The following is a 288,358-nucleotide window of genomic DNA, read 5'->3' as shown; positions in this document are numbered from 1 at the left end:
TCCTGGACGAAAACCTTCTCAAGAGTGCTCTGGACCTCAGGTGAACCTTCGGCCCAGTCTTCCAACAAGACAATGACCCTAAGCACACAGCTAAAATAACGAAGGAGTGGCTTCACAACAACTCCGTGACTGTTCTTGAATGGCCCAGCCAGAGCCCTGACTTAAACCCAATTGAGCATCTCTGGAGAGACCTGAAAATGGCTGTCCACCAACGTTTACCATCCAACCTGACAGAACTGGAGAGGATCTGCAAGGAGGAATAGCAGAGGATACCCAAATCCAGGTGTGAAAAACTTGTTGCATCTTTCCCAAAAAGACTCATGGCTGTATTAGATCAAAAGGGTGCTTCTACTAAATACTGAGCAAAGGGTCTGAATACTTAGGACCATGTGATATTTCAGTTTTTCTTTTTCAATAAATGTGCAAAAATGTCAACAATTCTGTGTTTTTCTGTCAATATGGGGTACTGTGTGTACAATAATGAGGAAAAACAATGAACTTAAATGATTTTAGCAAATGGCTGCAATATAACAAAGAGTGAAAAATGTAAGGGGGTCTGAATACTTTCCGTACCCACTGTATATATATATATATATATATATACACACACACATTTATATACGTTTGGTACAATGCTAGTTATAACTTACAAAAAAATTTTGGTGTCAAGACTTTTTAAAGAAATTAATACTTTTATTAAGAAAGGATGCATTTAAATTGTTAAATTAAATTCTGAAAAGAAATTATCACAGAAAATATTAAGCAGCACAACTGTTTACAACAATGATAATAACAAGAAATATTTAATGAGCACCAAATCAGCATATAGAATCATGTGACACTGAAGTAAACTAATGATTAATGAATAACGATGCTGAAAATCCAGCTTTGTATCACAGGAATGATGCATCTTCTTAGTATATATGTTAAAATAGAAAACATTGATTTTAGATTGTAATAATATTTCACAATTATTATTACAATAATATTGTTTACTGTATTTCTTTACTGTATTTTTGATCAAATAAAAGCAGTGAGTATTAGAGACTTATTTCAAAAACATTTAAAAATCATTCCGACCCCAAACTTTTAAACAGTATATACACACACACACCAAAAGTAAAATATTCAAACAGTTACTTCAATGCTAACAAAAAAATAGTGTAATTAAAGTAAAATAAAATGTTCTTTAAAAGACATCCAAGACCACTAAACCATTTTATCAGGGAAACCCCACTGATATCAAACAGTCACTCTAGTGCCCATTTCTTCTTTGTAAATTCTTCTTTCATTTCTAAAGGCTGATTTTAATTTAGAACTTCCTCCTTTGGGAGACACATGATGGGAGGATCGCTCTTTAAGCATTAGTTAGTTCTCATCTAAATAAACCCCAGGGTGCAGAGACGACAGCGCTGCAGGTGCGAGGCTAAGGATCACAGACCTCACACACAGAAGAAACATACCATGATCAGACATACTCTCCGCATTCACTCAAAAGTTCCTTCTTAACAATTCAAGCGCGGCCCATGATCATAAAATGTAAAAGGGACTGATCATTATGACAATGGGATTGCTTATTTTCTAGCTTAAGCACAAGTTTCTATGCACACATGGATGACACACACACACACACACAGCCCTGCCAATCTCCATCTCTCTGTGAAGTTCAGACCATCATGCTTGAGTGCTCAGAACAAGCTCGGGTCGAGTCGAGGGGGATCAACAGGGCCCTTGAAATCCCACTGGAGAGCAAATTAAAAACGACTGCTTCAAGAGCTGGTTAAAATTCTTATGTTTTATTACTCCTTTCTCTCACAGAGCTGTTGACAAAAAAAAGAGAAGAAAGCAGGGAGAAGTGCGATGTCGAAAGCCAGAAGTAATTCCGCATAGACGTTTTACGATGGAAACTTCAGCGAAATGTAATTTCAACGCTCATTCACTCCAGAAAGAAAAATCCCATATTATATGAGAGAAAAAGTGTGTGTGTGTGTGTGTGAGAGAGAGAGAGAGAGAAGCTCAATGATCAGCTCGGTCCCTCAACAGTTGAGCGTCTGCTGCATGAACTAGTGAGGCCATGAGTGGATTAACAGTCGAGGGTGTAAGCGTGTCAAAGGACAGTCAGGATCAGCTGAACCCTGCTTACTAGAGACCAGAGACAAAGTGTCTGACATGATTTATGACTGATGTATTCCCTGAAGAATCTAACATGATTTCATGGCATTGTTAAAATCCAGGACTTTGTATCATTTTATTTCATTCTTTTAAGTTTTCACAGTGATGTTTCTATTGTTAACATCATTTATTATTATTTATTAAATGATAATAATATGCGTATATATTATCATACATTATAATATGTGATGTTTAATAATGAAATTATAATTTAAAGCTACAATATGTATAATTTTTTTCGCCGCTAGGGGTCGTTAACCTCTTACAATGACAAAAGCGTATGTTGATGCGGAATAAGCGGAATTATGGAACTTGCCGTCATGCCGAAGGATCTAATAATGTTTATGGATGAGTAAATACATTGATGTTTTTAACATTAACACATTTTAACTTGGTATGAATAATACTCACACAGGTCAGTATATTAGACGAATGAAACTTGTGAGGTAACGCAGCACTGTTTCACTTGGTCTACACTATCACACTAAACTGCATTTGAGTGTGTTGAAAGTTAGTTTTAGTTTGTCTGTATGAGACTAGAAGTAAGCTAGATCAACATTAGAATAACACACTGATCATATTCTAACATTTCATCATGTTGAGCTATATAACATTGATTAGTTTTATGTACATTTGCGCATCTCTGTCAAGTCAAAGTTTGTCACGGACATGGAGCTCTCGGCATCTCGAAAAACGCCACGCCGGTATTGATCCTCGTTTTATTTCTCCTTTTGTCCCAAAGTCTGCTTGCCATGGTCCATGATGTTTGAACGAAACAACAACAGCGTGAGCCATGGTTACTATGGCAGAACCAGGGATAACACGGATATTACGTCATTGACAGGCGACAAGTGAACCGGGACGAGCAATTATTTAAAATTGGAATTTCTCTGAAATTTTAAATCTTTGGGAACTTTTGGGATATTGTAAGTACACAACTGCAGGAAATATATCACTCTGTGCAAGTGATTTTTGGATATTTTATTACAAAAATCTTTCATGTTATAGCTTTAATAATCAGTATTGATTAATATTTAGTAATAATAATAGCCTAATATAAAATTTTATTTATTTATTTACACTGAGCGGGGAAAAAACTGGCTGTTTTGACTGTGTGCTGACATTCCACTTAAAGTCTGATGATGGCGCCATGCAGCCAGCATGAGGTGATCTGGGAAGGCAGCCATTCTCTTTCTTCAAACATGTCATTAATGTTCTCTTGCTCTAACTCTCTCAACAAGGTCAGAACTGAGTGCAAGAGTCTTGGTGTTTGACATGAAAATTAGTATTTCCCTTTTGCTGGCTCAATCCAGACAAACAAATGTCACAACACTATCCACCTAACAGCCATCAGATGTGAAGACCATGGCCAAAAACATGTGGAGGTAAACAACAACGGTTTTAACACAGACAGCAAAACGGGCATTATGAGTAACAAACGAATCATCAGCACTTTGGAACGCCAATGTACAAACCAAACCCAAGCTGTCTGGCAACTTATTTCGATTCATCCATCAAATAAAAGCCACCGTACCGCCGTCTCCTCGGTCCTTGGTTATCCATACAACATTACCTTTCAATGCAAATTAATTTTGTCCCCACAGAGCCACCATAGACTTCCTGTAGCCTGTTAAGTTAGGCCTCAGTGTGATATGAATAGAAGGAGAGAATAGAACCGCAGCTTTTCTATCATATTTCAGCACAGATCCCGAGTCTTCACCACGGGGCCACGTGACGGCGAGGACTGCTTTGTTTTACTGTGCGGCTTCGTTCTTCCAGTGATATGATTTATGAAATGATCAGGGGGAATAAAATAATCCACCTCCCCACTGAGAGTCTGTCCACAGGTTCAGTATGAAATGAATTATGTCCAGACCACAGCAGCACAACAGTGTGGTAAAGAACAACTACAAGACAGTTATTATCAGTGTATCCACCACATGAAATAATACACTTCAACATAAAACATAGTGCCTTTCAAGCAAATAAGAATTAAATGTAAGAAACATTACACTCGTAAGACTATAATTACTCTGTCTCATTCAGAACCTGTTCAGTCCAACTACTGTGCTTGTGCGAGTCTGAAATCACTGCCAGACGTCTAAATATGGTAGTCTGCGAAATAGTTGGATATTGGCAGCGGAGGCTTAATCCAAGCAAGGACCAAAACAAAATGTTGATTGACCCTGACACATCCAAATGGATCATTTAAACATGACTAAAGTTTGTTCATGATTTAAAAGTACTTTCTGCTGCACTATTATACATTTAAATGTTTAAATGATCCATTTGGACGTGTCAGGGTCAGTTAGGCCAATATGTAGGCCTACACCCGTTTAAAGGTTTGGGGTCTGTACGTTTTTTTATGCTTTTTAAAAAAATACAATAAAAACAGTAATACTGTGAAATATTATTACAATCTGTTACAATCTATTTTAATACATTTTAAAATGTACTTTATTCCTGTGATGCAAACCTGAATTTTCAGCATCATTACTCCAATCTTCACTTTAGAAATATGCTGATTTTGTGAAGAAACACAGTTGAGCTGTTTAATGGAAACTGTGATACTTTTTTTCAGGATTCTTTGATGATTAGAAAGAACAGCATTTATTTTAAATAGGAATCTTATAACATAATAGAATAATCTTACTTTCACTTTTGATCAACTTGAATCCTTGCTGAATAAAAAATATAAAACATTATATATACACACATACACACATATACATACACACAATTATCTTGTTTACATGAAGGTTCCTGTTACAATGTCTAAACTACTCTATTTTTTATGGATATTTTCCCCTTGTAAGAGAGTGTGCTGAGGCGTATATAGATTTGGCAGGAATCAAGAGCTGGAAAAAGACTGCTTTGTGTTTTTTTAACGCAGCAGATTAAATTGGTTTAGACAAGCAGCATGCCAATGGTTCTTAGTGTAATGATAGGGATTTTATTTGGTCAAAACTCTGTCATCAATTTGTTGACATAAATATGTATTTAGATGGCCAGTTTTTCAATTATAAACAGACGTTTTTGGGGGTTCAGATGATGTTCAAAAAGTTGCAAATGCGTTGTGAGTTCTTACTACAGTCTCTGAATTGTAAATGGCGAGCTAAATGGCTGTTTACGAATTGAGTGCAATTACGCTATTATACACTATAGTCTTGTGATTACATCCAAGAGTGAAATGTGTTGGGCAAGCACAGATGTGCAAATAGTTATTTGGTTGTTTGTCAGAACTTCAAGAGCAACATTTTAAGATAATCAGTGAGCGTTCACCACTGGCAATTAGAGGTGAATAACAATCTGAACAAGGACACTTTAGCAAACACAAGCACTGACAAACAGGTTTACACACACAATACATTCAATCACCATTCATTTAATCACTTTCGCCGCATGCTAATATGTAAAATAGTTTTTATGCGCATCATAAAAACACAAACACGCATGCATGAGGTCTTGTTTTGTCTCATTATGTCCAGCTGTGTTTTTGATAAACACTGCAGCGTTAAGCCCGTAAAGATTGATCACCTCACATCATTGTCTGGCTTTATCTTTCACAGTCTTTTACTCTCATACACTCTCACATCACACATACTTCATCTCTTCCTCTCTCTCTCTCATTAGATTAAAACCCAATCGCAGCTGTTAATGACCGCAGTGACTAAGAATAATGGCATCCACCTGTTTTAACTTTTGTCTCATTGCTAAAAAAAATTACATTGGTTTGACTACATGTTGAGATTAATGCTTTTGAACTAGTGAGTTCTGGATAATTAAGTGATGGCATCATTGAGAAAAGAAAGTTTATAGGAGTGGCCATATGGAGTAACGTGTGTTTCTTTATAAATGTTCCTTGAGCAGCAAATCAGCATATTAGAATGATTTCTGAAGGACCATGTGACACTGAAAATGTAGCTTTGCCAACACAGGAACAAATTACATTTTAGAATATAAAACAGTTACTTTTAATTGTAATAATATTACTATATAGTACTATATTTTGGATCAAATACATAGAGACTTTTTTTTAAAAGATTTGAAAAATTGTACCAACCACAAACTTTTGAACGGTAGTGTAGTGCATGCGTTTTCTGAGGGACGGGGGTGTTTTGTGACCACATGTTACAGTGAAACAGCACAACTTAACTCTGGTCTCTTATAATGACCCTTCAGAAATATGTCATCTCATGCTGATGATCTCATTCTAACAGAACATCCAAGTCATGCCAGTCCAGCTGGTCTTTACGACGCCATTCCATCCTCGAATGTTCCAATTCTGTGCAAAGCCCAATAAAGAACAACTCTAAAAATGTGCCGGTTAAAAAAAAAAAAAAAAACTGTCTTGGATTAGCATGAATCAGGAACTGAGTTTGGGGTTTATAGGCTCTCTTAAAGGTTGTCTGTGATGACAGCTGAAGAATGAAGACTGATGAAACATGACTGACACTGATAAGGAGTGGAGTGGCACGATCGGGGTGGCTATGCCAGTATAGGGCCGGCCATAGCCAGTTAAAGGCTCTAATGTGGCAGTGGTTTCATGGTGGTTGGCTTTGAGCAGCAGGAAAGGGAATAAAGGGGCATATAAAACAGGAAGAGAGAGAAAGAGAGAGAGGGAGAGAATGGGGCAGAGTTAAACAACTTTGCTTTTTTTTCTATTAATTTACTCTTTTTATTTCTTCAATTTATGTTCTACTTTTCCTATATATATATACATACATACATATTTGCATTTTATTAATTAAACCTGTCTCTATATGGATTTCCTAGGCCTCTTCAAATGAGTGTGTGTGCGTGCAAGATAAAGATAGTGGGTGAAAATATACTGTTGTTTTATACATTGGTTGGAATATAGAGAAAAGAAAGTTTTATTTCTCTTGCCACGTGTTAATCTTAGGTTACTCTCTTGTCATGTGTTTCTTTCTTGCTTTGGCACACACAGATATAATGACTCACAATACAACACATCTCATACTCACCCACTTAATCACTTCAATACTCTTCCAGTCTCTGAGGCCAATCATAAAAGAGGACTTTACAACATACAGTGGAGTCCAAAAGTCTGAGACTACTATTGAAAATGGTTCTATTTTACATTTTGAGGGAATTTTTAAGTGAATCTTTCTGTACCAGTAGGTGGAGACAAGTGACCGTCTTTATGAGTGACTCATTGACTCATTTATACAATTGATTTGTTCAAAAACACTGAAACAAGTGACCGACTGAATAGTTTACTCAAACTATTTGTTCAGAAACACTGATTCGAATTCATCATTTTCTCGAAATCCTAAAACCTCCCAGGTTTAAATTAGATTCTGAATGCCAGATTCTGAACCTCACAGCATGTCAGTCTGTGGAATCCAGACCTCATCGCGCAGTCACTCACTCACGGCCCGCACCCTGTGCCCTTAAGACGCATCGAGTCAGATTCCTCAAAGTGTTCCATATGTGTGCTGAGTGTGAGAGCCCTCTGATGACAACCTGAAGGAAGAGAAAACAGCTTTTGTGTGTACATAAGCACACTCTCTCGCTTTCTTTCTTTACTCCCCAGTCTCATCCTCTCCTCCATTCTCTTCTCTCCTCCCATTCATAAACTATCAAACAGTCCAAGTCCCGGAATAGGGCTGCCCTGCGGCTGCCTGACAGTGTGGATATTTTCAGTAGGTCCTTGCGGTGTTATTGCAGGTGTCCAGGCAGGATGCCCGTGTGAATTCGGAGAACACATCAGACACAGTATAATTCTATTAGTCCTATACACAGATATGTATATTAAACCCATACTCAGCCAGGGGATACCGCAGCGCTTAAGGAGCATGGGACAGAGCAACCCATCCTTAAATATTAAACAACAGAGTGTGTGTGAGTGTATACGTGTTAATGAGCTGTTAAAGAAAGATTGACAGACAAAACAGACAGCTGACAGATAGCTGGAGGGAGGAATGTTTTGTGTGTGTCCAGTTCAGTAATTCTGAACTCTTTGGTCTTTTTTGCTAGTTTCTTCCCAAAGTCCAGCTGTATACCATTACATTCAATTACACGCTCTAAAATGTCTAAAATAAGACTTGCTGTGTGTGAGAATGCATATGCATGTGTGTGAGTGAGTATGAGACACGTAAAACACTTAACATACAGAAGTATACTGCTTAATGTGCTTTTAAAATACTTTTCTTTTTTTGTTGTTGAATTACTACATTACCGAAAGAACACTGCATTATATATTCTATTTTTTTTTTTTTTAAAGAATCACAATTCATAAGAATCAATGCAGATGGAAGAGCTTTATCTCATGCAGTAAGTCTATATATGGGTTTATATTGGTATTTTTTTTTATCTTTAAATTTAATTGATTTTAAAATGACTACCTTTGGCTGATGTCCTTCTGATCTAGGTTTGTAAACAGAAAGGCTGTAATTTTTTTCTAAATGATGAGACCCATAAACTGTAACGATAGGATAAAAAAATGATTTCCTCCAATTTAAGTTAAGCGCATTCAACATATTCTTAAAAAAAGTGTATTTTGTCTTTTGCTTCTTATTTATTCCTCCCTATTCTTTTACTTTCCCCAGTCACTTCCTCTGAGCGGCTCACTCATTCATGATTTTATTGCTTTTGGATTTAAATTGTTTTCACTATCTTTTCTCAAGAGAGTAGAGTTCATAAAAAACACCTGCTTGCTCTAGTTTTTTCTTAAATTTTCATCTTATTCTCTTCTCCCCCTCCAAATCTGACCTACGATCTCTTTCCTATTCTCTATTCAACACTTCCTCTTTCTCACTTCCTTTCTTCTTTGTGCTCTACGAGAGGGAGTAGTTCTCTGGTACTTCATCCGTCCAGTGCTAATGTTGTCCCAAGAGGCTTGGAGACCCTCTGAGTGATGCTCACACTCCCTGCTGTCGGTCTATAGAGTGAGAAACCATTTCATCACCCTCTAGAGGCTAAAATGAGAAACTACTATCATTTTCTCCAGCCTCAACTAAAAAATATCAATCTCAATTCCAGAGAGCCTGTTGATTATTTCTATATTCATCCCTTCTTCTTTTTAATGCATGAATTCATCTTCTTAACATTGTTCAGATGAAAAATACACCGTCTTTACCAAGTAGCTAATAACACAAAACCAAACGTATAGAATCAGATTAGCTTAACTAGGCCTATAATATTATTCACCTGTGTTTGTAAGTCTAAATCTGGTCAAATCGGTCTGTTAACTGGTTTTTGAGAGATTTCTGGTCAGACTGGGAGACCATCTTAAACAAGGCCAGCATAATTTTAACAGGGGCAACCTATTAAATAGTCTTAGCCTAGCTATGTTAAAGTCTTGTGTGACTATGACTAAATTATCCCCCATATTTTTTTTATTTTTTTTTGGGCTGCAAGGAAGGACAAGATATGACATGAATAGCCTATTTCATGCCAGCTCAGCTAATAATTTTCTCACACAAACAAAGTTGACCTCTGCCCACGTGTGTTTCGCTACACTCCCGTGTGACAGGTCGTAACGCGCGGCGCGGAAATCCAATGTCAATAACGACAGAGTCGCTGGGGTCCCTGTCCGCGCCGCCCCATAAATACTGTCATAAATACGGTAAATATATCAGTGTATATGGTGCAGGTTAAGAAATACCGCATTTTCACGGGGAGATTAACTTTATGAATGGGTTTGTGGGTCACGGATGGTTTGGCGTGTCGTTTCATTTGAGGCGGATTGAGGATGCTTCAGTGCCCTCAGACATTTATCCGCCGGTTACCGGTTCTGTGATCGGTCTTTTTCTCATATGCACACACTGACACACATAACGGTGGCAGCAGAGGGTCGCAATGGGGTCTCTCTCGTCCTGCTTTCAAAGGGATTTTTTTCTTAATAGTTTTTTCTTCCTCCCATATACCCGCGTTGTTCCTCGCGCTGCCACTTCCGCTATAAAGCCCTTGGCTGGCTGCCACGCGGCCATTAGCACTAGCAAAATAACTGTTAACAATATGGTGCCCAGACATAGCAATTCCGACTCTAAAGTTTAACCAGCCGACATGGTTTGAGTCCAGTGATGCCAGAGGTTACAGAGCGAGGATTAGTAAACAAACTTCTTTTACACATGAGTGCAGTCTCATCTGTGCATTAAGTGCACACATCATTTTCATTGATTCTTCACAAGAGACAAAAGGAAATACATTCATTTATTGTGAAGACGTTTGTAAAAAAAAAAAAAAAAAATGTTCAATGCAATTTTAAATAAGCCTAAATGTAGTTGTGCAATGCCGATTGCACAGAAATGTGTTAATTGCAAGCTGCGAGATAAAACAAAAAGCGCATGCAGTGTTTCCTCTATCACCGGGTTATTATGAACTGAAAAGAACCGTTATTATTAGACGCTTTTCATTCCATGAACAGACTATACACATGCATTAAAGGTGCAAGAAAAACAAGAACGAAAATATGCACAAAAAAATAAAAAAACGGAAAAGATATGCTGCTTTGCAGATACTAAATGCACATATCCAAACTAGAGGACAAACAAATAGGCCTATGCTAAAAGGTTTTTGCAATACATCAGTTTATCATTCTCAAATATAAAAGCATTTAAATTATTAATTGTAGGCTATATTACATAGAAATATAAAATCAGCATAAAGGCATAGAAATAAAAAATATATAAACGCTTGTTGCAGATTATAGAGTAAATTCAAGAAAGGGAAAAAAATCTAATTAGCCTAATTAGATAATTGTTTCATAAGTATTCGTTTGCTTCAGGTTAAGATGTCCAAATGGATAGGCATAACAATAATAATTATTATTATTAGTTGTAATAGGAAAAGGATGTCTTATTGTGATAATTTACAGCCGTCATATAATAAACCCTCATTATAAATTGTTTCATGATTTGTTCATGAATGTACAAAGACGATCAAAACTTATAGACCTCGAAATAATTTAAGTATAGGCATAATCAATTAAATGTCTTCAATAATGCCTTTTAAAAAATAATAAATAAAAATACTTTGTTCGATACAAAGTAAAGTGTATCTACAGGTTTTGTTTTCAATATTGAATGGCCAGCCGCAACGTTTAGTTCTAAATGAAATTCTTATCAGGTGCAGCTCTCCATGCGAACCCTTAACAAATTAATAAAAATACTTTACTGGTAATATTAATCATCTAAAATGATACTGAAAATACAATATGTTTTAAATATTAAATAGACTCCATTTCTATCGAGTAAAACATTATGGCTACACGGGGCAGCCCAGACCAAACATGTAATTTAGTATTGCTGAATATTTTGTAATTTATTCCAAATAAATCATTAGCCCCCATCAACTAAACTAAAAGTTGTTTTTTCTAAGCCTATATAGTATTAGTATTAATAATTCGTATAATCATTACAGAAACTTCTAAATATAGCCTATGTTTTATGTAATTTCTAACAAACAAACAAAAATCTGAGTTGTAAGACTCTGTCCCGACTTTTTTTTTTTTTACACATTATATTGTGCAGGTCAAAATAATAATGGTGGTCACTGCAATTGGATAAAAGGTTAAAAAGAGATGCTTAACCAACTGAAGAGAAGGTGCAACCAAAAATCTAAAGTTCATCTCAATTGAAGAAAAGGTACAACACTCACTAAAAGAAATAGTTTAAAACTTTTCGGCCATTGTCAATGCCTTCATCAGACATATTGTAATTTGAAAATAATCAGGCTATTGTCCATAAGTGACATAAACGAAGAATGAGTGAATAGCTGCTGCTGGTAAGTCACTGGAGTGTGTGCAAACATTCAAAACTGTGCGGCATAGCCTATATTTATCTTGCGCAGAAACATATTGATCTAATGATCTAATATAATGCCTTATACAGTTTGTATGACAAAATGTAAAGATTAGGTAAAAGTTACCTATAGTGACGTGAGCGTTTTATAAAGTGACGACTGTCATTTGGACATTCTTTTTTATTGTATTAATTATATTGTAATAGGCTATTGTTATTAAATAATGCACGCATCTCCTTCTTTCATCCTTATTATTATTATTATTATTTTTCATATTTTTCTGGTGGTTGACAGGCACAGAAAGTCAACCCGCACTGCATGTGCTCTGAGTGTCTTCACATGCGCGTGGGACACGAATTCTCCAAATGGCAGTGCAATCATTTACACGTTTCAAACAGCGGGGAAATATAAAGCCTCTGGAGAACTGTACATAAAACTCACAAGATGCTCTAAAAATCACATGGGTTTAATAGATCGAATCAATGATCATTTATGCGACTTATCTGTGTTTCTCTGTGGAAAACATCTCGCTAAAAATAGGCCCAAGGCAAAGTGTTTTTTGGCAACAAAAAAAAAAAAAGCCCTTCTTTGAAATCATTTGAAATAGTTCTTCCTCTTGTATTTAGTATAGCCTAAGCAAATAACAAAAGTAAAACCAACTCAAACAGCCTACCAAAATACACAATCGAAAATGCGTGCTGTTTATTTAAATAAACAAAAACGCCTTACTTAAAGCTAAAGGCTATTTATAATTGCCTTGTAAAATGTCTAATTTATTTTCAAAATGTATAAACTTGCTGTATATCAATACATGCAAACATTATCTTTCCTTAAAAAATTGTATCGTTCTTGCATTCAGTCGTTTTATTTCCCCCCCAATTATGTATACAATTAACAGTGAATAGTTATTTTTTGGGAGGGGGGTGAGGGGGGGCTGATTTATTGTACCGGGAAATTGTGTCTCGTAGTAAAAATGAGTGCTTCTTGGGGACTTGTATTTAGAAACTGTAGACTGCAAGTCTCAAGTCAGGTTAGTTTGACATGTCTTATTACTGGGCCTCACGCAGATGCAGGCGTAGATTTGGTAATAATTCTACAGAATTGGCTCACAAGGGCTCGTGAGGAGGTAATGCGGAAGCATGTGGAGCATGTACAGCCGCAGTGTGAAAATGATCGCAATGCCGCGAGCACGACTGGAGCTCAGTGAGTGAGAGATGATTCATTCAGCCAGGCTTTACCACATATGGGCGGAACGTTTCACACGAGGGCCGAAACGCAGCGCGCCTATTGGCAGAGAGCGCCGGTGATTGACGCGAGGAGCCCCCGCCCCTCTTCTGCCCTGGTTATTGGCACTTTAACGAATCCCGGCCACTGCCTCGGTGTCCGTGCGCGTTGACAGACCGATGAGACTGTTTTAAATAGACTGTCGCTTCGTTTTCAGCGTCTTTGTCACATCGCCCGTTTTAATTAGTTACTGAAGTGGACTATTCTGACTCAAGGAATGCTAGATTAAGTGCTGTTGCAAGTGCACTTCTGGTGAACTTCTCTTTCTCGTCCAATCTGTCTTCTCGGTTTGTAACCATGGCTGAGAAACGACGGTCCCCGTGTACTATGAGCCTCAAAGCGCACGCGTTCTCGGTAGAAGCGCTTATTGGCACGGAGAAAAAAAGAAAGCTGGAGGAGGACAACGAAAATTGTTTTGAGGAGGTAAACGAGGAGTCGAGCCTGACAGAAAGTCCGCAACCCCAGACTAGGAGAACTTGTCCCAGCACCAGGAGTTGCGAGATAGACTGCGTAAGCGACGAATCCCGTAAGTAGCCTATCCCTTGACTTATAGCTATGTAAGAAATAGGCTTGTTGCGCGCGAAACAAACCACAACCACAAAATAAATATGTATTTGTAATTATCTTGGCTGAAAAGTAACGATGAAAACATACACAATGTTATTCTGTATTTCTAGCCTGTATAGTTTTGTAATAGGCTGCTAAATACAAACCAAAAATTAACATTAACACAGACAGTCTTTCACCAACAAAATCTTCAATAAATATATCAATAAATTCTGAAGTAAAAATAGCCTACCTCTGTAATTTAGACATGTAATTGAGTCAAGTCAGGGCGACAAAGACGAAAAATACAGTATAGAAACACAAAATAACACAGTTATGAGCCTCATAAATATGGGCACTAAGAGAGTGACTAATCTATTCTGTTTATGAGTTTGGCCACAATCATAAACACTCAAATTAACTTGCCATTACTAAAGCCTAAATAGGCCTACTTGCAAAAAAAAAAAAAAAAAAAAAAAAAAATGGATAGAGCTAGAATAAAATATAAAATTCGCTGATTTTTTAGCCTATTTATTTATTATTTTAAAGTAAACGAATGCAGTTCTTCTAAGAAGCTGTCATCTCGATAAGGCATCACAAAGTCATGACTTAAATTCTTAATTCCATAACGGAAAAAAATGGGGAAATGTAGGCTATTTATAATTGGACTATAATATTCAACAGCATTTATAAAGTAATAATAGCCTAGTCTGTAAATACATGTAATACGAATACAGAAAATCATTGCAAAGAAAGTTTGCATGCCACTTCAGCACTCGTTATTGCAATAACAATAGTTTAAATAAAAAGGGTTCTGCAGATTGTTATGCAATAATTAAGACAAACTCTTTCTGTCTTTCTCAGCTGAGTCTGAGGACGTGTTGTTGGATAGCCCACAACCTGCACCCCAGGGCGCGCAGCTCCTCGCGCAATCGGGCACGAGCTCCGGAGAGGAGATGCGCGTGGATTTGCAGGGCTCAGACTTATGGAAGCGATTCCACGAGATAGGAACTGAAATGATCATCACCAAAGCCGGCAGGTGCATCACACAAAACACGCTTTTCAATGTTAAAACATTTAATGGTTATTGGCTAAAATCACCATATTCAATATTTACGTTTGAATCATAAAGACACTAATTTCTTTTATAGTAAAAATACGCCATGTGACTTGTTTTAATTTCTATAAAAACATTTATTTGATGCAACCAAACATGAATTCTTAATCCAAAACGCATTTACCAAAGTCTGAATTAAATTGCTGAAATATCCAGACAGTCTCTTTTTGTATGCGGTTACTTTCAGAAATGGACTTTGGGAATTAAATACTGAATTAAAAAGGGATTGCGACGAAAATGCCGCTGATATTTAGGCTAATAGGCCTACTGCTCATATAGCCTTATTTTTTGTATTTTTTTATTTTTTACACACATTTGATAGATTTTACTATTATATTAGGCCTGGTTTTGTGCATTATAAGCTACCTACTTTTTTGTTGACTTTTATGTTGAGTTGTTGACTGACCATTTATTTAAATTAACTGACGTATCTCTAAAAATATGCCTATTTGGAAAAAATTACGGGATGCGTTATAGCCTAGGCTAGCCTACTGTTAGAAAAATGATGCCCACATAAAGGTAAAAACTGTGCTCTTTGGGAATCTGAATTTCCTTTTGCAATTCTGCTTGCCTCAATGTTATGTAGTCCTAATGAGAATATTAATATAAAATGTAATTTTATCCCAGGCGAATGTTTCCCGCGATGAGGGTTAAGATTGTGGGACTGGATCCTCATCAACAGTATTATATTGCTATGGATATTGTTCCTGTCGACAACAAACGGTACAGGTGAGCAATTTACGAAATTTGTCTTCCCAACTGGTCGCTGCATAATATTGAGCATTTTGAACTAACCGTCTCCACAAATGGCACTCCGGGACTTTGTTGACATCTTCAGTCCGGCCTTTTGCGATGCCCTTTTGGGAGCTTGACCTCGTGGACCTGAAGGTCATGAGACAACGGCAGTCAAAACAAATTCATAACGCGTACGCATTTTGTACAGCTGTAAAGACAGTAATGGGGTGATCTCAAGTGATTTCAGTTCATTTTCACTGCATCTACAAAACAATAAGGCTACCGTCATTATTTATTTTATTATTTACACAGCACAAATATATTAAAGAAACCTTAGTGATAAGCAACCATGTAGTCTGAGACGGTTAGCAAAATGAAATCAAATACATTACTGAAAGATATTCCTTTAAAAAGTCGAGCCGTCTAAAATTCATATTATGTAAATCACCACACATATTATGTAAATCACCACACTGACTTTTTTTCCCATTCCAAGGTACGTGTACCACAGCTCGAAGTGGATGGTAGCGGGTAACGCCGACTCTCCTGTCCCTCCACGAGTCTACATCCATCCGGATTCCCCTGCTTCCGGTGAGACGTGGATGCGCCAGGTTATAAGCTTCGACAAACTCAAACTGACCAATAACGAGCTCGACGACCAAGGCCATGTGAGAGAATCTCTTATTATGTATCCAAGAGTAATTTATTGAATATGAATGTTTTGTTGTTGTTGTTTTTGTACATTTGAATGAGGAAAAACTGCATCATTTTTGTCTATAGGAAAATAGGCTTATAAGGAAAACCTGCAAATACATTAAGACTTCATAAGTTAGTTAGTAAAGCAGACCTTTAGAATTTCCCTCTGTGATCCTGAAATAAATTAAATGTTATAATTGGACAACTCTTTTCATGCATCCCATTACACATATGCTAGCCATTGTCGCCCGGTGTGCATTTTGTTTTGCTGTATTTTTTTAAAGGTCTAAACATGTTGTAATGTGGAGGGTTGTAAACAAACTCAATTGAAAGCATCCCCAGGGCGAGGCAGTTAAAGGCCCGTTTGGCCTTTGAAAATGGAGGCATGTGTGTTTTTATTGAGGTAGAAAACTGCTTTGGTAATTCCTCCGTTTCCCACTCTAAACACTGATGCGCGATGTAATGTTTTCCAGATCATTCTGCACTCCATGCACAAGTACCAGCCCCGTGTCCACGTCATCCGTAAGGAGTGCGGTGAAGAACTCTCGCCGGTTAAGGCGGTTCCCACTGGGGACGGTGTCAAAGCATTCTCTTTCCCTGAAACTGTCTTCACAACGGTGACTGCATACCAAAACCAACAGGTAATTCCCAACACATCCTGCCATAACTGTTTTATGCACAATTTGATAACACATCACAAAAGCTGCAAATAAGGGTCAGATTGTTTCTTGAAATTAAATGAAGAGGAATTCGTCGGGCTCGGTGCCTTTTCTTTTTATTGGATTACATTATTAGGGCTTGATTTTTATAAAACAAATGAATAGGAAAGTCATGCCAGCCACAACCAAACTGGCCAATTTATTTTTCTAAGTCCAAGCAAGCAAGACAAAAGCAAGTAATATATACAATATGAATAATATTATTAGGATACAAGATATGCAAAATGTAACACACAGGACCTATTTTAGAATTATCTGGACTCAATACAATGGATAAAGCAGAGCTGTTCTATTGTGACAATAATAGTTGTTTTTGTTCATTTTATTTACTTTTTTAATATGTTTTATTTTTATAATAAACCCAGTTAACTTGCAGAACGCTCGTATTTAGGATACACTGGTATGATAAATGACTTAATTTATATGATGTATTACTGAAATAATCATACAAATCTCCTAAAGTTGGGATTTGAAGGGCTCCTGCTGTCTAAATTCATAGATCAAAGCCTCTATGAGACTGAAAGAGTATGTAACCAACACCCCATAAAGGGCAATTTATTTATAAAGGGCACAGTGTTTATTTAGGCAAATGTATTGACTTTCCTTTGCCTACAGTTCAGAAGCAAAGTATTTATAAATTGCAACACAGAATTTTTTTTTGATTTTATATATTGTTTGATTAAATTAACGTGTTTTCGTTTGCTATAACAGATTAATACCAGAGCATGTTTTAAGTTAGAGCTTGAAATCTTATCATAGTTTTCATGTTAACTGCCAAGTTTTAGAAATTATGTCACCCATTTGTCTGAGCTTATAAAAACACAACACACATGTTCTCTCACACACACACACATACGGAAGAAAAAAGCTTATAAAATAAACCCACACACATTGCATTGTGGGATAAGGGTCACTGGTGCTAGGTCAGGGAATTTGACATAACAGGCTTTGGGTCAGTAAAGAGAATGTGTTTTGTGTGTGGATTTTTTTACAGATAACAAGACTGAAGATCGACAGGAATCCATTTGCAAAAGGATTCAGAGACTCAGGAAGAAATAGGTAATACATTTAGTTACTGTATATGTACAGATCTTTGTTACTAATGCTTAGCTCTGGATATCCAAAGGATTTGCTTGATTTGAGTCAATGGCATTGTACATTTTAAAAAGCAGTAACTGCACTGGGAAATGGGTCTTCCAAGGTTTTTCATAAAATTTTATTGATCACAACTGAGGCAAGCCCATCTGTCACGGAATAGCCAAAATGTGTAGTTTCTGCTTTTACCTTATTGTGTTGCAATACAGAAATTACACTATATTACATTTATTTTTTGTTCAACTTCTCATTCTCTTCTGACATCAGTGTAAAGTTATTATCAGATCCAAAGGGAAAAGTCTTCTTTTAGCCAAACTGAAAGTACCACAAGATTCCAGCGAGGCCCAGACAAAATAAACATAAAAATAGAGTCAGATTAAAAGCCATTATTCCATGTACAAAAATAAATGTATAAATGAAAATACACAGCATAATAAAAAATAATCTCCTTCACATAACACTAGAGAAATAAATAATAAACGTGCAAACAGGAAGTGGAGGCTGTGCAGAAATAAGGCTTGCACGACTCTGACTCGAAAGCTCAGTGGGGAAGTTTAACTCTGCTCATTATTTTTAAACGAGAGCGATTTTAACACCCCTCTGAATCGCAGCAGACCACATACATCCACTTTTCCTCCGTCCCTATGCGAGGTCTCGCTGAGCACTTAGACCGAGCCCCGTGGCTCAGTGTTACAGGAAAAGTTAAGCAGTTTGCTAAACAAACTCGGCCACTTGATAGCTCAAGTGGTGTGGCTGATAAAACTGGGGCCGAAACAAGTTGAGGCATCTTGTGTGAATTATCGCCTGAGTGGTACTGTGGAGGGGGTGGGGTAACGTCCACGCTAACAAGGCGCACCGAGCACCACCATTACTTCCAGAAAAAGCCAGAAAAGTCCCCCCCCACACACACACACCCCTCTCTCTTTTTCTTTCTCTCTCCTCGTAAAGCTTTAACTGTGGCTTCCTGCACTCTATGTCTGATCCCACCGATAAAGCTATGTGAAAATAATTATAGCCTTGCCGTCGCACACACCAACACACACACTTTATGTTCTTCATTACCTGCTCTGCTTTACTGCCCAAATACATACTGATAAAGAAAGGGCCTAGCACTAAGACGGCTGGCAGGATTGAACACATTGTTGGAAAGGTTAGCCAGATGCAGAGCTTTTCTGTTAAGTGGACTGAGAGCTTTACTGAATCACTCTTGCCTTTGTATTTGTATGCAAATTGTGTGTTCTTGTGTCTAATACATGTTTATTGATCAGAATGCTTGTGTGATTTAGGATGGGACTGGAGGCTCTGGTTGAGTCGTATGCGTTCTGGCGGCCCTCACTGAGAACTCTGACATTTGAGGAATTCCCTGGAATCACTAAACAAGGTACCACGTGTGTCTATGTTTTCCCTGTCAAATGTGTCATTGCACAATTGCTTGTTGTTTATACGTATTTGTAAATAATAACATGAATAAGACATTTTTGATTGTACCAATGAGTTTAACATACTTCATGTCATTTCAAATAGACTTTATTTTGTCTGTGAACAAAAAAAAAAGAATATTGTGAAAAATGTCTAAAATCTTTATAATGCAATGAAAGTAAATTGGGTACAATGTTGTTTGGAACAACATGAAGGTGAATAAATAACAGAATGTTCTTTTCTTTTTTATATATTTTTCAATTCCTGAATTTGAATTAAATTTGAATTGAGCTAGCAAACTGGATGCAGAATTGGAACTTGAATTTGAATGCTTGGGAGCAAAATGAAAGAATTCAAAGAAATGAATATACTGTAACTAAACTTTTAACCAAACAAATAACTAGATGAACCGTGAAGTGATTTAAAGATGAGCCAATTCTTCAAATATGATTATTTTTAAGTTAAAAAACATCATTTTGAAATATATTAAGAATAAATTCGATTTTATGTTTACTTTGAATCTCTGTAATGTGAAATTTCACACTATGAGATTTGTATATTTTGGTTTGTTTTATGTGTATATGTTTTATTAATGATATGTCGTTATGACTGCGTTCAGGTGCAGCTGGTTCTCACGGTGTTGTTGGGTCTTCAGCACACACACATCTGCTGTCCTCGTCCTCATGCTCTTCCCCTACATTCCACCTGGGTTCCGGGGCAGGGCCAGTGTGCGATTACTCCACCTGCAGTCGAACAAGCCACCCTCTCCACCGCTACGCCCCTCCCCTCTCCGCAGACTCCTACAGTCGACTGGCCAGCCCCGCAGCAGATGCCTTTTCAACTTCTCGGAGCTCTACGTATATGAGCGGGACCGAAGGTGAAGCGTTCTCGTGCACACAGAGTGGCCTGCCAATCCAGATCCACAGCATGCCAAGCACAACCTCCCAGCTGCAGTACCTAATGCCCAGCCATACCCATAATGCGTTTTCCGCCAACCAGAGCACACAGGGATCCTATAATGGGTTCCGGCTGCACAGCCCTTATGGCCTCTATGGTTACAACTTCTCCACTTCTCCCCGCTTGGCCACCAGCCCCGAAAAGGCAGCCGCCACGCAAAGTTCATTCCTTGGCTCCTCCCCTAGCGGGACGCTGACGGACAGGCAGGTCCTATCCACTGTGGACGGTCTGCACATGCTCAGTAGTAGTCAACAGAATCTTTTTGACTCACGGACTTTGGGGCTGACAAGCTCCACCTCCCAGGTGACAGCCCACATGGCTTGACCTGTGACCCAAAAACTTTGACGGACTACAAAACTCAGCTAAGAATGTTTTCTTTGAGTATAAACTAGTTTTTAGGACTAGTCAATCGCATAATTTATAATCCGTCGGACATTCATCACTCTCGCAAGAGTTGAGAGAGGGACATACTGCTATGGCAAGCAAAAGAAACAGATGTACACAATGTAAAGAACTGAGAGAAATCTGCAATATCATTTATGTTTTGTGAAAATGACAGCTGAAGATAACATTGAGGATATTTTTTAAATAGACTTTATATCTTTAAAATCATTCTGATGAAGCGGCACAGACTATTATTGGACACCAGGGTATGGAAATGCCTGAAGAATCACGCGGGGAAACCTAGAAAACACTTTACCAACACACTTGCGCACAATCCTGCTCAGTTTCACGGCATGAAAGGACATCAGCCATCGGATCTCATCAAGGTTCAATGAGTCCCCTGAACTGCTGGTAGGAGTGTGAGGACTTTAACAGATGCCTTTTGTGAGGCTGGACTCAGCATCTTATGGACAATAAAACAGAGTTTGGCACTTAAGAGTGAGCAGACTGAAAATGACAGGAAGTGATGTCACGAAGTATGAAACAGGCTTCAATGACTTGAATTTTGAACTACACCATTTTCTAGGTGACAATCATCAGGTAACCACGTCACTTATTTGTGCTGAGGTTTTTGAGCACATCCGATCAGCATTAATGGCAGATAATGCGATTTAATCTGAAACCGGACGAGGAAAAACAAAATGTGGGCTAGCGTTTACAAATTCTCTCCAAGTCGAAGGGTTTTTGTCTGGATCAGCGCTGCTGTCTGAGTCTTGGAACAGACAGGGCTGAATGAAATCTGATCCAAGATGATAATTCTCACACTTTATAAATACAACCATTGGCATTCTTCAGAAGGATTATCCTGCCACGAGATACATGCTGATTCCAGGTCAGCTGTCTCACTCTGAATCCAAGACTGACAAGAACGCTTTTCCTTTGCAGACATGTTAGCTTTTGCTAATTTTCTTATTAAATGTAATTTTTCACAAATATGGAGAATATGAATATTATTGATACTGTGTAAAGATTTCACTTGCACTTACGGCAATTTTAAATACTTGCATTTTAATAATAAGGCTTTTTTTTTTTGCCAGAGGCCACTCTTTTGACACTTCCTCCATGTTAGACTGTTGTTGGCCTGATAATTAGAAAACCCTTTGAGCCAAATAAAATATATCCATATGGCAAAGAATAATCAAGGAGTTTATGCATGTGTTTCAGCATTAGATGCTTCTCTTGGGGTCAGGCAAAGGTTCTGAATGCCTAACAAATGAAAAATACCACCAGGGGCTCCTAGAGGTACACTGACACACACAAACAGAATGCATTCATGCACACAGAAGACAAAAAGTTTGAAAAAAGTTTGTGCTTTTGTCCCTGAGAAATCATACATCAGCAAGTTTTCTATTGCTAAATGAGCGTGACATTACGTATATTATTTTACTTGCAGTGTGGTCAGCTTAAGAGTGTGTGTGTGTGTGTAAAGGAGGATATTACAAGACCTTCTGACTGCTTCTAACTTTTAACACCTAGTGAACTGCAAACATAAAAAACAAATTAGGGGACTAAACTTTAAAAATACTCAAACAGCACTAGGAATTTGTACTAGCAGTCTAACATTGGGTCAGTCTTTAGAACCAGAACCAGTGAGACACCTGTTTTGGACTGAAGAAGAAAGACAAACAGCACATGCAGAGAGAGAGGAGGTTGTTGGGTGCTTTTTTATTTTAGAACAGAGGAATGGTTGGCTTGCTGTATCTCACTAACAGGTGACAGCCTCCCCCCATGGTTGGCAAACCTTACATACACCAATATCCTTATGCACACACACTCACACACCTCACATTACTGACTCATTATCAGTAAACCTGAGGACATTAACACTCTGAGGCCAGTAAAGGCCTGTGTTTGTAAAATGTATACTTAATGTATAAAATAATGTATAAAATTGACTCCATAATGGACTAAATAGAACTAAAACAGTATGGTATATATATATATATATATAAATGTTCTTTAATAACAAATAAAAATAAACTTAAATATTTGTACATTTATATGTTTTCATATTGTACATACACACGTACACACACACACACATTATTATATATATATAGTATACAAAAACATTTATATACACATGTAATATTCCTTTCATCCATGATCAGTCAACTTAAATGGCAGTAATAATTTAAATAAGCAAATGAGAAATACATTTAAAAACCTGTTTATTTTTGCCCATATTGATTTTTCATATCCAGCAATAAAGTGTAATATAACTCAACTACATATGCTTTTTAGATTCACTGGTTAACATGCCTTGTGTTACTGGTCATCGCCACTACTCTGCCAGGGCTCTCTTTTCATGTCAGTGTGTTGGCATACGGGATCATCTTTCGGTCCCTCAGTGCCTGGCATCATCTTCTCTCCACACGGCCAACAGTGTTACATTTTCACACTCGTCTCACAGGCCTTACAGACATCACTTATGCACTTCTCCGCCATTTATATTGATTGTGCAATCTTTGCACATTTACATTTCTTCAACATTCTAACTACAGAAAGTCACAAAAAACTACGTCAGACCGTAAGACCCCAAAAACAACCTAGAAAGGGCAGAACATTATGTTCGACCGTTCGCACAAATCATGAATAATTCATTCTTGTTTAACAGCTCCTCATACGTCCATTATGTTTTTGGAAAAAGGCAAGCCTTATTTCCACCAGTGCAACCCGGGCCACATTACATTACCATGCACTGTTGCATATATTCATCTGTGTGTCTCCTGGTACATTGCCAAATGGTCTGACATTCAACTTCAATACCCACTAATAGCAGTTCACTTTAGCGAGGAGCCTCGTGTTCTGCATTGCACATGACTAATACAAACGCTGGATAGATGATATTTTAGAAATCCATGCCATTTGCTCTATGTTGTGGTCAAGGACTCGTGACTAATCATAAAACCAACACAACCTCATGGCAATTTATAACTATTTTACGTTTTAGCGAATCAATGGCTATGAATTCATACAATCTCATTTGTATGTGATCTGCTTATGCCCCAGTGACTGGTATGTTTAGGGATGGACCTTCATGCTTACTTTTTTCTAGTAATTGTATGTTTTTGTAGGATTCACATTGTATGAATTAATACGAAATCGTATAACGCTTTCTCGTGAACACAAATACCCATTACCCTACAGAAAATGTTCACAATTTTATTGTAAAATCCTCAAAGAAGTGTTGTTAAAATCAAGTTTAAAATTATTATTTCTTGGTTACTTCATACTTTACCTGTGTCTCATTGTCATTAACAAGTAGTGGTAGACAATTATAATGAATTTTGTTAGTCTCAACACCAGTGGTCATGTAACATCATCGCTATTGTATTTATTATTGTTTATGGTAATAATATGACCATATTACCAAGTCCCATTTTGCACAATATAAGCCTATTTAAAGTAAATCCTAATTTTGTGAATGCATAATTTAGGGATTTATCATTTAGATTTCAAGGAATCTAAATAATAAACAATAATTTCACCTGTATTTTCACTGTTCTTATGGTCCACAAACATAAATAACACTCTCCTTTGTCAGAAGTAGCCTTTAGATGAGGCAGTCAAAGGAATTTCCAGCAAGTGTAAAAGGAGTACAAGTGGACAGTGTGTGTGTGTGTTTGTGTGTGTATGTCCGCTGGGTGTTCCAGGAAGAGCACCTGTGGTGTGCAGGGTCGAGCTGTGCTGGTGGTGCTGATATGTGTGAGTGTGTGTGGGGGGTGTGGGGGGGTGTGGGGGGCGAAAAGGTCTGCGTGACCCGTTAATGGCCTGGGGGGTATTTGATGACAGTTGCAGTAATCTGAAGCTGACTGGTGTCTCTTACACTCGTTTAATCTTTGTCATCAAATCCCACCATCCACCTGATTAATGTCTATGGTTCAACCCTGTTTTCAGAGCCAAATATATTGCCATGATGAATGTCAATCTATGGCCATATTCTCCTCTAATATAACCATGAAAATATATTATGAAAGACTTCCTCATTCTTTGAAACTGTTTATGTGCATGTGTGTGTGTCTGAGAAACTGAGCTCTTCTATATACGTCTTCTCTGTATCTTGCCAGGCGTCTAAACGATCTGTGACTTGGATAAATCAAAACTGAAATGCAAATCAAAGCTAAGGTCAGCTCAGCCCTCTCCGGAGTGACGCTCCAGTCAGCTCTCATCACACACTAGCACCTTCCATCACACACTCATAAACGACAAGCAAACACAAGGTATGAAAGTGATATGTGTTTATTATTTTACACTTTTAAGACAGTTATGGGGTTGTATTGTAATATTATGACTCAAAATTTTGGATGGTTTAGACTATTTTATTCATTGCCTAATAACAATGTGTCACAATTCTTTGTGCAACATTTATTTATTTTGTAATTTTTCATACCTGCGCAGACTAGTTTTCTTTCATTTTGGTGCAATTGAAAGTCCCAAGCTGTTAAAAAAATGTATATCCAATTTCATATAATAAATATCCCAAATCTGCAGACGTGTAGAAACACACACACACACACACACACACACACACACACACACACACACACACACACACACACACACACACACACACACACACACACACACACACACACACACACACACACACACACACACACACACAAAACCCCACTAATTTCAGCCAATATCCAAAATGGTCCTGGTATATTGTGCATCCAATCTAAGCCTTAATTATTTTTTAAGTACAATCAACTTGGATCTTCAAGTAATTTCAACTTAAATTACATTAAACAGACTTAAAAATTTAGTTTTACTTATTTTGATGAGTTAATGCAATGTAAAACACATTGTCATAACTTATTGATCATATCATTTTTGAAGTAAACTAGATATATAGACATTTTGAATTCCTCTTGGACATAAATGTTGATTAGAAAGATTACACACATCCAATTGTAGACAGACGCCAATTTGCAATAATTTGCTTGAGTTTTTCAATGTACAATTATTGTCGTATCACATATGCTAATAGAAGAATTTTACATTCCTTTTAATAAATAAAAGGAAATAAATCTTTGGCCATGATTATAGTATTAGTGCATGTCTAAAATAGATACAAGATAGAAGAGATAATTCGATATGCAAATATATGTAACAGAACACCAACTACAAATTCAGTATGCAAATATTATGATGATGTAATTGCTGTCATTTACCTCAGTTAATAACAAAATTATCTTCATTTAAATCACAGTTAAATCCAATAAAGGATGGAAAAAGCAAGTTTGTGTGTAAATGCAGGTTAGTTAACAGCAAAGGCCATTTGTCTTTTGCACGCAGCATAAATAGTGACACCCAAACGCACACACACATCCAACTTCTCTCGTCCCATTAGCAGTAGAATGCGGAGGGCCGGCATCCCCCCCTCCCCTGTTCAGTCCCCCTCCTTAATGCTATGGCCAGACTTAGCACTGTCATTTATAGCACAGCACACCATCAATCTTAATAGAAGTGCGAAGTGCAAAGAGCTGATGAAACAGCAGCCATGATCACTATTTCAGCCTGGGAGAGGAAGGGAGGAATAGGACAGGAGAGAGAGGTGGGTGTCCAAGCCAGTAAAAGAGAGAAGGGGAAGGGAGAGCGAGATGCAGTGAAAGGCTTGTGAGCCCTGCGAGAGGTTTTCATGTTCCAGGAGAAAAAGAAATGAAACTCGGATCATTGGGTGTTTACATGATTAATCTGAAGATAAGAGTGTGTTTTGGCACAAAGTGTATTCCCATTTATAAATGTATTTTTGTGTGCCAGATCTGGGGGTCCTAAATTTATATTTGACACATGACTTTTAATTATGCTGTAGCGAAACTGATGGGATTAGCAACAGCAAGGTCATCAATTTGATTCCCACAGGAACACACACAAAAAAACAAAGTTGTATACTGTACACTGTGAGAAAAAAAAAGGATGAATGTATCTGCCAAATCCATAAATGAACATGTCTGCCAAATACAACATGGGATGTGTATGAATGAACAGAAATGAATGAACTGACATTTCCAGAGGGAAACAAAAAAGGCAGATGAAGTTAGATTTTCAAAATGTCTTAAATTTATTGCTTTAAATTTCACAGTTCATGAAAATCAGAAATAGACACCACACATATTGTAAGTGTTTATGAAAATATAGTTATAAAAGAATATAAAAATTATAATAAAATGATAAGTAAAAAAAAAAAAAATGTTTGGAAAGCAACAGATGAAAGCAGCAAAGGACAGAGCAGAATAAAATGAGTGATGTGAGAGGTTGAGATGAGTGGAATAGAAGAAATTGTATCTCTACAAGGTGCAACAATTTTAAACTCCCCACAGCTAAATGAGTGTGTGTCATGATGCAAAGCATTCTGGATATATGGACCGTGACCTTTGAGTCCTGCATTCCTCAATAGGCCAAGGACAAAGCGATATGAATACAGACTCATACATACACACACACACACACACACACACACAGAGAGACATACGAGTGACCAATTGTGTTAAACCTTCATGGTTAAAACAAGCTCAAGGTCACTCATGCCATCTATAATGCCCTTACACACACACACACACACACACACACACACACACACACACACACACACACACTAACAAGAGAAGCATGTCATTTTTAGCTGTGAAAAATGACAACCTCGTTAAATCTGCACCACATGTATGCACCCACACACATGCATATATATATATATATATACATGCCCAAAATAAAGGACAACAGTTGAAGTAATACAACTCCATCTCTTTAATTATGCTTATCATGTATTGTCTGACATTGTCATTTGCAAAGTATGGATATGCAGTTGATACACAGGACAAAGAAACTGCAGTAGTAGCATTTTGGCAGACTATGGGCTATATATAAAGGCTCGCAAAAATGTACGCTTCTCTCTCTCTCACTTTCTCTCTGGTGGGCAGTGAGGAAATCTTGGTTTATTTAGGTTTTTGAGAAGAGCTCCGAGTCCCCCCCGGTTCCATCCGGAGGGTTCCTGGACTAGAGTCCACTCTCCCATGACAGCTACATCAACGAGCCGCGGCCCCAAACACACGCTCTCATATGCATATAACACACACACACACACACACACACACACACTCTCTCTCTCTCTTAAACACACACACTCAGACTTTCACTATTTCTACTTCAAAATTCAATGTTACCTGCTGTTTCTTTGTAATTATTTGTGAATTAAATACAATTTAAAAAAAAGAATATATATTTGTACATATCTCCAAAGTATTCTAAATAGACAAATAGTGTGGTTTATATGCCAAGGGAGATTTGTTATAGCTCAGAGGTCTTGCTTTGCGTTACCCAGAGTCCCTGGAGTGTCTTCTGATTGGCTATAGATGTGTTTACATCTGAAAAGGAAGGATCAACATGACCACCCAGGCGGCCAGAAGAGCTCAGAGCTGTCAATCAATCAGCAGCACTACTGACAACTTTGTACATGCAACAGCCAATCACAAAGCAGAGATCCAGTAAGCAACTGGCACTCAGCTTCCAGTGCTAAGACTGACATTCAATCTAAAAAAAAAAAAAAGTCTTAAAATAAACTACTTTAATAAACAACTTTAAAGAGATGTGCAACCAAAAATGTCACTTCTGTTTATAATTACTGCTGTTTTTTATTTTTACTGTGGACCATAAAAGGAGAATTCTGAAGATCTTTCCATTTATCAGCAGTTCATACAGTAGTGACTACAATTTGTCAAACTCCACAAAGAACCACAAAGCAAAGCAAAGAAGACCATTAAAGTACAGTGTATATGACTTGTGATCTATATTTTATGCTCTTTTCTGAAGCCATGCAATTACTGTGACAAACAATCAGAAATTATTTACCGCTGCAGCTCAAAGATCAAATACGACATCCAATATATGGTAAACCTGTTGTTGTATCAAAAAGATTTCTATGTAAAATAATAACAGCATACTAGGGGTTGAACCACCTCAGATTTTTTAAAGTTGATAGTTATGTGATTAGTTGACATCTACTAATCGCTGATGATGTCATTAGTAAGAACTGTCAAAGAGAAGAGAATGCTTTGCAACATGCCAAAATTAGCAACTAGAGGTTAAAAGTCTAAACCTCAAGCCGAGACACAAACGAGTTCGGGTCGTGCACAGCTGTGATATATGTCACAAGGCTATTGCTCCTACATAACAGCTTATTTTTTATCAGTTATTTTGTCTATAAGTCATTATATTTCTTACAGATTTCTGCTCGTTCTAAATCAGGTACAGATAATGTAGCACAGAAAGATTACAGATGGTATAAACAAACATAACTTGAGGAGCGCTCTAAGAGTATGCATTTATTTGTCATTTCAACTGATGAAAACTGAGTGTAAAAGTGGACTTCTAAGTTTTCGTATCATGTGGCCCCCTCTATAGGACAGCATTAGTATTACAGTCAATGTAAATCCAAAGAATTTTTTATCGTAATTTATATGAAAACTGTAAGTCTGATCAGTTAGAGAAGTCTGAAGTTCTTCTGCCTGTTGTCTTCTGCAAGGCATCATGGCAGAACGTTCAAGTCGACTAGTCTGCAACCCATACAGCATACCATTTGGAACGACATAAGGGTGAACAAATCCACACAGAATTTTCATTTTTTAGTGAACTTTCCCTTTAACTAGGATCATGCCAAAGATATCAGAGATTCAGCTGTTGCTAAAACCCACACTAAAAAAGTTATGGTGACTGACCATGGATATGTATAGGCCAACATGTACATGTGTTTATTATTGAAGAGATGACTGCTGAGAGGAACCGATCGTACTGAAAGACACACAGAGTCTGGAATGACAACATACAGACAGACATACGCATTCAGAGAACTAAGATATGTTTCAAACTGCATACAGAGGCTAAAGGATTGTTTTAAAGTGTATAAATCTGTGTTGTGCATGTGCATGTTTTTGTGTTGAGCAGTTTACATTTAAATCAGCCATAATCCGAGAAGTACCGAGGAGGCACACACTCAGGAGGAGTAAAAGAGCATAAGAAATGTCCCACAGGACTACAGTAACCACTTCTGATATGCACACACTCTTTTCTACACACACACAGTGCAGAGTGTGTACAGTACCAACTCAAACCACTGTAACAATCAATAATAGGATTAGGAAAATCAATCAGATTCTCTTGTCCCATCTGTTTCTGTTAAATCTAGTTAAACAAACCACAATTACAGTGAGGTGAATATAAGCACAAACAGTGTTAGATATTGTATAAGAGCTTAACACATTTCAATCCATCTGTGATTGTATATAAGGTTCGAAATTAATGAAAGATATATACAGAATATAAAGAAAAAAAAAAACTGAAAAAAATTATCACAGTTCCCATAACAATATTAAGCAGCACAATTTCAATATTGTTTTCAATATTGATAACAATAGGAAATGTTTCTTGAGCAGCAAATCAGCATATTAGAAGGATCTCTAAAGAATCATGTGACACTGAAGACTGGAGTAATGATGCTGAAAATTCAGCTTCACCATCAATAAATTACATATACATATATATATATATATATATATATATATAGATAGATAGATAGATAGATAGATAGATAGATAGATAGATAGATAGATAGATAGATAGATAGATAGATAGATAGATAGATAGATAGATAGATAGATAGATAGATAGATAGATATGTCTATTGTATATATATATGAAGAGTTCAGATGCAAAAGCCTCTAAATGCCATCTGAAATTTTCTTCTAGAATGATCATTTTTATCAAGCTTGTATATTTAAGTTCAGTAATTTCACTTAAATGACAATTAATAGGTCATTTTCATTGGCATTTAAGTGAAATTACTGAACTTAAATATATGAGCTTGATAAAAATGATCATTCTAGAAGAAAATTTCAGATGGCATTTAGAGGCTTTTGCATCTGAACTCTTCATATATATATATATACACACACACACACACACACACACACACACACACACTCAGTATATATATTTAGCTTATATTTCTTACAGAAGAAGTTTTTGCTGTGTATATGTGGAGGACTAAGGTTAGTTTTTGAGAGAGAGAGAGAGAGAGAGAGAGAGAGAGAGAGAGAGAGTAGTATGCGATCACATCATTATTGCTGGTAGCCGGATGTGTTGGTGACCCCAGAGGTCAGACACAAGCACGGATTATTCCCTAATCCCTGTGTGTGTGTGATTGCCGTTGTTAAAACATACTGGAGTATATTGTGACTGCAGGTAGAGGAAGCTGGGCTTTGAGTTCCACATTTTGTTTATATCTGACTAGAAGGAAAACGGACATATGCAGACCAGCCAGACATTCAAAAGTCAATAAAATACAACGTCCAAAAGGAATATCTAATCCCAGCAATGCTAAACTTAGTGCTAGTGATATTCAATTTCATAAACATTTTATAATGCTTTACAGAGTCACATAAAATACATTTATCGATTTAATTTGACCTACTTATTTAATAATCTTTTGAGATTTGAAATAAAAATCCCCCAAATATAACAATAATATAATACTTTGTATGTTATTTATGCATTTTAATATTCAATATTGATTAATTTATACAGAAAATGTATATATACAGTACCAGTCAAAAGTTTGGAAACACTACTATTTTTAATGTTTTTGAAATAAGTCTCTTATGTTCATCAAGCCTGCAGTTAAAAAAAAAAAAAAAAAAAAAAAAAAAAGGTAATATTATGAAATATTATTACAATTTAAAATAATGCTTCTCTTTTTTAATACATTTTAAAATGTAATTTATTTTTGTGATGCAAAGCTGAATTTTCATCAGCAAGTACTCCAGTCTTTGGTGTCTTATGATCCTTCAGAAATCATTCTAATATGATGATTTGATACTCAGTTATTATCAATGATGGAAACAGTTGTGCTGTTTAATATTTTTTTTTGGAATACTTTTTTCAGGATTCATTGATGAGTAAAACGTTAACAGCATTTATTCATAAAAACAGCATTTATTCAAAATAAAAACATTTCTAACAATATAAATCGTTACCATCACCTTTTATCAATTTAACGCATCCTTGTTGAATTAAAGTACTAATTTCTTTTAAAAAAAAAATAGTTATTGTTCCCAAACTTTTGAACGGTAGTGTATATTGTTACAAAAGATTTCTATTCTAAATAAATACAGTTCTTTTTAACTTTTTATTCATCAAATAATCCTGAAAAAAGTATCTCAGGTTATAAAAAAAATATTAAGCAGCACAACTGTTTCCAACATTGATCATAAATCAGCATATTAGAATGATTTCTGAAGGATCATAAGACACCAAAGACTGGAGTACTTGCTGATGAAAATTCAGCTTTGCATCACAAAAATAAATTACATTTTAAAGTATATTAAAAAAGAGAACCATTATTTTAAATTGTAATAATATTTCATAATATTACTGTTTTTTTTTTTAACTGCAGGCTTGATGAGTATCACAGTATATCATTTGTTGTCTAAAATGTATGTATTTATTTGTTTAGTTATTTCTGTTTCGTTTATGGAGCTCATGAAGAGCACTACAAAACCACTCAATCACATGCATCAAGAGATTTCAATGTGTAAAAGAGACACCAGCATTTAAGGAATGTATCAACTTTGTGGATCAGAAGATCTGTGAGAAGAGCAAACCGCATGTGTGTAACGGATGACAGCTTCACCCGCACACAGCCTCCAGTGCTCACTGTACAGCTTATCAGCCCTGCAGTCAGATGGGCAGCCTCTGCAGGCTCCAACAGGCCTACGATAACGACTGGGATCAGAGACAGACACAAACACATTGACACATGACCTTGTTAATTAAAACTAAACTGTTCATATTAGCCTACTATGAAGCAAAACACGCGCACTCGCTCCTCTCTGCGTAATGTTGCAAAACACACCTGAGAACCAAATCAAGAAAGAGAACATCATGACACCATGAGAAAAATGTTTTGGTGGTTGCTCAGCAACTGTGCTATAATTGTGTTTTTATTGCATGTAGTAAATGATCTGAATATTTTGTGTTGTTATTTTGTTTACATGCACCTTCATCAAGGACATTATGTAACTTTCAGCCAAACAGAGCAAAGGAGACATTCTGCTTCCCAAATTCAAACTGTTAGAGAATCGATCTGATCAAAATATGATTCACATACACACACATGCACAGAGATACACACATACATATTCTGAGACACTACACTGACATTCAGGAGTTCTTCTTATCTCTACACAGGCATGTCTGAATAGCAGGGAGTATCCGTTGCAGCTGTAAGGTTTTCCGGAGTGTATCACATTTGTGATAGCTCTCTGCAATACACCACATTCATACACGCATACACACCGACACCTACACAAACTGCTCATTTGTCATCTATTAGTAGTTCCCGTGCTACTCTTAAAGGGATATTTAACCGCTGGAAAGATGAATGTGTATTTGGGTCATTTATGTAGTAGAAATGTGAAATTATTTTAGAAGTTGGTGCCTTCAAGACTGAAAAAAGCCAGAAAATTTATTTTTTGGCTCATGTGGATGAAAGACAACAACTCCCAGAATGCACTTGCTTGGAGGGAAAGCATGGTCATTCAAAAATACCACCGGGTTTCTACTGATACAAAGCTTAATGCTAATCGGTGAAGTATCCCTTTAACTCATGTAAAATGAACATAAACGTGCAAATCTACTTAGCTTATAAATATAAATGATTTTAACCATCACAAAAAAAAAAAGTGTTTGTTTGTGCATTATATGTCTATTATTAATTGATATATTTGATTAACTGATTTAATCAAATTGTGTTCATTTAGTGTTACTAAATATTTAATTAAATATATATATATATATATACACACACACACACACATTACATTACATATTTAATTTTTTAACTATCTTAATCATCATTAATATTAATCATCAATAAATATATCATTATATACAACTAATTACATTCAACACAACATATTATACAAATTGATTAGATTAAAATTATAATTAATTGAGAATGATAATTATTATATGCTGGATGGATGATTGGATGGGTGGATGGATGGATGGATGGATGGGTGGATGGGTAGATGGGTGGATGGATGGATGGATGGATGGATGGATGGATGGATGGATGGATGGATGGATGGATGGATGGATGGATGGATGGATGGATGGATGGATGGATGGATGGATGGATGGATGGATGGATGGATGGATGGATGGATGGATGGATGGATGGATGGATGGATGGATGGATGGATGGATGGATGGATGGACAAAGTGCTTCACCATTCCTTCAGCTGCTCTGGACTTTAATCCGAGTGAGCAGGTTATTCAATCTGGAGTGTTCTGAATTGACAGATGATTTGTGTAAATGTTAAAGGCCAGTGGGAGCAGACTGGGGTTGTAGAGAGCAGGTTAGTGGTTTTACTGGAAGGTTTTACAGGTTTGATCATTACTGGCACCTAGAGAATCAGACAGATGTTGAGAAACTATTAAAGAGACACTACAAAACCATGTGTGAGTAAGAGAGAAAATGAAAGAGAGTACAAAGAGGACAAAGAGAAAGGTGTGTATATTTGTGTGTATGTGTAGACTTGTTTTTTTTAATATCAAGGTTACAAAGTCAGACCGCATGAAGCGAACGCATACAAACGGACACACGCAGGCACTTGCACAGACAAACACATCCTTCTCTTGCTTGTCATCACCCCTTATCCTGGCTTTGAACTGCAGGGATCCGGAATGACAAACAGTGGCGCCTTCATCCAATCCTAATCAGAAGATATATCTCATTCACACCCCTACAAACCCTCATTTACACACACACACTCAATCACTTCTCACCCGTATCCAGATCTCGTTCTGTTGTCATCCAGCATTTCTACACTTACTACTGATGTGAGCAGTGGGGCATAACAATCAGAAGAGAATCTGTGTTCTGATTGGATGACTCTAAATGTAAGGGGAGGGGCTACAACAGAATCCCAACTTTTCCTGAGAAGGCTTATCAACTTCAGGAAAAAGCATTTCATCATGTAAACAAAAACAGTTTTTAAAGAGCTTTATACAGTTTTTTTCTAGTCTGTGCAGTACACTGAAAAAAATATTATGTAGGATTTAAACAGTTTTCTTCAGAACTGTTAGTAAACTCCAAAATACAAATAATTACATAGAAACGGCAAGTAACACTGAATTAAATGTGACATTTTGAAGTAGAAAGACTGAAATAGCATTTTCTTATTTACTTCAGTAATCTTTGTTTTATTTACAATTTTGAAAAATTATTTTCAAATATGTGATTATTAAATATTCTAAAAAAAACTTACGTTACACAAATAAAAAAAAGTGAAAAAAGTTGTTTTATTAATATTAATAAAAAAAGAATAATTTTTATTGTTTTTTCTGTTCAGTTTGGTGTCATATTTTTACATTTTTTAAATTCCAATTCAAAATATAGTTTTTAAATTGTTATTATTATTAACTTTTTGTACCAGAAATATTGTCATGGACTATGCTTTTTCTATATTCAGTAACAGATCAAAACACAGAACACTAACAATTCCATTTTGTTAGCTGACGTGTGTTTGTGTTTGTCAACCTGGATGTGTTTGAACAGGTTGATTGACAGCTTCCTACAGGCTTCTGCTGTGTAAGGAACTGCATGATAAATGACTCTGATGGCACTAACCAAGCATGATAAAGTGGGCCTCCTCACAGAGCCGACTCATAGAACTACCATAAAGTTCGTCCCTCTGGTGCAGCTGGAATGCATGTCCTCACCATTACTGTTAGTGGTCATGCTGGTAGATGAGAGACTCGGAGTTCACTGCCATGACTGTGACATCAGACACTGCGGGATGGGAAATCAATACACCAGGGCTTCTAATTCAAGACTGGCAAGCTGCAAGCACCAGTCCAACAAATTTGGAAGAATATACAAATTTATAAAACCTGCTTAGTTATTTGAGGATTCATCTTAATGTGCTTATGTTGAAATGCTTTCTCCTATCCGTTTAATATAATAAAATAACTTTGCTTTATTTTATTGGGTATTTACATACCTAAAATGATCTACTCCATGAAAGCTGACATTTGCCCAAATTCAAGCATTTAATAAAATGAGCTAAAACAATTCACGCTTTTACAGCATATTTAGATAACAAACAACTTCCAGTCATGTAATCTAAATATGAATTTAATTTACGATAAACAACACGCCATCTGTCAAATCCATCCTTATACTCAAGCTCTGAGGATCATATTACTCCAGGTTTGTGGTGCATTTTGAGGCATACAGACTCCGAATGGATCATTGAAACATTTTTTTTAACTTGAGAACAACGGAAATAGGGTCAGTTCAATTCATGAATGAATCGTTCAGTGAGATCTGTGAACCATCAAAAAGAATGATTAATTCAAGATTTAATTCAAGATGCCACAACACCATATCATTTTTTTACAGGAATGAAAACGAGGCTGTAAGGGATAGAAGTAAAGTGCGTTCAATGGACTGTACTGTTGTTTAACAACATGATGAAAAGGGTTTTCCGGGGGGGGGGGATATGTTGTCTATCCTGACTAAAGGTATATTAGGTGAAAAAGTAAATATACTTAGTTACTATCCACACGATTGATACTTACTGGAGGTTCTGACAAATTGTTAATTGCTGCAGTCTATTTAAAAATGTTTAATTAATTTCAATTAATTATTTTTTAAAAATCGGTTTGAATGAATGATTCAATGACTTATACTTCACTTGTTTCAATACTGAATGAATCAGCATTTTTGAACGAATCCCTTGAATTAATAATTCAATGACAAATAGCCTACATTTTTAACAGTCACTTGTCGCCACCTACTAACGATGTAATTGAAATAATTGTTATATGAAGCTCCAAGTTACTTTCTAAAGGTGATTTGCTCTATTTTGGTCGCTTCTGTATATATTGTTTATATCCGAACTTCAAACTTTTATCCCAGTATTTCTGTGATAATCTGAATTATTCTAACACAGAAATAATGATACTGTGTGGTTGAAAAAACTGTTTGTGAAGCTGTTTCATACCTATACATGACAACTGCTCTCTCTGGCTCAGTGGCAGTGTGAACACAGATTAGAATGTTCTGTGTGATTTTGTCAAAGGTTTAATAGACATAGATGAATCTTTGTCAAGTAGGAATGAGGTCAGGTGGGTGTTTGAATCGAGATTGCGATCTTTTTACGATTAATAATGCCGCTCTACTATCCACCACTGATTATTATAGGCAGTTGGTTACCCAAAACATTTAGAGGGTATTTACAATTCAAGATAGAATGAGTGATTGGATGTCCAATCAAAATGCAAATGACAGAGTGTAAATACCCTCATAGGCATATTGACCCCTTAAAGGGATAGTTCACCCAAAAATTAAAAATAGCTCATGATTTACTTACCCAGACAAATACAATCAAGAGTTATATAGAAAAAATGTCCTGGCTCTTCCAAGCTTATGATGGCAGTGAATGGCCGGTTTCTGTTTTGAAGTTCATAAAAGTGCATCCATCCATGACAAAAGTGCTCCATACGGCTCTGGGGGGTTAATAAAGGCCTTCTGAAGTGATGCGTTTGTGTAAGAAAAATATCCATATTTAAAACTTTACAGACTAAAATAACTAGCTTCCGGCAGGCGACCTACGCAAGTCGACTTACGCCATAAGAGTAACACTTGACGATATATGACGTAGGACGTGGGAGTGGTGTAAGCTTAGACGCCTCTCACGCTTCAAACAAACAGGGCTGGGCAACAAACTCAAGCTCCTCCGACATTTCTCTTTAAAAATCTCTTCTAATTCATGACTGGTGTTTTGTTTTGCTCTATCCTCTGCGCTTCCGCGTTCATCAATGCGTCGTGCGTCAGGTCAAGTGTTACTCTTTCACCGTAAATCGATTTTTTAATATAACTCCGATTGTATTCGTCTGAAAGAAGAATGTCATATACACCTAGGATGACTTGAGGGTGAGTAAATCATGGGCTAATTTTCATTTTTGGGTGAACTATCCCTTTAACATGTCCTCTAATGCAGAATGCACCGCCATTTTGCTACTTTTACTCTGTATTCTGAATTAGCAGTAGCTTCAAATGTTCCACTGGAAACAAAAATATTAGAGTTGCACAGAATTGGTCAAACCTCAAACTTTCCTGTTAATTCATCAAACACAAACAAAATATCCACAGCTGACACTTAGATGTTAGCGTTGGACCTTAGCGCTTGCATATTTGCCCGAATAAACGCATACTTTCAAGGGCAGTAGCTGAACTCAACAACAACCACAGAATCTCATCAAAATCCCATTATGGGATTGCAAAACATGTTAGGTGTTGAAAATTCAAAACTGGGTCTACAAAAAAAGAATGGTTATGAGTTTATGTTTGTGCCAAAGCTGGTAGCTGTTAGCATTAGCAGGCAGCTGCCTACGGGTTTATGAATTTACTGGGTTATAGAGACCAGTGAGGAAATCTCAGTCAGCAGTCTGGTCCAACTGAGCGTGCTTGGTTCCCATGACGACCTCCTTCCCCTCTCACTGGCTCCAAGCATTGCAAATGTAGCATGGAGCTCTGCAACGCCCAATAACCCATCACCGGGGGCAACGGCCAATATCCCATTGCCATGGGTAACTAGTGATGCCTAGAGAAGCAGGACTGCATTAGGGGAATTGGAGGGAATACTGTAGGGGAATTCTGAGAGTGTAATTGAAATAAAATGGAACATGTGTCTTAAAGGTTGAGACCTGCTGGTGCAAGTGGAGTGGAAATATGGTAGAGAGAGTTAACACTGAGGCTGTTTGTACAGGGACACACAATTACAGACTCGACCACAGTTAACACACTCGCACACAAGCGCATACACATGCACCTATGAACAACCACACATATAAATGCATGTACATTTGCATCAAAGATATTTTTCCATTCCATTTCCATAAATATACAGATGTCTTTGTGGTCTCCCGTGACTTCAAAAGGAAAATGCATTTACAGTGTGTAGAAAACATTAAAGAAGGAAAAAGCAGTGAAAAACAGCATCTAATCTGCAAAATACATTGTTAACATGTAAAAAAAAAAAAAAAAACTGTCACTGAGCGAGACATTGCAAATACCTCATCTTTTTTTCTCAATTTCACTCATGCGGTTTTTTATAATACTGCCCTTTTTCTTTTCTGTTCTCTGTTTCCTTTTCTTGCTCTCCATTTCTGTCTTTCTCCTTTTTCCTTTATTGTGTGTGTGTGTGTATACTATGTGCTAAGTTTATTTTCTCTTGGTGCTAATGTAAATTCCTCATGAACACCTTCCATCACACACTCAATGATCCACAACGCAAGTCTCCACAAGAGACCGCTTCATCACACATCTTACACACACACAAAATACAAACTTCTTACACCATTTCACCTCAGGGACAACACACATGCACCGTCCTACTGCTATAGAAGCTCTGAATTCGGAGTCACATTTGTTTGAACTGCAGTTTCTTAATCTGTATTTTTGTCTTGTTTTCCAGTTCAAATATCTAAACATAGGCCTATATACAGTTGTAATCGAAATAATTCAACCCCCATTGCAAATCAAGTTTATTGGCAAAATATACAGACTTCCAGCTGTTTGCAAAGAACAAATCCCACAAAAGTAATTTGAAATAGCTTAACACAACAAATGTTTCAAGTGGTTTCCCCAAATTCAACTGAAAATGCAACTTTTAATGACTTCTGCAGTCTCAAAATTATATAAAACCTCTTCATGCAAGCATCTTTAGTATAGAACACCCTTTTGCTGTTATGACCCGCTGTAAACGAGATGTATAACCAGACACCAGCTTCTGGCAGTGTTTCTGAGGAATCTTCGCTCATTCCTCATGAGCAATAGCCTCCAGTTCAGTAATATTCTTAGGTTTACGTGCTGCAAACGCCTTCTTCAAATCCAACGACAGACTGTCTTTGGGGTTCAAGTCAAGTGACTGTGATGCCACTGTAGAATCATCCAGGACTTCTTCTGCAAACCAAGCCTTGGTGGAATTTGAGGTATGCTTGGGATCACTGTCTTGTTGGATGGTCCAATGACGCCCAAGCTTCAGCTTCCTCACTGACGACATGATGTTTTCTCCTAGGATTTCCTGATTCTTGAATATATCTTGCCTTTCACACGCTGCAGGTTTCCAGGGCCAGAGGATGTAAAGCAGCCCCAGAGCATCACTGGGTCACCATCATGCTGAACTGTAGGCAGAGTGTTCTTTTCAGCATATGCTTCATTCTTCTTCCTCCAGACATATCGCTGATCCATAGGGCCGAAAAGTTCCAGTTTTGTTTCATCGCTTCACAAAACAGAATCCCAAAACCTCTGTGGCTTATTTATATAATTTTGAGCAAATTGGAGCCGACTTTTCTTGTGCTTTTGGGTCAGTAGTGGTGTACATCTTGAAGTTCTGGCATGCGTTTAGTACGCGCCTTGCAGTGCAGCTGAAACCTCAGTGCCTGTTCCCACCAAGTCTTGCTGTAGGTCTTTTGCAGTCAAGTCAAGTCAAGTATATTTGTATAGCGCTTTTCACAATGCAGATTGTATCAAAGCAGCTTCACAGTATTAAATTAAAATAATACAACAAGGTTTGTTTCTAGTGGAATTTATTGATTGATAAAATTAAATATCCCCAAAATATCCCCAACTGAGCAAGCCAAAGGCAACAGTGGCAAGGAACCGAAAAACTCCATCAAGTGACCTAATGGTGTCCTAAAACTCCATCAGGTGACCCAATGGAGAAAAAAAACCTTGGGAGAACCCAGGCTCAGTCGGGGGCCAGTTCTCCTCTGGCGTTTATGAACTAGAGACAGGATTTAACTGTAAGATTAAAAATATTATATGAATGCCTTGCTGAAGAGATGCGTCTTTAATCTAGTTTTAAACTGGGAGAACGAGTTTCCTGGGAGAACGGGTTTTGCAGTCACTCGAGGGTTTTTCTGAACCTGCCTTCTCATAAATCTGGTTGCAGCCGTTGATAGCTTCCTTTTTCTGCCCTGTCCAGGTAGTATAACCACTGTTCCTTCAACTTTAAACTTGCAAACTATGCTTCCAACAGTGTCTCTAGGAATATTTAGTACCTTCGCTATCTTTTTGTATCCTGTTCCTTTTTTGTGAAGGCTGATGATATCTTCTCTTAACTTTTTGGACCATTCTTTTGACATAGCCATATTTCTAACGTGACATATTTTAATATTTTCAGTCAGACGTGACACTCAACAAACCTAGCCAGTTCAGATATTTCATGTGTTCTAGCTCAAACAAACCTGGTGCAACTAATGAAGCCCTTGATTAGCTGCATCAGGTGTGCTTGAGACAACACCTGTTTTGCAGATTTGTTTTTTTATTCTATTTTTTGAGAAATTTTGAGACTGCAGAAGACATCAAAAGTTGCATTTTCAGTTGAATTTGGGGAAACCACTTGAAACATTTGTTGTGTTGCGCTATTTCAATCACTTTTGTTTGATTTGTTCATTGCAAACAGCTGAAAGTCTGTAAATTTTGCCAATAAACAATAAACCACATATATGATATTGTCATTATTATTTTCATTGCAGTGTCCAAATTAGTTAAATAAAACTGCTATATCTTGAATCAAAAATTAGAAAATAGGTTTTATATCTGGTTTTATGGATAAACCCCACTAGATTCTATTGGATTTTAGCTGAAAACAATAGGAGAAAAATATTTTCCAATGAGAAAGAAAGAAAAATAAACTTTACTCAAGATATTTTTCTGATAATATGTCTTAATATCTTACGCCATTTAGCTTTTCACATAAATGTCTCTTGTTTTAAGGATGTGTAGTTATATTACTGGAAAAAAACTTTACATAGTTGGTTTTGGAAATAGGTTAAAAAGCATATGTTGCACATAAAATAGTTTTGAGAGGTATGAGAGTTGTCATCTGCTGGAGTGAAAGTTTTCTGTCAGTGTTTATTTGCATGCCTTTGACACCACATCTCCACAGACACGTTAACAAGAAGCTTGTGCGTCGTGTGTGGCCTGTGTGTGACCTCTGTCAGTGTGTATCTGCCTGTACATGACCCACATTTAAATTACACCTGATTCAATGGCTTCCACATTACCTGTTGCCATTCCGCTCTTTTTTTTAAAGAGACATCGGCATTGTCTATGTGAATGTGATTCAGTGCATTAAAGATAAAGTGTGAGTCGTGCATTCCTGTAGTGGGAGTTTGACCAGCTCTGCTCTATCACACTAAAACAACAGACCACATACACCACATTTATTACTAGCCACAAATCACACAGCCCACTCTCTCATTCGCCTTGCCCCTTTGCCCCTTCTTATCGTCATGTCTCACTCGCTCTCCCACTCTTTCACAGTTCTCTAGAAACCTGGTGATATCTAACAACCCAGAATTTTCATCCATAACGCTCCCAAGAAAATAACCCAGAGCCCTTTGGGGGCTTTGTTGAGTAGCCGACAAATTACTAAGACAACAAATTGCTTCATCCCAAAGATGGACTGGTTTGCTTTTCTCTGTCTTTTGTTAGAGAAGTTGTAATGTTCTATATATCTATATTTATATTTAACTCAAGTCAAGTAATTTTTTTCTATAGCACTTTGAAAAAAATCATGATGTTGATGTTTTTAATATCTTAAAGTGCCCCTATTATGCTATATTAAAGGTTCCTAATTTAGTTTTGGAGGTCTCCTACAATAGGTTTACATGCATCCAAGGTCAAAAATCAAAAAATTTCTCACAATATACATTGCAGAATTACCTCTTTTCTCAGTGTCTGAAGCAGCTCAATAAAGATTTCGGTCTCTCCAAACCCCTCCTTTCCGAGAGCCTACTCTGCTCTGATTGGTCAATTGGCCCAGTCTGTTGTGATTGGTCTACAGCTTACAGCATGTGTCGGAAACGAAAATTCCATTACCATATCTGAATCTCAAAGGGTCAAAGTAGACGTTGTTCATGGGCAGCCAATGAAGATCACTATATGAAAGTTAATTTTCGAAAAAGCATTATAGTGGCACTTTGATATCTTTATGTCTTATAGTCGCATTTAGAAGATTAGAGCTGGGTCATAATATAGTTTAAATTTGTGACAATACAAGCAATCAAACCGTTGAGATATACTATATAATAGCCCTACACACTGTGAAAACATTTTTGGTTTAACTTAAAGTAAGTTACCTGGTTGCCTTAAAATTTTGAGTTCTTTGAAATTTAAAAATTTGAGTTAATATAATGGATATTGGTTTAAAACTCAAAATATTATGTTAACTCTACCACATTAATTATTTAAGTTGATTTGACAAAAAAAAGTTATAACAAATCATGAAAATATTTTTTTACACTGAATTTATGCGGATAAAGTTGGACATACTTTATATAAAGAGCTAAGCGATAATGTAGTTACATTTTGTGACAAAATAAAAGTTACGCAGTTGACATTTGCTATAGTATATATTGTATGTATTTATACATGCATATGTTTGTCTATGTGTCCAGTGCCAACAGAAGGGGACGTTTGATGGACTTTGAGGTTTGTCCATAAAGAGCCACATGTTTGGGTCCTTCATAAAGTGTAATGACAGATTGGGAGGCTTGCGCTGCATTGTTACCACATACATCATGTCATTACAGCAGATCTGAGCACTGTGGTGGAAGATATTTACAATCAGGCAGTTTTTAGATGCCCTCAACCAAACTTAGAGCTTTAACTACCAGACCCTGCATGGCTAGAGAAGCTAATTTAATGAGGAATGCTTAAAATACATATGTACAAAACACATCAGAGAAACATAACTCACTTCAGTTCCTCAAGCTGGTTAAAATGGCAGTGTCAGCATACCTGAAAACTCACGAACAAATGTGTTAAAAACATGGAACATGGCTCTTTAGGAGTATGTGTGTGCTTGTGTGTTCATGCGGGTGGGTGTTCAAGAAATAAGCGAGACAGTGCTGACACCACATGGTGAGCTCTGAGGTCAAAGGTTAAAGGTCAGGGCACGAGCAGTGGGTTGCTCTGTTAGGAACATGTATTTACATCAAGGAGTAACCTGCCAGACTTTCCTCGGGTAAAAAAAAAAAAAAAAAGACAACAACGGTCAAGGTCGGTCTATATTCTTCTCTCCTTAAAAAGGATTTACAATTACACAATACTAAGACCTTTTACAATTTCTAAAAAGGACAGATCTCATCCTTATTCTCATCTGATTATATTTAACCCTAAGTATTAAACGTAACTCATTGGCCTGACAACGTCTAGCATATTTTTTCCCCCAGAAATATCTTTGTACATTTGTGAATATAAATTTGAGTGAATTTTGATGTTTACTGGACACTTGAACTCAGTGAGCTGCATTTATTGTCCCTGTGTTTCCCTTTATATTCCACACATATTATGTTAACATATTTACAATATGTATTAATAACGACAGTGTGTAAATTGTTTTAGAAAATAATTATTATTACTCATGTTTCACTCAAGACAAATTTTTTAATGTATGTACACTACCATTCAAAGGTTTGGAAAGAATTTTGTTGAAAGAAATCAATATTTTAATCCAGCAAGGATGCATTAAATCGATCAAAAGTGTCTGTAAAGACATTTATAATGTTACAAAAGATTTATGTAATAAATAAATGCTGTTCTTTTGAACATTCTATCCATTTTATAATCATGAAAAAATTTATCATGTTTTCCACAAAAAAATATATTTTTTTTTCCATGTTTCTCTTTCACACTCTTTTTTTCAGACTCAAATTCTCATTGTTCACTTTCTCTCTTTCTTGATCTCCATAAACTCTGTTTGCTCTATCTGTCATCAGGCCCACCTCCTATCACACGTTCACAGAAAGGAAAACAGAGTCTCCCTCCATCCCTTTATATGTCTCTCCTGCCATTCCTTCATCCATCTCAGAAACTCTGGACTAGTCAAAATAATGCTATCGCTAAGGAAAACACTGCCATGAGGTGCCGCCACGGCTATGGGCGATGACAGCGTCTGCTCGCACATTCCACCCGGGAACTATCAAAGGGGACCATCTTCGTACACACACAAACACTGAAGTACGCAAACAGTACCACTCCAGTAATTCCCTTCTGAGGCAAAAATCGAATCAAATGACAAATTAATTCAGAAAGAAATATTAACATCACAAACAAACTATATGTCTGAAAGGCAGTTTGTGTTTGCATTGTTTATCAGTGTGTATGGAATGTTGCCATCTGAAAATTGATAAACCATAATAGTGTTGATCTGAAACAGGATTGGTATCTCTCCATACTAAAAGCATTCAGTCACACTAAAAACCTCAAAGACAAACATAACCTGACCTCGCTCAGCAAAACAGGTCGAGGTTTCATCCTACAATCAAAAAATAATAAAATGTCACAGAATCTTAAGCGTTTAGTTAATTAACTAAGACATTTTATGGTTTGTCAAGCAACTACAAATCAACCATTGCTTTGTACTGTGCAAAAACATACAATATACTTACCCACAATATGATCTATATCAATCAACCATACAATGAGACCGTTTCTGACCTGCAGTACTATGGTATTCTTTAAGTGCACAAAAGATAAAACTAAAAGATATGCATGACTTCTAGTTAGAAGAATTAGGATACATTTACTGTATTTGTCATTATCGACAGAGGGATAGAAAATTAAGTCATTGGCACCCTTTAGTCAACTTTTATTTCATAAAGCATATTGGGCAAAAAAAATCTCGAATTAAAACACAACAAATTCCACTGTGACAGAAGATGCCCCCTATGAAATATATTTAGCATCAAACATATCTGAAAATGCTTCATTGATTAGTACAGTATAAACTGGGTGAAAAATCTATCTTCAGACACCACAAACACATTAAAGCATTATTATTGTTGTTCATTTAACATGCACTCTTGTTCAAATGCTTGATTGCAAAATAAATATCACTGACATTTATGAGATCTCTCTACTTTAACTCTTTGTACTGACATCAACAATCTCCCCAGCATTTTCGGCCTCTTTCGGAGAACGTCTGAAAGAAAACCACTTCAAAGAACGGCCAATATTAAGTAACGCCTGGAGTTTGTTAGAAGCTAATTGACAAAACCTGAAAAGCTTTAGAAGAAAACTTTGCGGTCTGATGAGTCTAAAGTTCAACTCTATATCGTGAAAGCAAAGCACTATGTTTGACATACACAAAATTCAGATACCCAGGAAACACCATCGCTACTGTCAGACATGATGCTCTGGGGTTTCTCTTTAGCAGGAGGAACTAGAAAGCTTGTTCTCTTCAAGTACAACAATATTGAAAGTACAAAAAAATCTTGTTTTAAGTAGGATTCAAATCCCATGACTGGGGTGGCCTTAATAAAGCACTTATTTTATGTTCCTAGAAACCATGTCTGTGATATAATCTTGCTGAAATGTCCAAACTGTGGCCAAGTCTGTACTTCTGGCAGAGGCAAGCAGGTTTTGGGCAGTTGTGGTAAAACTTACTAAAAAATGTGCCAATGTTTAATGCATTATGGGATGTCATTTTAGACACTGTATGTTTTATAGGACATGACCATATAATATTTAATGTTAAGGGTGCAATAGGTGATTCTCTACAGAAACATATATCCTGATAGCAATCACTATGTTAAGCGGTCTAAATGTATTTTTATAAACATATCATCTGTGGAAGGCGTAGGACCAGAAAATGTTCATTCAGTCATTTCCTTCGGTCCAAATAAAATGATAGCATGTGTTCCCTGTCAGTCAACGTGTGTTTGCATACCACTGCGCAACCTGTTCACGCAGAAATTTGGACGGCGAATTGCAGGGAGGGTGGGATCGTATGCTTTTAATGTTAGCAGGCTAAAGTTAGCATTTCCCAGATCACCTATTGCACCTTTAATATAACAAATTTGAACTATTTGAATCTATACTGTTAGATTATTAGAATAGATTCTATACCGTTAGCAGCTGCTAGATTAGATAAAATACTGTTAAATACACTCACCTAAAGGATTATTAGGAACACCATACTAATACTGTGTTTGACCCCCTTTCGCCTTCAGAACTGCCTTAATTCTACGTGGCATTGATTCAACAAGGTGCTGAAAGCATTCTTTAGAAATGTTGGCCCATATTGATAGGATAGCATCTTGCAGTTGATTGAGATTTGTGGGATGCACATCCAGGGCACGAAGCTCCCGTTCCACCACATCCCAAAGATGCTCTATTGGGTTGAGATCTGGTGACTGTGGGGGCCATTTTAGTACAGTGAACTCATTGTCATGTTCAAGAAACCAATTTGAAATGATTCGAGCTTTGTGACATGGTGCATTATCCTGCTGGAAGTAGCCATCAGGGGATGGGTACATGGTGGTCATAAAGGGATGGACATGGTCAGAAACAATGCTCAGGTAGGCCGTGGCATTTAAACGATGCCCAATTGGCACTAAGGGGCCTAAAGTGTGCCAAGAAAACATCCCCCACACCATTACACCACCACCACCAGCCTGCACAGTGGTAACAAGGCATGATGGATCCATGTTCTCATTCTGTTTACGCCAAATTCTGACTCTACCATCTGAATGTCTCAACAGAAATCGAGACTCATCAGACCAGGCAACATTTTTCCAGTCTTCAACTGTCCAATTTTGGTGAGTTCATGCAAATTGTAGCCTTTTTTTCCTATTTGTAGTGGAGATGAGTGGTACCCGGTGGGGTCTTCTGCTGTTGTAGCCCAAGGTTGTGCGTGTTGTGGCTTCACAAATGCTTTGCTGCATACCTCGGTTGTAACGAGTGGTTATTTCAGTCAAAGTTGCTCTTCTATCAGCTTGAATCAGTCGGCCCATTCTCCTCTGACCTCTAGCATCAACAAGGCATTTTCGCCCACAGGACTGCCGCATACTGGATGTTTTTCCCTTTTCACACCATTCTTTGTAAACCCTAGAAATGGTTGTGCGTGAAAATCCCAGTAACTGAGCAGATTGTGAAATACTCAGACCGGCCCGTCTGGCACCAACAACCATGCCACGCTCAAAATTGCTTAAATCACCTTTCTTTCCCATTCTGACATTCAGTTTGGAGTTCAGGAGATTGTCTTGACCAGGACCACACCCCTAACTGCATTGAAGCAACTGCCATGTGATTGGTTGATTAGATAATTGCATTAATGAGAAATTTAACAGGTGTTCCTAATAATCCTTTAGGTGAGTGTATACTGATAGTGATAACCAGCAGAAAGTCACATAAAGTCATATAATATAAATATAAAAAATAAATGAACAGATGCTAATACAAATGCATAGACGAGCACAGTGTTACCCATAAAAGGGTAAAATGCCATCAGGGTAACACACAATGTTAAAATAATGCTATAACAAAAAGTAACATAAAACACCATAATGTGAACAAATAACAACAAAATAAGAAAAACATCACTTTTAAAAGATAATTCAAATGTGACTTCTAGAATCAAGTTCCAGACTGTAAAATATTCTGAGGACTAGTATTTTTCCATAAATCAAAAGATAACATTTGCCTCTAAAACCAGTGTTTGTTTGTGTGTGTGTGTGTGTGTGTGTGTGTGTGTGTGTGTGTGTGTGTGTGTGTGTGTGTGTGTGTGTGTGTGTGTGTGTGTGTGTGTGTGTGTGTGTGTGTGTGTGTGTGTGTGTGTGTGTGTCTGTGTGTGTGTGCGTGTGTGTGTGCGTTCCTGTTAAATATAATATAATTTTCACCTTATATGTTCAGGTAAATTACAGTCAACTAATTACCAAGATCCACCACAATACTTTATTGTGTGTCAGGTTCTTTTCCTTGCATGAATTTTCTTTGACAACAAAAAAATGATGATTTAATACATATCTGACCACAAGACAAAATTCCAGTTGAAATATAACTGCTGGCAAAGTTAAATACTCCAGACGCTGCAGTTTGTGCTCAGTAATGGCTTCATTTGTGCATCCTTTCCTAAGCACTTGTTGACATTGATTTGTCATCTAACAGCTGATTTTGAAGTGTGGAATTTTAAAACTATGACCCCTGGATTCTTCTCATCGTCTCCCTCACTCAGTGTGGGGGCCAAATCCCCATGCATAATTCTCTGGCAAATCTGCAGTTGTTTCAGACTTCTGAAAGGTTTTGATTTTAGCCTTTGTGCTTAGCGGTATTTTCAACTGTTTATGTATTCTTTTATATCTGTTACTTGATCTGAGCGGTTCAACAATCATCTGTCACTTTTCTGCTGAAAGCTCTGCGGTTTAACCCATGGTGATGGACAAAGGTATTTTACATGCGTGCAAACTCATATTTATACCCCAGGGAAACGAGTATTGGAGAAAGGCAGCAATACAGTTCTTGGAAACAGAGACCAACTGTAAAGCATAGGATTTCATAACAGCCGCCACTTTGTTTGGCTTTAAATATTCTTCCAGAGCGCCAATAGTTCTGGAAACCCATATTTTGAAGAAATAAAAACGTACTACGCAATAAAATACACTGCAAAAACATAAAATACACTTTTTGAAGTTGTAAACGAGAAAATGCTATTTCAGTTTTTCTATTTCAAAATTACACATTTAATTCATTGAATTGTTACTTGCCATTATTTGTGAAATTCACTAGCAATTAAAGTGAAATCCTACACTTGAAATATACCGTGTTCAAATAAAGTCACAAACATGTTTCAACCTAAAATGTGTTGCTTATTGTTACATTTATGGATACCTATTCAATTTAGTGTTTATTTAATCAATGACTTCATTCTACAACCATAGGGCATTCAGGCACCTGAACTCTTGAAATGCAAAGAGAGACATGCAGTTTCCCTCTCCTCCCCTTTGTTTAGGGTCAGGTTTTGGAGACAGCATGGTTCTCCCTGTCATTTCGTCCTCCATCAGCGGAGGTTGTGGCTTTGCACTTCTCCCTCTCTCCTCATCACTCTCTCAGCATAAAGAGGTCCAGATGGAGCAGCCCAGCAGCAGCTGCTAATTGAATGGCACATAAAACAATTTTGCCATTGTCTCAGGAAGTAACCAAATCAACAGCACATTTATGAGCACTGATGACCAGTTAAACATACAGGGAGCAAGAGAGAGAGAGAGAGAGAAACTAATTAGCTAGGCTTACAAAAACACTCGTGATATCCTGGAGAGAGAGAGAGCGAGGTCGGTATTTTGTCTGTGGTTGTGGTAGGTAGGAGGTTTTTCTTCAGATTTAATGAGGCTGAGATAGGGAGGTCATGACTGGAGAGAAACGTAATGGCTGCTTGTTTGGAAGTACCTGGATTAACACTGCAATAATGTCTTGAGATTTATTAGCTGAAGTTTAACACATAAGAGTCAGTGATATTCAGCAGCACACATGTATATAAAACACATGCACCCAACAATAAACACAAAAACATTTACATTATGCACAACTCCCAGTGAACTTACATAAACGCAAGCAAAGGTCAAACATATTGCTTTAATATTAGCTCTCAGTTTGCATCTGAATATGGAACGGCTTCTCGAACAAGAAAAAAAATGTAGGGTGTGACTTGATTTTGTTGATCTGGAATTGATTGGATCATTGGATTGCTATTGCTGGGATCTCATGCAATGGCAATGGCAATGGCAATTTATTTATATAGCACAATTAAATACAACCCACATTGTCCAATGTGCTTTACAATAACTAAAAACACAAAAACTAACAACAATACAACACAGTACAAATAAAAATGTAAATACATAAAATAATAAGTGCTTCAACATTTTAAAATAACAATGAAGTACAATGGAAGGGTGCTTCAACATGTATTAAATGCTTTATCAAACAAAAATGTTTTCAACTTAGATTTAAAAACAGATATAGATGAGGCCAGTCTAATCGAAATTGTCAAGTCATTCCAGAGTCTGGGGGCAACGACAGAAAAAATATACACTTCAAACTTGGCTTAGGGATAGACCGGAGTCTCTGATTGGATCACCGGAGTGATCTAATTGGATGGTGCTCAGTCAATAGGACAGACAAGTAGGCTGGAGCGATACCATTTAAAGATTTGTACATGGGAGATAAAACTTGTCACTCATGTGAGTGACAGGTAAGAAGAGAAGAGATGTCGCAAGTGGGAGTGGAAGTTATTTTTGATTTTAAAGGGGTCATATAATGCCATTTTTGTACAAGCTAATATGATTCTTTAGGGTCTAAATTAAAAGTTTGTAATATACTTTAATTAAAAATTCTCATTAGTATTGTAAGAAAACACTCATTTTACCTGGTCAAAAACAGCTCTGTTTTCAGCACGCCGTTTAAGTGCATGTGTCTTTAAATGATAATGAGCTTTGCTCACCCCGCCCCTCTGTTCTGTGCGTACGCCGTTTGTAACACAATAACACAATAACCATAACGTGTTGTTCATTATAAACGTGGGATTATGAATTATATTAAGAACGTCGTACATGTACCCTGAGTGTAAACAGCCGCATTCATCGTGAAGTGTGCAAGCGATTTGCAAAGATTAATATAAATTAAATATTAATATAAAGGTTAATAAAACGTTACACTCACTTCTTCTGGAGGTGCAGCAGGAACACGAATAGTTGGTACCGATCCTTTTTTCAGGAGCAGCTTCTTAGCAAAACCAGCTTTATACTGACCCTTGTTTATAAAGCAGTCTGGAGTGTGAAATGATTCGCACAAACATGAAAGCATTGACGTTGATCGTGGGGAATATTCCCTTCGAAAACAAAACTCAGCCACTGCATCTTCAGCGGTTCGGATTTAGGAACATCAAAATGACTGCTGTGTTCGTTATTACACCCAAGAACAGAACACCACAATCGCTTAGACGCCATTCTGCTCATAGACAGTGCTCCAGCGTATCAACAATGACCGCGCAGACTATGATTGACAGCTTGCTCACGAGCGAGGGCGGGTCTGTGTTGAAACGCTGCTGTCAATTAACAATCGTGGGAGGGGCGTCGATTTTGTGATGTCACAAAATCGAACGGCTTGATTTGAGATGGGGGAAACAAATAAGATGATTAAAAAAAAAAACACTGGATGGATTATCATTTTATGATGGTTGTGTACAGGCACTGCCAACACACATTTCAGTACAATCAACTTGTAAAAGTGCATGTACCATTATATGACCCCTTTAAAGAAATTAATATTTTAATTCAACATGGACACATTAAATTGATCAAAAGTGACAGTAAAGACTTTTTAATTGTTACAAAAGATTTCTATTTTAAATAAATGCTGTTCTTTTGAACTTTCTGTTCTTTAAAAAAATCTGAGGGAAAAACATATCAGTTTCCACAAAAATATTAAGCAGCACAACTGATTTCAACATTGATGATAATAAGACATTTTTCTTGAGCATCAAATCAGCAAATTAGAATGATTTCTGAAGGATCATGTGACACTGAAGACTGGAGTAATGATACTGAAAATTCAGTCACAGGAATACATTATATTTTAAAATCCATTAATAGAAAACAGTTATTTTAAATTATAATAATATTCACAATATTACTGTTTTCACATATGAGGAGGAAGTGTGCTGGAGGACAAAGGGAATCAGTCTCCTCAAACACCACAACTTCATCAGGAGTGTTTTTTAACTCATTTATTACACACACAAAATCAACAGCGCGCTATCACAGATCATACACACACCAGATCATGTACTCCCATCCTTTCTATCCGTCTCTTTCTAACTTTCTCTAATAAACATCATCTTCCCTTTCTCCTCCCCTCCCAATCTGTCTGCATCTCTATCTTCCTCTGATAAATGGAGAGGGAAGCGGTGGCGATAATTTATGACATCATGAGACACATGAACATTCTCTCAGACAGCTGTCTCCATGGCAACGTGCCAAATGTAGGCGGGGCCTCAGGGAATAGTACAGGAAACAAAACACATGCAAAAGATAATTGGGATCAACCAAAAAAAAACTAAGTACGAGAAAAAAATAGCTTTAGCCGGTAAAAGAGTGATAAGATGGAGGAATAAGCTGACGCCTTCATTCCTCCATGAATCACATTTATGGCATTTCATTTGCTGATAGCAGCGGTCCCTCCTACCTTTTCAGACATCGTTACGCGGAAAATATGGGATGGTGAACCTTTGTAGTGTGAGCGTTATGTACGCAGCCAGGCCGGAGGTTATTTATTGGCCGGCGGAGGAGAGGAAAGGGGGAGATGGAGAGCGAGGGATGGGGGAAAGAGAGAAATGAGTGAGTGTGTGATCGGCTGCGGCCTTATTAGTGTGATTTACAACAGAGCCGCATTAGTTCAGCTTCATAAGAGCCCCAACCTACAAAGCCACAAACACACACACACACACACACACACAGACAATTACATACATGAAAAACATCTTTACCACCGTAAGTCTGAGTCCAACATGATGGAATTCATTATTTTACCATTTTAAGGCTAAATAAATTAAGCATGAAGATGTCACACACACACACACACACACACACACACACACACACACACACACACACACTTTGAGAGTAAAGCAAATCTTGAAATGTTTCTCATGAACTTTAATGGCACAGCATGTTTTAATCTGAATCTCTGGAGGGGGAAACATGCCAAAGTATTGACCATATTATTCACACACACAGCCACTGCCTCTGAATCTACTTCAGGCAGAGTAAATATGGCCATTTGTGGGTTTGTGTGTAAAGAAAAAGCCAAAGGATGAATGGAGAGACAGTGACTGAGAAAGAGAGAGGGGAAAAGTGTGTGTGAGCTGTTTTCATGCTCATGTTCTAAAAGGCATCAGGCGCTAATAAAGAGCTCAGAGCGAGCGGTTGGTGTTTAACATCTGTGAAAGCTATCAAGAAACAAAGAGGTGGTCTTTGACTTTCGCTTACTCTCTCGCTCTGTTTTATTTAATTTTTCGGCTCATACTGGCTTCTCACTTGCCAAAGCATTTACAGACTATGAAAAGCCTGAAGAAAATGAGCAAAAGCAAGAAAAATGAAATGACCTCTGCAAACCACTCAGTTAGATCATTGCTTTTATGAAGTACATTTTCATGTCTCCATCATATATGGTCTAGTACAGGGGTTTTCACACTTTTTGATGCCAATGACTCCTAAATATGACCATCCCCTTGCAAGTCATATCAAAACGGTCCAATTATCAAACTTTTGAATATAAGGCAGCCATATATTTTCATGTATGCAGAACCATTTATACTGTAAAAAAAATATATATATATTATAAATATGTCAGTTACTATGAAATTTAACCTGTACACAGTTCTATTCGATGACCCTAACCAGAAACATAAAATTAGGGCTTTCAATATTATAAAAAAAATTGTGGGTTATCTATTCAAGAATAAAACAATAACTATGTCAGATTTAGTAAATTATATAATACTAATGATAATTTTAAATAATAACACTCTTTTGGTTTGAGCATTTGTCATGATTTTTGCCATGTTCACAGACGCTATGCATTAACTTCTTTTCTTAAGAAATAATACAGGTGTTTTTTGCACCTCTTCACTTCTTGTAAAGCCCATATCCAGATTAAATTTTTCATCAACATGAGGGTAATAATAGAGTAAACAAAGACAATATGTTCATGTCCCTGTATAACACACAGACAATTCCTCATTCACTCTGAACCCTCTTGAGTCTTTCAGCAGGAATCTCATATGTCACACACACACTCAAACACACTCATGAATCTGACAGTGAGGTCAACAACCACATTAACACACACCAATGCAAGTGTCTCAGTGACATCAGACAGAAAGAGCCACATACAGTATCATCTTTGCTCTATGAAAGCAGCACTCACTCTCTGCTATCAGCCCTGTGACTCTGACCCGTCTATGTGCGATAACTACGCTTGAACGTCTCCAGACAGCCTCGAAACATACATGTCACCCCTTTTTTATCTATCTTTATGTGATGGGATGCCAGGAGATGTCCCCCATTATCACAAACACACAAAACGAGACTGCATCCATATCGTTGCATTGCTGCTTTCTATCACAAACACATGCTCAGAAGAACACAAATTACATTATGAACGTGCTACATAGATTATCACTTTCTATATGTTACTGTTACCTGATTCTGCTTGTTTAGGTCACTGATACATGCTTAGGTACATACAGTAGCTAATTCAGTTTGGTATTAATGGGTTATTTGTAGGTCAGTTGCTCCATATTGTTCCCATACAATATTTTAGTGGAAAGCCACACTGTTTGCATAAGTGTATTTAAGTGTGTATTCTATATCGCCTTCCCTTTCTTCATATCTGACATGGTTCTTTCAGTCTCCTATAGACAAGCAGAGAGATTTCTTCGAAATGGAGACAGGGGGAAATTAATAAGAGATTAAATGGGGCGCCTGAGAAGCTCAAAACTGTGTATTTTTGTGCAGCATAAGTTATCCTTATCATTAGTGTGGAAAACTGTATCCCTCATGCTCTAAACACAAAGTAATGCACGCGAAGGTCTATCTACTCTGGCTTACAGTATTTCTATGAAGATAAGTCACCAGGTGGAATTTGTCAAGTGGCCTGAAACTCCTACATCTGAAGGTCATGAACAGCTTCTGAGTAATCTTTCATACTTTTATTGATGTTCTAGAGTATATAGGATAACAAATGATCTACCAACGCTTGATATTTTCTAGAGCTTTTGTTCCTCCATAAAGGAGAAATCTAACAATCCTCTGAGCCTCGATGCCCTTTTGACTTGATGTGTATTAAATTGAAAGGGATACAGTAGTTCACCTAAAAAGTTCTGTCATCATTGAGGGCTTAAACAATGGCAACACTCTTTCTCATGGCGATACCAACAAATAAAACCATAAAAGTAGTCAATATGACTCTTGAGTGAGTCTTCTGAAGCCATACAAAAGTTTGGCTAGAAGAACAGTAATATTCACTGAAAGTCGTGCCCTCCACAGAAGCTCTCAAATCTAATTTATGCTTAAAACATTCAAATACAATCCAGGCTCATAGGAAAAAATGAACATTTAAAAACACTTCCAAAGTGAAATGTCCAGTAAGTGGTGCTAAAAATGGTGTCACTTTATTTTGATGATCCCTTTAACACATTCTGTTGACTATAACTATAACTAACGTTGCACCTAAAAGTCCACTAACTCTCATTAGAGAGTTAGTAGAGTATTAGTAGACTGGTAGGTTTAGGGTTAGAATAAGTTGACGTACTTGCAAAGTTACTTATAGTAAGTTGAATGTCAGTAGAATGAACACAATAAAGTGTTGATAGATATTAAGCAGACATACCAATATTTAAATGAGAGTTAGTTTCCATGTAGTTGCAGAGTTACTTAGATAAAAAAGCATTTACTAAAGCAACCATGGCATTTAGCGTGCTTCTAGTCTTTCAGCTGTTTTATCGTGACTTTTGTATCACAGGACACACTCTGCATCGTAAGTGCAATAATGTACCAGGTGAGCTACCAAGCAGGTTTACTATGTCAGATAACACATACAGTACATTTGGACCTAGTTATGTTATACAAACTTCAAAATTTATTAGTTTACAAATCTTGCATTGTTAAAAGTGTGTTGAGGTAATAACATAGTATTGTTAAAGAACCGTATGAAAAAAAGACTTTATTAATTGATAATCTGCCCTCGCAATCATAATTTACTGTATGTGAAAAGGAATAAATGTTGGTGTTTTGAATTTTATGTATAGCTATGTTTCTGAAGTGTTGCAGAAATGTAGACACATTTTTCCCGTGAGCCTATAGGATGTTTACATTTTTTGCATTAAGATGCATCCAAATTCAAAATTAGAAGTCGATACTAAACAAACTCCATTGATCCTTGCACTTGCAATGCTAAATTTGATTTGAGAGCTACAGCCATAGGCGGAGGGTGAACCAACTCCAGGGTAAGGCTAAAAGTAGCCTATGAACTACGTACGCCATAAATCCATCTTTTTAGGCAACTAAAGTAGATATAGGTGTCATGTCATAGAATATTTTTAGCACGACTGAACATGTTGTATTTAATGTGATTGCAATTTAATAAAAACATTGTAAGTTACTAATTATAACGCTTTAATTTCCACCGTTATTCAAACAGCAAATAAATTATAAAAAGCGAGCAAAGAACATTATCAATGAAGATGTCTACACTGTGAAATGAATCTCTTATATCATACCTAAATCTGCACTTTATGATGAGAGAATTCACGAGAATGCAGAATTCAGTCGGCGAACGCACGCACTGGACAAAACACTAGCGATGACTAATCTGAACGCCTCTGATTGGCCATTGCATTCATAAGCTCAACAGAATCGTGTGTGATTGGTTATAATGCGCAACGCTGTAAAACGTGTAAAAAGAAGTGTGATACAACATGATCAGATCTAAATTTAAAGCCACAATTGACACTTTTCATTTCATTTTCATTTTATTACTTGGTTTAATTTTTGTCCAAGCCTCCGTTAATTTCCAACTTGTGGCCAGAGCATGAAAAATCTCATCAGCATGAATAAAGGTGGATGGAAATTTGACTTGTGCAGATGTTTCTTTGAATCTTTGTTCTTTGCAAACTACTAATTTCAAGACAGTTTGTTATGAGGTATTACAATGGAAACATGTCTGACTGGATTAATTATAAAACAGTGGAAAGGATTTTTATATGCAAACGTTCTCCATCAACACACACACACAGAGAGAGAGAGAGAGGCAGACGCACACATTCCTGTTTTGAAACAGAGCAAGCCTGCATTTCCCTTTTTAAGATTGTAATTGCATCCGCAGGGAAAAGACTTCTTTTGACACGTTAGCGTTTCTATTCTAAACCAGAGGGAGAGAGGTGGCATGTGTTAATGGCACAATGCCTTCGTTACCAAGTTTATACATCAAAATAACCAAGCAGATTATAAAGTGGAACAGTGACCACATAAAGACACCAGAAATGTGCAGTAAAGAGAGGCCTATTATGGATTTCATTAGTAAAAAACTCACGCCACTTACACACAGAGAGAGTAAAAAGAGAAGGGCATGTGTTGTGACATCAGACTCTCAAATGCCTTGTGATGCACAGATGGCCTTCACAAAAGTGTTTCTATATATCTTCTGAGAAGATGTTTAGAAATTTGCTCTGACGTTTTGGAGTTTAAAGGTAGATTATAATCATGATAATTAATGCCACAATTGTACAGCCAAAGCTGGATCTGGTAATATAATACAGAAATGTGCCAAATGAATGAATTAATACTGTATATGCATACTTAGAAACAGTGTCTGTGACTACAAGTTTAGATTTTCCCCTTTTAAAGTTGGTAAAAAAAAATAATAATAAAAAAGTTAATGTAAAAGAAGAAATATTTCATTATAATATTTCTAATATAATTTTAATATAGAAAAAATATTCAAATATGCTAATATAATCTATAAATGATAAATAAATATAACAGTCGGGGGTTTGGAAAGTTAATAGGAACATTTTTAACTAAAGATGTTTGTACTCCACTGTATATACACACATATGAGAAAATTAGCTAGCGTATAATAATAAGTTGCAATAAGCGACTGAAAAAAAACAACTTAATATACAACTTTAAAGATTATTGGAGTACATTTTCCAAGAAAATACTATTTCAATATTTCTAGATTTAATTCAGTGTGTTACTTGCCATTTCTTTGTAATTATTCATGGAATTTATAAGCAATTTCTGAGTAAAAATTGCATCAAATGAAAAAGGTGTAGGTTTTAAGTGTAGTAGGTTGTGTGCTATGGCATGTGTGTGGATATAGGAGGGTGTGAAACCCATTAAGTGGATAATTAAGGCTTGTGTTGTATCACCCCTCCACCCCCTGTAGAGTGTCACCCACTGTCACTCCCCTCTGATGGCTTTACCATCTCAGTCGTGCCAGAAAAGACCACACACACGTTCAAACAAAACTGCACACAGACAATGACACATTCACAACTAAAATTCCATAATCTTTATCGCTTCCATTTTAAAAGGAAATGAGCATTATAGGAAGAGTGTGTTTGGTCCCGGGACCGAAGGTGCCGATTAAGTTCAAAAGCAGTCAGATCTTCCAGAGAACTCGCACTTCTACAACAAAACCAGATTAAAGGCCAAAAAATGACATCATTTGGCCTGTACTGGTTTCAACCTTATTTTTTCTTCTTTCTTTTTGTCATCTGCAAATCATCTACAATTACCCTCAATGCACCAACCAGATTACCATTATCACTATTACAACATTCCCCTCTGCTGCCTGGAGACAGAAACAATCCTCTAACATCCAGTCTGCTCCGGTTCATTGAGCACATGGGGAGCTGATGATATTAGCTGCTCTTACATACACATTTCAGAGAAAGAGTTTACAAACTCTACAGCTAATTCGGTTCTTGAGGGACCCATTCATATCATCTTTTTCTCCGAATTAACTTGTTTTGCATAGTTGCATAGTTGATGTAGTAAACAAGATCTATCTATCTATCTATCTATCTATCTATCTATCTATCTCTTCAATTTATCCCATTAATAAATAAAACAAATAGCCTACTTATTACTGCAAGTTTTTGTTTTAGAATCCAATTTGAAATCAAATCAAATGCAATTATTAAAACCATGGCAGATTAAGCGAAATTAAACCAGTCATTTTTCCTTTTCAGCCTAGACTCTCTATAGTAAATAATATGTATCTTTAAGTAAATTACAAAGGTGTAGGCTACCTTTTGAAAGGGTACCGCCACAGCTTCTGTACCTTTTTTTCTTAGAGTGTATGTTGGGCCTATGCAGTTCATGATCATTTAAATAATTTGTGATGTTAAATTTTTATGATATTTTTGTTTGTATGATCACCATTAAAAAAAAGGTTTCTGAAGTAAACCCAGTTGGGAATGACTGCTTTAATATTCTACAAAACAGAATTCAGTTCAGATCCTAAACTCAGATGCAGACTATTAGGTTCTCTATTTGTGATGTATTCTTCTGCAGAGATGGACAGTGTGAGAGTAAAGATAGCAGGTGATTGGGTGGCTTGCGTTGTGGGCTGTGGACAGGTATTTATGATGCTGTCTGTATAACATCAATATCTTCCCCATAAAGTCAACAGCTCAGAAAGGTTTTTATGTTTTCCATTGTGTGTGCATATGACTGGTCTCTTCCCCTCAATAAACCAGACCCTGCTGGCCCACTGCAGCGTGAGTCTGGCTCTGACTATCACAGACAGAAAGAAAGAGATAAAGAGAAGAGATTGTGTCTGGGGGGGGGGGGGGGGGGGGGGGGGGTTGGGAAAAATATGTTTGGTAATCTGTGATCTGGACACACATTAGCCCTTAAAAGATTAGTTCACCCAAAAATTATAATTAAATTAAAAATGAAAACGTTTTACTCGTGTCATTTCAAAACCTGTACGACTTTCTTTATTCTGAGGAACACGATTTTTTTCTTTCTCTCTTAACTGAAGAATTCAATAAAAATAAAAATGAGTATAAAAGTATCATAAAATGAGACTTATGCGCTATTCCAAATGTTCTTAAGTCATAATCATATGATAGATTTATGTGAGGAAAAGACCAAAATGTAAGTTGTTATTCACTGAAAATCTGCCCTAGCATGTTTCATGTCATGAAATTATTCTTTTCAGTTAATCGATTGATACGATTCACACTAATCTGGATGATTCCTTTCCGAATCAGACCGATCTGTTCAACTCACCGATTCAATGTTCCTATCACAGAATTGAACTTTAATCTGTTCATCCTCACACAAAATGTATAGAATATAGTGCTGACTGCTGAAGTCATGTGGTACTTTTGCATCCTTTTAAAGGTTGAAAGCTAAATTGAACATTTATTGCAATTGCATGGAAATGTAAAAGTTTTCCTTTTGTGTTTTCAATAAAGGAATGAAATTCATACGGTTTTGGAACAACATGAGGGTGATGACAGAATTTACAGTTTCAGGGTGGGTTATTCCATTAATCCTATGCTTACGTGTTCTTATGTGCATGTACATTTAGTCAGACACACTGAGCATCCAGAAATAGCTATTTTAAGTCATCCAGAGACCAGTGTGAGTGTGTATGTAACTATGTATGTATGCGCTCTCACCCTGTCTCTCCAATCCTGTCTGTCCAATATTTGTTATTTAGTCTGTGGCTTTGACAAATCTGCACACCCACACACATACACACTCTCTCTTCCTCTCTCTTGGACATGCTGCACACACACACACACACACACACACACACACACACACACACACAGCATATCCAAACAGCCCTTCAGGGCTTTGCGGGCCAGTGTATACCCAGCTCTGTCCAGATAAAGGAGAGAGAGAGAGGCCTGACTGAGGGGCAAACAGGACGTTACATTCCTTTGGACAGGATCATTTACAATGTTGAACTATTTTCATACATGACTATCAAAAAATTTCATGCATTTCATATATGACTGCCCAAAACAAAATTAAAGTGACTGTGTGGAGAATCGATTTGAGATTTAACTCTCGCTCCTCATATGAATATCCTGTTTGAATCTTAAAAAGATGAATCAACAAAATAAAAGTGGGAAAAAGGACAGATAAAAAAAAAACAAGGTGTGGATGATCACTCAATCTGTGACTTGCTGCAAACAGTCTGTTTATTTTTAAAGGAAATGTGGCAAATCTGTGATTACTCATTATCCAAAAACAGTTTAACCAAAAAAATTATCCCTTCCAATAACTAGATGAAATGAACTGTTTTAAGAGCGGAGCTTTAAAAAGAATTGATTGACATTTTGGTCCTGATTTTATGATTAGCGTGATTATGTTTCCATGTTTTTGCAAATGTTTGATTTCTCTACGGGTCGAAAGCTTTCCGTAGAATGTGGCTTTTGGTTTAGGGTATTTTTGAATCCAACGCAGTGAAAAATATCCCAAACATTTTAACAGTCTTTCTTCAAACGCAACCTCATGTCCCTTTCAGTCACCGCCTACATTTAATGAAGTTTCAGATGAAGGAGATCCCTTTTGTGCTTGTTGGATTGTACAACCGTGTTTCCTGGTTCAAAAGAAGCAGGCAACGGAAATGCTTTATATTCATTAAATCCCGGAGCAAACTGTAAATCTCAGATGTTTATTGACTCTGTGGTAATTTAAGACAGTAATAAGATGATTGAATTTCCTAATGTCCTCAAATGTACAAAATATAAATCTACTTAATTAATTAATTAATAATTCATATTGTTAATCCACTGCACAAGTTAATAAGTAAATTATTACCACAGTAAGGTTTAATACATGCAAATGAATGTAATGCTGCCAATCCACAGGGCATCTTATTCTAGTACCAAGAGCCTATTTGAGAGAAAGACAGAGACAATGGTGCCTGGCTCCCCCTAGTGTTTTGATGGACAAAGTTGTTGGTAACTGGCAAAGCTGGTCCCAAAACTATTAAGAGATGAATTATTAAAAACACTTCTAAGCTACTGTGTTCATACATGGCCAAAACTATGTGGACACCTACATACCGTTATTTACTAAAGCATTTAAAAAAAATACGTTCATGCGTCGCAATTCAGGTTCATTCACTGTAAAATAATGTATGATTAATAAGTTATGACAACAACATGTGTTTTTACATTGCTTTAACTCATAAAAATAAGTTAAGAAATGTTCAACTTTTAAGTTATACAAGATTCAACTAATTTTTAAGTCAGTTTAGTGTAATTAAGTTGAAATTACTTAAACATCCAAGTTGAATGTACTTTTTTTTACAGTGTTGGGACATTTTTTGCCATTGAGATGACTGGGGAAAAGTGTCCCAGTCAACCTGAATCCACCTACATGTAAATCTTCCAGAACTCATATTCCTGACATTTTTACTCACCATCATGTCGTTCCGAACTCATTTGCCTGTTTTGAGCACAAAATGAGGAAGACGGTGCTGGTCTTTTTTTTTTCAGTGTAATTGTAATAAATGAGGAAAAAAGTTTTTAAGTTAGCTTCATAAATGATGCAAAACCAAAAAAGTGGTCCATATGACTCACATACCAATGAAGCCATACAATAATTTACCAAAATATACATTTAAAAAAAGACTAAAAGACTTGTTCATTGTAATGTAATGTGAAAATTTGTCATGCAGGTTTGAAATGACATGAGGGTGAGCAAATTATGACCATTTTTTAGCTAAACTATATCTTTCAGCAGGCAATTATAAAAGCCAACTATATAAAAGTCACATATTAAAATCCAAATCAATTATGTTCCATTAAGATTTATTCCATACAATTCGATACACTTGCAAACACTACATTATTTCATCAAAACTGATGCAGCAGAACCTTTTGTAAGTGTGTGAGTGAGTGTATCCAGGTGTGTGTTAGTTGACCAGATCTCCCTGATTACTGTTCCACTGGGCTTGGTCAACCACACATGATATCTCCATCATATTTATATTAAATCCCTTCTGTCTCTCTTATTGTTCCTCTTCAGGAGTGAGACGGAGAGGGAAAGTGACCACTCCTATAAAGTTTCCTCCCAGAGGGGAAAGCTGATCTGGTAAATCTTGACTCCATACATGTCAATGTCACTGACTGTAGCAGTTAAGCGTGTGTGTTTGAGCGTGAAAGAATGGTCCGCACATCACAGGATCTGATCGACGGCACAGGAACAACAGCTTTTCAGCACTGCACCCTTGAATGCAAAGTCACATCACCCATTACGGCAGCACAAGTTACATGAGGTCTCGTATATTGTAAATGGATTTAAGGCAAGAGGAACTCTGAAGCGGCTTAACAGGCAGGCAAGTATCAAGATGCAAATAAACACAGAGAAGTTCACAGAAACACGCTCAAATCACACACACAGGAAGTTGCTATAAAGACAACAATGGATTTATCAGCTCCAACGGTATCCTACAGCTCAATGAGGAAAGACTAAAAAGCTCCAAGACCATTTGTCAAGATTATGTTTCAATAACATTTTGGTAACACTTTACAATTACGAGCAGTTTTCAATAGATCCATCCAATAGAATTTAAAAAATATATACTTTTTAAAATTCTTGATAGCATTGCTGTCAGATTTTATTGCTGATTTATGGGTTACACTTACATTTATATTTCCATTTCTCGTGGACAGTCTAAAATAAACATAACCAAAAATGTGACTGGTTCTTCTAAATGAAAGGGATGGGATTTCTAAGCCACCATATTGAGCATTACAAGATCTACCATTCATTTTTCTACAAGTATATTGTCCCTTCCTCCTCAAATTGTCTTTGGCATAAGAGAAATGCAACTTTAAAACTCATCAATCAGTATCAATCAATACCGAGGCAGCGTAACAGTGGCAATGATCTCTCCTCAGCAGCTGGAATGAGTGAGTGTGTGTGTAAATTCCATCCAAAGGTCAAGGGTCAAATGTCAGGCTCTTACACATATGTCTTCTCAACAGGAGCCTCTCAACTCCTCTCAGATGATCACACACATACGCACAAACACGGATTCTGAGAGTGATTTGCTGACAAGTCCAATTTCAACTTGAAAACAAAAGCTTTTCTGAGGCAGTCATGTAGCTCTTTGTTTCTCGTATAAGAGAGTTTTGTATGTGTGTTTGGGAGGTCAAGTGGAGCACGTGTGTCAAGGTGCCCTCAGGTGCGTTTGTCCACCTGCAACATTAATGGTTGGATGCTCACTGAATCATGGAGACATTCATACAAACTTTTCAGCCCCTGCAGACAGAGATCCAAGAAGCATGTGTGTGTGTGTGCGTGCGTGCGTGTGTGTGTAGGTAGTTATGCTGGTGGTTAGCGGCAAATTGAAATTCCATTCATCCCCTTTACCCCCAGCCCAGTCCAGCACAGCTGAAAGTCAAAGTATGCCCTTTTCTCTCTCTCCTTCCTCGTTCTCTTTAAAGCACTTCTTATCCAAACAGGAAGTTTCCTCCTGACCTGCAGGATGTAAGAGAACACCAGTGGAAATTTCATTAGACTGCACTGATCGCTCGTGGACGAATTAACACACCAATTACCCGCCTCACTGCACCTGTAAAACTTTACTATGTGTCACTCTGACCAAGCCTGGCCACACCGGCTCTATATATGCGAGTGTGTGTGTGTGTGTGTGTGTGTGTAGGACTGGGAGAGTGCTCATGTCTGGATGATCCGTTCCAGGATAATTTAGATTATATTATTTGTGTGTGTGTGCATACTTTTATGCATAATTCATGTCATAATTAAAGTCTTGCCTATCTCAAGCATGGGTTGCTCTAAAATGTCTGATTAAAGCATGGGTTGTTCAAAAATAGCACTGGGGATCATGAAGAACTGAACGATTCCAGTTCCTTTATGGTTCCATTAACGATTATTTTGTTACTGTTAAGTATTACACAGACTTTTTGACTTTTCATTAAAGGATTAGTTCACCTCAAAATGAAACTTTCCTGATAATTTACTCACCCCAATGCCATCCAAGATGTTCATGTCTTTCTTTCTTCAGTGGAAAAGAAATTATTTTTTTTCAGGATTTTTTCTCCACACAATGGACTTCAACGGTAACCAAATTGTTGAAGTCCAAATCAATGCAGTTTCAAAGGGCCAGCGTGACCTTTCCAACGTGATTACGTAATGCCTGGCGTGTCGCAGACCAGCACAAGACGAACAATTGTGGTTAAAAAGTATATACATTTTAATTTTATTTAGAAAATGAACGATCGTTTCGCTAGATAAGACCCTATTCCTCAGCTGGGATCATGCAGAGCCCTTTGAAACTGCATTGATTTGGACTTCAACAATTTGGTTACCGTTGAAGTCCATTGTGTGGAGAAAAATTCTGAAATGTTTTCCTCAAAAAACTTAATTTCTTTTCCACTGAAGAAAGAAAGACGTGAACATCTTGGATGGCACTGGGGTGAGTAAATTATCAGGAAATTTTCATTTTGAGGTGAACTAATCCTTTAATGCAATCCAGTAATTAAACAAAAAATATGGTATGATATGATATGGTATAATATGGTAAAATATATTTCACTCATTCATTTATATTTTTAAAATTCTACTGACATAACGCATAGGTATGCGTTATAGTTGGTTATAGTAACATCACAGTTAGTTGTCTGTGTTTGATTCACTAAAAAGAACACTCTTGAGTATATATTAGACTAAGAGCGTGTATTTTGTGTGTGCATGTTCGCAGCAAGCCAGAAGCGTAATCTCTCTCACTGCTCGATTCGATCCAATTCCTATAACAGCTAGCTAACCATGACCATCATCCAACGCTAGACAGCATGGCACACACACATACAAACACACACACAAACAAATGTACACAAGAATCCTATTGACAAATGGTGTGATTAAATTACAACTGTCACCAACAGATCTGTTATAACAAATAAAATAAAATACACGACTTGAAACCCATTTAAAAAGCCATGGTTTGGGCCTTAAATTAACAGTAGTGACCACTCAGATCCTATAAAAGGTTTAAAGGGATAGGTCACCCAAAAATTCTGTCATTAATTACTCGCCCTCATGTTGTTCCAAACCCGGAAGACCTTCGTTCATCTTCAGAACACATATTAAGATATTTTTGATGAAATCCGAGAGCTTTCTGACCCCACATAGACAGCAAAGTTATAACCACTTTCAAGACCCAGAAAGGTAGTAAAGACATTGTTAAAATAGTCCGTGTGACCAGTGGCTCAACCTTAATGTTATGAAATGACGAGAATACTTTTTTTGCAAAAAAAAAAAAAAGAAAAAAAAAAGACTTTGATCAACAATTTCTTATCTTACATGTCAGTCTCTGACGCTCAGAAAGCTCTCGGATTTCATCAAAAATATCTTAATGTGTGTTCTGAAGATGAACGAAGGTCTTACGGGTTTGGAACGACACAAGGGTGAGTATGACAGAATTTTCATTTTTGGGTGAACTAACCCTTGCCCTATAGTATATAATATAATATAATTATATATAATATAATATAATAAATATTGGACTGTCCTGTCTCAGGGTCAGAGCAGCATACGGCAGGACTATAGTGAATAGCATTGAGTCAGAGGTGAAGTATAGTGTTGTTCTGTTAGACACTGCTGGGTCAGCGGTCTCTCTCTCTATGCTTCTATTCATCTGCACCGTGCCTTTGAAGCTGACTCGCTTTACCCGGTTGAAAAGGGCTGATGTGCAAATGAAGAATGATCAGAGAGCCCAAAACTTTAATATTGTTATTGTAGGAGCCCATCGAGGTTTGCAGAATTTCTCACCATTTCAGTCTCATTCTCTTCCTGTCTCCACATAACACACAATCTCAAATACACACTGCGCTATTTTTCTCCTAATCTTTTCGCTCTGTGCTGATTGTATGTAAAAAATTTGGGGTTTGTGTGTGTGTGTGTGTGTGTGTGTGTGTGTTCAGCGTTCTGGGAGTGTGAATTTGTAATGTATTTGTGCTGGAGTTGAGCAGCGATGTTGGGAAATGACTATAAATACACTCAGGCCTTTAAAACCTGCCGCTTACCACCGGCCTGGGGCCCGCAGCCTGTTGGCCAAACAGAAGTGTTGCCCAGGGAGTGAAATCCAAGTCGGAGCTGCGGGATTCGCTTATGCTTTTATCCCACCAACGCTCGGAAGTCCAGCAGGAATGTCCCGGAATCCTGCAGTGATAAAATAATCTCTGCATCCTGCTGAGAAACCGCAGATTGCCTGTGTGTGTGTGTGTGTTTGAGAGGGTGTGTAAAACCGAGAGAGAGCGAACATGGCCTAACCCCTCACACTCGCATCACCCACCTGTAGATGTGAGAGCTGCTGTTAGCTTCTCATTTCTCTTATCTATAGCATGTCGAAATTTAATCTCACCATTAAAGATGCCAAATGCTAATGTGTTTGGATGGTCTAGTGATCTAACCAAACAAACTAGTTGGCAAGGTCAACTAGTGAGTGATATTTTTTCAGTTGTGGTGAATGAATTAATGAGATGACAGCTGTAGCCGTTTTAATGTGTTAACAGTATATCAATTTGATTGCTTTCACTCAATTTCCTAGCTTTGAGAAATGTCTTATGCAAGTTTTCATCATAGGTGTTGTCACATATAATGTTGCTCGGCCGAATTTCACCGGCAAAATCATTCCGATGGGAATCCACGTGATCAGGAGTTCCACATGAGGGTGGAAAAAGTTCTCCATCACACAGATCCCACTCAGGTTCAAGTTGGTCATGCAAATTCACCATGCTGACCAACAGAAAGTTGCTTGGTTTGAAAGTGACATGTGCGTGAGCTTTGATTCACACATTTCTATGCTAAGGACCTGTTTTTGTATGCAAAATTTCACTGATGTGACCTTTACGCAATTTTCCCGTGAAAACCATCCCGCTAGGTCTAAAATATAAACACTTTTAATAGTGAATCAGGGTCAGACAAAAACACATTTTGGAACAAGGACCGATGAGGTATGTTAACAACAACAGCACTGGAACAAGTGTTAAAAGAAGTGCATGCATTTTATCATTCAATTGGTATGACGAAAAACTTGTCCAAGTATCTGACTTTTCTCTTTTGCACTTTAAACCAATTCTTTTGCCGTTGTTAAAGAGGTTTTGTGTGATCTGAGAGCCAACAGAGGTCTACCCTGCCCTGAGGAGAGAGTTCCACTCACACGTTTTATTTCACATTTTTCCTTTTATTTTTAAATTCCTTCAATTTTCTCCATATGTCTAACAGCCGCAACTGCCGCTGGAGGGGTATGTTCAGGGTGGAAGGAAAGAAAGGAGGACAAAATGAGTGTTAGAGAGATGGAAGACGCAAGGCCTGTTTGAGCCAAATATGACCCATCAACACCTCAGTCATCTGGATCTGCGGAAAACTGGAGACTGCGTGAAATGTAATTTATATATCTGATAATCTGAAACTCATTGGATTTAATGCTAAGATAGAGATAAAAGATTAAACCAAAGCAGGGTTTAAAAGAAATTACACATTTTTGTAAAACAGACGCTCGCACTTTAGATGGACCTAAATTACATTATTGCAGTTGGCAAAAATAGAGTGAGTTTTTATTTATGATGACATTTAGAATTACAGCATTCTAACACAAAAGTAGGGTTGGGTTCTCAGAAGTGTAAAGAGTACCTGAAAACCATACTTAAGTAAAAGGACAGATACCTTACAGTGAAAATGACTCCATTAGAAATTACAAGTCACCGATTAAAACTACTCAACATCTCAAAGACATGCCAGTGAAAAACAAGAAATTGCTAATATGTTAGGAGACAGTTAACTAGTGTAATCAGATTCCGAAACAAATGACTCTAATAAGCTGAATCCTTTTAGCGAATAAAAACATATAGCCTACAGCACAACCAGTTCGATTCCAGAATAAATTACTCTTATTGGTCTGTTTGCATTAATGAATCAAAAACATACAGCATGGCCAATTAAGTCTGATTCCAGAACGAATTACTCTCTTAAGCCAGCTCCTTCTAATGAACCAAATACATACAGCTAAGTAACTTAGAAATATTAAGAAGAGACTTAATAATACGTTACTACATTTTTGTCCAGTCATTGGATTGCATTTATGCCACCTGTCTTGTCAGCAAATAAATACAAAGTTCTGTCATGAAACTCTCGTTGACGCAGGATTGGTCCTTAAAGGTGCTCTAAGCGATCTTGGGTAACGTCACTTCTTGTTGACGTTCGAAGTATTGTCAAACAAAACGGAGGCTAGCTTGACGCTCCCTCCTCCTCATCCCGTCTCCTCCCCCACCCTCTTCCGGAGTTCTCGCCATCTTTCGAAAGGCTTTTACGATGTAAATTCGGGACTTCGTGCGTTCCTTCTCCTCTTCCCTCTTCTTTGCTATTTGTTCATTGGAACGTCGTCTCTTTGGTCGTGTGTCGGCCATATCAAAATTCAAGAGTATACAATTCTAACGTTTGTCGTTGTCGTTGTCTAGGACATCTCTCCTCTAGCTAACTTCCCTCTTCATGCTTCTCTCTCCTCCACTCCCCACACCCCCCTTCATGTGCACGCACACTAACCCCCCAACCCCCACCCCCAAATCATTCTTGTCGGTTATCGGCTGGAACACTGTTTATTATGTTTCGCGGTCCAGGTTTGTCCAGTTTGTTTTTGTTGCCATTTGTGGAGCCTGGGCTGTCTACAGAGACCGCGTTTTTTTTTACAGTGTGTTCAGGGGACAGGCAGCTTAGGAGATGTTTGCTGTATGTGACAAAACATGTTTTAGCCTAAAAAACATGTAACATTGCTTAGAGTACCTTTAACTCGATCTGCTTGCTATCACATCATTTTCTATAGGAGCACAGCTGATTGGTTCCTGCTGCATCAGTAGCCAATGAGCTTGCATGGTCAACCTTCAAATACAGGGTCAGCATTTGATGTAGAAGTGTAGTTTGATGTAATCCTGCACCTCACCCAGTTCCACCTGTATAGATCTGCTACGGGTAATGCATGTATACTGCATTTTGTGCAGCATGTTTTACTTGCTCACAGCAGCATATCAAGCATGTATGGGCAGTATCAAGTCCCGTACTTAATCTGCGGCAGCAGCATCTATTCCGCCAAGACCAAACATATCAACATTGTCATATCCATTTCCATTATAAACACTCTGAGAGTTGTCATGACAGAACTTAAATTTTGGTCTTTTCCTCAGCTTTAGTAAGGCCTCGGAAATTTTGGAATATAGTTTTTGGGCATTTTTATGGTATAACTTTTGTTCTTTTTGTAGCTTTACAAACTCTGGTCACTGTCAATCTTTGTTGCATGGACAAGAGCATCTCTATTCGCCTTCCACAAAAGAAAGTAAGTCATACAGTACAGGTTTGGAATGACATTAATGTTAACTATAGCTTTAAACCGACTTGCTCCTTTTCAGCTTTTATTTCCCCGTAGCCTCCCTCCTCTGTGTACTTTCCTCCATTTGGTCTGCCGTTCCCACACTCTGTATAGTGAAGCTGTCAGTAAGTCTCTCTCCCATAAACTCGTTGGGTATAGTGTGAGTATGTGAGGATTTTGTGTGTTCAGTGGACCGTGGCAAACCCTGCACCAGCCATATGCTTAATCATCAGGGTGTGCCTTACATTTCTCCCAGCCTCCCTCGCTCGCTCGCTCTCCCTCTCCAGGTGTTTTAATGGGATTTGATTTTATATCTGTAGCAGCGGTAGAGACATATTACGGGACCCGTTCTGTATCCATGGCAATCACATGCACACACTGAGGCCATATGTAAAGTTGAAAGAGTGTGCGAGCGTGCACTTGTGTGTGCATGTGCCCTGCTGTTCTCCGTCTCCGTGAAGACAGCGAGGCCCTCTTCTGGCGGCGCGTCAAAGCCTGCTATCACCACGGGAGCCATGGGTATGTTTACAAGGAAGTGAGTGTAAGCTCTAAAAACATCCAACAGAATCAGATCAGAGCCGGAGAGCGAGTATGTGTGTGTGTTTGTGAACACTGAGCTTGACTTTACCTCCCTCTGATTTCCCTGGTATAATATATCAAAGCTTCCCTTTATGTGTGTGTCTGTATATTCGTCTTTCTCTTCAGATCGCCATTCGCTCTTACACACCTGCCACCGTACTCGCCAAAACATAACCACACAAACTCAGACCCTCATCATAGCGGGAGCACAAATCCACATGTGAGCACACAATTTCAGATATCGGCACAGTTGACCAACTCTGCTGGAAATGAAAATGAAACCGCTTTATCATAATGGATTCTCCTGTAAACCCTAACACTCAAAATAATTAACAGGTTTGAGTAGAGCCAACTCAAATTAAACAAATTAGTTCAAATTCACTTTTATGAGTATTTAGAAGTTTTGGGGTGTTTTTTAAATTCACAAAACTGACACATTTTAAGTAAACTGAATTGTTTAATTGTTTTGAGTTTTATGAACTTGTTTCTTTTAATTTAGACAAACTTAAATTTAACTGAAACTGGGCTGGGATTTCTATTTCCCAGCATGCTTTGTCATAACACTCAAAAGGGAGAGTAAATCAAAGCTTTAGCGTAAGTTCTGCCAGGAAGACTCAATTGTTTTACGTCACTTATAACCAATCGTGTTCTAATACTTGCAGTATCAATTAGGCTACCTTACTTAATTACTATTCAATTACCTCCATCCTCCCCACCACCACCAGGATGGTCCCTGTCCATACCGCCCCTGCCTTCGTCTTCAGATGCAGATTATGAGCTACGAAAGGGGCCTACGCCAAAGAACTTTATAAATGCTTGCTGGGCTGTTAATAAATGTATGCTTTGTTACACTATTTTGCCTCCCGAGTCTTTCTGGTAGAAATACTATAATTAAGTGTTATATAATATTTTTGTGTGCAAGGTCAGTGTTAAGTGGGAGATTTAGTAGTGTTTAATGTTTTGTTATGCTGGTTTAAAAGAGTTTCTGTTATGTTTTTTTTTTTGTAGGGCTACCATCATGGCGACTAGTGGAGCATGAGCTTAGATTGAGAACAGATACATGTTAAATGTTTTATATTGCTGTATTCATTCAGCAAGTGAAATGCTATGCTAATGCTATCAAAGCAGTATGTAAGGTAGCATTTATTGAATTAGCTAGTTAAAGCTAGCCAAGTTTCTGCTACTAAAAATATTTAAGTTAAGATTACACAATAATTTAATAATAGTTCAATGTATGAGTACAAGTTCTCCTTACACTAGTTCTCCTTACTTAAACTTTAAATTTATTAACTTAAAAAAAATGTATGTAACTGATTACCTCAAATTTTTTGAGTTTTGCCAACTTATTCAGGCTAAGAAAATTGTGCTCAGGTTTGCTAAAGTCTAAAAGATCTCTATGAACCCTCTATGAATATTTCTCATCCAATTCTTCCAAAACCAAATAACCTCCACGTACGTTTTTATAGCTCTATAATATTACTGTACTTTGAGGCTTACTGTACTTATGATTAATCGGAATAAAACACAATGATCAAACTGAACTAAATATGCTGTGTGTTTCAATGGTGAAAGTGAAAAGTTCGATGGTTTAACATTTGGAAACAAATCAAGACAGCCGCAAATAATAGGCAATTTTATAGTTGTACTGCTAAATTAAAAATATGATATTACTTTTCTTTAATACAAGTTTTGTTTTGTTTTTTACAGTGAATTGCAATATCATTATTATTTTATGAAATATTTTTATTTGTCCAGCCCTACAAGCAAGCACAGCAAATCAGGAGTGTTTTTTTTATTGCATTTTAAAAAACGCAATCATTTTTTAATGAGAAAAATCGGTTTGATTTTTATTCCTCAAATCCTGTCTGCAGCCTTACAAGACGTCAGCATTTGTCTCTATTTTTATTTCTCCAAAGGAATTATAAGAGAAACATCTTAGACAATGTTGAAACTTCGATAAAACATCTCTTCAAACAACAACTCCTGAGCTATGAAAAACAACTTCTGGGGCATTACAATTGTGATTATCATTGTGATAATTCTCATTATGTCCATAAATAGCCTATTTATATGGATTCTTCTGTCAAATATTTTTCAAGAGTCTGTGTGTCCAAGCATTGAGACCTCCAGTACACCAGCACCAAATGGTGTGGATAGCTGAGGTCATAGGTCATCCAGGAGGACCTAAAGGGCACAAAGAAACAAATGGCAGCTCTGGTGGCAGAGTAAGAATTTGCTTGTAATGAGACCTTCCTCCTCAGATGCTGGATGCTTGTTAAATCAGATGTCTGAACTTTGTTCAGCATGGTTTCTTTGAAGTATTTGAAGCATATTTTGCTGAAGCAGGGGAGAGAAGGATAACTGTAATGCTCAATAAATGTCAAAACTCAGTGGACATAGCCTACAAGATATGATTCAATCTTCAAAAATCCCAGAATAACAGACTATCTCAGTTTCAGACGTTTTGTAAAGTATTATTCAAATCAAATCAATCTTTCAAAATGTACATTAACATTTGGCCTGATAAACAACTTCATATTCTAGTCTCACTATTAAAGTCATTGATATTAAAATAAATATTGTATGAATATGTGCTGTGTACAAACTAACACAACATTGATACAAATTATTTCCATTATCATCAGCCTTCGATTAATTCTAGTTTTACTGTATCTGAATTTAATATATACATTTTCTTGAGATAGATTTTTGAGGAAATTTAACAGAGCTGTACGCTGAACATTTTCTGAATAAAAGAGCAAAATCCAAAACGTGTTGCAATTATCTCTGCTCTCCTTATTTATATTTTCCTGTCCGATCCTGCATCAGATTACCACCAACTGTTTTTCAGTTGTCCATACAAAAATATTATTTCTGCTGTGTGCTGATTCTCACCGGACATGTGTGTGTAAAAGCTCATTGATGTGCGTTTTTAAGTAGTGTTCATTCTGAAGAGGTGTTGTGTGGCCAAAATCGAGAATGACAGGACAAGAGGAAACAGGGGGCGAGTCAACTTCCTACACAGAATGACAGAACCAATCACTATCTCAGACCACACACACTCACACACATACGTATTTATCAGTTCACAGAATCCCAATAGAGATGGAAATTTCTTTATGAAAAAGAGAAAAACGTGAATAACTTAGTTTGACTTAGTGTTTATAAACGAAACCCGTTATAAATTAGTCACCAACAAAAAAATGTCTTCAATTTTTCACTCTACCGTTCTCCATCATTTATTAAATACAGTTGGAGACTCAATGTCCTCATTTCTTTCAGCTGACCAGTCTCACCGAGAGAAGCTGAAGGAAACAGATGATTTGAAGCTCAATGTTGAAAACTTGAGTGAGGTGGACCGTAACGAAAAACAGATGCTCGAGTCGCTCTCGTTCCTCCCCGTTTCTCTTTCTTTCTTACTCCACTCCCTGTCTCTGACTGCGCTACAGATTCAATTTTTATTTTTTTATCTCAAACTGTCTTACTTAACATTCATTTAGATAAAAATATAATGTCTGGACATGTGCTTCAGACCTCAGAATTAAATTAAAGAGAATAATAGCAGTACATTTGTTACGAGTATATCTGGATTACATAGCCAATGACTTTCTATATTAGTAGGCTACTCTTTAAGTAGTTTATGGGTGTTATATATATATATATATATATATATATATATAGGGTATATATTACTTCATTTAATTGAGGAATGTGTGTATATATATATATATATATATATCCTTCCTCATATACATATTTACATATACACATATATGCATTACACACACACACACACACACACACATATATATATATATATATATACACACACACATATATACATTACACACACATATACATATGTATATGTGTATATATGTATGTATATGTGTGTGTGTATATGTATGCATGTATGTATGTGTGTGTGTATGTATGTATGTATGTGTATATATATATATATATATATATATATATATATATATATAGTAATATATATGTGTGTGTGTGTGTGTGTGTGTGTGTGTGTGTGTGTGTGTGTGTGTGTGTGTGTGTGTGTAATGTATATGTATATGTAAATATGTATATGAGGAAGGATATATATATATATATAGCAATAATATCCTTCCTCATATAGGTATATATAACAGTAGTGGCCAAAAGTGATGTGTGGAGCTTATTCATCCTTAAAACAAACTATTTGGCAAAGGGTAATGCAAAATACATTCTTAAAACAAGTCATATCATAAACAATTTAGCTTTCAAGTAAATTTCTACTTAAATTATTAAGAAATTATTTTTTGTAGTGTACACTTTGTAGACGTTGGTAGTCTCAGGCAAGGCGGCATGCAAAAACCTGGTGTGCATTTCCTGCGATTCAACCAAAATATACAGGGCAGACACAGCTGGTCCAACTAAGCTAGGACAAATCTGCCAAACGGTTATCAAATTAAGCCAAATTAGTGAGATAACAGCTCCCCACAATACACATATACTTTCAAACTGACATGAGAACCCCGCAAAGGCTCTTCAAATAAACCTGTGACAAACCAAAACACACACGTCCGTCTGAGGGGGATGTGTGCTGTCAGCAAGGAGTCATGAGGAATATTGCATAAAGATCAGAAGAGGAAAGTAAAAATTGACATTATTGTTGTGGGAAAGGGGGGAAACGCGAAGAAACAAAGAGAGAGAGAGAGAGAGAGAGAGAGAGAGCAAGGAGGAGACGGACCCGAGGTCTAATCGATTCCATCCTTGCTTGTTAAGATATGCTGCTTTTCTTCTGCTGACACATAAAATAAAGAGAGCTGGTAATGCTATCTCTGAAAAGTCCACTCCACCAAGTTCTCGCTAAAGCAGGCACAGCTGTTAAATGAATTTTCTCTTAATGTAAAGCCAAAGTAAGACATCACTGTAAAAAGAGAGAGAGAGAGAGGGAGGCAGATGATATCATCCATCTTTCACCCCCTCCTCCTCCTCCTATTCCTCGTTCGGCTAATTTAATTGTCAAGGTGAAAACGGGAAGTTCTGTCGTTTCGCTTCATAAACATCGACTAGTCATCGGCTAGTGTGTATTAGCAGAGGCTTATCTCCGGCTTGTTGCGGATGATGATGAATGCGTGTCTCCCTGAGGTCCTGTAGAGAATATGTGCGAGAGAGCGTGTGTGTTTTTTGTGTATGACGGATGGTGTAACGAGTGTTTATGGTGCGTGTCGTGTGGTCTTCAGTATTAGGAAAAGAGTTTGCAGGAGGTAGGGTCTTCTCCAGGGGACGATCACGGCAAACCGTGCCTGTTCCGGCCACGGAAACTCATGTAGGAAGGTTCACTGGAACACCAGAGGAGTCTAGAATATGAAGAGAGACGAATCATTTCAAAGTAACGCACAAGTAATTAGAAACAACCGAGGGCCAGAGCAACGCCCAAAGGCATGAGCGTGTAAGTAATTCATTTTCACTGTGTTTTACAAACGTAAGGTCCAATTAGAGCATTGTAAAGATGTGAGGTCTTTAATGTGCCAGCCGCAGGTGTATTTGCACATAGTGAAAATGTTAAGACAAAACACACAGGGTTTCTGCACTCACTTTGCAAAGAGGGAACACATGGAGTGTGTCAGTGGGATCAGTAAGGTGCACAGTTTCAAGCTTTATGATGGTCTGAATTGACCAGAGGCATATGCTTCATTAAATGCTAGAAAAATATATCCTGGGTTCAGTATAAATTAAGATCAACTGCCAGAATTCGTGGCCTAATACCACAAAAATAATTTCCAACTGTCCTTCCATTGCTTCAAAAAGCGCACAAATTTGAATTACTGTGAGACACTTGCAATGGAAATGAACACCAGCAATCTGTACACATTAATATACTCATAATAGTATAGCCACAAGATGTAAACTATATACAGCAACAAACATGGCTTTAGTGTGAAAAATAAATCTGTGTAACGTCACCAATATGCCTAAATTTACTGTAAAAAAGTATTTCAACATCTTTACAGCTCAAATGATACTCAATTTTAACAGAATAATCGATGTAAATGCTTTTTATAAAATTATAGGCGTTACATTTCTCCTTCACTTCCATTCACTTCCATTGCAAGTGCCTCACCGTAACCGTGATTTTTTTTAAAGAAATGAATGAATGAATGAATGAAAGAAAGAATGAAAAAGAATATTTTTGTTGTAATCAACATTATGCCACAAATGCTGTTGATTGAGTTCAACTCATTTTTAAGATGGAACATTCCTTTACAGATTAAATGTGACTCAGCCAATGGTGTGAGTTTGGAGGTGGGACTACCTGTTCATTTGACCAATGGCAAAAAGTGTAGGTTCAAAGAAACCTGTTTGAAGCTATTCTTTCTGATTCAGGTTGATGATTCAAGTGGCACAGAAATTACACTTACAACATTTAAAAAGTATATAAAGTCACATCATTAAACTCTTTTACAGTCCACAACACGGTTTATTCCTCCATTTGGTCTATTTCTTCTTAAAACAGAGATCAAGAGACTCGTGTTTGTACTTTTCATCTGCGTTTGTTCCTTTACGGTCAATAATGAGGTCTTAAACCACTCGGTCTGCGGTAAAAAACAAAACAAAGAGCCATAGTTTCCTCTCTTTTGTCTTTTTATGCTAGCATTTTCCGACTGCATTCGGTGACCGTGTTTTTTCCCCCCTCTCTCTTCTCTTCCCTCTTATTGTTGCTGTAAATCCGAAGGGCCCTTTTGCAGTTTTACTGGAACAGAGAGTCATTAAATGGTTGATTTCAGATGGCAGAGTGTGAATGTTTTAAATTAACTTTATTGATCTGCTAGTCCGCCAGTCAGCCAAGGAAAAATTGACACCCGCTTGGCGCATGGGCAGTAGATTTGCACCTCGACCGTTTAAAACGTATGCTTAGCGAGGCTGGCCGTGCTCCGCGCACTCGCACTCGGTGTGGTTTGGTGAATACAACAAATGGTTTGGACATTTGAGGACCTGAGAGATTGGCATCAAATAAAAAGTGAATTGGTATAGATGCTGTTCCTTTGGGAAACAACAGGTTAAAACCTTTTTTTCTGGGTTCAAAATGGATGTCTTGATAACAAGTATGTTAATCCAAAAAAACTAAAATAAAAGAAACCGAAATTTACACACTTCTAAAACTGTTTGGAAACTTACTATAACCCTTTTATGATATAAACATTTAATCACATTAGTATTTTCAATAGTCTCTTGCATTCTCTCAGTGTTTTTCTTGTCCTGGACCCAACTGCTTTTAATTCAGCCCCAGCATCTAACTGCCAATCATTCTTTTAAGGGGCGGCTTCAGTTGGGGTCAGCTGACACTTAAGGGTTCAAAGACCAGAGGGAGGAGAACTCATTTTGATGGGTAGACTACTAGGTGTGTATTGGGGGAGAATGCATTTCTGTCAACACCTAATTGGTCTACTCACAGGAGAATATTCTTATCACACACACACACACACCACTCTCTTATTCAGAACCAGTTCCATTTTTTTAAATAGCTGAATGACATTCAGTTCCATTAATGGTTCTCATACACGCATTTTTGGAATACAACACTAAAATAATCAGAGTTTCCAGCACTATTTATAGAGCGGCACCACAACTTCAATACTCAAACTAAAGCATAAAACAGAAAGCATGGTCAGTGTAGTCCTGATTAGTGAACAAATGTTTTTATGAGGCGGTTCTTTTTAGCGAATCAAAAGCATAATGCGTAAAGCAGTGTAGTCCGACTCCTGAATCAAACACGCATAACTAATCAGCGATGTTATTGACTGGTTGTTTATATGACAGTGTTCAGTTTTGTTTGTTTAATATTGATGTTTAATACGCCAATTAACGGAGGCTCAAAAAAAAAAGACTGTTACGTCATTAAACATTATTTTAAATTTTATTTTAGAATGAAATTGCATTAAAGTCGCAATGAAATGGAAGTAGTGAAAAGATTTTTTCTTGCGTATTGTGACGTACATATGTGAGCTTGCAGTCAAATGTAAGAAAGCGGCGGGGTTTAAGCGGAGTAAATGATTGAAGCAGTACACCAGAGGGAAGTCTGTCATTTCATCAGAAGATCGAGTTATGACAATGTCAGTTTGATTAAGGTCAAAGGTTTTTTACGAGGTTTATAAAAAACATATGCAAGGATGAATTTTTGACTAATAACATGCATTTAGAAAATACATAGGGTGAATTTCCATTACATACCAACTTTAAGAGTACTAAAAGAACCATTAAATAGAAGAATTAAGGATCTGGAAGCATTAAATTGCCATTCCCATCATTAAACACTAACTCTCTCCTTGATATTCAGAAACCCTATGGTAGCAGCATTTCTTAGGTACACTTTTATCCAAAAACCAACTCAAACATCTCCGCCAACACCAGTCTAAAATACGCCACTCATTCACTGCAACCTCACCAGTCAACAAAGTTCAAGCACACACACCAGGCCATTTTCCAGTCTACTCGGTCTCCTGTGTGTCCTGGATGTGAATAGGTACTTCATTAATTTCATCTGTTCCAAGCTGAAGCCCGGAGAGCTGACTCCATCATTACACCAATAACTCCACACATTAATCTCCCTCCTAGACTGCCACAACTTACCCAAACACACACACTCCCAATTCCTCTCTCCTCAATCTGAGGGCAGAAATATCACGACTCATCCTCTAAGTTTCGCCCCGATTCATTACAAAATACCGGGCCTGTTTAAATGAGACCCCAGTAGAGGCTCAGTTCTACTGCAGGGGCGCCATCTTGGCTTGGGATGTCTGGGCTAAAGCCTCACGGTGTCCCAGAGCAGCGCTGTGTTGGCTCAACTCTGCTGTGGCAGTTTCCTGTAGCTCACGGAGGTCTGGGTTTTAGAATAGGCATGTGCTGCCCTGTAGAGCCAATTGCTCAGTCAGTCAGGCTAAACCCAAAGCGTTTAAATGAGAGCGAGATGAGAAGAACTGGACGTTTTTGGCCGAGACGAGGACAGGATATGCAGTTTAAAAAAAAAGAAGTGAACATTAGCTTGTGAATGAGCACTCAGGGCATCACTTTGGAAGGTTTTGTAATGATAATTTAACATTTATGTTTATAGAGTTTGGAAAAACTACAAGTTACTACAACTACAAGCCACCTAAACTCGTTATCATACATATAGGTTTACTTTAAATGGCAATTAAAAATAAATATTTAAGATATTTAAAAGATAATAACAATAATAATAAATGTAAAAAATAAATAAATGAAACCTGCCAAATAATACAGAAAACAAACATAATAATTGGCAAAAAACGATTAATTATCGTTTATTTGAATTTACGAACAAGTTAGAAAAACTTATAAAAATAAAATATTAAAATGTGATGATAATAAATATAAAAACAACAAAAAGTGAAAAAAAAAAAAAAATCAACCTGCCAAATAATGCTGAAAACAAACAAAAATGACAATCATTTTTTTAACGGCAAAAAGATTTTAAAAATGTGACCAAGACAATCCCGACAAAAAGAATTATCAAAAAATAAACCCAAGAACAAGGTGATTAGGACACTGTATCACCCCACAAGGGTTATTTCGTCATAATGACTGCTGATTGCTCATTGTCCTCCTTACTACTTGGTTATATGAACATTAAATATTGCTTTAAAGGGATAGTTCACTTTGAAAATAAATTTTGGTATGTTTTAGCTTACCTCAAGGGCATCTAAGATGTAGGTGTCTTTTTTTCCGCAGTAGTTTCAATTTGGATATTTTTAGGTCAAACCGTTCTTGTCTGTCAGTCATTTCATGCAGGTCTATGGTCACTGTCTCAAAGAGCATGCACAAAGTCCAAATTAAAACAATTCCCCATCGTCCAAATTAAACAATTCCCCATCGTAAGTACACATTGATGGCCTAAGACACGAAACGAGCGGTTTGTGTGAGAAAACGAACAGTATTTATATCGTTGTTATCTCTTGAAAACAGCACACGTCCAAATGATCTGACGGCGCGGGCGGGTATAGATATATACATAGATGTCGCCTTGGCTACGGTTTCGTTCCAATGAACTGCAGTAGCGAAGGCGACATCTAGTGTATACATCTATACCCGCCCGCTGGCGGGTATAGATGTATACACTAGATGTCGCTAGGCTACGGTTTCGTTCCAATGAATGAGCGACATCTGTATATATCTATACCCGCCCGCGCCGTCAGATCATTTGGACGTGTGCTGTTTTCAAGAGATAACAACGATATAAATACTGTTCGTTTTCTCACACAAACCGCTCGTTTCGTGTCTTAGGCCATCAATGTGTACTTATGATGGGGAATTGTTTCATTTGGACGATGGGGAATTGTTTTAATTTGGACTCTGTGCTTGTGTTTTGAGACAGTGACCATAGACCTGCATTATATGACTGACAGACAAGAACGGTTTGACCTAAAAATATCAAAATTGAAACTACTGCGGAAACAAAGACACCTACATCTTGGATGCCCTTGAGGTAAGCTAAAACATATCAAAAATTAATTTCAAAGTGAACTATCCCTTTAATTTGAAATTATTTCATTATGTGATACATATGAGTGATACAAGAGACATGAAACTATAGCACAATGCCACAAATTAGTTTTCAGGGTCATTGATCATACAAATCCATTTGAACAGTGAGAATGCAGCGAACGACCAATCCAGAATCAAGGATTCAAGTAATCAGAATAAAGTGTGGGTAATAAGTAAATACAACTCTTAATGGATCTTTTACTAGAGAGTGAAAGAACAAATGCACCAAACTCTCCTTAGTTGGTAAAATAAATTCTGCCATTAAAAATGGCCCAGTCCTAAAGAGAAGTCCAGAAGACCATTCCTCTCAGCCCAGATGGCCTCACATGTGTATTTTCCTCTCTAACATTTTATTTTTACATTTAATAATCACATAAAAAAAGCTTAGTGTGGTGAACCAGTCTTATGAGGTTACGGGGCCGGAGAATCTCAAAACGGTCTCTTTAATTCCATTCCTCACTCAGCAGGTCACGCTCAATTTTTCCCAATAGATTCGTGGCCAGCCAGATCACACGGTTCTCATCTTTATCATCCTCCAAGACCGCTGCCAAATAATCACAAGGCCCCCTTTTAAAGTGTTTATTTATTTGTTTGTGCCGTCCTGGAGTCCAGAAGAACAATAATTCACTCTTGCTATAGATAGGTACTGGAATAATACGCTGTGAAACTATTAACGAATCTCCTACCGCAACACACACACAGGATTCTTTCTATGGTTGAAATGTATCAAAAAGAAAGAGGGAGTCCTGCAAAGATTTTCCATTATCAAAAGGATTTACAACTTCGGTCTATCAGCAGAACAGAAGAGACAGAGTCAGATGGGGGACGTGGTGAAACACTGACGGATCATCAAGTGAAAGAAAAAAAGGATTACGATCTATAAAACGGTTCCTTTATCCACACAATACTGCATCAAAACACATTCATATATGGGTGCCACAGGCCACAGGGAGGGAGGTGGGGGGGTGCAGCTGGCTCTCTCTCATTAGCCGAGTGTTTGGATCAGGAGTAGCTCTTGTTACAGCAGTAAACTGCAGCTTTGAACTTTTAATAGAGCTCTGAAATCCAAGCAGCCTTTAAAATACACATTTCTGCATAACAGAAAGAGATCGAAAGAAAGACTGAGAGGACGAGGGCGACGGAGAAAGCACAAGGGAGGACTAAACGTACGAGGGACAGAAAGCTGAGAGCTTACTAAAAGAGATTTCATAGATCTTAAACCACTTGAATACTCAATGGTCAAAAGTCCCAACGGCACATCATTTCGCATCAGCGATCCGCCCAGATGTGGCTCAGCAGTGGCCCTCGATAGAGAGCCCTGTGGGTCAGAACCAGAGGTGAGGCCTTAACAAACCAGTTCTAATGAGGCAGAACTGGGTAAACAATTGTGTTTATCATGATTGACAGGTTGACATGATTGACGTGATACAGCAAAAGATGCTTGTTTCTTTCAGTTCACATACTGAAAAGCAAAACCTAAATTATTTCAAATCTACTCCATGCTTAAAATATTTATGTGTACAATACATAAAATAATGTATGAGAAGTCAACAAGCCCATTTAAGGGTAAAAACCTTTAAAAAAAATTTAAATAGTGAGGCAGAAAAGCAGCACAGCCATTTGTAACTTGAATGTGCGAGTCTTCCCCTTCCAGTTATTTTAGCTGTACATAAACAGTCCATTATGCACGCTTTAAATTGCAAACTAGTGTTTGTTATCATATTATTTGAATTTATTATCATAACCATAAACACACTGGTTTGTAGTACAAACATATTTACGGTTTACTGCACTTTTATATAGCGGTTAATGAATTGGATGAGAATATAACTTACTTCCGTTTTGCAAAATGTATGGATAATGAGGTGTATAAACCAACAATATTTTAATAACTTCAACATGTACCCTTGGACTTTGATCTAAATTTGATATCTTGAGGTAATATGTATATTGCAAGGTCATAATGTATATGAAGACTGTCATTCACATTTCTGAAAATGTAAACAAAAAAACGGGGCAATAATTGAGTGAAAATTGAGATGTATATAAAGTTTGACCAAATAACACGCTCCACTGAACAGTGTGCAAGTTTGTTTATTTGAGCTAATATGTATTTACAGGCCACAGAGAAAAACGGTTATAAGCAGAACTCATTTGATACATTTTTTATAGCACATCTGAGTAAAACATATGTAGACCTTCGTAAATGCCAGAAACTGCATCTTGCAAATTCATTTAAAATCCTTCAGCTTAATTTGAAACTATCCAAACAAGTAGGATGTTAAAGCCTCCCCAATTTCACTGACATATCCGAGTTAAACTGGAGCGCCACAGGGCTAACACATGGGAAAAGACACACAAATATATATACATTCATGCCCTCGGGCAGACTCAGCACCCCCTCTCCCCTGCTGAAGTCTCTAATCATGTCCAGGAACACGAAAGACAAGTCAAAACGCATTTTCCCAGGGTTCACAGCAAGCGAGACCCACCACTGCCAATCAATGAGCGAGAGGTCAGGTGGTCATAGGTGTCACATGACATCACAGACAGGTGGACTACGCAGGTGATCTCTGATGAAAATGAAATGACTGAAATGAATTTATGTGGCTCAGTTGTAATATAATGGAGGGAAATAGAAACCAGTGTATCAAATGAAAAGCAAATCTGAATATTAAATTCGTTAAATGGAACATATTCACAATGACTGACACTGAGGTCATTCCTTTTAACTCCACGTAGGCCGCAGAGAGAGAGGGATAAAGAGTTTATGTTATTTTTCATTTCCTGGGAATTGGCCTTGTTTCCTTGTTTCCACAGCTCGACTGCTGTGCTTCCGTACGCAACTTATCGGATCGCTTATCAGTCCGTTTGAAGCGCTCAGTGTCTCCAAACCCCACGCTTGCACCCACGATCTCAGCTTGAACATTAAATATTCCTTCCTTCAACAGAATGGCGGCGTTCCAGAGTCAAAGCCTACATGGCTAAGCAAATAAAAGAAGCCATTGCATGTATCTTGGCAAAGACACATCATCAGATAAACAGTTTCAAAAAGCCAACATAGAACTATGCGCAACCCGAGACAATATCAACAAATACGTCCTGCGCATTTTCAGAGTGGGATTAGACAGAGGGCTTCATGGTTTAATACAAACAAACACAGTGGCCGTGCATGAATAGTAGTCTGCCTTTAATTCTCTCTAATATGTATAATAATAAGCTGAATATAACAATTATATATATATATATATATATATATATATATATATATATATATAAACATATACACACACTTGATGTCATATTAAAATATATATTTTTCAATTTGTGCCTAGTAATGCAAACATTTATGAAATATCTTGTGAATTTGTGTATTGGGATGACATTTTTGCATTTTAAAATGGGTAAACTATTGAAGGTAGGTCAGGTGTGGGCAAGCTGTTAGGTCAACTGTCTGCTTTAGAAATAAATCAGTAAATAAATAATTTAGCTATAAAACAAACAACATTTGTAAGTAATAAAAAAAAAAAAAAAACAGCTTACAATGTCCATAAGTTAGTATCAAAAAAACGACATATTATAAATATATATTTACACACACACACAAACATGCATGTATTAAACGCACATTAAAATAACTTTTATTAAAAAAAAAAAAAGTCTGAACAGTTATGGTATACTTGTTTCTGAAAAAGAATGATAAAAAGGATGATGAAATGAATAACTGTTAAGAGATGCACTGCTGTTACTGCTATTAAATGGTCACACACAAAAAAACATTATTTGTTTGTATTTGTATATTGTAAAACTACAAATTATTTAAAATATTTCTAACACTAAACAGGTCTGTCTAGATAAAAAATACATTGACTTTTTATAGTTTAATATAAATAATAATAATAATAATAATAACAACAACACCACAAACAACAAATTATTATAATAATATGACATTATTATTATGCATACATTCCTATGGCGATATCACCACATTCTAACCGTTTACTATTCAGACATCTAAATCATACTTCAAATCAACTGAAACTAAAATTTCAAATAATATAGCCCTTTGACATTTTTCTAATTTCTAAATGTTTTATGTGACAACATTACTGAAATCTACTGTCAAGAGTCAAGCCAGTTTGTTGATCTGTGCTGCCCTCTGCTGGTCAGTTCTCAAGGAATAACATGATTTCAAAATCTATGATGAGAGTAAAATGGGGCACCTTTTAAAACAATTCGAACGATTCTAACTATTTGGAAATACACATATTGAAGTAAGTTTGCGCCAACACAGATATTGTGTTGTTGTGACGTATAAAAAGCGACTACAACAACATTTCCCGACATGCACTGTACAAGTTGCCATAGCGCCACGTTGGTTTACCAACAAATATGGCGCACAGCCCGTCTCGTGTTTTTGCTGCAGTTTCAGCGACTGCTGGTGATGTTTACCGAGACGAAAACGGATCGGTGTTCTATCAGGGCCGCAAGGAAACACCTTTACACATTCAAAGTAACGTGAGAGTGGTTCAGGTGACGGGCTGTGCGGAGATATCGTTTCCTCCGGACCGCGCGACCGTTTCCATCAGCGTCAAAAACAGTAAAGAAAATGTTAACGACGTGACTAACAGTGTTTCGCGAAGACTGGAATACGTACTACAGACTGCGAGACAGCATGACGTTAAGGTGCTAACTTAATTGATTAAAATGTGCGTATTTCTAAAAAAAAAAATTAAATAAAGAACAAGCGATTCCAGTATCTTCTTTCCAAACAGGAAGAAAACATCACTGTGGCCAAACATTTACAAAGAGAGGAGGAGCTCTTCCACATGCAAGCTGAGGTTAGATGGATAGAGGTGGCCTATCTTGTCAGGTTATATGTTTGCTCTTTATTTATCTATTTTGTCTTTGCAGGTGCTTATTGTGTTTTCAGACTTTGAGAAGATGCAGCATGCACGCTCAGTTTTGATTGAAAAACTAGACAAAAGCGTGTGTGTTGGTGACCCTTACTACAGTCACAGTGCCGAAAGCCTCAATTTGTTAAGGTGAACAACATCAGTCTTCATGTAAAGCTCCACTGTAAGCCTGAACATCCATCTGCCATCTAAAATTAATTAATATGCCTGTTTGTAATGATTTGAATGCAGGCGGCGAGTGTGTTTGGAAGCAGTGGACAACGCTCGACTAAAAGCCAGCGAGGCGTGTGGCATTCTGGGACAAGCTCTGGGACGCCCGCTGCTTGTACGCGAGGAGGAATCACGAGAGTGGACCAGCGGCCAGCATGAAGTCACTGGCTCTCCTCTAACACTACATCAGAGGACTGGGCTTACATTAGTCTCTGTCTCTTCACGTGTGTTTGTGACCTTTGAATTGCGACCAAAGGAAAGCAACAGGAGGAAATTTTGACGTTTTTCTTTAGCAATAATAAAATTACATGATTTTTTTCCAAGTATCTGCTGACTAAACCTGTTAACACAGTTCTATGAAGTGAGTACCATAGAGCAGTGGTTCCCAATTCCAGTCCTCGTGACCCACTGCTCTGCACATTTTGTCTCCCTTATTTAACACACCTGAACCAGATCATCAGCTCATTAGGAGAGACTCCATGAACTGAACTGAGTGTGTCAGATAAGAGAGACCTACAAAATGTGCAGAGCAGTGGGTCACGAGGACTGGAATTGGGAACCACTGCCATAGAGGACCACCAATATTCACAAAAGGGCCTAAAATAAAGATACCACATGTTCCTACTGATGTTTTAAATAAATAAATTCTCCAATCCAGAGTATATTGAATAGCACTGTGTGCAACTCAAAAGGTAATGCTAAAAACTTGGTCCGAACCAATTAATTGAGCAGTACTCAAGCATACTGGTAGAATCATATTTGCATGTTAGAAAACACTGTTGAAACCTTAAAGTCTAATAAGTGAGTTGGATGAGCCTGTGTTTGAATAGGGAATAGGCTACATACTCATATACTGATGCGTGTACGCATCTTGCACGCAAAATGGATGTCATATTTGTTTGGTTTCTAAAAATTGTTCTCATATTTCTAAAAACAAAAATTAGAGGTCTATAAGACTTCTGTTAATTATAGTGCCAAACACTATGTAATTATATCTATATTAGCAAGACAGGGCAGACTTCTTTCATGAATCAGAATGCCCCTATGTTGCTTGTTATAGCTGGTAATGTAATGTGAAATATGGTACTCTTCTGTGATGCTTGAAGTGAACTGTCTTCATATTCTCTTACTTTTGGTGATTCTCTTTCCATACACAAGACTGACCATGAATTTTCTTGGCAATGATTTTCCGGGGTAGGTAAGCTCGGGAGGACTCAGACACACACATTCACACCTACAGACGATTTAGCGTCTCCAATTCACCTATACTGCATGTTTTTGGATTGTGTGGAAAACTGGAGCACCAGGTGAAACCCCACACAGACTCAGGGAGAACATGCAAACTCCACACAGAAAGAAATATGAAGGAGAGTGTTTACCACCTGCCCTGGTAATAGATATCCATTCTTGCATGACCTAAACAGATTCATTTTGGAAAAAGCTGGATAAAACAGGGTTTATAGCTATTATAAAAAAATATATATAACAAATGACCGACACAGCTGGCAGGAAATGTAAAAAAAAAAGAACATGAACACAATATCAGGATATTGAATACATGTAGGCTATATCAAAACAAAAGACAAGAGGCTTGGGTACTGAAAATGAAACACAATATAGGCAAGTGAATGAACTCCTACCAAAAAAGCTATTCGATCACTGAAGCTGTCAGATTGACTGAATAATAAACCCAGTTAGTCAATTCGTTAAGCCTAAAATGTGTAAAGCTTGTATACTCGTTGGACGTTTAACAAAAACGCAAAAATATTAAACCACACTGATTTAGGCGTCATAAACACGAACCTGTGCTTGGGCGACAAACAGCGAGATATTGACAACCACCTGCTCTCAATTAACATTTTAACAAGCGTTTGAGAACAACACTACTCTCATGACTGCTATTTTATGATCCATCACTCCAAAAACATCTTACTTGAAGGAAAAAACACGCCACATACCTGCATCTGCCGAGCACGTGACGATCACCGGATCCTCCTGCGTCTTCTTCACCTTATCATTTGCTTTAGTTTGATACATCAAATATCTCGATGTATTACTATTATTATTATTATTGTGTTTTTGAGGAGCACTGTCTAAACACATTCTACTCGGTGTCTCCCAAGATATTATGGGAATTATACATAGACTGATAGACAACTAAAAAGACAACATTTCGAGAAGCAATATTTTAAATAAATTAAACTTTAATAATATATAAGGGTTGTATTTATGGCTTTACTTTGAACACTGTTTATTACATTCTTAATACTGTTTTACACAACAAATCCTTATATGTTGTTCATCTAAATAAATAGGCTATATCATAGTGACATCGAAATTCATTCATATCCTGGAACCCATTTGAGTCAGATCAACATGCATGCATTTTGATCCAATGGCATATTCTAAAATCATTTCGCTTTGACATCAAAAATAGTTCTGCTCATAACTTTACGTATCTCTTGCAAAATCTTTTAAGACATTTATCTTTTAAAAAAACATTTGTTTTTTTTTAGTTCTTCAGTTTAATAACTAAAATTGCTCAGTGTAAATGCATATGGGGTATGTAAACAGGATATACTATCTCTCAAATTTACTTGCCTCCTTTTTTTCATTGCTTTATAAGAAGAATCAATAGTAGCAGGCATCATGTCTGTGATTCCAGGTGTTTTTAAAACATCTTGATGTATAACTCCTTCAGTCGTGAGGGTAGATTTCTTGCAACCATTCCTCCATAACAAACTTTTCCCCATCGAAGTGTGAAAAATAGCGCTCCAGAGTAGGAATGTCCGGCTGTGGCACAAGACAGACACACACACTGATTAAGATTGAGACTGATTAAGTCCAATAACCTAAACAACCTAGAAGAATACAAAAGACGTAAAGGATTTCTCTGCACCTCAAAGCCTTGAAAGAGCTTCACGTTATTCTGGGGAATGTATCCGATCATTAGTGAGGAGGAATCAGGCCCACTGAACAGAATTCTGTAATGAGGACTGTCCTTGGCTCTCTCCAGCTACACACAAATACACATTTTTAACGGACTAGGCTACTGTTATATTTCTGTGGTTTCAGGTTATGACATTGTTTTACAAACCTCTGAGTCTGAGAATTTCTTTCTCTTGATCCACTCTGGCGGGGCTCGAAGTCCTGCATCCCAGCCCACTATCACCCCAACCATTTTATTCTGTGTCTCCAAGATAACCTGACCCACACGGTGCAGCACGTACGCAGGCCTGGGGCTTCGCACCTCCTTTGAGACTGATTACATATAAACACATCTGTCGTGTTCCGTTACTTCTAATTTTCCATCAAACAAACTTTAAAGACCAGATTAAATGACTGCTGTGAGATTATTCAGAGAAATGACATGTAGGCCTACCTCCAAAGTACCCTTGCTCATTATCATGCATCAACAGATCGATTGCGAGCGCTTCTTCCAGAGTTGGGTACTGTTCCTCTCCCTCTCCGAAGGACCTGTAAAGTGACACAACATCCCACCTCAGCATTTGAGTGATTCAGAATGACTTTAAGAAAAGAAATTGCAAACACTTACGGTAGTTTAGGAATCCAGGTATTTAGCCAGTCGACCCAAGCAGTCGAGTTCAAGTAGGATCCTCTCATGGAGTCCCATGTGTCAAGGATGCTAAATATGGAATATGGAATGGAATATTTCAAAGAGTGACAACAGCAGCAGCCTACTGAACATTATCTTTTCACCTATTTAACAGTCTCTTTTATTGAGAGATGATGAAGTACAGTACCAGTCACACATTTTAAATGATCTAAAAGCTTAAAGGGATACTCCACTTTTTTTGGAAATAGGCTCATTTTACACCTCCCCCAGAGTTAAACAGTTGAGTTTTACCGTTTTTGAATCCATTCAGCCGATCTCCCGGTCTGGCGGTACCACTTTTAGCATAGCTTAGCATAGATCATTGAATCGGACAAGACCATTAGCATCGCTCTCAAAAAAATTACCAAAGAGTTTCGATATTTTTCCTATTTAAAACTTGACTCTTCTGTAGTTACATCGTGTACTAAGACCGACGGAAAATGAAAAGTTGCGATTTTCTAGGCTGATATGACTAGGAACTATACTCTCATTCCTGCGTAATAATCAAGAAACTTTGCTGCCGTACCGTGAGTCCAGCAGGCGTAATGATATGACGCAGCGCCTGAAAATAGGTCTAATAGGTTAGACAAACTTAGTCCCGGTCACCTTGGAAGTTACAGAGCTGGGGACTATTTTCAGGCGCTGCATCATATCATTACGCCTGCTGCACTCATGGTATGGCAGCAAAGTTTCTTGATTATTACGCAGGAATGAGAGTAACTACAGAAGAGTCAAGTTTTAAATAGGAAAAATATCGAAACTCTTTGGTCATTGTTTTGAGAGAGATGCTAATGGTCTTGTCCGATTCAATGATCTATGCTAAGCTATGCTAAAAGTGGTACCGCCAGACCCGGAGATCGGCTGAATGGATTCGAAAACGGTAAAACTCAACAGTTTAACTCTGGGGGAGGTGTAAAATGAGCCTATTTCCAAAAAAAGTGGAGTATCCCTTTAAGCTTTAATGCTTGAAATTTCTTTTGTAGACAAATATTAATGACTAGTAATGTCATTTTGTAGTTAAAATTAATTTGTCACTCTACATGACCATTTAAATAAACTGGAAAAGAAGCTAAAAGTTGGTTTAAAAATAGTTAAAAACTTTAAAGTATTGGTGACCACCGACCTGTCATACAGGCAGTTAACCATGTCCATAAAATATTTTAGGTTAAAACTTGTATGAATGTATACGTTTAAAAGTTTGGGGTTGGTGAGATTTTTAAATGTTTTCGACATAAGATCTTATTTATTTGATCAAAAATATTAAAAACAGTAAAAATGTGAAATATTATTACAATTGAAACTGTTTTCTATTTAAGTATATTTTAAAATGTAATTTATTCCTGTGATTGGTAAAGCTGAATTTTCAGCATCTTCAGAAATCATCCTAATATACTGATTTGGTTCTCAAGAAACATTTCTTATTATTAGTTCTTAAAGAAGTTTTTTTGTAAAAGTCTATACTGTTACTTTTGGTCAATTTTTCACATCGTTGCTGAATACAAGGCTATTAATTTAAACACACACACATCTATTTGTCAAACGTACTGTCCTATCTCTTGTTTAGTGTTTGCGTGATGCGCGTTCACCTCTGCGTGGCGATGTGTCGTTGCGCCGCGTTGCCGCTCGTCCACCTGGAGATGAGATACTGCGCAGGTAAAGCGGACAGCAGAAGCGTCAGCTGCAAGATCACACCTGACGTGATTTGAGGCATCACTGTACATTTAATATGACAGAGATTTCACATCACTATACATGAGCACAGTATGTCACTGTTGTAGTTTTAAAAGTATAAAATAGGCATGTATGTGTAGGCCTACTCTATATTTATTCTCCAATAGGCTATTTCTTCAAAATATTGCACAGTTAAAAGTACCTTACCTTATGCAAGAACTTCAGTGAATAAGCACTGAATTCAATTCACTATTGTCAGAGATACTATTTTTATTTTTAACTTGATAACAGGAAGAGCTCGCCGAAACTCTTAGCTTGTTATGCGTTGTGTGAGCATTGTCTTGAAAACTGAATATGAAATTTACATGCGGGCAGTTTCGGTTTGGCACCTGCGCCACCAAGTTGAACATTAGTTGGTTACTTTAGAGTAGACAGTGCGCATCCAATAGCGGCTGCCCACGAGAGAGGTGTGTGTACAAGTCTCGCGCCGCCACGTCAGGAAAGGACGCCTCGCGCGCATGTTTGGTTTTGTAAGCCAAATATCCTGAATCATAACACACCTTTTTCAAAACTGTAAAAACACCGTTTGTAGTAGACATTCACATTCACAAGTCTGGTTTGTAGCATAGCCATTTTATTTTGTGGTCATAGGTCTGAGAAATGTGTTATTTTAAGTGTATTTAGCAGTCATTTTTTTCTTAAGATTTGATATAAATGTATTTAATATTCATATGTTAAATATAAAAAACACCAGGAATATTCATATGTATATCAGTGCATTCTAATTTAAATTCTATTTTTTTAAATGAAGACAGCCTTTCATTAAGGGAGCCTGTTTTTTTTTTCTTAAATACATATTTATACCAGTTTCATTACCATTTCTATCTTAAAATATACTTTTAAATAATATACAGTTATATCATTGGCCTGTACATTTTCCTAGCAATGAAAAATTTCACATAATGTACGATAGAGGGCGCTGATCTCCACGAAATGGTTTATCATCAACCATTCAATGGTTTAAATTGTATCTTAACCTTCATAAATTAAAATAGTTTATTTTTAGTTTTCATAATTTAGGAATGGTTAATCAGATGCATGTAAGGCACCAATTCTATTAATATATTATATTTCACTCCACACAATACAGCCTATATAGCTGAAGAAACATTGTAGGACCAAGTTCTAAATTCATAACAGAAATTGTTGTTTTTTTAAAGATTTGATTAATATCTATGGCTTTTTTTTTAGGCCTGGAAATCACAACTGTAAATTTTGCCTGATACTTCCAGGTTTCCCATGACCAGATTAAAGCAAAAATAAAAATAAAAATAAATAAAAACATGTGAAAGAATGAAAGAACAAGAGAGTTTGTGGAAACACAAATGTTTATTTCCTTAAAATATCAGTATGAACTAATGTGACAGCAGTACACCCTACACATACATTCTATTTAACGTCTTTATTTACACTTTTTCCTTTATATAAAAGTATACAAACTAACATAGAAAGACCTCTCAGTCTGTGGATATAAGACCGGAGAGGGGAAAAAAGACCCTGACCCCACAAACATGACTGTACCTTCAGATTTAAAAGACCGGAGAATATACTAACATGCATCCATCTTTGATCTCCCCTCTAAAACCTGTCACCGACGTCACTTCCTGTGCAGTACGGTGGTAGTAATAGAGGGGTCGTGAGTCAGATATAATACAGTTTTCATGTAGCAACAGATTATAAACACCAGCTCAATAAAACATGGGGCTTGTACATTAACACAAATACAGAAATGGACTCAGACATGCGTCAACTGCATATAAAACAGCCACTTTTACCAAACAGTCTCGTACATAAACTTCCACAACTAAACACATTCAAAGGCTTTGGTTCATCAAACCAGTTTTAAAGCTATGGGCTGGATTAGCTCTGTCGTAATGGATGACCCAGACCACAACTGCTGAGAGTACGCAAGAACCTACAAAATCACATGGTAACAAACCAGACTGAATGCCTCCCTTATAAAGGAGACTACGCTGCATATGTGAGTCCGGACATTAAGGTGGGATACACTACCTTAATTCTTCAGTTGTACATCACACAGACATGTACGTACACACACACAAAAAGTCAAGGCACATTCAAAAACACAGAATACGACATGCACACTGCCTCTTGTGTGATTCGCTGCCCTGTGGTATCTACTGAGTCGATGCATCAGAATGGGAAATATCAAACACAGTGTTTCAATGTGATCAGGCAAAAACAAATGCTAATGAAATGAGCAGGTCCCTATTAATTCAACGAGTTCACCTAATACAGAAACAGAGGATGAAACTACAAGCAGAGTGTGGAAAAGGTGAGGCAACGAACGTCGCTACACACATACTAACAACTCTGTCAATAGTGGTTTGTAAGAGTACATACAGTGCCGACAAAAGTATTTGGACGCTTGAGAAACATCTAAAAAATGTATTAATGTCATTGCATTAAATATCAAATTGTCAAACTAAGTGGCATCTATTTTAAAGAAAGCAAATGTTTAAGCAAAATATTTGGACAATTAAACATAATTTAACGTAATTTTATTCAAATTAATTTAATCACATGATTTTCTAATGAATTAATCAAAGTAGTCACAAATAACTGTGCACTTCTGTTCAAAGTTTTGGGTCAGTAAGTTTAGAATTTTACTTGAATAGCAAATCTGCAAATTATAATAATTTCTGAAGGATCATGTGACACTGAAGACTGGAGTAATGATGCTGAAAATTCAGTTTCACAATACAACATATTTCTTGGTCAAGTAAATGCAGCCTTGGTAAGCATAGAAAACTCCAAACAGTATTGTATATTATTTGTTGAGAAAAGCCTCCAAATGAAGGTGTTGCTTGTTTAAGACACTATCATATTGAAATTTGTTTAACTGAAAATGTTTGCATTCATTTTTAAAATGTTTTCATCATTAACATAATTAATCATACGATTAATCGTTCCAAATTTACATATTACATTGTTAGCCATAGTTTCAAAGATTGCTAAAAAAACAACAACCTGAAGTTAGTTCTGAAAAGCTCTACCATCATTTGTTTGCAGATGCCTCCTGATTTGATATTTCATTCTCTAATGCAATGACATTCAGACATTTTAAAACTGTGGCTTTAGTGCTTAAACACTTTTTGTGGTCACTGTATTTATAAGTCTTGGTTCTAGTAAGGAATCACAGTGCATTCTGGGAGCCCGAAAAAAAAGGGAAAGAGTGATGTCACTATCTATGTCACTGACACACACACACACACACACACACACACACACACACACACACACACACACACACACACACACACACACACACACACACACACACACACACACACACACACACACACACACAGTGGTCATGTGGAGATATGCTGCTCACTAATCTCTATCCCAACAATCACAAACAGATCAATAACACACGTTTGTACTGAATAAATCAATACGCCAAAGCATCAAAAACTCTCTCTCTCTCTCACACACACACACACAAATTGGGGAGTACAAAGGTTCAAAGTATGAAAAGGCACAAGGTATTGCTAATTATATAAAACCATGCGTGAATTACCACTGCCACTGATCTTGTCTTGCAGAGAAAGACGTTAAAAAGACAACACAGGAAATTTATGAGGTCCTTCTCTGCGCTCCACTACAGCTTTACAGCCACTTACACAATGATCTGTTAAAAATAGATTTTTTTGAACAAGTGTTTGATTTGTTGCCCTTAGCAACAACTGTGTAAAAACAATGCATAAAATTAACAGTTTAAAGAAACAAGACAGAGTAAAAGCTCAAGTTATTTCACACTCTCTCTCTCCCACACACACACACACACACACACACTCAACAATCCTCACGGAAGTGCTTTCTAGAGAGATGAAATCAGGTATTTGGATTCATAAGACTGTGTAAGTACCTTTCTTCACTGGCATTCAAATATAGTGCATATGAAAATCAGTATTAAACTGCATTTGTGATTTTTCTGTGGAAGAAAATGTTGAAGTTGGGGGATGTCAAGGGGCTGTGACTCTGCAGTCACCAAAAGAGTCAAAGATTCAAAACGTACTAATCAATTTAGAGAATGAAAGATTCAGATAATCATGAGTCTGATAGCAGCAGGAATGGTTCCCCCTCCCCAGCGGGGTGAGGATAAGGGGTTGTGTCGCATAGGACATGCAAAGTTGGCATTGTTACCAGCCAATAAGGTTGGCTTTGGCCTTCTCTGTGAGCTTGCGGACTCTCCCCTTGCTTGACGTGCCGAAAGTAATGGAGGCATCCTCAAACAAAAGCTGTCTTTGCTCTTCCTCAGAGTCTTCTTCGTTATAGAAAGCTGTCCTTCGGCCTTGGTTACGCGTTCTCATCTGCCCTTTCGAGCCCCCATCCTCTTCCATATAAATGTCAGGCTCCTCCCTTAGGGCGGGGCTTGGCGTAGGGGGCGTGGTCTCTTCAGTGCCACGCCGACTGCTCCTTCTGAGGGTTTTGGGGCTTGAAGGAGGTGGAGTATCTGTCGATCTGGTGATTCGTGGTCTGCCTCGTCGTTTCGGACTCTCTGGAGTCACCACCCCTGAATCTGAAAGACTACTGTCCTGGGCTGTAGAAGAAGCCCCGCCCTCATCACCAGTAGACAGAAGAAGCTCCTCCTCTTGGTCGGAGTCTCTTCTTAGGGACTCCAGGTCTTTCTTGCTTTTCCTTCCTCTCTTTTTCCCAGAGGCCTGGGGCAATGGGGGTGGCGGTACCACTACTGGCGTCTGTATTTGTGCGTCTGATCTGGGTCTGCCCCGGCCTCTTCGTACCACTCCCACAGTCACTTGACTATGACCATTCAAATGCAAACTGTTCTGAGGCGGAGAGTTGTGATCCACTGGACCTAAGAGAGAAGAAGCATACAAGTACACATTTACATATATTCATGTAATATATGAACCCTGGGAATCAATCCCATGACCCATAAGATCCACAGATTTCCAATGACGTCACATGGCTGTGATGTTCGTTTGTTAATACAAATTTTGACTAATTTTATTATACTTTTAGCTATAATTAAAGTGTAACACCGCTGCCGGCGAGAAGTCAAAGTGGCCAGAAGTCATTCATTTTCAATGTGAGCTGGCGGCAAGCTCCGGCGAGGCATAGGACGGCGAGGAGAGTTGAAGTCAGGTCAACTTTATGGTAATGAGCTATGACGCGGTTCGGCGGCAACCAATCGGAATGTAGAAGTCCTCCGCTTGAGAGGATTCCAGAGAACGCAGTCCTGTAAACTTTGGTTCTGACCACATTAGTTCCAAAGCAAAATAGAGGCGAGGTTGATCATGTGAATTTTATAAGAAGGCGCACAACACTATTTATAAGCTAAATTTTCGCGCTAGAACGCTTGTTTTTCAGCGGGAATGCAAATTAGATTAGCGCTTAAATTAGAGCGCCCACAAATCTTTCTACGGCGTCGTTGGCAGGGCGGCGAGAGCGGCAGTGTGAACGCACAGTTATAATCTCAACACATTTTATCAAATTTAAATCTGCAAAATTCCATAGATTTGACATCAGTGCAAGAAATGAAAAATACATGTATAATATATATATATATATATATATATATATATATAAAATAAAACATAATTTCACCTGTAAATCAGCTAAAGTATTCCCAGTTAAGTATAACACAGTTTAGATAAATCCACAGATTTTTTTTTTCTGCATTAGTGCATAAAGTATATATGAAAAAAATTAAATACACAGCAAAAACAACCAATGTTTTCCCAAATCATTGCAGAAAATGAAAGAAAAAAAAGTTTAAATGCATTCATTCATTCATAAAAAATCAAAATCAAAATCAATGCAGAATAAAAAATGTAAAAAAAATCAATTTAGGAAAAGTTTAAATCTACAGAAAAAAGCTCACTGATTCCTTTGGGTCTGTAGTAGAGCTACAGTAACTTCAGTGTTTGTGCACTGAAATTACATTTCCTGAAAACATTCAAAATGCCCTTCCATAGGGGCCTTCGCATCGGGTAGTTCTAAGAACTTATTTACAGGAACTAGCCACCAGGGTGGTTCCCCGTGAACTAAATGTTTCCCTGGGGCCATTTTTCTGGTTGCATATGTCACATCACCAGTAGGAACTCTGAAGTGACGTAAGCTGGCCGACAGCCACAACGCGGCATTCAACAACTGGAGAATGGAGGACTCCATGATCCAAGCAGTGTTTTTGTTGTGTGTCGTGGGTTTCGTGATAGCGAAGATGGAATGTAGACGTATAGTTTTGCGATTGAAAGAGCAAAAAGGAGGGCTAAGAGACGAAATCTCCTACGACAACTTGCGGTGCTACATATTCATTGATAAGAATCGCTGAGAAAAGAACACAACACCGCAGACAAAGTCGACAGGTAAATGGCATTAACGTTAGTTTTCTGTATGTTTATTGTGGAGTAAACTGTGTGCATTTACACAACTTTTTAAAAATGGCGGGTGCTGTTTCGTATGGCTGTTTCGTTGACCAATCAACGTACACTTACGTCACTGGTAGTTCCTATTGTGCTGGGTTAGACCCTACTCTGAAGTAAGAGCTAATTTAGTCCCCCAAAAGGCGTTCCAAGAACTAAATTAATTCCCAATTCCTGGTGGGTACGTCCGTTATTAGTTCTAGGAACTATGAAAAGGTTCCTGTAGTGCGAAAGTCCCTCATGTAATAACATCAGCTTTTGACAACAAATAAAAATAAAAGCTGGCCTGACTGACCTGGTGTGAGTTTAACAGGTGTCCGAAGCTTCCTACGAGACTCTCTGGCCCCGCCCTCATTGCTGTGGGGAACCGCAGAGCGCTCGGTTTCCCTGGAGACACCAATGGAGTGAGAGTTCTGGGTGCGGAGGACTCTGGAGGAGGGCTCTGCCACCTTACTGTGGGCGGCGGGAGGGGGAGGAGCTGACTGTGCAGGGAGTGCATCTGTGAGTTGGGTTCCAAAGCGAGCCGAGCTGCGGGTCCGACCAGGGACGACAGGAGGCTCAGCCTTGCCGTTGATTTGTGGATGTGTTTGCCGTAAAGAAGGAGCCCGGGAAGGTCCAGCGGGAGTGGGCGGAGCTGCATTGTCTGATCGAGGAGCAGAGCGAGAGGAGACCCGCCGCTTCCTTTCTGGACTGAAAATGAGCAAAACAAAGCAAATATTTTATTGTTTACGTTTTTTAAGTTTAACTTTTCTGAAGAAAACGTGTATGCAAAGTTTAGAAACGGTGACAAATTCTAGAGCATAATATTCTTCAATGACCAATCAGATGCTGTCTGTACCTAGAGGCGGAGCTTGAAGGTGAAGAGCTCCTTCTCCTCTTCACAGACTGTCTGGTCAAGCGCTCCGTGTGCAGCCGCTGACGGGTGATTCGCTCACTCTGCAGACTTTGAGCAGCTTTAAAATCGGTCAGGATCGAACTGATATGTTCTTCAAACAGAGCGGACAATCGCAGACTCATACTGTAGATCTGCAAACACAAAAACACACAAGCAAACAAAAAATAAACTAGTGAATTAACTAGATGAACTGGTTTGACTGAGATTACAATGTTTACTATGAGATTACAATGGTTACTATGTTTACAATATGAAATGATAACAATTGGACATGATCTCATACCCTGGACTTTTTGCTGGGTGTGTAGACTTTGGAGTTGCTGAAGATCAGTCGTACATCTTTACAAAGATCCATGGGAGTGTCATACTCTCCTGCTAACAGGCGGTTCAAGACAGTCCCAAAGTCCATAGGAGTGTCCACAATGTCCAAGTAGTCCTGAGAGAGGTATTTTTGATGAACAGGGCATATAAGCAGACAGTGCACTGCAAAAAATCATTTTCTTAATCAGTATTTCTGTCTTGTTTTCCAGTACAAATTACTAAACATTACTAAACATAAACTAGATATGCTTATTTATGCTCCTGTTCAAAAGTTTTTGAAAGAAGTCTCTTATGTTCAACAAGGCTGCATTTATTTGATCAAAAATACAGTGTGAAATATAATTATAATTTAAAATAACTGTTTAATATATTTTAAAATGTAATTTATTCCTGTGATGGTAAAGCTACATTTTCAGTATCATTACTCCAGTCTTCAATGTCACATGATCCTTCAGAAATCATTCTAAATATGCTGATTTGGTGCTTAAGAAACATTTCCTATTATTATCAATATTTTTCCTGTTCAAAAGAACAGCAGTTTTTTTATAAAAAACATTATAAATGTTTTACTGTCACTTATGATAAATTTGTGTCCTATCTCAATAAAAGCATTCATTTATTTCTGACCCCGAACTTCTGAACGGTCATGTATATAAAATTATGTAGGATAACAACACTTTTTAAGAGTGTTCCTCGTGTATCCCAACCCCATTGCAATATTTCAAGATTTACCAAATATTATATTGTTATTAAATTTAATTTGTTTTAAAGGGGTGGTTGATTATGATTTCACTTTTCTAACTTTAGTTAGTGTGTAATGTTGCTGTTTGAGCAACATCTGCAAAGTTATGACGCTCAAAGTTCAAAGCAAAGGGAGATATTTGCTTTTAAAGAAATTGCTTTTTAAGGACAACAACAAACGGCTGGTAGTGACTACACGACATTCCTCCCAGGTTAGTGACATCACTAACCCTAAAATTTACATAAACCCAGCCCACGGAACACGATTTATAGATTATTAAGACAGAATATGCTAATCAATGACTAGACGATAACTACACATAAGCTACATAAATTCATCAACTAACCATTCAGAAATGTTGTCACTTCTTCTTGAGTCTCTCCATCTTTCTGACTCCGGTTTGAACATAAAAGGCTAAACGTTTTTGAAATTTTCAGGACACAAGCTCCTGAAGCTCTGCCCTCTGTGCCGGGAGCAGCAGCTCATTTGCATTTAAAGGGACAGACACAAAAACGGTGCGTTTTTGCTCACCCTCAAAAGTAACAATTTTAACATGCTATATAAACATATCTGTGGGGTATTTTGAGCTAAAACTTCACATACACACTCTGGGGACATCAGAGACTTATTTTACATCTTGTGAAAAGGGCATTATACCACCACTTTAAGGACTTAAAAGTTTTTACTGGACAACAAGACAAAAATACTGATAAAAAAAAAGATTTTTGTAGTGTGTGTGTGTGTGTGTGTGTAAATACATTGTGTATGTGTAGTTGACTTTGTGTTACAGTATTACAGAAATCCCTAAAACACTTTACAATTTTGGTTTGTCTAAAATTAATACATTTTTATATGTCAAAAATAACAATAACATGAGGTCTGAGGCCGAGACTATGGCATCCTTCATAATTCCCACCCGATGCTATAGATATGAAGTACAGTTCTGTGTGTATGTATTTTCTCCATGTGTCTGTGTGTTACCGGATACTCCTCCAGATCCACAGGCTGTCTGAAAGGCTCTGAATCTTCACACTGAAAGATGAGCTCCAGCAGCTCTCTGCAGCGCCCCTTCCAGGCCTGAGGGTCTGATGTTGGTTTACTGCGCAGACTCCTCAGGATGGGTTGCTGCCGCTGCCTCTGAAACAGAACAACACTCTCGATTAGCCATGATGTGCATGTATGTTACTGACAGACGTACAAAATTATTGCATACATAATCAATCCTGTTTTCTCTGGCATGGTTAGAAAGGTAAATAATCACTTAAATGTACACCTTCTTATTGCGGCTAGATGTACAAGGCGCCTCATGCTCTTCATCCTCATCTTCATCCTGATTTGGGAAAAAAAGTGTCAAAGCATGTTACGCACTGACATAAATATACACATTTACATTTCCTGAATACCAAGTGCTTGCAAAGCAGCAAAAGAACAGTTGTTAAAGGTACTGAAATAATGTATTAAATCCTGTTCAATATGAGTGGTTATGAGTGTGTGTTTCAATGACACTTACATCACTTGAATCTGAGAAAGCGGTTTTCTTCATGCTGTTATATAGTGAAATAATATCTGTACAACTTTGGTCCCTGAAGAACACAAACATAGAGACAGGAAGTCAAAAAGCATGTATGACTTTAAACTAAATGGCGATAATTATTTTGAACTAACAAACAGCTAGTATTAAATTGTATACTATTTTGTCTGAATAAATTAAAAGAAATCAATCGATTTAATAGCTACAATGGAATTTAAGCATTACAGCATTGCAATACAATGTATGTGAATAATGCATATTCATTTTGAGACTTCCTAAATAATGCATTTAACAGTGTTAAATCATTAGTGTTTTTAAAGAATAATGTGAGCATGAAATGATGGCAAAAGCAATATAAAAGTAAAAATAAAGAAATTAAATATCCAATATCAGACGATACAAATGAATTAAAATACTGATACCGATATCAAAAATCAATATGCAAACAATATATTGTGCATCCCAATTCAATACTGCCGGTTCAGTTTTATTTGCGACTCACTTAATAAATTGTAGCATGAGGTCAGATACGAATTTGGCAGTTCTGACAATGAACGCGTCTGGTTCATTGAAGGTTTGAGCATTGTGTTCGATGTAGCGTACCTCCCACATCAACGTCGACATTCGCCTGACAAAAACACCAGCAAACAACAGATGCACATATAAATTCAATATCATCTACATTAGTATACACTGATTTTGGAATAAATCAAGTGTTGGATTGTCTTGTCCATTCAGAGTTCATGCTGACCTATAGAAACGGTTCTCTAGTCTGTGCCGGATGGTGCTCAGATCTGTGACGTAAGCAACCACGGTGCAGTACGTTGGATATGCTTGCAAGTCCACTGGCAATTCAAATGGCACAGCCACATCTGGAGGAGAAAAAGAATCTCAGTTATATCTAGGGATGAGTTTGTGGCAGAACCTTGCATTATATTGTTCTGTCTTTTAATATATTAATGTGGTGTGACGTGGTTTGTGGCTTTATTAACATCCATGTCACGCCAAGACCGGTAAAATACCGGAATTGCCGCATTCCACAGACAAGAATTTGTTATAATGCATAATGTTACATAAGGTTTATATTATGTATATTACATTATGTATTTTAACAGTGTTGTTCAATAAAACCATATAATTACTTGCTTTTGATACTTTATTTTAATCAATTATTATTGCCTCATTGTTATGTATTTTAAGTAATTTAAACGGCTAATATTCACTTAGGTCTAGTTTTATTACAACAACAAAAATGTTAGATTAAACGTCAAAATAATCAAAATACTATTTTTCCAGTCATATATTTTGTCATTGAAGATTTCTTAAAAATAGTGTTAGAATATCATCTCGTCCTCATGAACCCAATAACGTGTATCGTCTCGTCTTGGGAGCTAAGTGTAGCCCAGTCACCCCTAGTTACATCCCTTTAGTTTCGGACACAGCCATAGTAAGGCTTCTCAGTTATCATGTAATGCTAAATGAAAAAGTCATACCCAAAGTGCAAATCTGGTCGATGCCCCTGATGATGCGTTCACACTCTTCATCACGTGTGCGTGAGCCCCACTCTCCTTCTAGGGGCTTGTACAACAAGGCCTTCTGCTCCTCCTCAGTTAGAGGCACACTCAGGCCTAACTCGTCAGGAAATACTGCTGCAGACAGACAGAGAAAATAAGATGGAGGAAAAGAAGAGACAGACAATCACAGCTCAGTTTGTATTGGTTATTAAAACAATGCCAGCTGGACATCAGAGCAGTAGATACTCTTGATGGATGCCATGTCAACTACCACGTTTTTGTGTGTGGGTCAGGTTTTCCCTACATTGTGGGGACCAAATGTCACCACAAGCACAGTAAAACTCCTGCAAAATATTACTACAATTTTAAATAACTTATTAAAATGTAATTCATTTCTGTGATGCAAAGCTGAATTTTCAGCATCATTACTCCAGTCTACAGTGTCACATGATCCTTCAGAAATCATTGCTAATTTGCTGCTCAAGAAATATTTCTTATCGATGTTAAAAACCGTGCTTATTAATATTTTTGGGGAAACCGTGATACAGTTTTTATTTAGGATTCTTTGACAAATACAATGTTCAAACATCATTTATTTGAAAAATAAATCTTTTGTAACATTGTAAAAGTCTTAACTGTCACATTTGATTAATTTCATGCATCCTTGCCTACTTAAAATATGAATTTCTTTTTTTTCTTTTGTCTAGGCAAATTAAAGGACTACAAAAACAAAAATCAAAGGACTACAAACTACAAAAAATCCTAAAATCAAAGTTATTTCATTCTATTGACAGCCGTAGTGTTTATCATACCTTCATTGGGAATCTCTTCCATGTCCCATGGGCTCATCTTTTCTGTATCTCCATTATCCCAGCTGCATCACACAATAACACAAAGCTGTCAACATTATGTCATCTACTATTACCCAAAAAAACATGTAACACCAGACCACACTAAGCTCACAAAAGATTAATTTCTAAGCCTCCACATAAACCATGTTAAGCCTTTAACTTAAAAAATCAAAGATTGAGTGAAGCTATAGAGCAATTAATATCAGAAAGATTTGTGGGTTTTAAAATTCACTATTTGTTAATGTAGTTAAAAGCAACATAGAATAGAGGTTAATGTAGAACGAATAGGGCGTATTGCTTGTGGCCTCATGGGTTCATGCCTGGTTAAGACACGATGTAACAATAATTGAATTACTCCAGAATGTGTAAAATGTGTAGATGGACATGGATAACTGACCAGACGTTGTAGCACTGGAACAGAGAGTCCGGATATTCAGCCTGATAAGGCTCCTGACTCTCAATCGTGCCAAACCACCAGGCGTCATCTATCACTGCACGGAAACGATCACCTGACAAAATAAATGGGTGTCAAATCAGACATGCTCATCAACTCTGTATCAGGAAGAAGCAGTCATTAATAGAAAGCAACAAATGAAGTTATTTAAAAATACATAAAACCCCCAATTCATTTAGACAATTACTTGAATACAATTTTCTATTAAAAATGTTGTAAAAGTGACAAATATTTTTAATGAAAAAATCGAAATATATATACATTATTTCTTCACAAAAATTAATTTCGTTTAATGTAACAAAAACAATGTAACAGAAAGGTCCCCTGTGATGACTGTCATGGTCAGTAAACATTTTTAAAAAGAGCAAGATTAAATCAGGTCAAATGGAGTGTGAACAATAATGTCTGGTCAAGGTCTAAAAAAAAAAATATCTGAATACTTTTACTTTGACATTTTTAGTCATTACAATAATTTTTCAACATGCATAAAACCCCAAAGATGGCATTTATAAGAATTTAGCACTTGCATTTTGAACTAGATTTTCCAAAGATTTATTCTTTTCATCATCTCGAACATGTGTGTCACTGACCCATTTAAACCCATATAAATTAAAACCTGTGCAGAAACACACTCAATTCACACACTAACCTATCATCCAGTTCCTCTGTCTTGCATTATCGAACTGCTGCCGAAGTACCAGGAAGTCGATGACATCAGGCATGTCGTGGTATCTGAGACAACAATAGAAATGCAGGTTAAAAGCCACTCAGAGAAGATCATCGTGAATAAGTCACCGTGACTCACGCAGACTGCACTCACTTCATAGAGAAGGAGCCGCCCGTCAATTTGCCAGTGTCTGGGTCCAGGAAGGCCAGCTTCAGACAGCACAGAGTTGGCAAACCGACCTCATACTTGATGCCCACTACCTTCAACAGCTCCTGCTCCTGTAGGCACACAATCATAAATCATTTTCTTTGTTTTATCATGTGTATGAAAAATACTGTGAGGTTAAAATGTATTTATTCGAATACTTACCCTAAGCTCTAACTTGTGCCAGGGCTGTTTTTTAGGATTTATACTGAAGATCTTGTTTTTTTTGGCCATCTCCACGTAAGCTTCATGGCCTTGACGGAAATAATACACCTGTTCACAAACACAACAAGCAGCTTAATATTAACCATGTTTCTACACACCACATAAATACAAATATTTCCCATTTTAATTATTCTTTAGCAGACTGTTGCACTGAGAAATGTGTTTTTTACCTCATCGCCCATCTGTGGGGTGAAGGGGCATCTCCGTGGCATGGTGTCAGTGATCCAGGGTGAGGGCAGCCATTCCTCTAATGTCAAACCCTGGTTCTGCAGTTCAGGTATCCTCTGAATGAATAAATACACATGTTATATACACTCAGTTCTCACGCATGCGTCGTGACGCTCTCGTGAACTCACGTGAGGCCCACACGGAAGAAAATTAATAGTTGAATAAAGTCGTTATTTTTGTTTGTTTTTGCGCACAAAAAGTATTCTCATCACTTGATAAACTTAAGGTTGAGCCACTGTAGTCACTTGGACTATTTAAAGATGTCTTTACTACCTTTCTGGGCCGGCAGATGCAATTACCTAGCAGCCTATGAAGGAGTGAGACAGCTCTCAGATTTCATCAAAAATATCTTAATTTGTGTTCCGAAGATTTAATAAACACTTTAATAAAGGTTGTGCATTTGCATAGAGACATCAGTGTCAGTGAAGAGTTTGAGATTAAATGAGACGTGATGTGTGAAGAATAAAAAGATGGGGAGATTTAAAAAAAAAAGCATGTTTTCACTTGTGAAATATTTTTTGTGTGTAATTTCAAGTCAAGATATAATTGTAAAATTATGCAAAAATTGTGAAAGTATTATTAAATTGTGTTCAACTATGAAATTAACCTTGGCAAGAGAAAGGAATCTGTAATTGTATTCCAAACATTTTTAAAATGTAATTTCCATGGTTGAAATTACATTTGTTCATAACGGTTCAAGAAAAAAAGAATAACAGAACTCTCCTGAATGTTGTCAGTGGACACATTCAATAACCTATTGAGCTTGATTGATGTGTTTCGAGGGAGTTTAATTTCTAAAAAGGTTCATATTAAAATAACACACAAAGGACCACTGACCTTCCGTTTCTCCTTTGGCTTCTTCTTCTTTGGTAGGGCTCCATCTTTGTCCTGCTTTTCTTTCCTCCTCTCTTTCTTGGAGTCTTTTTTCTTCTCTCCATCTTCTTCCGAGCTGCTGGCATTCTTCTTCTTTTTCTTCACGCTGGTCTTCTTGGGCGGTTCGAGGTTTATGCCAGCATCTGCTGTCCAGTCTGAGTAATCGCTGGAGTAATCACTGCAAATATAAACAGACCCGGCATATACAGTATTTGTGGATCTGACTGATGTATGTGTATAAGGACTGTCAGATATATGGCACTGTGTCATACAGGGTGGGAATTATGTAATTTTAGGGGCAAGGCCATTTGGCCTCCACCTTTTTTTTTTTTTAGGGGGCACCAAGGCCATATGACAGGGCACAAAGGCCATCGTACAATTCGATGGTTTTCCCATTCAGATTGCTACCATAACATCCTAATTTGGAATAAGACATGGATTATGACTTTTTTAATAAAAAACAAACATTTTTTAATGAGAGAGAGGGAGAGCGCCATTACATCCAGAAGGTATACACCCTCACACAACAATAGAAACAACATAAATGCCAATAAAAGCATTCAGAAACACCACAAATGCCAATAAAAGCATTCAGAAACAACACAAATGCCAATAAATTAATAATTTCCTGCATTGTCGAACGCTCTTCTTCATGTGTTTCAAATATGGACTATAATGTTCAGTAGAGCGCCCTCAGGCTGCTGGTATGAATTGAAAACACAGCACATCAGTATACAGCGCTCATAATGATTACATCGACGCATTTGGCTATAAATTCAATAAAATATTATTCCTGTCAATAGAAATCTGATGTAAACTGAGAATATATCAATATTTCTCCAAATCTGCACACTTTTGAGCTAAAAGCCGCGAGGGACGTTGTTTTGTGAATCGGTTTCATGACGACAGCACAGGAGTTTTTTATGAATGGGAGCGTCTGACGCTCATAATTCATATTAAAGGTATCGACTCATTTTTGCATTTCATAACTCCTGACACAAATTAAGACATAACTGTCAATATAAATTTCTCAGAATACAATAGTGGTCAAATACTGAAACGTGAGTCTTATATCTTTTTAATGATGTAAGTTATAGTTTGTCAAGGTAATAACATTAAATCTTATAGTAACTTTGAACTATTAAAAAAAAAAACGCTTCAGTGCGCCGACGCCGTTACCTCTGGAACCTTGCATAGGGCCCTTTTCTGATATTTTTAGGTCAAACCGTTCTTGTCTGTCAGTCATATAATGCAGGTCTATGGTCACGGTCTCAGAGAGCATCCACAGAGTCCAAATTAAAACAATTCCCCATCGTCCAAATTAAACAATTCCCCATCGTAAGTACACATTGATGGCCTAAGACACGAAACGAGCGGTTTGTGTGAGAAAACGAACAGTTTTTATATCGTTTTTACCTCTTGTAACACAGCGACGTCCAAGTGATCTGAGGGCGCCCGCGCTTCCTGCTGTGTGACGTGCGCGCAGACTGGTGCATAGATAGACATATAGATTTCGCCTTGGCTACGGCAGTTCATGAACGAATGCCGTAGCCAAGGCGAAATCTAGTGTATATATCTATGCACCAGTGTCGACAACAGAGTGTCGTTCTTCTGTTGGTGCTGACGTTACATGCTTCTTGCACTGCTGTTTTGATGCGTGAGATCATCGATGTGATTATGACACTGCACCTCCGCGAATCCACAAACTAATTGAAGTTCAGAGACTACTTGGGTGGAACTTGGACGGGGCCAGGGCACACAGGCCACTGTGGCCTTACGATGAATTTTTTTTCACGGGGCATGAAGGCCAAAGTGTAGGGCAACGGCGGCCATGGCCGCGTGGCCGCGGTATAATTCCCACCCTGGTGTCATATGAAGTTTGAGGGCAATGAACATTTACCTGGAGCTGCTGTTATCATCAGGCCAGGGTTCTTTTTCCTCTCTTTCCTCTCTCTCTTCATCTGACGATTCTCTGCTTGGAGGTCTTGCTTCTGTTTCTCCCTAAAAAACCAACAGGTATAAAGAGACTGAGGATTACCACACTCTTTGTATGCCATTCCCAGAACACAGCAAGTCTGATGTCACTACTCTGCAAAAATCATTTTATAATCTTCTTTTTTTTTTTTTTGCAGTGTAAACAACTGGAAAGTATAAAATATTCACAAACATATTTTAGATATCAGAATGACTGTTGTCCAAAATGACCAATGACTGCACAGTACAATATTTCTGTTGCAGTGTGAAGGAGTTCATTTCATTTTAATTCATGTTTTTCATGGTGAAAATTAAGATTTGGTGTTAGTTGGCACTTACACTGCAGCTGACAGTATGAATCTGGAATACTCGTTCTATAGATTGAGAAACCTGCCATGGATGCTACACTGACACTACAAATGGACCACTCACACTTCTAACAGGGATTTTAACACAACAGATGGAACAATAACACTTCAGACACAGCAGCAATAAAAAAAAAAGCCATCCCCACAATAAATGAAACAATTTCAGTTTTAAATGTTCAAGTCAACATGAACTCAAAATTGACCCTACGTACTTGTGTAACACACATTCCTGTATAGTGAATGATTACTATATGGCAATCTTATGGCAGTCTTTTAACAAAAGGTAATAACTTGCACCGCCTCTGAAATGACTTTCCTTTTTGATCTTTCACCAGGCCCTTTTAGTTTTCAACCACCTGTCATACAGTAACCACTTTTCATGATTCAACTGCTATTGAAAGTCAAATACAGTACTTTTTTCACTCATTGAACATTCTGTTCCTCTCTTAAATCGTCCACATGTACACTACCGTTCAAAAGATCGGGGTCATTAAGATTTCTTTTCTAAAAGATATAACAACTTTTATTCAGCAAGGATCCATTAAATGGATCAAAAGTGACAGTAAAGACTTTTATATTTTTACAAAAGATTAGCCTCGAAGATAAATCGCACTGTTCTCGCGGCTCTCGGCCTCGTCCTGCTTGCTGCATTCACGATATTAGTGTTTTTTTTACTGTTTTTGATCAAATAAATGCAGCCTTGGTGAGCATAAGAATTCCTTCAAAAACATTTTTAAAAAATCATTATTACCCCAAACATTATTATGAGTGGTAACTTTACTATTTTACTACTTTACTATTCCTTAAAGGGACACTGCATGTTTTGACAGTACCTCAGAGGCACTGTGTTCTTCCTCGTTGGGTTCACTCTGACGACTCGTTTCCTCCACAGCCAATCGTGTATGGTAGTTATGCTGGTTACCCTGGTAACGGCGCCCCTCCTCCACAGCATTTTCAATAGCATGCTGGTATGAGAAACACAAACTTCAGTACACATACTGAATTTAAATTGCATGTTAAACAGTAGCAACATGTCATCAAGACACATTTATATTGATATAAAGGTTTGGCGGTTTATGATGCTGCACACACACAGTGCATTTATCCAACCTCTGACTAATCAATTAGTGAGGAAGATACATATTTAAATTGATGATCAGATATGATGATTTACCCGGTTTTCTCTGTGGTACTGGCTGTGTAAGCTGCGCCTCCTCCTCTCTGATCTGTAGGTGTTGATTTCCTCCTCCCCTTTAGCTGTACGCCAGTTTTCCTGCTTACTACATTCGCAAACAGACACACAGAAGTGTCACAAACACCTCATCTATGTCTAACTGGAACAAACGGTATTATATTGCAAGAAACAATAGAAAGAAAGAAATGAGAAGGTCTTGTTTGAGTAGGAGGTGTCCATCAGAATTTTACAAATAACAGATATATGAGTTTCAACTTCATTATACATCATAAGGTTGGTTTGTTTTTTCTTCCAGGTTTTAAAAGCCTGATTTGCAGTGTGGTATCAGACTTTTGGACCCCACTGTATTTCTGTGTGGGTTTTACCAAGCTATGGCTGGTGATAGTTCAGGAACGAGGACCCGTCGACTCCACGCCACCAGGTCTCTCTCGGTAGCGATCTCACTGCGCGGAGCGTTACTGTGCATCTGCCGAACACCTTCGATCTGTCCACTCCGTCTCAAACCCACGTTAGGTGGAGAAGAGACTTCTGTGGGAGAACTGACAGATCCTACACACAAATAGACATGCAACGTGCATCAGCATTACTGCCGTCAACAGAATCACAATCACCACCCACCGGTTTATAGAGATAATCTTATGACATTTTTATACTTTACAGTAGCGATAACTTTGTCTTGCTAACTGGGGGGGTTTGTAAGGCACTATTTTTTGTAAAGTCATGGACTGTGAAAAATACAGGCTTTCCATGTTTTTAACTGTTGAATGCATATCTTTTTTAATTAGCTGTTTTTTGTTCAATAGCACATTAGTGTTTACTGTGGTATCAAGAATCATGAAATTTCACTGGTATTGATATCGAGTGGTAGCAAACATTTAGTATTGTGTCAACCCTGCTTTACAAAAAACAAGCTAAAAAACTGAGAGTCTGCATTACCTCTATTGGCTCTGGTGTCAGAGCCCAGTCTCTGGTCCTGCTCTTGCTGTAGTCTCTGGATCATATTATCAAGAGGACTCGAGCCTTCTGCAGCCTGCTGACTAACTACCTGATTCAGCCCTAATTGGGGAAAAAAGACAAAAACAGAGACATTTGTTCAGTGACAGATTGTAGGTGTATGTTTGTGAAAGCTGTGAGCATAAACAAGTGGGCAAAAATTACTTTAAACAAAAATTACTTTAACAAAGAGAAACTGCCTGTTTGTGTTTCTTACCTGATGACGTGAGTCCCATCTGGGGTATGAGCTGTTCATCTCTGCAGTTCTCTCTGCCGGGAACCAGTTTCTGGTAGCGTGGCGGGTGAGGGTTTCCGTCCACGTCCACCAGGAACGGCGGGGGCATGAGGTGGGGTGCTTGCTGGGTCTGTTCATCCAGCACAAAGTTATGGGCATCGCGGATCAGCGGCCGATAATCAGTGTGGAAGAACATCTGATCTGCTATCTGAAGAACAGATAAATAAATACATTCAGAGTAAATACAAGTAGACTAAAACTGAATAAAGACAAACAGGGCTTAAGACAAACAGACAGAGGGCCCTATTTTAACGATCTGAAACGCAAGTATCAAGCGCAAAACGCAAGTAACTTTGTGGGCGGGTCTTGGGCGCTGTTGCTATTATACCGGCGGGATAAATGACTCTTGCGCCCGACGCAAATATAAAATGGGTTGGTTTGGGCGTAACGTGAAATAAACCAATCAAAGCGACATCTCACATTCCCTTTAAGAGCAGACGAGCTTGTTCTATAGCGGATTCCTATTATAACGGCGGATTTGCCAGGCGCACGCCAGGAGCGCTTCACAGCCGAGGAGACGTAAAAGACAGAAAAGTGACGTTGGGGATGGAGAAACACACCCAAATTAACTTCGGTTAAACATATGATAATTTGGGTAAATGTGTAAGCTAGATGTATGCTTTTATAATAAACTGTCTATCTATCTATCTATCTATCTATCTCTATCGTAATAATGTATGATTTGCAAAAATGAGAACTGCTGCTTCTGTGTAGATGAGAGAATCAAAGTGTATGCGCGTTGTGCACATGCTACATTGATTATGGCCAAGCATGCGCCCTTAAAATAGCATATGAATAACATGCGCAACACATCACTGACTTTAAACTAGGTTTTTTCGGTCAGTGGCGGAATTGTTTTCTAAACCTGCAAAATAGCATGAGGGAATGTTTGCGCCGGAACACGCCTCCTCTTTGCGCTGAACCGCCCCCGGGAGCGCAAGTGTATTTCTTAGTTAACCGACGTGCGTCTGTGGAGGGAAAAGTCCACTGTGCGCGGGTGCAAAATAGGAATGATACATGCGTCGGTGTACAAAGTCAATTGCGCTGGGTGCAAGATAGGGCACAGAAGCTGTATATTGACATCATATCAGTTACTGACCGATATTACAGATTTTTTTTTTATATTGGTATTGGACAATATTGGGTATTTAATTGTGCATGCTCATTTCCCCTATTTTTACATTTAGATTATTACCATTTCTGTCATCTAACACTCACTTAAAGTTAATCTTTAAAAACAATAATTTAACAATACTGTTAAATATAATCTTTGTCAAATCTCACAATGAATATCCATTTTTATACATTATAATGTTGTATAAAATTTACTTGTAGCATTTAAAACTTAATAGTTTTTAGATAATAGTTTTTAAAAAAAATATTAGATGGGGAAAAAAATAAACAAAACAAAAAATTAGAAGAGTTGCCTTGGAAACTAACTTTAATAAGTTTAATGACTAAAATTACTAAAACTGAAATACAAATTATTTTAAAGCTAGATAGAAATATATCTAGCTAGAAAAATGTCAACACAAATGTCAAGTTGAATGAATGAATGAGGCATTTATATAGCGCTTTCATATGTACTACTGTACACCCAAAGCGCTTTACAATCATATCAGGGGATCTCTCAAGTTCATAACAAAATTACTAAAACTAGAATTAAAATGAAATCACAGAGTGAATTAAAAAAGCAACGTGATGAAGTCATGTGACAACAATGTTGGATACTATTCAATCTATATTTATTTTATTCTGAGCATAGTGTCAGAGACAGTCATAGGCTTTCAGTACCTTGTCGTATCTGCTGCTAGAGCCAAAGCCGAAGATAAGCAGGTGACCATGAGAGTCAGTGCAAGCAAAGTGCTGCCCGTCTGGAGAACACTTACAGTCAAAGACCGCACCGTGGCCCTGACCCTCGATCTACACACAAACACACATCAAAGTAGAGAAACACAGTCTGTGAGACACAATAAACACCAATAAATCAATTGATTTGCATATTTACTTAGGTCAAAGTGTGGGAGTGTAGGTGGTTGGTTTACCATGTTGAAGTAAGAGCGTATTTTGACTCCTCTTGCCAGATCCCAGACGATGGCGTTCCCGTCGTGACCAGCGGAGAAAAGCACTCTTGAATCAAATGGATGTGGCTCCAACACAAACACCTCATCCTCGTGGCCCTGTGGGTGAAGGACCATGATGACAACATGATTCATCACATATCGTCTCCTTTCAATCATTCTGGAGAGATCTTCACACTCTTACCATCAACACATGAATAAGGTTCCCCGTGTAAGAGTTCCACACTTTCAATGTCAAGTTGTTCGCAGCAGTGATGACTGTGTTGTCATTGCAATCCCAGGCCACCATAGTCACCTTCAGTTTTGTAACTTTGTCCTCTAAAGGTGGAGGGTTGTACTTGCTAAAAAAGACAGAAAATAAGAAAAGTTTTTAAAAGAAACAATTAGGAATGGCATTTCTAACTTTGCTTTGCAGCTGGCCTACTTTTAAAGGGCAAAGCAATGAGAGACAAACTATACGGAAAGACAAGCTAAATGTTTCTATTTTTCTAATTTATAAAAAAATTTAAACATAACAATTTGAGTAAAATGTTAAATTGAAATTTAATTTATAATATTAATTAGTTTAATGAATAAAAAATAAATTACAAATCTGGTATTCCAAATGTAATTTAGAGCTGGAATTAAGCGGAAAGTTGTAGGTTTATATATATATATATATATATATATATATATATATATATGTAAGCAATAAGGTACAAGAGGCTGTGCTGTATCGTGAATATGTCACGGCTGAAGGCCGTTGTTAGGCTCGACGCAAAGCGGAGTGCCTGCAACCCCTTCAGCCGTGACTTATTCACGATACAGCACTAGCCTGGAGTACTTTATTGCTTTTATAAAACGGTTACCACACAATACAAATATTAAAGCCGAAAAATATGTATCTATGCAACTTTCATGAAGTAAAATCACTAAAAGCATTCCTTCCGCTGGAAAAAATAGTCCCTGACCTTAAACAGCAACAGAAGTTACATACATTATTTCGCCAAAAGATGGCAGCAAAGACTGTCTTAATGAGTGAGTCAGTCATTTATATATATATATTGTATATATAATTTCAATTTGGTCTTTTGGACCCCATGGTAATTTGACAAAAGCTGCCAAAATTAACAAGTTAACATGCAAATGATTAAATATGTTCATGTTACTACAGACTGATAGGACCTTTATCAATAAATGATGGAGAAAAGAACATCCCAAAAAAAAAAATCCAATGGCATTTGTTTGCTTATTGTTTTGTAATGTTTTATTAAGTTAAGAAGATAATCGACTTTCTAGATTGAATATGAATCCATTGGTGGAGTTGTTTATTCTTTAATTGGCTTTAGAGTTGTATCTCAGTCGCTGCTGTGTTTTCAGAATCAATTGACCCCGCGGCACTCCCAAGTAATTATGTTGCTAATGATCAATTGTTTAGCAAACAAAATGTAACATTAATGCACAGTTAATTGAGCCATGCTTTTAAACAGTGATTAATGTTTATCATACCCAGGTAGTTTGGTGGCCATGTCCAGGAGAATGCTCCGCCAGTCCTGCTGCTGCAGCTGCCATATCCGCGCTGTGCCATCTCTACTGCCACTCACAAACCTACACACAATTTATGGATTTAGATTTATGTTCAAAAACCTCATCTAAAAGAATACATATGAGGCATACTGTAATGCACTTTTAATCTACTAAAATGCTTAAAGCGTTTAGTAAAATCAAAGTTGTACAACTTGCAAATTCATTTCCACTTTTTCTACCACTTCAAATTTATTTAGAAGGAAAATAAGTTGAAACTGAAAGCTCGTGAAATTAAGTTAAAATGAGAAAACGTATGGGTTAGTCTGGAGTGGCCTATGCAACAGTGAGTGTAGTTAATATGGTCCCAGTGCTTTTCACCAACCACAGGATTGATTTTGTAAAGTTTATTTCTACAACACTGATCCCATTTGTCTTTCCATTCCTTGAGCATATAAGTGTTTATAATAGGTTTTAATTAAGGTTTTTTGTTTAATGTGCACTGAATGTGGCTCTTTTATTGTTGACTATGTATTATGTATTATTTTCCCAGAGATAAAAAAAACGATCATATTTTGCTAGACTTCTAAGACTTCTATGCAAACACGCTTTGTATATAAAATGAGCAAAAGTATTAAGTATTGAAATTACATAGTATTAAATGTGCATTTACATTTACATACATTTTCTGTATGCATATGTGTATTGCTCTATAAAACAGTGAGGTTTATTGATGTGTGCTGTATGTGAATTACACAGCAAAAGATCATTTTCTTAAACAGTCTCATTTTACAGTAACAATATCTATACATCTTTAAAACAATTTGAGAAGGAAAATTACATAATATATTATGTGTTTTTTTTAGAGAATATATCCTGAATTATACCATGGTCTGTCTGAATACTTGATTGGCTAGGAGGTGTACAATATAACCGTTTAATCACTGTTCTATATTAATGCGCTGCTTTCATTGAAACGCACACGCACACACACACACACGTCACTCGCACGCAGATCGGAGATCGTGCTGTGCACAAAGAAACAAGCACAGAAATTTGTAGTCAATGCTGCCCCGTAAATTTTATTAATAAATTATCTTCGCTACTGATTTGCTACATTATATTACTCAGCATAGAGGTTGTAACATCACTGTTTTTGAAGTAAATAAACTCACAGCTATATTGCTAGTAGAGATGCTGCACAGACGCAGGTAATTCACATGCACATCTCTTTCTCTCTCTCTCTCTCTCTCTCTCTCTCTCTCTCTTTTTTGCAATGAGAGCTTTAACTTGTCAATGCTGGCAAATGACCATGCGGGTTAATCCACGGCTAGCTGTGCATTAAACTATTTGAATGCACTTCACGGGAACAACCATCCTCCGCTTTGTGTCGGGCGGTTCTTTGCTTCAACATTTTCAAAAATGAAAAATACACAGCTAGCCATGCATTATCTCTTTCTTAAATCTCAAATGAATACATTTTTCTTAACACTATGGCTTTTTTTTTTTTGGTGTATTATCCTCAAAATTTGTTAAGAGTTTCATAGATTTTTCATAGATCAAAAACAATTTGCCAAAGGGCTAACAAAAGTAAATTTTTTGAACAGATTCTAGATATAAGGCTACGTTCACACTGCAGGGCTTAATGCTCAATTCCGATTTTTTGAAAAAAATCGATTTTTTTGCAAGGCCGTTCACATTTCCAATTAAATGCGACCTTTTGTGATCTCCTGTGTGAACGTGAAATGACCCAGAAGTGACCCGCATGCGCAGAAGAGTACTCAACGGTCAACGACGTCACTTGTTGTTTGCGGAAGTAGCTAAACCTAACTGTGATTCTCTCACTCTCACACACACACACACACAAGCGCACGCAGCGACCGTTACACAAGAGTCAGACAGCAGCCGCTGACCTATCTAATATCAGATTCAGCACAAATAAAGTTAACATAACGTATATTGGCCGTGGGCTTTTTTTTTTTTTTTTTTTTTTTTAATTAACGGGCTCGTCGAGGTCGACCCGTTCGGCAGATTTACCTCAGCTCGACGAATATGCAGTCCGTTTTCAAACCGACGACTACTTCAATGCAGAATTATGCCGTTTTTCGCGTATCAATGACGTGCGGGTCGGATACATGCGACCTGGCCGTTCAGACTGAAGTCGCATTTCAAAAGATCGGATATGTATCGGATTTGGGACCACATACCCAAGTGGCCTGGGTCGCATTTGAAAAGATCGGATCTGTGTCGTTCAGACTGTCATGAAAAGATCAGATACAGGTCGCATAGGGGCAAAAAAATCGGAATTGGGTCGTTTCAGCCTGCAGTGTGAACGTAGCCTTAGATCTATTTTCTGAAATCTTAATATCTTATGCAATGTTGATTCTCAAGTAAATTTACATTTATTCATTTAGCTGACGCTTTTATCCAAAGCGACTTACAATTGCTATATATGTCAGAGGTCGCACTTCTCAAATTTATCTTGAGAAGTTTAGACATTTGTGCTGAAAAACAAGACAAAAATCTGAAAATATTTTTCGCAGTCTACAAAACAGTAGCATAACATTAATGTGAATTATAAAGTCAAAAATTGCATTACACCGCAAGATAGGATGACATGAGCTTATAAGGTTGCATGAAGATAAGAGTGTATTACTCAAGAGTGTTACTCCGTTAAATAAGACTGCACACAGTAAGACACAATGCACACACAGTCTACTCATTTGAGGGATGAATATCTTCTTTTTGACAGTATACTCTTCTGCAGTTCTATTGATTAGTGAGATTTCTTCCCTCCTTATACATGTAACACTGGATGCTGTCTCCTCCGGTAAAAAGAATCCATGTGAACATCCATCTTTTTAATTCCTTAGGGACCTGTTACAGACCTCTCCATCTTATTCTCCTTCTCTCTCTCCTCGTTTTCTCCCTCTTCTCCTGTCGCACTCTCTATTTCTCTCCCTCCCCCAATGCAAAAACATTTGCTCATTAAATTAAAGCACGTGAGGAACATAAAAGAGCTTGCAGAGACTGGCGTGTGTGGGTAACTGTCATATGCCTACTGTTTAAGTAGAAAGACATTTCATGCACCTGAATTCTTGTACGATGTGTATCATATAGGCATCTGACGCATGTTTGGGTGTGATGGGAACAAGGGTATTTTTTCTGCTGACAACATCAGCTCGTAATTATAAGAACCCCCATGTTCCATTAATCCAACAAACCTGACATGCAAACACACACTCTCTTACATTCGCACATGTACACAGATAAATGGAGCCAGTGTTGCTTACCTATCTCCACTATGGGAGAACTGGATGCTGTCGACTTTATCCTGAGGAAAAATACAAAGTCATTAAAAAACATGAGGAGAACCTCAAAACAATAATGCATTCCTGCAACAGTAAAGCCAGTAAAGAGAATGAAAAGTATGTGTTTTAAAACAATAGATCAATATTATATTAATAATAAGAATTAATTTTTAGGCGGACACTATTATACATTTATACACATTAGGGCTGCACAATTAATCGAATTTCTAATCGCGATTACGATTACGGATGCCACGATTACGTAATCGTTCAAAGCCGCGATTAAAAAAAAAAAAAAAAAATCCACTCTGCGTGCATTTAGAGCATGTTATGAGTGGCGAATCACAACTACTTCAGAAAACCCAGCACAATAGGAACTACCAGGCAGTGACGTAGGCTATGTGTACGGTGAAAAAAAAAAAAAGTATTTCACCTCAGAAAAACGGACGTTCCTGTCCTGTCAGCCGTTATACTGTCCTCGTAGCGCACACTCTTCAATTGCACGCGCAAATGCGGAGGCGCGCGCCGTGTATCGCTTCACTGTATATAAAGTGCAAAGGAAACTACGAGCATGCAACGTTGTAAATTAGTAAGTCATGAAATAAAAGTAAAATACCAATAAATCACGTTACGAGTACGTCGTGTGTTAGTTGAGAAGGATTTGCATGCAGGTATGATTTTCATTATTCACAAGGAGCAGTTTCCATGTTTCATTAACAGTTCTTGTTAGTATTGTGTATTCACCATGGTAACTGTCGTTTCAATATTAACCCCAAAATGCCACTTTATTTTCACTTTGTGTTATTTTTTATATTTGTAAAAGACTGTGGTGGCTCATACCAACATTGTATTAACAAAAGCTAGTTTGGGACTGCTATTTAATAGCTTTAGCTTAGGCCTAATGTTTATTTATTAGTAGTCTTAACTATTAGTCATATTCAAACAAATTATGTCTATGTTAAGTAAAGGGGGACAGTACTTGTGTGTGTGTTCACAATTTTTAAGTAAACATGTATAATAATATGCATATATATATATATATATATATATAGCCTATATATATATATATATATATATATATATATATATATAGGCTATATATTCAATGTAAATTGTGATAATCGTAATTAATAATCGCAATTACAATTTCAAGGAAATAATCGGCAATTATGATTTTTGTCATAATCGTGCAGCCCTAATACACATACACACTGATGATCAAATTAATTATTTTATAAAATAAATATGATATTAGACCATTATGAAATATAAAAGTATATATGCCATCTATTATACATTGTATAATTACATAGTTTATTACATACTTGCTTACAAAATAGTTTAATATTAATCATTTAGTATTTGCATTTTTATAATATCGGAGCGTTTTACCTATTTGGTAACAGAGACAGGGTGTTAGAAAAGGGCAAAAACCAGATTCAAACTTTTCATTTGTGCAAAAAAAATGTGCATGCTCTACCTCTAATTTTTTTCAACATCTAAATTGCATTTTTGTTTATTAGGGTGTAAATAGTCACAAAATGAAAACAAACGAATTACATACAGTGTGAGACTCCAGCTCAGATATCTTCTCTGGTTGTCCACCTCCAAAGTAATAAACCCTAATGATGTGATCAGTGCTGCCTGTTGCGAGGAACATCCCACCTGAAATACCATTAAAAATCACTTAGCCTTACATAAATTACATCATAATAATCAATAACAGCATTGTGCATTCAAACCAGAAAAAAAATCCATCATTAACAAAAACTTTGTCATAATTTTCAAGCAGGCACAATCTCAAATCTCACAAATTTAAACAATTTACACAATATGGTGTTAATGAACAAGAATCTCAAACAGATTCAGATCGTGTAATACCAAAGAAATGTAGAGGAAAGAACTAGAATCTGTGTGTGCGTGTCTTACTGGGTGAATGCCAGTACAGTGTTTCTTTTCTTCAGTAATGTGTATTTGAAGAGCTCCTGCAGCGCTTAACACTCTTTTTAAAAAGTCTGTGATATCTGTCTGACAACAGGATATTTATAGCCTCACTTTGCAGAAAATTGTTTAAGCTAAAACCATTCTCCGTCACTCTATAATCTGCTATCAGCTTTCAGAACAATGAAAACATGGGAATAGTCACTTAATATCACATTTCTATGTAAGCACACACATTCATATAATCATGGGCATGAGTCTTAAATATTATGGCTGACAATCGACTACAATTTGTATTTGAATTACATGGTTTACAGGTGAAATAAACAAATCAACTGCAATTAATCATATATTTAAATATTTGATTAGAAAGGCCCACAAATTAAAGTAATAATGGCAAACAAAAGCACTAAAAAAGCAACTTAGAAGTCAATCTTGTTTGTTTTACTTCCATATTATTGAAATTAATCCTATCACTGGCCTACTGTCCAGAGCAATACATTTAATCAAATTTGTCAATCTGTCCAATAAAGATTTAAGGGCTGGTCACACAGGACTGTGGATTTCATGAACAGCCCTAATCAATATTCATACATTTTATTCCATTTTCTATTTTCTATAATATAAAAGATCACATCTGTATCATGTCATATGGTAAAGCAGTTGCGCAAACTGGCAGATCCCATTAATCGGTGTCTATAAACTCCAGAAAGACCCAACAAAAAAATTAAGTGTCCCATTTCTGAACACATGAAGTTTTACTACAAGCTCAGTGTTAGAACAAAACCATTTTGTCACATGGGTTCCCGATGGGAGAGGCTGTGAATGATAAAAAAATACCTAATAAAATGGGAGCAGGTAGAGGTGAGAAACGAGCTTTGACACTTCTGGCCTACCTGCACTAAAAGAGGAACAGATCATCTGCACGCCTGGTCTGGGCCGTTCAATGAATTTGCTGGGTCGCTGCCTGTACAAACATACAAAACACACAGAAACGTGATGAGTGCCAGAATATAGGCTCTTAGTGGTCTTATTAAAGGTGAAGAGTGTCATTTCTGTACCAAAAGGATTTGCAAAAACATTGATTGAAAAATGAAAAGTCTCAGCATATTAAGCTGTGTTGAGAGAAAGTTTTAGCACTGAAAAATAAGGCATTTCAGCTCTGTTCAAAAGAAAATTGCATGTTTCTCCTTTATATTAATTCAACTAAACAAAAATAGATTCGAATGCTTGCTCTAAATGGCAAAGAAAACATTCCAAATCTTAAAACCCCACAGATGTGCGCAAGAATAAAGGAAACTCACCCAAATTTGAGCGTGCGTGCGTCCCACTGCCAGAAACAGATGGTGCCGTCAGCTCCAGTGGAGGACAGGAACCTCTTATTGCCGCTGCATAGAGGAGAAAACTACACACACACAAACAGCTGAAACAGGTTTGCAACACATTAAACATGGTCTCTATGAGTGGGCGTGCAATTGTGCATGACTATACCATACACTGCAAAACATATATTTGTCAATTTAATGTATTCCGTTCAAGTGTTTCGTTTTTAAGAAATTAATACTTTTATTCAGCAAGGATGCATTCAATTCTATCCATTAGTGATGTCAAGTAAAGACATTTTCACACCGGTATATAAAAACTATATTAAAAACCAAAAATGATATTAATATTTCTCAATAATACTGCTTTTAATGTTCAAATAAATGACCAGTTGAGTTCACCTTCTTACCACAGTGTTCCACATTTCAAACAGGGCACTATTAAGGTTAATTGTTTATAAAAAGATATTTTTGCACCATAACATAGAACAATCAGTCATAATGCTTAGTTTATTTCCCCCATGTACTGTACATCTAATTGTGTTCTGTGACATCGGCTGGGAGAAAATTCATTTAAAGGTCCAAGTTTCCAGCCAAAGGGACTATGAATCACCATAATGGTATACACTAAACACCAATAATTACATTATTATCCTACAATGGTGTTCAATATGGTTGTCTTTTACAGTAATTTAGTGTATTACCACACAAGAGGATCTAGACTAGAATTGATTACACAGTAAAAATCCAATTAGGCTATTTTATTGTAGGAAAAATTACTGTTAAATCTGAAATAAGTCTTTATACGGGTGAATTTGTCATGTATATATCTGTTACCATGTGAGTGTAAATGTGTTGCACACCTGTAACGACGTGATGGATGCAGCGTGGCCCTCCAGTACCGCCAGCGGGGCGCAGGTCTGCAGGCACCACACTCTGATCATTTTATCACAGCTGCCGGCTGCCAGCAGGGTGTTCTCATAATTCACAGCCATGTCTGAAATCTCTGCCGCATGACCTCTCAGTGTCGCCAGCAAACGCCCGTTATCCGTCGCCCAGATCTTCACCAAACAGTCGTCTGAACCCTGAGGAAACACCACAAATGGTAACCCCTCAGACCCTGCTAAAGTCGTACGTCAGAATGACCTGCTTTTCACACTAAGCCCTCTTCCCAAAGTTCTCATCAGAAAGTCCACAAGAATTTAGTCAAGTGTTTTGCAAATGAATTAACTCATCATGCAGAGATTCCAGCCAATTGTCTGAAGCTAAACCAATGCCCACATCTAAAGATGGAAGTATTGAGTCATTTAAAATGCACTTAATACAATTAAATAGGCTCAGATAACAAGATTGGTCTAAGAGTGAGTAACAATAACCAAAAACAAAGTTGATGTCACCCTAAAACAACCCATTGTTTTATGTATCTAAAACCACTTTGGAAACTTACCTAGCTCTAAGTCAACATGAAATCAAAATGGACTCTCTATTTACTTAATTACTTTAATTCATGTTCCTGTCTTATTGAGAACAATTCATCAGTGCATATTATTCCAAATAAATACATTTCTTTCCTACTTTAGATATATTTAGATTTCTACAATAGCCTGGGCCTGTGGATAATGTCTTATTATTTGTTATGAAAAATATCTAATACTATTTATGCTTTTTATTAAAAAAAAAAGTTTAAAACAAAAACATTTGATTGTTGTTTTAAAAGTAACTGTTTTTTTCTTTCCTTCTGATCAATCCAGAATATTTATTAATTGTGCAGTATGTAGTGGGACAAGTTTGCGGTCGGTAAAATTCTTTTTTTTAAGAAATGTATACTTTTATTCAGAAAGGCTGAATTAAATTGATCAAAAATTACATTAAAGACATTTATGTTGCAAAAGACTTCCTATTCATCAAAGAATCCTGAAAGAAAAACTGTATTATGCTTTCCACAATAATATTAAGCAGCACAACTGTTTTCAACAGTGATAATAAATGTTTCTCAAGCACCAAATCAGCATTAGAATGATTTCTGAAGGATCATGTGACACTGAAGACTGAAGTAATGATGATACTGAAAATTCAGCTTTGAATCACAGGAATAAAAATAAACTCTCTCTCTCTGCGTTATTCCCGCTCATTTGCAGGGTCCGCTTCACACACACATGATTTGGCACAGGTTTTACATCGGATGCCCTTCCCATCACAGGAATAGACTACATTTGCAAATATATTCAAATAAACAAAAAAAACAGTTATTTCAATTTTACAATATTACTTTTTTACTGTATTTTTGATTAAACAAATGCAGCCTTGATGAGCATAAGAGACTTCTTTTAAAAGCATTAAAAATATTTTTGACCTCAAACTTTTGAATGGCATAGAAGACATTTGTGTTAGAAGACATTTATAATGTTTCTGCAGGAAGCATTGGGAAGATGTACACACTACATCATCGTCTTCTAACGCAAAAGTTACTATTCTTTACTAATAATACGTCTAGAGAGTCCAATGTGATTTTGTTTCAAGGTGAATCAAACATGCTTTTAACCTAAAAATGCAGCACTGTGGCATTGCATTTCCATGACAACAGGCAGAGGATCATAAAAAGCAAGTGCTGCTTACAGCAGTCTTTCAATCACAGCTTGATCGAAAGATGCTTTTTTTCCCCTCAGATAATCAGCTTGCCATTTACCTCCTCATTTTGTAAACTCATATTTAACAACATGAAAATATCACTGTTGTTTCCAGAAACACTAGAATTAACTGCGATAACAACAGTTAATATGCAGGCCACACATGCATATCGAATTGAGCAAAGAAAAATGATCCCCAAGCCACACACAGAGACGAACATTCCCGAAGATCTGTTAAACACAGACGGAATGCCAATGACACACTGGCTAATGGCTCAGGAATATGAAAGAGATGATTTTATTCGTGGCTCGCCGCCAAATCCACAAAAGAAACACTTTTTTTCAACATGCGCGCACAGACACGCCCCCCTACGCCGGGAGAAAAAGACCTATAGAAAGAAAAAAAAGAGGAGGAAATACACCGAGAGACCAAGATCGAAAGAGGAAAAGACAAAGAGAACAGGAGTAGGAGAGAGAGATAGAGGGAAAAGGGAGGGAGAGGCAGAAAGAGGGGGAGTAATCCTTGCTGTTCAGCCATTTTTGGAGCATTACAAACTTGCAGAGTAAAATGGAACCCAAGAGTGCACACTCAAAAACACACATCAGCAAAACACACACAAGCACGATCCTACGGGCCGCTTAAAACCAGAGCGCTGACAAATGTTAACAAAAGCTCACTCCACAGGCTGAAAGTGAGATAATGTCAGAGAAATGCCCCAATCAAAACACGTCCACTCACACACACACACATGGAACCTTTAACAAGTTCGTGGGCATGATGATGATGTCACAGAGCAACAGTATGCTTGCCCAGATGGAATATGAAAATGACCTTTGACCTCTACACTTATCCCAGAGTCAAAACATTATCTGTCCCTGTGAGCTCAGAAGGCTCACTGTCTAAAAATACCCTTTTAGTCACTAGGAAATTAAGACAGAGTTTCCAGTGAAGCACAACATTGAACAAAAGAATAGAACTACTCACTGAAAGTTCAACAAAGGGCCATAGAGCCGAGTCAGATTTATTAAGTACACTACTGTTCAAAAGTTTAGGGTCGGTACTCGGTACGTTTTTTTTTTTTTTAAGGTTTTGAAAGAAGTCTGTTATGCTTACAGCAAGGCAGCATTTATCAGATTTTTATTACAAATATTATTACAATTTAAAATAACTTTTCTATTTTTAATATTTTAAAGGGTAAGGCAAACCTGAATTTTCAGCAGTCATTACTTCAGTAATCATTCTAAGGGTACGTTTACGAGACATTGATGAACGATGTGCTAAAAACGGAAAAGTACTTCCTTTGCATTTTTCGCGTACAGACGACATCATTGTCAAAACGATCCCTGTTCACACGGATCCGCAAAAACAACTAAAAACGATGTATTATGCTGTCAGACTTCACTTTGTAAAGAAACACTACGCTTTGTAACACTAAATTAATGTATAATAGTAAATAATTATAAAAACAACATTTTTGGAAACCATGATTGATTAGAAAGTAACATTATTAATGTCTTTACTGCCACTTTTGATCATATTGCATTTTACTGACTCCAAAATTTACAAAATCTGTACAGATTTATCAAAAAGACCACAATACAAATTTTATTTTAATGTGTTCATGTTACAGTGTAATTATACATTTAATTACTGAGTAATAGTAATTAACTACATGAACTTTCTATAGGGTTAGGGTAGGATTAGGGTTTGTTGCATGTAATTATGCCTAATTTAGTTATTACCATAGTAAATACATGTAACGTGTAACAAGAACACATTAAAATAAAGTGTTGCCCAAATCTGTATTTTTTTATTTAAACCTGTAAATAAAAGTCTATGTACACATTATGACGTAATATGAACATTAAATATTCTTCACTATTTCTAGTTCACTAATCAAACTAAGCAAATTGTGACACCGATCATGTGAATTTTGGCACAGACAGACATTCAGATGTCCTTGCTTCCACAAGACGCTCTTTGAATCATCCTCAAATCATGCAAGAGAGAACATGATCATCATGTTTTACACAAACATGTGGAGTTTGTGTATCTTTAGTGCTGCTGTGAGTGATTCAAGTAAAAAAAAGAAGACAAACCAAATACCAAAATAGATTTTCACTCAAATTGTTAAAAGAGCTGTAATTAAAACCTGTATTCAAAAATGTAAAATATAATCCTTTTTACTAGTGGTCCCAAAACCCTTTAAATCAAAATGCATAGAAAACACTTTGTGAACATGATGAATTACTCAGACACATCAAAACAGGCCAGAAATCGATAGAGCAACATTTACGTATTCATTTATGCTTTTATCCAAAGCATAATGCCATGTAGAATAAGCACAAGTTTAGTCAATGGCCCCTTTAATGGTCCAACAGAACAGTTCTTTTGAACCACTGTAACTACATACAGTGTAAACATATACAACCCTCTTACAGGCAAGTCCCTGCTCAACTCATAAAAGCATCACATGCTTTCAGAACCTCCAACCCACTCAGACATCTGGACCAAACAGCGACCAGATCCCTCCATTCAATAGGTCATTCGAGACCATTATGCTCATTTGGGGATTTTGCAATGTTAAAGCTCTTGACCTAAATTGTTTTATTATATGACACTTTAACAACACCCGAAAAAGTTTAGGGACAAGCCTTTAAATTCCACAATGGGAAGGCATACAGTTGTATGTATACAGTTTAATGAGGCATACCGTCTAATTAAAGTCACAAAGGCTTCACTACAAAGTAGTTTGAATCTGCTACATTGTACTTGTCAGCATTTGTACGTTCTGACTGCTTAATCAATTCACTAAATGTATGTAGAATACATTAATATTTCAGAATTTATTTAAATATTAAAAATACTGAATATTAAATATGCTAAAAAGCAAAAGCATCCTGGTCATGGTACTTATTATAAGTGAAGAGTGTAAATGCACGTTTACATTATGGGATATATGGAATTGCCCTCCACACACACTATAAAGTAAACAAGGTTCCCACATATTTTTATTTCTTTCCTAGTCATTTGTGATCACTGGATAAGAATTTTAAATATATATATACAATTTTATAGATATTCTATATCAAATATAGAGCAACTTCTAGTCAATGAATAAAATATTAGCTGAGCATAGCTAGAAAAAATATTAATTCAATCAAATCTAGACCCTTAAATCCACAACTGTCAAATTGCCTGTTTTCCCCCCAGGTGTCCTTGAGACTCCGGTATAAATAAAAACGTCCTATTTAATAGTGTCTTCAAACAAAAACTTGAAATCTTTTTTGAAAAGCTAATATTGAAGTCAAATCTTAAATCCATCCAATTAACACTCACAATAAATAAACCTGAACAATAAATTAATAGCATCTTTTCCCTGTGGTCAAACCATTCAAATGCATTCCCAGATACACATGCGAGCACACACACACAGTCTGACAGCACAAGAACATAACGAACAAATTAAAATTCCATAACCTGATGTAATACACTCCAGAATACTATACTCAAAGAGCAGCCAAGGGAGGGCACACAACACGAATGTTCAGATATGTTTCAGAAACATACAGTGCTCTAAAAACCTGCACAATTCAGTTTTATAATTCATTCATAAAATTTTAAATATTTTTCATACTCATTACATTTAAAAAAAAAAGATAAGCACATTCAACAACAAAAAAAAAGTCATAAAACCACATGTCTTACTGTGAAGATGCGGCGACCGGTGCGGTCGAAGGTGACACAGTACACAGATGAAAGGTGGCCCAGAATTCTCTTGTGCATCTTCATATGTTGGTAAACAGCTGTAGGGACCAGCTGACCCAACCGATATGAGCCATTCAGCCTCCGACTGTATACTGTTTCCACTGTAGCACACAAGACATATCCAGCAAAACAACATGAGAGCAAATACACTATATTTGAATCTACAGCATCCTAAGCATATTCTTATAATCATTTTGTTTACAAACAAAAAACATTTTTAATGTATGGTCCACATTTTTCTAAATTTCTAAAACACATATGTATATATATATATATTTTTTTTTAACCACCAAATCAATACAAAACAGTTTTAAGAAAAGTCTAAGGATTTGGATGAATGTTGTTTCTTCCACTGGAATACATTAACATAGCAACCAATAAGAGGCGACTTACCAATATTGGGCGGGCTTCCATAGATGACTGGCGGCTCCGGTGGCCTGCCACAGTGCAGGGCTGCGAGGGCCGACCCCTTCCATACCACGTGCTTACAACCTGCCAACAAACACGTGGGACTGTCATTAAATATACACTGTAGAAGTGATTGAATCCCTAGGCACACAGACACAAACTGGGATTGATGTAAAACACAGATATCCACTGCAAAAAAAATTAAAATGGATTATACATTTTTGTTTTATTTCTTGGATGGGCACTAGCAATATTCTTGATAATGTTATAGGAAGCTTTGGTAACACTTTATTTTAATGTGTCCTTCCTTGTTACACGTATTTACTTTAGTAGTATAAATTATGCATAATTGCATGCAATTAACCCTAAACCAAACCCTGATCCGACCCTAACCCTAAAGTAAGTATGTAGTTAATTAATATTACTCAGTACTTAAATGTATAATTACACTGTAACATGGATACATTAAAATAAAGTGTAACCAAAGTTAATTGCAGTGAAATCTATTTCATTTTGAAGGCTGCATTACGGAGGAAAATTCCACCACTATTGATCAATTATAATTTCTCTTTCTTTTGCATACACATCGGATGCAATAGTGAGATGCCATTTGTAAATATTAAAAAGATTTCTAGTTAAATCCTTTATAATGAATCTTCTGAATTTGAACGTGTTTCCCCATCTTCAAGTTTTTCATTCAAAAAACAGTAGCACTCAAAATACACATCTGATCTTATATTGCTTTACAGTTATGGGGAAAGTAAAAAATAAATGAAAAAATCTGTTGTTTGTTATGCTTAACTTGGCTGTTAACTGGTTGATTTGCTTATCATAAAAATGGATGATGATTCAATCTTCAAACAGAAAGACTCACTCTTGTTTGTACGTAGCACTGACTGTCGTCCGGCTCCCAGCAGTGAGTTGACTCCAGGTACGCTGGCTGGCACTTCCCTCTCTAAAAGAGGGCTCACTCGCTCACACAACTGCAACAGGTGATCTGAAGAAACGTGCCTGTACAATTTGACCTATACACACAATCACAAACACGTATTAGGGGAAATGGATCTGTTTAATACACCTAACTATATTGTTTCATAAAATGTTCAAAACGCTAAATTATTGTGTTGCAATAGTGTATGCATAGAAAGTAGATTTAAACAAAAAAGTTGATTTTTTGTGCGAATATAAAATGCAAAGATTTTGCAACCTGGCAAATAATTTACAGTCTTAACATTACTATACATAAATACCATTTAAAATATAATTACAATTATATCATTAAATAATTTAATGTGAATGTTGTAGCAGAAAATTTCATCAAAGGATGTAATGTGAAGGCTTTAATTAAAAATGATCAGTATCACCATTTAATAATTTCATATAATGAACGCGTAGCCTACTAAAAATAATTAGATAATAAAATAAAAGTATATATTTAAATACAGTCATTTAACAGACATCGTCAATGTACGCAAACCGTCCACATAATAGCATAATAAAAAAAAACCTTTAGAGGATTATAGACGACACTTCGTTTCAAACCAATACATTTTTGCAAAGCTTTTTTATTATCTGTCCATATTCTCCCTAGAGATGAATCTAATCTACAGAGTAAAATGTGCGTCTCCCAGCGCAACGCGTCAGTACGGGCATCTTTTATCAAGCCTGTTCAGCAGATCCAGCTTCCAACTGCAGGCCAGTAATTAATGTGGCTTTAATTGCATTTAGCGTCATCCTATTGGTCGACACACACAAACACGCGCGCACACACACCGCTAAGCTAATGATTTTATAAATAATAAGGCCATGTTTAACAGTGAGTGAATCAGGGTAAACGAATTAAAAACATTAATTATAAAATTAAAATCAGTATTTAACAATGGTATCGTCTAAACATAGCTTTCATTTGTTGATGAATTATCCCTAATTACTATTATTGCATTACATGTAAATTATTTAGCGCATAAAATATTAATGAACACAAATTTAAATGATTACATTAATAAACACTTTAGAAAAAAAACATGTCAATTGTTACTACAATTATTTGAATGTACATTTATTTAATAAATATGAAAATATAATTTATTTATAATTACAATTTTAATGCAATGTTGTTATTATCATCATTATTTAATTAATCGTATGAATAATGATAATTAATGCAGATTGCATAGCTCATTAACATATTGATCGAGGGACTCGAGACCTGACACACAAAAAAAATATTAATTGACAGCGCCAACATCAGGCGGTGAAGCCTCGTGTCCGTTATTCCTACCCACAATCTGCAGGCACGGGCTTTAACATCTTCACACACGGTAATGAAATCATCCACGAACGATCACACACACACACACGCATTCACTCAATATAATACGGGGATCTAGTGGCGTAACGGCGCGCGAGATCATCCGCGAGACAATCGCGAATACAATATAACAGATTATCGCTACAATGTGTGTGAATTTCAGCGTGTACAAGAGACGACAGAGATACAACGGTAACAGCCTGTATGATCAACAAGACTGTCGAGTCTTTTAGTTACGCAACTGATATATAGTGGGGGTTGGCCATCACAGGGGCTGGATCAAAACACACTAAGTTTTAAAATCAAGATATTTCTGTATCTCTCACTTCGAATGCGGAATCAAATCGTCTTCCCGAGTGATATCCACACGAGGAATAGCGAGCTACTGAAAAATGCAAAATAGTCCGATTAATAATTTATTTACCTTTCTAAATATCGTAATTAATAAATTAATCAATACGTACTCATTTCGATGTACCTCTCATTTGTATTATCGGCCTCAAGTCTCACAGCACTGTTCAAAAAGAATTTCCTCCGAAAAAAAATAAGCATTGTCAGGGCAACTTAAAAGTCCCATTACCCTCCTAAGATCCTCTAGGTCTCCGGCTCTGATGTCCCCTGCTCCAAAAGCTTAGTTTAAGTGTAATAAACTAAGGTAAAAGGAGTATTTTACCCTGACTTGTTGTGTTAGATGGAGCAGTGCGCCTCCATCCCGCCCCGCTTTCAGTCTCTGCGCACTGGTCCCTCCTCCCTCCGCTCCCTTCCCCTTATAGCACCACATTCATGACGTCTCTTTATTTCTACATCGAATTTAACATCTATTTACACCTTGTGCACACCTCTGTGTCCAAACTCACATCCCTGAGGTCAGGCCAGGTTCTGGGTTCATCCGATGGCAGTCCTTTCTAACCCTGAGGTTGGTTTTTCCCCGTGTGTTCGGGTTAAGTTTTTTCCTGATTTAAAATTGCGGGAAATTCAATTTCTTATTTTGCTCTCTAAAAAGTTTTCTCTCTGTTATAGGGATCCCTTACCAAATTTTCGTAACTCCCTGGGTGTTCTTTGCCAGTCCAGTCAATCCTTTTGGGTAACAGCTGTAATTGGAAAATGGTGTTAAACAGGTTTGGGTAAATTCTAAGGGGTCAGGTTTGTGTTTTTAAAGCATAAAAATGAAATCTGCGTTAAATTAGCAGCCTAAAGTGCAGCGCAGTGAGATGCGACGCGAGTAAGGCTCGCGCTGCTTACCTCCTTCTCCTGAACCTCCCGTATCAAGGTCTGAAAAAAGCACAAAAATAGCAAATTACCGTTCAATCTTCTCCAGACATGTCGTTTACAATCCTATTTTACAAAATCACCCACCTCTGCCGCGTCCTGACAAGGTCCAGCTTCTAAAAATCGGGCTATTAGGAAGTACAGTTCTGCGAGATGGGGGAGAATGAGCTACATTAGCTTTCAAGAAGGACGTGGTGGGAAAGGCAGATGTATATAAAAAATACTCCAGCGTCACCTTTCTCAATCCCTTTTACTCACCGGATTTCAACTGCGCGACGTGTTTACGCTCAGCAGCCATGTTTAGGGTTGTTTTGGGGGTGAAGGAGAAGGTGTGTGTGGCCGTTCTGGGAAGCGGGTATCGCTAGGCTGCCCTATAGTTGTCAGTGTTTGTTCACCAGGAAGAGCTGCGCCTCCATTCACCCAACACACACGGAAAGCAGATCCGGTACGTCGCTCTAAGCCTTCCGCGCTCGCGCAAAATAGTCCCCTCTTAGGCACAACGTGTATGCGGACAAAATTCTCGGGCACGGGGCGTTTGGGGTTGACAAGAAACGATGTTTCTAAAACATGCAGTTTAATGCACCTTAAGGATGTTCGTTCATATTTTGGGTTTCAGTTTTCGCTCCACACCCCCCTCCTCTCTCTGTAAAGCACAACCCCTTTGCGCAGGAATACACGAGTAGAGTCTAGTACGAACGCGCAGGACTGTGCTGTCAGGGAGGCTGTGATGCTAACGCTGAAGGGGGAAAAGAAGGCAATGGTGCCTCATTTTATGCAAAAACTTAACTATTTATTCGGGCTACTGCTATTTGTTTGCTAAATCCCGGACCCTGAGCTTTAATGGCGCCTCTTTTTCCTCGGTCTGTCGACCTTGCGGGCAGCGAAGCTCGGATCTCACACCATGTTTCTCCCACAACAGCATATTGAAGCTTATCAAACACCCGAATATAACCACCGTTTTTGTGTGGTTGTGAGGTGTATAAAAGTCTATTCATTTAAATCATAAACCAGACTTATTTCAAGGAACCCACCCCCTCTCTTGGTTGTGATTTGGATCGGGAAGTCCTCCATTTCTTTCCCAAAAGCGAGCGGGCAGTAAAATGGGGGAAGGGTAGTAAACAGGGAGAATGTAATGAATTAAACCTTGTGAGTTACAGGAATCCAGTGACTAATGGCAACGCCAGACAAATAGGACATTTGTGATTTTATTTATGTATCTATGTCACTCACACGTATCTATTTTAAAGAAACAACATGCATATTGTGTGCCCATGTTTAGTTGTGTAAAACAGTTAAATTGTGCAAAATATACTTCTGTCCATAACATTGTACTCATTACATACAAGTATTGTACATATTTCTTCTTTAGTTTTTATCTGAATGGTAATTAAGCAATTGGTGGCATAAGGAGTGAGGATGTTGACTTTAAATGAGCCAGTTGAAGTTTTATGAAGTCTCATCCTACGGCCTTAATAATTACATATAAGTAAACTAGTATAAGGCATTTTTAATGTTGTATGACTGCCTCCTAAATCAGTTTACTTAATTATTAATTAGCCTAACACTTGTTTTACTATTAGTTTACTTGGTCACACTTTAGACTGGGGTCCAGTTACTATGTCTTTTGCCTTAATAAACACCTAATTACTGCTTATTAATAGTTAGTAAGGTAGGTGTTATGTTTAGGTATTGGATAGGAATGTAGAATAAGATCATGCAGAATAAGGCATTAATATGTGCTTCATAAGTACTGATAAACAGCAAATATCCTTGTAATGTGCATGATAAGCAACTAGTTAATAGTGAGAAGTGGACCCTAAACTAAAGTGTTACCGTTTACTTTATGGTCTGAACAATCTAAATACTAATATCCCTTAATTCGTGGTGGGTTCTTTTTGTGTGTGTTTTTTTTGCAGGGTTGGTCTATAGACTTATAATAAAATAAACATGTGTTTTTTGTGTTTCTGTGTACAGTGACATTACCATTAGAACCACAAAGATACAATTACTGCAGTTTCTTGTTTTAAGTCAACGTGAGGCATTACACAAGTGTTTGAGGTTTGTCTTTTCTGTTTTTCTCTGAGCTAAAAAGGTGACTTTGATACAGTCTTTGACTTTGTTTTTAAGGATGAGGAAAATTGTTAAGTGCCCTTGCTAGGAAAACCCTTAGTTCAACAGTTAGTCCTAACTGCATTAAGTGATGTAACACTTGCTAAACTACTGACATTAAGAGTAAACATGTTGGAGAAAAGCATTCGGATACTCGAGAAGTACATGAATATATCAGCTTTGGCTTCGAGGCTACTTAAGCAAAACTGATGCAACTTATCACACTTTTGAGAAACGGTGGTGATCTGGTGAAGTGGCTGAGTAGGCAAAAAACTTCATAAGTAGGTTCAGACAAAAGCAAAAATACACTGAAAGAATGACTAACTTTGTTAGAACACCTTCTTAAAATATATTGTATTAAAGATAATACATTTGAAGAACACTGTTATTTTATGATCAGTGGCGTGCAGTATTTCTTCTTGCCACTGGAGGTCAGGACTAACATTTCAGATGAAGAGTTCAGGGGCCAAACATGGGTCAAAGGTTGGAAGGGTAAATTAATCCAGTTGGAGTTTTTGCCTCCTTGGATCTTTCTAGATTCATCTGAACCTTCCAGATTGTAATACTTTCACATAATAATAATTACGGACAAAATGATTTCTGAAAGAGTAACCTCTAAAAATAATCAGTAAAAAAAAAAGGATACAATTGGCCTTATAAAAATATTAAAAGTGAGGGATGCAACTCCTGAATTATGGGTAAAATGTATGTATTTGATATATATAATGTATATAGATAATAATGCATCAACAACATATGTATTATAAACTGAATCGTATAATTAAGGGCAGATTTTTGTCCAGTTTTGATATAGAGTTAGTGACATTTTGGACTCAATTGCATGAGAGTTTTCATGGCATTTATTTGAACTTATGCAATGTTGAAAATAATAATGTGATCTAATTTTAATCAGACCTCATTTGGACTAATATTCAGTGCTAAATAACTGTTTTAATATATATTTGTGTATGTGCTTGCTTTCTAAAGGCATCCTTATCACAAATAAGCAACAGTAAATCTATGAAAATGCCCAACATTCCTGACAAGTGTATAGATCCTCGGGGGGATAAAATATCAATTTGAGAGAAACTTTCATTTCTACATTTCAGAAACATGTTGCTTGTGTGAGACCATTAACAGTTTTATTACTATATGGGGCTTTTTATCTATTGGCTGGGCCTGCAGAAAGACAGAAGGTCAGACCAACGAGGGTTGTCAGTCCGTTCATTTCCTCTTCCCCGTTCCTGCCTCCCCGCGGCATTGCTGACCTTTCACTTTCTGACATCAGCAGTTGTATTTAGTGAGTGTGTTTGTGTGTGTTTAGGGTCACATGTGTCTGTGTATAAAGAACTACACTGAAAGGCTTTTGTAGCTTTGGACTAAACACCCTGGACCCTCAAGAGTTTTCCACAAAGTTAACTCTCTATGGTACAGTGTTGACATTTTTTTTCTTCACTTACTCCCTATTCAGAAAACTACAAATTGCATTGTTGGAATTAAAAGTACAGTCTTTAAATAAATCAATAATATGCTGTATTAAGATTATTGATTATCTCTAGACTCTCTAAGAGGAAAACATGAAGGACTCTGGACATCTGGACTTATAAAGCATCTAGAAGTTAAATACGTTTTTGTTCACAGATGTTTATCAAATATAATTTTACAATAAATTGGGGAAACATTAACCACAATGGATGGCAATGACAATTCTGCATTTTTTTAATAGATAGTGGCATCAGTTGTTACTGAAATTATTTTATTTAAGTAAAATAATTGTGTTTATGCATAAATAACACAATTATGATTTAATTAATACACGGAAAATCCAACTAAGGATGAGCTATGCCTTTATATTAAAGAATAAATTATAATGTTTCATTAAATTCTAATTTCAAATGTAGAATTATATCAGTTTATGAAAGACACATTGGTACTAGTTTTTGACCATTTTTCATTGTTGTACCAATATTTTATTTTCTTACATATTTATTATTTTATTTAATATGCATGTATATTCTTCCCCCAAATCTATGTATATAGATTGCATTTCAGTATCATCATGTGTATCATAGAGGGTATCAGAACACCAAAGGCCCGTTCACACCAAGGACGATAACTATAACGCTAATGATATAGTTCTAAAAATCATTCTAAATATAAAATAGCAGAGTCCACACCACAACTAACAGAACAGTTGGAATCACTTTCAGAACGATTTTTTTTCCCCAGCTCATGAACGATTAAATCATTGGCAGCCAATCAGAATCCATCAAACTTTTAAGAGCTAGAACATTTTAAATGCTAGATGTCATAACTGCAGTGCACGCTCAGAATAAACAGAACGATATCGTCCGCTGGTGTGGACGCTAATGTAGTTATAGTTCTTGGTGTGAACAGGCCTTAAAGGGATAGTTCACCCAAAAGTGAAAATTCTGTCATCATTTACACACCCTCAAGTTATTTCTTTCTTCTGTTGAACACAAAAGAAGATATTTTGAAGAATATGGGCAAACCAAACAGTTGATGGACCCCATTGACTTCCATGGTATGGAGAAAAAAAATGGAAGTCAATGGGGTCCATCAACTGTTTGGCTTCCGCCATTCTTCAAAATATCTTCTTTTGTGTTCAACAGAACAAATAAATTCATACTGGTTTGGAACAACTTGAGGGTGAGCAAATGATGACAGAATTTTCATTTTTGGGTGAACTATCCCTTTAAGGCTGCTTTAAACTTTTGTATCTGTGAGAGTATCGACAAACCAGTACTTGCGGAGCATTAAAAAAACAACCAGTAACAAGCACACAATAGTCTATTGACCGTTTATTCATCTTTTATTTGAAAACATTTTACAGAGAGTATCTCAAACCAGTTTTGTGGACTTTTACATTTGTCAAGAGATTCAGTTCTTGTAGAGTTTTCCTAACCTTCTAGCACAAAGCACCACTTGTTTATTGCTATGGATATCTGCCACTGTTAAGGGTCATGTTTAATTCAGCAATTTTAAAAGAACTCACTTGAATCTTAAAATGCTACAAAGGAGATTAAAAAAAGGCGAAGGGTTACAACTCAAATCTCTCGTCCCTATTTACTCCCTCTCTTTTTTAAGATATTCAACCAATTAAATAACAAGACTCAAAGACAATACACACCAAAGACCTTAGTAACCAAATACATGGAGCTAAGGCTATGCACTCTGGTGGCAAAAGATGAACCGGAAGTGGCTGAATTTGGCAGGCGAGCTGCTGGTGAAATATTCAAGAATAATTGTTGCTTTTCCTTGAAATTAATCTATCCTTCTGTCGGATGAAAGAGAAGGAGACGGGTACGGTGCTTCAGCGGGGAGTGTGAGTCGACTTTTAGCTAAGGAAATCTAGTACGATAAGTCTAAAAAAAGTTTGCATTTTACAAAATACTCAATAGGAATAAAAAATGTTCTTTGTTATTCCAGAAAACAACTTCAATCACTCTTTCTCCTCAGCCTCGGTATCGGCCGTCTCAGTTTCCTATACGGGGGGAAAAAGCACAAAAGAAAAAAGTGAATGACTTCTTAAATGTAGAGGACAGAGTATTGATATGATTTATTTAGTTTTTCTAAACTGTTAGATTAGGTTATGAGAAGTCAGACAGACGCAACCAAAACCACTCGGTTAGTACGAGTAAGCCCACATACAGATGATGACCAATTTACCTCAAATTGGAAATCATGATGATTTATTAAACGTAACATCCTTTATAATATATATCAGGACAAAACCGATAGCAGAGTGCATTTATATCCTTACATTTACGTCTCAAATGAACTCAATTTAAATTGAAATGAATTAATTTCAAGGTTAAGTGTGTATTTAAAAAAAATACTTTCTTCTATCCCAACCTAATGTTGATATACTGAACAATGTGTTTATCTGCCCCATTAATATTCAGAAAACCTGGTTGAAAACCAAAAAAAACATTTTTTGTACCGTCTGGTGAATGATAGTGGCTCTGAAATAACATTCATAATATCAAAATTATGTCATATGTAATGAACATTCTGTTTTCCTTGGTTACCAATCATTAACAATGTTATTAATTTTAAATTATTTTAACACAAAGAGACAAATAAATCTAGACTGTACAGCAGCGACGAGCACACAAACACACTGCACTCTTCAAACTCTCGTACCCTTTACTCTAACACTCTCGCTCTGCCCTCGGATGGACAGGAAGGAGGGGGCAGAACTTCTCCATGATGACACACTGACAGATGAGCGTGAGACGCAGATCTGTGTGTGTTTGTGTGTGTGAGGGCACATGCAGGTGTTTGAGAAGCCATGGGAAGGGATACAGGATAAGACCATTAGATATTGGTCAGTATAAAGTAATCCATGTTAGTACAGAGCACTGACCAATAAATTGTCATGTTTCCCTAATCATTTTGTCACAAGAGGATTAGAAAAGCAAGTTATACAAATTATATTAAGATGGAGATACACTGATCGTGACAATCCAACGAAATCGGCCATTATCTGAAGATCTAAGATTCATGATTAAGAGTATAAGCTGGTTTACAGTAGTTCATTTGGCACAACAACATATAAATATAACAAAGAATATCATCCTTAAGTTGTATTATTTTTTAGAGCAGTATTATACCCGTTTGTCGCCGTCAGCCCTTCTAAACTTCACATAATGCCACCAATTCACACCCAGTCATTTTAGAACAAACCATCCAGAATACACCACAACATGTCTGTAACTAGGTCATTCTTTCCCACCTCACATGTCTGCTCTTTCATTCTTGCTCACACAACAAATGTTCTAAGAAAACATTTTTCGTGTCCTGGAGGGAAATTTGAGTAATCTCAGAGCGTTTTGAGGGAGGGGAGACAGCTCTCGTGACAAAATGCATGCAAAATGGGCCTTTTCCAAGGCCTGAGCTCAGTTTAGCAACTTGATGTGCGTTATGCAATAATAAATGACCAATGTATAAAAATAAAAGTAGACACATACACTACTGGTCAAATTTTGGGGTCAGCAAGATTATTATTATTTTTTTTAATTAATACTTTTATTCAGAAAGGATGCATTCAATTGGTAAAAAAGTGACTTTTGACCTTTATATTCATCAAAGAATCCTGAAAAAAAAAGTATTTATACAAAAATATTTACTGTTTTCAACATTAATAATAAGAAGAATTTGTTGAGCATCAAATCAGCTTATTAGAATGATTTCTGAAGGATCATGTGACACTGAAGACTGGAGTAATGATGCAGAAAATTCAGCTTTGCATCACAGGAATAAATTACTTTTTGCAATATATTAAAATAAAATTAAAATTATTTAAAATTGTAATATTTCACAATATTGTTTCATCAAATAAATGCACCCTTGGTGAGCATAAGAGACTTAAAGGGATAGTTCACCCCAAAATGAAAAATTTGTCACCACTTACTCGCCCTCATGTTGTTCCAAACCTGTACAAGTTTATTTCTTCAGTTGAACACAAAAGATATTTTAAAGAACGTTGGCAATCAAACAGTTGACGGTAGCCACTGACTTTTATAGTAGGAAAATAAATACTATGGAAGTCAATGGCTACCGTCAACTGTCTGGTTATCAATATCCTTTTGTGTTAAACAGAAGAAAGAAACTCATACAGGTTTGGAACAACATGTGAGTAAATAATGACAAAATTTTAACTTTTGGGTGAACTATCACTTTAAAAAACATTGAAAAATCTTACCAACCCCAAACTTTTGAATGGTAGTGTATATATATATATATATATACGTAGGTTTTTAGGGATAAAGTATCATTGTGATTATACTTCATTTGTGGTCTTCAATGAGCCATCTGACATTTTTTCCTCTATTAAGATCACGTAGATAAGTACTGAAAATGCTAGACAATGGCATTAGCAAACAAAAAAAGAGTTAGCCCACCTCCTCTGGCTTGGTCTCTCCATTTGCAGTGGGCGCAGATTCTTTCTCCTCTTTCTTTCCTTTGGCTCCGCCCTTCTTCTCCTTTACCGCTTTGTCATTGGATGGCTTCTGTGCATAGAACACAAACGGAACAACAAATTAAATAACTGTGTACCAAACCATTTTTAATTGCTCCAAAACACACCGGCCAGATCACACCAGCTCTCCCTACTGCAAAAATGTAACAAAATCGTCCATAACTGTCCATACAATACACAAACTCCACCTAATGTGCAAAATACTTTCATATATGGAGGAAAGAAATTAACCACAATGCAAAGCACATGCAAAAACTTGCTAAAAATGTAAAATGCCACAAAGATGGATATAGATAGTGAGAAAGAAAGAGCTGTTACCTTGGCAGCTGGTTTTTTGGCCTTTGGTTCAGGTTTAGGAGCTGGTTTCTGAGGGTTGAAAAAAGACAACAGGATGAAGGAAGTTAAAAACAGTGTCATAACAGACAACGCAAAGGCCACAATGAGTGGTAAATCATATTCTGACACAATAATATAGAAGTTTAAGAACTATTTCAATTAAACTAGACCAATCTAAACGGTCTAAGTGGATAATACAATGTAATAATACTAATCCATGCGTTTGTAGTCCAGGATACCCAGAGGGCATGTGATGGCACTATAGGTTTATGACAAACCTGTTCCCAAGACTGGTTTCTAGTGCTCACTAACCCTTATAGGGAATATGCAAATAACATCTGGGCATATGGAAAGAGAGCATAAATACTTACTGAGGAAAGACGCTCTGACCTCCGAGTGGGCTATAGGATGGAAAAACATTATTTTGATGTACATAAAATATGATTTTTACATCTGTGCTGTTAGCAGTTTTACATTTGAAATTGAAATAAAATGTAATTACCTCATGCTTAGTAACTTTGGTGGCGTCTTTGGCCTCCGCTCCCTCGGGTGACTGCATAGACACAACGAACATGCAAAATTTGTACATACGGACATTTCTTCACATAAATAATTTTTTATAAAAAAAAAAAAAAAAATCTGAGACAAAGTACTTTGAGGACATGTCACTATTTAGATGCCAACAGGTTATCTTTTACTGATAAAGTGACGCTTGCAAAGAGCAGCTAATTCATCTCAGTTCACACACAATGTTCACCATAAGTAGCTTTTGCTTGTCAGACTTCATTATAATCAGATACACAGGCCTATGGTGTATATAGTAATTTATCTCTGGTACTTTGACTACTTGTTTACTCGTTCTCTGGGCACAATTTAATATGCCACATCTACACACTCTAATAAACTGGATGCCAATTTAGATCTGTGTATTATGCATTTTATAGTATACTCAATGTATGTAAATGGGAAAGTTTTTTAATTTTAAAAATAATTTCATGACTAGCACTTTCCAGAAATTGGTATTTTATTTAATTCTTTTAAAAAAATAGATACGCACATTTCATGTGTTATTGTTGTTAGAACTAGGCTATTAGATATGTTAGAACCATTATTTAACAAAGTAGCTTGACTTCTGAGGTCTAGACTTTTCTCTGTATCCAACAAATCATACAATGTTGTTTTGACATAACCTGTTGATATTCAAATTTTAACTACACATAATCTTGCAAAAACACGAAAGAAAAAAGGTAACATTTATAGCACGGCAGAAAAACATTCAAATATCATTCGATTTTTACACAAACTTTAGTGTTTGCTGCAATTATCAAGTTCAATCATTACTCAATCAGTGTTACTTAACAATTTTTTTTTTAAAGAAACCATTTCTGTACTTATAAAATTATTATACAAGTTTATCAGCAACTAAAAGCCAACATTTTGTCCCTAATTAGATAACCAAAAATAAGGGACAGATGAATTGACACCTTTTTTTCTTCATTTGAATAAATTTCAACTTTCTATTTAGTTTATTTAACGTTTATAAATAAGAAAAAACTAAATCACACGAATCATGTTTCTTAAACTAATAATAGTATAAGCTAAATAGAAATTTGACATTCTGTGGTTGAACATTTTTCTGAAAAACAGGCACCTCATTTCATTGACACTGACCATTCGTTGAAAAAGCAGCACTTCATTTATTAGTATTATTATTACTACTACTTTTTTTGCTTCGAGAAGTTTTGGAACCTATTCTTGGAAAGTGTCCATTGTTTAGCCTCACTAATTGAAGAGAGACACTCCCCCTAGAGAAACTCCCGCTTCATTGCCTCCATCATGAACATATCTGGCTGATACAACACGGCCATAATTTCAATTATTTTTTTAATTTCTGATTACCACAAACTTGTGGGGGGTGGGGGGTGTTAAACCCCCACATTGTTAGGCATTAGTCGACGCCCCCCGCTGATGTGGGATAGTGAAGCTCGGTGGACTTTGGATCATTGTCGATAAAGCATCATTAGACGTGCAAACGTGCTGTTATATTTATACTATTTTTATTTTGTCGTTTTATCCCATGAAGTCCACAGTTTAGCACAGTTTCGTTTTTATCTCCCGTCATAATCGCCTCTTAAAATGAGAGAAAGAGTTGAGTGTGACTGACAGAGCGCTTTGTTACATACGGGTCTGCCGCTCCGCAATGGGGGTGGAGGAAGAGCCTGTCGGTTCAAACATGGCTATGCAAAAATAATGGGGGACCTCTATCGATCGACGAAAGTGAGCTAATAAAAAAACGAACATCTTAAAATGGAGGTTAGCGAGTATCAGACGCATTCGAGCAGAGCTCTCGGTTTCGAGTCTAACAGAGGGCGACTGAAGCATCACCGCAAAGTGACATTCAGTACAAGTGCGCACGGAGTGGCAAATTCACTGCGAAAGAGACATCGGTTATTAAACCGCCAACTATCATGGAGGAAATCAGCAAGTGACGAGGATCGAATGCAAAGATGATCGAACGTTCCATTGCTTTTGCAGGATTCCATAATCCAACCCGCGGATTAGGATAGAACGCTTTAAAAACTTGATCCTCGCCTTACCTGCTCGGCGTTGTGTTCGTTCTCATCGTTAAAACGCGAGCCGCTATTTCTTAAAAAAAAGAGGGAAAATCGAGGATATGTTAGGAAATTATAAATATAAACTGACTTACCTTCCTCTTGGGCATTTTTTCAAATTTTCCTGTCACTTGTTTTTATTAAATTAGAAAAGCAGGTATGGACCTGTGAGATGAGGGAATGAGTTTAACTACCACCGAATACAGGATCAATATCTAAAACACCTCTGGTAATAACATGTTAATATTATGCAGACCTCAGACTCTACCCTCGTCTTTGTCCATTGGTCAGTTCTGTCTACACTTAACCGCCATTCCTCAAAGCGATTGGTCCGAGAAGCAAATATGTTAATATAACGCCCTCAGATATTGGTTTGAATTGAGGAAAGCTCTTCAGCCTGTCAACCTCATTGGTTACGCGCTCTCTGTATGCAAATTAGAGCGCTTCGTATTGGATGGGTTTAAAGGTCCGCGTGAGGGGGGATAAAGTGACGACAAACCAATCCACGCTTGACACCACACGCTCGGCTTTATGGGAAACGTATGCGAGGCCTCAAAAGAAAATGTATGCGTACACTGAAAAAGAAAAATGGTGTCCATACTAAATAACTAAAAAACGTAGCGAATAACAGAATAACATTTACTTACTTCATTATGTATTAATGTATTGGTATTTATTATCCTCAACTGCAGTATCACACCAGTTAAATAAGCATGAATGGATAAGAAACGCGAATCTGTAACATTACAACGATAAAGTGCATTATGAGGTACAAAAAAATCTCACAGAAAGGTCACAGACCAGGTCACATTTCACCCCAAAATCAAAAAACACCTTTATGATACTAAAATAGTTTTAATTATGGATGAAATGTGACCTAGACAGTTTCCTATTTTCTTGACAGGGTTCATCAGATGCATGCTATAAACCTATAACCGATTAATTATTGATATAACCGATTCACGTGTGACCCTCATGTGATTTCAAGGTTAAATGCATAGAACCATTCGCCCCACAAGCACAATAGCATCCCTCCACAATGACCTCACAATGGCCACATCTCTGCTGCCGTGACCTTACAATGGATGACATTCTATAGTAAGTTCACAATAGTTAACATTCTACCATGCTTCACAACACACATGTATCTCTGGAAGCATGCTGCACTCAAGAGAAGACAATCAGAGATTTCCTGTTCATGAAAGAGGTTGTTCATGTGTCAAGCATACATTTCTAGGCCACGCATGGATCTGATTCTGGAGATCACTCCGTACACAATGCCATGTGCTGACAAATGGTCTTGCATATTCCAGTGTGTATGATGTTTTTGGACATTGCTCTTTCAAAAGCTTGTGAAAAGATGTAACAAAGACACTTAAACCATAAAAACTCTATTTGAATAATCATAGAGGATCACTTTCGATTTCAGCCGTACAATACAAAAGTCTGATTACAGAGACAAATAAAATAAAATAAAGCCACAAAATCCACCTCAAGCCATTGTAATATTGTAAAATAATAGAATTTTTCGCAATGAAGGATTTTAGTGCTACAGTAAGATGTTGCAGTGCTTTGGAAAAGAGTAAAATGTCAACCATAGATCTCATTCAAACAAAAAAACGTAACATTTTTAAATGTAAAGTGAGTACTAGATACTTTTCAACCTGATTGATGTGTTCAAATGGGTGCCAGATTTTGTTCTTTAAAAAATAAATAAATGAATGTGGCCCTGAAGTGAAAATATCTTTTGTAATTAAAACCGTTAAATATAATACAATTTGTAGTTAAACATTTGATTTGCGTTTGTTTCATATCTGTCCACTTATAAATTGTGTCACATCCCTCATTAAAAAGTCAAAATAAGAAACAATATCAAGCACATTGTTTTTAGTATTTCACAACAGATTTAACAGTTGAGGTTGAAATGAACCCTGAAATGCTTTATAAATAAAAACCAAATCACTACAATTTTTATAGAGCTAGTCAAACATATCTGCTAATTACACACATTATTATTATTTTTTAAACAACCACCTGACAAAATCTCACAGATAATGACCCATGAGTGGTTTTACATTGATGAGCCTGGGCTTTATGAAACATCCAAAATGGCCAAGTATACATTACCTACTTATTCATATAGCAAAAAATAAAACATCTCATTATGTGTAAGCAGGCAAATAAAGAACACTGTATTATGTCAGAGTTTTCTAGTAACGAAATGGTTAAAGTAACAAGGATCATACTGTGCAGACTAACAATAAACATATACAGTGGCCCCCTCAAAAAATATTTGTTTACTTATACCACACATAGAAATATAAGTATCACTGTGTAAAATAACAAAATATCATACCAAATTACATTTATCTGGTAGCACAAGTACAATTTTCAATAAAACATTTTAGAAAAAGAAGTTTTAAAAGTTTGAATTGTTCACATTGGGACCAGTTAGTAAGATCTGAGAAAATGCCACTTGGCTAGATATTTTGTTATCTAATGCAATGAAATTCAGATATTTTTAATTATCCATATTTTTTGGGGTGCCCTGTAAAGAGATCATTTGATTATTTGGCTCATCGTTTAATCTATAAGCTATAAAATTGACTATATCTTATAAACCAGACACTCTCCTTTGTCGCATAATAGACATGAACATTTATCTTAAGTGAGGTGAAGGGGGAGAGGCTAAAAAGTGCTAGTGTGGGAGGACTGGTTCAGAGAAGACACAGCCCAGACCTGAGTCTGCCAAGCCACAGCGTGGCTCTCTGAGGACAAAGCTCTGTCTCAGTCATATCAGTATTGAAAGTGCAGAGCCTTTTCCTTTCAAACAAACACATACAGTAAACTGAAGACTATCGGCTAATGCACCCCACCCTCTATCTCTACTTATCATGCTCTTGTTTAGTAAGAAAATCTGAATACAAAATTAACCATAGCTACTTTTCATGTGGTATGCAAGGGAGTTTCTCATCAATTATAACACACAGAGGTAGAGTCCAACATGACCTGGTCTCCCATATGTAACAATGGTGCATTGTGAGGATTTATCGTCCATAAATATTACTTTTCCGATATGAAACTGTTTAATGAATTGTTTTTATTAAACAAAATACCTGATTTTTTATTTAATTTTTCAGCCACACATTGTGACCTTGCTGATCATGTTTTTGTTTTGGTGGCTTAAAATTAGATATATTCCACATAAGTGGTGAAAAAAATGGCTAAAAAAACCTTTTGGCGTCCTTGATAAACATTAATTTAAGGTATAAGTCGTTTAGAAAATGTGCAAGTCACAACGGATGTTTCCCCAGGTCGTGTGTTCTTGATTTGAATCACTCACACTGATTACATCAGCAAGGGTCAGATTATCATTCTATCAGTTTGACTTTAACCATCTATTACGCTGTGGTTCCTAAAAAGAGCTACAGGCCAAAAGGCAAGTTTTTTTTTTCCCCCACATTTGGTGCATAGCAAGTGTTAATTTAGGTCCCTTTGTATACCTAACTATGAAAATAGTGTAATTGAGAAAGTCTTCCTCTATGATTTTGCCGGAAGTGTTGAAAAAGAGGCATGTTGGCAAACTAAGCATTGTTTACTCAGAGATTACTTCATAAGGGAGTACAAAACCAAATATCAGAGGTGTTTTGGATTCTCTCCTTCTGCTTTCAAGAAGCTGATTCCTTCGTATTGACTATAAAAGTGCCCTAGAGTGTGACTTCCTCTATGTCATCATCAAATGATGTAATGGCCCTGACCATGGGTCGGCTCTCAGAGACTTGTAGAGTGCTTCTATTGTTGGGGAGAGAACTGATGTTTAGTCCATTTGGTGTGTCTGAGTCCCTCTTCCGTCCATTCACTGGTCCTGATGGGAACTGGGTTGTTAGAGGGGGGTTTAGAATCTCCATCTTGCTGGATGGATCTGAAGGAGGTGGAGTGGCTGTGGCCCCAAAAAGCTGCTGCATGAGGTTGGACTTCCTCTCTTTGACCAGGCCACTCAGATCCAGCCCTTCATCCGCTTCTCGAGGTGACTTATTTGAGTTTCGTGTGCCCAAACCTGTACGGGAGGCAGATTTACCAAAAGAAGGGGCATAGCTGCCAAAAGAAAGATCAAGATCCGCACTAGGTCCTTGTGCTCTGTGACCACCTCCTCTTCTCCCACTCCCAAATGTGTTTGTGTTCTCCTCTGACTCTGTGAATTTAAAAATACCGTTGTGGTTACGTTTCTCGGACAACCGTGGAGGAGAGCGGACACTTCCCGTGTCATCAGAGAAGAAGTCTGAGTCTTGACCCTGAGTCTGCATGTCGATCTGATGCATCTTAAGCAATAGTTGCTCTTTGCGCTGGCGTTCCTCTTCCGCACACTCTTCTTGATTGGCCTGGGTCTCCAGATTTCTAGCTTTATGTTGTAACTCTTCCAGTTCACGCTGCTTCCTGCTCTCTTCCTCCTTTGGAGAAATAGACAGGCCATTCCTCCAATCTTCTTCCTCTCTGTCCAGGCCTATTTGATAAGAAACTGAATGATTAATCGCTGAAGTTGCAAACATGCATTTCAACAATTACACAACCTAAAAATCGTATTCAGCAAAGATGCATTAAATAGTTTAAAAGTGACTACAGACTTTCACATCGTTATAAAAATTCTATTTTAAATAAATGCTGTTCTTTTGACCTTTCTATTAATCAAAGAATCCTGAAAAATGTATCATGGTTTCCACAATAATTACCTCTGTTTCCCTTTAAGTTCTTCTCATTTGAGCTGGGCTGTTGATCTAGTCTTTGCCTCTCCTTGACTTTCAGCATCTCCGTTTCTCTTTCTCTGTCATGCAGTGTGTCTTTTCCTCTCTCCTTCTCCCTTGTCTGTTCCATCACAGATTCCATGCCTCTTTCATTCTCCCTTTCTTTCCAAAACTGTTGGATCTTCCATTCCTCTGCTTCTCTCAGTCTCTGCTCTTTTTCTTGTTGATCCTGCTGATGTATCGTAGAAAAAAAAAAAAGGATGACAAACAAACAAAGGACCAGAAGAAAGTAAAAAAACAAAGCTCATCATTTCTGTAAGGCTTGCTCACTGAAATGTTATGTATGTGTTAAAAGGGTTAGTCTGCACAAAATTAAAATTGTTAGCATTTTCTCACCCTCATGATGTTTAAATGTGACATTCAGTTCGCATTTCTCAATCAGTTAAAAGACACACAAGAACCAATAACATATGGCATCACTAACGTCAAACCTGACAAAATATCTGAATGTACATCAACAGCAGCTATTGCAGAGAATTTTTTCTACTTTTATGATTCTTTATGGTGTTATTTTTTGTCATTTTTAGAGCTTGACCGCTCCTGATCACAATTGAATTTAATGTAAGGGAGTGCATTTTAAATTACACAAGGGTGAGTAAATGATGACAGAATTTTCATTTTTGGATTAACTAGATCTTCAAACGTGTATAAAACATCTCTACCATAGATAAAATAATAAATATTCTCTCAGAGCTGGGATATTCTTAATATTCTTGGCATTCTTAATTCAGAATGATCTAAGAATCATGGACACTCAAGCTGTAAAACTAATCAGCCATGTTACTAGTGTTCTAGTGTTGGATTTAGACTATTTGGCAGAGGTTAAGAGGTCAGCACTTCATGCAGCAATGCAATGCTCAATTAAAGAATGAGGATTTGCTTTGGGAGCCAGCATATGAACTACTATTCTATTGTGTGCAGCATGCTGGTATACAGAAGGACAGACTTATAAGGCCAACCTTTTTTACTCTGTGGTTCACAGCAGGCTTTTGATCCTGAAAGTCAATCATTAAAAATTACTTCAAAGATGAATTAACAAGGAAATTCACAGGTATGTAAGCTAACAAAAAGATTGATAAAACAGAATGAGAAAGAGAGACAAGAAAGGTGTAAATTAAGCACAAACTAAATCAAACATCAACAAAAGAATAACTGCGAAGAGTATCAAATGAAAGAAGATGAAAAAGAAACATGATAGATTTTCTTCATGAGCAATCAAATTTTAGAGACATTTTGGCCCCGTTTACACGAAGGGAAGACGCGGATATTTCCCTGCGGTTTGGCCTCTCATTTACACGAAAACCCAGTTTTTATCACAGAAAACGATTATTTCTAAAAACTCCGGCCAAAGTGGAGATTTCTGATAACGCCGGTTATGTGTTGCCGTGCCAACTGGGAGAAACGGGGTTTTAGGTTCTCAAACGTCACATTATGCGCCAGAAAATGCTTAACGTCAAGTGAGCGCCCTAGGAAATCCCTTGTGTTATTCGTTGTTGTCGATTCTGAGGATTCTGATTGGCTTGCATGGCTTTATCCTTCTCCCTAACACTGCCGCCCATAGATTTGGCATAGTCATGATGGCGCTCGACAGCGTATTTATGCGGGTTGATGTAAATGACAACTTTTTTGAAAACGATGTTGTGTGCACGATGTTATTATTGAAAACGGAGGGGGGGAAATATTCGTTTCTCTAAATACCCGGCTATGTGTAAATGTGGCCTAAACAGACCTTATGTAGCCCCGCCCCTTTTCAATGCTGCGCTTGTTATCTTTTGTCTTCCGGTTTGTATTTTCACAGCGATCTTGCGTATTTATGAATGCACGGCTCGTTTTAAAATCTTCCCGGTCTACTGACATTTGTTAAGACATCTGGTTTAAACATTACAATCCTCATGATAACTTTCGTTAACTTTACATTAAAGGTCCCATTTTGTCAAAACTGAAATTTCCTGGCTTTTTTCATGATAACAGAGGTCTAGGGGCTATGAAACTACCATAGAAGTTTCAAAACAGTCGATCCACAGACAAATGCACACAGCCTGCATAAAGTATCTGTGCCTTTTCATGAGCTGTTGTGACTTCCGTATAAATGTGATGTCAGAACTACTCAGTCACCGCCTTCAGTCCCACCCCCGCCAATGGTGGGTCACTCAGAAAACAACAGGCCAATCAGAAGAGAGGCTCATGAATATTAAAAGAGACCTATTATGCAAAATTCACTTTTGCATGTGGTGTTTGGACATAAATGTGTGTTGGCAGTGTGTGTACACAACCACCCTATAGTGATAAAAATCCACTCACCCCTTTTTTTTTAATCCCCATAAATCATAAGCAGTGTCGACCTGTTTCAGCCATGGGGCTGGTGTGACGTCACAACAGCCACAGGCCCGGCCCCGCCAAGTGTTGACAGACACTGCCGTTTTAACATAGAACCGCCCTGATCAGGGTTCACAGCGAGTTGTACACATCCGCCATTTCTGCACTGACGAGAATGTCTCCCAAGTGTTGAAGGTGTTGTGTGGCTGGATGTATTAACTCACATAGCTCTCTCTATTTACTCCCGAAATCTGAGCCAGCCACTGAAAACAAGGTGGATTCATTTTGTATTCGAAGAAAAATGCTCCCTTAACTCTACCGAATTTGGTTTATGTACTTACGCACTTGTTATACTGTGTTTACTCAGCTCTTACGGTGATTTTCTGGAGTAAAACTGACGCTTCATCTTGCGTGCATCTTGCGTGATGTACAATAAACTTCAACTCATAAGTATATTTTTGGCCATCATTCGGATGGGGTCCTACGGCAGGCTTGTATTAATTGAGGATACAAGCAATGACAAATAGGTTATAATCGTAATTAAAGGGTTAGTTCACCCAAAAATGAAAATTCTGTCAGTAATTACTCACCCTCATGTTGTTCCAACCCCGTAAGACCTTCGTTCATCTTCGGAACACAAATTAAGATATTTTTGATTAAATCTGAGCGCTGGCTCACTCCTCCATAGGCTTCTAAGGGACTGAAACGACTTTATTCCACTATTCATTTCCTTCTCTCTGGGCCTCGAGTTGGTTCACGTAGTGTTTTTGCGCAGCGCGTCTGTGTTGTACGTCACCACGCATCACACACATGACCAGCGTCGGCCAATAGTGAGCCTATGTGGTGACGTGTAACACAGACGCGCTGCGCAAAAACACTACGTGAACTCACTCGAGGCCCAGAGAGAAGGAAATGAATAGTGGAATAAAGTCGTTATTTTTGTTGTTTTTTGCGCACAAAAAGTATTCTCGTCGCTTGATAAACTTAAGATTGAGCCACTGTAGTCACTTGGACTATATTAGCGATCTCTTTAATAACTTTTCTGGGCCAGCAAGTTTCAGTCCCTTAGAAGCCTATGGAGGAGTGAGCCAGCGCTCAGATTTAATAAAAAATATCTTAATTTGTGTTCCGAAGATGAACGAAGGTCTTACGGGGTTGGAAGAACATGAGGGTGAGTAATTACTGACAAAATTTTCATTTTTGGGTGAACTAACCCTTTAAACTAAACTATACCTGTTCCATCTCCATACAGCATATATTACCTGACTCTGTAGGCATTATTGTCCGACACCGGGTCGAAATGAACACCGTTACTGTGAGTTTCTGTTTTGATATTATCATCTTTCCGTGAGATGAGATTGTTCTGACACTGAGCGTGAGCTCGTGAGGCTCCGCCCCCTGTGCGGTGCAGCAGCAGCTTATTTGCATTTAAAGGGCACACACCTAAAACAGTGCGTTTTTCTCAGGCCCAAAAAGTGACGATTTAAACATGCTGTAAAAAATGATCTGTTGGGTATTTTGAGCTTAAACTTCACATACACACTCTGGGGACATCAGAGACTTATTTTACATCTTGTGAAAAGGTCCCCTTTAAGTAGACAGGCTTGTTTTTTGCAAATATATATTCATATATTATATAAGGACATCAAAACCTAAAATAAAACTTCAGAAAGGTGTACAATATGGGACCTTTAAGTTAATCCACTTAAAAAGCGAATTACTCCTGGACAGCAATGCCATAAAAATATACAGAGCGACCGCAAATACGGAAGTTCAAAGACAATATTCTAAAGATGGCTGCACCCTTGTTTCTCTGGCGCATAAGGTCTATAATGTGTTGAGGTTTCTAGCTCAATATGCAGCATTTATGTACTCTGTTCTAAAATCGAATTAGCTGCCTACAGAGGCGACATTTTAAGGCATCAGATGATCTTAAAATGACAAAGCTGTTCCAAAAAGTTATTTCAGTCAAAAAAATCCAAGACTGCAGACAAAGACAGACGTGTCAATAATAAACATTACATTTGAACATATTGAATTATTATTTAAATTATATTTATTTAATATTTAGTAATCATTTAATAATAAAAACAATAAAAAAATTGTTCATTCGTAATAATAATTGAAAATAAAAAAAGTATTATTTTACCCAACATCTGCGTATGATGTATTTTCATGCTTATTAGAGTATCACACTATTAGTTTAGCAACATATTAAAGGGATAGTTCACCCCAAAATTTTAATTCTGTCATCATTTACTCAAGTTGTTCCAAACCTGTATGAATTTCTTTCTTCTGTTGAACACAAAAGAAGATATTTTGTATGTCATAGAATGTCGTAACTAAACTGTTGATTTTGTTGACATTGACGTCCATAGTATTTTTTTTTTTCCATACTATGCAAGTCTATGGGGTCCATCAACTGTTTGGTTACCCAAATTCTGTGTTCAGCAGAAGCAAGCAATTCATACAGGTTTGGAACAACTTGAGGGTGAGTAAATGATGACAGAATTTTCCTTTTTGAGTGAACTATCCCTTTAATGTCAAAATCTGAATAGGGTGCTATATTTGTGAGTTGCTTCCTAAGTAGAGCGTTACAAATCAGTTCAATGACGATTTGGATGCTACCTATATAGGCAATAGACAACAAGGCAGCTCACTAGATTTTGAAACAAAGCTATAGTGAACGCTGGGCTAATTAATGCCATTCATTAAACTGAAACTCTGTGCGGTTAAATGTAATTTTATGAACTAGAGGTTTCTTATGTTTAATTAATAAATTGGTTTCAACAAAACAAAATACAAAAAGACATGTCACTTATAAGTTCTTTATCAAGCACAGTATGAAGTACGTGCCTTCAGGGAGATGTAGTCATCGGCCTGGTTGTCAGGTGGGATTCCGTTGGTAAGAGCTGGAGGTGGTGATGGGAAGTCCAATGAGGACGTTCTGTCCTCTGTCTGTACTGCTTTAGTGCTGGTTGTATTGGAGCCTTCAACACAAACACAAACATGTTACAAAATACATAGATTACTGGCACAAACACATAAATTCATTATAGATAATACTATTCCATTCAGTCCTTACAACATCTCTTCAAACACTCTCATATCTAATCCATAGAACCACTGTAAAACAAAGCTGAAACACACAGGAATATACAGTAATCGCCATAGGAATATGTTTGTTATGGAGTCATTACTTGTCTGCTAGTAGTAGTTATGGACTGAATGTTTAAGTGTCCTGGGAGGAAGGTGAATAGTACAGTTGTGTAATTAGACTTAGATGAGCCTATCAATAAACTCTGATCTACCTTTCCGTTTGCTGCCATTCTCTACTTCTTTTCTGGAAGAAGTTTTAAGTATCCTGTTAGCGTAGATGTTACGAGTATCCAGCTCCTTTTCTTTCTCCTGAAATAAGATGCAAAAAATGAACATGGTGTGATGGGTTTGCGATTAAATTAATAAACATCTAACGCTGGATACAGCTTGTGGGTGTTCAGTATTTGGTACCTTTAGTTTAGTGCAAAGTTTCTCTACTTCCTCCTGTAGGGCTTTGACTTCCTGTTGTGCATCGTGAGTTCTCCTCTTCTCGTTAGCTAGCTGCCTTTGAAAGCTCCCACTACTCAGCTCCATGTTCTTCTCCAGTTCCTGATGATACATTACACACACAAACATAGACATAAACACATCCTTACAGGATGAAGTCATTGCAGTCATAACTCTTAAAAGGAATTTATTTTTAGGAAAATAAGAAACCAGGGCAATATTCAATCTTGATCACTGTCGTAATTAATATTTAAAATGTAAATTTTATATACATTTTTTTTTAATTATACATTTGAAAATAAATGTTTATTTATTTAAATATTATACAACTATAAAAATATATTATTATTTATTACAGAAATATAAAAAACATTTTCTCATCAATTTATGTCAATGTTTTCTTTACAAAGAGAATTTGTAAAAATCAGTTAGCATTATATGAATGGAAAAAAAGAAATTATATATTTATTATAATTATGCAAGAAAATTCATAAATAATAAACAATAATAAATGTTAGTCAGTAGATCATTTGAGCTAGCTGAGTTGACAAAAAGTTGATAAGAAGAATTCACAACCAAATGTTTAAGTTTGCAAGGCATACAAATGCATTTACATGATCAAAACATGTAAGATATAGCGCTAGCCCAACAAGTGACAGTTTGCCCCGGGACAGCAAGCCATCCTTATTGGTGAGCCCTGCGATGTTGCTTTCTTTTTTTTTTACCTTTACTCTGCGTTCACTTTCTTGTAATTTGCCTTGAGCGTACATCAGTTTTCGTGACAGTTCCTCCCTCTCTCCAAGATTCTGGTCATCTGCAAGTTGCTGCAGTTTCTGAAGCTGGCCGCGACAGCGCTGGAGCTGGACGTCCGTTTCCCTGAGGCTGCGTTCAGCTGTGCGCTGGCTCTCCTGACTGCGTCGCAGCCTCTCGCGGAGGACGTGAGTCTCATTGTTGTGACGAGACAGCAGCTGCGAGATCTCGCTCTCGGTGTCATCGTAGCGATGCAGGGCTTTCTCTTGCCGCAGCTGTAGCTGTCGCAGTAAACGGTTCTCGCGCTGCAGCTTGTCTGCATGCAGCCTCAGCTCAGACAATGCGTTCTTCAACTCGTTGATCTTTAGCAGACGTGCAGACAGCATGCGCTTGGTGACGGGGTCCACTTCTTTGGATGGAGCTTCTTTACTCAAACTTTGTGATCGGATGCCTCCTGATTGCTGCTGAGGATGATGGGGTGGGAGACGGCGTGACACACCTTTATGCACACCTGAAAAGAATAATAAATATAAGTACACATAAGTAAAATAAGGCCTAAAAAAACCACACACAAATATGTGCAGTTATTACCATATATCTGAATAGATACATACATGCACATATTAAAAATATATACTAAAAAATTCAATATGTTTTACTGTATTTTTGACCTTCAGAAATCATTGTACTCTGCTGATTTGGTGCATAAGTAACAATGTTGAAAACGGTTTGTGCTACTTAATATTTTTGTGGAAAGCATGATACATTTTTCTTTGATGACTCTTTGATGAATAAAAAGTTCAAAAGAACAGCATAAAAGTCTATTACTTTATTATTTTAATGAAATCTTGCTGAATAAAAGTAAACTTAATGTTCACATACTTTTGAATGGTAGTGTACAACCCAAACTTTCTATTAATATATTGGCATTCACATTGATTGTGGTAAAACAAATAAAGTAATTTTCTATTCAAATTATGCTTGATGCTAAATATCTCTTATGCAATCTGCTGGTCGTTATTGGTACTGCAGGACACAACAGTTATTTCCTAATGTTTGTTACCCTAACCCTAACCTAATATCTAGGTTATATTCCATCAAAAAAAAAAAAATTTTTAAGTATTTTTTACATATACCATAAAGACACTGAAACCTCTTATAGGACCATATAGGATATTTTACAACATGACATTATTTTTATGACAATGAAGCACATTTGGATTTTTCACTAGACATATTTTTGTGATTATACTTCTCAATGATTTTCATTACTGTAATAGTATTTTTTCATAAACTAATATATATATATTTGTATTAAAGTATTTTTTGTACTTTTTATAGGCATCATATTAAATTAAACTATAAAATAGAATTATTACCTATTATTAATAATTATTATTTATTTTTGTTTTCAGAGTTAATTATGACCTGGCCATGTCCTCGACAGGTTTTGTGAGAAAGCGTTAATTTATAAGACTGCAGTCTTTTGAGTGAGAACATCACACTGCTGCCCATCACTCAGATCAGGGTGATTCACAGCAATCAGTGTCTCAAGAAAATTAACTGAAAAAAATAAAAAATAATAATTGCCATGCGCTATCAAGATTTAGATGCTGATGGCCTTGATCATCATGTTAATTATGTTACACATGTAACTAGTGGATAAGAGGACACCTCAGGCTAATTTAATGCGGTTGACCTTCTGGATTGCTGATGAATTTGTTCCATTATGTTGCTGGCTTTTAATAAAGTGAGTGCAAAAGAGAGGTAAACAAGGTTTTCCATAAACAGTACTTGAGTTAAATGAACTCCACAAGTGCGAAACCTTGCCAGTAATCATGATCCAAACATGATATGAGATCAATTAAATGAGCATCTTGTGCTTCAAATACATTTTATTTATATTTTATTATTATTATATACTTTGTTTTTATATATATAAAAAAAATCTTTTCCCTAGATTTTCAATGGGATTTCAGACTTTTGGACTCCACTGGATGAGTTTGCCTATTATGTGCGTGTGTATACCTGTTCGATGTAAGGGGCTGCTGGACACTCTCTTAGATCTCCCTTTTCTGTGTGGAGATGGAGAGGCTGGCGAGAGCGACCGATCCGAGTGCGAGATGTTTTCATAATCATCCGAGTAGAAAGAGGCACTGCTGTGATCTCCATCCGAACACCGATCGCGGTCTGGGTCTCCAGTCGGCTCTTGTGTCCTGGCTCGCCCGTGTTTCCCATCAGAGCTCCCAATGTCTTTCCAGTATTTCTCCTGTTTCCCAGAATGTTGAGGAGATTCCGAGATCTTCGCATCACTTCGGTGAGACAATCGGCTGTGCTCTGATTCCTGGTTTTCTGCATGCAAGTCCATGTCTTCCCCTGCAATACAGTTCAAAATGATTGAGACAACATCAGACAGAGCTACTGAACTGAATATGCGCTTCACTCACAATTAATAAACAGCACACATCCTTTCAAACACACAAATCAAAAAAGGCACGGTTATGTTTACAAATCAGGTTGTGGAGTTTGTGTGTGAGCCTTGAGCGAATCGTGACATAAATCCAGACGCTTAACACTCAAGCTGTCTGAGAGGCTTCATCACGATTGAATTAAGATAACGTCACATTTGTTGCTCATTCACGACAGTAACGTGCTATTAATTCTTTAATATTAATATTAATTGGCCAGGTGAGCCAAGACATTAACATTCAAGATACTAAAATGTGGTACATTACTTTAGGCATGATCGATCAAATCTCAAACACCAAGGCACTTAGATATGTGGTTTTAGATATGTGGCTACCAGACACTTTCTTACCACATCATGGCATAAATTGTGTTGTGATGAATTTGATGGTCTCAAATTGAGCACAAATAAGAAATCACCAAGTGTCACTAAGAACAAAGAGTCAATAGAGCTGGTTACAAGACAAAAATGAGCTACAGCAGATCTGTGGTGTATCGTCATAAAATAAGCAAGATTTATGACCCTTTTGTAAGGCTACTGACAAGTCCTCCTTTTTCTGTCCCTGAACCTGCACAATCCTGATATCCTCTCTGGTCTCGGTCACCATGGAGATTGAGTAGCCTATGCCCTTTGTAAGCGGGCCAATAATATCATTCACTCCTTAATGGCATGCTAAACACATTCAATTACTGCCTCACCTTTCACCTCCCTCTATTTTGGTAAAATGTTTCTATGGCATCCATTAAGACATGTCAAAAAAAAAAAAGTTGATCTTACATATTTAAAATTAACATTCAAAAACAACAACTCTATAAAGGAATCTTGAGTTTTATAAGACCTTCGCCAAACAAACATCAGCCAAATTTGAATTAGCCTATAGCTTAACCCCAAAAAAGTCCTAATAAATTATTTTTGAATTAATCTGTAATTGAGACCAATTTTGACATATTCAGCCACAGACCTATTATTGACTTAAGGTAAGGGAAAATTATGCAAATGCAAACCTGATACAATAGCACACAAGCAGAGAGTGTTTTTACACATAAGACATTCATACATTGAGTCAGTCTAATGTTAAAACCCTTTTTAAATGACCAAGGAGGTGCCCATTACACAGTGTTTTGTCCATATGTGATGAACTGGCATCAAGCACTGAAACCACCACCTGCAAATGACAGGCCAGTTTGACTTTGAATGGTCTTATTACCCATCACAACAACAAATGTCAATCAGTTTGGTTGACATTCTTATAAAATTGACTCAAACTTGAGTAAAAAATAACATAAAGTGATTATATAAAAATATATAACGTTAGGCCTAGGCAGTCATTCAAAATATATAGACTAGCATTCAATTGAGATTAATTTACAATAATGAAGACATTATAGGCACTGTTGCCAGATATCATAACAAAAGAGCTTTATTAATTCAGAACTCGGGAAATAAGTAAGGTTAGTCCAACTTACAGGTGTCCATAAACAATAGGAAGTCGGTCAACAAGTCTTTATTTAAAACAAAACAATGTCTGACTGCATCTTAATACGTGTATCATTGTATCAAGGAAGACGCTGCTGGTGTTTCTTATTTACTAACTGGTTGTTAGTGTTTTCCGAGTGACAAAAGGAATAGCAAACCCTGAACGTACACTGCAAGAACGCGCGTGAAATTATCTTAAAAGTACTTACCAGTTTCTTGTTCTTCAGTCAGTTTCTTCATAACATGGCTCGATTAACGGCTCGCAAACTCGCTAGCCAGCCACTTGACGAGCTAGCAGGATTATATCGTGCAACTAGGACAACACACAACACTCTCAACTGGAGAGACGACACCAAACGATTAGCAAAACCTTAAACGATACGGTAAAGAAAGAGCGAATGCGGATGTTTGGTCGTCTATCATTTAATCAAGCGTCATCTGAGGTCGATTATGGCGGAGATTGTGGCTTTTGAAGAGGGATATGTGCTTTACTGAAGGAGTTGGTGAAATCTCTGAATCCACGCCTCGCCTTCTGCTACTGGACTGGTGTCATAGTGACGCCTCTCCATGGCAACGTGCGCGCCCCTGTCACTCCGTCACCACTTGTTGATCTCGGATGATATTACACTGACAGACTAGACAGGCTTCAGGCGTCGGTGGTATTATTAAAAGGAGCAAAATTCGTCAGAAAGACTTACTATAAAGCAAGTGTTGAGTCAGACTGGCATTAATAACTGAAATAATAAGACATTACAAACTTTACTTGTTAGCAATTAGATATGACAGCACTTAGATGATAGGCTATATAGATTTTTTTTTTATTTAAATAGTATTTTTGTTAAAATATGTTTATATTTAAAATAAACGTTTTCATATGATATATTTTTCCACCAGGAACAATGTTAAAATATTAAATAAAATGGCAAAAAAAAAATAAAAAAAAAATACGTTTGTCCTAGTACATTTGCACAGTTTTTCATGTCGGTTTCTTAAAGCGTCTTGGAGACGTTTCTTCTGGATTTATTCTGTCTCAGTTTTTTCTGTTTCTTCGTGTAGTCACAGAAAGACTCGATGATGGATCAGATCTCAGTGTGGAGCATACTGGCAGTTGTCAGACTCCTTGTGCATTCAAAAAAATCTCATTGGATTATTACAATTAATAGCAAAAGAAATGTTTGGAGATGTAAATTAATATTTCCTACTGACACACTACAGCAAAAGATATAAATAACCGGCTTAAAATCATTTTTTGTGTATACAATTTTTTTTGTGTATACTAAATACTAATGTGCCTATAAGACTTTTGGCACGGTCCTATATATATATATATATATATATATATATATATATATATATATATATATATATATATATATATATATATATGTGTGTGTGTGTGTGTGTGTGTGTGTGTGTTTGTGTGTGTGTAATAGGCCTATATGTAAATTTATATAATAAAACTTTGGCACACTGCTGTTGCCTTTCTTCCCACAACACTGGGTTGCAAACACATGGTGGCAACATTAGGCTATAACAGTGTTCCTATAGGCCTATTTCCTCATATAATGAAATTACAATATTGACTTGGCAGCAACATCCTAACTATGATGACAATAATATTTATGCTAACTAACTTAACATCATGTTCTTGACATGATAATCCCCTACGACGGATTAATGATAAGGAAGGGCTTCGTTTTTTTTTTTTAGGAGATTAAAACTACATTTCCCATGATTCCCTTCTTGAGCTGGAGCTGAGCGCTGAAAGTCTCGCGCTCACGACGGTGGAGTGAAGTGCACTGATGGAGCGCGAGCGGCTTTATTATAACACACTGGGCGCGCGCACTCACTTTAATTTCAAAGGTTGAAGTTGACGTCACCGCAGGTCCAAAGAAGTCTGTAGAACGAGAGAACGCAACATTAACCAGGCTTCATTCTTTTTCGAGAGGGCAAGTGAGGATTAGGATGGTCATCAGAGTGTATATCGCCTCCTCGTCCGGGTCTGTCGCGGTGAGTAACATGTTTACATCGCGCATTTAAGTTGCATGTTGTAAAACTGCCTGCTAGGAAAATTTATTCTGTGATCTGTTGTGTTTTTCTAATCTATTCCATATAATAATTATTGAAATAGATCATTATTTTATGGAATAGATTAGACAGATGTAAGAATATATTACAGATTTAATTGAATAACTTTGCTGCTGTGATACATTTATGGCACTCATTAAGGTTTTTGTGTGCACATGAGTTATATATGCATATGTCAACAACAACAAGACATTTTTGGCGTTTATTTTTATGTAAGCCCCGCTGATTTTATGAACTTAGCCCATCATGGGAAACCCACCCTCTCTTGCAGGTGACACCAGGGTGCAGTTAAGTCAAATGCCATTACCATGGTAATTATATAAACCATGGAACGTAGTTATTCATGTGCAATGGTAACATGGTTTTCTAAAAACATGGTGTTACACTGTGGTACATTTTTGTATTTTATTATTGTCAAGTGCACACCATTAAAGACCTCTTGACCACTTTATAACTAAAAGCTGGAGGTGTGACTGTTTTCAAGCCACACAGTGCAGAACATTCTGGATAGACATGGCTTATTATGAATCTAAAATGGATTTCATTACATAATTAGTGTCAAGCTCAGTTCCGATCTATATGTTTAGCAACGATTTCTATCAAGTGTTTTTTAATGGTTATAAGATGTGGTTTATGTTTTATTTGAGATAATCCAAAGCTGTTGTCCACCTCGGCACACTGAAACCAGTCATAAAGCTTAGGTTGGACAAAGTTCATGTTTACAGTACAAACCAACCCACTGCCAACTCCAATGCCACGATCGCATGGCGTGCAGATCAGCTCGGTTTTAATCGCTCTGCAGGGAAAGCATGAGAAATATCCTGATTCATTCAGAGCAGGGATTATATTTCAGCCTTTTAGCTGGTTGCTCCAGTGACATTGATTTTTAGTTCTTTAAACGAGGAGATCACAGTCTCTGAACAGAGATTGGGAGGAAGGATGTTTTTTTCCTGTATTTAATGTCATTCATTTGGTGTTTGATGGTTATCAAATGATGTTTGTATAGTGACTAACTGTGTATTTGACAGCTCTGATATGGAGATGAAGCGTGTGTTTTTTGATGTTCGCACACAGATAGGCAAGTACTTTCAGCATTGTAACCTAAAAGTGCCAGAATGAGGTAATAGTCTAAATGAGTTATGCACTGATTTCCGCTATCTCATTATTTCTAGAAGACCCGGATTGTTTACCCAAAAAGAGCTATTTTTAAGTCTCCATGTTCTCAGCACACACTGCTCTCATATAGGCAAACATCTCTTTCATGCTCTCGCTCTTCTGTAGAAGGCAAACAAGATGATCATTAGAAAAGAAAAGTGAAATATGCCAGTTGTACTGATGTGTGTGTGTGTGTGTGTGTGTGTGTGTGTGTGTGTGTTTGTTCACTAAGATTACAAATGTGTTTGTTATATAACATATGTTTCGTGTGAAAAAGGATGTTTGTGTGAAGTGAGTGATGGTTGATGAAACCAATCTGTACCTAAAGAGGATTTCCGGTCTGTGCAGTGCACTGTTTAAATTACAGCAATTTTTGAGAGTTAGGCTACACAGACACACCCTGATTCACATTAGCTCTCATAAGCTTTGTTCAGAAGGGTATTATAAAGGTCATACCCCTGACTAACCTTTTCCACTCGTTCCACTCATCCACCTCCAACCATTGCACTTTGCATATGCATGCGAAGGACTGAGAGCACTCACTGAGTGATTTTCAGTCAGCTAAGCTTAGTGGTTTGATGGGTTCGACAGTGATATAGGCTCAGTAAGTGTTTTAAGAAAGTCTGAGTGGTAAGATTGCATTCAGCTCATTGATTGAGAACAGAATGACACTCTTAACCGCATGGGATTTATCTTTCTCTAAAAGTGCACTTTTTCCCTCAATAAAAAGTTTTGGACTGAAAACTTTATATGTGGGTCAATGACGTGACGCCTAAATTTTCTGTCCGATTGCATTTTTTCAGGCAAAAATGGGTTTAAATGCCTAAAAAGATACTGCATATTTGTAGTACCTCTCCCATGTATGTACTCACTTTTCAAAAACCTTTACTTATTTGTTATTTTTTTTGTTATTTAAAGTGTCAAAACATCATGTGGTGCGACCGTCCGGCCATAACTTCTGTTTTGAAAACATCTTTGAAATTACTCTGAATTTATTCAAATTTATATTCTGCACTATTTGGCATGATTTCCAAAATGTTTTGTAATCCTTTAAAAAAATTCAAAGCATTTGCATTTATATTTCCATCATAATATACAAACAAACTTTGTCCGATGATGTCCATTTTATGAAATATCATGTGGTGCGACCATCAAGGAACTACCATTTTGGGACTTATATGTTGAAAACTATTCAAACACAGGAAGTTACATCATAAACCAATTTCCCAAGGACCCATGGAAGCAGCAAGCAGGGCTGCGTTCAGCCCCGACAAAACGTTGCACAACGTTTTTTAAACAGAAACGGTGAAACACACTGTTCTGATGATGCAAGAGTTGCAACTATGGCAGCTTAGAAGGCCATTCTTTGTGTTCTTTGTGAAGAATTTTCGGAGCCTGATGAAGTCGGTATAAATATGTGTTTAATACTACAAAATATGCCCGATGTTACAGTTACTGCACTTGCCGCCCAGAACAAAAGAGAACATCCCAATGGAGTGAAGGGATTGCTGAAACTGAAATGGAAGCACACATCTTACCTAATTCAGACTAAAACACATCTATTTAGCCTCACATACTGACTTTATTTGTAGTTCATACTGTTTTAATACCCTGTATTTTCTTTCTCATTTTTAGGAAAAGCACTTAATTACCATTGTTTATTTCTATACCAATACACTTGCAATGAAGCTAAAACAACTACATCATTATGTTGATATCCTATATTTTTTACAATTAAACTTTCGACAAACATGTCTTCTAATATCCTCAGTTGTTGCGTATACCGAGCTGCATCAAACACATTTGTAAATTACTTTCCTTGAACCCATTGTGCGAGTTCACTTTAATACCACGTGCTTTATATACATGTTGCTGCTGATTGGACTGCAGTTCTGACACACCCACCAAACAAGAGAAAACGTATCTCAAACCCCGTTGCACACCGGTGCACGCCATTTCCAGGAAACATGACGTTCAACCCGGAAACCGTAGCAAAACGTTGCGCACCGTTTTGAACTTGAACATGCCCCAGGTTTGTAATTCTCTTAAATTGGAAAAAAAATTAACCTTTGTAATGGTTGGTATGTAGTTGCCAAATTTGGATGTCATGTGGTATGACCTCAAAAAAAAATATATATTAAACTTATTTCTACAAATATATATTTTTATTATAAATTTCATAGTGACCTTTTTTGGCAAGCTAGCTTGTTTTGTTTAGGTGGCCAATTCTGTGCCTGTAAATTATGACTGAATTTGAAAATATCATGTGGTGCGACCAAATATCATGTGGTGCGACCACTGCAGACTGTTTTCAATTATAGATATATGTCCTAGATTGGCAGTTTTATGCTTTTATATTCAATTGACGGTTTATATAAAAAAGTACTTTACTTTAGTATCATTTGGAATAGATTTGTATGCAATTTGGGATTTTTTTTATATATTTCAGACAGTTTGTTTACTCTTTGTACAATATGAGAAAAATGCAACAAAAAAAATAATAATTAGAGCATGTAATTTCAGTTTAGTAATACTGCATTTATTTGTAGTGTATTTATTATTGCCTATTAATTTATTTAAAACTATTTAAATCTATTTTACCAGATGCCACTGCCAAGCGAAAAAATTCTGACCCTGCAGCAAGAGCAGAGTACCTTGATAGGAGAAGAGTGAAATATTATTACAGTTTAAAATATCTGTTTTCTATGTGAATATATAGTAAACTGTAATTTATTTCTATGATCAAAGCTGAATTTTCAGCATCGTTAATCCAGTCTTCAGTGTCACATGATCCTGCAGAAATCATTCTAATATGTAACCCTAGACCACAAAACCACTCAATGGGTCAATGTCATATGGGTCAATTTTTTGAACGTGAGATTTATACATCATATGAAAGCTGAATAAATAAGCTTTCTATTGATGTATGATTTGTTAAGATAGAACAATATTTGGCCGATACAACTGAAAATCTGGAATCTGAGGGTGCTACAAAATCGAAACATTGAGAAAATCGCCTTTAAAGTTGTCCATTTATGTTTGCGATATTGCTATATTCACTCACAAAAATAAATGTTTATAAATTTATGGTAGGACATTTACAAAATATAAAACATCTTTATTTAATATCCTAATGATTTTTGGAATAAAAGAAAAATCGATAATTTTGACCCATACAATGTATTGTTGGCTATTGCCACAAAATACCCTGTGCGACTTGTGACTGGTTTTGTGATCCAGGGATCACTAATGATTTGCTGCTCAAGAAACTTTTCTGATTATTATCAATGTTCATATTTTTGTGGAAACTGTGATACATTTTATATGTCAGGATTATTTGATGAATATAAAGTTCAAAAGAACAGCATTTATTTGAAATAGAATATTTCGTAACATTATAGCCTGCGCCTGAATGTGACACTGAATGTGTCCTTGATTAATAAAAGTATTAATTACTTTAAAAAACTATTGACCCCAAATGTTAACTGTATACAATACTTTTATGAAATAATTTATATCTATAACATTATTATTTGTTAGAAAGAAATTCTAAGTCAAGTTAAATTAAATGGTGCACTTGTGTTTGTGATGTGATTTTTATAAAAAAAAGTTTATTAAATGTTTATGTTCAGGAAAATTCTGTGAAATTTGTATAAAATCTGGTTTAAATCAATTTTTTTGTATAAAATGTATTGTTCATTGATCTCTTTAAATAGATTTTTAACTATATAAGGTCTTCGTATCATTTGGAGCGACCACTTATCATGTGGTGCGACCAATAAAAGCAATCACTGTATTAAATTTAAAATAAAATATCTTATTTCTGTGGCTGAAATATGAATCACTGGTTCAGTATGCTTTAGTAAATGATATATTTTTTTAAATTTCTATCAGTTTTATGTGATTTACAGGAAAAATAAGTCTGTTAACTAGATTTAAGAAGGCAACTCGGAAATTATAGAACAAACAATGAGATCATTATTTACAAAAACTCAAAAGAAATGCAAATACTTGGTTTCTAAACACTTTAATTACCAAGAACTTGTAAAAAAATGTTTAAGCATGTTAAGGAAATTAATTAATTTTAAGATAAATCATGGTCGCACCACATTACATTTTTTAAGGCTACGGACAATTCATCTAGATGAAAAAACACTAAAATCACTTAAATTAAATTTTTTCAATGAATTTAGGTGTACACAACATCCTTAATGTTTGAAAAATTTCAACAGGTATTATTTTTTTTTTTGTATTTTAAAATTGGCCTGTTGAAAATCCTTATACGTCATTGACCCATGTACTTTTGAAAAATATGTTTGATGATGTACATTCAGATAAGGTTAAGAATCCAGTCATATCAGTAGTTTAAAGGGGTCATATAATGCCATTTTTGTACAAGCTAATATGATTCTTTAGGGTCTAAATTAAAAGTTTGTAATATACTTGTAAGAAAACACTCATTTTACCTGGTCAAAAACAGCTCTGTTAACACGCCGTTTAAGTGCATGTGTCTTTAAAAGATAATGAGCTTTGCTCACCCCGCCCCTCTGTTCTGTGCGTACACCGTTTGTAACACAATAACACAATAACCATAACGCGTCGTTCATTATAAACGTGGGATTATGAATTATATTAAGAACGTCGTACATAGAAAACATGCCGTAATGTACCCTGAGTGTAAACCTTAGCCGCATTCGTCGTGAAGCGTGCTAGCGATTTGCAAAGATTAATATAAATATTAATATAAAGGTTAATAAAACGTTACACTCACTTCAGTTCTTCTGGAGGTGCATCAGGAACACGAATAGTTGGTACCGATCCTTTTTTCAGGAGCAGCTTCTTAGCAAAACCAGCTTTATACTGACCCTCGTTTGTAAAGCAGTCTGGTGTGTGAAATGATTCGCGCAAACGTGAAAGCATTGACGTTGATCGTGGGGAATATTCCCTTCGAAAACAAAACCCAGCCACTGCGTCTTCAGCGATTCGGATTAGGAACATCAAAATGACTGCTGTGTTCGTTATTGCACCCAAGAACAGAACACCACAGTCGCTTAGACGCCATTCTGCTCATAGACAGTGCTCCAGCGTATCAACAATGACCGCGCAGACTATGATTGACAGCTCGCTCATGAGCGAGGGCGGGTCTGTGTTGAAATGCTGCTGTCAGTCAACAATCATGGGAGGGGCATCCGACCGTGTGACGTCACAAATTCGAACGGCTTGATTTGAGATGGGGGAAAACATATAAGAAGATTTAAAAAAAAAACACTGGATGGATTTTTACCATTTTATGATGGTTGTGTACAGGCACTGCCAACACACATTTCAGTACAATCAACTTGTAAAAGTGCATGTACCATTATATGACCCCTTTAATAAAAGTTAAACTGAATGGAGTGGCCTGCCTTATGATCATATGACCAGCCAAAAGCTGTTCATCTAAACTGCGTCATGTCGTAAATACCGTGATTTCGAGATGACAACTCAGGTGGTCAGGTGAGGTACAAGTTGTAATTACGAGATTACGAGGATGTGAACGCTAAAAAGTTTAACTTAAAAAAACATTCACATTAATAATGTTGACTTGGCAACTAACTGAAATAAACACGTTTAAGTTGAAGTAGCCTACCAAATGACTAAAACTATAACTGAAATAAAGCTAAATATAGCCTACTAAACTAAAATAACACTGATTATTTTTTATGTGTATATAAAAACATCATAAGCAAAAGTGCTGAAATTCCGAATATATCAGAATGACTTTGAATTGGCCGTAGTCAAGAGTCAGCACGATATTATAAAAAAAGGACACGGTTGTGAATGATATTGCTTATATACAACAATTCAGTATACTGTAACATAAGTGAATATTAAGTAACTTACATTTTAGATGTAATTTTGCCTGTTACTTTGTCTGTTTTTGATCCATCATAGTTCCTAACAAAACGGTTGAACGAATGATTCGAAGACTCGCTCATAAAGACAGATGGCTTGTTTCATTTCTTAACAAATCAGCATTTTTAAACAAATCAGTTGAATTAATAAATGTCTCAACTCATAATTTAGTCTGTCATTTGCTGGCCACCAACTGTAACTTGCAGAAAGAGTCAGAAGAGAGGTCTAGATCATAGACATGTATACGTAGATCCCACATTCGACCGCTCCATCCAGTCAGCGTGTTGTCACTCACAGTAAGAATCAATGATGCCACAACATCACGCAGATTCTGGATGTGAAACCGCCAAGATTTAAATTCCCGAAGAATTGGGATAACCTTTCACAGGTGAGAATGTGTTGGTTTTGTGTTTTTGTATTCACTCAATATTACAGGTTTTTACTATGGTACTTTTTATATTTTTACTTTTACTATAGAAATAGTCTTGTTGTGTTAGTTCAGCAAAATCATCTGCTTATGTCTGCTGATTGCAGATATAGATATTCATGCATGCATCTAATTACGGTTTCAGACACCCTGTCAGCTTGCTCTCAAATGTTCACGGACCGACTTTGATCAGTCCAATATGGTAGACAGATTACATAGTGGGCCATAGAAGTAGCCATAGTGGCGCTAATTAGGCATCTATATATATATATATACAGTGCAATGCATAAGTGAATACTCCCATGCTAAAGTTGACTAAAAAGAGGAATAAAAAATCATATTTTGGAAATTGAACTTAATGCCTTAATTTAAAAAATTAGGAAAAATCCAACCTTTAAGGACACCAATTTTCTTTGTGAATGAATAATGTATCGTAAATAAATAAATGTTCTTCCTTAAAATACATGGTGCATAAGTGAGTACACCCCTATGTTAAATTCCCATAGAGGCAGGCAGATTTTTATTTTTAAGTATTTATTTAAAAAAATTTTTAGGATACTATGCATCCTGATAAAGTTCCCTTGGCCTTTGGAATTAAAATAGCCCCACATCATCACATAGCCTTCACCATACCTAGAGATTGGCATGGTTTTATTTCAGTTAGCCTAATAGCTAGTTTGATTTGCATTGAGAGATGATCTTATGGAAAGTACCCCATGCCAATCTCTAGGTATGGTGAAGGCTATGTGATGATGTGGGGCTATTTTAATTCCAAAGGCCAAGGGAACTTTATCAGGATGCATAGTATCCTAAAAAAAAAATTTTTTAAATACTTAAAAATAAAAATCTGCCTGCCTCTATGGGAATTTAACATAGGGGTGTACTCACTTATGCACCATGTATTTTAAGGAAGAACATTTATTTATTTACGATACATTATTCATTCACAAAGAAAATTGGTGTCCTTAAAGGTTGGATTTTTCCTAATTTTTTAAATTAAGGCATTAAGTTCAATTTCCAAAATATGATTTTTTATTCCTCTTTTTAGTCAACTTTAGCATGGGTGTATTCACTTATGCATTGCACTGTATATATATATATATATATATATATATATATATATATATATATATATATATATATATATATATATATATATATGTGTGTGTGTGTGTGTGTGTGTGTGTGTGTGTGTGTGTGTGTGTGTGTGTGTATAGGCCTATATAATTATCTCTCTCTCTCTCTCTCTCTCTCTCTCTCTCTCTCTATATATATATATATATATATATATATATATATATATATATATATTTTATATCTAGACATCATTTTCAAAACACACAATTCCTGATTATTTATTAATAGGTTGTGGCAGAAAGAGAAGTGGAGTTCTTCAAATAAATCATATGGACAGCGAATGTCTATGTCTTCAGTCTTTTGTTTTGTGAATAGATCAATAGCTGCATTGTGTGACTGTGCTGGGTTGACACAAGGCTAGAGCTGCTATTGTCTCTGTTTATCAGGGCTGGAGTTTTATAGAGTTTTTTTTTTTTTTTTTTTAAGCACAGACAGGGCTTAATAGAGAGCTGCTCTAACTTTTCTTTCTTTTTCTTTATGTGTATGTGTGAGAGATATTTGATTCGCTTATCAATGCATCGCTGAGTATGAATCTTAATGCACTTGTGCTGTCTATGTGCAGAGGTGTGTGTTTAGTGACAAATTAATCTAAACAGCTCTGCATGCGGTGCCCAGCAACACGGCCTGCAAAGTCAGCAGAGAAAGAGAGCGAGACAAAGATAGGGAAGGCAAGGCGAGGTAAGGCAGGGGACTTTTTGTACTCCATCTGTCCTCCTCCACAATGAGGACACATCCAAAAACTCTCTCTCTCTGGACAGCACACTTTGATACTTCCAAACTATGGTGTGTAGGTGTGTGTTTTTGTAAGTCACTCCCTGTCATACAGCTGTTGAAACTAGGCCTCTCATATAGTTAGGTGCTCAGATTGAAAACGTGTCAGTCCTGGAGCCTGGTGAGCAAGGAAAATTGGTTACCGAAAAAAGATAATCTAAATGAACTAAGTTTCATTCAATAAGTCAAAAAGATTATTTAATATTGCTGAATACTAACAATATTAATTTGTATGAGTTATCTAGTAAAAAAAATGTGTATATACCATCAGCTAAAGGATTACATATAGCTAATCCATTATCTTAAAGGTAGGGTAGGCAATTTCGGACAGGCTAGCAATAGCAAGCTAGCTTTGAAAGCATAAGATTCCTCCCTCCCTTCAGAGTGTCTCCACTCTTCCTTCAAAACACATGAAAGCACAAAGCAGTCTGCAAAGCATCATGAGAGACGGCGTTAAACTACCTCATGTATCAAATCACATAACATTGCAATAATAATGAACGTAAACAACTTATCTACAAACAAGATCTTACTTGTACCACATGACTGTGGCAGTTCATTTCTGTGTTGATCGTATTGACATAGAAATGCAAAAATCCGTAGATTAGATCCCGTAGAATGACACGGGTTGCCATCTTGTAAATACAGTTATGACATGGAGTGAAGGCAGCATAAGCTCGTTGTTTTGGTTCAGGAGGAACTGTAAAAGGCGGCTGCTGTTTGTTAATGGCACCCGGTGACTGTGGCTGTGTCCAAAAACACTGCCTATACCCTTAGATAGGGCACTATTTTAGGGGACAACCATTTTTAGTGGTGTTCATAACCATATTGGACTTTATCGAGTGCACTCATTCACCCATAATGCACTGCAATAACGAGTGTACAACCGATGTACACTCAACGACTAGAGAATACCCATAATGCACTTTGAGGGTCGCACTGAATGAATTCCCGTGTCTGACCAGAAGAGAGCGCCCGCAGCTGAACCATCCATCCTTTTTCTAAACCTCTGGTCCAATGTGGGTACAGCGTAATATCATACACGTATAAATTCCTTTTTTTTTTGGATTATTACATTGTTTAATAAAGGGTTGTACATAGTTTCCATGACAGAGTTCAAGATAAATGTTTTTTTTTACTACTGGAGCTGCCAGTTTGCTAAGTTTCAAATAATTATTAAACAGCAAGCACAAACTATGCAAAAGCAGCATAGGGGACGATTTCGAACACAGCTTGTGTGTCTACAACTCTGCATAGCCTTACAGAACACGCTGATAACATGTGATGTCTGCGAGAGCAGGGTGCGCGGAGGTATGATAATACATGTCCATAGACTGTAAAAAAAGAGGTGTTGACAGACAGGTAGGACATCGTATCATTGTATTCGGACCGAATGCAATGATTGGACAAAAATGTTTTGGTCCTGAGACTTGCACAGAAGATATATGTACATACTTCTATTGTTGATTGCTATCAGGATGTGAAGAAAGAAGCAAGGGTTGTGGACAGATAGATGAAGAAGATCAGGATAAGTTCAAATGCAAAGTTTAATAAACATCCACCGGGCAGATACAGACAAGTGCTAACGCAAACGAGACCAGACAAACAGAGAGATGGTGAGGAACTAATGCCGCGTTCCAGGCAACCTGTAACCCGTGTTTTTCCAACTCGTAACTGGGAGTACATCGATCTAGTACGAGTTCACGGGTGGGAAGTCACGAGTTTGACTGCCGTTCCAGTGCACTTTCACGGGTATAACATTTACATTTACATTTATTCATTTAGCTGACGCTTTTATCCAAAGCGACTTACAATTGCTATATATGTCAGAGGTCGCACGCCTCTGGAGCAACTAGGGGTTAAGTGTCTTGCTCAGGGACACATTGGTGTCTCACAGTGGATTCGAACCCGGGTCTCTCACACCAAAGGCATGTGTCTTATCCATTGCGCCACACCACCACCATAAGGTATGGAAGGTATAAGGTTGGAAAAACACGGGTTACAGGTTGCCTGGAACGATGTACTCCCAGTTACGAGATGGAAAAACACGGGTTACAGGTTGCCTGGAACGCGGCATAATATACACATGGTGATAACCTAAATGACGAACAGCTGTGATGAGTAGTGTCCAAGGGAAATGATGACTGGCAGGAAAACTCAAACATAGGAACACATGTGATGAATGAAAACAAACTAAAAGTCCATGAAAACTGAAACTTCCTGAACACAACTGACATATCGTGACAATAACAAACAGTGTTAATAAAAAATCGCATACCCTAACTTTGTGTGTGTTTAAATATGAATGGGTGTACACCCATTTTTATGTTAAAGGGATAGTTTAAGCTATAAATGGACTTTCAGTCATCAGTATGTTTTTTTTAACTTAATATACTTTTAATAATACTTTTCAGTTTTATAGCTTTTTAAATGTTAACTGATGCATCAATTCAAGTCTACTGAGTTCTTATAAGGAAGGGTTTTTTAAAAGTAATGTTATTCTTTTGGAAGTTTTTTCATCTATGTGTGCCTATTCTTAATGCACTCATTAACTATGAGTGCTAGGAATTTAAAAAAAGACATGTTTATACTTTGGAAAGTCTGCTTTTCTTGGCATTGTTGCACTGGAATGAACCTATTGAGTTTTTATACATAGTACAAAGGCAGTCAGTGAGTGCAGATGGTGTCAGACAGGTGAGTAAGATAAGGACAAAATATTTATTTAATGTTAATGGAGAAGGATTCAGGATTCCAGACAAAGTTCCAAACATTTTTTTTATATAAATCACACAAATGGACACTCACAACAAGCACAATGACAGACACACAAAGTATTTCATTGTTTTCTGTGTTAAATTTGATTTGCTTTAAATGTTTTATGGGAAATATTTTTAAGGTGTGTACATTTCAACAATATGTTTTCCATTTACTTCGATCAATACTCTCCTCCTACATCTGGCTAATGGGAATGTCCATCTGTGTGTTTTTAGAATAGACAATTGAACATGTATGCACACAAAAACTATACTGTAAGTGTAAACCCTGTTATATTAAACATGTTTCAAGGCTGACAATTACAAGGATGATCAGTCCAAAAATGGTCATTAATGGACCAATTTATAGGTGATAAATGTAAAAATGCTAAATGGCTAATATTAAAATGAAAACATTAAAACAAATATATTATCACATTTTAGTTTTACTTTATTAAATGTATTTTGCATGACACACAACCAGAGTTAAATATGTCAAATAATGTGATAAATCTGCAATAGTAACTCTTGCAGAGTTTCCTTAAGATTGCACCACTTCCACTTCCCAATTTTGAATAAATAATTACTCAAATAAATATTCATGCAAATGCACAAATACTCATAAATGCTCATACTCAAGTTCTAATTTGAGAGTAGACCTAATAATCTTAATAACAGATCATTCAAGAACTACCACAGATTGACCGAAGAACTTCACTGTGTGTTTCCTCAGGTGAAGAAACACCAGCAAGCCATTGTGGGATTTTTGGAGGCCAACCGGATCAGCTTTGAGGAGGTTGACATCACTATGCTGGAGGATCAGAGGTTCTGGATGTACCGGAACATTCCTGAGGAGAAACGACCTGAAAAGGGCAATCCTCTCCCCCCTCAGATCTTCAATGGAGACGACTACTGCGGCGTGAGTCCGCCTCACATGTGCCATTCTTTTAACTAAAAAAAATCAATATGCTTGATATGTCAAACACTGGATAGGTGGTGTAACCTCTCCCCTTAAAACATCATTAACTTATTCAAAGGTTAACCAATGATCTTCTATCAGAAGCTAATTTATTGTTGGATAGATACTCAAACACTGGTTATATCTTCATCAATATACTACAGACCTTAATTCATATGGTATTAATTGGCTTAGTAAAATATCTCAGGGATTGGGAGGGGTTAAATCAATGATAACCTAAATGCTCTCTGTCTGGCCAGTAAACACATTGGGTTGGTTTGAGAGGATGTTTATTAAAAATCAATACATGTAAACAAAAATCCATGGTGTAAACTGTGCAGCACTGCTCTCTTTTCCAGCCAGTTACATTCTAGTGTAGTATTTATTGTGTTTCCTCTAGCCAATCACATTAAAGCATGAGATGTCTTATATAAGGTATATGGTTAGGCATTTTCATGACTAATTCTTACAAAGTTGAGAAAAAAAGACAGATTTTACAGACAAAACACACTTTAATATTCACATACTCTATTTATGAATTAGATTTGTAGTGTAATATGTCACCGTGACTCTCTTGCCATACATGGCTGAAGTATCAGAAAGACGTTTATGAGTTTGAATCTTAATTTAGAAATGATTCATCACTCAACGCTTGAGTTAAGGTAAGGGCTGTGTATTTTGTGAATGACTCATGGCAGTAATGGCTGGATTTTGCTGAGTGCCCAAATGATCTAATCTCACAATAATCCTGATTACTCTCAGACCCCGCCCCCAGCACCTCTTTTAGCCAATCAGAACCGTAGATCCGCTTCCTTCACAACATGTCACACCGATTAACTGTTTGACATAAATAGAGGGCAAGACACTTTGACACTTCTAATAGGTTTTACATTTAGAGCTATTGTTATTTATTTTAAAAGGAATATATTAAGAAAACGTCATGTTAATGGATGTTTAATGCCATAGTTTATATCATCTGAATCAGTAGGTTTAGTTTGATGTTTCGCAGATATCCAATTTTAAAGACAAATAGTGCTGTTGCTATAAACTCTACTCAGTCATTATCATTCGATTATTTTTCAGGATTACGAAGATTTCTTCCAGTCTAAAGAGACGAACACGGTGTTCTCGTTCCTCCGTTTGCCCTCTGTAAAGGTACAAACACACTCCCACCTGTCTTTAAATCAATTCACTGTCCAGTAAAAAAAATGGAAACATTCTTAAAACAAAATAGATATTTTTTACAGGACAGCCAGACAACATACTGATTATTATTAGGATTATTTTTTGTATGTCATATAGTTCATGAGTTTCCTGGCTATTCTCATTAGATAAGACATTAGATTAACATCTAATTGAATTAAATTCCGTTCTCTGCAGGACTCTGAATCCTGAACCATGTCACTGACATTTCCATAGACTGAAACACTGTGGTTTTGCCTCTTTCTCCTGTGATGTAACTCTTGTCCCCCGGTCTGAAGCCCTCACTGCCAGCACTGCATTCTGCCAAAACACTCGCTGCCCTCCGGCCCAGCTATTCCTAAGAAACGTATGTCTGTTCAAACACATACACAGGGTGGTTACAAATGTTTTTTATGGCCTAATTAAGTATTTATATGTTATGTTTGGTTTCGTTTGTTGCACGCGTTGCATGAAAAGCCTATTCTTCTTTTTAAATTGGATATCAGGATGGAAGTGAACTTGTTTGTGTGTCTGCAAGGTCGCATGTACAAGTCTCTTGTAAATCGTTCTTTGTTAGGGAGCTCAGACAGATGGCCAAAAGGAAATGTAGGGATAGAGCAAAAGAATCAGGTAATGTTTTCTTTTCCATAGGCTTTGATCTGTTTGTAAAAAGAAGTTCAAGACCAGAAGCCAAAACAGGAAATAGAATCCTGACCTGCATTAAGATCTCAGTGTAACAGTACTGATCTGAGCTCAGTGTTTCCATGCCCCACAATGGCTTTTCAGGGCTTCTCTTGAGTAAAACTGGTTCTGAATCAGTATTTGAACACTTTATGATTTATTATCAAAATTTCAGATCTCATTCCTACAGCCTTTTGTTCCTTCTGGTGGGAAAAAAAGAACGCCTGTCTTGTTTGAGGTTATCCAAGTCTTTCCTCTTTAACTGGATAATGTGTGTTTTTCTTCTCAGGGGTATAGTAGCATGCACAACACTGTGATGCCTCAACTTTCAGCTCACCCGTTTATGTAGCTTATATATTCACTTATATCATACAGTGCTGGGGAGAATATTGGTTTACTTGTTTTTGTGGAACAATTCGCTTGGGCAAACTACTGCCATTCTCCTCCGAAACCCCCCCCCCCCCCCCAAAACAAAACACAGACACTTTCCCATACCTACTTTCTCTGCATTTTCATTTACTATTCATTATGATGTTCACTTCTTGCTCTGCTCCTCCCACCCGGTCATTAAATGATTCCACATGAATGAGCACTGCATTTATGTTTACGCAGACATACACACACATCATTCTCAGGACACAATTACGTTTTATGCCCATTTTGTCTTACACACACACATTCTGTAAAATGAAGTCATTCCTTTATATGTACTGTTACTGTTGTTTACTTTCATAATCTAAATGAATAAATGTATCTAATTTGTAATAAAGTATATTCAAAAGCTGATGCTTTCTTGTGTTTCTCATTACAGTGGCCCCAAAATGCATTTTGACACTTAAAAAAATATTGCATATAAAACAAAATATTTAAATTCTGGTAACACTTTACAATAAGGTTCATTTGTTTACATTGGTTAATGTATTAACTAATATGAACTAACCATGAGCAATACATTTGTTACTGTATTTGTTTATCTTTGTTAACGTTATTTAATAAAAATACAGCTGTTCATTGTTAGTTCATGTTAGTTCACAGTGCATTAACTAATGTTAAAAAGATTTTAATAAAATATTAGTAAATGTTGAAATTAACATTAACAAAGATTAATAAATGCTGTATAAGTGCAGCTCATTATTAGTTCATGCTAACTAATGTTTTAAACTAATGTTAACTAATGAACCTCATTGTAAAGTGTTACCTAAATTATTTAATTGTTTAGCATAATATGAGTGTTGTCCTGGATTAATTGTTCAAATACTTTTATAAGCTATTGTCATAGTATAATATGGGTGGACTGCATAACCTTTAAAAAAAACTACTGGAACACTCAAGATATCCCAGCATGCCTTTGAATGTGTCAGTTTTGCTTTAGCTAGTATAAGCGGTTGATGTAGGGAGCGTGAGAAAATATGGTTCCTCTATAAATAGATACAGATGTTTGCTACTCATGAATTGAATACTATTTAAAATGGATACAGTGTTCAAACAACATCACATTTTTTACATACAGGAAAGATGTCTTCAGCAGAGTCTTCAACAGGTCTGCCAAATATTGCTTGATCTCAAAATAATTCAATATGCATAAACAAAGCTCATTTTAAATTAGGAAGCTAAAGTTCAGCTAAAACTATTCCCTCCCAGAATAAACTGCATTTACATGTCCAATCTGTGTTGCCATGATTTACTACTTATATAATCAAGAGGAAAAACACATGGCCACTGAATTATAGTAATAATAGATTTAACACTGCTTCCTAGTGGACAAATAGGGAAGTTGCTCAGCTTAACTCCAAAATGTGATGAGGTACCCTTGTAGATACCAAATTTAGTAAAGATACACTTGATAGAATTGTTTTTTTTTTTTTACATTTAATGGTGCAAAATATGTATTTCCTCAACATATAAAATATCTATTACAAATGCAAGGATTTAGGGCAGTGTGCCTATAGTAGCTCAGAGTTTGAAGAATGTCTCTGGTTTCCCATCCTCCACTGCATCAAAAAACTTCTGATAGTCCTATGAACACAAACACAGAATATGCTTATATATATATATATATATATATATATATATATATATATATATATATATATATATATATAATATACTTTTGAATGGTTTTCACAAATAAAAATGTGTCTTCGAAAGAATAAGACGTCTGAAGAGCTGATTTTTAAAGCATTTGCTCAGGCATTAGTGGTAAAGTACATCCAGACACACTGCATGTCTGGAATCTGAGCTGTGTGATTATTTGCTCATTTGTGAGCGGCATGCGCTGTTCTGAGCATCATAAGAGAATGTCAAGATGTTCCCCAGGGCGGCAGACGATCACAGAAACACACTGGTGCACTTCAAGCATTGGAAACATCTATAGTTGATGGGAGTGTTTTAAAGGGTGTGTTTTTGTTTAGAAGAAAGTGAACAAGCCTGACAGGTCTCATGTGTCTATATGCAAAGGCTTTTGTTTTAAGTGTTGTTTGTGCAACAAAATTAATATCCTTAACATACACTGCAAAAACTTTTGTATCTCCCAGTTACTGACTCAGTGGTCCAAAACACTTGTTGCAAAACCCATACAAGTGTTTATTTAGAATATTTCTATGTGTTTTATACTTTATTACAGGATATAGCCTGCCCTTTGTGTGCTCTTCTTAATAACTGTAAAAGTGTAATTCTCTGGAAATATTTTATTTGTGTTCCCATGACTTAAGCTTAGCTTCATGCATACTGAACTTAGTTATTTTGATAGATTTAACACTGTTTAATGTGTAATGCAAAATCATTTTTCAAATGAAAATATTTTCTTTCTAAACATTCATCTGAATGATTGTAATGATATTAAAATGAAAATATTAATGCAAATTAAAATATTAATTTATTTTTAGCATGACATCAATTGTCATTTTTAAAGATAACATGGCAATGAAGGTCTAATATAACAGTTCTGCTAACTATAAGAAATAACAAATAATGATAAATTGGGTTCAGACTGTTTAAAAGCTATCGCTGCTGTAAAAGTGTAGCAGACGGGTGCAGGAGTGTGGTGGTGACCGTCTAAAGCTTGTCATAAAATCAAATCAATTGACCATTTCCCTCGAGGTTGGTTTGATGCAGTTAAAATAGAGAGTACTTTCTGTCCCTTGATCTACAGGCCAATATCAAAAACAAGATAGCAAAATGAGACTCACCCCACAGTATTTGTCCCCATTAAAGACCTGAGGGGGCATCGCTGAGGGGTTTCCCACTTTCTTCCTCATCTCCTCCTTCACGTCAGTGCTTGATGTGATGTCCAAAGCACGGTACTTGATCTTCTTGGAATCCAGGAACTTGAAAATCTCAGACTGATGTTGCTTTACCTGAAGAAACAGATGGAAAACAATGTACCTTTGACAACACACTTTCTTAAGACATGTGACAAGAAATTAACTATCCCCAACTAACAGTTATTTACTTCAAATCTTCATGTTCTTCAGCACCTAGGAAATGTTTTATCCTTCAACAGACGCACACACATACAAAGGCTTCACATAATCCAGAGGACACATTTGTATCACTGTAGATGTAATTTGACATAAAGACGACTGTCTAGCACGTTAAATAATACGAAACAAGCGAGTACACATAAAACAGTCAAGTTCATGTCATCATTCAGCAAGTTTAAGTTTCAAACAGCGAGTATCAAATGCTAGACTGTCATAAAAGTCACAAATACAAATGCAGATACACACCTCTCTAGAACCACTCACACTGCTGAAATACACTGTGACGGACATCTTTTAAAAATCAATTCAAAAGGTTTGTTGAAAATAGAAGTGGCTGCTGAAGTATTTCAGTACGCTGTGTGAACGTTTAAAAACAGTAAACTCAGCCAACTGAAGGACCAGGAAAGCAAGTTTTGACAGTTCACCTGACAGCCCCACCTACCACAAGAACTTCTTCCACCCCGCCCCACACACACTCACACACCGTAAAATATATCAGTGTGGCATGCCTAAACTTGCATGAGGGGATTATTCTCTCTTTTTTCTCCACCGAGATTACACAGTACATAAATTATAGTTACGTGGTCACTTAATTTACCACATGTATTAAAATCATTCAGACTGAGACACTAGTTGGAAGCAGTTAAAAAAAAATGGCTCAGATGTCTGGAAAATTTATAGATTTTAAGTGTGTTTTAAGTGAACAAATATACTAATATAAATATATACATGTATTATACATATAAAAATAAAAATAAAAATATTGAGGCGCGTATTATATATTTTATATATTTATTTTACTGTCTATGATTATATACCGTGAACATAACGCACCCTAGTGGTGGATTAAGGTGTCTACTGTCTATGCCATCGTTTTGGATTAAGCGAACATTTAAGAAGTATTAAAATGGCGTTCAATAATATTGATCAATATATTTTCTACATAAAAAAAAAATCAACACAACCATTCTGAAATAGAACAAGCAAACTCTAGCCTGAAAGCCACAAAAAGAGTTCCGCGTGGCTCTCCATGCAGGCAGTGAGATGGACACCGTCGGGGCCTTTTGCGCTTAAAACAACGTTGTCGACTTTATGACGTCCTCTTTACCCGCAGTCAGAGGGAAGGTAGGGCGAACTTTTGTATTCTCTGACAGAATCGGTCTTAAATATTTGACATCCTGTCTTTAAAGTGATCAAAGATGTATCGGAAGGAATGGATATTAATATATCGATCGTATTATGCCTTTATTTCAGAAATCTATCCTTTCATCCATCGCTAATCTACAATGGCCGAGGAAGGGTGAGTGATTGTGTTCTCACTGCGCTATTTAGTAATGATGCATCCACGCTTGAAGTATGCAATAATTAAATTTTTATAGAGAAAAAAATATTGAATACATATGACTATTAAATTTAGTTTTTACTTGCCCTCATGTTTCAAAGCCATGTTTTTCCGTTGAATAATAAGAACAGAATGGGCTGCGTAGTACAATGAAAGTAAACGGTGACTAGAGGCTGTTGCCTGTTACTCCACACGTGACTTTTGTTAATGTATCTTTTTTTTGTTGGAAGCATTGATTTAGTTTGTGCGAGGATTGGCTTAATATAAGCTAACGGAATAACATTAGTCCAATTCACTTTCATTAAACAGTAAATATTGGCTCTCTTGTATCTAAATGCATTCTTTTTTTGTGCCACACTAAGTATGTGCATGTTTGTATGCTTATGTGTGTATATGTGACACACACCTGTAACCTCTAAATCAACTCCATGTTGGTCCCTGTGTTAAATTACTTACTACTAGTAACTCTATAGGGTGACCTCGGCTATGATGAACTTTCAATCTTTAGTCGGATACCCCTTCACTCTTAATTATGAGTGAGACATCATTCTGAGAAGCCGCAGGTCTTTAAACACTGGCGCACACACGCCTGAGTCTTTTTACACCATGACAATCTTTTGTATGTGTTTCACAGCATCAGTGCCGGAGGTGTGATGGATGTCAACACCGCTCTGCCTGAAGTGCTGAAGACCGCACTCATCCATGACGGTCTGGCCCGCGGTATTCGTGAGGCCGCCAAGGCCCTCGACAAGTAAGAAATAACTTCTCAATTTAAGATGTTGCTTTGTATCTATGATGATAATTTGGCTCCCTCTTCTGAAGTCTCTGAGGACAACTGCCATTCGTTACCCAATTTCTGTCTGAGATACTGTTGACGTGTCATTCATACCTGTTGGAGGAGATTGAAGGGTCATCGTGATCTTTCTTTTGTTCGTTTCACAGGCGCCAGGCTCATCTTTGCGTCCTGGCAGCAAACTGTGACGAGCCCATGTATGTCAAGCTGGTGGAGGCTCTCTGTGCGGAGCATCAGATCAACCTCATCAAGGTGTGAACACTATAAGAATAACAATGCATTATTGCTTATTCATCGAGTCAGATTTTAAGCATTAGCCCATATCATTAGAAGTCCTATTGCAAGTGATTTTATCAAATTGAGCTGTTACTTTAAGTTGAACTAAAGGCTGATTTATACTTCTGCGTTGGACCTACGCTGTAGACAGGCAGCCTACGGCATGAGTTTGATGCAGAAGTATAAATTGGGCTTTACAATTTGTTTCCTGGCCCAGTGGTTTTCAATCCTGGGGATTCACAGAACTACATATCTTGTATATTTTCTTTTAAGTCCCCCTATGGTGAAAATCAAGCTTTTAATGTTTGTCTATGTGGTGTTTTTAATATGCTTTAAGTCAAACCATGTACAAATTCATAAGTCAACACCATTGCTGAGTATTTTCTCCTTAAAACTGCTGTGAACCAAAGACAGTCTCAAAAACCTGTCAACAAGTGGATCTTTGAGCTGGGTGGGGATTATTTGCTTATTCATAGGATTGCGTATACTAAATGAGGCAATGGTAGAGTTACATTCAAGCTGTTTTAAGACATGAAGAAATATAGGAAAACTTGAAGTGTCATTTTGGTTATCAAAGATAAGTTAAGGAATAAAATGATTGACTTACAGGGTGACTTTAACAGGCTTGATTCAGATCATCACATTAGGAGAGCCATCTGTAAACTGAATTGCATGTATCCGCTTAGAGACATTCCAAATATACAGTGCTGTGGGTCTCCCGGAGGATTGAAATCCAATGTCTTGGTGGTCTATAAAATTGGAAAAGAAACCCCTTACGCTTGCATTGAAAGTGAGAACTGAGCTCTGGCATTGGGCTCTTTTGAACTGGACCACCCAGAACATCCTAATAACTGTTGCAATTAACCAAAAGCCTATTCTTGTGGCAGGCATCACTCATGTTTCGCTTCAGAAAATGTTGATCTAGTTTCTTTTTATTGCTCATTAAAAATCTTAATTGGGGCCGGAGCTCCGATGGTGCAAGTGTTTTCTCTTGGATATTGCCAACAACTTACTTGCACCCATAAGCCTGATTTTTAAAATGCCTGAATCGCTGCTTAAAGGTATGTAGTTGCAAAATATAACCGTCTCTGTGTCCTCTTCTATAGGTTGATGACAATAAGAAGCTCGGGGAGTGGGTCGGTTTATGCAAGATCGACAGAGAGGGCAAACCCCGCAAGGTGGTGGGCTGCAGCTGTGTAGTCATCAAGGTTTGTATCCAGAATCTGTTTTTAATTTACTTCACGTTTCCTTAATCTAAAATGATGCATTCTGGAAGTTGGGCTTCAGATTTAGGGTGTTTAAGCCAGGTCGAGTCCAGATGCTGGCTCTCTGTGCCGCGTGTCTGTTTTTTTATTATGTCTTGGCAAGATTGAACGCCTGAACACGAGCCTCATGGTCCTGTTTTGACTCTCGAGGTCCCCTAGAAGGGCAACATATGCTTAATTTACTGGATAACTGGAAGATTTATATTTTGTTTACTTCTATTTATTGCATTGATTTGTGTTTAAAGTGTCTAATGTTTTCACGTGTCCATCTGCAGGACTACGGCAAAGAGTCCCAGGCTAAGGACGTCATTGAGGAGTACTTCAAATCCAAGAAATAAGGCGCCAAATAAAACATCTTTTGGAAACAAAATATTGCTTGTGGTGTTCTTTAAATGACATGGGAATTGTAACAGATCATGCAAAACAGTTTAAACCGTGTGAAACTCAAACACTTAAGGTAAAGTCAGGGCTGAAAGTCATTTGGTTCTTATGGAGTGTTTAAGCTAGGGTTGGCAGTGTTCTTCATAGACACTTTTTGTTATACTGGGTGAAACGCTTAACATCCTGATAGTAGTGGTCTAAACTGTAACAAAATTACTTATGTGGTAGACTCAGGACCCCAAAAATGTCATCCAATTAATGCATTCGGTCCAAATAACAGAGTATAAAACATTTGTGCGCTTTTTTTTTTTTTTTTTTTTTTTGAAGGCCATTACATGTAATGTGTTAATTAATCTGATCACATAAAACGTGTTACTTGCAATGTTACCTCCAACACAGCATTTTAGATGAGATTTGAAAATGTAAATTTCTGAGGGTTTCTCAGAGTTGAGCTAAATTGGTCTATTTTGAAGATAATCAGAATTATCAGCTAATAAGAGTAAATACACACTCAGGTAGTCGGATTTGGGTTCCCATAGAGTGGTACTTTCACCAGTTGTCGAGATTTTGATGGAGCTACGAAATCAGACAAGTGTATGAAGTTCTTTTCTGCTGGAAACAAACTCAATTGCATTTAAAATAATTGAAGCTGTATTATATCTTATAGTATATATTTTAGTTCTCGCATGATTTTATACCATTTTATTAATTGGTTTAATACACAGTATATGGTGTTTTTACTGTTTAATACAGTATCTCTTCAGTTCCAATCAAGAGGACATCTGAAAATCTCTAAAATGTGTAAAAATCAAACTTTTTTCATGCCATGAGAAATAAAAAACAATCCTGACTGTGGTTATAATTCATGCATGAAAGGGTTAACGCCATCTCTTGTGACGCTTTGTGCAATTGTAGTATTTAACAGCGCATACTCTTAAAAAGAATACAGGAATACTTTATAACAAAAATACAAATTGCGTGGCTTTAAAACTGTATGAATGTCTGTCATTCAGTTAAAGTGAACATGCTTTTGAAAAGCTTTTTTTAATTACATTGAAAAATAGTGTAGTTGGGACTTGCATTACCTAAATAAGAAACCTCAGCACTATGCAACCAGTGTTAAATCAGGATGAAACTACAGCAAAATGCTAAAGTTACAACACAACAAAAAATTAGCCAAACCTAATAAAGATTTAAAAGATTTTTTTTTTCTGATGCTTGACTTTTATTTTCCTTTTCTTTCCATCTGTCATGATTTAAATCAAAATACAAATGAGCGTTTCCTCACAGAAAACAAAAAATCTTTGGATTGTAAATGTCTTTCGTTCAGAGGCACCAGTATTGACAGCAGATTAAGTGTTTTTTTTTAACATTTAGAAAATAGAGAACTCAAGAAAATCTCAAATGTTTACATTTTTCGTTTATCTACATACATTCTCAAAATAAAAACTGACACACGAAACATCTTATAAGGCACAACAAATTATACACAGACTTTTTTTTGTCAAAAACTTACAAAAAAACCCAGACAAAATCAAAACGATACCATGTGAAAACACAGCGTCCTTTAGTGTTTAATCTAGTTCCTGTAAAATAATTTACATGAGTTGTGTGTCTATTCTAAATGCTCCTTGTTAGAGTACATCGCTTGTTGTTTAAGTGGAGATGAAGTCTACAGTACAGACAGAGATAAAGCTCCTGTAGATGAGTGTGGATATATGCGCTTTCAAGGGTTCACCTCAACCCTGGAAGAACTCGCCTCATTCAGACATGAAATGCAGTGTGTGTGACGTAAGACCTTAGTAAGCTCTTTACAAGCCTGGTTTGACCATTATAATCCCTTTTTCCCCTCATACTAGTCTGTCCTAGTCTTCTTAAGACAGTGCAGAATTATCTTAAAAGCCAGAGTTTTCTTAAAAATAATCAAAAAGACAACAACAACAACAACATAAAAAGAGATTGCAGTGTACTCTTGTTCTTAAATAGTTGTACAAAAAAGGCCTATGATACAGGTGTCGAGTGTTACAGGTACTCGAACTCCAGTGCTTGATGGAGGGCAAGCAGGTCAGAGTGGCTGGATATCCGCCAGAAGGGCATGTTGTGCTGTGGGGACAAACACACTGTGAGTTTGAGTTTGAAAAGATCCTTGCTGAACATTCATTTACGGAGTCAGCCACTAAGATTTGGTCTATTCTTAAAGTTGGTTATAGTTCACAACAGTTCTCTTCATTCCTGAAAACGCGGTGAGAGATCCATCAACCAGACCACATATAGAACAAATTAATAACAACAACATTCTCTGATACATTATTTAGTCCACAACTATCTACAGAGGGTTTATAAAGAGTTTAGTGAAGCATTTACAAACACATTTTTATTAGATAGCTCAAAAACCGTAACACTTTACACAAAGGTTCATTTTATTAATATTGTATATGATTTTTAATTAACAGTATTTTACATTGTTTATTAATCCAAGTTAAATGTTCATTTTAACTCTTTCCCCGCCTTTGACGGACATTTCCGGCTTTCCACTGTTATGCAGTAGGGGGCGCTAGGACGCCTTCTGACAGAGTACAGAATCTCCTGATCAAAACACAGGCGAAGAAGAAGCCGAAACAAGCCACAGCAAGTACATGCATAATGTAAAATAACGCGGTCATCAACATTAAACAGCATAATGCCCCAGAGAATGTCTAATAAGGGGAGAAGTTCCACTCTCAGTTAACTTCCGGCTTCTGAACTGGTTGCAGTTCCACTCTGGTTCCATATGAGGGCGCTCACAGGACGAGTGCAGAATGAATGGAGGTCTATGGCGCTGTACCCCTCAAAATCAAATGTTTTCGAAAAGAATGTTGTATTCGAAAGGAGATGCAAAGAAATTACACATTGCTGGGTGTTCGATTTTTTAAGAGCCACTTATTTGCTTTAAAGGGATACTCCACTTTTTTCGGAAATATGCTCATTTTACATCTCCCCCAGAGTTAAACAGTTAGAAAATCGCAACTTTTCATTTTCCGTCGATCTTAGTACACGGTTTAACTACAGAAGAGTCAAGTTTTAAATAGGAAAAATATTGAAACTCTTTGGTCATTTTGAAAGAAATGCTACTGGACTCATCAGAATCAATGATCTGTGCTAAGCTATGCTAAAAGTGGTACCGTCAGACCCGGAGTTCGGCTGAATGGATTCTTAAACGGTAAAACTCAACTGTTTAACTCTGGGGGAGATGTAAAATGAGCTTATTTCCGAAAAAAGTGGAGTATCCCTTTAAAAAGTATTTTAAAATGTCAATGACGTCATACACATCGTACGACCAGAGATACTGCTTTACGGCAATCCTTCAGTCACTTTGGTGCTTTCGCGCTCTGCACTTTCTTTTCTCTCGAGGCATCGACAACACAGGTAAATACACGTTCTAGACGAGTTTTTGTTTGTTTCTGGTCCCGCTTCGGATGCCACGATGCCATCAAGCGGTATCTCTGGTCGTAATCAGTCCTTCACTGACCAATCAGCGTTCATTAGCAGAATGCTAGCGTGTAATGGGCAACAACTCAACCTGTAAGAAATCGAAAGGACACAAGTACTCGTTCATTCAACTTTCGACCTATAACCCATGTTGAACTTACAAAATCTACACTCAAATCTGAGATTTCTCAACGGCAATCGGGTGAAAGAGACACATTTAGCCGTCTAGCCCCATAGACTCCCATTCATTCTGCACTCATGGGCGATCGCCCCCAGTGGAACTCTGGTGGAACTACAACCATAAATCGGTACAATAGGACTTAACAGGGAGTGGTCAGCTCTCCGTAGACGGGCTCTGATAATGCCGAATGAAAAGAAAACTGCCGAGTGAAATATCGACCCAGGAAGTGGTTAGGACTTTGAAGCTTTGGGGGTGTTGATGGACTCTATCTATGTTTTGATCATTGCTGTGAATCCGATCCAGACGTAGTTTCTGACAAACGCCATTTTCTCAGCTTTTTGCTCAAAATGTTGCTTTTTTTAATGAAACTTACCCACATTAAAGTGTTGATTTAAAAAAAGAATGCATGAAGCTAGAATAAAACTTTTTTTTTTTTTGCACGTTCAGATGTTTATACAACAAAATATTCTGGGGGCCGTGAAACTTTTGTAAAAATTATTAAAAATGTCGGCGGTGGCAACTGTTTTCAAAAACACTGGCAGGGAAAGAGTTAATTATAGTAATACTTTATTAATGTTAACAAATTGAACCTCATTGTAAAGTGCTTTCAGTACAATCTAAATATTATTCATATGAATTGTATATATTATTCATTTCATATCATAAACTAAATTGATTTAGAAATTTTAAATAAACCCTTTACAAATCCTTCACCCTAGCAAGCTAAAGACTTGCGAAACAGAAACACCCTTTTCGCAAAAAATCTTGAATCTACCGTTCAAGAGTTTGGGGTCAGTAAGATTTTGTCATGTTTTTGAGAGAAGTCTGTTATGCTCAACAAGCCTACATTTATTTCATCAAAATACAGTAATATTGTTAAATATATTATTACAATTTAAAATAACCGTATTCTATTTGAATAGAAAATGTATTTATTCCTGTGATGGTAACGCTGTATTTTCAGCATCATTACTCCAGTCTTCAGTGTCACATGATCCTTCAGAAATCATTCTGATATTTGGTGCTCAAGAAACATTTCTTATCAATGTTGAAACCGGTTGTTCTGTTTAATATTTTTGTGGAAAGCATAATAGTTCATTTATGAATAAGTTCAAAAGAACAGTATCTGTTTAAAATAAAATAAAATATTTGTAACCGTCTTTACTTTTGAACAATTTAATGCATCCTTGCAAAAAAAAAAAAAAAAAATCTTTCAGACTCCAAACTTTTGAACAGTATAGTGTACATTAAAACGTACATCATTGCACAAACTTTGTTTAGAAATGCTGCACAGTAGTTTCCTAGAACAAAAGTATTCAACTGGGTCTTTAGGTTCAGCACACAATCAGAATCTAATCTCAGACAGAGTTAGTATTGGTGTCCTATTAGATGCCTGGGAACTTAGAGAACCCTCAGTTGAATAGCTCTGTTCTAGATCGCTTGGGATCTGAGAAAGAAAAGCTAGTCTCAGATGATAAGAGGAAAAAAAGCAACCGCTACTGACATCCACATTAGAGGCGGATGACTACAGACGAGGAAATAAATGAAGCACACAAGCTGCCGATCAGTTTTCATCTAAAGCTCTACGGCACACACAGGCAGGAAGTCCAATCTGAGAAGTCACACACTGCTTCTGGTTCACCTGGGGGTCGTTACCTTGGCAGCGGCCTGCTCCTCTTCCACACCATCCCCAATAACAACATACACTACCTTCCTGCCAAACCTCTGCATTACGCGCTCAAAGCAACTCTCTTTGCCTGCAACATAAACAAGGTGAGAGGTCAGAGGCTTGGGGTCAGAGGTGAGATTTTACCTGGCTGGCTGCATGCTCCTCATCGCGCCCATCGCCAATCACAACATACGTTATGTTAGTGCCAAACCTGGATACTATACGTTCAAAACAGCTCTCTTTACCTGCGGAAACAAGGCATAGACTTATCACACACTAACAAGCACACACTCGGAACTGAGCGAGCCGCATTAGGCTGCCTGACTATTTGAGAGCAGAAAGAAAAAGAGATGCTTTTTTTCCCATTTGAAGAAAAAAAACAAAAAAAAACAGGATGAATTCAAACCGACAGTCGCTCTCGCACACAGACAAACCCTGACCTCACAAACATTTTGTTCTTACGGTTACCATGACAGTGAGCATTAGATTTGTAATTGTGTGGAATCGGGCTTTGGGTCGACAAGACAGCTAAGCATTTTGGTGTAGTCACAGAAGATGATGGATTTGATTTGAAACAAGCTCCTTCAATAATGTTTTTGCAATAAATGTTTTTTTTTTATTTTATTTTTTTTACAAACAACATTTAGAAATGAAATAAAAAACAGTACAAATAACATTTGTATTTTAAATTAAATTGTAAAAGAAAACAAAAAAGGAAAACAAAAATGTTCAAATAACATTTAAAAATAAATACAATAACGTATAATAATTCAATTAAATTGTGTAATGGCAACAAAAAGAAAACAAAAATGTACAAATAACATTTGTATTTAATCTTTTATGGATATTTTTAGATTAAATTAAAAGTACAAATAACATTTAGATTTTAAATTAACTTAAATCTTAAATTTTGTTGTAATGGCAACAAAAAGAAAGCATAAAAATTTACAAATAACATTTACATTTTATTTAATGGATATAGAAAAAGAAATAAAATAAAAAAAGTACAAATAACATTTAGATTTTAAATTAAATGTTGTAGTGGCAACATAAAAAGAAATCATAAACATTTACAAATAGTATTTGGATTTTAGTTTATGGATTTTTTTATATAAATATATATATATATATACAGTGGTGGTCAAAATTGATGGCACCCCTGATAAATATGATAAAAAAATGGCTGTAAAAAATAAATCTGCATTGTTTATCCTTTTGATCTTTCATTCAAAAAATTCACAAAAATCGAACCTTTCATTGAAGTAAAAGAATTGAAAGTGGGGGGTAAATCACATTATGAAATAAATGTTTTTCTCCAAAACACGCTGGCCATAATTGTTGGCACCCTGTTATTAAATACTTTTTGCAACCTCCTTTTGCCAAGATAACAGATCTGAGTTTTCTCCTATAATGCCTGATGAGTTTGGAGAACACCTGACAAGAGATCAGAGACCATTCCTCCATACAGAATCTCTCCAGATCCTTCAGATTCACAAGTTCATGTTGGCTCTTCTTCTCTTCAGTTCACTCCACTCATCAGGTCAGGGAACTGTGACGGTCATGGCAGAAGCTTCATTTTGTGCTCAGTTACACATTTTTGTGTTGATTTTGATGTTTGTTTTGGACCGTTGTCCTGATGGAAGATCCAACCACGGCCCATTATAAGATTTCTAGCAGAGGCCGTCAGGTTTTGATTTTTTATCTGTTTGTATTTGCTAGAATCCATAATACCATGTATCTGAACAAGATGTCCAGGACCTCCAGCAAATAAATAGGCCCACAACATATAAGATCCAGGAGTATATTTAACCGTAGGCATGGGGGACTCTTCATCCCTGTTTGCACCGAACACATCTGCTGGGTTTGCTGCCAAAAAGCCCTTTTTTTTAGTTTCATCTGACCATAGAATCCAGTCCCTTTTGAAGATCCAGTCGTGTCTGACCACTGAATATGCTGGAGTTTATTTTTGGAGGAGCGAGGAGGATTTTTCTTGAAACCCTCCCAAACAACATGTGGTGATTTAGGGGTTGTTTGATAATTTTTTTTAGGCTTTCTGACCCCAAGACTCAAGTAATCTCTGCAATTCTCCATCTGTGATCCTTGAAGAGTCTTTGGCCACTCAAACTTTCCTCCTCACCATCCATTAAGACAATATAGACACACGTCCTCTTCCTGGCAGATTCGTAACATCTTTAGTTGATTATAACTTCTTAATTATTGCCCTGATGGTCAAAATGGGGATTTTCAATTCTTTAGCTATTGTCTTACAGCCACTTTCTATTTTGTGAAGCTCAACAATCTTTTGCTGCACATCAGAATTATATTCTTTGGTTTTACTCATTGTGATGGATGATTAAGGGAATTTGGCCTTTGTGTTTCCTCATATTTAAACTCCTGTGAAACAAGAAGTCATAGCTGGACAATTTCATGTTCCTAGTCAAAAAAAGGTAAATATTAATGGGAATATACTTCAGAGATATTTTTCTCATTAAAAATTCTAGGGGTGCCAACAATTATGGCCAGCGTGTTTTGGAGAAAAACATTTATTTCATAATGTGATTTACCCCCCAATTTCAATTCTTTTACTTCAATGAAAGGTTAGATTTTTGCGAATTTTTTGAATGAAAGATCAAAAGGATAAACAATGCAGATTTATTTTTTACAGCCATTTTTTATCATATTTATCAGGGGTGCCATCAATTTTGACCACCACTGTATATATATATATTTTTTTAAAGAAAGAAAATGGTACAAATGACTTTTTAAATTAAAGAGAGAAAACAGGACAAATAACATTTAAATTAAATTTAACTGATACTGTCTTTTTCTTTATTTAAATTAAATTAATTTTAATATATTTTTAGCTTTAGTAATTAGTCATGAAATTATTTTAAGGAAACAAATAGCACGTTTTTCAGAGTTCAGATTCAAAATAAGAAAGGAAAAGCAGTTGTATCTGTATTTACACAGGAATCACAATCACCGGAAGCAACATATCAGCTCAAATAGAGTGGAATAAACCCACTGTGAATGAAGACGGCTGTTTATGAAGAAGCGGAACGAAAGAAGAACTTAACGCTGGCAGATGATGAGAGATCAGCCAATCAGAATCAATTCCACATGAGTAGACAGAGAGTGAATGGGAATGCTGTGACCAGGTCAGCCTGATCTGTTTTGATTTATGATTTAATGCGAGCCAAAGCATGTTCCACACACACACACACAAATTGGACTGAACTCTACTTTACCCCTGACTGCAGAAAAAGAGTATGGAAATAAAACATGATGAACCCAAGGAGAAGTCTTGCTGTATGAACCAGTGTAACAGAACTCACCTATTTTGGTTGCGCTGTAAATGTTTTCAACGGGAAACACCGAGCCCAGGCTATACAACAGCACCTTCGCGAGCGCAGGTATTAACTGTGTCGTTGTCACCAAGACGTTGACACAGTTACTCCTGTGTGTGCATGTGAGAGAGAGAGAGAGATTGTTTTGCTGCATAAGCTATAGTTCTTAATGGTAGAGGCTGATGATGCTGAAGAGACAGACCTGGAGCTGATGATTGACAGGGACTTGAGCGCAGTGGTCAGCCATGAGTCCGTGAGAGCCTCAACCTCTGCCCTCAGCTGGAGCCACGCCTCTCTCTTAGCCGGCCCCAGCAACCCTGAAAAAGATCATGAACAAAACCACACATTCATAACTAGTGCGTGTTTTATGGTATGAATATATATGGGAGAAACCTGGAGTTAATAATGGGCGCAATTCAGATCGTTCATGAATTAACCATTAGGGTTAAGATTTGAATGCTTAACCATTCAATTATCAAAACATCACTTTTATTCTTGTTATCATCAACAAGATATTACTACATTTAATAGCATTTTGTTAATACAATGTCAGAACATACTATATTTACAATCTGACTGTGGAATCAGTGCAGGTTTGGTCATTTTCTGTCACAACTTAAAAAAAATCAGATGACGTTGCATTGTGGGATTCCACAATGGTGGAAAAGCCATTATCCGAATGCTTGAATTATTATTCATAATGCTGAATACTGAAGTTAAACTGTGATCCATAAAATCAAAAAAAAAAAAAAAAAAACATTTTCGTTAATTGAAAGCTTAAATAAAATAAAATATCAGATGAATAACTTAAAATAAAGTACTAAAATTACTAAAACTGAAATAAAAATAAATTATAGCTAAATAGAAATATTTTCGTTAAAAACGAATAAAAATTATAATAGCGCAACAAAATTAATAGCACTGCTATCGAAATGTAGAATTAATCCTGTAAAAATTACTTTGAAGATATTTGTATTTGTAATCAAATCTCACCTCCCACATTGTTTTTGTAGGTGCAGTACATCTCCTTGACTCTTCTGTATCGGAAGGCTAACTTCCTCATCCAGTCGACTCCGCCCCTAACACCTGTTGCTAGGCAGAGACTTGCGCTTGTTGCAGCTGCATGGAAGCCATCAGTGGCAAAACTGTAAGTACTGTTGATAATAACAATAACAGTCTTGTTTTACGTACAAGTAAAATACATATTCAGTCATATTTAAGGGCATATTCTGACAGCGGCATTGAATAAGTAATAGGTGTCTTTAAATGTAAGAATAGTTTGAAATCAATGTTTAAATTCTGTTATAACAATTAAATTACAGTGCTGTTAAACTCACCCGAGGTCCTGTCCGTTATCATCTGAAGAGGCGTCATCAATGTGCACCTGGTCACACTCCTGTTAAAACACATAGTGTGGTTACTACAGTTAACCAGCAGGGGGCCACAGAGTTACAAACACTCTGATTGGAAGAAAAATGATACAAGTCAGACAAAGGGAAAGGAGTTTACTTACCTCTAAATCATTAAAAAATAGATGTGTATCAGCAAGATTGAAGATCATCTCCTCCATCCTTAAACCAAGAGTCACAGCCAGAGGAGGGTCCTGAGAATTTAAATATGAATTATTAGGACATTTTTACTTGATAACTCATCATCATCATCATCAACGGCAGCGGCAGCAGCAATAACAAACCTAGCATAGTTAAAGTTTTAGACAGTTTTGCACTGGAGCTGTTTTGCTGTTGTCGGGACACTCAAGTGTGCGTCCTTTGTTTTTTGGACATTTTTAAGGAGTCAAAGACACACTCCTGATGCAAAGGCTGTTCAAAAAGGAATTTTGTTTTTTTGTCAAAATTTACGGTAGCTTTGAATGTATTGTAGAGAAAGCAATCCCAGAATGCACTGCAACACGCACAGCTCATCAAAATGGCAAATTGAGCCTTTGTCAGTGTAAAGGCAGCTATAACTGTAAATGATTAAATATATGAAAAGAACAAGTTAAGATAGATCATAAGTTGGAATTAATATGCAAATAGATGTAAGACAGTCAGAGGACCAAACGCAATTCAGTATGCAAAAATGACAATGACATAATTGATGCCAGTTACATTTTGAAGTCAATGAGAGAAGTATTATTTATAATAGTATTAATAATTTAATAATGATTTGAATAACTTAATTTTAACCCTCATGCATTCCGATTTTGGGAGAGAAAAAAACATTGCAAGTCTGTCAAAATAAACATAATTTTGTTTGTTTTTCCAGATATATGATTTTTTTTTTCAAGTATATTTATACAAAATACAACATTGATATATTAAAAAAAAAAATACTGAAATGATCTATGAAAACAGAACAAATGCTAACCAGATTGTTGGAGGACTACCAATAAAATCAGTTATTAAGAGTGCGGGTTACTTAGCCACTAATTCTGCAGTTTTGGCTCAATATCAACAAATTACATGCGCATTTTGCTTGCTGAATATAATGTTCCCCGTTTCCATCAAATGATGACAGATTCTACACTTGTCTCAGAACATCAGACACTCTCACCCTTCAAACTACACACACACACACACACACACAGTGAAAGAACGAGAGAGGGGGAGGGCACCCAGCTGTAAAAATCATCATATGTGATGGAGTTTGTTGGCTCAGAGGTGATTGGCTGAGACAGTGAACGAGAATAGAAAAGCACACACACACAAAGTTAATGGCAAAACTGACAGAGATTGGAAATGATGATTCAACTGTTTGAAAATGTTTAAACTTAATCTAAGCATACGTTCAAAAATAATTGAGGTGGATTTTTTTCAATCAAAATAAACAATTCAAGAAATACTGCCGTAGAGCTGCTTTCCCCACTTTTGAACTCTGAGGTTTGGTAATTTCACAATCTTTGCAGTGATTAACTCGTAGATCGGTGTGTGTGCTTGTGTGCTGGCGCTTGAGCGTGACAGCATGTGCAATGTCTCTGACGGGAGTGCCTAAGAACGGAGGGTTTTCATCGTCACAGAGCCTGCAGAAATAGCCCCAGAGCCGTGAATAGCCGCAGCTGTCTCTATGTCTCTCACCAACTGAACGACAAGAAGTCAGGGAAGGTGTCACAAGAAGTCTGACGCTTCACACTCCTTGAGTCCGGCCGTCAAAGTGCTAAATCTAATTACTCTGTGTTCATCTGTACTCTTTTCTTATGATAGAAGCGCACAGTTGAGGGACTCAAAATATAGGGTCAAGATTCTAATTTTACCATTGCAATCTGGAGATATACACTGTAAAAAAAAATCATTTTTCAAAGTTGTAAATAAAGCTTATTGGGGTACGTTTTACAAGCAAATACAATGCGTTGGTTGCTGTTTCTTCGTAATTATTTGTAACATTTACTAGCTATTTCTGAGTAAAAATTGTTTCAAAAGTAAATCCTACATTTTTTCAGTGTATGAGGAAGCTTTATAGAGCAAGAAAAAAAAAACAATCAGCGCATTTACACGCACATATAAATGTTGATAATTAGCAGAAGTCGACTCAAAAACCCAGTAACAGAAGACAACCGAGTTGACGACCTATAAAATCAAGGTTTTTATGTCAAACCGTAAACCAACATGTAACATTGCTTTAACAGCGTTCTGGTGACGTATAGTAAGGAAGCCACCAGAATGTCAGCAAGAAAGAAATCAGGGTAACTAAATTCTGTGTGCTGATCGGTTTTGCTTTAACCATTTATTGCTGTTATCAGATCACTGACACCACCTTACACATTGTCAGCTTACTAAGAATAATCAGGAATCGCAGGAGGACACTTACTGTTACTATAGTGGAGGGAGGCGTGTGTTTAATGTGTGCATAGTACGTGTGTTTGCTCTCACCTTGCCATATTTCTGTGCATAGGAGCCTGTGAGGAGTGAGTGAAACACAATGATTGTCTCATCCAGATCCCAAACAAACACCCTCTGTAAAAACATGCAGACACATGTCAGTGATGACATAAGGATTAGGTAGTGAGAGAGTATTATGTACATTAGATGATTTAAGCATCTGCTTCAACTGTATGTGCATTTATGAGGTTTGTATCCATGCATCCATCTATCTATCTGAACATACCTCAAGATCACTGTCAGGTGGTGGGGAGGGGTTGTTCTTTCTGCCCCGCCCTCTTGCTTTAGCCCCGCCCCCTCGGCACGCCCGGTCCTCCATCTCTTTGATAGGTGTGGATGGGCTCTGCCCCGCCTCAAACTCACCTGACCATGGGTAACCAAGAAACATTTATGAGACACATTAAAGGGATATTTCACAGCTGGAAAGATGAATGTGTATTTAAATTGGGTCATTTATGTAGTAGAAATGTGGAATTATTTTAGAAGTTGGTGCCTTCTAGACTGAGAAAAGCCAGAAAATGTGGATGAAAGACAACAACTCCCAGAATGCACTTGCTTCGCTGCCCTACGAGGCCACTCCCAAGCCACGCCTACCGGTTACAGAGGGCAGTATCCGAAGAAATGATACAACTAGGCTACTAGTTGACTCGAAACTGAAAAGACGCCGTTTAATCGTGAGATCGTGGGATGAGCTCCTACTACTGGCTGTAGTCTCTAGCCTCTGGCCAAAAAAGTTTTTTTCCAGACACACAATACAGAAATCTCTCGTCTCAGGGGGACGAGAGGGAGGGAAGCACGGTCCTTCGAAAATACCACCGGGTTTCTACTGATAAAAAGCTTAATGCTAATCGGTGAAGTATCCCTTTAAGGCCTGGTTTTACAGACAGGGCTTGGACTAAACCTTAGTTCAATTAGGGCATTTAAGTAGCTTTTATAAACGTGCCTTAGAAAAAAATATTACTGGTGTGCATCTTGAGACAAAACAATGACACTGACATATTTTAAGATATGTCAGAGCAAGTAGCTTTCAGTTAAAACAGCTCATGCATTTTATTCTGGGACTAGTCTTAAACATTGGTCCTTGGCTTAAATATGCATGTTTGTGCCTTAATCATAAAAGTTAATAATAATTTAAAAAACAATTAATAAAAGTTTTCAGTTTTTTGATGAAAATTTCACTTAATGCTTTATATTCAGATAATGCCGAAATAAAGATAAGGATTTGCTCTCACAGTATTTTATTTTAATCAGGGGATCTAAAGTGACAATGCTTCTATATGTACATTTTAAGTTTGTTTTTTATTTTAGATATTTAAAGAAAAACACACACATTTTACATGAGTCATGAAAGTGGAAAACTGGCACGTCTGATAGAATATAGTGTGTGTGAGTATGCGTGTGAGCAAGTTTACTGTAATGAGCTCTGCTGAACTGCAGCCAAGCTAAATCACTGAGAAATGCAGCTCTAGGACCCCACTGAATTTTGGGCCTGCTGGACAAAACCCCCCTATCCCCATCGCTCTATCTAACATAATCAACAACTACAGTACACGACATCTTCGTGCCAAAAGCCCTGTAACAGAACATTTTAACATCCATTCAAACTTTCAACTGCGTCATTTGCTGCTCTATTGGAATGATTAACCTTAACTACAATGGCAATTTTCCCAAGTTTGACAGATAACAGACAAGAGTAGAGATATTTAATTGTATTTTTAAGCTTTCTGAGGAAAACTGCCCGTGCAAAAGCCGCTGCCATGATGCTAGGATTGGTGCCAGGCCATTGCGAAGAGGTAGCTAGGGTTTGGTTTGCAGATGCAGTAAAAGAGAAAACTTGAAACTTGTGTTTACCTGGATTCAGGTCAGCTGCTTGCCCTGTGATGATGGGGGTGGAGTCTTGCAGCTGATAGGTGGAGACTGAACCTGTGCCGTCCAATGAGCTGTTAGATGTCATGTAGGAACCGTAGGAGGAGGTGGAGTAATACTGAGCATACTGATTCTGCCCAAAAGTTGTATAGGAGGGATATTCCTGCTACAAACAAACAAAAATATATATATTACAGATGGACTGTAACCCTAAAAATTTGAATGCATAAAACAGGTTATTTTAAAATTAAAATATATATATAATAATAATTTTTCGTTTCATCAATTACAAATACGAACTCCAACCCAAATACTGACTGGAAAGTATACAAGGGTATTCTTAATTCAGGTTGGTGAATTCATGTTTTAAATGTATAGGATTTAATCATTAAAACATATGCTGTCTACTCTAAAATAAATTCATTAGTTGTTTTATGATTATTTTATCTTATGAAAAATCTCTTTAATCGCAAGTTTCATTGTGACAACTTACCCAATTCTAGTGTGATGAGTTTGAAGCCCACTATTGGGGTATGTTGTCACAAAAGGTCAATGAATAAACTCTCTTTTTTTCCCTAAGCAATAAAGGTAGAAATATTCAATAACTTTTTTTCCCTAAGCAATAACGAAGGAAATATTCAATTACCTTTTTTCCCCAAAGCAATAACGGTGGATATATTCAATAACTTTTTTGTAGCCAATATACAGTCAATCTACCCTGAGAAATAAACCCTGGAGTGTGACAACTAGCCCCGCTCTCCCCTATAATTCAGCGAAATGTGGAAAGAATATAGGTTTTATGTTCTTAAATTAATGAACAATAAAGAGAGAGGGAGTTCATCAGGGGAACAATAAAGAGAGAAAAAGATAAAGTAATAGGACTGGAACTCACAGATTTCTGGCCAGCTTTTTATCACTTCTCTTGTATCTTTAAAAGAGTTTTACATGCACAGACACAGACGGATCTCTTACGGGAGATGACTCTAAAACTGTCACTGACTCACTCGCTCAAGAACATGAACGCTGCAGTAAAACGCTCTCAGCGAAACACCACTACTGCTTTCACTCTCTCATTTCAGCCTAATTCCGCTTACTCTTTCATTTCAACTATCGCCAGAACCTCACTTTGTTTACACAGCTAAATTCATCAGTGGGAGTCTGAGTGTAGTTGGGTCCTTTTCTTTGGCAGCACTTTTAATCATAAAAGTTTAGGGAAAATGTAAGTCCTAAAAGCATAAATTCTCTCAGATGAAAGATGGCGACCTGTTTTCAGAGGCCTGGGCTGTTTTAAAAAAAAGGCCGTCGGTCCTTTGCTGAACTCTGACGTTATTATTGGTGTATGTGTTGTGTTCATCTGTGCACGTGTGGCTGTACCTGTTGTGTGGTGAAGTTGCCTGGATTGGAGTTGTTGGAAGCGTAGAGACCAGGAGAGGTTGTGAAACCTGACCCTGCTGAGAGAGAGAGAAAATCCAGTGGAGTCAACGTCAAAATAAATGTGACTCGTGATGTTGACTAACAGATGTCACCCAAAAGTAAAACACCCAATTAGTAAAATAATAAGAGAAAACTTTGTCCTTAATTACTATCATGTTGTTCCAAACCCGTTATTTTTTCTGAAGTACACAAAAGCACTATTTTTTTGAAGAATCGATACACAGCTCTAGCCATACAACCACAGTTTATAGGGACCAACAGCTGTCAGGCATCAAAAAGGACTGAAAAATCATCATAAAAGTTGTCCATAAGACTTGTATTCCAAGTCTTCTGAAGTCTTATAATAGTTTTGTGTGAGAAACAGGCTGAAATTTAATACATTCCTCATGGATTATCACCAGTGTTATTTAAGTATTTATGTATATACTTTTATAGTTTTTATGAATATTTCGAATTCGCTTTTATTTTTATATATTTTAAATTATTATTTGACTTATTAATTTTAAAACTTATTAATTTTAGTTTATTATTTAGCCAGTTTTTTATATGCTTTTGCCATTCTTATTCAGTTTTTATTTATTTACAGTAATTGTTTCCAGTCAAATTAAATTGATTTCATTTAGTTGTCATATTTTTATTTCAGCTTTATTTCAAAAATATAATTTTAGTTTTTGTTAATGATAATAACCCTGATTATCACGTTCAGAATTCAAAATAGTACGTCACATTTAGTTACATAATGCTAGAGCTAATCAAAAGGCATCAAATCTAAACTAGATGCAATCATTTGGTTTCTATTTTTAATCTTGAAAGCTCCTGGTCACTATAAACTGTTGTTTAGCACGAGCTGCATAAAGATTCTCCAACAATGTCTACTTTTATGTGCCTTGGGTAAATAATACATTTATAATGTAAATGATGACAACATTTTTACATTAGCTCCTTGAAATATGCGTGCACCCACGTGGCATGTATCCACATAGCAAATCATTAGATTATCTTATACCTGATCATTATTTTTGTTACATAACAACTGTATCTTCTAGCACAAAGATGGAAAACTGGAAATTTGTGTCCTTAGTTTTTCTTTATTTACCATTTTATAAAAGCAAATCAGTATTTGAGGTTGTGCAACATTATTAAAACAGTTACAGTCTCTTGTACCTTGTTGCATAAATATGTATGTAATATGCATATTCACCTGGCATCTGATAGGGTGAGTAGGCTGTCTGTCCGGGCTGAGGGGTGGTAAAGCCAGGGCTGTAGCTGAGCCCTGATTGGAGGGTTGATTGGGTCTGTGACAACCCTCCTTCTGTCTTTATGCCTGGTAACATCACCCCCAAATCTGTAGCTCAAGATCAAAAGAGTAGACCTGTCAATCAGACTGGATTGATAATAAAGGCCTTTTCGCATAATCTGTAATAAATACTAGACTATATATTATCATCATCATCACACAACCACAAACAGAATAAACAACATGCATACATGTCATCCATCAGCATGTAAACAATAGTAAAGGATCTACCATAGGTAGAGAGGCTGTAGGGTGGAGTGGTTTGAGAGTAGGGTGTGTAAACTGTCGACTGCTGCATGCTACTGAACTGCGATTGGCCCGTGTAGGCTGACATGGGAGGAGCCACGGGAGTAGACAGGATATGGGGGTAAGGCCTGCCAATCAAATACAAAATCAAAACATTCAGCTTTCATTTGAGTAGATCAAGGGTCAGCAGCCTTTTTGACATCAAATGCCTTTGTTCATTTTTCTTGTTCATCACTGTACTGACTGTTTTTTTTGTATGTACAAATATAAGTCAAAATGTGAAGGTGTCTTACTTTGAGGGGTAAAGAGGAGGCGAATACTGGTGAGCCGGCCGAGGGCTGAATCCACTGCTGCTTATAACTACACACACACACACACACACACAAAAAGAAAGAAATGTAATTGTTACGAAATCTGGTAGAGAGACAATAAGTTTTACATGAAAAATGGCACACACATAGTTTACTGAGATGTATCCGCAGGCAGCACCACATGTCAGTTGTCGTTGGACTGAATGTGTAATTTATTACATATCACAGCCATAAAATGAAACGTGTGCTGGACTTGCCAAGAGCCTTCAATTCAAATCCAAACACACACACTCTGCTCACAGTTTTGATTGACAGCTCACAGTCTTTCTCACCAGCTGGATTCAATTTAACAAATAGCAGAAGAAAAAAAACAGGAACTATTCTCTCAAAAATCTTCTGCATCAAAGAAAATCCTTGTTTCCTCTTCCTGCCTTCCCTCTGTTCCTCTTCTCCTTGAGATGCAAAATCAAAAACAAATTTTGCCGTTTGCTACATAATTCCCTTCCTAAACTGAAGCGTTTCTCAATCCCACTTGTTGTTTTAAATCAATGTTTTTGCCTTATTGTTCAGTAAAATTTCTGAACAAAATTTCTAAAAAGATAATAAGACTTGTTTTTAGAGAATACACTGAAGTTATACATATATATTCTCTTGATATATCCTTTCTATATATCCTTTCAATACTCTCTAAAACAAGGCTATATATTAATGTAAGCCTCATTTGTCTATTACCAATGGGTAAATATACATATTATTAATATTTTTTTCATTACTCAAACAAAACTTTAATTAAAAATATTACTTAGGTTTTATATTCTCTGAAAACAGGTCTTACTTTGTTGCTTTTGCTTATCTAGTTACTTAAAGATAATTAGATATTCATACTGGAAAAGATACGACACAAATAAGAAAGTTTTCGCAGTGTATATAAACGAACATGCAGTTGTCTTCTCTATAGAGACATCACACTCCACTGTCAGCTCAAGCAAGGGCCTCAACCTTCTCTGCAGGGGAGCGCATGGACAGAGGGTTTCTCAGTCTCTAAGTGTGTGTGTGTGTGTGTGTGTGTGTGTGTGTGAGCACATTGATCTAAATAAAGAGTTTGTGTCTCTGATGACGTTAGCTCAAGGGCAGTACAAAGATTGAGGGCTCAGAGCTTTCAGCAACTTCCCAAGCGGGATTACAGCAGGCATTCTGAATGCAGCGCGTGTGTGTGTGTGTGTGTGTGTGTGGATGTCTTACCTGACCCAGTGTAAGTGTCCAGCCCAGTATCTCCCGCCGAGCTCACAGCCTCGCTGCTGTTCAGAGGCTCGGACTTAACTTTAAGAGAGGGAGACCAAGAAAGACATGAGAAATCCTGTCAACTGTCAAACTCCATTCAAACCTCTCAAAATCGAATTAACGAGTGAAGTACGAGTAAGTTGTGAAGCAACACTTCCTTTTTGATAAAAAAATAAAATAAAAATGAAGAGCCTCCAAAGCACTGCACCCAAACACTCACACACGTGCTATCAAATATATGTACACTACACAAACACATGCAGTATACCATAGTTCTTCATACTTGGGGCAGTGGGCGGGGTACTGCAGCCCAGCAGCCAATCAGCCGTGTTTAGAATTGTCATGTTCTCTCCTGGGGGCGGAGTCAGATGTATAGTGGACTGTGTTACCCAGTTATTACTTAGTATTATTAATACAGTTACCCCAATAACTATTTGGACACTTATGTCACACTTAAAACATATAATATCATTAGATTGCATTTATTTATTTTTATTTTTGAATAATTACAATAATAAATAAATAAATATAGTTTATACCAATATAATCATATATAATCATATAAATAAAATAAAATATAAATTATATATTTTTATATATATTTATTAATTTATATAATTAATATATAATATGACTATAAAATATAATTTTGATTAAAGCATTTTTAAATTAATATTTTTTAATATTTTTCATTTTCAAGCACACTTTCCAAGCAAAATGACAAGGCATTTGTTAGGTTTTAAATGATAAAATAACTACTTACTTTTTAATAATACTTTTTGGTTGTCAAACATAAATAATGTTTATAGTTAATGTGATGAACGACACCTGTGGTTACTCTGTTAGGACACCTATGTGAACTGACATCAACTAAAAATGACTGTTCGTTAAAACTAATTGCAAAATGGTTCAGAAAACAAACGTTAAAAGCAGCATAATTTGTTTGCAAATGGAAATTCATACATTTTAAGTGTGACTTAAGTGTCCAAAAATTACATTTTGGGGCCACTGTATAATAAAAATTTGCCATACCATATTTAATGAATAGGATCTTTTTGAATAGGAACTGAAAACATTTTACAAATAGTAAAGAATACAATCATTTTTGAAAAGTGAAAAGTTGATCAATTCCCATTGAATTCCATTATAATGAAATGCACTTCCTTTAAAACAAACATTAAACATTCAGTGTTCATATAAACCATATAAGGTTTCAAAAACCATATTTTGTCACACTGAGTTTATGACAGTTCGATCAGAAAAAACACACCTTGAATCAGTGTGTGTGTGTGTGTGTGCGTGCTTGCGAGGGAGACAGTGAAAGTCCTCTTAAGTAAGATGAATGAGGCTTCATTGGCTGTGGGATTCATGTTGGGATGTGTGTGTGTGAGTGGGTGGTTGTGTGGGCGGTTTGCGTGCGTGTGTGTGTGTACATGGAGGGATTCAGTCTAGGCTGTGAGCTGATGAGGTAGACAGAGGAGAATGTTGAATATGTCGTTGTTTTGGCAGAAGCACAATCCCAGAGTGTGTGTGAATGTGTGTGTGTGTGTCAAGCTGTTAAAATCATTAGCTGAGCTCTAATCTAAATGATTTACTGAGTTCTGCTCCTTTTACTCTCTCTGTTGCTATTGTTTTATTCCGGCTACATGTCAAAAACAGATGAGCTCACACACACACACACATTCTCTCCAGGGTCCCTAAACTTTACTGCCTCTCCTGTGTATCGCACAGTCATAGCCATACATCAAGCGCTCACTTGCAAGGGTGTTGAGAGTCTATTTAGCCTTGTGTATGTTTGCCTAACGTCCTCTCTTAAAACGTTTGTTCAGCGTTTTCCTCAAGGAGAGAAAAGCGAGTGAGCGCGAGTTGACATCAGAGAGAGAAAATGAGAGTTTAAACGCAGGAAATAGTTTTCTGTGCACCAGGCTCTTGCTGAAACACGCACAGAGAAGTGCTGGGAAAGGTTTCAGCACAAAGACGCCCATACAAACGCACACTTTCTTTTATTTTAATTAGGCGCTGCATGCAGCGTTTGACCTTTGAGGTTAGTGTGAGTTTAGAGCATCTCGACACACAACATCGCCACTAATCCACAAACCCGCTCTGGACGGCACCAAAACCACCAGAACAAAAAACACTTTATCCCTGCAATCTGGACATCACACACCAGGACTGAACCCTGCTTTCAATTATAGCAAGAAACTCCACAGCGATGAACACTGAGTGTATGGCAGTAAAGCTGATTTCCTGTACTCAAAGCAATGCTTTGGTTGAAAGACCCCATTTATCAGCTAACATGTCACGTACGTTTGTAATTTCTTGCTTTCTTTCTTTGTTTCTGTTTGATTTGTCGTTCTTTCATACCTCCGGTTCCATTGGTCGTGATGTTGTTGCTGAGGATGTTCTTGTCCAGTTTGGAAGTGCTGTCACTGCCACTGTTGACAGAGTGCTGGGGGTCTGTTAGATCCTGCATCTCCAAGGACCTGCGACAGACAAATATAACTCTTAAATACATATGCACAACCGTTCAAAAAATTGGGGTTGGTAAGATTTTGTTATGTGTTTGAAAGAAGATTCTAAGACTCACCAATGCTGCATTTATTTGATCAAAAATACAGTAAAACATTATTTTTAAATGTAATTTATTCCTGTGATGGAAAAGCCGAATTTTTACTCCGGTTTTCAGTGTCAAATGATCCTTCAGAATTCATTCTAATATGCTGAACATGTCTTATTATCAATATTGCAAACAGTTGCTGCTTATTTTTGTGGAAACTGTGAAGCATTTTTTCAGGATTATTTGATGAACAAAGTTCAAAAGAACAGCATTTATTTAAAAAAGAAATATTTCACTTTTGATCAATTTATATATATATATATATATATATATATATATATATATATATATATATATATATATATATATATATATCTATATCAAAATTATACTGACCCCAAAATGACAGTTACATTCACCAAGCGGAAAATGTGAGCAAAACCTGTCTTTAGCAGATGGTTTGACACATGAGCAAGTGTCATATTATCATTCTTACAATGCCAAAGAAAACATCTGTCCCAACTTGTGCATCTTCTATGAGGTTTTACCACAGAAACCTGGAAAGCAGTTTATCTAGGTCATGTTTATCTAAAATCTATATTTTCTTTTAACCAGAATTCCATGTAGCGGCACAAATATGGAATATTCTTCACATTAAGCCACCCACATAAATAGGAGGAGCAAAATCACAATGTGCCTTCAAACACTAATACGAAAAATTGCTTAATATTCTCAATGTCATGAGGATTAATATATAGATATTTTTATAAAAACAATGCAAAATACAATTTAATGACCAATGAGAAATATTTTTGCCATTTCATGCTGATGAGATATTTATAATGTGCAAAATTGTTATATGAAGTACATATATTGTGTTTCAAATGTTATTTATAATAAAGAATGGTTGGCAATTAACAAGTTCAACATCCAACAGGATTTTAGGTTAATGTATAGGCTATACTACATGGATGACATTTAAGTGTACACACATTTTCTTTTTTTACCATTTGATTAATTTCTTTCAGCAAGTTCCTTAAATAGTTCCTGTAATGTGACAAATTATTGAAGTACACATATTTCATCCATCCCTTAATATAAGGTCTAAATTATACAATAAAATCAAATAGTTTTGCATTGAAGCATTTAGCAGACACTTTAATCCAAAGAACACATGTACAAAAACAGCTCTTATAATAATGTAATAGCAATCAGAGATAAAAACAGAGCTGCTCCTCTTTCTACGTTTATGGCATAAACATCTGCATAAAATTTCTGAATATGTCCCAAAGTACACAGTGCTTTAACACACAGAGTAAAGCAGTCATGTTTTATCCAGGTGAAGCTGTCTGCTTTACACCCACTCAGATTCAATGACTTTAACATCCCTCTCTCTTTATCTCTCCCTCTGACTTTATGTGTACAAAACCACTCGCTCCCACAGTCCACTGACATTGGTACTCATAAATAACCCCCAAAATGGATTTCAGTGGAGAGTATGTGTGTGAAAGTGTGTTCACCTTACCTGTTGTCTACTGGGTCTGGACCATGGGAATCAGTGGTCGATTTCTTCACCTGTGGAAAGACCAGAGTTGATGTTGATAGTTTATTATTCAGTGTATAAGTACAACATCGTTTTCCCATTCTGGAGTGATTTTTCAGTTATATGACTCAACGTGATGACCTCACTGTCCATGATTTTTGAAGCTACTGTTGCCATGTGAGCATGATTATTGGCTTCACTGCAGATGCTGTCTACTGAAAGAGGTGAATATGAATAACACAAACAAATATCACACTACCATTGAAAAGTTTTTCAGGTCAGTAAGATTTTCTTCTTTTTCTTTTTAAATTAACATTACAAAATATCCTATTGCAAATAAATGTTTGTTTGAACTTTCTATCTATCACATAATCCTGAAAATATTTTCAGTTTTCACCAAAATATTAAGCAGAACAACTGTTTTCAACATTGATAATAAAAAGAAATGTTTCTTGAGCAGCAAATCAGCATATTAGAATGATTTCTGAAGGATCATGTGACACTGAAGACTGGAGTAATGATGCTGAAAGTTCTTGGTGAGCATAAGAGACTTAACATAAAAAAAAATTACCAACCCAAAACTTTTAAATGGTAGTGTACATATGACATGTGCGTGCTTCGTGGATATCGGACATTAATGTTAGAGCCATAAACTAGAGTGTTTGGGCGGAGAAGGAAATACCACAGACAGAACACATATCTGAAAGGATGATAATAGTCACACCTGTTAATAAATATGGTTGTGTCAATCTAAAACACCATGTGAAAGTACCATATTTGACACATTAGTTCATTTAATATTACAAGCTTACAGCATTCTCTTAACTCTTCAGTAATATATATAGCAAAAATCACTCTGCCTTTCTCTCCCCCACAATACATTCTTTCCCATTCTGGCAGTTTATCTTGGTTCTTACTCTCTGTCACACTCAATATTACTCAAACCTGAGTTAATAAAACCACAACTGCAACTTCCCACTTTGATATTTGTCCTTGTGACCAACTCTCTCCACACTTGGATTCTTTCTTTCTTTCTTTCTTTCTTTCTTTCTTTCTTTCTTTCTTTCTTGTCTACTGTCAAGGTCACCGACCATAACAGAGCATTATTCTTAGCATCTTACATTCAAACAGAAGCTTCAATTCATCCATATTTTTTCATATTCCACACTTGAATATGTAAACACTGTACTGTAAAACAAAAGGAAGGATCAAAGAGTGCCACAAGCCTATAAACTTCTCACAATCAATTTACACAGTTCACACGGCTCGTAGTCATCTGGGTCTTAATTAAAAACACACATGTAGACCTGTGAGCACACATGCACGAATGCATGTGTGTGTCAGATGTAGCGTGTGGTTTTGGGGAGAATGTTTGGCATTGAACCAGCAACTCATGTTCACACGTACACTACTATAGAAATGTTTGAGGTCGGTAGTCTCTTATGCTCACCAAGGCTGTATTATATTTTGATCAAAAATGCAGTAACAGTAATATTACAACAGTAATATTTTGAAATATTGTGTTTTACTGTAATATATTTAAAAATGTAATTTATTCCTGTGATGGCAAAGCTGTATTTTCAGCATCATTACTCTCTTCAGTGTCTTCAGTGTCACATGATCCTTCAGAAATCATTCTAATATCTGGTGCTCAAGAAACATTTCTTATTTTTATCAATGTTGAAAACCATTGTTCTGATTCATATATTGTGGAAACTGTGATAAAAAAAAATTCTCAGGATTCCTTAAAGAGTTAGTTCACCCAAAAATGAAAAGTTATGTCATTAATTACTCACCCACATGTCGTTCTTCAGAACACTAATGAAGATCAGAAAAAAAAAAATCTACTTACAAAATATTAATCTCCAATGCATTCACAAAAGCACCACGACACATGCGTGTTGTGTTGACGCAAGAACAGACATTGTTGTGGGAACGTGCGTTGGATATTAGGCTAATATTTTGTAAATAAAGTGGTAAATTATGTTTTTTTTAACAATGTTTTTATTACCTTTCTGGGGCTTAAAGTGTTAAATGTGTAGGCTGTCAATGGAGCTCTAAGATTTCATTAAAAAAATCTTCATTTATGTTCCGAACATTTGGTTTGGAACAACATGAGGGTGAGTAATTGTTGACAGAATTTTCATTTTTGCATGAACTAATAACCCTTGAATAAATGGGTTATTTAAAAAAAAAAAGCACAGCATAAAAAAAATAAAAAAATAAAAATATTTTTTATAGCATTATAAATGTCTTCACTGTAATTTTGGATCAATTTAATGCCTCTTCTGATTTTTATTTTTATTTTCTCAGAAAAAAACCCCCAAAATAATCTTACTGACCCCAAACTTTTGAACACTTTTGTATATGCTATACATGTGCTATTGGACAAATGACCTTGGAGCATTAAGGCTCCTCTCAGAAAAGTGCCTGCGGTTTAGGCTCATCTCTCTGGTTCTGGGTTCTTATTTGTGCTGAGTATGGACACACCCAATATGGTCTCCTCAAATTAGCCTGACACATTCAGGGACAGCAGGTGATCGGTCGATCGTACAGAGCTCTAAGCCTACTGTAAATCTCTCTCTGACTGTAACTACTTCCTTGTCCAGCAGCATCTGTGCTTTTAGAGCAGTTAATAGAGCGTTTGAGAGCAGCCCAGCAGGATCCAGCTCCCAGTGAGGCCTGCTGGTGGACAATGATCTAAGACTGTTTAACTGTACACCGTTTATAGATTTATGAAGTGAAATTTGTAATTCTTTGGCAGGCGGTTCGAAAAGCAACTAGAAAATGTCACTCTGCTGAAAAAAAAAAAATCATCTTAAGTCGGCCTAAGCTGGGTTTGCCTGTCTTGACTGGTTTCATGCTGGTCTTACAGTACTCAACAATTAAACGGGTTATATGTAGAATTCAGAAAACCTTGTTATTAGCGACACCGGTGTCCGTTAAGTGAACCACAACTTATTGCTTGTGCTTGCACTCGTACACAAGTAATGTGCAAGAGACTGAATGTGATTTAAGGCCCCGATGTACTCACGGCGACGTTCTTTTTCGTTCTTTGTTTAGAAGTAAAAGTTATCTTTTAGAAGTAAATACCTTTGTAGCGATATACTGTTGGTGAACACCGTTTATGCTGCTGTGAGCGACATTTAGATCAATATGTAAATATTTGCTGCCCGCACACAACAAAAATGACAGCGGCGAGAAAGCAGCTGTTAAGAAAGCATCTGATCATAGTGATGTGGATATGTTTGCACCAGCTCTGCAATTCACCGGCATTATATAACAAAAAATATAACAACATACAAACAAAATTTTGCAGCTGGAAATTTATAGAAAATGTATAATGTAATGTAACTCTATATATTCTAGAGTTGTCAAAAGTACCGATTTCGGTACCAAATCGGTACTGAAATTAAAAAAATGTGACGAGACCAACATTTCCCTCTAGCATTTTGAGCGCTGTTGAGCGGATTCTTAAACACCTCTGATTGGCCATTGTGTTGACGCGCTCAACATGTATGTCTCTGATTGGCCATTGTGTTGACGCGCTCAACATATGTGTCTGTGATTGGCTACAATGATCAACGAAACATGTTGTCTTTGACGCTCTTCATCGTGCGCTTACACAGATACACACGGGTGCGTATGAAAGTGGCGTCTATCAGCGGATATATTAGGGATCCGCTGATAGACGCCTGCTTTTAAACGCTCCCGTGTGTGTCTGTGTAAGTGCTCGGTGAAGACATCAAAGATGTAATTGTTGATCATTGTAGCCAATCGCAGACATATATGTTGAGCGCGTCAACACAATGGCCAATCAGAGGTGTTTAAAATCCATTCAACAGCGCTCAAAATGCTAGAGGGAAATGCTGGTATCATCACATTTTTTAAATTTCAGTAGGCCTACCGACGTGGTAACAAAATGGGTACTTTTTGACAACTCTAATATATTCATAAACACATATTTGCCAGATGGTTCAAAACATTAACGTGTTGAACTGGTTGATCATGGTTTTCGAGCCTGACCAGGTAAAATGTGGCCAAGATCCCTCTAAAACAAGCCAACAGACTACCACGATCAGGCTGGGAAACCAGTCAACACACAAACAACCAGTTGGGTTTTTTTGGCAGGAGAAACAGTTAACATACAAGCAAAGTTCTGATTGTGTATTTTTGTAAGCAACTGAGACTGACAGCATGCTCTATGCTGATTTCTGCTGAAAAACATGTTAAGAATGTGTTAAATGGAACTGCAAGTGATAGACAATAGCCAAACGCCTAATAAATGTAGCCAAAAAATGTAATAAACAAACATGCTATGGGCGTTTCTGCTGTGCTCTATATGCAGATTCCAGGCCTGCTTACGGGCACAGAGGCTTCACACACACCAACACACAGAAAACAGTCCCCCTTTTCTTGTTCTTTTTTGTGCTTTCAGTATTATGGTTATCAGCGCTGTAACTTTATCCTCTTCCTTTCATGTAAAATACATTGTTACCTGTGCCCCCCACCCCTCCGCCCCCCAACACACACACATTTCAGCATATGCCCCTGGGAGGTGTAAGATTATCTGATGTGTCCCCTCCCTGAAACACTCTTCTCTAAAGGTAGGGGAAGGCAATAGAGAGAGGAAGAGAGAGGAAGAAAAAGGAAATAGAAAAGAACAGAGAGTGTGTGACAGGGCAAATGGCTGTGGGTAACGCGCACACACACAACATGTTTTTCATTCCGATCAGGTGACATTGGCTTATGTTGGTATATTTTTTGAGAACATTCAAACTCCCTGAGGACACTGAAAATTAGAAACTAAAATTAGAACGAGTGCACGCAAACTCGAAACTTCCTCTGAACCAGTCCATTCAACGTCCATGTTCTCTGATAAAATCATACCAACAAGATCAATCTTATAAAATGAATGCAAATGAAAGGTAGTGCATGCAATAAAATACTAAAATATTATAAAATAGCAGTTAAAAACATTAAAGTTACTCTATGCACATATTTTACAAAGTGCAATCCACACAAATTGGTGAATCTCCTATACATTATTTTAGTAATTAAAGTTACACTATGCAACAGTTTTTTTTGTTCAAAATTAACAACATTTAAATAATAAGTAAATACATCATCAATCCTTCTTTCAAAACGTGTTTTTGTCTTACCCTTATTCAACATGGTAAGCCTATTATAAGGGTTTATATTTTATAATGGATGGTTTTTGCAGGAAATTGCATGCATACGTCACTCATCCATTCCGTGCGTGTCTCGTCATATCCGTAAATAGAGAAAAGTTACTCTGGCTACTTTGACGCATGTATGGTGTGAGAGTGACACATGTTAGTTGTCACAACGAGCGAGAAAGGTTGACTTGGAGCAGCTAAATCTCAAACCTCCGGGGAATCACTAGTAAAAAAAAAAAGAACAAAAAAAAGAGAACGCGACAGAGCTCGTAATAAAACAAGAATCAACATTGGCTTGGCTTTTTGGAGATGGCGAGAACTAAGGGATTTGAAATATTGTAAAAGTGATGTGGAGATGGCATTTTATTTTATTTCGGTATTTTATTGAACTGATAAATTGCCATATGTAGTTCTCCAACAGAGTTCACTGTAAAGCATTACCTATTGTGAAGGGTCATTTCATTATGGGTTGCTGTAGCGCTGTGCTGGAATTTATTTTCAAGGAAGTACCATATAGCTACAGTAACGGCTTCAGCTAGTCCGAAGATCTTTCCATCTAAACTGGTTACATCTCTTAAGCCTAGTAGTGAATGTTTTATGAGCAGCAGGATAATCTCTCTCTTTTTTAGTTATGACAAAAGAACCATATTCATCCGCACACACACAGTCACACAGAGCCGAAGCACAACCAAAGCAATGTTTTTATGCAAAATGCATGCAGTTTTGTTTTTTAACAGCTAGAAGGCCAAAAGTTACTTTTAATTTCATTTTAGCATGACGCTACATTGCCACCACAGTCATGCAGCAGCGTTATGTGGTTAAAAATATGTTTTTGATCAGTCAGATCAACTAAAATGACCAGTCACGGGACCAGCCCATATGTTGGACTGCTCCGTTTCCATGTCAACCTAGTGTATGAAGTCTGAATGGTATATTCCGCCAGGGGAAAGGGGTCAGAGGGAAACTGGACACCAGGCCAAGCCCTATAGACAGACACACCTTCGCAGCTTTGAATGAGTGTGTGTGCGTATGTGTATGATCTTGTGTGCAACTACGTGAGCGACGCTGTCTTTCTCTTCCTCTGGCTCATTGATTCCCGTATCTTTGTACAGCAACCAAAGTGTTTACACACACACACAACACAAGTCTCCATACATGCGCAATGTAGTGTGTGTATCATCTTAAGAAATGAGTTGAAACTTTATATAAAAAAGCACTCTAGCATTAAAGTGCTCCCTTCCCCTCTGATTGCAGCAGAAAAAAACTGCTTAATTATTCATGAGGTCTTGTGCTTGTGTCAGCTTTTCGTTAATTATTTAAATTAATCTCATTAACGAAAGGCCAGGTTTCAGGAGCATTTAATTAAATGATGAATTGCTTCCCAGATGTCGACGTGCTTGTTAAATAATGTGCTCAGGCTGGACCCAAAGCTGTCAGCTAAACTCAACCCAAAACTGCACACAAGGACCGTCATAGTGCACATTAGTGTCATACTACACAACTTAATGCAGTTTTCAAGATAAAGAAGAGAATTGTCATCAATGATTCTATGTGAATATAAAAAAAACCCCATCTATAACCATTACCGGTATGCACAGCTTCAGGAACGATACAGGAACTCGCAGCTTGTTTTGACAGCTTGTACTGATTCAAACGAGATTGGATACAATTTAGTCTCATCAAACTCAATGCCAGTACTTGAATACTTAACATTTACATTAAAACACAAGGTCTGAAAGGATCCTAAATAAAGACATTACATACAATGACTGCCCTATAGATTTCCATTTTATGTTTATTTCTATAAATTTTTTCTTCCTCAAACTAAAGGGCCATGTGTTTAAAAGTAGAGGCAGTAAGATTTTTTAAGTCTGTTTTGCTCACCAAATTTGATCAATTGTTTATTATAATTTAAAATAACTGTTTTCTATTTTAATATATTGTAACATGTAATTTATTCCTGTGATGGCAAAGCTGAATTTTCAGCATCATTACTCCAGTCTTCACTCACATGATCCTTCAGAAATCATTCTAATGTGCTGATTTGCTGCTAAAATATGCTTCATATTTTTGTGGAAACCATGATTCAGATTTTTTTTTTTTTTTTCTGCAGGATTCTTTGAAGAAATTAAAGCATGTATTTGAAATATAATTATTTTGTAACATTATAAATGTCTTTACTGTGTAAAAAATGTCTTTTGATCAACTTAATGCATCCTTGCTGAATAAAAGTATTCATTTCTTGAATAAAAATCTTACTGACTCCAAACCCAAACTGACCCATTTTTTTGTGATAGTAGGGTAGGCAATTTGTTTTATAAACACTTTTTGTCATACTGTTTTAAAACTCTCTTCATATCCTGATAACAACAAATAATAGAAGTGGTCTAAATAAATCATGTATGTATATCTTCTGTGGAGGTCTCAGGACCAAACCATTTTCGTCCAATCATTGCATTCGGTCCGAATGCAATGATTCGATGTCCTACCTGCCTGTCAACTAGGGGTGTAACAATTCATCAACTACATCGATGTATCGATTTATATTCTTAGCCTTCCGGATGACATATATCGATCTAACATCGTTTTAAAAGGTAATGAATCGATTGTATCGATACTTTTATAACGCATTGGATTTAAGCACGTCAGACTTTATATGGATGTTTTTTCTTAGCACTTTTAATGGTAAAGGCGTTAAACATTACTCGATTCAGTCTGCCTATCTATGATGTGATCGCCATGCGTGACGCGCCAGCAGCAGCGCAAAGACAACAAGCAGCGCAAAGTCTCTCAAACGGACTTTCCTGTCCTCTCAGCCGCTATACTGCAGTAGCGCGCACTCTTCAATTGCACGCGCAAATGCGGCGGCGCACGCTGCAGGCTTATATCGTTTCACTATATATAAAGCACAAAATAAACTACAAGCATGCAACGTCGTTACGTTTTAAATTAGAAAAAAACATGTTGTCCAGATTCAGTATCTGCGGTCAGATGATGTTGTCAGGCTATATGTCCGTGTCATTATTCTATCATTATTTTCATAACTTGTAACGAAATAAAGTCTCTCACCTCAGAAAAACGAAATCTCATGTCCTGTCATCGTTATACTGTGCTCGTAGCGTGCACTCTAATTGCACGCGCATAATTAATTGATACCTGATTCCCTTTCAAGAATTTTTGGCTAAAAAGTCACTGAATCGATTTCAAGTCACTGAATCGTTTCGGATCGTATCGTTCTAAATGAACCAATATCGTCCTTGAATCATATCGACAACCACGAATCGCGATACGAATCGAATCGCTGTTAAAACGAATCATTACACCCCTACTGTCAACATATGTATTACCATACTTCTGCACACCCAGCTCACGCAGACATCACACATCATCAGCACGTTGTAGACACAGTCACCGGGTGCCGTAAACAAACAGCAGCCGTTGTTTACAGTTCCTCCTGAACCAAAACAACAAGCTTATCCTGTTTTCAAGACATGTCGTAATCGAAATTATGAGATGGCAATCTGTGACGTTCTACCCGGAGCTGTTCACTCCCTCAGACTCTGATTTTTGTGTTTCTATGTCAACACTATCAACACTGTCATAATCACCCTCTTAAATTAAACACCGAAATTAATCTACAGAAGTCAGCAGTCAGGCAGCTGTCTAATTTTTCATTATTATTGTAATGTAATGTGCTTTGAGACATTAGGTAATTCAACGCCGTCTCTCTACGCCTCGTGACGCTTTGCACTCTGATGTGTGCGTTCGTGTGTTTTGGAGGAGGAGTGGCTTTGAAAACACTCTGAAGGGAGGGTGGGATCTCATGCTTTCAAAGCTAGCTCGCTATTGCTAGCCGCTCCGGAATTGCCTACCCTACCTTTAACTTGTGTTTAACCCATCTTTTTAAAACCTTAATACCTAAACATTCAGCATAGATAAAGAAACCTGGAACATTTGCTACTCTAGTTTAAAAGCTGTAAAATGTAATATGTTAAGTAATCTTGAATAGTACATTGTCTTAACTAATTAAGATGTGTATATCTTCTGCATATGGCCAGAACAAGGGAATTAAGACTGATATTTTAAGTGAGATGCGAGTCGATTTACAGTGTAAGAGACAAGCCGCAGGTGTAAACAACAGATAACCATCGGGATGATGAGAATTTTATGAAGAGTTTGAGACTTCGAATTTTATAAATAGAAATGACTAACAAGCTTGTTCACTTTTTCATCAAACTTTCCAAATCTGCATTAGGATCGCTACTTGTTTGTTTTGACGTTAAAGACAGGGTGCTTGTTTAGCTATAAAGCAAGCCCACAACTTCTTTCCACAGTCAAGAATATTTATAAATATTACTGTGTCGGCTCAGTAGCTTTCAACACACTTACGACTTGTACTCTCCGTTATTTGTGGTTATTTGCTGATTACTCTTAAATTGGGAGGTGTAAATATGCGAATGTGAAGCCTTGCTTTCTGTTCTCCTCTCTCTGCTTCGTCCCCTCTTCCTCCCTCTCTGTAGGTGTGTGTATGTGTGTGTGTGTAACCTGAGTCCTCTCTCTCTGTCTGTGGTCTCTGCTCTGGGGCTCTGGGGCACAGACTGCACCAGAGGAAAAGGCTGCAGCTACACCCCCCTTTTCATTTTACTCCTCTGCTATTTTTCTCCAGAACCAAAAGCATTGATCCCCTGAGTCACAAAATACCCCCCTCCACCCACACCTCAATCTCCCTCTTCCTCTCCTTCCATTACCCCAAACACCCCCAGATCAGTATCTGTCCTCATCTGGATTATGGACGCCTGTCTGTCTTATTCAGAGCAATCGTGTAAATCAGCAAAATCATACCCATGTATGTTATCGAAATGTAAAAACATGTTTAAAAATCTTTTTCCAACAAAAAAAAAAACAGAATGGAATTATTCAACAGACTACTAACAGATAAGCACACAGACTGAAAAATACACACTGAGAAAGACTGAAATCATTTCAACAGTGTGTGTGTGTGTGTGTGTGTGTTGTACTGTCACTATGTGTGCGTATGTGACACTGCTCAGACTTGTGGTGGCCATATGGCTACTGTGCTCAACACTTCAGCTCACATCTGTTGTGTATTAAAGACCTAACGTTGCCCAGTACACACCTGGGTGGCCTTTTCACACACACACTTATTCATGCACACAAACACGCTCACACTTCCAACCGCACAATCAAACTTTTCAATTATCACATAGTATAGACCAAAGTTTCCAACCTTTTTTTTTTTGCCTTAGATAGCAATGCCAAACCAGAAATGAGTTCCTTGACTGATTCTTTACTGGAAATCATTCAGCATTATCATAAAAAAGTGAACATTAGTAATTTTTCAGGGGGCAATTTTTTAGGTACTTTCTCGAGTGTGATACACATTTTTCAGGATTCTTTACAGAATAGAAAGTTAAATTTTGGAGAAACCTTCTCAAAAACACCAGTGAATATATTGCAAAATGATATCCAATAAAGTAATTTATACACAATATAATAATATAATTTATACTAGAGTTAGTTCTGGTCCTCGAATTAGATTGGCCAAGCAACATTCCAAGAGTGCTAATATACGGTAAATATAATATAACAAAAAATGTTTTATCTATCTTCATTTTCAACGCCGAAGTAAGCTATTTCCTGTGAATGTGCTAGACTTTCAATTCATTGGCCGCTATAGGTAAATAACTAGAAAAATAACCCCAAAAAAGTGGTATAGAGAGCATAATTTTGGTAATGTTATCCACACATATCCATACAACTCAGACATTCTTCAAATGATACTGCACAACACACTGACAAATTCTGAATTTGTGGAGTGTTCAATTCAATACACAGACAAAGAAAGAGAAGAAGATATTCAATCTTCTGACAGATAAGGTATAAAAGCCATAATGATGTAAAACACATCTAATAGTTGTAGTTCACTCACCCTCTGTTCATTCAGCTCCTGTGTATTCTCCATCAGTTGAACTTCCACTCCCCTCAACTACAGTCCAGACACCTGCAAATGAAGGATGCTTTTAAAATCACCAAAAACACAATACAATGCATAGGCATCCCTCTCTTGTATCTGTCTCTCTCTCTCTCTCTCTCTCTCTCTCTCTCTTCCTTTGTGTCTCTGGATATATGTGTGTAGGAGGGGAAGGAATAAGTCTGGTAACTTCACTGTATCATATCCAGCCAGACTGAAGTAAATATCATTTACAGAAGTAAACATTAAACAATGGGTAGAGAGAAATGTAATCAATGTAACACACACACACACATGCACTTATTCAATACACACAAAACGCCAAGCTGTCCAGGTCATGGTGATGCTAGCATGGCAGTAGTCACTAAAACCATCTAACCATGACTTCTACCTCCCAGTAAAGCCCTTTCCACCCACCATCTTTATCTTTCTCTTTTCCCATCCTTCCTCTGTCATTTAAAAGCTTGAAACTGAGGCAAATTGCTTTGAAACCTCCCGAGGCCTCAGTAATGAAAAGCACTCTTATTCAAAATCTCTTTGAAAGACATTTGAAAGCATCGGGATCAGGAGAATAGGTTTATTTTCTGTCCTGCCGCAGGTACCAGACCAGTGGTTCACAAACCTTGAGAGATGAAATGTGTCTAAGTCTCTAGAACAAAAAAAACTGTTAAAAAAAAAATGGTAACATGGAAATGAACTTATTTGATTAAAAATATTATTTTATTATTAATTACAAAAATGAAACTTACTACGCAAGATTACTCGAACAAAAATTATTTTAAAAGTTCACAGTGGAAACAGCTCCAGTGGGACAAATTCTCTTTATGGGAATGCAACAGGAAAAGGTTTATATATATTAACCAAATAAAATCTTGATTTTAGGGGCAGGGGCATCATGCATACATTTACTTATGAATTTACTCTGACAGTCTTGTCTCACTTAATACAGAAAATGTACTACTAGACAATTTAGTATTTTTTTTAGCTGAAAGGGGGCCAAGTGTTCTAAAGCCAACAGAACATATTGTCTTTTTCTTAATACACCATTTATGAGTTTGCTGGACAAAGTGGGTACATGATGAAATTTCATTTTAAAGTAAATGATCTGAGAAACGTGCAACTCAATTGAACTGCCCAAATGTAAAAGAAAAATGTAATTGGTGATTTCTGTCAAAGCATTATAGACTAACACCTGTTTCTACCAAAAAATAATTGAAATCTTCATTGTAACAAGTTTTGAATTTGTTTAAAACCCTGAGGGGTCAGCTTGAAGGCTCATGATGCTTCTGTTTAGGAATATATATATGGCAGCATATATATAGATTACAGTGACCTATAAGATCAATGAATGTAAATGGTAAGTCTCCACTACCTTCTGTATACATGCTTTGTGTGTGTGTGTGTGTGTGTGTGTGTGTGTGTGTGTGTGTGTGTGTGTGTGTGTGTGTGTGTGTGTGTGTGTGTGTGTGTGTGTGTGTGTGTGTGTGTGTGTGTGTATAAGAGAGAGAAAGAGAGTTGAAGGACAGCTTGAAGAGCAGATCATTTGAATTTTTCATTTGCTTGGTGAAGCTGTGTTCTGAAATTCTAGCCTTTAATACTCAGGCGGGGGGAATGAGCTGAGCAGCATTGATTTTTACTGTTATCACTCAGTGCCCTCTGAGCCTACTGTCCTCTCTCTCACACACACACACACACACACACACACACACACACACACACACACACACACAATGAACAGACGGACAGCCAAATAGCAAGACACATTGCACTAACCATGTAATTGGTGAGGAGCTGGTATTTATTTCCCTTCTGTCAACACATATTTTCAAATCAAAAGCCACTTTATGCAACAGTCCCAGATCAATCATTTGATTTAGTCAAATAAGAAAAACTAAACATAAAGATAACAGTCTAGGGATTGTAAACGGTCCAATTAGAGGAGACCATTCCGTCTCAAAATAACAAAGAGCGCCAGCGCGCTTTACTGTTATTGTCATGAAAGCACGCGGAGCGTTTAGTGGCGCGGCATTCTGCGCGCGACTCGACACAACCGCGGCACGAGCGCAGGAAAGCCAAATACTCCAAAGCTTTTTGGTTTTCCTCCCTTTAAATCATCAGAGCTCACTCCACTGACAAAACACACCGCCTATTACTAAATAAACAAGCTGGACCAGGAACAGCTTTCATTAGAGCAAAAGTATTTGTCTAAATGTGAAATTGTTTAATTAATATATTAAGTGTAGATTCATTATTTGTTGTTATTATTATAACTGATTTCATTATTCAATTTATTGGTTTAATGACATTGCCTAAATTGTTCTCTTCTCCAACGTAAAAGCACACTTTAAAATTAAGTTTCCAGTTTGGAGAGCTTTTTTATTGTTCAGAAATCCATCTGTTCTGGTGCTTTAAAACCCCCAGAACCGTTCAGAACGCAATATGCTGATCTATGTAATAATCAAGATCTCCAAAGAACCACATAGCTCAACCCAGAACCTTCCATAGCGGAAAACGGTTCTAAGGTGCACCACAAAGACAAACTAAAGAACCTTAATATTTCAAGTGTAGCCTACTTTCCAATTCATGTTGACAAAATGTATGCATTATTTTAAGTGCAGTTTAATCACTATACTGGACAGATCTTAAAAAGCCATTTTTAACCATTCAGGGTGTGATATAACATCCAAACCTAAATGGGTGATTAGGCCCTACCTTTGACCCTTACCCATAATATTTTTTTTATATATTAATGACATAGGGCTGACGAAAGTAGTGATGCATGCACCAAGTTCACATTTACAGATGAAAAGAAATGATTCATTTCTTATTTTAAAGAAAAAAACACTGAGACTTTGTTTGAGGTTTAATAATTAATCTACTAAGAGATCTACATGTGATCAAATCAAATACTGCTATTATTGATAGCCTTCATCTAGAGCCCCTATAATCTACTTAGAAAAAAGCGTTTAAAATATTGTCCCACCATTCAGTCCAAATGTCGTAAATCCGTCAAAGTGCCTTGCAATCTTTAAGAATAGCTCAAATGTTTAAATACTTACAAGTCTTACTAGTTTTCCCCCAATGTTTGAGGCCTGGAGATGGCCAAAGAGGAGGTCACTGGTGTTCTCTTATGTAATTGTTGGCTAGTACACTCCATCTTATTACCAGCCACCAGAGCGACCTGTGTGTTGTGAATTATTTCGTGTTAAGTGTGTAATCTAATCCGGGCTCCTTCTCCGGTATCGGCTCGAGCTGCTATCGACAGCGCGAGAAAGCGACCAATGGCCAACGCGCAATGAAGCTGCTTCAGGGTCGGGATGATATTCCCGTTTCCTCCGTATCAAATACAAACACAAACTCCACGTGCATGGGAAAACGGACATGGCATGCGATATCCAAACGGACACGGGAATCACCCAAGAAACTCAGAAGGACTCTTTAAGGAAAAGTTACCAAGTAAATAAAAAATGTGTCTACTAAAGAACTGTTCAAAAGACATATGGGCTAATGACTGCACTTCATGCATGAAGTAAAAAAAAAAAAAAAATCAACCAAATAACTCGAAATTTGAAACAGAAAAAACTAATCCGTGTAATCGTGTTTAGTGAACAAAAGCATCATTGTCCTAACAACATATTTGTTTTCCACCCATTTAACGCGTCACAATTTGTCATTTCTGGTCGACTTTTCAGTTTCAAATACATTTTATTTATCAGTAAAAAAAAAAAATTCAGACTCTAGCACAACTTTTACTTTAATAATTTTCAGGCAGCAGTTAAACTTTCCAATTTAGTGCGTATAAATTTTTGAACAGTGATAATTTGTAGAATTATTTTATATTAGTTTTTATAGGCGGTTTAATATGGAAAGCAGAAATTACTCTGAACTGTAACCTTCTTTAAGAGCCCTAGATTTCACAGTCTCAAGCGCAGGCGCGAGCAGGTGCTCCAAACTGCTTTTAGGCGTTGTATGTAGTCACATAAATATTTAGCAAAACTTTTATAGTTTCTGAATAGTGAGCTATTTTATGGTTCAAAATGGTTACTTTACTTACGCTTAGGAGTTGTGCGTTGCTACGATATCCAAACTCTCCAGAAGGTCCGTGCGCATTCAGTCTGTTGACATGCTCATCCAAAAATATTCAAGTGGTCGAGCTGCGTGAAGCGCGAGGAACAGCTCGCGCCAGTCAGTGCACGCGCTGTCAGTGAAGCTCGCGGGGAAGTCCTCCCTAAGTTCATGAGAGCTGCACTGGCCGCACCGGAGCGGAACGCTCCAACCGACAGATCACCACTATAACTCAAACTCCGAGGAGCTCTGTCTTGCACTAGCCGTGTTTTCCCCTTTAATTTACGCTCCTAAAGTTAACGTGAGCACACGCGCACTCCGTGGTCTACTTCATTATTAAAGTTCTCTTGCAGCGGCGGGGCAAGAGCGCTCATTGATGCGCATGCGCGCAGCTGCCATGCGGGGTGCTGCTGTTGGCTCGCACCCAAGCCAGTAATGGGGCACAAAACAAGGGCCAGGATGAGGCTCTTATTAATAGTTTCGTCCGAGTGATCAGCTCAGTTTTATTTACCACAGCCACACAACAACAACCAAGTCAAACCCTTGTTTTGGGATCAGATTCACTCACACTTACGCAATCTTGCACTTGGACTTCCACTTCCACCCTAATGGACCAAGCACCAAGAAAAGGGAGCTCCTCTAATTAACATTTATCAACACTTAGACCAGCCAAACCACTAAAATAGCTCAGGTTTATTTAGGTTTATAAAACACGTCCTAACATGACGGCAGGAAAAGTGAGCTTAAGATCAGAGAACAATGACAAAAAATGCCATACAATATTGCGTTTCTCCCTATTGTTTTTTAACAACTATATATATATATATATATATATATATATATATATATACAGTGAGGAAAATAAGTATTTGAACACCCTGCTATTTTGCAAGTTCTCCCACTTGGAAATCATGGAGGGGTCTGAAATTGTCATCGTAGGTGCATGTCCACTGTGAGAGACATAATCTAAAAAAAAAAATCCAAAAATCACAATATATGATTTTTTAACTATTTATTTGTATGATACAGCTGCAAATAAGTATTTGAACACCTGTCTATCAGCTAGAATTCTGACCCTCAAAGACCTGTTAGTCTGCCTTTAAAATGTCCACCTCCACTCCATTTATTATCCTAAATTAGATGCACCTGTTTGAGGTCGTTCGCTGCATAAAGACACCTGTCCACCCCATACAATCAGTAAGAATCCAACTACTAACATGGCCAAGACCAAAGAGCTGTCCAAAGACTCTAGAGACAAAATTGTACACCTCCACAAGGCTGGAAAGGGCTACGGGGAAATTGCCAAGCAGCTTGGTGAAAAAAGGTCCACTGTTGGAGCAATCATTAGAAAATGGAAGAAGCTAAACATGACTGTCAATCTCCCTCGGACTGGGGCTCCATGCAAGATCTCACCTCGTGGGGTCTCAATGATCCTAAGAAAGGTGAGAAATCAGCCCAGAACTACACGGGAGGAGCTGGTCAATGACCTGAAAAGAGCTGGGACCACCGTTTCCAAGGTTACTGTTGGTAATACACTAAGACGTCATGGTTTGAAATCATGCATGGCACGGAAGGTTCCCCTGCTTAAACCAGCACATGTCAAGGCCCGTCTTAAGTTTGCCAAAGACCATTTGGATGATCCAGAGGAGTCATGGGAGAAAGTCATGTGGTCAGATGAGACCAAAATAGAACTTTTTGGTCATAATTCCACTAAACGTGTTTGGAGGAAGAAGAATGATGAGTACCATCCCAAGAACACCATCCCTACTGTGAAGCATGGGGGTGGTATAGCATCATGCTTTGGGGGTGTTTTTCTGCACATGGGACAGGGTGACTGCACTGTATTAAGGAGAGGATGACCGGGGCCATGTATTGTGAGATTTTGGGGAACAACCTCCTTCCCTCAGTTAGAGCATTGAAGATGGGTCGAGACTGGGTCTTCCAACATGACAATGACCCGAAGCACACAGCCAGGATAACCAAGGAGTGGCTCTGTAAGAAGCATATCAAGGTTCTGGCGTGGCCTAGCCAGTCTCCAGACCTAAACCCAATAGAGAATCTTTGGAGGGAGCTCAAACTCTGTGTTTCTCAGCGACAGCCCAGAAACCTGACTGATCTAGAGAAGATCTGTGTGGAGGAGTGGGCCAAAATCCCTCCTGCAGTGTGTGCAAACCTGGTGAAAAACTACAGGAAACGTTTGACCTCTGTAATTGCAAACAAAGGCTACTGTACCAAATATTAACATTGATTTTCTCAGGTGTTCAAATACTTATTTGCAGCTGTATCATACAAATAAATAGTTAAAAAATCATACATTGTGATTTCTGGATTATTTTTTTTTATTATGTCTCTCACAGTGGACATGCACCTACGATGACAATTTCAGACCCCTCCATGATTTCTAAGTGGGAGAACTTTTATATAACTTTTATACTCTTATTTTCCTCACTGTATATATATATATATATACACACATATATATATATATATACACTGTATGTATACGTATACAACAACTATGTACTAAAACCGAAAACGTTTTCCCTTTGTGTTTTTCATGTACAGACGACAACGTTGTCAAAACTATCCCTGTGTGCACTTCGCACGGATCCGCGAAACCGACTAAAAACACTGAATTATGCTGTCAGGCCAGTAGTTGGCGACGTCTCTATGTAAAGAAACACTACGCACCTATAGACTGAACATATAATATGCATGGGCAGGATGTCAGTTTTCACAAATTCACGTTTTTGTAGTTTACATGGAGACGTTAAAGGTAGTTTTCAAAAACTTGCACTGAATCCTGTTTCCAAAAGTTTGTGTTTTCTGGCCCCTAAAACGCCGTTGTCGTGTAGGCTAAATGACCGAGAAGGGTCTGACTTTGTCCTACAGTAGCCTAGAACAAACCACGCCCCTGCAAATTACACCTACTACAAGTTACACCTCCCGCAAAGAAACATACGTGGATGTCATTGACTAAAACGATCTTTTAAAGTAAATTATGTTTTATGTATAAAATGTTTGTAAGACTTATACTGTTATAAGTATGAAATTACAGCTATTGGTAAAACATAAAATTAATTATACAATAAAATGAATACACTCATGGTAATTACAGCTAAAAACCTAAACCTACCCCTTCCATAAAATTTTAATTTACTGTAGAGTTCCATAATTAAAATACTTTAGAAACTGAGGACAACAAACAGGATGACTTATGGCGGTGACATTTTAGGGGGTGTAACTTGAGGTAGGGGGCATAGTTTGTAGGGCATGGTTTGTAGTACTACAGGACCAGACAGACACACTTGAAATGAACGACCAAAACGCATACAAAGTTTTCTGTTTTTAGTTGAAAACAGTGTAGTGTAACCATCATGTTTACACAGCGCGCACAACGCCTCTGCACTTTCTCTCCATTTCACTCAACATGGGGATAGGAGAGCTGTCAGTCAATGGGAAAACAAAGTAAGTTGCGTTACTTTTTTGAAAAAATAGCTAAATTTAAAAGTAATGAGTTACTTTACTCATTACTTGAAAAAAGTAATCTGATTACGACTATCAGAACTTGCACCATGTAACCACAAATCCGTCTGGTAAAAAATGGCATAATGGCACAGTAGTCTCTGCAGATGTTGTACAAATAAATAAAAAAATCTGACTGTGGGCAAGTAACTTAACAGCTTTTTTTACCTTTCACCTCAAAAATCTATTGTATGCATCTGAGCAAATGCAATGAGGTAGAAAGACTAAAAGAGAGAAACATAAAGCAATAAAGCTCCACAATGAAGCAAGTCGCCGCTTTAATGTGCTCAGCGATTACTGCTGTGTTAGCCAGACTCCTCCTCAAGCACTGAAAAATGATGCTCCTGAGGGCCACATTGGGCTATGTTTGACTGACACACTGTTACAGAAAGAAAACAAGAATTTCATGCTGTTGAGTGGAATGTAACTAGCAGGGGGCTGCTGTTGATCTGCAAGCTTAACTCCACATGCTGCATGAGAATTTGGCTCCATAAACATCAGGAAAGAAACAACATCGCACTCTCCCAAAACACCAGGGAGATGAACACACACACCTCTGCTCATGCCATTTTAAAACTGCTGTATATTTAAGAGCCACTAGGTGAAATTGGAAGTCAATTCAAAGGAATTAGACCATTGAAAGTTTCTAATTATAAGAAAAAAATTCAATCAGTCCAAAGGTCTTCAAGAGCAAGTGCAGGCAGGCCATACTTTTGGGCTAACATGCGCTCAGCGGGGTCTTATTTATAGACCTGTGCAAAACTTTTGGCTGCACACAGCACTGTGCTGACATGGTAGAACCAGAAGATGCCTGTCAAACAAAGAATAAAAATACACCGAGGGGCGCGAATGGGGTTGCATCTGGCATGCTGGCGTGAAGACGCACGGTTTATGCCCCCTCCCCCACAGCACGCACATAAGCCTATGTTGCCCACATATTGTGCAATAAGTGCATGAAAAACAATAAGCACTGCGTGAAATCTTCATTTGCAGCCTAAGATATGTACTTTTTATCCAAAAACTAAAATTACGTAATCATTTACTCACCCTCACCCATTTACTCTCGGTTTAAAAAAAATGATATTTTGAATAATGTTTCAGCTGCTTTTCAAAAGTAACATGAAATTAATCCATACAACTCAATTGATATATTCTAAGTCTAAGACATTATCACTTCATATTGATACACAAATGTAAGCCTCTTCACTCTCAGATCAAATCAAAACAAAACATTGATTTGTTTCAGTCAACTTATTTTGTGTTTCACAGAAGAAATAAAGCTTATGAGCTTGGAATGACATTAGTGTGAGTAAACAACCACATTTTACATTTATTTAGCAGACGCTTTTATCCAAAGCAAATTACAAAATGTTAAATATTAAATTTAAGCCTCCAGTTGTTGCACAGAGAATAGCAGGTGGACATTTATTAAAGGCTCTATGGTGACTAACATAGTATAATTAAATATGACTGTTTATCACCTCTAAAGGCTTATTGGTGTTCTGTAAACACGCCGTCCGAGACTTATTTGTAAAGTGCCTTGTGTCTGTTATTCAAGTGTAATTGATGCACTGTGGCTTGACCGTAAAGTATAACATGCACTAGTTCTCCTCTGCATTTTAAACAGTGATATATGCATCAATGACGAACTATAATGAAAAGACATTATTTAATAGATTTCATTAGTAGTTCAAGTGCTGTAACCAAACTCCTGATAAGTGCAGAGAAGGGAGACAGGGGAGGACTGTGGTCACTGAGCCCCAGAGACAGGCTCCTTAAGCAGGCTAATGAACTCGGCCCTGGCCGTGTGGGCTCTGATGGTTCCAGCAGCTGCCTGCTCGGGGAACAAAGGAAATATTTAACACCTCATAAATTCTGTTAATACCTGAAGAAAGGAGCCCAGAAAAAACGCTCATGATCCGAAGCACTTACAGGATGAATTCTGCGAGTCAGAAACAATCAACAGAGGCGGAGAGTGAAGAGGAGTGTGTGACAGAAATACTTTTGACATGTTTGTTATTTTAGAATTGTCGCTGATGTAGACGTCTTGGTATTGGGTTCCATGTGTCTTTGCATGGAAGAGAGAGAGAGTGAAGTTTCCCCCACTGGAAATTGTTTACGACATTTCCTCATACAGTAGAATGCATATGCTTCTGTTTGACTCGGAACATTTATTTCTAAGTGAATGTCAGTTTGAAAATAAGCCATCATGTCTACGTACATGTGGGAGAGTGTGTATTTATGTGTTTGTGTAGACTCTGACTTCTGTTTTTTGCATTGAGACTGGATACTCTGGGTCAAATCATAAATATTTGGAACTGACAGAGTAGAGTTTCATTTGCCAGGCTTTAAATCCCATTGAAGCAACAAGTTGTTCATTAAAAAAAAGGTACTACAGGCAAACAAATAACACAGAGACCAATTTAACATCTAAGAATATATCCAATTTGGTAACATCGACTAATAGGGCAAAGGTCAAATCACTTACAGATTGTCACTGTCCTCCTCAAGCTAACAGAAGCGTGGAAATAAAATCTTTGCCAGCGATTAGACTAATTTTTATATGTGAGGTCTGGAGGTCACAACAGTGATGCCTGATCTACAGTTGCACATAATCTGAGTTTAGAGGGCACATCATATCCGAATAGCGAGACAGAGAGAGAGACAGGGGAAGGAGAGCGACAGAGAGGAATTGTGTCTGTGTGTCTGTGTCTGTGTGCGTGTGTGTCCTGTCCAGCACCATTGTTATTTCATTAGGGTGTAGGATTACTTCCATTAACTCAGCATGTCGGCTGGACCTAAAGAACCTCTCTCTCTCTCTCTCTCTCTCATGGACACATGGACTTTCCATTAAAGTATCACAAGGCATGCTTAGTGCTAAATGAATAAAGGGCTTGACATACACCTTAAAGATGCATCAGGGCCCTAGACAAAAAAAAAAAAATGACAAGGGAGCCATTGACTGCATTAAGTCGGTTGCTCAGAATATGTGAACAACCAACCGTATGTTCAGAAACTATAATATATTTTCACAATATACAGTATGTAAGAAGAAAAAAAATCTGTAGAAAAATGGAAAAGGTACTGGTAATTTTCTGCCAGGACATTATATGGTCATTTCCTTCAAAAAACCAATGCATAATTCAAAATACGGGTAAAACGAATACGAAAAATTCATGTATAACGGTTATTGATTCATTTTGAAACTAACATAATGGAGAAATGGTTCAAGGATTATTGAGGGAGTCAGTTGTGAACTCTGAACGATTCACAGACTGTGCAAGTCTAAATCAAACTGCTTACTCACAAGCGAGTTCACATCAGTTTTGTGAATCATTTGGACTAAAGCGTTTAAAATAACTGATTCATAGGAGTCATTTATTTGCGAATAGGACACCACAGCTGGCGCTGTTAATTGTGACATGCATAAAACATTGATGTGCGCTCTAACAAGATATGGACGAAACCACATATAGACGCACACAAATCTTGCCCGACTAACTAGACTTTAAATTGTCGAAAATGTTTATTTTTTGTTGCATTTGGGATCATTTTCTTTGCATTCTGGAGCCAATGTGGTCTTTTCAGCAGGGAAATTTTGTTGAATGGTTTTGAGTCAAGACTGTGACTCAATGAGTAGTCAATAATGTACTGTATAATAAGGTGAATTAGTAACATACCTCCATGGCTCAGCAGCACTCCAGAACATTACTTCATGCCAGACTGGATCCTGACTTGTCATCTACGATTCGAAGAAACCTTCAGCCTACGTGGAATTACACTGGCAATTTATATGTCTCTGGAAAGGTAGCAGAAAGGTTATATACCAAAGCATGATGTCTTCATTATGAATTGGTATGTTTGTGTAGGTGGAGAAGAAATTATCTGACATAACCAACATCTGTACTGCCATTTTAATGACGGTTAGAATATGAATGCATTCCACTATATTAGTCTGGTCAATTGAACAAAACCACATCTTTGTCTGCCAATAGAGCCCCATGAGTTTGTGTCTGACTACTGAGCAGTTTTCTGGTGACTGAAGTCAGCGCGTGCATGTCCTCAGAGTATATACAAATTAGTGGGATACCACAATTTAAAGTTTATGAGCAGTCATGGTGAATAGCTAAAAAACTTAAAGTGAATTAGATGATTTGTTAACCAATGAGTCATGATCAGACACAGTGAACCCATCTTACCCACAAGCCCCAAAATTACGTGGATACAGTGGAATGCACGCAACTCCCAGCATGCTTTGAGACTGCAGCCCTGGCTTCGACGTCCTGGCAACAATGGCCATCTCCAAGGATAATATACGACTGGCCAGTCTCAAGCGCCGCCTCTCTCTGGAATCCCTGATCGAACTCACACACACACACACACGCACAATGTTCTTCTGTCCAAGATCTGCAAGTAAAAACGTGCACAATGTTTTCATTGCTAATGAGTGCATGAGGGGAAATAAACACTAAGGGTTATATTAGCAAGAAGATGATCAGAAAATAACTGCATGAAAGAGTGAGAAAATGGAGTGGTTCACATGTTTCTATTTTCCATTAGAGGCACATTCCTTCAACATGCCTTAATAATCCAACTAATTAGCCTTCTGAGCTTTAATTATAAACTTCCAGCACTAATATCAACAGAAATGTTTTCATTTTGATTCTAGGTGTGGTATATCTCCAATGCTAATGACCTCATGTTTGAAAGGTCCACAATTAACTCCATACTTCAGAGTTCAGTGCTGGCAGTGACAGAGAACAGGTCTGCCCGACCAGCTCAGAAAAAAAAAAAAAAACATTTCATACCAATGACCTGCACCTGCAAGCATAACCGTAAAAATTTTGTGAAATGTCACTGTGAAATTAAATTGACAATTAAGGGCCCTGTGAGAGTCTTGAGACACCAAATTAAGACAAACCCAGAGGCCTCAATAAATCAGTCTGACTAAAACGTACAAGCACACTGATTGCACAAAATTTGGATTCAGCTTTATACCATGATCAGCTTTTGTATGTTTTACTGCCTTTTTTTGCTTTACAAAGTGGGAAACTGTGAATCATGATTATATATAACAATAAGTACAAGCAGTATAAAATAGTGCTCTGATTAAACAATACAGCAAAAACAAAATTTTTAGTTAATTAAAAACTCCAGATGTTTTATGGTCATTGTTCTCATTGTTTCATGTTTTATGTTCTCTTGACAAACTCACCTTTCCTTTTTTATACTTTTTTTTTTTTTTTTACAGGGAGTTAAACATGTCCAAAATGAAAGTAACTTGGCTCTTCTTCAGAATTACTTTTGACATGTTTCCCTCTGGAACTTCACATACTGTACATAAGTCAGGACAGCCAAGAGGGACATTGTGCAATTTCAAAGATCTTTTCTTTGTTTTGTTTTTTGGGGTGGATGAGGGTAGCATTTGTCACTATTTATTCAGCAAGACAGTATAGAGAGATGATAAAAAAATGATGGGGTGACAGTCAAATTGGGATTGATACACAAAACGAGCCAGAATCAAACTCATGACTCCCACTCCAAGAAAACGGCTCTAACTTTGGTGAGATCTTTGAAGCACTTTAAACCATATCAGATTATGCCCATTTATCGAGCATGCATTGAAAATGCCTCTCAAATGTCACTTTCTAATTATACCTCTCTTCTCCTCAACTCAAGCCTGTTTCACACAGTTGCTGCAATGCCCTCAAAATAATGTGTAATTCTTCGAGCTAAAAATGTGTAACTTGCATAGGAACATCATTGAAAGAGGTGCATTTACCTTCTAAACAGCCCATTTTATATTTCTGATGGCTCTTCATTGCACAAACATGCATATAAAAAACCATTAGATCTTAAGTGTACTCATCCACAAATGGTTCTTAGATATCCTTTCCATTTTATTACACCCAAACTCCCAAGTCTCTAGAAAAAGATATCTTAATAGTCAAAATTAAATATTAAGAATTCAGAACATTTACTCACATAAGCTTTTGCCATGAGTACCACTGATGCAAGGTTTAAAATAAGAATCACATCAAAACAGAATTAATTTGTTCTGAGCTCTGAAGTATCACTGCATAGGCTTATGAGCACACAACCGTGTTTTTGCACACTGTAATTTGGATCACTGGCTATGTGTCTTTGATGATGGCTCTGTTAGATAGTACTCATTATTAAACAAAGATCTGTAACTCTCTTTGACTGACCCAGTGTTTAACTAGTCACAGTCTACCAACCAACCCTGCAGCACTTTGACACCTGAATTCATTTCCTGAGTTGCATGTGTGTGGGTGTGTTTGTGTGTATGGAAGAGTAAGAAAAACAAAGATCAAGAGACAAAAAACTACCAAAAAAAAAACTAAAAACAGACTGTAAAACAGAGGACATCAACCCTTTAATTTACGATGACATTATGATTTAAACAAAGGGAAGGTTTTCCTGGGAGGGTTGGAATCCGCAAATTTACCATTTCAAATATAAAAACCCATACTGCCCTCTCCCTGACTTGCACACATATATCTAAACATGCATACATCCACAAAACCAATCCCCCCAGCAATGGCGCCAGTACAGACACACAAACCAGAGAGGGAGTCAGCCTGTCATCGGAGGATGCAGAAGAGCAGACCGTATATTAACTACAAAATAATATTGATTGTTACTCAAAATGGGGTAACTTTGGTCATTAATAAATAAAATTACAAAGACAAATAAAACATCTTAAAGCTTTTGAAGGAGAACATTATTACGGTTTTATAGTAGAAGCAAAACTGTAGTAACTTTGGTATTTTGGTGGAAACTATAGTTGGTTACCATGGAAATTTTGTCATTTTTAGGTGGGAGACTTTTTTTTTCTTTCTTTTTTTTTGAGTGATTACTAAATGAATTAGTGAATCATTTTTTGATCCAGTTCACTAAAACAAAAAACTAAATGATTCACTATAATAAATGTTACTTCCAGTTACTGCCAAATACCAGTAATAACATTCAGATTGATGAGGGAGTGCAAAGCTGGATTGAAATCCATGTCCATTTGCTCGGTGTCACTTGTAGTGCAGAAATTACACACTTCCCGTTTATGGTAACAAAACTGAGATGCCATAAAAATGATATTACTTGAAAACCGTTTACAAATAGTTTAACTACAAGCCATTTTATGTAAGAACATTTCCACTATTTAAGCCATTTAAAGGGTTAGTTCACCCAAAAATTACAATTCTGTCATTAATTACTCACCCTCATGTTGTTCCAAACCCATAATACTTTTGTTCATCTTCAGAACACAAATGAAGATATTTTTAATGAAATCGGAGAGATTTCTGTCCCATCATTGACAGCAACTACCACTTTGATGCTTCAAAAAGTTAATATAGAATTTTCTGAAGAGACACGGTCGATTTAAATAATAAACAGATATAATTTAGGCTTTTATTAACATATAAACATTCATCAACGCACACATAATTTGTGGTAAACGGAAGCTCAAGCATGTTTACTTGACGTGCGAGAACCAATTAGGTTCATTCTCGTGTTACACAGCACATTTGAGCTTCAGCAAAAGAGTTTGTTCTCAAGCAGGTTCAATAGGGACTAAACGGCTCTATTCATATGAATTAGTTTTACGATCTCTAAATGAATCGTCACAAGTGGTAGTTGCATAGACTCTCGGTGTCAATGGACGAACAGAAATCTCTCAGATTTCATCAAAAAGATCGTCATTTGTGTTCCAAAGATGAACAAAAGTCTTTCAGGTTTGGAACAACATGAGGGTGAGTAAATGATGACAGAATTTTCATCTTTGGGTGAACTATCCCTTTAAGCTCAAGATAAAAAAAAAAAAAAAAGTTAATGATCCAAAGGCCACTGTGATGGTCAAGTGTGCTAATAATGACAGGGTTGGCTGTTTTAACCCCAGTGAGGCAGTCGATGCACAGGCTCATATTTCAAGTAATGCTCTCACTTCTTTAACTAGGCTGCAACTGAACAAGTGTGACCTGAACCTGGCTGACAAGGACCAATCCATATCCTTGATTCAGGGGGTCATAGCTAAAGCTATCATGGGAGTGCTAATGATTTTTTCATTAGCTAATAGAAGCTCCGGTTTCGTTTATGCTTGTGAGTCTGAGAGTGAGAGAGAGTAAAAAACTGAGTACGTTATATTATTATTAAACTTTATAAAGATTATTAGTGTCATTAAGTGTCACGCAGTAAGTGGAATGCAAACATGAAAATTCTGTCATCATTTACACACTTTCATGTCCTTCCAAACCTGTATGACTTTCTTCTGCAGAACACAAACAGAAGATATTCTGAAGAACATTGGAACATTAAATATATATTTATAAGTGCTATGAGATGAAACAGATTCTGTTTAGAGTACTTTTGATGTTGGTCACAAAAATCCAGGTTGAAGTTGACAAAGATGAGTTTTACTTATTTGATTACGTATTACTTACTTAAAGGGATAGTTCACCCAAAAATGTTGTCATCATTTACTCACCCTCAAGTTGTTTTAAACCTGTATGAGTTTCTTTGTTCTCCTGAACACAAAAGAAGATATTTTGAAGAATGTTGGTAACCAAACAGTTGATGGGCCCCCATTGACTTCCATAGTATTTTTTTCCCCATACTCTACCATATTCTTCAAAACATCTTCTTTTGTGTTCAGCAGAACAAAGAAACTCAAACAGGTTTAAAACAACTTGAGGGTGAGTAAATGATGACAACATTTTCATTTTTGGGTGAACTATCCCTTTAACTATCTAATAATCCTTCATAGAAGTTTCGTTTACGTCACACATACTCACACTGTGCACATTTAAATCTATAGCTATGATGTTTTTGTACAGAATCCGTACAAAACTAAGTAATGTTACACCTGATGCACTGTTCTCCAACACGCCCCCCCAAAAAACATGGGATCCCAGGCACAAACAATGCACACGCATACACACACACACACACACATCATGCACTCATTCATACAGCAGTTCAAAATGATTAACTTGTTTTACCTCTTTTTGCCCTCGTGGAATTACCTCTCTCTCTTTCAGTCTCTGTTAATGCATTCTTTTATGTCATCTCGAGTTTCCTGGATTCTGCCATCGCCGTGGTAACCCCTCCCTCCTCTGGTCCCTCAGGTCCAGCCGGATGGGATGCTTTTGTGTAGCTGCCACATTTTTGGGGTAAAATGATCCCGTCCCCTTCACCCACACACACATACACACTCACACAGTCTGAGTATTTGTACAAACTTGGCATCACTTCAAAATTTAGGATTTAAAAAAGCATAGAGCGAGAGAGAGAGAGAAAGAGAGAGAGAGAGATAACCTCTTGCTCACAAATACTTCAGGCATCTGACCACAAATTCGTTCACTTAAATATAATAAATCATTACTTATATTCATACAACCATGCTTGTACCATCTGTGGTGCAGGTCATCATGGCCCTAACTACCTCAACAGCTGCTAAGCACACTCACCGGTAAAGACAGGGACACCAGGTGTGTGAGACACAATATGTATGCCTCCGTTTATAAAAGATGTGTGTCTGTTTCTTTTTCTCCTCTTCAAATGATATCGCTATAATCTCAGAAACCTCATATTGTGTTTCAGCACATTTATTTCTGATTGTGCACATTTGTTTTTGTGCCTCTTTAAGAATGTAGGTGTGTTTGTGCGCACATTTGTGAGCGTCTCTGGGGGGTCATACCGTAATCCTCCAGTGTCTCTGCCGAATGTAAGTCCCTGAACGTCTCTAGTTTCTCTTAGTAAATGATCTGATTAAAAAAAGGTCTTTTCAGCCTGGAACGTCCCAAAAACAGACAGCTTCAGAGAAAAGAAAAGAACAGAAACAAAGGGAAAGAGTGAGTGAAACGAAGACTTGGAAACGGGACAGAAAAAGCCATACCAACGCCTGAAGCTAGAAACCACCAGACAATGGTAACATGTCTGCAAATAACATACACCCACACATTAATGTTTTACGTAAACAGGTAGTTAATATTTTTAGATATATAAAATAAAGTGTTAATGGGGTTACATTTTATTAGTTATTTAAGTTTAAGTAATATTCAGACATAAACAGTAGAGCGCCAATAGTCATTGTGAAGAGATATTTTTAAGATATGAAAAATATTTCCCATTACAATTGATATTGATGATATATTTTAGCTCCAAACTAGGATGCATCTGATATGGCACTTAATTACAGTTCCTGGCCAATCACTCTCAGTATTGATTTGTAACAGGAGACTTGCCTGACTTGTGACCTTTTTCTCCTGAGGCATCATGGGAAATTGAGTTTAATTGATGAGAAGGCAGCTGTGTGGATGACATCGCTTTACAGTTAATCAGGATAATATTTTATTCTTTTAAAAGTTACTGACTTTTGTGCACTGTTATAATTAAAGCACTGCTGGAAAAAAATCTAGATAACAAATATTAAAAGAAAAGAGTTAAAGGTAGAGTAGGCCATTTTCAGAGCGGCTAGCAATAGCAAGCTAGCTTTTAAAGCATTAGATCCCACCCTCCCTACAGAGCGTCTCCAAAGCCACTCCTCCTCCAAAACACACGAATGTGTGCCGTAGGGAACAAACAAAACCATCATGAGAGATGGTGTTGAACATTACAATAATACTGAACATACACAACTTAAAGAGCATTGACCTGTATCACCTGACTGCTGCAGATTCATTTCGGTGTTGATAGTGTTGCCATTGAAACACATACATTTGAGTCACAAACTGCTCCAACTATAACGTCACGAGTTTCCATCTCTTCCAAATTACGGTAGTTATGGCGTGAATGCAGCATAAGCTCATTGTTTTGGTTCAGGAGGAACTGTAAAAGGTGCCTGCACTGCCTGCTGTTTTGGTTGCAAATCGGTGACTGACGTCTGTCATGACGTCTCATGCGCAGATGACCTGTGATGTCTGCGTGAGCTAGGTGCACGGGTAGGTAGGATATGAACCGATTTTGGACCAAATGCAATGATTGAAAGAACATTTTATGGTCCTACGCCTTCAATAGATGATATACAAATAAATACATTTAGACCACTTAACTTAGTGATGCTATCAGAATGTGAAGAGACTTTCATCCAGCATAACAAAAAATATTTCTGTAACAAATCACCTACCCTGCCTTTAAATAATTTAGTCAACCTCACCAATCTACTAGTTGGTTGGTGGATAGTCGAGACATATTTTACATGTACATATCCTATTTTTTATTTATTTTTATTTATGTATGTCAAATTTAATACGACGTGACGTATATCCTGACTAATAGGCCCATTTATGCCAGCTGCCAGTTTTTAACATGGTCAATTTACCTCTCACAGATTTCACTAGGCCTACACATCTCCAATGTCAATGAACAGGCAAAGGGCATTAAGTGGACCTACTTTAATCCATACAAATTAGACGAAAAGTCTCCATAATCCCGAATTAATGAAACTGTCGCGTCCTCGTGCTGTCAGCGCAACGCTTGACGGTTTTTGGCGGCAAGCGCGTGCACTGGCGTGGATTACGTGAGCTGTGCCAGAAAACTCTGGGGGCACGAGGCTCGTTCCCGCGTCCAACCATTGGCTGTGACGACCGGCTGCTCGACGGGTGTAACTCGAGCCCGCGGCCGCCCGTCAGTCAGAAATAAAAAATCATTTGTCCGCAGCGTTCGCGCGGCTTGATTAAATATTAATAGCGGGAGGGAGACTGTTATCCGGTGTCGCGTGAAAAATGATCCTTGGCCGCTCCGGAAGGGCATCGAGGCCTCACGGGTGTACAAACGGAGACGCAGTGGAAGAACAAAGTATGAATAGGCCTACTTGAAGCACTCACTCGAGGAACTAATAATGATAGTTTAGTTAGTAATCTCGCATCATTTTCATTGTGTACAAATATCAATACTACATCAAAGTATAGCCTACTAACCCAACAAAGTATACATTGAATATATATGTATAAACATTAAACTGATTATTAGGTGATTGACTAATCAGGGTTATGTCTCTCTCATTTATCCAGGTACAGTGGATAAACATACAAAGGATCAGAGTGTCCGGCTGAGTTTATTTTTCACACTGCTTTCAGGAGGATTTCTAATTCTCTCGCTCTTTTTCTCTTCCCTTTACCTCACCTCACTTCCCCTCTACCTCTTCTTCGATCTGTCTCTCCATTGTCCTCCTTCCTGTCTGTCTCTCTCTCTCTGTCTGTCTGTCGCTCTTTCTCCCTCAGTCTCGATTTGACCTTCACCATCTGCTTTGAATGAGAGCACTGTTCACTTTTGTTTAAAGGAACGCTAAAATCAGACATTCTCCCTGTCTCAGCCCAAACACAGTCTTATTACAGCGTTCATTGCTGGAGAGGGGGAACCTCACCCGCTCCCAATTATATTCAGAATTCCCCTCTCTCACTCACACACACACACACACACTCACACTCACACACACATTTGCATGCTTATGCAGAAGTACTCTCAAACCATGCCGTCTTGACGCTTCGTGCACACGTATAAACACAGAGCACATGGTTGGGGACACCCTGGAATATCACAGAGGTGGGAGACGTGAATGATTCCAGTCTTTAGGTTGGGAATTCCAGCTTTAATTGGATCCGTGTGGCTATCAGGGAGGTGTATGCTTAGCAGTACACAGTCACGTATACACCCACAGCTGAGCCTCAGTTAAAGAAAAGTGGGTGTAGGAACAGCACTGGTTGTTGTAGTTAGGGAAGAGATGGCTAAAAGTTTTACAAACGTTGATAGAGGGACTGGACAGAGAGAAATGTAAAAGGAGAAACAGTCATGCAGGAGTTAAAGGAATATTCTGGGTAAAAAAAACCTCCTAGCTACTGGAGTGAATGTGGCTAATCCGTAATTGTTAAAGTGGTTTCTTGCCTATTGTGATGTATATCTGAGTGAAACGGCTTCTCGAACGATAAATAAATGTAGGCCGGGACTTGATTTTGCCCATCGGGAATCGATTGAATCATTGTGATTTACTATTGCTGTGATGTCATGTGAGTGACAGGTTGCCCTGCCCTCACTCCATCAAAAACACATCATGAGAGAGTAAAAGAGATGTTGCTGCAAGAAAGAAAGTTATTTTGATTAAAGATTAAGAGGGCACATGAATTAAAAAACTAAATAATGATGTGCACAGGTAAATCATTTATAATAAATACTGCAATATTCCATAAAAAAAGAAGAATAGGCTCGATGCACGATTGCATTTTTTGTCTCAGCACCGCCCAGTTACATCCGGTGCTGCGTCGGAAGCCGTTTTTGCATTCGGTGGAGATAATGGTAAGTTACACTCGCTGTTTACAAGAACTTCCAGCGGCTAACGTGAATGATGTTAACAATATTGTGAGGCAGTTAGCTGTCACACTTTAGAGTAAGAAAGAGAAGGGCTTTAAATTATATATTTCGAGCTACATCGACAACTTTGAGGGTGAGTATTCTCTCATATGATGCGAAATCCGACTAGCGAATCGGTTTCTAAAATCGCTGTCTCCGTTTCTGAGAAAATGAATTTTATGTAAGGGTACTATACGGTTATCCGGACCACATGTGATGACCTACCCCAACCCCGCCTTTAAACCTACCCGTCACTGGGGTTACGACCAACCAAGAGCGGTTGTGGTCACGTGTGGTCCGGATAACCGTATAGTACCAGAGAATGTCTAATAGGAAGAGAATTGGCACTCTCTGCTTACTTCCGGTTTCTGGACTGGCTGCAGTAACACGTCTCTGTCCATGCGGGGGCGCTCGCAGGCGAGTGCAGAATGAATGGAGGTCTATGGCGAAAAACCCTCAAAATCCACTTTTCTCAGGATATAATTTTTTGTCTAGTAATTTGAATGTTGTATTCGAAAGGAGATGCAAAGAAATTACACATTGCTGGGTGTTAGATTTTTTAGAGTCACTTATTTGGTTTAAAAAGTCTTTTAATGTCAATCATTAGCAGAATGCTAGCGTGTTATGGGCAACAACAACTCAACCTGTAAGAAATCGAAAAGAAATAAGTACTCGTTCATTCAACTTTCGACCTATAACCCATGTTGAACTTGCAAAACTTACAATAAAATCTGAGATTTCTCAACGGGAATCGGGTGAAAGAGACACATTTAGCCGTCTAGCCCCATAGACTCCCATTCAGTCTGCACTCGCCCGCGATCACCTCCAGTGGAATTCTAATGGAACTGCAACCAAGATCGATAAAATGGGGCTAATAGGAAGTGCCAAGACTCTCCGTAGACGGGCTCTGATAGTACCTATGAAAGTTTTGCCGCTAGTACACTTCGCTATAGAACGCGCTATGTGTAAGTAAAGACGCTGGCTGAGATTCTACCGGAAATACGTTCGTGCATAGAGCGCATTGTCAATTTTGATTTCATGGTGACTTTAATATTCTATTTTAATAGTATAGCCACAAGATACAAACAATATATTGTTAATGATTTTAGAGTGATACAATTGTTAAAAACTTTTCTTTTTTTTTATGTGTAAATATCCAATTTTAAAATTTCGTTGCCATCACAATATAACACATAACAGCACAACAATATTTTTTCAAAGTCACGCTTAAAAAAAAGCTACTTAAGGCCCGGTTCCACAGACAGGGCTTAAATTAAGCCAGTACTAGTCCTTAGTTCAATTAGGGCATTATAGCCTTTATAAACATGCCTTAGAAAAACATTTCTGGTGTGCATCTTGAGACAAAACAATGGCACTGACATATTTTAAGATATCAGTGCAAGTTGCTTTCAGTTAAAACAGCTCAAACATGCATTTTAGTCTGGGACTAGGTTTAAGCCTTGTCTGTGAAACCGGGGTAATATGAGCTAATATAACTAAGGCCTAATCCTGCCTTAATCTAAGCCCTGTCTGTGAAACAAGGCCATGAAACAGGCTGCTGTTCATAACATTTCAGGCAAAAGATGATCGTGTGCATTCGGTACCATTTCATCATATAATGTTAGTACAAGATTATGAGAAGCAAAATGTGTCTTTAATCTAGATTTAAACAGAGAGAATGTTTACAAGAACAACTTTACGGCTCAAATAATACACAAGTTTTAACAGAAGAATTTATGTAAGCAATTTTATACAATTATAAGCGTCACATTTCTGCTTTAAATCATCTAAAAATGGACCCCATTCACTTTCATTGTAAGAGCCTCACCATAACTTTAGTTATTTTTTAGAGAAAACGAGTCATTATTTTTGTGGTAATCAACATTATGCCACAAATGCAGTCGTCTGAGCTTGACCTAACCCTAACCCATCATATCTTACATTTACAAACACCTGCTTATTCTCAAAAGACAGGATTCACAGTGAATTACTCTTCTACCGCACCGCTCAATCAGTAATCACCCCCACCTGGACAAACATTTCACACCCTGTACACACGCACACGGTCATGTTCCAGTAACATTTACCTTGTGTGCCACTTATTCGCTGCACTTTCATCAGAGCAAAGTTTACAAGACTTTGCTGTGACCCACCCCTGACTGCACACTTATCCAAATGAGTCAAAACACAGACATATTCACTTCAATTTAAAATACACTTCTAATGAAATACTTATGAGATGAAGGTCAGTCTTTGTGTGTTTTTAATGTGCAGTGGACTGGGTTGAATTTAAAGCTCTTCAGTCTTCGCATATGGTGGGGGCAGTTGAGAAGCTGGTCAATTTCACTCAAATGAAAGTAGTTTAGCCGTGATTCACCAGGAACATGCACACACACACACATGCACGCTTTACCAACACACATATACAGACATAGCTGTGGGACTAAGTTTGGGGGACTTGTTTTTTTGGGAGTGTGATTTTACAGCTTTATCTTAGTTCGAGTGTGTATTTCTATTGCTGAAATTATTCATTTAATAGCAAATAAACAGATGCCATGGAAAGCCAATAGCAGAATTTTATACGGAAAGGGGTCAAAGAAATAAGAGCTCATATCGTAGTTGCCTCTCTGATGTCTTACTGCCACCCAGTGGCCATTCAAGACACATTCATGCACTCATGTGGTGGCACAGTTCAAATGTGTTGTGAAGAACTGTATTATAGCTCCCCCTGCAGGACATGGTCGCTATATCAAGGACCTGCAGTTTAAAAACGGCACATCTGTAGCATCTAATGTAGTGTATCCTGTAATGAGGAATTATTTATTTAATACTTTAATTTTTTAATAATTTTTTAATTGTAACTTTTTATTTTATTTAATATTAAAATACATGTTAAGAAAGGGAAAATACGATTAACATTTCTGGGAAAAAATATAATTTTTTTCACTGAAATAACTTGGTGTTGGATTTATTTTGAATTTATTTTGACATTTTCACTCAGAAATTGCTAGTGGATTTCACAAATAATTAAAAAGCGGCAAGTAGCACACTGAGTTAAACATGAATTTTGAAGTAGAAATACTGAAATAGTACTTTATTGTAAAATGTACTTCAAATCTTTGTAAAAAATAAATAAATAAATAAGGTGTATTTTTTATATATAAAAAAAATATGATCCCAAATCATGTGAAACCCTGAAGCTTTTGCTAGTGTTATTTTAGCAGTGTTATTTTTTATCCCTATGTATTCAAACACCACTAACGTTAAAGATCATATATATTTTTAAATCACAGAGTATTATAATAATTATTTTTGTCATATCATCATTTATAGATGCATAGAACAATAATTGATGTCATTTTCTTCTTGATTTTATGAGTTTTCAAAAAGAGCAAATGCAGGTTTTATTAATCAACAATTAATAATTCACAATTAATCTTTTTCTTTTTAAAACTTTTCAGTTTTAGTGGGTTGAATTTTTTAAAGTGGGCTATATGCTTCTCTTTGAATCAGCATCTGTACTAAAACAAAATCATTGTAAGTATTTGTGCCTTCCTTACTCTGCAGGCACTTGGTCCTAATCCAGCTTGCAAAGTGAATGCATTGCTGCAGTGTTGTTGTTTTTCACGTCTCTGATGTAACCCTAACCTACAGTAGCTAGACTGATTGAGCTCTTCAGTCGCTGTTCAGTGTCTAGGTGCTGAAATCTATTGTGTCATCATGATTGATGCAGTTTCTCTCAGACGGTAAGACGGTAAGACAAAATTGCTCACAAAAGGGCATTCTAAAAGGTCTTGGTCATTTAGTTTCTGTATTGTTTTATGTCTAGTGTAGCATGAAGTTGTTAAGCCACAAGAAAAAAAACTATTAAAGGAACGGAGTTTTGAGTGAAGGGTGACATAACAGATCAGATACAATCCAGACACGAGCAGTTTAACATTAGCTGCTTCAAACCAACGTCTAATGCTCATCATAAAATATAGCTGACACACACGCACTCTTATCTAGTTTTAGAGTATGTGCATCTAGACCACATGCCAATGTTCCCTCTCAAGAGACTTTAGGATCTCTATAAAAGAGAAGTTTGGGCAGCCGTCCAACAAAACAATTAGGCATATTCTCGCAGCACATGGGAAACCAGGGTCCACTTCATCTTTCTAATGACCGAGCCTCCCGGGCTCCTCCTCCTCCTCCCGCTGCCGGGCAGAGCGCAGCTGACCCGGGCACTGTTCAGTGTTCTCTGCGGTGGTCTTGCGCTGATGGAGCGACTGGACTAATCCGTGATGATATATATACGACGAACGTGCGCTTCGCACAGGAAATAAGGGGAACTCCTTTAAATAAAAATAAAAAGACGTTCTTTTGGTTTACAGGTGATGACATAAAAAGATTACGAAGAAGGAGAGAAAGAATTGTGTCTTATTCTCTTATAGCCTATAGGTGTGGAGAGCATTCCCGCGTCCCGTGAGAAAAATATGTCCCATAAAACTTATTAGCAGGAGATATATATTTGACATCCTCTGTAGTGCTTCTAAACGTTTTTATTGAAAATATCACTTTTCTTGTTTCAGGAGACTGAGACAAGAACGCTCTAAAATCAACAACAGAAAATTGTCTAAGAATCTTTACAGACAATATCCGGTAACACATTAGTTTAGGGTCCAATTCTCACTATTAACTATATAGTTGCTTATTAGCATGCATATTACTAGGATATTGGCTGTTTATTAGTACTTATAAAGCACATATTAATGCCTTATTCTGCATGACCTTATTCTACATTCCTAATCCTACCAAATACCTACCTTACTAATTATTAATAAGCAGTAATTATGAGTTTACTGAGGCAAAAGTCGTAGTTAATAGTTAGTTAATAGTGAGAATTGTACCCTAGCAAAAATTCATCTCGGTTGTCATAAAAAAAATCTACAAGTTACTGCTATGTTGCTTAAATTTGACAAAACTGCATCTGTAATTGCCAATGTAATACGAATAATATTAATGTAGGCTATAACTTCAGCGTGCTTTGTAGTCCAAAGGACAAAGAGAATATCATGTTTTATTGTTCCCTCTGGGTTTTTAGATATATATTTTTTTCTGGGGATTTTTTTTTATAGCCTATATAGTAAAATAAAGCCTGTGACTAACATAACTTAAAGAGATTTTGTTGCTTTGTTCTACAACATAAATTACAGTCATTTTTAGAAAATGTATTTTTGGAATATTGAAGCTTATTTCAAGTATAATAAGGGCTAAATAATCACAAGTGAGTTTATGTTCATGAAGAATTGCTAGCAACTTAAGTTTGTGTGTGTGTGTGTGTGTGTGTGTGTGTGTGTGTGTGTGTGTGTGTGTGTCTGTGTGTGTGTGTGTGTGTGTGTGTGTGTTGCAGCTAACTGTAAAAAAAAAAAAAAAATCCACCATCCAAAAAACCCATAGGAAATTTGTGAGGGAACCTACATTAGCCTTGAAGGCAGGTCAACAAATTGGCGCCATGCAGCTCTATTTAAATAATAATTTGTACGTTAATATTCTGTCTGGGTTAGCCTTTAAAATATGCACAAGTAAATACCAACTGAGCTAAACTTAACGAATAATAATTTAAAAAAATAGGCCAAAGAAGGCCTATACCTAAATAGGCTGTGGCAGTTAAAAGTAACCGAAACATCACATTTAAGAACTCTTACACTGTAAGTAGGAAAGTATTTCTATAATCATATTTCATTTTAAGATTTATCAAAAGATTTCACAATGTTTAGAGCTGCTTTATTGCCCTGTGTGTGTGTGTGTGTGTGTGTGTGTGTGTGTGTGTGTGTGTGTGTGTGTGTGTGTGTGTGTGTGTGTGCTTAAGCCTCCCTCGCTCTCAGTCTCGCACAGATCACCCCTCAGACTCTCCTTACAATAACAGCGCGTGATGGATGGTGGCGGCGAGCTTGTTATTGTCTTGCGCCATCAAACCGTTTTGTCTCACCGCGCGGATTTCTGTAATTCTGTGAGAGAACAGTGATGACTAGTTTAATGTGGAATACAGTTATAAGCGCGGGGGCAGTGTTTTTCTAAGCTTTAAGGCCGCGGCGTGGCTGTGACATCGGACGTCCCATCAACGGTAACTCCGGGTAACTCGCTCCCCTCAGAGGAGTGACGCATAAATATCTGTCCGCGCGCTATAAACATAACGGTCACAACCCCGCGCGAAATTAAACAACGGCTGCACAGTGAGATTAAGAGCCGCGCGATTTACTGGTCTAAAAACAACTGACCTTAAACACGGACCACGTCAGCCTACATTTTGTTAAGGCATGACTACTTAAAAAAAGGGAAATATTTTTCAGAGTCGAGGGAATTAGCCTAGGCTATGTTTCTAGATCTCTATTAGAAGCGCTCTCTCTGATTTCCAAAACGGTTAAAGCTATGCTTATCTGATGACAGATATATCATGATAAAGAGAAGGTTTACGTTTCTTCCGATTAAGGGAATTAATCATGTTATCTCTTGCTGGCAGGGTGGCAGGGTGACATGTCCTCTCGCCAGAGATCTTGAGAGAAAAAGGTGGGGCGAAATGATAACAAGGTTCACACAGGTCAAAGCAAAGTGAATAAACATGAACTCTCCGTCCATGCTCGATCAAAGAGGTAACTTGCATCATTTGAAACTATAACATCAGTATTTTTATTTACAATTAGCCTATTCTGATGCCAACAGCAAAGGCGCGTGCATGTCACGCGCCATATTATCACCAAATCCTTATACGTGTAGTAATGATTTCTGGTGTTTTTTAATAAAAATAAAAAAAGTGATGACAGAATATTTATAAAAACAGCGGAATAAAAAATAAAACAAACCACACATTGTTGCCTTGAACCAGCAAGGCCCAAGTGTGAATATTTAAATAGATATCAATTTCTCTTTACAGGAATGCGAGTGAGGATGTTGTCCCCAGTTATTCCCACTCGTGTGTTTGGATAGGAGATGACATGTTATTCTTTTTTAACAAAAATATTTAAATCAGGTCCATGTTTTAAGTCCATCTGTTGTCTCAGGAAGCTGTAGTCCCACATAAACGTGTAGAATTCAGCATTTCTTTAAGTTCATTTTCTGGTTTGCCCGCCACCATAAACGGCCACGTCTGTGGAAAAACATATGAATGAAAGTAAAAATTAAAATTTGTAAGCACGTCAAATAACTGAAAAACGTATATACGGTTGCTTTTTAATTTTATATATATGGTCAACATTACCTCGAGATTATACACAGATGATATTTCATACCATTTTGTCAAAATACTGTAACTGTCTATAAACTAGGCCTATTCACTGTAAAAAAAAATAGATAAAAAAAATAGAAACTATATTATGTTATGTTATCTGAACCACAAAAGTTGCAATAAATCATGAAAATAAATGTTTACAGTGTTGAAATAAAAAGCAAGGTGGTAGCCTATTCGGTCATGAAAATAATCTTTCTGAAGGCCTAACACTTTTCAGAACATGCTATAATTTTAGGGCTGCTAATTTACCTTTATACACTACAAACAAATCAACATACTAAAATGGAAAACTTTTTTTTTTTTTTTACTTTCTGCATTCTTTAAGTGAAATCAAAGTAGGCTACCGAATTAAAGTTTTCGACCATTTGAAAAATTCTGAAAGCTCATAAAAACGGTGGCAGACATTGTTGTTAAATGATTGGAAACAAATATGTTGTTAATTATGTAAACATTTTACATTGTACATAGGCTACTATATAGAGTAGACCATAAACGCATCTTGCTATTTTTTTGTGCCAATTTTCAAAAAAGTCTCTCACCAGGTTGACCGGATGTATGTAGCCATTCTCGTATTTGTCATTGGCGAGTATCTGTCGCAGGTGCGCGATGTAGCTGGAGGCCAGTCGCAGGGTGTCCAGCTTGGAGAGCTTGGTGTCCGGCGGAACCCACGGTAAAGTCGTCTTCAACCGGGAAAAGGCTTTGCTCAGCACGCGCATCCTCGCTCTCTCGCGCGCGTTCGCTGCGTTCCTCTGGACGTGCTTGCCCTCTTGGGCCACACCACTGGCCGCTGATTTGCGCATGGCGGCTGATTTGCGCCTCTTTCCCGTACATTCTGTCACCGATGCCCCTTCGCAGTTGGAGCTGTCCTCCGTGCTCTCGTTTGATGTCCCCGGGTCTTTACCGGAACCGAATTTCAAAAGACCATCCAGCAGCTCGGACTCGTGAAATTCATCCACTTCGCTGATGGAGCCGGTGGACATGTTTAGCTGGAGAGGAGGATGATGGAGAAAACTAGGACTGATTTGATGTAGTGGTTCTCTGAATGGACCTGGAGATAACGCAACTGCCTTCAGTTGAAACGTGTCATGCGCGAGCTTGAGGATGACCGTAACTTGTAACTCACGAGCTAAAGGATCTTACCATTTATCTCTCGTGCTCAGGGGCGTGCCCCCGCACGCGGCAAGATACTCCTAGTGGAAGCAAAGACTAAACCTGCTCAGATAATACAATTATGCACCAGTTTTGCTGCGATATTATATAGCCTAGTTGTCATTTATCATGTAGGCCTATAGCAGAAACAGAAAATCTCAAATTGTGATTTTACTTCTCTGTGCATTCATTCAGATTATTCGGAATAATTTGCTATATTAGTTTCAGGAATATAATTGGTATTCAAGGACATTACAACCACAATAAGCACCCATTTAACAGAATAAAGACTTTTAAATCTAGTTAAAATAATTGTTAATGTTTTTAATAAAGACCAAAAAATTTCGAGCACAATCAAGCTTTTTTCTACCTTCATATTTAATAATAATTGAAATTGAGACAACGGAAATGACAACGTATTGAGAAACAATGACGAAATGTAATTCTTAAATTCTTAATTTCAAAGAAATAGTGTAGAAAGAGCAGAGTGCAACAACTGTTTTCATTATTTTTTCTGTATTTCCAGTTTATCTTCACACTTATTAATGCAATATGGCACTTTTTTCAAAATACTTTTTACATTAAAATAAAAAGATATTTTTATCTTAAAAATATCTTATAAAAAGATATAAGAAAAAAATATTATTATTATTAAAACTTTACATTTAAAATATAATTCTACATTTTTAAAACCAGAGTATTTTGTGTTCCTGTCATGATGTAGCTATTGTACAGTTTGGAAACTTCTGAAGGAAAGCTAAATGTCTGTTTCACGTTTCACGTCTGTCTGCCGCACTTGCTCTGATATTTATTTATTTATTTTCAGTTGTCAGGTGGCATTTGCCTGAGGATTTTAATGGTGGGTCTCTGACCGGAAATAACAATTGCGCGCACTGGAACAGTGTGATTCATAAAATGGTACAGTGATGACCGCACGCGTAATCGCGCATTGCTCATGGGAGAGTCCGTGCAGCTTTCAGCACCGATGCCCTCTAATAGGATCCCACGAGAAGCGTCTCAAATGGCCCACTGGCGCCTCCGGAGGGGCACGTGAAATGGATACTCCGCGTCCCCAAACCCCATGTTTTGCTTTTTTAATGGTACCCCACACCAGTCTCTAATACAACCTACTAATTCAAGCCTAAACATCCCGATCTTGGCGAGCCTCTAAGTGGCGAGGTTGAAGGCGACTCAAGAGTGGTTTTAAAACAGGTGATGATTGCTAGGACACACGCGGGGGTATCTGCTCTCTCCTCAGCATGTTAGTTAGTCCCCATCATCCTTAGATGCCCTTAGTTATAGTGACACACAGATTAAATGAATGCATACAATTGCAAAAAGAACAATACAGTTCACATGATGCTAATTGCAAGTTTTAGAGATTACCCAAGAAGGAGAGAGAGAGAATCTCCAGAGGTCTGCCCTCTGACACTACAGAGTTCCGGTGTCATAGAAAACAGCATCTCTTCTCTCTCCCTCTGCCACAGCAAATTACCAAAGGTATTTTAACCTTGCCATAGTTCTTATTAACCTGACAGATGAATGGACAGATCTTGTTTCTTGCAAGAGCATATCAGATTTTACAGAGATTACAGGTGTGATAAACCAAACGAGAGTTGTTTTCAATCATCTTAAGCAGGAGTAATTGAAAGAACCTTTACAGATGAATGCTCAGTGCAGGTATATAAAAAGTTTATTTTAATAGGGTCACATACAGTCTTTGTTACCCTGTGAGTCTCTCTCTTTCCCTCCCTGGTGGGTGGGCTGGTTAAAAGAAAATAAAAGTGGGATATAAGATTAATCGTCCTGTCCTAATGCAGCATTATGTGAAGAGCTTAAAATAGCCACTGTTTCCTCAGACCGAGCTCTCTCATCTTCACCGACACTAAAACCCAGAAAGATAAAAACACAGGCTAATTCCTATTGCATTCAATAACATTATAAAAAGAAACTCAGACATGACCTGGAGAAATAATATTTACATATTTATTTATCATTTTAATATATTATATTGAAAAAATGCATAAAAATCATGATCTATCAAATTTGGCAGCAATAATAAAGTGAGACTGTATGTGGTCGTAACCATTTCTTGATGTTTATACTGTGCAGTCATCTATAAAAATCTTTAAATTATGTTTGCTAAAAATAATTAAAAACATAAAATATTTGAATATATATTCAATATTGCATTTTATGAATTACATAATATATGGAAATAACGACTATATATGATATCAATTTCAAAATTCTTTTGTAATCACTGACTGCATCCAAGATATCTGTGTTTCTGTTCCTCTGGTGACAGACAGCAGCAGGTGAACAGCAGTCTTTGTAAATGAAAAATGAATGAACAAATGCCACAGAATGTGATGTTCACAGTGGTGTTAGTGGGGATATCACTAATTAGCTCTATAGGGTCAAAGGTTACTGGAAACTGGACACTCACATGTCCGCATCCGACTTAGAGCTCAAGCACACACACACTGACTCTTACTCTGAGACACACACACACACACACACACACACACACACACACAAACAGAAGAGGCGGTCACCCAATTCGCAAGATGACAGATAACAGCAACTGCACATACACTTAATCTTGCATGTACTTCAACGACACGCTCGCTACAACGTGGCGTCTAACAAATGGTGTTTCCAGGCCAGAACTAAACTCTAAGAAGGGAAAAAAATGTAAGTGACAACCTTGGTAAAAAAAAAATAAAGAGATGAATTAGAATAACAAAACAAGACAAAAACGTTGATTTACCGGCTTGAATACAAATGATCCAGTTAGGCAGCACTTGGGTCAAACATTGTGGAGTCACTTAATAAAAACATAACACCTCGTGAAAGACTTTATAACTGACAAACTGTTTAATATAGATGGATCGTGTGGTTTTAAATGTTGCTTAAGGACTTTGTTTTTAAAAGAGGAAGCCTGACACATACAATACTTTGGAATGTACCAGACAAATCTGTGGGTTAGCGAAGATGTAGCTGTTTTGTTTAGATAATCATACAGTAATGTGACCTGTAGGATGGTTACTGTGTCACAAGGGACATGGACGCAAGCGAGGAAAGAGATGAGGGCATGGAGTGCAGTCTGGGATGAACACTGACCTGGAATGGATCGGCTGTCAGATATTATCAAGATGTCTTGCAGCTGTGTTGTATTTGTGGATGTGTGTGTGGCTTGTGTTTGTGTTTGTGTGTGTTTTGGGGTAGGGAACCTGGGAGTGGCGGTGTTACTCCCCTGCATTAGAGCTGCTAACTGCCAAGGTCAATGTCCATAGTCGGAATGCAAGTGTTTTGCCTTGTCGCAAAGTTTTAGGGAGGACACACAACCCTGGACGTGAATATGTTTAAGAGAAGAATACTTTGCGAGGAAGATTCTTCATAGAAGATTCTACAGTCTTGCGGAGTGTCATTGGCAGGTGTTGCTAAAAGCTGCTAAGCTTTTCTAAAGTCAAACTGATAGAATAGAACTAAAAACAATCTAACAAATATATGATAAATATAAAATGATGAATATGGTAACTTAATGCAATTCACATGAAGATGGAAACATGAATTAATCTTTGGGGTGTATCCTTTTTCTAAAATGTCAGAACAGTGAATTTTTCCAGTCAGACACAAACACAAACATTAAAAATAATAAGACAAACACAAGTGTAAGACGGAAAGGAAATACACACACACACACACACACACACACACACACACACACACACACACACACACACACACACACACACACACACACACACACACACACACACACACACACACACACACACACACACATATTATATATATATATATATATATGTGTGTGTGTGTGTGTGTGTGTGAGAGAGAGACAAACACATTATTTTTAGATGTATAGACACATTCCAATATATATTAAAATGTTCATATATTTTAATTAAAATATTTTCAAATAATATTATGTAATAGAATTTAATAATATTATGTAACAGAATTAATATATATATATATATATATATATATATATATATATATATATATATATATATATATATATATACACACACACACACACACACACACACACACAGCGTCAGGGCCAACAAGGCCTTCTAAACACTATCAGAATCACTGACTTGTGCTTTCATATATTTTTTTTTCCATTAATGTGTATTAAATTATTCCAAATAGTACATTCTCTTAATTCCATAGCTTTTCTCTTGGTTGCACTGCTTTCAGTGTTTATTTATGTGAGAGCTTTTATCCAATCATATTTCAGCCATCATGTGTTGCCAGGGTCAAAGAAATCTGCCTTGAGTAGCCTACTTCAGAAGCAATAGTACGGGCGCCTGGTAATGAAATAAATGAAACTGAATGAAAATGAAAATAAATGAATGGTAATGAAACTCTTGCTTTAACCAATCAGATAATCAGTCAGATTTAATCAGCCAATCAGATTTCGATTTGACTGCACCGGGGCATTTTCACGTCCTTTGATTGGATGGTCAGAGCGTGTACTTTTACTAGTAGTCAGAGCTAGCAAACAGCATTTATAGCATTTATAAACTAAAATATATCCCTGTAGATTTAATAGTTTTTCAACCCACAAATTAATGTTTCTCTCCCTCCTCGACCCCCAGCAGTTTCAAACCTACCGGGAAAAAATCCCTTAGCCTATCCAGCTTAACACAGAGTCACGGAACACTATTCGATCACTATTCGTCCCGGATAACGTTAAAAACAGAATTAACTGACTGTAATGTATGAAGGCAAAAGTCAAAAACTCATTGTTGGAACTGGAACGCACAGATAACCTATACAACAGAGTAATTTAAGTCTTCTTGAGGAAAGAAATAAGGATGGATTTTGTGTTAAAATAATCAGTAGTTTTGATGGGTATAATGCTTATTTTTGTCCCCGTTTTTCCCGTGCTGAATATGATTTTCTTCTTATTTTTTCTTGTAAATTTATGATAGAAACTTTTTTTTCTCAAACATTTATACTTTTGTAACATCTGAAGAACGACAGACAAGGGAGGCTCCGTTTGTGAACTTTTTAATCGGAACGCAAAACAACATGAACGCACCAGCCTCACTCGCTCGTTTCTCTCAACCCGGTGTTAACCCCATAACTGCCGGTGCAATATAAAACAGCAATTTCACAATTATAAAGATTCTGTGCGCTATTAAAAGCGTATTAAGAGGTGGATTAATTCAGGTACGACACCACTGAAGGCCTAGGTGTGAAATGCACCGCCTGCCACTGATTTATAACCTATTCACAACATAATTTAGGCCTAAATTATGAGAATGGAATTTTTACAAGGCATATTGCCTGTGAACTTAAGAACTGTGAATACACTGGCGGTTCATCCAATCAGGAGGTAAGAAAACAGTTCAAAATGTAATAATTCTCACCAGGCAGTTCTTTTAAAGATATGTTTATATAAAAGGAAGGCAGGCTCTCTAACGCTCACACTCTATGGGTTCATCTTAAAGTTGCGCATGTGGGGACGGCCAGGCCGGACAGATGTGGGGTCACCCCAAAGCTATGTTTATGGGACGGTTTGTGAGATTGAGCCGAGGGTCTGATAAATCGATCGTGTGAGGCTGAGGTTATTTACGTTATATCTCTCACACGGCCAGAGATAAACGACTCTCTCTTCTATATGAGCTTCATCACACTCAACCTACTGCTCCTCTTCTCATCGCTTAAAGTCTATGCGCACACACATGCTCAAACTCACCAGGTGCATGAAACTTCATACTATGTGAACATGTGTAATTATGATAGAGACGGAGTGGGACAAATAGAAAGAGAGACAGAAATGGAAGGACACAATCTTTGGATGAGAGTACTGTGGGAGGGAGTCACATGGGACATATTTTCAAATGAGCAGAGCCAGCACAATTTATAAAGCTAAAGGTTTCTGTGTCCACAGAGAGTGTGTTATCATCAGAATGAGTACAGACCAGTGAGGCTAACAACCCCCAAACTTCCCAGCAAAACTCCAGTATCAAGCCTCATGTGTTCAAAAGATCCTGTCTGTGTCACTCTCTTCAAATCTCCTCACGCCTTCCCTATTAGGCTGTGGAAGAACCTTTTGGTTCAGATATATCTAGTCAGTGAAATGAACTGTTAGCAACCACCCAAAGCACAGTAATGCCCTTGTAATGCCCTAAATTTGTTCAGAATACCTTAGCAACCACATAGTAACACCCTCATGATTTATTTTCATACCTAAGATCTACCTGGAACTTAAACCCATCCTCATGCATATGTGTCTCATATCAACAAGATATATTCCTTATATGTTTCATGTTTGCTTGTTCTTAGCCAGTACACAAGTCGAAATAAGTCTGATAACAGGCTATGTTTGACACACATAATCTTATACAGCACTAACACTCACAAACTTCTGTTTTCCACTCACACATACTGTACTTCTGATTTTTCCCAACATTAGTGGCTGTGTTTTTGCCAGTCGGCCCATTAGCGGGATAATGAGAGGAAGAGAGCTGGCTCTGTGCTGCTTGTTTCGTAATGCTGCATCTGTGACTCATAGCTCAAACACTATAACACACATACACAACTCATACTCCAGCATCATACTTCCATCAGTCTGTTTGACAAGCCTGACACCACTTGTTTATGTCTGCAAACAGGAATTAATATCATGCAATAAAAAATATGAGGAGGGAGATGCTAGTGTGAAAGGTTTGGATGGATGAAGCACTTTTTTCTCCTCATCAGAGGTCAAGGGTCAGTTTCCCGTTAGAAACGCTAAAGCCCTATCTTGATGTCTACCGTTTAATGTGATGGGTTCTGCGCTTATACATGTGTGCATATGCTCCCACGTTCACTCCTCACACTGTCTTATCACCAAAAATTAGCCTGAAAGCTAGGCCTGCCAAATATCTTTATGGTAATGAGCAGTTCTGAGGTTGGTTCTGACCCACTCCCAGGAAGCCTAGATATCAGTATGGTTCAGATGGAGCTCTCTTGGGCTTCTGCGGCGCTGAGCTCACGGCGTGGAGCTGATAACCAGGCAGAAAGGCAGACTGGAGTCCGCCGGGTTTCCGCCAAGCCGGGGAGAAGCCCTATCGCAGCAGTGATAGAGAGGACATGATGACTGCCTCAAATGCAATATGTCTCGAACTCCTACGTTATGATACTGCACATGACTGCCTCCCTATTCTCACACACAAACACACTTTCTTTTTATTTTCTATAGATCTCCATCCACATGGCCTATCAGTTCATATATGGAGTCCCTCCTTTAAACTGCTCCCCTCCACGCCGTTTGAATTAAAACGTCTTAAAGCACAATGCAATAATACAAACCTTTAATTTTGGGGATTCTCAAAAAAACCATCGTGTGCTGGTGTTTTAAAATAACCAAGATTCCCTTTTGCTCTTCACATTTTCTCCAAAAAATTCAGCCCATATTTTTATGTCTCCTTGGTATGTTTATGAGAGTTCATGAGGGAAGTGAATGAATTGTTTCCCAAACGCACCGTAATCCTAATTAGATCGTAGAAACCATTGTTACCAATGCGGTCTATGATTTAGGCTTACCATACTTACCAAATGCAGCCTTGAAATCACACAAATCACATAGACCACTTTCACAATACTTTCATACTGCTTTTGTGTCATTTTTAAGCTTCAAACCTCTAGTCCATTCATAGTAACTACATGGAAAACTGCTGAACTTTTGTGTTAAGCAAGGAGAAAGCAAGCCATGCGGGTTTGGAACGACATGAGGATGAATAAATGATGACAAAATATAATTTGGTGAACTATTCCTTTAAAACTGAATTTAAAGTGGTCAGATCTGAATCCGTGACATATAGCTCTTTCCAATGGACTGCAATATTTGTAAATCTAAGAGCAGAGACTGAACCCCCAAAACTGCCACTTCAAAATCCTTCATCACTCTGTCAGATCGGGTTGATCTAATGCGCTCTAATGTCTTCCAAAAGGATGTTACTACAGGAAGGAACACGAGGAGAGAGAAGTGGTCTCTGGGGGGCGTGTGTGTGTGTGTGTGTGTGTGTGTGTGTGAACCCTAAATGTGTGCATCAAAATGGGCAATGGTTCAAGGAGATGTTGCAGTAAGCGGCAAAGTCTATCAATCAATAATGTACTTCATTACACACACACTGGTTTCACAATGATTTATGGGGACATTCCATAGACATAATGATTTTTATACTGTACAAACTGTATATTCTATCTCCCTACCCTAACACACACACACACTTACCAAAGACATCCAAAACTATTTAAAAGTCTAAGGATATTAAGATGTTTAATACAGTAATACAGTAAAAACAGTCATGGACATTTGGTCCCCATAATGTAGGGAATACAACACACACACGCACGCACAACACACACACACTTACCTATCTAAGACATGCAATACAATTCAAAAGTCTAGGTCATTAAGATGTTTAATACAGTAATACACGTTTTACATAAAGGTGGTTTTGTCAGATTTAGGTAACTTTGTCGCTTAAGTATAGCTAAGTAAAGCCACACATCATTTAGGTGTGGAGTAACTGAGGATTGAGGGTCATTAAAACACAATCGCTGCCCTTTGTTTTCCGCCCCTTTCGTCCTCTCCAGCTTTTCATTATCTCCATCTGTTCTTACCACTGAATGCAATGTCATTACCAGTGACCCTAAAAAGCTAAACTGCTAAATCTTTTCTTCCTTCGAACATATTTGTTGCTATTTTGTTTAGTTAGCTACATTTTTATCTTTGTTTATTGTCCGTCTAGCACAGCGTTAAGTGTGTGTCTGCTTCTCAAGAGACCAGCTGCAGGCGTTACACTTCCCATGTTCACAAACGCTCTAACACTCTCTCTATGGAACTGAAGCTACGTTCATTAAATAGGTATTTGTACAGAGACGAGGTGAGCGATGACTGATGATTGAGACGTTTTATTTAACGCCAACACTTTGGGATATTCAAGACTGAGTGATTCATGTATAATGAGTCTCTCTCTCACTCCCTCACATACACATGCACTCAACATAGTCAGACAGACACTCGGATACATATAAACTCCTTATACATTTTCCGATTCCTCCCCACGGTCCTTTCATCCTTCTCTCACTCTATAAACATGACAGAATTTAGCTGATGAACGAAGTTGAACTCATACAGTGTGGAGTAACACTCATGCTAATGACATACACATTCACACACCTAGATAGTTGCTGTTGTCTATTAAAGGAACAGTTTACACAAAGAAAAGGAAATTATCATTCCAAACCCACCTTTCGCAAAACAAGATATTTTGTAGACTATCCAGGCTGCTTTTCCCTTAACCTCTTTTTGGGGGAAAAAGCACCATAAAAGTACCATAATTTGTGCACTAAAACTCTTCAAAATCAAAGATACATTTGTGTGAGCAAAAGGAAGAAATTGTCATCGTTATTTACAAAAAATCTCTAAAATTGATTTAGCTTCTGTGTTCGATGTTTGTCTATCACACCAGTCAATGACTTCAATGCTGACTGGTAACAAAACAACCGATGACGTGATGTTAAACTTGACTGAATTGAACTCAAGCTCAAAGGAGTTTCGAGAGTAACATCCTGCTCCAAATAAGCTTTGCTCCTTGAAATGAATCCACCAAAAAATCATTCAAATATCTTGCCAACATGTGAATTTTTCCCCTTAAACATCACTCTAGTTTCTCTTCAGCATAACTTCAGTATCCGCGAGGCACTCCTGCCAAATATTTTGATAACTGTCAGTGAATAACTTGCGCAGTAAATCTGCATCATGGCCAGATTTCAAACTTAGTTTATCTGATTCATCCACACATTCACTCAAAGTGCAGCCGGTCAGAGTTTTTCCAAACAAGCACAAAAATGCTTGATGTCTCCAAAATGCATCGTCTTCCCATCAACATGGTGGACGGAGTTCAGGCCAAGAGTCTGTGGCGGAAAGAAAACAAGTTGAGTGTTTGAGCTACACTTCTTAGGAAACCTCCTTGGGTCAAAGGTCAAACTATCTCTCAAAGCGTGTGTCTATTTCCATCCTCTGTACGAGTTCTCTGCATCTTCTGCCTTGTTCCTTTTTGTTGCTCATGTTTATCTTGAAATAATGAAATATTAGCTATTTTAATCTAATTGAAATGCCTCATAGATTTGTATATGGGTTTGGCGCACAAGACCTGTTTGACACAAAAGAGAAGTGTTTGAAAGGAAATAAGGAGTGTTTTACAGTTGGTGTGTATGTGGTGTGTCTGCATGCACGTGTATTTGTGTAAGAAAGCTTTCAATCTATCATTTTACTGACAGTTTGATGGCTCTTATCTATTTTATGATTAAAGATAATAAACTTATATATGCGCTTCCCTTGTGTCTTTTTCCTTATTCAGTCTCTCATTCATCTATCTCGTCTACACACACAGGTGTCTGAGACTGGGATAATGCATACGTGCAGTCTCTCATCCATACACAGCTGCGGCGATAACTTTTAACCCACACACTACACACATACACATTCAGCGTGATGGATCAGTTATCAGAGACATTGGCTGAAAGTGCTGTTCTCCTCATTTAAAAGAAATAAGGCTTCTTAAATAGGAGAGAGAAGGTCAACCAAACGAGAAGACGGTGGACAGGATGAATGCTTAAGCAAGCAAAAAAGTTATTATGACTACAGATCTGGCTTTGATTGAGACTAAATTGGAAAATCCAACTTTTACAATCATCTTTTCCCATTCATTGCTTTCTAAACATCTTGTTCTCATTGAGAAAGAGTTTCTAAGGGAAGCAGAGAACATGAATCATTTGTTTAGTCACCTAAAACAAAACCTCTTCAAGGGAAGCTCTCTTGTAACAGAGAAGAGAGAGAAAATGGCATTGTATCAAAGCCTGTAAAAAGAGAGTGCTGTTTTCCCCTCTCCTAATGACATTTACGCAGGTGCATTAATCCAGCACAAACATAAAACAGCCCATGTAATGCAAATACACTGAGTACACTGCTTAAAGTTTGTACATTGCTTCAATTCTTATTTATTATGGAAAATTGCAATATTTATTATAAATGATTTATCTGTACCCATCATTATTTTTTAAATTCATACACCTTGTAATCTTCCCCTCCCTCTTGCATCTTCATCATCTCCTTTTCTCTTCTCTGATGACGTGTTTACTAGTGTGAGGGCGGGACAACCTGTCACTCACGTGACATCAGCAAACCACAACCATCCAATCAATTTCCGATGGACAAAATCAAGTCCCGCAAAACATTTATCCTTGTTTCATTTAGATATACATCACAATAGTAAAGAAAAATCAGTCGCAACTTCCGTGTCGTGACGACTTTAATATGACTTTCAAGACAAATGTAGAACAAAGGAGGATTATTGGGTTACATTTACAGCCTATGCAGTTACTGACATTATTCAAATACTGTACACCAAAATACAGATACATTTCTTTGACATTTAGATATACAAACAAATGCAAACCTTTGCATTACAGCATCCATATGGGCTGTTCTATAGTATCAGTGTAAATTCATTTTATTACAGGCTTATACACACACACACACTGCCATAACAATCCGGCCCCTTGTCAAAGTCGTTTAGATCTTTATTCCTGGCCTTTTCTCCTGCATCCAACACGTTGATTATGATTACTGATTGTTTGTTTACCATCTAATCTATGTGGCCGTGTTAGGAGACAATCAACGATATTCGCTTCACCTGTTACTTGTCAAAATGATGGCTCATCAGAAAAAGAAAAAGAAATTCTGTCATGAAACTCTAGATGGTGAAGGGTAATTGGTCCTTAACTCAACCTGCTTGTAATCACATCGTTATCTATAGGGCACAGCTGATTGGTTCCCAATCAAGGGTATCAGTAGCCAATGAGCTCGCTGCTCAACCTTCAAATACATGGGTAGCATTTACTGTAGCAGTGCAGCGCGCTTTCAGAAACGCTCCACCTGTATAGATCTGCTACGGGTAATTCATGTACGTATTGATCAGCAGCAGCATGTCTTACTTGCTCACAGCAGTGTGTTGTGTATGTAATGGCAGTAGCAAGTCCTGTACTTACTCTACAGCAGCAGCAGATCAATTCCGCCAAGACCAAACATTTCAACGTTGTCATACACATTACCATGCCAAACACTCAGAGAGTCGTCATATATATGTATGTGTGTTATATATATATATAAAAACACGCATACAGTGATGTAATACTATGTTGTGACACCTAGCAAATGCTTGCAAATACACAGAGAGAGAGCTGAGGGTTGCTGAACTCATCTAGTCACCCACGCATTGTAACAGGATATGAAACTCAAGAGGAGAAATATAACTCTCATGTGAATGAGTCTGATGATTAATCTCTGCAGGGGTCAGTCACATATTTGACACATTTTTATTGGTTATGGTTTTGAATTTTAATAACATCCTCAGATCTAAGAGGTGAATTGTGTCATCTGACTGTTATGTTCGTTATGCTCAGGATCGTTATGGTTTCTAATGAGGGCTGCCATGACAATGATGAAGAATTCTTTTCTAAGAATACTTTTCCTAAAACAGTCCAGCCTTTGGCTGACTCCCACAGACCAACATTAAAATATGGGCGTGCGCACGCACACAAATACAAAGCACATAAACAAACACACAGAGAAAGAGTAAAGGTCATAAAATTGAACAGGGACCAAAAAAATAATCTTTCAGAAATGAACCAAGTATCACCAGCATTCATTATAAATTGAATTCTAATTGTATGGATAAAAACTCCAATGCACAACCCCCTTAAAACACAACATACTCTCATTACATGTGCACTTTACCACAGCAGACAGTGACGTATGTGTCTGAGGTCAAACAGTCATTCACCTTCTTATCTGTACTGTCTTACCTCCTCAGTCACTCACTGGGGGTAATCAGACCTCTGATATTTTTGTACTTCCAGGACAAAGAACACAACATCTTGTACAATCCCTGCCAGAGAGAACACTTACACTTCATATGCGTGATGATGGTCACTTATAGCAACTTTGTATTATGTCATGACATACAAACCATCTAACCTATATCTATCTTAAATATAGTGACTAAAGCAGAGGTTGCATACTGGGCACGTACACACTGCTGCTAAATACAGTCATCACTCTTCTTCAGGGTGCTTAATCGCAATCTGTACACACAAACATTTTTCACACTACATTTAACCCAGGGTGAACATTTAAATAAAGACCAGGGTTAGTACAGGGTAAACACCACTTTTAACCCTGGGTTCCCAACAGGGTTAACAGTGTAAAACAAGGATGTGCTAGAATGTTACAGCGAGTTACTTAGCAAAAATCAAGCAATCATAAACTTTGTACAGTCACAGACCTTTTCACATTTGTGCTGTAGGCTACTGTCCAATCAAAGTTATGGAAATACACTACCGGTCAAAAATTGGGGGTCGGTAAGATTTAATAAAAAATAAAAAATAAAAAAAGGTACCTTATGCTCACCAAGGCTGCAAATTCAGCAGTAACTTTGAGAAATATTATTAAAATATTAAATTAATATTAAAATATTATTTATATATGCAAATTTATTCCTGTGATGGTAAAGCTGAATGTTCAGCATCATTACTCCAGTCTTCAGTGTCACATGATGCTTCAGAAATCATTCTAATATGCTGATTTGAGGCTCAAGAAACATTTATTAATATCAATGTTAAAGCAGTTGTGCTGCTTAATATTTTCATGGAAACATTTATGTGATACATTTAATTTCAGGATTCTCTGATGAATAGAAAAGAACAGCATTTATTTGAAATAAAAATCGTAAAGTAAAAGTCACTTTTGATCAATTTAATGCGTCCTTGCAGAATAAAGTAGTGATTTCGTTACATAGGTTATGTACATTGTGAATGTACAACCTGATTACACGTGATTAATGTCTAACATTTAAGTGTTTGATAACCAATATGTAGAATCAATTTTTAATTAATTGCAGCTTTTTGACACAATAATATCTACATGATCATTAAAGTACTACAAAAAAACCCATAAGCCATTATGAATATTTTGCCAATAATAACAAATGTTATTGTTATTTATGCCATTATATTTATGTAAAGTTGTTTTGTATCTTATTATTATGCATTATGATTATACTATGCAAACTGTCACGAGTTTGGGGAAATCCACACACACAGAACCTTAACTAACGCTGTAGTCACATTGCAATGCGTATACGTGGCACAAACTCATGTTTAGTTCCACTGCGCAAGATGTAGAACATTTAGTCCATCCAGCTTTGTTATTTTTCGAGCGGTTGAACTCAGACGAGAAGCCCTCACATAAAACACTCCAGCCTGAGTGACAGCAGAGGTCAGGGAGAGCTGTGACATCACTCACAGTTTTAGGGGCCAGACTGACGTCATGGCCTTTCCCCCTCGCTTTTTTTATCAGTTTATTTATCTCAAGGAGAGGATGAGAGAAAGATAGAGAGGCAGAGAGAAGAAGAGAGAGGTGTTTGTGATGAGAGAGGCTAGTCTTTATAAACACATCTTCTCTGCCTTTCTTGCTCAGTCCAAACACATCCACAGCACCACACCCAAGCACTTCATCTCCATGGAAATCAGCTGACCTCTTCCCCTCCATCCCCACCTGTGCCAGGCCTCAACTTCCTGCTAATGGGAATTTAGAAGAAATGCAGAGAAGCGGTGGCAGGGGCAAATGTTTGCAGTGGCAGGTGAGTGTCTCCGTCTTGGAAAACAGCCTAATAAATATTTAATAATTATCAGTGTTAAAACACTTTCTTCTGTGCACTTAATATGGCTAGACAACTATAAGTAAGCAATTTATAGGCCAATATCCTGAAAAGTGTAAACATTGTGGTGCTATAAAAACATTGCTCTGTTTGTTTGAACATCCCAACAAGACCAACTACATTGGCTCAGCCAATGGCGTGAGTTTGGGGCGGTACCATCTGTTCAGTCAACCAATGGCAGAAACCGGTTTGAAAACCAAATCATTATTTTGCCAATTCTATTTGGTGAAAAAAAAAAAAATAATAATAATAATTGTATGCATTTTTTTTTTTTTAATGAACATTTTGTAAGCATGTAAATATTTTGGGATTTAAATTAAGACGATTTTTATGCAAATGACTGAATTGAAGCGAACACAGAATTTATCATCTGACTTGTGAACTTGTGTGTGATTTAGCTGGTATGAATGGATGATGTAAACATATGAAAGTTCCCAGAACTGTGTTTACGGCTGAGACGGAGTCTGTTCTATCACACACACACACACACACACACACACACACACACACACACACACACACACACACACACACAATGTCTGCTCTCTTTTTATGGCTTAGTGCTGAAACACCAGACACTCTAGTGTGCATAAATCTACTGACTTTAAATCACTTGTAGAAAATAAACCAGTGCATACAGCAGGTGTGTGTGTGTGTGTGTGTCTTTCTCTTTCTTTTTTTAATCTCACTTTGTCCTGCACTGTCTTCCAGCTCAGATGGTTCTCTTTTCTACATTGTCAGATGTGATAAAGATGCAGAGATGCTGAGAAGTCTCGCTCTCTATGATTTTATGGGACAATTTTTCACAAAGCTGCATGGGAAGTTTTTCCATAAATTCCTTCTTATTTAAAAGCTATCAGGAAACATCACATTTTGGCTGACTTATAGTGTACTGTATATATTTGCACAAAATCAACGAATAAAATGTAGTAGGAAATTATCAAACAGTAAAAAAAATGAAAAGAAAAATGTGTTGTAATGCTAAGGTTTAACACAAATTTTCTTTTACCTGTTTGCCTGTCAAAAAATTATTATTTTACATTTGCTTAAAAAAACATTTTTTTCAAAGGTTTTTTAATTCAGTTTGGGGTAAAGTATGGCCAAGAAAAAAAGAAAAGAAAAAGAAATGATATATATATAAAATATAAAATAAATAAAATAAAATAGACAAATGATATAAAATTCTTCCCAAAAGTACAGTAACTGCACAATAAGTATCTGACTAGCCTCACGTTACTGGTTGACCTTCACCCACTTGATCTAAATATGTCAAACTGCTCTACGCCTATTCCTGTTATGGTGGCCTAAGGAAGACCTGATTACTGTAAGTGGTTTTATGCACATTACTTCATTTATTTACCTGAAAGCCCTTGAGATAAAGCTGTAAAAACAAGGCCAAAAGCATTTTCATGTGTAAAGAAGAGAATATCTGAGATGGCTGCTCCCCAACGCGTATCATTACCCAGAATGCATTACTGTAGCTCAACAATCCCAGTGTTTGGTTCCTGTGATTTCTGCCCAATGTAAACACAGAATGGAGGTCATGCTCCACCCCTCCTTGTTTACAAATCACCCTCATTACCTCAGCAGCACATCCAACCGCACAAACAATGTTTAATATGACATGGCGTTTCAGCGTCTCTGTCTTCAAACTAGACAAAGAGTCGCCCAGATGCGTTTGATTTTCCTTTTACAAGGGTTCTAAAGGGTTCCAGAACTCACATCCTCCTGCAAGCGTACGCCGTCCAGTGCCCCTCATCTAACCCCAAACACTTTCCAACGGATCCGACCCTTTCTTAACCTCCGACCCGAGTTCTGAGCGATCGTGAACGTCCTCTTTGCTAGCACAATATGCAAATGGTGCATGATGCTGGTATTAAGCCAGTGAGCCTTGTTTATGCTGTTTGGCAGAGGAGATAACAGCGATAGCACTTCCTTTTTCTGACCTCCAGCACAGTAAACAAGAATGATGGTTCTCGAATCGACTGGAGTAAAAGCCACGGCTGTTTTGTTTTTTTCCCCATCAAAAAGATGAGCGGATAGGAGGACAGAAGATCCGAGAGGATCTTGGTGGTCGGGCTCACGGAAGAGCAAGGGAGTGATGGAGAATGTGTTTACTCTGCCTGTTCTGTCTGTTTATGTATCTTCTATCTTAATGAACAGTGCATTATTTCTCTCAGGAAGAGAATTTCAATGATGCTAAAGTCTATTTTATAGTCTATAAACACACTTAAGTCTCTGAAGCTGCAGTGCGGCAGGGGGCGCGGTGGACATCGCTTGTGGTCTGACACTGCCGTAACCTGCTTTAAATCTCAGGCTTTATAGTAAACAGCTCTGGACATCTCTACAGGGCTTTCCACACACAATTTATTTTATTTACTTCAGTATATTTCTGCCAGAGAGGCCCTTGAGATTTCACAAAGCCTATCTGGTAACCAAGGAGGAACCAAACAACAGCACTGAATCACTCTGAAGCTATTGTGCTGTTTTGCTTGGGAAACATCCAGTTCGGACTTGGAGTCAAGGGTCTCAGAGTTCAAGCGAGCCCAAATTAGTAAAATCAGAATGGCTCTGTAAACACGTTGGAATGAAAAAAGAGGGACAGATGAAAGTAAAAATCGCATTTCTTCCAGGGACCTTACTGATAGCATCGTATAAATCAAGACTTTATCTGAGGTTGGTTCAGCGTGTAATATAGGTGTCATGAGTTCATTCATTAAAAGCACTGACAGCTGAAAACCCTTAGTTATATCCTTTTCTCCTAGTCATGCCAGAGTGGCTACTTCAATTCTGCGGTTACCTTTCCAGAAACCACAAAAACATAAAAAAAAAAACGCTAAAAATGCATTCTGTCCAGATGTGTCCACTTCAGACAAAAGCTGCTGACCCCCTTAAACCTGGACCTGAGACAGGACAAAATAAACACAGCAGTGGAAAGCTGTGAATAATATCTCAGAAAAAAAAGGGTGTCGGACACAATGCAATGCTGGACGATTCTTTCGGGCTCAAGGACAGATGTCCAATGTAAAATTGTCACTAAGTATAGAGAAGACAGTAAGAGAGTGTTTATGTATCAAGCAATTATTTTGGATTAATTAGTTCAACATGTTCGAAGGAATTCACATATGTTGGGGTGCAAACTCCTGCTTCTTTCAGTTCTTAACAAAATGTGTTTCTCATTGTCTATCACTTAATATGGTTCAACAACGCCAGATTCAAAAAAGTGTCAAACGATTTTTTATATGTCATCCTTATATTAAATGCAGCTGCCATTTTTAGAGTAATTATAAAAACAGCGTGATGGAGTTGACATAAAGATCGTGACATCGAAAAAAAGAAACTTAAAATTATTATTTTTTTAAACTATAAAAGTCACCTGTTTCTTTGTGGTGGTGTTAAACAGCAGCAGGTTAAATGGAAAGAGGACCCTTAGAATGAAGGCTGACTTTGATTTTGCCTGATATAAAAAAAATAAAAAATAAAAAAAAAAGTATATCTGGACAAAACATAAAATCTTATTTAAAAATGTTATTAAAAATCTCTTTGTTTTATCGTTTTAGTTTAGGACATATAAGTAAAGTTTTTTAAAGATACATTTTATTTTGTTTATTGTAATCTATTTTCTAATGTATTTAATTTGAAAGAATTAAGTTCTGGCGGAAATGTTGCTATTTAAAAAACTACCAGCGGATTAAGTTTGATACATTTTGTCACATGTCTCACAATTAAGGGGATAGCTCACCCAAAAATGAAAATTCTGTCATTGTTTATTAACCCTCAAGTTGTTCCAAACCTGTATGAGTTTCTTTCTTCTGCTGAAAACAAAAGAAGATATTTTAAAGAATATGGATAACCAAAGGAATGTATGGGGGAAAAACAATGGAGTCCATCAACTGTTTAGTTACTATGGAAGCGTACTGCATTCACTTGAGGAAAAATAATCTACTCTGTTTTTATGAATTAACGAGTTAATTATCTCAGAATTACGAGATAATTTTTCATGAATAAAAAGTTTTTGCTCTGTTTTTCTGAATTAATGACTTAATTATCTCAAAATTATGAGATACATTTTTCTTGAAATAAAATGTATTTGCTCTGTTTTTCTGAATTATTGAGTTAATTATCTCAGAATTATGAGATCATTTTTCATAAAAAATATTTGCTCTGTTTTTCTGAATTAATGACTTAATTATCTCAATAATTCAAAAAAACAGAGCAAAAACTTTTATTCATTAAAAAATATCTTGTAATTCTGAGATAATTAACTCGTTAATTCAGAAAAACAGAACAAAATATTTTTTTTATGAAAAATGATCTCATAATTCTGAGATAATTAACCCGTTAATTCAGAAAAACAGAGTAGATTATTTTTCCTCAAGTGAATGCAATACGCTTCCGTAAGTTAACGACATTCTTCAAAATATCTTTGCTTGTGTTCAGCAGAAGAAAGAAATTCATACAGGTTTGGAACAACTTGGAGTTAAGTGAATGACAGAATTTTCATATTTGGGTGAACTATCCCTTTAAGAGGGGGGTATTTTAACCCTTTGAATTTCTATATTAAATTCAACAACATGATCAAGCTTTAAAATATTTAAACTCTACTATTGGCACAAAATAATGTTTATGTTTATAAATAGTTTGTGAGTAATGAAAGAAATGTATATGGTCTACTCTACGCACTTTTAAATTGTGTCGCTGTTCTCCTCCCATCCGTTTGGAGGCGCTGTAGCGTGTGAAATCGACAGTTTCTCATCTCGCGCAGGAACTAAGGCATCCTTGACAACAATCGCCGGTTGACTGTTGTATGTGTGTTGACGCTTTTGTTTACTTTTGGTGCTTTCCCCAACCATTCATTTTATTAATATAGATTTTTAAACATTCATAGAATTGTTTTAAAAACGTTTTACCACATTATAGCTGAAAATTTTCTCGGACACACCATTTTAGCGCCCAATATCACTCAAGTAAGTGAAAGTTTTATTAGCTTAATATGTTTGCTATTTATTTAGCAGTTAACTAAAACTCTCTGTGTTGTTAAACCTTATTAATAATCACTTTCGCGTGGATATTAATCTACAATGTTTTATTTCCAACGGCGCAGCTCTGTTATTTACTCTTTGAGCTGAAACAGCTAGCATGCACGTTTAATGTTATTGTCTCCTACTGATGAATTGCATGCGTTGCTTTGTATAAATGTGTTTATTGAATGAATGCATAAATGGTGCTGAGATAAAAATATGACCATGGCATGGCGTATTGTTTTGTCATGTGATCTCCGTGCCAGTGCTTTGTGGGCACCTTCATTTTACGTTTAAAATAAAGTTGAAGATGTAAACTAATTGGCTGATTTGCATTGTTTAAGTAAGCAGCTAAATTTGCATGGTTCCCTTTTCCACTTTAGTGCATATACTAACAGATGTTTTTTTATCCAAAGTGACTCACAGTGTATTTATTACAGGGATCATTCCCCATGGAAAAGCTGTGGTTAAGTGCCTTTGTTTTGGGGACAATGGTCTTAGTTAATGAATCACCACCTATTGTGGGTTTTAAACCTAGAAGCCTTTGGTTAACGCCATCTAAGACCTGTAACTTCATAAGTTATTCAGCTCAATTCTACATGTAATGTATAACAACATGTTTATGTGTTCTGCAGGTTGTGTTTTGTAACGTGACATGCATCTGTAAAGGGGTTGTCAAGCCTAAAACATCTACAGCGGCTCCATGGAACCCAGTAACGATGTGGCGCTTGATATCATCATTACCAATGTCGTATCTGTCTTCAGAACCAGGTGCCATCTAAACCTGCGTACCATCGGCCTAGAGGGGACTAATGTCATCTACAAGCCTGAAGTGGGAGTAAGTCTAGACAGTCAGATGTTTTAGATCACATACATTAGCATGGAACCATTAGTAACTGCGTTAACAGGGCCTGAAACAATTTTCTTTAATCAAATAGTCACTTACCTTCTTGCCAACATGAGATGTGTTCCCTTAAAGGGATACTCCACTTTTTTTGGAAATAGGCTCATTTTACAACTCCCCCAGAGTTAAACAGTTGAGTTTTACCGTTTTCAAATCCATTCAGCCGATCTCCGGGTCTGGCGGTACCACTTTTAGCATAGCTTAGCATAGATCATTGAATCGGACAGGACCATTAGCATCTCTCTCAAAAAAATGACCAAAGAGTTTTGACGATTTTCTAGGCTGATATGGCTAGGAACTATACTCTCATTCCTGCGTAATAATCAAGAAACTTTGCTGCCGTACCATGAGTCCAGCAGGCGTAATGATATGACGCAGCGCCTGAAAATAGGTCTAATAGGTTGACAAACTTAGTCCCGGTCACGTTGGAAGTTAGCGAGCTGGGGACTATTTTCAGGCGCTGCGTCATATCATTACACCTGCTGGACTCATGGTATGGCAGCAAAGTTTCTTGAATATTACGCAGGAATGAGAGTATAGTTCCTAGCCATATCAGCCTAGAAAATCGCAACTTTACATTTTCCGTCGGTCTTTAGTGCACGATGTAACTACAGAAGAGTCAAGTTTTAAATAGGAAAAATATCAAAACTCTTTGGTCATTTTTTTGAGAGAGATGCTAATGGTCCTGTCCGATTCAATGATCTATGCTAAGCTATGCTAAAAGTGGTACCGCCAGACCCGGAGTTCGGGTTCGGTTCGAAAACGGTAAAACTCAACTGTTTAACTCTGGGGGAGTTGTAAAATGAGCCTATTTCCAAAAAAAGTGGAGTATCCCTTTAAATTAAAGACAAAATGTTTGTTTGAGAATCTTTCTTAGAATAGGTAATAGAGATGAATTGTGCTTGATGAACAATACGGTTAAAGTAACAATTTGTGTAAAAATTGAATAACAGAATGAGATGCCATGCCGTAAGAAGAGTCCTACTTGTTGTTATGATTTTTTTCTTTGAAGACTTATGTCTGTTCTGTTACGTAATAGTTTTAACATGTCTAGACTAGTAGTTTTGCATAACTACAAAAACATCATTTTTTTTCCTCTAAAGTTGTAATAGGACACTAGCACGTACTCAATTCATGGAAAGTGGCATCAGCGTTGTTTTCACCCTTTGCCTGAGATTGTCAGTATCAGCGGTAATAATCAGGATATGGCCAATCATTAACGCTTGTTGTTGCTTATGTTCTGTGGATGTTTTTCCAGAAAGTCCTGATGAAGCTGCGAAAACCACGTATCACTGCCTCTATATGGTCATCAGGGAAAATTATTTGCACTGGAGCAACAAGGTCCCAATAAAAATCTCCTTTTCAATTCTCAGAACTGCTGGAAGAGTTGTTTGTGCTACTTCTAAAATTGCAGTTGTCTTCTAAAGAGACTGTTTGTTTTGGTGAGCTGGTAAATTTCATGCATGTTTATTTCTGTTTAGTGAGGAGGAAGCCAAACTGGGTGCTCGCCGTTTGGCCCGCTGTCTGCAGAAGATTGGATTCAAGGTGTCTAAATGGATTAATAGCTACTTGAAAATTTGGTAAACTGCTTTGTAGATCTTCTGAATGATGATTAAAAATGTATTTTCTCATCTGCAGGTGAGGTTCTCGGAGTTTAAGGTTGTCAATGTGCTGGCTGTGTGCTCCCTGCCTTTTCAAATCCGTCTCATTGAGTTCACTAAAAATAATCGGCCCATTGCCAGGTAAGACCTCCCAGGGTGTTCTCCATCTACACATACAATTGATCATAATACCCATGTTTTTTAATAGACTCATATTAGAGACAACAGACTGGCTTCTTAGACATACACTTTGTGCTTTATGCCTGTTGATTTGATATTAACATCTGTTTTGGGCTGAACTCACAAATGGTCAGTGCAAAATACAGGTTTAAACCATAAGTGATGAAAGTAGTGATGAAATTGGAGACCTTCCTCTCTATAAAATTCAGTCACAAGTGGTCACAGGAGACGTATGTTAATACCAGCTGTGAACATTAATGTGCCTCCTCTGACCACTTGCGATCAGATCACGAGAGATGGATGTTAACACCGGCTTAGAGCCTAAAAAAGGGAACAGTGCTCTCTAGTGGTGAAATGGTGTATGCGGCGGCATTGAGCAATCTCACATGTTCTCCTGCAGCTGGATTGCAGGGCTCTCTCATCACTATGTTTGTGTCTGTATGTATTTTTAGCTATGAACCCGAGATCCATCCTGCTGCGACATACAGAATCAAAAACCTCAGGAGTACAGTGCAGGTGTTTTCCACAGGCAGTATCACTGTTACAGGTAAATCACTCACACAGCTTTCACTCAGTATCATTTTATCTACCGTAATCAGGGTTTTGTCTTGAATGTACTGCAAAAAATCTTTGAATACAATGCCAGCGACTTCTCTGTGAATTCTCACCTTCTCAGTGCCTTTTCATACAGATTATTGCATTAGTCACATATTTGAAGGATTATTCCTAGATTTAGCCACATTATATTAAAGACAGCCCGCAGGATTCATGCTATGCAGACTGTGAAGGTCTGAAAATGAGCAAACATAATGCTGTGAGCTACAATAAGGCTCTGGAGTCTTGAGTAAATATTGTTATAAGCGCAGAAGGTATCATTGAAATTATATTTTCAGCTAAATTTGATTTATTTATACGATTTTTTTTACTTAATAATAATATATTATCTTAATATTTATAAAAAACAGTTCAGCTTCCATGTACCTAAGAGTTTTTTTTTATTTTTTATATTGTATTTTTTAGTTATTAATATTTTTGCGTTGTTTCAAATTGGTGTTTGGTGTTTAAGAATAATTTCATGATTTTTTTGTGACCACCTGCTTCCTTGTGTTTAGCATAAAGACAAGCTGAACTAATGTTGGATGTTATTGTTAATGACCATTTTCCCTCTCTCTAGGACCAAATGTTCAGACTGTGGCATCTGCCGTGGAGCAGATTTATCCTCTTCTGTTTGAGTGTCGAAAAACACTGTCATAAACCACACACACACACACACGTAGGCACCGGTTTGAAATTAAAAGCACCTTATCATTGAATGTTTTAAGGCTTGTAACTGTTGTACTGTATGTGTCTCCAAGGCAGCTTTTGCCATTTCACGTCCAAGCGGGTCTAGGTCGTGTGTTTTCAGAGTCATGCCTTTGAACGTTGACTGGTGTTCTGACCCCATGACAAATTACAGACGACCTCTTAAAACTCAGAAGAGGACCATTAGTGCATTGACATTGTGTTGCTGGCATTGTGTAGTTATAAACACTTGAATTAACTGTATTATAATGCATGGACACCAAAGTTAAAAACTGGCAGGCAGTGACTTTTAAAGATTACATTTTACTGAAACTTCTCGGAAATTTTAATTAAATTGATTCTAGCGATGTCTTCACGGCTCATTTAATGATACTTTAAGTCAGAAGCAAGAGGTTAAAGGGCAAACACTTCACATTTAAACAGCAGGAGATGTATATCTGTCGTATGCTGTGGACAAGAACACTCTGGGTTGTTAAGGAATCTTTGGTCCATATGTTTATGTAATATGTGAAAACTTTTGTATTTTATAATAAACAAAATAAAAAATAACCCCTATATTAAGTCATAATTGTCACTCGTTTATGTGTGTCTGTGTCTTCTCAAGAGGAATATACCAGCATTACTCATATTTAGGCCCACAGGTCATTCACAAAGTCCTGCATATCTACTGCTACATAAGTCAAGTCAAGTCAAGTATATTTGTATAGCGCTTTTCACAATACAGATTGTATCAAAGCAGCTTCACAGTATTAAATTAAAATAATACAACAAGGTTTGTTTCTAGTGGAATTTATTGATAAAATCAAATTAGATATCCCCAGAATATCCCCAACTGAGCAAGCCAAAGGCAACAGTGGCAAGGAACCGAAAAACTCCATCAAGTGACCTAATAGTGTCCTAAAACTCCATCAGGTGACCCAATGGAGAAAAAAAAAAACCTTGGGAGAACCCAGGCTCAGTCGGGGGCCAGTTCTCCTCTGGCGTTTATTAACTAGAGGCCATAACTGTTTTAGTAACTTGTAAGTTTGATTATGGTTTCATTTTATGTTTATATCCATTCTGCAGATTTTCCTCACAATAAGCACAGTTAGGCCTGTTCATATTTTATCTCTGTGACATGGAAATCACTCGAAAGTCGCAAAGGCCGTATAAAACGCGGTTATAGGCAACCAAAAATAATAATAATTCTGAAGTCTTCGGTTTCAAGTTATCAAATGTATTTAAAAGAAAAAACGTTGTTTTGAATCTCTTTTGTGTCATGTTTTTGTGGCAATTGTTTAATGTAATTTAAGTTGAAATGTCTTAAACATCCTAATAATTTAAGGCAGCAACTTTTTTTTTTACAGTGTAGTAGAAAAGAGGACAAAATTATCAGTTTACTCAAACGCCTCTTTTATAAGTTTTACTTACAGTTTACTTAAACTGAGTAAACTGATCATTTTGTCCTCTTTTCTACTACACTGTAAAAAAAAAAGGTTGCTGCCTTAAATTATTAGGATGTTTCAGACATTTCAACTTAAATGACATTAAACCGACTTTAAAAAAATTAGTTGATTCTTGTATAACTTATAAAAAAAGTTGAAAATTGCTTAACTTATTTTGATGGGTTAAAAACATGTCATAACTTATTGATCATATAATTTTTTTACAGTTATAGTATGAAAAAACATGAATAAACATCAGTACAACTTACTGAAAAGCATCATCCCTCATATAGTTGCCCAACAAGTGTTTCAACCGCAGGAACACGTCACTAAAACACCAATGTAAACAAATCACATATACCACAAGAAAGTCATGCTATCAATTTACTTAACTCACTAGTTCTGAAAAAAAAATATATATATATTGCTACAATCGTTACTATATTTACATGCATTTTTTTATTTAATTATTTATAATTAGAAAATGTGTTTTAATATAATTCTTCCAAAAATGTACTTAATGCATATGTATTAATGCATAAATGATGGAGCAGGACACTTTTTTTAGTTTTATTTATTTTTTATTACTAAAATCACATAAATCTTTTAAATTAACCAAATTCTATTTTGTAATATTACATATTGCTTGTGTAATCTGATGGCATGAAGGCATCTCGTATCAGTGACACCTTCGAGTGTTGTCCATGGTGGTGCTCAGCACACAAATACTGATAGGCCTGTGTGGCTTGGCCACAGAACTGGTCTTTAACTTGACATGGCATGATTATAGTCATGACTGCACACCCACAACTTCCAAAACATTTCATAACAGTGAGTTGTAAAAGCTCCAAGTCCAAAACTACTTACAATGCTTTTTAAAACTTAATACAAATAAATCAGATTGACATATTAAATTCATCTCAACTGACCCATCGTGCCATGGGAAGGCTTAAGCAAAATTGTTTGCTTTAATGACAACATGACAGCATTTATTACTCGTATCTCTTCTACACAGTAGATCAGTGTAGTCACAGATTTGGCTGTCCTGCAAGTTGTCCGACGGCACAGAGAACAATGTGTTGCTTGCAAATATCCTTGTGCTCTTTCACTCTTCATCTAGGTAAAAAGTCAAATGGTTGCAAGAGCTTTTTCCTCCAGTGAGGGTTGTGCTGTAGTCTCATGTTTTCTTCTGTGACACAGCAGTGTTCTGCTCAGGTGATTCCTACAAAACAGGACATGTGTCTAATCATTACGTGATGCACTTTAGAACATAAACCTTTGCATGCAGAGTGGGGCAAATGCCAAGCATTGTAAGCATTTTTTTTGATTCTCACATCTTGCAAAGAAGTACGTTTCCAAATAATTAGCTGAAAGGGGTGTGTACCTGGTATAGAACAGGTTGCTGAAAAAATCAGTTTCATAAGTCACTGTGATATTCTCGATATTCTCTCTTCTTCTTTAATTTAATAAATACAATTATTACTGTTGTCAAATTTTTCTGTGATTAATCGCACCTAACATTAAAGTATTTAATGTATCTCTGTATTGTAATAATTTCACATTTATCTCCAAATGAATGTACAAACAGAAAGAAGACAGTATATTTTATATACAGTATATGTTTAATAACATCTTTTTATGTATGAAGGCCAGTCTCCCCGATACCAGTACTGGTACTGATGCAATTTTAGCCATTAATTATAGCCATTCAACATTACGGTATAACTGAAAGCTGTCGATTTTAACATTTATTAGGCTTTAAAAAAATATAACACCTTTTAATTTAAGTGAACTTAAAACAATCTTCTCATAAACCCATTATAATAAATGTCATATTTAGCTGGGCTTTTAATATATCAGAGCTCAACACTAAGGATTTTTTCTATTGGCCCCAGTCAGACCGATTCAGATTTTTACTTGCCCTGCCAAAATGCACAAAAAAAGTTTTTGTTTTCATTGTTTTTGACCCATGTAACCTTAGGTAGGTCTAACAGGTTGGAAATATGCAGAAATTGAATAAAGTAAACATTTCATAGTCTTCACTCCATAAATTATAAATTAAAAATAGATGAATCCTTATTAAAGCTACAAACGTTATTGAGTCAAGAGAAGTGAGTGTTTTTCTCTTTTTCTTTTGTTCTTTGATTAACATTGATAGACAGCAACAGGTTTATTAGGCTGCTGTCACTTTAAGACCTGCTGCACGACATGTTTCTGACACGCATCCCATTTTCTCACAACTCTTTACGTTCATTTATAGACTTTATTCATCTCATTTAAGACTGTGCTTATAAGAATACTTGACAAAATGGGCATTTTGCATAATTTTGGCCATTTTTGTCCGTTCAAGCACGAAAGAGAGCTCGTGCCGTTATGACGCACGTCATTATCGCATTCGTTATCTTTTGTGTCTTGAAGCCCTTGAATGGTTTAAAAGCATTTGCGATATGAGCCTGATACAATGTAACACAAGCCCAAGGATGACAGAAAAAACTGATGTTGCGATAATTGCATTAAATATTTTTAATATGTGAAACAGAAAAAAAAAGAAAATCACAAAATTAATGCGTTAATTCTGACAACCCTAAAAATTATATATTTAATGTCTAAATGTAAGAATCTTTTTTATGTATTAATAATTTTTGTATTGCCAATGTGTGAACAGCTTGTAACAAAGCTTCTCAGACTTTCTAGGTTGTCTATGAAAGCCTATAGACTGATTTTTATGTGAAGGACTCGTGGCGTTTTTGCTGGGAAAAATCAAAAGCATGTGACCGTTACGCACACTCCTGAGAACCTCACTTCCGGAAATGAATGCTTACACCATAGATATATATAGATATATATATATATATACATAGATTCCTCATTAGCAGCTCTTTCTACAGGCGGCTAAGCCATTCGGGCATATTGGAACGCTCAAAGCCGTCAATGAACACTCAAGAGCAAGTTGACTGTGCATCTGCAACCATAGTTATACGCTTGTATGAATATCTATATCTGCAATAGACATCCGCAGATGAAAGACAAGCAAAGGCCTTAGCTGACATAACATTAAAAATGTACCACAAGTTAATACATATAAAAACACAAAACATTTTGACCTGTGAAAGATTATCCCATCAGGAATTTAAATCTTAGCGGGTTTTTTTTTTTACAAAAAGAGGCTGCGCAATGTAGTGGCATCTTGAAAAACTTGAAAGATTTTTACAGTGAGTGATGACAGCATCTGAAACGTTGGCGGACATGTGACAAATGTGGTATCTGTGTATACAAATCTATGGCTTACACAACGGTCAGAAAAATGAGATGCATTTGTGTGTGTGTGTGTACTCACTTCATGGCAAGTTCCTTAGAGATCTGTTCCAGTGATCGGCCTTTGGTCTCTGGCACGAATACAATCACAAACACCACCAACACAAAGCTCATAGCAGCATAGGAGAAGATCACGGTGGGCAGGCCGATCCTCTCTACAACCACAACACATTACACTCTGAAAAACACTCCAAAAACTTTTTTTTGTTTATTGTTCTGTGGAAAAGTTTGTGTTTCTCGTGTTTTCATTCCATCTCTGTAGGAACATCCCCACAGGTGGCAAATGAATGTTTGGCAGACTGCCTCAAAACACACAATCCTAACTCAGTTCGTACTTAGCGATCAGTTTCTGAGAACTAATAGAGCCCTCAATGAGTATGATAGTAACAGTATTTCATACAAATTAGTCTACAGTCTGATGATATATGGAGTTTATTTCTTCTGTTGAACACAAAAGAAGATAATTGAAAGAATGTCGGTAACCAGACAGTTAGCCATTGACTTCCATAGTATTTTTTTTTCCTACTATGCAACTGTCAGCTTACCAACATTCTTCAAAATATATTTTGTGTTCAACAGAAGAAAGAAACTCACATAGGTTTGGAACAACTTGAGGGTGAGTAAATTATGACAAAATGTTCATGTTGGGGTGAACTATCGCTTTAACTTATTGATACTATGTAAGAAAAAGTGTGATATTATCAAGGCATTTGCTAAATTATATTATATTAAGTATAATATATATTATATTAAACTAAATCTATCTATCTATCTATCTATCTATCTATCTATCTATAGCAATGCTTGAAGGCTATGGGAACAACATGATGGGTTCAATTCTAACATTAATAATTGATCCATTGTTTTTCCAGAATAGTAACTCGAATCAAAACAACACTTTTTACCTTGTCACAGTAGTTAATGATCTATGGCTAAATGAACTCTAAATGAACTTGTGCTTATGTGTTTGTTACCTGTCAGGGTAAGGAAGGTCATTGAAATGAGTAAATTTGTGGCCCAGTTAAAAGCAGAGATGACGGACACAGCCTTTCCACGGATGCCAGTCGGGAAGATCGCACTCAAAACCACATGAACCACTGGAGAAAGATGATTACACAGGCAGAAATAAGTTTGGTTAAAAAGTAAGAGAATGAAAGAACAGCTTATTACATTTTTAAATGTGCAACATAAGCTTTTCACAGAAATGCATTTTTAAAAGACTAATTAAAACCAAAAAAAAAAAAAAAAAAAAAAAAAAAATAATATATATATATATATATATATATATATATATATATATATTTAATAAAAAAATATTTTACTCAACATCCTGTTTTCCCAAACCTGTATGACTTCCTTTCTTCTATAGAACACAAAAGGAACAGTTTTGAAGAATATCCCAACTCTTTTCAATATGGAAGTGAATTGTAGCTGAAGCTCCATAACAGAATCCCTCTTTTTAATGAATCGGTTTGAATGATTCGTTCACAAATTGAGCTGATCCAGTTCTCGGATCGGTTTTTCTATTGAACTTTTCAATAAATCAGTCTGAATGATTTGTTAAAAAAAATTGGGTTTGATATGATTCTTAAGTTTCAACTCAATGATTCAATAATCCTATCACAACAGTTAAGAGATGAGAGTAATAGGGTTGTCCAATTCATGAACAAGTCACTCTCTTGAGGTTGAACTTTTTTTAATGAATTGGTCTGAATGATTCGTTCACAAATCTGACTTTTCCCTTTTGCAATCCACAGACGAAAATAAGTCATATTGGTTTGGAATGACATGAGGATGATTAAATGATGACAGAATAATTTTTTGGGGGGTGAATTATCCCTTTAAAGGGATAGTTCACCCAAAAATGAAAATTAGCCCATGATTTACTCACCCTGAAGCCATCCTAGGTGTATATGACATTCTTCTTTTAGACGAATACAGTCGGAGTTATATTAAAAAATGTCCTGGCTCTTCCAAGCTTTATGATGAGAGTGAATGGCTGGAGAAAATTTGAAGACCAAAAAAGTGCATCCATCCATTATAAAAGTAATCCATATGGCTCCAGGGGGTTAACCATTGTGCATCAATTAAAAAAAGTTACACATACATAGCTACATAGGGGACAAAAATGTCTGTGTCAATAAACTGTCATACAAATTTGAAGCTTGGGTGCACAGACTTAAGTTTGGTATCATTTTAAAGAAGACCCTTGGCAGATTATTGCTGAAGTAAAAAATAATAATAAGTAAATCCAAATAAAAGTTATAAAGGTTTAAGTTTATGAAAAGCATTTAGCAGCAGTCTAAGCAGGGATTCCCAGACTTCCCTTTCCCTAGACACTTCCTCCAGCTCTTCCGGGGGGACACCGAGGCGTTCCCAGGCCAGCCAGGAGACATAGTCCCTCCAGCGTGTCCTAGGTCTTCCCCGGGGTCTCCTCCCGGTGGGACATGCCCAGAACACCTTCCCGGGAAGGCGTCCAGGAGGCATCCGGAACCTCAGCTTCTCACCCTATCTCTAAGGGATCGCCCAGCCACCCTGAATAGAAAGCTCATTTCGGCCGCCTGTATCTGGGATCTTGTCCTTTCAGTCATGACCCACAGCTCATGACCATAGGTGAGAGTAGGAACGTAGATTGACCGGTAAATCACCACGACAGACCGGTACATCGACCGCATTACTGCAGAAGCTGTACCGATCCGTCTGTCAATCTCCCGTTCCATCCTTCCTTCACTCGTGAACAAGACCCCAAGATACTTGAACTCCTCCACTTGAGGCAGGAACTCTCCACCAACTTGAAGTGGGCAAGCCACCCTTTTCCGACTGAGAACCATGGCCTCGGATTTGGAGGCGCTTATTCTCATCCCAGCTGCTTTGCACTCGGCTGCAAACCGTCCCAGTGCATGCTGAAGGTCCTGGTCTGATGGGGCCAGCACGACAACATCATCCGCAAAGAGCAGAGACAAAATCGTGTTGTCCCCAAATCGGACACCCTCCGGCTCCTGGCTGCGCCTAGAAATTCTGTCCATAAAAATTATGAACAGAACCGGCGACAAAGGGCAGCCCTGCCGGAGTCCAACATGCACTGGGAACAAGTCTGACTTACTGCCGGCAATGCGAACCAAGCTCCTGCTCCGGTCGTACAGGGACCGGATAGCCCTTGGCAAAGGGCCCCGGACCCCATACTCCCGGAGCACCCTCCACAGGATGCCGCGAGGGACATAGTGGAATGCCTTCTCCAAATCCACAAAGCACATGTGGATTGGTTGGGCAAACTCCCATGAACCCTCCAGCACCCTGTAGATGGTATAGAGCTGGTCCAGTGTTCCACGACCGGGATGAAAACCGCACTGTTCCTCCTGAATCCGAGGTTCTACTATCGGCCGTATTCTCCTCTCCAGTACCCTGGCATAGACTTTCCCGGGGAGGCTGAGAAATGTGATCCCCCCCTGTAGTTGGAGCACACCCTCCGGTCCCCCTTCTTAAAAAGAGGGACCACCACCCCGGTCTGCCAGCCCAAAGGTACTGTCCCCGACCGCCACGCGATGTTGCAGAGGCGTGTCAGCCAAGACAGCCCCACAACATCCACAGACTTGAGGTACTCAGGGCAGATCTCATCCACCCCCAGTGCCTTGCCACCGAGGAGTTTCTTGACTACCTCAGTGACTTCAGCTTGGGTGATGGACGAGTCCACCTCCGAGCCCTCAGCCTCTGCTTCCTCAATAGAAGACGTGTTGGTGGGATTGAGGAGATCCTCAAAGTATTCCTTCCACCGTCCGACGACATCCCCAGTTGAGGTCAACAGCTGCCCATTTCCACTGTAAACAGCGTTGGTAGGGCACTGCTTCAGCGTTGGTAGGGCACTGGATTTTAGATTTGCAGTTGAGTTTTTCTCTCAAATATTACAAGCACACTTTTTATTTTATTACACACATACAAACCACACTCAGACATCCATACCAACACACCCACACAATTATCGTTGCATAATTTATCCAAATGGCTCTATAATATGCCGAAGCAGAAAACAGGAATAAAGCAAGTATTTTCTTTATAGGCCAAACCTGAAAAAATGGCACCATCTGATAAAAAAAATAGTAAAAATTAACATTTTGAAGCCTTGCCAACAGAATGAAAGCCTCTTAAAAAAGATTGCATCATTTTATCGTTAAATGGCCCTGGGATTAAAAAATGCAGTTTTAATGGGTTTCAATGGGGACATTTTTGTCCAAAAGACGCTGAGAGGAAGTATTTTGTGAACCTACTAGTGCAAAAATATTTTTTTTAACGGAAATGGCGGTGAAATAGTAAATTTCCAATAAAAATACACACCTGTGGCAAATTTTATGCAGTTAGCATTAACACAGGAAAGTGATCAAAAAAACTAAACTGAAAAGGACAAAAATATCCATAAGGATGCATTAATAAAGGCCTTCTGAAGAGAAGCAATGCATTTGTGTAAGGAAAATACCCATATTTAAAACTTTATAAACTATAATGACTAGCTTCCGACAGACGGCCGTACGCATCGATTTACGGTGGAAGACTAACCCCTGACCCGACGCACAGTGTAATGACGAACGCGGAAGCTCAGAGGAAAGAACAAAACAAAACACCGGTCTCGAATTAACCATTTTGAAGATAAATGTCAATGGATTTCTATATAATAGAAGAGGAGCTTCAGTTTGTTGCACAGCCTTATTTGTTTAAACCACGAGAGACGACTAAGCTCATGATACTCCTACATCCTACGTCATACATGCATGCATGCATACATGGGTTAATCTTGTGGCGCAATTCGACTTGCATAGTATGCGTATGGTCGTCTGCCGGAAGCTAGTTATTTTAGATCATAAAGTTATAAATATGGCTATTTTTCTTACAAAAACCCATGGCTTCGCTTCAGAAGGCCTTTATTAACCCCCCGGAGTTTGTGGAGTATTTTTAGCATGGATGGATGCACTTTTTTGGGCTTCAGATTTTATAATATAACTCTGATTGTATTCGTCTGAAAGAAGGATGCCATATACACTTACGATGTGTAAATCATGGGCTAATTTTTTGGGAGAACTAACCCCTTAACAGGAATGTCACTTAACAGAAATGGTCACTTACTTGGTCCCAAGCTGATGGAGAATCCAGCTACATACACCAGCAGGCTGACCAGCGAGATCCATTTTAGAGAGGGCGACACCTCATTAACATGAAGAGATTGAAGAGCAATTTTTGAAGAACCCTCAGCAGGTTCCATCAATGCTGTTCTGTGATCATAAGTGTAGTTTAAAATCCAATGGCCCTTAGTGTCATTAATGCTAGTGTGGAAAGGATCTGATATGTGCTTGGTTTGAAGTTCATAATTAGAAGGCTGGTATAAGCCCAGTGGAGTGTTTGTCTGGATATCAGTCTCATCTCCCATCCCAAGTATCGTGAGGTTTGCTTTATTTATGGGGCCTTTGCATAGACTGGAAACATGTGTGCGGCTCTGCATAGTAACGGCGCCCAGGGTTGCCGTTGACAACGTCATAATGACGGCTCCAACACACAGAAGGGCTTTAGGCCCCACTTTGTCCACTAGAAAGACTGCAGGAATGGTCCCGCCCACTTTAACCACACCAAACCCTGTGGACGCAAGAGTCGCTGCCTCGTTCCCATGGAAGCCCACACTGCTGAGAACAGTTGACGCGTATGCCAAAATGTTGGGCTGTCCCGTAGCCTGCTGCAAGAAAACCAGCGCCGCGCCAACAAGTAGTCTCTGAAGCATGTTGTCACAGGAACGGAAGAGGTCCAGGAAGCCGTGCTGGCGCTCCGCCCCCAGTGCCATGAGAATCGCCTGAAGTTCGTCCTCCACCGCGTCTACCCCTTCGATGCCAGCACGGAGACGGAGGAGAGTGGCGTGAGCCTCTTTCTCACGATGTTGGGCGAGCAAAAAGCGTGGACTCTGGGGCAACAGCGGCATGATGCTGGCTTGCAGCAAAGCAGGGAGCAGTACGCCAGCGAACGTAAACCTCCATCCATTTGGGACACCTGCGAATGCCCAACTCAGTCCAAAACCCAACAGCATCCCTAAAACTACCATTAACTCATATACACACACGCACCGTCCACGCCAGGTGGCTGGTGCCACTTCCGCCGCATACAGGCAAGACGCTGTGCCTGACAGCGCTACCGCCATGCCGACCAACATCCGCCCGACAACTAGCGCCCAAAACGACACCACACACACACTCAAAAGTGTGCCCAGCACACACAGCAGAGCTGTGAGGATGATAGAGAACCGCCGTCCGTAACGGTCCAGGATGGTGCCGCCACCCAGAGAGAGGAGGAAAGCTCCAAACAGAAGAGACCCAACGACTTGCTCTTGCTCCGGGCAGGAGAGAGTCAAAGCATCCCTGAGTTGAAGCAAAGCTCCTGATATCAGACTCATCTCATAACCCATCATCAACCCACTCAGGCAGGCCACAGACACAGAACACAACACCAGCGCTGCACCATTACCTACAGAGGGACAGAGAGAGGAGGCCATTTAAAAAAAGATTGCACTGAAAAGTACAATAAACACATGCAAGCATCATAAGACAAGCATTTAAATACATTAATATGACTCTCAAATTACTACATAGATTCAACAGTGCCAGTATACAATCAAAATAACCCATGAATATGGAATGTTACAGTATGTCACAAAAATCATCATCACAGAATCACTTGACTGATTTCGTTTACTGCAATCCCTATACTCAAAACACATGCTCCCATGGCTTTCCTTTATGAGGTTTGTTTCATAATGTCCTACAAACATTTATACAGTAAGCACTAGCAAGCGTATGAATTGCTTTATTGCAGACTATATAATCATTCTGGATAAATGCACACTAATCACCCATAATTTGCTACAATATAACTGACTATCAAACTTATTTAATAAATAAATTATTTGACTATATGACTGATTGATTACAACATCACAGCTGTTGTAAGATATGTACAGTCACAATGGGGTTCCATTAGTTATGATTTGGATTACATAACTGTTGCACAACTAAGTCAACATGTTCTAGGTGCATCTTATCATATACAAACAAATTATGAAGCTTACATTTGAAAGATTTCTAATTCTAACAGATTACCAAATTAATCAGTAATATCAAAAGAACAGGAAATTTGAAAATGTCAAAGATGGATGGCTAGCATCCTGCCTATTTTGCCATGTGTCAGATCTGTTTTAGTAAAGTTTGACTGCACGCACAGACTTTGACTTTTTTTCTTTTCTTCTGTTAACAGTTGTAAGGAATACTTACCTGATTTTGCAGATGGGCTTTTCTCTAGATGTATGTGTGTATCTGGACTCTGTAGAAATGTTTTGCTCTGGGGGTCAGAAGTCATTCTTATGGACTCTTCAGATGCTTCCATGTTCTTAAAGGGTTGTGGGGCAACTACAGTAGGTAGACAGTAAAAAAAATATATAATTTACCAATAGGTTCAATAGTTTTCATATAAACAATGAAAAAGGATACTGAGGAAACCAATTTAGACATCTACCATGACATATTTACAACACTGGAGGTATTAATTTGGAATTGGACCAATAGAAACATTTCAAACATAGTCTGTCTCTTAGTAAAACTAAGCACATCTAATCAGCATGCAAATAACCATTGAATAACTCCTAATAAACACAAATTAGTTCTCTAGTTCATGGAAGCTAATACTGACTAACAAAGCCACCAATGGGAGCAGCACAACATGCATCAATAACTTATTTACTGCTCTTAACACATTTGTTACAGCATGTCCCAAACAGGAATGTACAGCCATTGACCATCTTGGATTTCTCAATGCCATTTCTCTAGGCACAGATCAACAAGTAAAAGCTCAATATCATTCAAACAGAGAGTTCGCGATTTAACGCGTCCGTTACCTCTTTAACATCAAAAATGGGGACTGCTGTCTATGAAATCATTGCAGCTCTTCGGCTCTCTCCTCCTGGGTGGCAGGCAGTAACTTCTCTGTCCTTGTGTCTCGATACCGATACACGTTTCTTGTTTTGGAAGCAGCAGTGACTTAAACTCCGCCTACATTAACCAATGCAAAACAGCGAGACTGAAAGTGTCAAGTAAGCAGACGCGGTTGGAGAACTAAGCAGCTCTGACTGGGTTGTGTTAATAAAGGATCCATTATTACACTATGACATTCATTTTTTTACATAATGGTTTGAACTTAACGATGTGGTGGTGACCCACACACACATTACGAACGCATGTTGTCAGCAGCTGTTGCGGTGCACGATTTTTTCAGGAGTCGGAGTTCAGTTCTTTAGATTGAATCTTTTCCATGAATCAATGAACCGGTTCAAAAAAACTGAAATTCGCCATTCTAAGCGCAGCTGCTTTGTTTGTATAGAGGGGATGTGTTACCACAGTTACCAGTGTAACTGTTATCTGCTGTTATATAAACGCCACTTATTAGAGTGAATTTGCATTTTCATTCAGTCCACAGCAAAATTTCATCCATATTTTTGACTCATCCTTTTTCTTAAAAAAAATGTTTAAAGGCTGAAATGCATAGCACGGTTTATTTATTTATTCATTAATTTGTCAAAACCTGTATTTGAACTATAAATATGACCTATTTAAATCGGAGTTTTTACAGTAATTTTACGATTTAGAATTTTTTTTACATTATTATTATTATTAACAGAAAACCAGTTTCAACTGTTACAAAAAAGTGCAGTTAAAATCAATATCGCCTTTAACGGGATATCGCCCACGTGGTATTAATTTTATTTGCCAGGTCCTAAATAACCTTAAATTTGATTTTAAAATCCCTGCAGAATCAGATTTGCTGAACCTGGAATTGGCATAGGCCTAATCCCAGCAAAGTGAGCAAAACAGTAACGCTCCCATATGGTTTCTGTTTGGTTATTTTGGGAACCACACAAGAACGTTCTCTGTAGGTTCTTCTTTTTTTTTACCATAAATTATTCCCAAAACGTTCCGGCCTGGGACTGGTCATCTACTGACATGGCGGAGCAACAGTTTGAAGAGAATATTGCAAGTTAGTTCACGAGTTCACACTTACATACAATTAGAGGGAGTAAAGTTGAATGCGTATTTGGCGTGCTGTCTAGGGGGAGTAACGGTTACTCCCCCCCGTATGTAAATGGTTTAGACTAGAAGTGTGGAGAAGGGGTGGTGGAGGGATGCAGCTAAACTGTCAACGAATTGAGGTGAGACTGTTGAGTACATACACCTCTTATCATTGATTGCTGAGTGCTCTCCACTCGTGTTAATTATCTGAATGTGACTCCCGAACTTTGTTAATAAAACATAATTTAAAGTCATATTCTTTAAATTGCTTTTTATTACCGCCAAACCAACGTAATGGCGTACGTCAATGTTTAGCAGAATAGCAGAAATGTAATAAAATACGTATGGTTATGATGACTCGATTGTAGGATAGCTTTATCAACACGCATACAAAGCTGTCATGGACCAGTTTCTTACGTAATCGTCGCATTGGTTTCTTGAACCAGTTTTTTGAGTCGGACTTCTCTTCAACTGTGTGTATTTGAATAAGAAAGCTGACTGCATTTAAATTTCCTCAGTTGATTGACATGAACAAGGGCGTTAACAATTCCGTGGAGGAGTTCACAACCTACGCCTCAAGTTATTTTATGTTGCTCATTTTAAACTTGTTTTTTCTGCTTTTTAATTCTTGTTATTCTTGTAATTCTTGTAAATGCGTGTTACACCAGGGGCCAGTTGCATAAACATAGCCATTATGTTAAGAAACTAGTAGGCTATATGAACTTACTTTTCAAATTCATGATCAAATTAGACCAATCTACGTTTTTATGACTTGAAACAGTTGAACAGTTTTAAAGAAAAAAAATTGATGACTAACTTATAGCCTAAGGTGATGATACACAGGGCAACTTTTTGAGCAATGTTGCTGGGCAATCTTGCCGAGCGATTGTTGCTTGGGCACTTTCCCATTGAAAATGGGCAATACATTTATATTTGGATAATTTAGATCGGTCGTGGGCCCTGTGTCTCATCTGGTTGCCCGTTGACGGCAACATTGCTCAGCGACATTGCTCAAAAAGTTGCCCTGTGTACGCTATCATCACCTCAAGACTAGTCTTAGTTTATGCAATTGGCCCCACGCTAAGACTATAGTCTTACAACATCACATTTTTTTCTTTATGTTCATAACTGTTTCAAGTCAGTTATATAAAAACGTAGATTGGTCTAATTTGATAGGCTACTACAAAGTAAGATTGATTGCCCCTTGACTCAAGGCTAGTTGGTCATACATAGTGCTTAAGACACAGTCTTAACATAATGGCTATATTTATGCAACCGGCCCACCTCGGCCTAATGGAATATAAAACACTTGATAACAGAATACCCTTCATGATCATTTATTTAGCCTAGATGCAAATGCTATTCTAACGAATAATTTACACTTGCTACTACATATTAGAATATAAATCTGCCATGAAATGGATATTCAGTAGGCTAGTGAATTAATCATCAAGTGGACAAATTTACTTAAATTCACGTATAATTAACAGTTTATATAATCTCATTACATAATTAATAGGTTATAATAATATCTAAACATATTATCCACATAATGTAGGCCTATGTATGAATAAATACTTTATGTTTAATCTGATTGAAAGTTATTTTGTGGTTTGGAATCAATGCAGCTGACCTGTCGGTCTGCTGTTCGAGTCATCAGACACTGTATGTAATTTGCTGTGGTGTGTGAGTTGCTGAGTAGCAGCTATTTAGACGTACATATAGACATTATGTACAGCAGTGCTAATGAGTTCACAAGCCATGTTTTCGAGAATAATAACACCATCCCAGGATAGGCATGTTTTTTTTTCCAGTGAAAAAAACCCTGTCATTTCCAGAACAGCTTATCTTGATGATATAGTGCCATCTACTGGCCAGAGAACTGCTATTACATGAAAGAGTGACAAGTTCAACGGCACACAAACATGACTCAGTTTGACTAGATGTTTTTTTAATTGATTAAGTGCAGGTGAAAATCTTTACAAACCATTACAATCATTGTCAATTAAAAAATGAATAAATACAAACTTCCCTACATGCTGGAAACCCAAAGCAAATGCAAACCCATTCATGGAACATAAATCTCAAAGTAAACAGAAATAAAAAGTTTATTCAAAATTTGGTGCATAGAATAACTTTATTATGTGTATATTTGCATGTATGTATCATATCAATCTTCAGATCATGCTTTAAAAAACAAATGTGGTCACTTTTTAAAAGCAACTTTGGGGGGCGCCAGCAGACAAGAGATCACAGATTGTAAATCTATCTAATATCTATCTATCTATCTATCTATCTATCTATCTATCTATCTATCTATCTATCTATCTATCTATCTATCTATCTATCTATCTATATCATCTTCTACACTGTATTTACAAAAGAGTGGGACACCTGCCTGTTGCATAAACCAAGTTAGACATCATTTTCATAAAGTTTACAGAGTTTTCTTTAATACTGTTCATAACTTTTTGAAATCAGTTAAATAAAAATGTAGACTAGCCTAATTTGATATGGAAAAGTAATAATGACTGCCCCTTGACCAACTGCTAGTGGGTCATACTAGATCTTACGACACTGTCTTAACATAATGTTAATGCAACTGACCCCTGACCGTCACACCAACAGGGACTTTAATGACATTGCATTCTAAATACATATTCATTAATATGTAGTTGGTCTTTATGGACATCGGGGCGCAGTCCTGATAGAAAAGGGTCTTCACCAAGTCCTCCAAAATGTCTTGGCATGCTGAAGCATTAAAAATTAGTAAGGGTCCTCTCCTAACCCCTGAAAAACAGCCTCATACTATTACCCTCCTCCACACATGCACAATGCAGTAAGACATATAACGTTCTCCTGGCATCCGCCAAACCCAGACTCGCCCATCAGACCGCCAAACAGAAAAGCATGATTCGTCACTCCACAGAACATGTTTCCACTGCTCCAGAGTCCAGTGACTGTGTGCTTTACACCACTCCATCCGACGCTTGGCATTGTACTTTGCGCTGTGAGGTTTGCATGAAGTTGCTGAACCATGGAAACCCATTCCATGAAGCTCCCGCCACACAGTTTCCAATGCCAGTGGAAGTTTGGAATCAGCAGAGCATTGGCGACTTTTAGGCACTTGGTGAGCCCGCTCTGGGCCTTTACGTGCTTTTCCACTTTGTGTCTGAGTTGGCGTTGTTCCTATAATACACTTCCACTTTCCTATAATACCACTTAAAGTTGCCCATGGAATATCTAGCAGGGATGAAATTTCACAAATTGACTTATTGCAAAGGTGGCATCCTATCAGCGTACCATGCTTGAAGTCATGCTCTTCAGAACGACCCATTTAATTATTTTAGTACAATGCAATGTTGTCCCCCAAAATTTATATTGTGAGATTTTATGACACCACATATTTG

The 288,358-nt window shown here is 37.2% G+C and overlaps 13 protein-coding genes across 30 annotated transcripts; 5 read left to right on the top strand and 8 right to left on the bottom strand.

Annotated features, from left to right (window-relative positions):
• The first annotated feature begins 13,310 nt into the window (after positions 1-13,310).
• On the top strand, positions 13,311-22,081 carry tbx18 (T-box transcription factor 18). Its single transcript, XM_084427909.1, has 8 exons — positions 13,311-13,750; positions 14,635-14,809; positions 15,515-15,616; positions 16,119-16,290; positions 16,792-16,959; positions 18,032-18,096; positions 19,419-19,513; positions 20,171-22,081. The coding sequence occupies exons 1-8, from the start codon at positions 13,522-13,524 to the stop codon at positions 20,830-20,832; spliced, it is 1,668 nt and encodes a 555-aa protein (XP_084284035.1). The 5' UTR covers positions 13,311-13,521; the 3' UTR covers positions 20,833-22,081.
• Positions 22,082-86,278: 64,197 nt separating this feature from the next.
• On the top strand, positions 86,279-88,405 carry irak1bp1 (interleukin-1 receptor-associated kinase 1 binding protein 1). 2 transcript variants are annotated; one of them, XR_014629703.1, is made up of 5 exons: positions 86,279-86,614; positions 86,704-86,769; positions 86,843-86,973; positions 87,076-87,419; positions 87,626-88,405. XR_014629703.1 is itself a non-coding variant. In XM_084429346.1 (4 exons), the coding sequence occupies exons 1-4, from the start codon at positions 86,321-86,323 to the stop codon at positions 87,332-87,334; spliced, it is 750 nt and encodes a 249-aa protein (XP_084285472.1). In that variant the 5' UTR covers positions 86,279-86,320; the 3' UTR covers positions 87,335-88,405. The 2 variants fall into 2 exon arrangements, 1 of the variants encoding a protein (XP_084285472.1); XM_084429346.1 differs by having other exon boundaries at positions 87,076-88,405.
• Positions 88,406-89,244: 839 nt separating this feature from the next.
• LOC311303058 (uncharacterized protein) lies at positions 89,245-92,785 on the bottom strand. The gene is made up of 7 exons (XM_084429330.1): positions 92,549-92,785; positions 92,257-92,383; positions 90,611-90,700; positions 90,437-90,531; positions 90,152-90,315; positions 89,954-90,070; positions 89,245-89,847 (listed from the first exon to the last, which is right to left on the bottom strand). Exons 2-7 carry the CDS (start codon positions 92,379-92,381, stop codon positions 89,752-89,754), a joined length of 687 nt encoding a protein of 228 aa, XP_084285456.1. The 5' UTR covers positions 92,382-92,383; positions 92,549-92,785; the 3' UTR covers positions 89,245-89,751.
• A 934-nt stretch (positions 92,786-93,719) lies between these two features.
• phip (PHIP subunit of CUL4-Ring ligase complex) lies at positions 93,720-133,328 on the bottom strand. Of its 4 annotated transcripts, none has more exons than XM_084427426.1 (39): positions 132,945-133,328; positions 132,774-132,832; positions 132,660-132,689; positions 132,449-132,508; positions 129,981-130,131; positions 129,092-129,190; positions 128,639-128,799; positions 123,166-123,387; positions 122,285-122,385; positions 121,877-121,947; positions 120,604-120,704; positions 119,022-119,062; positions 115,714-115,812; positions 114,410-114,566; positions 114,190-114,324; positions 113,939-114,067; positions 112,067-112,292; positions 111,793-111,912; positions 111,222-111,405; positions 110,836-110,941; positions 110,495-110,626; positions 109,220-109,320; positions 107,284-107,497; positions 106,389-106,502; positions 106,159-106,266; positions 105,943-106,067; positions 105,772-105,854; positions 105,066-105,177; positions 104,630-104,691; positions 103,797-103,952; positions 103,055-103,175; positions 102,806-102,931; positions 102,283-102,355; positions 102,046-102,102; positions 101,754-101,909; positions 99,993-100,145; positions 99,653-99,840; positions 99,110-99,504; positions 93,720-97,244 (listed from the first exon to the last, which is right to left on the bottom strand). In XM_084427426.1, exons 1-39 carry the CDS (start codon positions 132,982-132,984, stop codon positions 96,568-96,570), a joined length of 5,445 nt encoding a protein of 1,814 aa, XP_084283552.1. In that variant the 5' UTR covers positions 132,985-133,328; the 3' UTR covers positions 93,720-96,567. The 4 variants fall into 4 exon arrangements, with proteins under 4 accessions (XP_084283552.1, XP_084283553.1, XP_084283554.1 ...); XM_084427427.1 differs by having other exon boundaries at positions 103,797-103,949; XM_084427428.1 differs by lacking the exons at positions 132,449-132,508; positions 132,660-132,689; positions 132,774-132,832; positions 132,945-133,328 and adding an exon at positions 131,882-132,160.
• Positions 133,329-137,604: 4,276 nt separating this feature from the next.
• Positions 137,605-144,177, bottom strand: hmgn3 (high mobility group nucleosomal binding domain 3). Its single transcript, XM_084429054.1, has 6 exons — positions 143,843-144,177; positions 141,638-141,688; positions 141,507-141,536; positions 141,118-141,165; positions 140,723-140,830; positions 137,605-138,300 (listed from the first exon to the last, which is right to left on the bottom strand). Exons 1-6 carry the CDS (start codon positions 143,855-143,857, stop codon positions 138,259-138,261), a joined length of 294 nt encoding a protein of 97 aa, XP_084285180.1. The 5' UTR covers positions 143,858-144,177; the 3' UTR covers positions 137,605-138,258.
• A 1,443-nt stretch (positions 144,178-145,620) lies between these two features.
• On the bottom strand, positions 145,621-159,695 carry lca5 (lebercilin LCA5). 3 transcript variants are annotated; one of them, XM_084428731.1, is made up of 9 exons: positions 159,311-159,668; positions 157,187-157,534; positions 155,134-155,669; positions 154,373-154,510; positions 154,174-154,270; positions 153,719-153,852; positions 149,506-149,541; positions 148,475-148,718; positions 145,621-148,248 (listed from the first exon to the last, which is right to left on the bottom strand). In XM_084428731.1, exons 1-9 carry the CDS (start codon positions 159,339-159,341, stop codon positions 147,455-147,457), a joined length of 2,358 nt encoding a protein of 785 aa, XP_084284857.1. In that variant the 5' UTR covers positions 159,342-159,668; the 3' UTR covers positions 145,621-147,454. The 3 variants fall into 3 exon arrangements, with proteins under 3 accessions (XP_084284857.1, XP_084284858.1, XP_084284859.1); XM_084428732.1 differs by having other exon boundaries at positions 147,204-148,248; positions 148,475-148,715; positions 159,311-159,634; XM_084428733.1 differs by lacking the exon at positions 149,506-149,541 and having other exon boundaries at positions 147,204-148,248; positions 148,475-148,715; positions 159,311-159,695.
• A 1,151-nt stretch (positions 159,696-160,846) lies between these two features.
• Positions 160,847-176,608, top strand: sh3bgrl2 (SH3 domain binding glutamate-rich protein like 2). The gene is made up of 4 exons (XM_084428001.1): positions 160,847-161,111; positions 174,061-174,246; positions 175,369-175,440; positions 175,666-176,608. Exons 1-4 carry the CDS (start codon positions 161,067-161,069, stop codon positions 175,678-175,680), a joined length of 318 nt encoding a protein of 105 aa, XP_084284127.1. The 5' UTR covers positions 160,847-161,066; the 3' UTR covers positions 175,681-176,608.
• A 980-nt stretch (positions 176,609-177,588) lies between these two features.
• Positions 177,589-180,073, bottom strand: LOC311303033 (SH3 domain-binding glutamic acid-rich-like protein 3). Its single transcript, XM_084429261.1, has 3 exons — positions 179,877-180,073; positions 179,337-179,504; positions 177,589-178,164 (listed from the first exon to the last, which is right to left on the bottom strand). Exons 1-3 carry the CDS (start codon positions 179,919-179,921, stop codon positions 178,102-178,104), a joined length of 276 nt encoding a protein of 91 aa, XP_084285387.1. The 5' UTR covers positions 179,922-180,073; the 3' UTR covers positions 177,589-178,101.
• Positions 180,074-180,664: 591 nt separating this feature from the next.
• On the top strand, positions 180,665-183,676 carry rps12 (ribosomal protein S12). Its single transcript, XM_084429260.1, has 6 exons — positions 180,665-180,755; positions 180,885-180,930; positions 181,607-181,723; positions 181,915-182,017; positions 183,148-183,249; positions 183,582-183,676. Exons 2-6 carry the CDS (start codon positions 180,917-180,919, stop codon positions 183,642-183,644), a joined length of 399 nt encoding a protein of 132 aa, XP_084285386.1. The 5' UTR covers positions 180,665-180,755; positions 180,885-180,916; the 3' UTR covers positions 183,645-183,676.
• A 1,200-nt stretch (positions 183,677-184,876) lies between these two features.
• On the bottom strand, positions 184,877-222,356 carry eya4 (EYA transcriptional coactivator and phosphatase 4). 12 transcript variants are annotated; one of them, XM_084429243.1, is made up of 20 exons: positions 221,989-222,356; positions 217,893-217,964; positions 206,745-206,794; positions 205,027-205,145; positions 202,946-203,014; positions 202,624-202,701; positions 201,364-201,430; positions 201,056-201,198; positions 200,729-200,872; positions 199,468-199,544; positions 198,079-198,259; positions 196,454-196,590; positions 196,219-196,302; positions 193,866-193,955; positions 193,690-193,748; positions 193,346-193,506; positions 192,555-192,669; positions 192,341-192,462; positions 188,993-189,093; positions 184,877-185,790 (listed from the first exon to the last, which is right to left on the bottom strand). In XM_084429243.1, the coding sequence occupies exons 2-20, from the start codon at positions 217,923-217,925 to the stop codon at positions 185,710-185,712; spliced, it is 1,911 nt and encodes a 636-aa protein (XP_084285369.1). In that variant the 5' UTR covers positions 217,926-217,964; positions 221,989-222,356; the 3' UTR covers positions 184,877-185,709. The 12 variants fall into 12 exon arrangements, with proteins under 12 accessions (XP_084285369.1, XP_084285365.1, XP_084285362.1 ...); XM_084429236.1 differs by lacking the exon at positions 188,993-189,093 and adding an exon at positions 189,150-189,250 and having other exon boundaries at positions 184,898-185,790; positions 200,729-200,878; positions 221,989-222,353; XM_084429241.1 differs by lacking the exon at positions 188,993-189,093 and adding an exon at positions 189,150-189,250 and having other exon boundaries at positions 184,898-185,790; positions 198,079-198,256; positions 200,729-200,878; positions 221,989-222,353.
• Positions 222,357-245,534: 23,178 nt separating this feature from the next.
• Positions 245,535-247,277, bottom strand: tcf21 (transcription factor 21). The gene is made up of 2 exons (XM_084429259.1): positions 246,693-247,277; positions 245,535-246,012 (listed from the first exon to the last, which is right to left on the bottom strand). The coding sequence occupies exons 1-2, from the start codon at positions 247,131-247,133 to the stop codon at positions 245,923-245,925; spliced, it is 531 nt and encodes a 176-aa protein (XP_084285385.1). The 5' UTR covers positions 247,134-247,277; the 3' UTR covers positions 245,535-245,922.
• A 19,612-nt stretch (positions 247,278-266,889) lies between these two features.
• Positions 266,890-271,685, top strand: tbpl1 (TBP-like 1). Its single transcript, XM_084429258.1, has 7 exons — positions 266,890-267,085; positions 267,775-267,977; positions 269,302-269,384; positions 269,525-269,588; positions 269,682-269,785; positions 270,277-270,371; positions 270,999-271,685. The coding sequence occupies exons 2-7, from the start codon at positions 267,843-267,845 to the stop codon at positions 271,076-271,078; spliced, it is 561 nt and encodes a 186-aa protein (XP_084285384.1). The 5' UTR covers positions 266,890-267,085; positions 267,775-267,842; the 3' UTR covers positions 271,079-271,685.
• A 1,982-nt stretch (positions 271,686-273,667) lies between these two features.
• slc2a12 (solute carrier family 2 member 12) lies at positions 273,668-284,127 on the bottom strand. Its single transcript, XM_084429250.1, has 6 exons — positions 283,781-284,127; positions 283,161-283,295; positions 280,978-282,357; positions 276,840-276,962; positions 275,888-276,020; positions 273,668-273,772 (listed from the first exon to the last, which is right to left on the bottom strand). The coding sequence occupies exons 2-6, from the start codon at positions 283,270-283,272 to the stop codon at positions 273,679-273,681; spliced, it is 1,842 nt and encodes a 613-aa protein (XP_084285376.1). The 5' UTR covers positions 283,273-283,295; positions 283,781-284,127; the 3' UTR covers positions 273,668-273,678.
• Between the last annotated feature and the right edge of the window lie 4,231 nt (positions 284,128-288,358).

This window comes from Rutilus rutilus (genome assembly GCF_951802725.1).
Source record: "Rutilus rutilus genome assembly, chromosome: 13".
Lineage (NCBI taxonomy): Eukaryota > Metazoa > Chordata > Actinopteri > Cypriniformes > Leuciscidae > Rutilus > Rutilus rutilus.
The sequence above is the reverse complement of the archived record's forward strand: the minus strand, read 5'-3'. Positions and strand labels throughout refer to the sequence as shown.

Excerpts from the sequence above, each read along its gene's own strand:
- tbx18 (XM_084427909.1), top strand. The coding sequence starts at position 13,522 with ATGGCTGAGAAACGACGGTCCCCGTGTACTATGAGCCTCAAAGCGCAC. Across the intron at positions 13,751-14,634 it reads CTGCGTAAGCGACGAATCCC|CTGAGTCTGAGGACGTGTTG; the intron begins GTAAGTAGCCTA and ends TGTCTTTCTCAG. Across the intron at positions 18,097-19,418 it reads AGAGACTCAGGAAGAAATAG|GATGGGACTGGAGGCTCTGG; the intron begins GTAATACATTTA and ends TGTGTGATTTAG.
- irak1bp1 (XM_084429346.1), top strand. The coding sequence starts at position 86,321 with ATGGCGCACAGCCCGTCTCGTGTTTTTGCTGCAGTTTCAGCGACTGCT. Across the intron at positions 86,770-86,842 it reads TCTTCCACATGCAAGCTGAG|GTGCTTATTGTGTTTTCAGA; the intron begins GTTAGATGGATA and ends TTGTCTTTGCAG. Across the intron at positions 86,974-87,075 it reads GAAAGCCTCAATTTGTTAAG|GCGGCGAGTGTGTTTGGAAG; the intron begins GTGAACAACATC and ends ATTTGAATGCAG.
- LOC311303058 (XM_084429330.1), bottom strand. The coding sequence starts at position 92,381 with ATGCCTCAAATCACGTCAGGTGTGATCTTGCAGCTGACGCTTCTGCTG. Across the intron at positions 90,701-92,256 it reads CGACACATCGCCACGCAGAG|CATCCTTGACACATGGGACT; the intron begins GTGAACGCGCAT and ends TTCCATATTTAG. Across the intron at positions 90,532-90,610 it reads ACCTGGATTCCTAAACTACC|GTCCTTCGGAGAGGGAGAGG; the intron begins GTAAGTGTTTGC and ends GTCACTTTACAG.
- phip (XM_084427426.1), bottom strand. The coding sequence starts at position 132,984 with ATGGCTGCTGAGCGTAAACACGTCGCGCAGTTGAAATCCG. Across the intron at positions 132,690-132,773 it reads CTTGTCAGGACGCGGCAGAG|ACCTTGATACGGGAGGTTCA; the intron begins GTGGGTGATTTT and ends TGCTTTTTTCAG. Across the intron at positions 109,321-110,494 it reads AAGAACACAGTGCCTCTGAG|GGAGAAACAGAAGCAAGACC; the intron begins GTACTGTCAAAA and ends TTGGTTTTTTAG.
- hmgn3 (XM_084429054.1), bottom strand. Across the intron at positions 141,166-141,506 it reads GGTCAGAGCGTCTTTCCTCA|AAACCAGCTCCTAAACCTGA; the intron begins GTAAGTATTTAT and ends TTCAACCCTCAG. Across the intron at positions 138,301-140,722 it reads GAGAGACCAAGCCAGAGGAG|GAAACTGAGACGGCCGATAC; the intron begins GTGGGCTAACTC and ends CCCCCCGTATAG.
- lca5 (XM_084428731.1), bottom strand. The coding sequence starts at position 159,341 with ATGAAGAAACTGACTGAAGAACAAGAAACTG. Across the intron at positions 149,542-153,718 it reads ATGACTACATCTCCCTGAAG|GATCAAAAGCCTGCTGTGAA; the intron begins GCACGTACTTCA and ends ATTGACTTTCAG. Across the intron at positions 148,249-148,474 it reads GAACTTAAAGGGAAACAGAG|GCCTGGACAGAGAGGAAGAA; the intron begins GTAATTATTGTG and ends CTTATCAAATAG.
- sh3bgrl2 (XM_084428001.1), top strand. The coding sequence starts at position 161,067 with ATGGTCATCAGAGTGTATATCGCCTCCTCGTCCGGGTCTGTCGCG. Across the intron at positions 161,112-174,060 it reads CCTCGTCCGGGTCTGTCGCG|GTGAAGAAACACCAGCAAGC; the intron begins GTGAGTAACATG and ends GTGTTTCCTCAG. Across the intron at positions 174,247-175,368 it reads ATGGAGACGACTACTGCGGC|GATTACGAAGATTTCTTCCA; the intron begins GTGAGTCCGCCT and ends ATTATTTTTCAG.
- LOC311303033 (XM_084429261.1), bottom strand. The coding sequence starts at position 179,921 with ATGTCCGTCACAGTGTATTTCAGCAGTGTGAGTGGTTCTAGAGAG. Across the intron at positions 179,505-179,876 it reads GTGTGAGTGGTTCTAGAGAG|GTAAAGCAACATCAGTCTGA; the intron begins GTGTGTATCTGC and ends CTGTTTCTTCAG. Across the intron at positions 178,165-179,336 it reads ATGGGGACAAATACTGTGGG|GACTATCAGAAGTTTTTTGA; the intron begins GTGAGTCTCATT and ends TTGTGTTCATAG.
- rps12 (XM_084429260.1), top strand. Across the intron at positions 181,724-181,914 it reads GCCGCCAAGGCCCTCGACAA|GCGCCAGGCTCATCTTTGCG; the intron begins GTAAGAAATAAC and ends TTCGTTTCACAG. Across the intron at positions 183,250-183,581 it reads GCAGCTGTGTAGTCATCAAG|GACTACGGCAAAGAGTCCCA; the intron begins GTTTGTATCCAG and ends GTCCATCTGCAG.
- eya4 (XM_084429236.1), bottom strand. The coding sequence starts at position 217,925 with ATGGAGAATACACAGGAGCTGAATGAACAGAGG. Across the intron at positions 200,879-201,055 it reads CTACAGCCTCTCTACCTATG|CTACAGATTTGGGGGTGATG; the intron begins GTAGATCCTTTA and ends TTTGATCTTGAG. Across the intron at positions 192,463-192,554 it reads CTGTCAATCATCAGCTCCAG|GAGTAACTGTGTCAACGTCT; the intron begins GTCTGTCTCTTC and ends ATGCACACACAG.
- tcf21 (XM_084429259.1), bottom strand. The coding sequence starts at position 247,133 with ATGTCCACCGGCTCCATCAGCGAAGTGGATGAATTTCACGAGTCCGAG. Across the intron at positions 246,013-246,692 it reads ACATACATCCGGTCAACCTG|ACGTGGCCGTTTATGGTGGC; the intron begins GTGAGAGACTTT and ends GTTTTTCCACAG.
- tbpl1 (XM_084429258.1), top strand. The coding sequence starts at position 267,843 with ATGGAACCCAGTAACGATGTGGCGCTTGATATCATCATTACCAATGTC. Across the intron at positions 269,786-270,276 it reads AATAATCGGCCCATTGCCAG|CTATGAACCCGAGATCCATC; the intron begins GTAAGACCTCCC and ends ATGTATTTTTAG. Across the intron at positions 270,372-270,998 it reads AGGCAGTATCACTGTTACAG|GACCAAATGTTCAGACTGTG; the intron begins GTAAATCACTCA and ends CCCTCTCTCTAG.
- slc2a12 (XM_084429250.1), bottom strand. The coding sequence starts at position 283,272 with ATGGAAGCATCTGAAGAGTCCATAAGAATGACTTCTGACCCCCAGAGC. Across the intron at positions 276,963-280,977 it reads CTCCATCAGCTTGGGACCAA|TGGTTCATGTGGTTTTGAGT; the intron begins GTAAGTGACCAT and ends ATCTTTCTCCAG. Across the intron at positions 273,773-275,887 it reads TCTAAGGAACTTGCCATGAA|GAATCACCTGAGCAGAACAC; the intron begins GTGAGTACACAC and ends CCTGTTTTGTAG.